This window comes from Gymnogyps californianus, chromosome 5, assembly GCF_018139145.2.
Source record: "Gymnogyps californianus isolate 813 chromosome 5, ASM1813914v2, whole genome shotgun sequence".
Taxonomy (NCBI): domain Eukaryota; kingdom Metazoa; phylum Chordata; class Aves; order Accipitriformes; family Cathartidae; genus Gymnogyps; species Gymnogyps californianus.
This window is the reverse complement of record NC_059475.1, coordinates 57393420-57669395: the sequence shown is the minus strand read 5'-3', so window position 1 is coordinate 57669395 and position 275976 is coordinate 57393420. Positions and strand designations below refer to the sequence as shown.

General features: G+C 43.7%; 4 protein-coding genes across 6 annotated transcripts; 2 read left to right on the top strand and 2 right to left on the bottom strand.

Annotated features, from left to right (window-relative positions):
* Positions 1–9952: 9952 nt before the first annotated feature.
* Positions 9953–31237, bottom strand: HHIPL1 (HHIP like 1). Its single transcript, XM_050897911.1, is given in 10 exon segments — positions 9953–11211; positions 11214–11449; positions 14072–14154; positions 15976–16057; positions 19151–19296; positions 20180–20306; positions 22270–22598; positions 22883–23026; positions 25329–25975; positions 30944–31237. Coding segments are annotated over 10 exon segments (2454 nt in total). The 3' UTR covers positions 9953–10845.
* A 29212-nt stretch (positions 31238–60449) lies between these two features.
* Positions 60450–173728, top strand: CCDC85C (coiled-coil domain containing 85C). Its single transcript, XM_050896932.1, has 6 exons — positions 60450–61322; positions 131224–131300; positions 147412–147516; positions 163812–163907; positions 171812–171910; positions 173537–173728. The coding sequence occupies exons 1-6, from the start codon at positions 60611–60613 to the stop codon at positions 173624–173626; spliced, it is 1179 nt and encodes a 392-aa protein (XP_050752889.1). The 5' UTR covers positions 60450–60610; the 3' UTR covers positions 173627–173728.
* Positions 173729–177404: 3676 nt separating this feature from the next.
* On the bottom strand, positions 177405–196597 carry CCNK (cyclin K). Of its 2 annotated transcripts, none has more exons than XM_050896930.1 (11): positions 196536–196597; positions 194397–194663; positions 193285–193366; positions 192551–192682; positions 191623–191728; positions 191424–191481; positions 188851–189020; positions 186140–186426; positions 182079–182112; positions 180937–181011; positions 177405–178729 (listed from the first exon to the last, which is right to left on the bottom strand). In XM_050896930.1, the coding sequence occupies exons 2-11, from the start codon at positions 194591–194593 to the stop codon at positions 178107–178109; spliced, it is 1764 nt and encodes a 587-aa protein (XP_050752887.1). In that variant the 5' UTR covers positions 194594–194663; positions 196536–196597; the 3' UTR covers positions 177405–178106. The 2 variants fall into 2 exon arrangements, with proteins under 2 accessions (XP_050752887.1, XP_050752886.1); XM_050896929.1 differs by having other exon boundaries at positions 196508–196578.
* A 512-nt stretch (positions 196598–197109) lies between these two features.
* SETD3 (SET domain containing 3, actin histidine methyltransferase) lies at positions 197110–260511 on the top strand. 2 transcript variants are annotated; one of them, XM_050897319.1, is made up of 13 exons: positions 197110–197167; positions 221983–222092; positions 223692–223784; positions 227097–227245; positions 228331–228403; positions 228919–229175; positions 246593–246651; positions 248524–248638; positions 252940–253014; positions 255789–255955; positions 256599–256684; positions 258390–258550; positions 259173–260511. In XM_050897319.1, the coding sequence occupies exons 2-13, from the start codon at positions 221990–221992 to the stop codon at positions 259614–259616; spliced, it is 1782 nt and encodes a 593-aa protein (XP_050753276.1). In that variant the 5' UTR covers positions 197110–197167; positions 221983–221989; the 3' UTR covers positions 259617–260511. The 2 variants fall into 2 exon arrangements, with proteins under 2 accessions (XP_050753276.1, XP_050753275.1); XM_050897318.1 differs by lacking the exon at positions 197110–197167 and adding an exon at positions 204468–204550.
* The last annotated feature ends 15465 nt before the right edge of the window (positions 260512–275976 follow it).

The window sequence follows — 275976 nt, the reverse complement described above, 5'->3', positions numbered from 1 at the left end:
CCACTGTCCCCACGGCTCTGACTGCTGCAAGGGAAGGAGAAGAAGAACACGCTGCTGCCCTTTAAAGAAAGCAGCACACCACCTGCCTGTCAGGCTTTCACAAGACAACTCCATTCACCCGCTTGTTCTCCATACAAGCTTTACTCAACTGGCTAGAGACAGGATACTAAACTACCTGGATTTTTATCATGTCTATTTTGCTGCCTGTGGGTCTCTGACTTGTTTTGCAGCACCGTATGAGGCTGCTGCAGGAGTTTTCATCCCTGCCATTTCCAATGGGGTGCCTTTCCCCTGCTCCCCTCCTATGGAAGCTCCCATATGGCTGTGCCTCTCCACAGCAGGAGAGAGAGGATGTACCTCATGGCACCCCCTGTTTTTGTCCATCTGATGCAGCAATCATCTGCCAGGCATCTCTAAGAGTCAGTCAGCTCACTTCGGTTTCCAAACGGAAGCAATGACTGTGCTAAAAGGCCAAAATCTGCAGGTTTTCCTTGGTTCTCTTGTGTAATTTCTGCTTGCGTTTGAGACTAGCAGATCAGAGAGAGCAGAGAAAGGCTATCAAAGCAACAACAGCACATGCTGGTTGAGATGAGGTGAGAGATTTTTATCTCTATTACATTTTTGTTTCAAACTGTAAATAATTTTGAATGGGCTGTTAATGACAGAGAGGCAGCAGGGAGTTGGGGTGAAGGGGAATTTAAGGGGCACCTGAGGCAACCGTGATTCTGTGTCTTTTTTATGCTGCTTTCCTGTGTGGATGCGTGTCCACATATCCCTCACTAGCAACTTAGTGGCTAACATCTACTGGCCAACTTCAACTAAACTTGCCATGGAAACACAGATCACAAAATGCTCAAAAACCAGGCCTATGAAAGAAGTTGCTCTGGCTTTATAGTGTGAGCTAGGCTAAAGAAAGATTTGCAGATGTTAGAGGATGACAGGGATTTTCTTTTGAAGTCCCTGGGAACCGGCACCTCTCCTGGCAGGCATGGCCAAAGTCTGCCCACGTGTGGGTTTCTCGGCTTGGGCAGGGCAGGAGTTGGGTGCCATCAGCCCAGCGTGTCCCTGGGGAGGCAGAAGGACCAGAGACTTGTCATCAAACTGTGAAAGCTGTGAAAGCCTGTTAGGAGCTCCTGGGCTTTTACTTTTGGGTGGCCACTGTGCTCGGCAGAGGCGAGGAAGGACACCTGATGCGCCCCGTGAGAACAAATACACCTGATCACTTCATGCGTGGACTTCCAGCCTGCGGGTGGGCAGGGCTGCTCTGCTGGGCACGCTTGGTGGCCAGCATCGCTTTTCTGGCTTCACATTGCATAGCACAAGAGTTTGGTGGTAATGCCACATAAACCTCAGAGAAACACTGAGTCTTGATAACGGTCCAATGGTACAAAATGTTGGAAACCATTTGTCAGTATAGAATAGAGCAAAGCTGGTTGTATATTTTAAAATATTGTTTGGATTTCTGTTACATTTAATCTTAACATTGATTTTTCTTGAACCGGTAGTTCCTTCTTTGGTTTGAAATAATTGCAACAACCCTGGGATGATTTTCCCTTCTGTTTTGGGTACACATGCTTTCACACAGATTTTTTTTTTAATCTGGAAATTACGTTGTCATTATATTCTCAAAGACCAACAATATTATCTAACTACTGTTTATATTTATCTTAATTGAAACTAGATTTGTTTTTTGCCTGTTAAGGCTAGGGTTTTATAACCTCTTGTTTTCAGGAAAAAAGCTAACATTCCTTCCCATTTGGTCAGGCAATATATATCATGATCTCATTATACAAATACCCATCACTAGAAAAGATATAGCTAATCACAAGAATAGCATCACCCACAGAAAGTGCTTAAAAACTAAAGCTAGCTAATGAAACGACATCTTTAAAGCCACTCAGTGAACTTCCTGATGAAACACTGATTTTCAGAGCTTCATCAATGTTTTTTTCAGCATACTTCAAGAATAGATCATAACTATCTGCAAGGTGTTTTTCCATTTGAAATCACTCTCAGAATAATTCCTGTGGAAAATTCCTGCTTGTACCTTGTTTGTGAGCAGCTCACAGTGAGGTGATAAAATATTTGGCATTTTATACATTTTGATGGGATAGAGAGGCCATGTGATATAGTTCTGATCCCTGCCTAGAACAGGCAAGCTCTCAGAATAAATCTTCTCAGGCAGATGTAATTATCAGCTGATAACTCCCCTTCCCTAAGTATTCAGCCTGGGTAGACTGCAGAAATTGCCTTATATTTCAGGCTTTAAAGATAAGCTTTAATAAAACTTTTGTTTGTATTCTAACAAGCTTTAATAACAACTTTTGTTTGTATTCTAACGTGTTTCTGTACCCTTGAGTGAAGGGCATGATACCAAGGGACGGCACTGTTTAGGTTTATTATCTGCCTGGGACCACACACTGCACTAAGAAGGAAGGAGTGCAGGCTTGGGCAGCTGAACTTCCCCGTCTGTCACCTTTCTGCTGGGGACTGAACTGCCATCGCGTGGACATTTTGCCAACTTGCACATTCCCATAAACACGAAGAGCAAGAGAGACTTGGGAACGGAACAGAAGAGCAGAGAGCTGGGAACCATTAACTGGTGTGAAGTTACAAGGTGAATTTGAAAAATTTATGGGACATAGGGTTAGTCCAAACTCCTGCTCTCTTTTGCTTGTCTTTTCATAGCTGTTTAGGTTTGAAAACATTTACTGCTCTCTCTCAAGGTCCAGCATCGTATAGGCTGTAAGTGAGGACAGCAAGGAGAAGGCACAGCACAGGCATCCTTTGTGCTGGGAAGTGCCTTCTGCAGCATACAGTTAGCCGGAGGGCTGGGTGTCCTGGGGCAGTCTGAATTTACCAATAAAATACATTTCTAAATAAAGAGCTTTTAATTTTATTGTTAAATGTCTCCATCTGTTGTGTGCTACTGGTTAAGTGCAGATGGTGATTAAATTAGTACCTCTCCTGGAGAATTTACAGCCTAAAACCTCACCCCCTACCTAAAGGTCCATATGGAACTAGTGGGGATCTGGGGCTAGCATGAGCACTGCACTTCATCCATCTCCAGCAGAAATGCAAACTTCAGGACTGGTTTTACTAGCCATCTCCTCCTTTCCTAGGCAGAAGCACTGTCCAGGTGGAATCCAAGGACCGACTGCTGTTTAGGGATTTTGGTCCCTCTGCCTGGGTCTGGCAGCTCTGCCACGCGTGGGCAATCCCACAGGAAGGACTGTGTCCCACACGTTCATTGTGTCTGTATGCAGTGTGCCTTCACCTTCCTCCGGTTGATCATCTCCTGTAGTCGCTATATTGTGGCAAATAATAATTTACTTTTAATAGTGCAAAAGATAAAGTTCTCTGCTCCAAGGATTGGAAAGTTCAGGACAGAAAATGTATATTCTCAAGCTTTCTTGCTGCATGACTGCAGTTCAGCTTACCATTGAATCCACCGTAGCCTGAGAGTTCAGACAAATTCATGTTTTGCATATATTTGAACCCAGGATACAAACGCTGTGATGCCAGCAGACTGTTATCTGGCTCAGAGCAACACCGGCAGAGGAATATAATCAGATTTTAAAATACTCATTGAAGTACACCTCCAAAATCCACCTTGTTCTTCTGACAGCCAGGTAATAATACCCGATCTCCCTGTTTTTTTACTATTATTATGACAGCCAATGTGAAAAGTAGTGAGGCAGATGAACTTATTTAAAGTAAGACCATACAGAATTTTTTACCAAATATAGGAGAGACATTTACCTTAACATCCCTCCCCTTAAACAGTCAGTGATTGCTTCTCTGTTACTAGTCATTTGCAAGGTATGGGGATATATTTGCTGCTGTGTGCTTACGGTTAAATTCATTCATACACCAGCTCAAGGGAAAAAAATAAAATGCATACTTTAATGTAAACATTTGGTTATTTTTCTTTTATAAAACAAATTGCAGTATTATAACTAATACTACAAAATATGGACTTAAATTGTGTTACCAGCACAATTCAATATATGACCCTATTTTAAATCCAGTTATTAATAAAATTAAAAGAAAAATGTTACTTCTGTTCAAAAGTCAGTACATAACTTTCCTCAGCATATGTATACGTATATATATGGATATAAAATGTAAAGCAGTAGGCCAATTCTGCTGTTATTTCTATCAGTGTAAATAATAATTAAATCCAGCCAAGCCAAAGCTAGCGAGGGCAGTTATAATGTTTTTGGAAACAGAAAATGACCCATTATTTTAACCTAATTGTCAAGGAACAGGAAATTGAAAAGTGGCATCAAGTTAATAACAAAAAATGTGACCTTCTGTCTGATGCTGGGAAAATCATCTCCCCCAGCACAGAGTCCCAAGTCACAAAACCTGATGGGGAAGACCAGAGCATCTTCACCGCTGACCCAGCAGCAGCTGCTGGGATGCGAGGGCTGTGGCTGGGCCAGGCTGGAGGACATCTCCAGCCAACAGGACTGTGTGAGATGAGACTGCATGACAGCATGCCGTGTCATGTCACAAGCTATGGTATGCAGGAAGAGGCAGATGAAAAACTGAAGGGAGATCTTTCTTCCGTGATAAAGTTTGAAGGATAATTTCCTTTCCCACTGCTCTTCCAAAACAAAACCTCGGGTGATGCAAGATTGTGTCAACCTGCCTATGCAGAACTGCAGACGCTCTGAAAGACCTTTGCATTTCAGGACTTTCCCCTGTGCATGGCACGAGCCTCTGGGACCACGGCTCCCAAAACAGCCCCTGCTGCTTCCTCCAGAAGCTCCTTTTCTCTCTAAGGTGTCTGTAAGTGTCATACTGGAAAGGTGGGCACAGCACAAATGGTCTAAAATCTTGGTTTAAAGAATTGCTACATGCATAGGAGTGAAATACCTCGCAATCTGCAACTCATCTGGCATCTCCCTAAAACCACGATACAGCATACACGGTAAAAGTAAAGGGGAAAAAAACCCTGAGCAGTCCAAATACTAGTGCTATACTCACTGTGTTCAAAAGCAGGTGCAAAAAAATAAAATAAAGCCATCATTTTGTCTCCTTATACTTTTGATCAGCTCCAAAGACATTTTTGTTTCTATATCATCCAGAAAACAAATCATCAAAAGGCCTACATGGTCTTGCAATGGGAAGTTCCATCCTTTAGAAAAACCAGCCACCTGGGTTTAGATTTCACAAAGGCTTCATCTACACTAGCAAATTAAACAGAGTCATTCCTGGGTTATCAGGCCAACTGATACTGACTGCCAACCTAGCCCAGGGTGATCTGGGAGGGCGTGGGTTAGCCTGGGCCACAGGCGTGCTGAGGGCTTGTCCTGGTTTTGACTGGGACAGAGTTAATTTTCTTCTTAGTAGCTGGTACAGTGCTGTGTTTTGGATTTAGTGTGAGAATAATGTTGATAACACGCTGATGTTTTAGTTGTTGCTAAGTAGCGCTTATCCTAAGCTAAGGACTTTTCAGTTTCCCATGCTCTGCCAGCAAGCAGGTGTGCAAGAAGCTGGGAGGGAGCACAGCCAGGGCAGCTGACCTGAACTAGCCAAAGGGATATTCCATACCATAGAACATCATGCCCAGTATATAAACTGGGGGGAGTTGGCCGGGAGGGGCAGATCGCTGCTCAGGCATCGGTCAGCGGGTGGTGAGCAATTGCATTGTGCATCACTTGTCTTTTCTTGGGTTTTATTTCTCTTTTTTTTTTGTTATATTCCTTTTCATTACAATTATATTATTATTATTAGTTAGTATTATATTTTATTTTACTTTAGTTATTAAACTGTTCTTATCTCAATCCACACGTTTTAAGTTTTTTCCTGATCCTCCTCCCCATCCCACTGGAAGGGGGCAGGGGGGAGCGGCTGCGTGGTGCTTAGTTGCTAGCTGAGGTCAAACCACGACAGGGCTGCTCTGAAGATTTAACAGCACAGCTTATTGCCTCCTGGTGCCAGGAAATGTTTCTGGTGCCCCTTCATTTACCAGGCAAAAAAAATCCTCAATTTGGGGGTACTGACAACCAAATGTGCTCCAACCTTTTCTGGCTTTGGGGCATGACGTTCTGACTTGATCAGGATAAAGGCTTTTCATTCTGCAGGGGCGTGTGGAAATAAGGTCCCTCATGGGCAGCACTGGACCTTGGCACCTTTCAAGGCCATCAGAGCCACCTCGCTCAAGCTTGACATGCACTGCCGTACTGTTGTCTCCTGTCCATGCCTGGCAGATGTGGAAAGGAAACGTCTCAGAAAAAGTAACTGCTCATAATAAATGAGCTGACCTAAAACCAGACCTGTTGCCACAGATTAAACTACACTGGATACAGGAGTCAACCGTACCTTTGCAAAACAAAATCTACAGTGGGCTTAGATGTTACTTACCCAACACTGCCAAATACAGACCTTTGCCGTGATTTTCACCCTGAGTCGGTTGTCATCCAGCTCATATATACTGAGGTCCTGATCCTTCTCAGTCAATAAAATTTTCCAGCATGGAGTGGGCAAGTAATTGGCAAGATGGTTAATAATAATGAAAACAGTCCAAGGGTTTAGTCATGGCCAACAGCCAATGCCCCTGAGGAACAAGCTACTTGATGTCAGTGCTTACAACTGGCTGAACACTAGAGACTTTTTTTTCCTTAAAAATAGCATCCCTGTTTACCACATCATTGTTAAGGAATGATTGCCGTTTCCATCATAGCTGCTTTTCTGACTACATTAAAACATTGCTCAAGGCAGCTCTATAGCTGCACCCATGCCCCAGGGTAAAGTCTAGACATGAAAACCTTGGGAAAGTCACGTACAAGGCAGCAAGGTATGGACACACGTCAAATGGGTTTGAAGTCTTGTTTGTTTACAGAGGAAAAAATATGAATTCTTAAAACTTACATTTGGAATGCAGTTATTAGTTATCAAACAATGCTTACATCTCTTTTTTAATATAGAAAAATGTGTGTTTATGTCTGAAAGTATCTAAGGGGGCCAATGCATCTCACATGCCACGCTGACCTTTTAAAGAGGTTTATTGGCATCTTTCCAAGAGGAAAAGCAGGCTTGGATATTGATATGTTGTGACTGGTTTTCTCCTCTGCACTTTGGAATTTCTGTGTCGATCATAACCAAACAGTGCTGGGCTGAGGTCATGCACAGCAGGACAGATTTGTACTAGGGACTGCCCCCCCCCCAACCATATCGATGCTAACAGGTTAAAGAAGAGGCAGTCTCTGCTCGGTGCATTCCTGGGAGTGTTTTGCTGGGTTTGGGCTGTGGGGCAGTGGTACATGAGCTGCTGTTCTCCCTTGGCCATGCTGAGGCCCAACATGAAGGTACAACTGGTGAGAGGTGGGGGAGAGGCTGGTAGGGGAGATGAAGGCAGGAGAGACACCATGGCAGCACGTGAAGTTGGGTTCCCCGGGCTCATCTTTGCCCACAGTGCCACCACTGAGCTTTCTGAACTTGAGTCATGGCTTCAGTGTTATTTAATTACAGGCCGCTGTGCTTAGTAACGTGATAACATGTGCCTCGTGCTATTCATACCCTGCAACCTGACACAGAGAAGCTGGGCAGCACCCAAGCTCCCCCCACATGGGGGATGTCCTCACGGCATGCTCCGTCCAGGGCTCAGCACCCAGAAGGGTTTTGCCAGCATTTGAGTGAGCATCCCCGCTGCAACACCCTACCTATTTCACTCTCTCTCCATTGCTTTGGCAGTAAGCTCTAAAGTTTTTTCCCAGATGCTTGTGGGAGGATTTGTCTATCGGACACCTTGGAAAGAACATGGTAAGTTCAAATGATTTTGGCCTGAAGATAATGTCTATACCACAGACTGCAACACAGCGTGGTGGTGCTCAGGCTGGCTGCTGGGTACCAGAAGCAATGTAAGTGAAAAAAAACCCTGAGCTCTGCACAGAGCTACTCTGCCTTCGAGGCAGAGGAAAAGAGGTAGCAAGGCTGGGTCTGCACTGTTCCCTTAGAGATATGCTGGGTCCTCCATGTGATGCAGCTGTGCTAACATAAGGAAAGGAAAAACGTGTAAGGAAAAATGCAGATGCTCCAGTCAGTCACAGAGGTGAATCAGGAGAGAAGGCAATAAACCATATTGCTACTAGACAAAAGTCTGGGACTGCCGCATAACACATGCAGAACAGCAGCTGCACTGTGGTAACCAGCATTATTCTGGGCTATTTTATGACCTTTATCCTGAATCAGCATCCAGCCGGTATCCTGACATGTTCAAATGTAGCAGCAGGGCTTATTAGTTTATCTAAAGCTTAATTTGTGTGACATCCTGGTATATAAGTGCATTTTTAAATGAAGAAAAAAGCTATCAATAAGAATCCTATTAAACAGCAGATGATATATCAGGTATTTAAATGCACATGTACTTCTGTGCTTTGAATCGTACAGGCTCATTATTTAAATACCAGGGAAGTAGACTGACAAATACCAGGATTTAGAGTAGATATGTTTTAAGCTTGGAAGGGACCACGATGGTCAGAAATATCTTCCCAGCACCATAGCAGCGTACTGAGCTGGCAGGCAGAGACATGCATACACATCCACGCGTACTGAGCTGGCACGCACCTACTTGAATGCTTTCCCCACTCAGTGTAGGCTGGGAGAAAGGATAAGGGGGGAAAAAACCTTATTTGCAAGTCTTGTCTCTTCCTCTGCCAATAAATATTTCCCCTGTGAAGCTGGCGGCACCCACAAAACACCGTCAGCAAACACCGGGGGTGCACGGCTCTGTGTTTGCCATCAGCCGAGCCACGGCACAGCTCGCTCTTACCGACGGCTGCTCCTTGTGGGCTGGTTTCCATATGCCTTTAGCTGTCAGCAGAGACTGCGTGCCACGCAGTGACTGCCAGCTGGGGGTTGGTGGCAGTCAGCACCAGCAACATGCAAGATGTAGGTGGCCTCTGCTTATGCCCAGGAGGTTCAAATGGGCTAAAGAAGGTGCAGGGTAACTAATAGTTAAATTAGAAAAAGAATACTTAAGTACCTGGAAAATGATGGTGAAATTCCTGTCTACTTGGTCTATGGCAGACATCCATCCTTGAATCACCTCAATTTCTTTAGAGTAACGTCTGTTGTGCAGGTCTTTTTTCTACCCAGAAGTTTTTAAGCATAACTATGACCAAGATTCTCCTTAAAATCTCACAGCTAGTGCTAGCTGAAATTTGGCTAAGGAGCCAAAAGAAGCGGAAACGGAATTTGGAAGAAGGAAGATTATATCTCTGCTTTCAGTTTTCTTCCAGCCCTCTAGTCCCATCAGCTAACAGGTGCCAACTCTTTTAACAGAAGAATTTACAAAGGACTCTCTTGTTCCCTGAACAATTTAATGTGCCTGAAGTGAATTTGTGCACTTTAAACAAATGCGTTTGCACCTTCACTGCAATGGGAAAAGCTTAATGACAGCCTGGTGCCTGACAGCATTTGTAGGTTTTCCAATGAAATGAGAGTAGTATTTTGCAAAAGGCACTTCATGCGTCTGTTCTCCCCTTTATACTTCATAAGAAGTAGCGACACAGTGCTATTTTTCTGATCATATGTTTTTGTATAGTGAAGGTGTTCTTTAATATCAATAAGTAAGTATTTAATGGGTATATCAGAAAGTTCAGCAAAAATCTTTAAAACAAATTCATTTACCATATACATCAATGTTTTAGGCTTAAGAAGACACTGTCAACTTGAAATTGGGGAATTAAATATTCACAGTAAGAGCTTTAGATACAAGGTTTTGCTTGTGAACTTTTCTGGATGCACTAGTCATTTTACATTTGTTTCATTTTGTCTTTCTCATGTTCTTGTGTAAGCAGCAAGATAAAACCTATCCCGATTACATCGGGAAAAAAATAAGCAGGCAAAATGCTATCAAGTGCAGAGAGACCACAAAAGAGGAGAACATGTGTCTCCAATCACCACTCAAGTGAAAAACACATTTCAGACAAAATGAGTTTTGGGGTTTTTTAATATCCTTTAAAAAGGGGTAAATATTACAGGATTATTACCCCAGTACGTTACCTCTTGTCTAGTCATTCACACCTGTGAAAACTGAATGCAAAAACATGTCACTTCATGTTTGGGAAAGTGGAGAAACATGTACAAAGTATCTTCAGGGTTAAACTGGATAACAATCCTGTTCATGTAAAAAAGGCCAAATTTTCTTTTCACTTAGGCTAGTGTAAACTGCAGAAATATTTTCCAGACAGTATGCTATGCCTTTTTCTAATTTATCTTATTTTGCTTAGACACAGTTATCTTTGATAACCAATAGGCTTATACCAATAAAAAGCATTACAGAAGAATAATTTTCCTTTAAACTAGTGCATGGAAAGTTAAAAAAAAAAAATTCTGCTTTTGTATTCTGCAAACTAAGGCACAGATTTATGCATACTTAGAAACCACCACTCAGAGCCGCAGGTGTCAAAGCAAGCCAAACAACGCAAACACTTCCATAAGAGTGAAACACGGTCATTTGGGAATTTATTTTTCGGCAAAACATTATGAAGCACAGCTGGGGAATGCTGTATTTCAAAAGAGGAAAGAGCAACAATATGCGTCTCTTTTCTAATCTATAATGGCTGATGTTTGGGGTTTCTTCTTACAAACCCCCCCGTACAAACGCAGTCCCTGCCCACAACATACGCAAGTCACCGCTTCATTTTACTTTTTCTTTCCCTCCAAGGCAGATGCATGGGGATGAACACAAAGAAAACGGCAAGATTACTTCGAACAGACGCAACATCCTCAAGGCAGAGCACACCCTCCTCAATACTGACGCTGGTTTAGAGGGTCGGGCAAGAAAGGGACGTGCTCCGAGTCCCTCAGCTGCCTTCCCCAGCTCCTCTGTCACCAGTCTGCCACCTCCTCCCGGCTGCACACCGCGCCAGCGTCCTCCTCGTGGGAGCAGTTGTGCGTGCCGACGTCGGCATGGGCGCACTCCAGCAGCGTCTTCTCCTGCCCGGAGCACTGGACGTCGTCCAGGAGAATGCGAAGGGAGGTCCCTTCCCCAAATTCTGCCTTCTTGCTGGCCCGCACCACGTAGGGGAAGCCCAGCTGGCGGCACACCACGGCGGCGGCGGCTGAGCTCCAGCCGTCGTCGCACACCGTGCCCCACTCGCCGTCGATGTAAACTTCCACCCGGCCCCGGCTCCGGCTGCGGCCCCGCTGCTCCATCAGCCGCACGGCGCCGTTCGCAGCGGCGGGGCCGTGCCGGGGGGTTTCTTCTTCCTGCGCTGCCCCCTCCTCTCTCCTCCCTTCCTGGGCTTGGGGGTCCTGCCGCTCGGCGCTGCCGTGGTGGGCGTCCTGCTTCGGTTCCCCGGCGGCGGCGGGGCTTGGCCCACCCAGTCCACAGCCGGCGTGCGGGGGGTTTCGGGGTCTGGCCTGCCGCCCTGGGGGGCATCGGTCACGGCCTTCAGCCGGGGACGCGGCGTTGGTGTTTTCACAATAAGCTCTGTTGGGGGGAAAAAGCCAGGAAACCACGGGTCTGTCACAGTATGGACAATACTTAAAGACAACTATATGAAATCAGCGCTGATTTTTGACTTAACTCGTTTCTTGGAATTTGCTTACTTGATCCTGTTGAGAATCGACAATGCTCCCGGTGAGCCAATATTTCCTCAGCGAAAAATGTCGGCTGCTTTTAGTTAGCAGAGAGGACTGCAGGGCATAGTGCCAACAAGTAAGCCTCTCCCAAGAAGGAAACTCCAAGCAGTTTATTGGCAAAACTTCAGCCTGGCCATTAAAGGGTGGGCGCTGGAGTTTCACGGTCAGAAGAGGAGTTCCCCACCATACCCTTCTCCCCTGCTGAAAGCATTTGAAAGACAGGCACTATTTCTGCTCTTCTCCTCATTACTAATGACTGGATCATTACCAGACCGAGCGCCGGCCTCCCCACTGGGCCAGATGCTTTATTCAGAGGAGCTGAAATCAGGAACATTCAAAATCAATTCTCTCTGGCAACTGGAATGTGCAAAAGGAACGGAGTTGCCAGGACAACACATAAAACAGGATTTGGGGTTGGGTTTTTTCTTCCTTATGAAAAAAAATAAAAGAGCCTTGAACTCCGAAGAGCTGAAAATTCTTTGCTGTCACAGTTTCCAGGCGTTACTGGACTTGCTTATTCACATGCGCTCTATTTTTAGCTTAAAAATAAGTTTTAGCTTGTCAGAAGGAAGCAATTCAGAATTGCTCAGAATAACAATCAGCTGGGACAGAGTCACAGACATTTGCAAAGACATCACAACTTTTGGAATTGTATCCTAGATTTATCCACTCTCATTCATCATTTGCTTTGTAGTACAGAGACGAGGAAAAATATGACTGTCTTATTTGTGCTTAATATCTATTGTCCCCAAAAGACAAACCCTTGCAGTGGTACAGTTTTTCCAAATAACACTCTTTGGAGAGGAATTGTATTTGCGGCATGAAAATATTTCCCTTCTCTGGAAGCTGAGGTTCTAAAGGCAAGAAATAGATATGAAAGCCTTACCTGTGCACACCTCAGTTGCTGGAGCCTATCTGGCAAAGCACTTAAAAATCCTGGAACTCATATAATGATATGTAGGACTGCATGAAAGCTAATGGTCACCTGGGAGTGCTTTTCACCTCACTGAATCAGGTTGTTATTAGATATTACTCTTCATCAAGCTATTTATTAAATACACTTCCAATAAATGCACTCATCCAGCTAATGCAAGCTGCATGCCTTGGTGATTCTGTTACATTCACACTAAACACTAACCAAAACTGCAAAATATTTACAGCTATGTGTCCTTGTTTGCATGCTTCTGAATCAAAATTTTCATGCTTGGTTTTTGCCTAAAGGGGAATTTAGTTCTTGAGACACTTAGCAGAATCTCTCCCACCATTTCTAAGTTTTAATTTATGATGAAAACTACCTTGTAAACAAACCCAAAAGATTTAGCTATATGTATAGTTTAAAAATCTGAACTTTGGACTTGCATAGAGAGTAATGCATAAGCAGAAACAGAGAAAAACTGCTTGAACACAAACCAAGTTACTAATGTTTGGAAACTGTGTGCACAGCTTGCAAAGGAGAATGTTTCTGAAGACGTGTTGAGTGCTCAGGCATGTCAACATTCAATAATCAGCCTTAGATCTTGTTCCACCTTAAAGACTCAATCTTGCAAGGTGCTGAGTGCCTTCATTCCTCCCTGAAGTCAAAGCTGTAGGAACTGTCAATGACTCAATGCAGTGTAACATGATTAATGTAATTAAAAATTAAATAAATGTATTCTGACATTAGAGTTCCTACAGTAAGATTAACTTCATGACAAAGTTGTTAGAGTACTGCCTAGGTACTTACATGTGTAAACAAAATGCACAGGGGAAAAGAAAGGTGATGCTGCCTAATCTAATTTTGAGATCCTAATAGTGTATTTAGGTTTTTGCACTTAACATAGATAGTACTTTGCTCGCTGCAGGTTCAGCTACATCATTGACTACTCCGGCTTTAGCAGTACAATACTTCATTCAGTATGAAGCAATCAAAAAGCCCTGGAGGGTTTGGATAAGCCAAAAGTTCACCTGAATGGCTGATCACGCCGATTCTTTTGGGAGTGTTTCCTCATCTCATATTATCTCACTTATAACTAACAATGACTCAGCCCTCATCTTGCTCAATGAGCTATTTCCCAACCCTTTAGCTATCATATCCTTCAGCTCCTGAAGTGCCCCTCACTACCTGAAGGCACTGCAAAAAATCACTTATCACTGAAAAGCACCATTGAGCACAGGATCTCAGTACAGAAACAGTTACGGGGAAACCAAGTTGGTGGTAATGAAACAGGTACGATGTAGCACGGAAAAGGGAAAATGCACAGGCACAGAAACTACAGAGGAGATTTCACAGGGTCAGGAGAGGGGAAATACCTTATGACTTACTTGAACCAACTCTTCAGATCCAAAACAGCTGGTAAGAATTAATTTTGAGGATAGTCTGAAGAGTGAAGTTCTGGGTGGTCTCCACGCATACAGAGATAGTGCGAGCCTGGAATTTGTATTTACTGCCAGCTAACACGCACCAGTAATAAACAGCAGCCGTGACACTTACTCTCCTTTGGCACAAACTGGATGCGCTTGCTTTTTACTTTCACTGGCGACGGCTCAACTCGGCATTTTCCTGGTGGTGCTCTCCTGCAAAAAAAGGGACACATACAGTGCACAATTAATTCCTTTCCCCTGGCATCGTGAGCCTTTGCTTCCCATTTTTCTATGAATGTAATGCTCATTGGAAAAAAATGTCTGTTTAAATGATCCAAGTAATCTCTTACAGTAGAAAACATAATTAAACAATCACATATCTCCATTGATTAAAGTCCAAATATTCACAAGGCAATGGAGTCCCCTGGCTGTGTTTTCACTTGCCATTGCTGAATCCATTAAGGAAATAAAACATTGGCAGGTTCAAGCATTACAGAAAGAGATTAATCAAACTGAAAATAAAAATTACAAATCTAGACAGTGTATGTTGAACATCTGACATAAAGGTCATGTGTATTCAAGTTTTCAGGCTGTCTTCAGAGAAGCAAAATAACACACTATTATTCATACATAAAGCCCAAACAAAAGACTAACTACTACAAAAATGCATTAGTTTCAAACAAGAGCTCTAAGTGTCTCCTGCAGAGGCTCCCTCTTAGTATGGTGCATTATTTTGACACAAATTTGTTTGCCATGGAGGTATATCTCACTTCGGAGAAGTTACATCCAGTTCATCATCACCTTTTCCTGCAACGGCTGTCTTGTTAATCCACAGACTTCGTCAGAGGTTTTCAAACTGGTTCAAAAATGCATGATGTTTGCATTTGGAGGGTATAACTCCTTTGTAATTAGGATTGTTTGCATTTGCATTTCTGTGGAAGGCAAAGAGCTTCTCTCTCAACTACCGACACAGGCATGTTTTATGAATTTTCCTGTGAGTTTTTCCTATACTCGACACATGAAAGAAATTTCTTTTTAAACTTAAACTTACGACTTGCTTTTGACTTCTGCTTTCTTTATTTTTGCAAAGGTTGCATAATACCAGCCTCTTAATACACAGTTTACAGGAACTCTTCCACTGTGTTAGATAATGGAAAATGCTCCTGACAGAGGAGAGTTGGAGGAAAACACGTGGCAGCTCTGGGGGCTGTTTAACTTTGGGGTCTGGTTCCAACATAAAATCAGACAAGTGGTTTGGTTCAAAATGCTCAGCTAGCTAAACCTGTAAATGTAATCCATTTAAAAAAACATAAAAGCTACAAAAGTCTCACTCTACATGTCTGGCTGAAAGTAGTTTGGTGTTTAGCCAATAATAGTAATGCTTAAAAAACAGGAAGATGGAAAAAACAGCTATAAGTCTTCCTATAAAACACAGCTATTCCCTGCCTTGCCCAGTCTCAGATACAGGCGTGTGGGATCCAGAAGGTGTAACAATGGTCTTATTTCCTTGTCCAAGCCATTTTCCTCGTTGAAACACAAAAAAGAATACACTTTTTGACATTCATTTCTGCTTTGCCCGAGAAAGCACTGCAGGTCATGCTGGGTCAGCTTTGGCTGCAGCTGCCTGGGTACGGGGCTCTTATGGGAGATGCAGCCAGCTACAAGGGATGGAGAGGAACTGAGAATAAACACCTTGAGAAAAACTGCCTCCTTTTGGGCAGGAATCTAGAGAAATTTTGCCTGACAAAGACAAGCCACCCATAAAATACTCCTTTAGCTTTCAAGAACAAATCTCCCAACCCACATAACACCAACAGGCCCCACAACAAGTTGGTGATCACCAGGCAGCGCAGACTCCCATGACTGCAGGAGCAAAGCAGACCCACAACAGGTTGCTCCAGCCATTCCTTGATCAAGCTCCACAGAAGGGCTCAGCATGGGAGAAGAGCTAGTTAGTCAGTCAACATCATTCATCACATCCACACCTGAACACACTGCAATACACTTAGGCTTTGCAACAAGAACATCTCATACCTAGAGGTGTCCACCACTTTGTACACCACTCCATGGGGAGCCGTGGCACTTGGTATGCCGGTAGACATGAAGTAAAGTTCCCCTGGGAAAAAAAACAGACACAGCCATAAAAACTCTCCATTGAGCTTCTGTCCTGTACAGCACAAAGGCATTAACTCTGCATCACAGGTCAGAGAGCATCAGGAAACCCGGGACCAACACAGAGATCTGGTTATGGGAGGAAAAAATGCAGGTTTGTGTTTGGGTTTGTAAGGAGCGTTCATCTGCAGTCCAGTGGCATAAAATACTCTTAGTGAGTGGGAGCTTTTACATATTGTCATGAAATACTATTTTGACAAATTTCCACCGTAGGTTCAGCTGCCCAGACTTTAGCTGTCATCTCAGTCTGATCCGTGTCCTTCAACTTCACTAACACAAAACAGTCAAACCCTGAATTCCCTTTGTCGAAATGAAATGAAAAGAAATTAAGACTGTTCACACCGTCTTCTGCTCTTTTGGATAAAGCACTCCTTTGGGGTGAATTAGAGAACAAGATTTTGCTTTTGCTTTCTCTAGCACACTCACAAAGTGAGATGTGTCTCATGAGAAAGGCATTTGGGTTTGTCACAGCTCTGTCAGGTCACATGGGAAAGGGCTCGACCTTCAGCCAGACCATTTCCCGCACCATGTATTTGACGTATTTTCTCTTAACTGCATTTCCATCCCTCTCCTCCTGTTGTGCAGGGGAGGCTGGGATAAGCAGTCCCTCCAGCACTCTCTCTTTTGCCAGCTCAAGTGCTTGAGTGGTGCAATGAAAGGGCCAGAGAGCTGATCTGGATGAAAAAATATATTTGCAGCATTTCAAAAAAGAAAAAAAAGGAAGAAAAAGAGGCAATGGAGATCTTTTTATTAAGTAAGGTGGATTTCTTTGGGCATCCTATGGGTACCCCAAGGGAAAGAGGGGAAGGAGTGGAGGGGTCAGAGTGGGTAAAGGAAGGTGCGGGCAGCTGGTGGCAGCTGGTGCTGACAGCTGAGCCTCCCTGCTTTCCTGCACTGCCGCAGGCCAAGCTTCTCCAGATGCTCCCAGGGTAAAAACCAGCCGCCTCCGGCCACCCCTGGCTGGTTTCTTCCTTTTTCTGGTGGGCTCCATTAACCAAAGGCCAGAGGCAGCCTTGATCCAAACAGGGATGGGAAACACCTGGCGATGCATCTTGCGGTGCAGTGATGTGCGCTCCACATCTCACCTCTCTTTCCTGGAAATTATCAGGCAGAAATATGGACGCACAGGCCGTGAAGCATGCAGGCTATCACACGTGCACCCCATAGACACAGCACAGTGCCTGGCGTGTCCCTGACACGCTCAGCTGCCAGGGGACGAGGCTGCTGGCTTTATAATGGCTGTGCAATAAGCCAAAAACATAGGTGTCCCCACTGCATAAACACATCCACTGCACCAGCCGGATTAACATTCATCAGAGCAACAACCCCAAAAAACAAACGCTTCCGTGAAGAACAGCTTGTTAAAATAAACTGTGTGATAAACTTGTAAAAAACCAGATTCCCAGCACACCAAAAAGGTGCAAGAGAAGACTGTTCACTGCAGATAAAGGAACCTCACTACACTGTAATCAACAGATTTCTTTCCATTATAATAAAGCAAACACAAGGCAAATAACTACCTCTGAGAACAGACACCAGCCCAAATTTCCACTCAGCTCTATTGTACTTATGCAAAGCACACGTGAAAAGCGCAGGGCAGAAGAAGGGCGGCAGTTTCACCCCCCGGCTTTGCACAGACTCTGCCCACAGGCGCAGGACAAGAGAGACGTCACTCCCCATGTGCATGAGCAAGGGCTGCAATTAACAGCTTGATAATGCACTTGGCAGCCCTCTGAAGTGGCATAAAGCTGATTTAAACTAAGTTATTCTGATTTTAGGGTAAGATATCCTTCTCGCCACAGCACTGCAAAACAGCTCTACCTTCCATGAACATTAACCGTTAAAGAAAATGGTTTTTCACTCCAAAAAAGTTAAAATTCCAAAGTCAAACTTTTGAGCTAATACTTAATTTGGATGATTTGCATCTACATGATAAAATTTCCATTTATATGATATGCAACGGATGTTGCATTTGTGCAACATCCATACCTGACATAATCTGCAGAAAAAACAGACATTTAAAAACCGGGGCATTCTGGAAGCGGGTGCTTGTGACCATGAGCCAGGACCTCCCCGCAATGGGGCAGAAGACAAAGTCTTGCATTGCCGAGTTGCACAGGAGGCTACTTAGCAATGGGGCTAAACATCGTGGGGCTCACCCTCTCCCTGTCCCCAGCCAGGGGCTGCACGCTCTGCCTGCCCCGCTGCAGGGCTGGGCAATTAACCGTACCCTTGTATGAACAAAGGGAGCGACCACCAGCTTTCACCCCAGGACTCTTTATTTCCTCCTTTTCAAATCGCAGCAGCTCCCTTCTAGAAAGCAAAATGTCTCCAGTCTTAAAACACAGCTATGCAAAGCTCCACTGAGACTACATCCTTCAGTCCTATGCAAGGCAAAATCCCAGCTGGCACTAATAAAATATGGACTTAAGCAGCCTTTTGCCGATGCCTTGCTCAAGACATAACATAGGGCTTTCATTACGCTTCAGCTCGAGAGGTACAAATATTCCAGCCCAGGGTGAGCAGGTTCATAATTACTGTTCATCTGCTTCCCTGTATCCATTAATAACGCCAGCTAGCCAAGAGCATAGACTTGCTCTCACTTGGCTATCAGCTTCTCAGCCTCTCAGGGCCTGCATTCCCCACGGCATGGCACCGTGAAGAATGAGGTTTCTTTTCTAAGCTGTGCTTTACTGTATTTGCCCCCTGCTGTTCCCCGTCCCTCCAGAGGGTAGGTGTGCAGGCAGCAGCACACCCAGCACACCCAGACTCAGTCCTGCAGGGAACTGCCTCTCCAGTTCCCCATGAAGGCACTGCGTGGCACACTGGCCTCAAAATTAGGATTGTAACTTTGGTTTGATATTTGGGAGATGCTGGGAATCTCACCCACCGGCATTTTAAGGACTGACAGACTCGTGCTCTACCTCCCCACCACCCGCTGCCTCCCAGGAGCCCCCTCTGACCCCTTCTCTGGTGTTTTACTCTGAAGAGAAACCACAAGCATGCCATTCAGTGTGACATAAAGTTAAAAGATTACCTGCTTCATCTTCAGCAAAGGAGATGATGTATTGGTAATAGTTATTGATAAGCCCAGGGAACATGCACGTTTGTCCTGTCCCCATGCAGATTTCACTGTACTGCCACTCTCCGGTAGCATGATCCTCCTTCAAAGACATCAGGCGTCTGCAAGGCAAAAGAACACTTCCACAACACAACCAAGAAGACGATTTATGAGCATTAATGAGCACACCAGAAAGGATGTTTAATGCTTCCTACCCGCATTAGCTGCAATAGGAACTGCAGCTCCTCTGAAAAACAAAGGATTGTTAATATTAAAACAAATATATTATACGCCCCCGCAACACCTTGTCTTTCAAGGGCAACACAAGCACATGAAAAACCAATAGGGGAGAGTTTAAGGGCTATCAGAGTGCTTGCGGGGGGACCCTGCCAGAGACACAGAGCGCCTGGCTCCACTGCAGCTCTGGGGCCTCTCTCCTGCACCCAGGACCAGTGCGTCAGCCGGGGCAGGCAGTGCGGGGGCTGCGTGCAAGAGGCCTGGGAGATGCAGATACAGCAAAGGCAGAGGAGGTGGGGGGAAAACAAGGCAGTCTCATGCCTGCCTTATCACAGGTTTGCAGCAGACTCACTGCTGGACAATATTTTTTTTTTTCTTTCAATATCTTCAGTGTCTGGAAACATTGCATCAGTGTTGGGTTTTTTTTAGGATGTATTCAAATGATTTTTTACACTACTTCCAGGACTTTCAAAGAACATCATATCATTGCCCCTTTATTTGTACTGGCATGATATGCATCAGCAACGTCGAGGGCTGCTGGAATGCAAAGATCGCATTCCTGCACAGCACCATGGAATAAAGGTTATATAAAACACGCCACGTGAGCCCTCTGTAATGAGCAGTCAGGCTTTGCCCAGTGCTTGCAACCAGCAAGTAGCAGCATGTCCTCAGTTGTCAGACTGCACGAGCACTTGCAGGCAGGTGTAGTATCGCTGGAGGACTTCGGCTAGGGGTACAGCTTAATGAGTATCTGAAGTGTTTACTTACCCACTCATAAAATCACCAAATATGTACAGGCCATTCAAGTTCGGAGACTCGCAACCTCGATAGACATAGCCTCCCGTAACAGATTTCCCCATTTTGTGTGGATACGCGTAAATGGGAAGCACGTCATCTGTAGGGGAGAAAAGACCCGTGACTTGCCTTGTTTTACACATGATGCAGAATAGCTATTTATCTAGACAGTTCTGAGACTAGCATGATACAATCAGGTTCACTTAAGCATCTTCTAATTAAATGAAGTGCCGATGGAGTCATATTTAGTTTGATTTTCACCTTTTCAGAACCACATCTGATAGCCCTGCCTAGCTGGCTGTTCTAACCAAGGACAAGCTAGCTCAGTGAGACCGGTCAGTGTTTCACTTGCGATATAAGCTGGATCCCTGATAAGCCTGAGTGCTCTCTATCACCCAGACACCTCACTGTTCTCCTGAGCCCTTCTCCTCCTGCTACAACCCAGCTCTGTCAGTGCTGCTTCTGGCCCATTTCGACACAGCCTGGCTGGTTTTGCTATGAATTTGCAGGTTACTCTTAGAGTCACTGCACCCATGCAGGAGATGTTTGCCCAGTGCAGCTTTGTTTCAGTGGTGAAAGGGAAAAAAAAGAGATAGGTAACTCCAGACTGCAGGCACTGATGAAAAGATATGTCAGATGTCAGTGCGAATACCTTCTGTTTCTCTGAGGCAGGGGAGCTTAACCTGAGAAGGTCATCAAATATTTATGGTATGGCACAGGCAAGATGTAGTACTGGTATACTCATTCTAAAATGTAAGTTAAAACACAAGACAGAGGCAAAAGAGAGGGAGATGCCCTGATTTTGAGGGTCTCCATTAGATGCTTCCTCCCCTTTCTTTTGAAACTCCTGGGTCACAGGTATCTCCTCGTGGTACCCACCTCTCCTCGTCCTCACAGCCTTTCCCCCTGCCCATGTAGCAGATGCCTCAAGTAGCAAACCTGGCAGCTCTGCCAGTGAGGAACTTGCACCAGGGACTTTTCATCTAAAGCAGGTGTTTTCTACACTTCAGCTGCACTTACCGTTTTAAAGGGGCTGTGACATTTCACTGTTCTAACAAAAGGGTCTCTAAAGGCATCAGAAATTGTTCTGAATCCCTGGAGACCTCATTGAAGTGCCTGCCATGAACGCTCACGCAGGCACTGTCACATAGGAGAGCACTAAACGGGCTCTCTGACAACTGCTTCAGCAAAGGGAATGCAAGAAATCTGCTCCCTGCTCTCGAAATTGTTATAAAAAACACTTAAACACTACCACTGTACTTGTAGCTAAGTTAATAAAAGGAAGGAAGTTAAACTAAGTTAATAAAAGGAAGTTAAACAACATATAACATGTAGAAGAGAAAAAAATCAGAATCTCAGCTAGTGCAAATCAGTGCCAGCCCACTGCCCCCCTGGATCTCTGGGGAGATGCTCCAGCACAACATGTGGTCCACATCAGACCTTGCAACACAATACACTCTGACTTCACACATGCACTGGAATTTAGCCAGGCAGCAAAATACCCTGAATCCACGTTTGAAAAGTTAAAAAAAAAAAAAAAAAAAAAAATTTAAGGTTTTCCTTTTTGGCATAGCTAAAGAAACAAGAATACACTGTACATTCAGTTACCTGCAAAGCAAGCAGTGTGCGTACTGGTTGACCAGCTTACACAATATGTTTCTTTCTTTTTTTTAAATAAGGACACTACTTGTGAGTTATGGAGAAAAATACAATTGCTCTAAATTTTTCTCGCTTCTACAGGAAAGCTTATTTTATGTGGAAAAGATGAAATTGTCCCCCTAAATCACAGAATCACCAAGCAATTTGACTAACAACACAGATTGCCCAGAAAAACAACAGCTAGCATGTTTCATTTTCCTCCCAACTCAAAAATGGTAACATTTGGACTTTCAGTATTTATCCCCAAGTCAGTTCCCTTCTAGACTGAGACAGTATAGATTTACATCTCAGAAACATATGTTTTCCACCAGGCAGCCAGGCTTTGAAGGCAGGAATCATAAAATGACAGTGCAGAAAACTGCACAGTGGGAGACGCAGGTAATTTAGAGAGCACATCTATTTACCCATTGACGAATTGGCGCAAAGTTTTTTATCGTAACAGCTGAACCCTTCCCTTGCCCTCCAGCCATAATTTTTCCCTTTCTCAACGATGTCGATTTCTTCGTATTTATTCTGCCCCACATCTCCACAGAAGAGCCGCCCTTTGCCTTCCTTGGTGTGAGGTTCGCCTCTATCGAAAGAGCAGCGCCACATATTTCTCACTCCGTATGCATAGATTTCAGGGCGAGCCTTAGGGTCATTAAGAAAAGGGTTGTCGGGAGGGATTCGGTACAGAGGCCCACGGTCGTTGTTGTTCACATCGATCCGCAGCACTTTGCCCAGCAAGGTTGATCTGTATTGGGAGAAGAAAGGAAAGGAAGAAAAAAAAAAAAAGAAATAAAACTAGACCTTGGTTAAACATCAGAGATGGGGTTTTTGGAAAGTCTAGGGTTTCATTCTTTCTGTTTTGGAAAAGACAAGTCTTTCAATATCTTTGAAAAAACAACCATTTCAAGATGATTTCATTTGCCTCGGTCCACCAAACAGCCTTCAGGTGGCACTGACTTCCCACGACCCGCTGCCCTGTGGATGCACACTGGTGGCTTGGAGCTGTCGTAGGGATGGGTCCCCTCTTACTTGTTCTGGGCGTTTCCAAAGGTCCCAAAAGGATCCCCAGCCATGCCTCCGTCTCCAGTAAATATATAGAGATACCCATCATCTCCAAAGAGCAGCTCTCCTCCGTTATGGTTGGAAGCAGGTTCTTCTATTTCCAGGATTATCCTAAGCGAAAACAGGGAGGAGGCATTACCTACTGCACAAGCCCTAAGCAAAGGGCAGAGCAACGTCACACCAATGTTGCCCTTGACACATGGAAACGGCGACAGATCAGGTTTGATGCAAATTCTTTCATATCCACTTTACTGAATTTTACTTGGGCATAGCTAATTTTCTAACCTTAAATAATTCCAACGTATTTTCCAGATTACAGAAACACCGAATTGTGTAATAAGGAAAATCTGGGAAACCACATGACAGAATATACTTTTAATTAATTGTACTTTTCCTCTGATTCCTCCTTCCTCCTTGTTAAACTTCCTTTTTTTTCTTTTTATTTTTTTTAAGAAAAGGCATCTCAGCTTAAATCCGATTGTAAGCTGCAAGAGAAAGGACTCCGGTCCATCTGTGCATCTGTACAGCATTTGGCACAATCCTGAGAGGCACTTTCAAGGTGAACCTAAAACTTTTAAAACATTAGGTAATAGTTAAGTTCTCAAAGAGAGAAGAATCCTTAAATGATAATTACATACACAGGACTTTAGGAGCTTAAAGAGTGGTTAAAAGCAGCCCCACCAACAAATTAACATTTTGACAAAGGTTATTCAAAGCAGTACCAACAACCTTTACCTGAATTGTAAAACCTAACTCTCTCTTACTTTTATTTGTTTATTTTACGCACCTGGCATCCCTTTCGTTGTAAGAAAAGGGTGAAATATATAAAAGTATAACTTTATAGAAAGGTAAAGCCACAAATACATGCAGTGGAGGTTCCCAGGTATAATAACTGAAGTTTATTTTACTCCAGCTTCTAAAAAAGTCCAGATTTCATGCTGACAGTGCCTCTTAATAGCTGCAAAAACAAATGACAATAATCACTTATACCACCTCATTTTTAGCGAGTTTTTTTCCCTTCTGAAAGTACTGATAGTTTGTGATCAGATTGTAAATTGTGAGAAGGAACCCAACTATGTAATTATTCTGTCACCTGCTGCTAAACGTCACCACCTCTGAGATAAGGTAACTGTGCACAAGTGCACAGACTCCAGCCAGCATGAGAAGCGAGGGAGTACGGACTCAAAGGTGAATCCTCCTCAGCCTCCCAAAGATGGAAGAAAACAAAACACATTGAGCAAAAATCTGCAGGCAAACAGACCTACGCCTTCCTGCTAAGGCAATGCACACCATGTGTCGGCCGAAGCTGCCTCTTGGGCAGCATCTCAGGATGAAGTCAGTGGGAGCCGTGCCTACACAAGCACAACAGGACCACAATTTTGTTTTCTTAAGCTTTCATTGTACTAACCATCAGCCAAATAAGCACAGAAAATGTTATAAACGTAGACCCTGAGGATTTTTAAACAAGACAGCTCATGGGCCTTGACGTCTGCAGGTTTAAGCTCCTGACTCGCCTTCCTGAGGACCACACTTAAATTCCCCTTACCTGTCACCTACAGTGCTGCTTACACTGAATCGCTGTCATTGCTTTATAAACCAGCATCCCCTTTCTATCATTAGGCTACGTGCATTTTTCAGCTAGAATCATCCACTGCTGAGTATTTGGAAAGCCCTAATATAACCCATGTAACAAAGCAAAAATCTTAAAATTAATAATCTTCAAGGGTTTCTTAAAATAGTGGTTCTATTATGTGGTTCTGCACCAGGTTATAGATCTGTAGACTGTCTCCACAAACAAACCCCTAAGTATCTGTGCATATTAATGTGGATCAACTGCAGGATCAGACTCAAACAAATGAAATTTCCAATCACTCAGTAATAGCACAGTGGTTTGCATTTTATTTAATTTGATATTAAGTTTGTAATATCACCACAGGGTTGAGCTGCCATTCAGATAAAGAAATGTGGGGCCAAATCCATCTTTGGTCTGGTATCACTGAGTTTGTTTATACTGATTTTGGAAACCTTTGGCTTTGGAATGAATTTCACTCATGCTTTGCAGAAGTCTATTTAAAGGGTAATAATTGCATTACCAAAAAAACGCCAACAAAAAACCAAACCCCAAAATACTAACTGTAAATAATGTTTCATCAATGTTCAGTTAAATCTTCTGACATACCAGAACTGAGAAATGTAAATGTTTTATCTCTGACCACTTGCAGTTCATCCATGGAGGACAGGCACGTTCTCTGTCTCAGTATGCTAGACATGGACTGGGACTAACTTGCTACCACACTGGAATGCAAGAACAATATTAAGCTAAGTAAGTCTCATTCATTAATAGCCTTTAAAAATGCACAAGCTGCCCTCTGAGATCTTAAATACATTTGCCAGAGAAATGTGTGTACAATACCTTTCAGAACCATGGTCCAAAGCATTCATGTCAGCAGGAGAAATTCTGAACTCACTGATTCGGATTCTCTCTTCATAACGAACTTCAATTGAATAGTAGACATACACTTTACCATTAAATTTGAACTTAGGATGGAAGACAATACCTAGAAAACCTCTCTCGTCTCCTTCCCAAGGTGAGGTAAGTACGGCTTCGCTGATGTTCAGAAATGGCTTTTCGAGCCTGGATCGATCGGGGAGGTAGGTCCACACCAGGCCAACCTGCTCTGCAATGAAGAACCTGTGGGTGCCATCGTTGGCGTGCACCATCGCAACGGGATTGCGCAGCCCATTGGCGACCTCCACGAGGCAGAGCTGGAGACAGCCCTCCGCGTCGGCGGTCACTAACCCCAGGTTTTGGTTAAGGTTCTGGTTAGCCAGCAGGTGTGGAAAACAGTAGTCTGTGTCCTCCAAGGACAGGTAGTGGCAGAATTTTGCCATGTTGTTCTCCAGTGCAATTAACTCTTGGTCTGCAGAGAGATAGTGAAAAATGGAGCGGCATTTTTGCCACACTTGTAGGCAATAGTCTTGGCAAAGTCCTGGTATCGTCCGCACGGGAGTGGAAGGATCCTCAGCGTCGTACAAGTGAGCTGCATATGGAGAGCATTCCTAGAGGGAGAGAGAAAAAGCCTCAAGCCATTTCTTGGACCAGATTTGAAACAGCTGAGCAGCAATACTAATTGGAAAAATTTTACCTTAATTACAATATCTGTTGTGGTTTATTCTGAAGATATATTAACAGAGGAAAAGATCTCGGAAAGAGAGTTTATCTCAGCATTCACTGAAATGATCTTCAATATTCCTGGTGAAAGCTGGCTTCCTCATGCTGCTATTTATTTATTCCAACCATAGCACTAACTCAAGGAAACCAGCAATGACACATATCTTGCTACATCACCGTAGTAGACTGGTGAAAAAGAGACTTTTCTATCTTGGATGCTCTGACTTTATCTATGAAATAATGAGCAGATTCAGCACAGCACAGAAGCGAAACCAAAGAGTTAGCTGTGAAGATTCAGGTCCTGCATCTCCAGGCTGAGGAGGGAATGGGAAAGGTTGGCAGGGCCAAAGCCTGCAACTTTCATACCTTGTCATCTGATAATCCAGACATGCACCTCGAACACAGATGTGATTTACAGGGTGGAAGGAGCGGGATGAGAAAGTGTAGGAGGAGAGGAGAAGGACACCCATCCTTCGTACCGCACAGTGCACCCAGCCCTGGGATGCTACCACTGCATACACCATCCCTGCTCGGGTCCAGCTGCCTTTGCTGGTGGATCTTTGCCCACAGACAGTTTATATACCTGACTAGAAGTGGTGAAATGTATCATCTCATGATCATGACACTGGTCACCAAGTTCTGCAGGGGATGCACAGGCTACAGGATTTCAGAGAGTGAGCACCAAATGGCCATAATCCAAGCAAGCTCCACTGGGAGTGGCTGCAGCACAACCCTCGTTTAGGCAAGGTGCAGCCTCGGAAATCTACCTAAGGACTGAATCAAATTCACATAGTTCACTGTATTCTCCACTACGAGAACTCTGACAGGCACATTTTCCTTATGTAAAAAGCCACTGCAATCCAGTAAAACTGTCTGTAAATTACAAACTGACCAAAGTGACTCAGTTCTGCTTTGCAAGGCCTTTTCCTTGTAATAAACACAAAATATTTTCCAGTTCTAATGCATCTTCCCGACAAGCATCTCAAAAGTGCTCTCCAAATAACGTAACATGACTCAGTGGAGGCTCAGTTATTTTCACAGGGCAGATAAATAACTGAGGCAAGAAAGGTAGGAAGAGAAACTATGCTTCTTGAATAAATTCTGCATTTTTTAATTCCTAGATGGCATTTCTTCCAAGCAAAACCAGCTTAGTTAAAAAAAAAAAAGAGAGCGCTGTTTCTAAATCTATAGGGAGCTCTTTCTTAATGCAGATTACAGTACTATTCAATAGCTGAAAAGATATAACATCTGAGATACTGAAGTATTTAAATTAGCTGATAAGTACACACAATACTTAATTTTTATTTTATTTTCCATTACATACCATAATAAACTGAGAGGCCATATAACAGATCATTAGTGTACAATAAGCTTTCCTCCTGGAATGTCAAGCCATTCATTGCAAAATGAAGGTTATTATGCCTTCAAATGAGCAGCAATTAATGTGGTAAAAAGGAGATTGCGCGTGACACAAAACACTGAAATTACATGAGCAGACTGGGTAACGGCACTGGGCTCGGTTACACGAGGTGTGCCAGGGACAGAAAGAGCTGGAGCATTTGCCGATGCAGTTGTTATGACTGAAAACTTGGCCTTAGAAAACAAATTGAAATGAGACAGAAAGGGAATTCAAAGGCAGGGCTGGATGGGAGCTCAGTCTGGTGCTGCCTATGGAGGTTTCACATTCAGAGAGAGGAGGCCCACTGCTTGAGTACTGGGGTGTACCTGGTTCTCTGAAAGCCTCTTTCAAAGCAAGCAGTGATCTTATGCATTATAAAGCAATGTCCTGGCTTCAGCATCAGAATTAAAAATAGCACAGAGGTACGGTTTCCCTGTCCCTTTGCCGTTGTGGGCTGTTCACCCCAGCCTCAGGTGTGTTTGAATAGTGGTTGTGGATGACTTCTTCACTCCTTACCACGTTCCTGGTGGCATACAGCTATTTACGTGGCATTACACTGGTGGTGATGTAGAGAGATCTATCACTAGCCAGACAGTACCGAAGCATGTGTGTAGGGTATTTTCCAGACACATATGGAATATTTTGCAACTTTTATTCCACAAGAGATGGAGCCTGATGCCTGATCCTGAATTTCTCTGCTTCTGAATCAAATGTTGTGGTCCTTCACCCTTCACATCGTCCTGTCACATTCACTAACTCAAAACACCACAAAACTCTACGCTTGGTTACAGCCCAGCATCACTAATAGATCTAAATTCTCATTTCCAAATGACATGGTCTGTTCATGCATTTTAAACTATGACGTGGTCCAAAGACCAAGGAAACTAATGGGCAGATGATCAGTAACTTCAGTAGGGCTGGAACAAGCTCACACCATGAAAATAACTCATTAGAAAATAAAACAAATAACGTTAGGACAAGTTAGCCAAATTCATCCTATCTGTTCCAGGAATTCAGAGGCAGCTACTTATCTGAGGAATTGCAACAGTCTGAATCCGGACGAACACCCACATCAAACAATGGCTTATTTACTGCTGCTATCAGCCCAGAGGAAGCAACGGCACTCCTCAGGAAAGCGTCTAACTTTCATGTAATCCCTGACATTCCCTGTCCACCTCCATCTGCAAACTCAAGCCTTTAAGCAAGCTATTCCCCAAGAAGCAGAACGAGGCATCTGCTCTCCCGCAGTTTGGTGTCCTGTATCCCACTGCACAATAATCCACATCCACACACGTCCCCCCTAGACCTGCTGCCCCCATCAAATTACCCCTGGGTGTTGAGGCTGTGGGGCAGGCAGGGAGATGTCCCACTGCAGCCCTCCTCTCCCTCACGGCCAAAGGCATCCTCTCAGGCTGCTTCTGGGTGGGGGGAAACCCTATTTTGGGGCTGGGGGATCATGGGCAGCACTGAGGGGAGGATATTTCTGCTCTTCCACTTGCCCTTCCACAAGGAACAGAAACAGCACCACATAGCAAATCACAATTTAAGAGAAGGTAGGAATCCTCACCACAAGTACAAACTGAGACACTTGTCAAAATAATTTGATCACATTTGAGAGAAATCACAAATTGTGAGTAGAAAGAGACAGAAGTGTGCCGAATAAGTCACAGAAACCTACTTCAGGTCTAGGATATAAGTTGTATATATAACGAATGAAGGGAAGCAGAGTGTTCTGGAGTGTTTGCAATGCCTGAACTTCCATTTCGTGCTTGTACGGTCAGAGGTGGTGGTTTGTAGCCGCATCTGGGCTGGTGATCCACTGAGCTCATCAGAACATTTCAGTGAATCATTTTTCCCACACTGAAATATTTCACTGCTTCTGAACAAATTTTCAACGATCAGGTTTTTGTTGTATGCAGGAGACTTACTTATTGCTTCGAGAGGCAGGAGGAATGCTTAGCAGGCACTGCTAACTGGTTTCCTATCTGCAAATGGACTTTCAGACACCGCTTGTTTCAGGAATGTATTCAAAGGTTTTTTGCTTCCAGTACAATGTGAGACGAAATAAAACTCAAATCTCTAGAAGCTGATGTGGAAAAGGATTTTCTTTCTCTTCACGCTTTCAGGAACACAAGAGGTACCCTGTAAAATGCTAAGAGCAGGATTTCTGAAAAGCCACTTCCATCCCATCTGAGCACAGCAGACGAGACTCCACTGTCTGAACTAATTTAAGATTTACACTTGCACAGCACAGAGCTGCCACTGCTCTGTCTCAGGGGCATTTTCATACATACGAGGCCACCGCTGATGATAGGGCCAGAAGCTTTGCTCTGTGCAGACTGTGATCACCCTGTTATCGTATCTGGCCACAGAACATCAGCCTTGAGTGGAAACTTCCCCTGTGCAGGATGGCCACCACAGAGGTTTCTAGGCCACATCCTCAGGCATTGCTCTGCACCCATCATCAGGACTGTTAGCACCTGGCACACGCTAAAAGCATCTCAGGATGCTGTAACCCAGTACAAAAAAACACCTGATCCCATGAGTTGGGCGTAACAAGGAGCATGTTTTGTGCAGGCAGGTCTCCTCCTGGGTGTCTTCACCAGGTCCAGCGATCTAACCCTGGGAGGGTGAGGGGAGTCTGCCCACACACCCACCTCAGAGCACTGCTGCTCATAAATTAAAGCAGAGCAACATGCCTATTCCTCTTTCAGACACCTGCCGAAGGACAAAAAGTCCACTGGGACACCTAACGATGGACAGTTGCTCCTGACAGTGCCTGGAGCACACGCCTAGGCTGCTGCACTAATCCCTGATGCACCCATATGTGGGCTAATGCACCTGTGCCTGGGCCCAGGCACTAATGCCATGGCTGATGCGTCTCTGGGGTAGTCCATGTAGCCCCGTCTGGGCCTGGGAACCAACGCCACAGCTCACACACCCCTGGGTTGTCCAAAGCCCCTGTGCCTGCGCTGATGCAGTCCTGCACAGGTGGATGCAGTCATTCCTGGGCTGACATGCCCATGTCATGGCTCATGCACCCCTGTGAGGTCCAAAGTACCTTTGCCTGGACCAGTGCACCCCTCCACAGACCAATGCACCCATGCCTGGGCTGCACCATCCATACCTGGGCTTGATGCAGCCCTGCACAGGTGGATGCACCCACACCTGGGCCAAAGCACCGTAACGGGGCTGAAGCACCCATGCCTGGCCCAGAGCACCCTGCGTGGCCAAAGCACTGTGCAGGGGCTGAATCCCCCTGTGCGGCTGACGCCCCTTGCGCAGCGGAACCCCCCGGCGTGGCCGAAGCCCCTGCGCGGCTGTTGCACCCTGCGCGGCTGATGCCTTCTGCGCGGCTGAAGCCCCCTGCGCAGCGGGAGCCCCCCGCGCAGCAGAAGCTCCCGGGAGCCCCGCGCGGCGGGCGGTCGGGCGGTCGCGGCGTGCCGGGACGCCTCACCTGGCAGAGCAGGTCCTGCAGGTGCCCGGCGCAGGCGGCGTAGGTGGGCCCGTCGAGGCGGGCGCTGAGGCGGTAGAAGCGCTGGAGCAGGGCGCGGTCGCGGCGCGGATCGCAGCAGCCGAAGTCGGCGTAGCGGCGGCAGAAGGCGAGGCCCCGCGGCGGCCGGAACGGCGGCTTGAAGTCCAGGCACTGCGGGTGCGGCCGCGCCGGCCCCGGGGCCAGCGCCGCCGCCAGCAGCAGCGCCAGCGCCGCCCGCGCTCCGCCGGCCCCCGCCGCCCCGCGCAGCCCCCGCATGGCCGCCCCGCGGGCGCGGAGGGCGGCGGCACCGCGCAGCGCTGCTCCGCGGGCGAGCCGGAGGCGGCCCGGCCCGGCTGCGCGGAGGCTCGGCCGGCCCCGCCGCCCCGCTCCCCCCGCGGCAGAAGGGGCGCGGAGAGCGGCCGCCCCCGCCCGCCCGGCGGTCTCCCCGCTGCCGCCGCCGCCGAGGATCAGCGCCGGGGACGGGCGGCCTCGGGCTCCGGGCGCCGGCTCGGCAGCGCGGGGCTCGTAGGGACGCGGCTTCCTTCACGACACGCTTACGTTCCGGTGATGGTTTCGGAACCGCGTTTTTAGTTTGATTCCACCCCGCCCGCAACCGGCCAGGTACTTGGCTGTACCGTCAGCACAGGGGGTCATACTGGAGTATGTAACACTGGAACGTATCATACTGGAAACAAGTTCCTTAGACTGACTCCTCCAGTGTTGACTGCTGGGCTCGGTTCTGTCGTTGAATCTTTTGTATGACCAAAACATGAGAGATAATAGCACTCTGAGTTTATACGGCTGATGGACATATTTAAAAACAAGAAAACTTGGCTTCAGTACAACTAATGCTTCTACATCCTTTGGCATCCTTTGAGATTCTGATTAGATTCAACTTTGAGGCTGGAAAGGAGAGTTCTGGTGTAGTCTTTACACCGTGTGGCCCTTGGTAGCCCAGGAGAGATATTCTTTATGAAGATACTCCTCCCATTCAGAATGGTGCTCTCTCCATGCTGTCCAGGTACTCCCTGCCCAAACCAAATAAAATTGCTGATGATACTTTCCTTACCTTAAAGTGCTTCATGGCATACCCCGGGAAAATACTTACTCCAAATGCTGTTTTTCTGCATATCATGTATCATACGCTAGTAAGATCAAGTGCCAAGTAGATGGAATTTTTTTGCAGTTAAATGCAGCTAGCCACAGTGTATTATGTATTTCAATATTAACAGACAGACTGCCCATAAAAGACAAAGAATGTGGAGTTCATGCTGATATGCTATTTTTGACTCCTGCCTTGAGACCAAAGAACTGCTGTACAGTGCATATGGACTGTAAAATCACTGCATGGCTTGGAACATCCTGTCAGGAGACCATATGTGTTACAGCATTTAATATGAGTTTGTTTTTCTCTCCATATGCTTATGTAACTGCTGCTAAGGTCACTAAAAACTTTGCATATGTGCAGGCAACCAGAATACCTGATGATCTCACTTGAGCATTCTCTGCCCTTTTATTTTTGGTCATTTAAAAACAGTTTTTCATGGATGACCTTGGTAAGCGCATTGGAAAGCACATGATCTAGCCCCTGCTCCTGAAAACTTTGCACGCCATGCAAAAAAAGAGTATGCAGTTATGCAATCCTACATTTGTGTAAAAACAACCAATGTAAATGCATCTCCCTCTTCATCCCAGTTAATGTATTATTCCCGTGGTTAACACTGGCTGTTGTCTCAGCATTTGTGATGATTTTTAACCATTGTTAATTAACATTGCAACAATACTTAATACACAAAGAATGGATTGCAGTAACCAAACGTATTCTGTGATAATGGGATTTATCCTATAGCCTCTTGGTTTGCTATTACAGCTCTTGATTAGTTTGGCATCCATGCAACATTTCACAAATGAAAGGAAAATTAAATGCTGTGCATATTTAGCAGTTATTTGTGGAAAAAGAACTATAGATTTGATCTGCTCATTGCTGCAAAACGGCATAAAATACCTTTGGGAAGTCCTCTGTGTGCATTTACAATACATGCCCCCATGCCAGAACTCCCCGTGTTTTGTTCATTCAGGCAGAGCAATTTTTTGGTTACGCCTCAGGCTGGGGACTGCACAGCAATTCATGGGCGAGGCACAGCTGCAGTGGAGGCCATAGCTGCCTCGGCCTCAATAATGAGCTAGTTCTGTCAAGGATGGCTTCTTTTACATCTTGTTTCGAGCTGTATTTTGACGCTGCCCAGGCCACAGGTAGGAGCTCATGGGCCGTGTTTGAGGGATCTGTGCTGTGGTGGATGGGAACACACAGCTCTGGCTTTTCTTTCCAGCCCTGCCTGGAGACTTGCTGCGCGATCATTCCCAAATTCTTACCTTTCTGCCTGGATTCTCCCATTTGTGAAATGAGGATAGTCCATGCTCACCCGCCCCATGGCAATCTTTCAAGGTGTAGTTTATTGATATTTTTAATCACTGTTTTGTTATTCTTGAGTTCTCTGCCAAGCCATCGCTAGAGACTAAGCTCAGGAGGGAAACTGTTGCCCTCGACCTGAAATACTAAATTTAAAGTTGCCATTGTTGCTACCTGAGGGCAATAACATGCATCTGTGGGGCTGTTACAGAATGGGGATGGGGTTTGATGTAAGCAGTATTCACCAAGATCACGTGGTAGTTTGAGAACTTGCCACTCAGGAGGTTTCATATTAAAATAAGTCATTTTTAATTTGGATAATTTGAACACTCATCCTTGTGCTTAATGACCTGAATCAATCAATTGAATATTTTGTGCTGTATATCAGCTATTGAAAACATGTCTTGTTTTGGTTTTGGATTTTTTTGTTAAGACATTGGATTGCTCCTTGTCGTGGTTTAACCCCAGTCAGCAACTAAGCACCACGCAGCCGCTTCCCCCTCCCCCCTCCCAGTGGGGTGAGGAGGAAAGGAAAAAAAGGTAAAACTCGTGGGTTGAGATAAGAACAGTTTAATAACTAAAGTAAAATATAATACTAACAATAGTCATAATGAAATATAATAATAATAATAATAGTAATGAAAAGGAATATAACAAAAAAAGGGGGGGGGGGGAACCAGTGATGCACAATGCAATTGCTCACCACCCGCTGACCGATGCCAGAGCCACGATCCGCCCCTCCTGGCCAACTCCCCCCAGTTTATATACTGGGCATGACGTTCCATGGAATATCCCTTTGGCTAGTTCAGGTCAGCTGCCCTGGCTGTGCTCCCTCCCAGCTTCTTGCACACCTGCTTGCTGGCAGAGCATGGGAAACTGAAAAGTCCTTGGCTTAAGATAAGCACTACTTAGCAACAACTAAAACATCAGTGTGTTATCAACATAATTCTCACACTAAATCCAAAACACAGCACTGTACCAGCTACTAAGAAGAAAATTAACTCTGTCCTAGCTGAAACCAGGACACTCCTATTCCCACCAAAGTCCATAGGAATTTTACCAGTTGACTTCAATTAATTCTCAAAATCAGCATTTGCATTGATGAATGAAATTGAAGAAGCCAGGTGTGAACATGCAGTATTTGCTTGCAAACAACACAACATTAAGGCAGAAAAAGCCTACATTTAAAAAATGTCAATCCATTTGGGGTACCAAACCTGAAATCCTGAAGACAATTAAAGCAACTGATAGTTGTAGATGCTCTGCAGCTCAAGAAGACAGTCTTATATCCCTCAAGCTGAGTTCCTTGAATGTGCAACATCCAGATTTTTTCACTCTTTCTGCATATGTTAGAATTTGTTAGCATTCATGGGACAGAGGGAATGTGGGCACATTGCTTAGAAATGTGATCAGATTGCATTTGATGAAATGACCAACATGTGGCCCAGTATCTGGAACTTCATCCTCCAGTGCAGTTTGGGTCAACAGCGAGGAGTTTAATGCTCTAAGCTTTAATAGCCAAAGGACGTACTGCTCCTACCCAAGCCAACTGTGAACACCATCCCCAAAAACATAACAGTCAGGAATTAAATACAGAGCTATAACTCTTTGTAGAGGAAATTAGGCTTTGCTTTCTCATTACACATCTGATCGCAAAACCCTTCTGTTCCTCATTTGTCTTCTAAGTGTTTTATTTTCCTTACTGGCAGAGATACTGAGAACAGATTATTATTAGGAGAACAAAAGAAAGAAGGTGCATGTGTGCATGTACACAGCATACACACACAAACCCACAGATGCGAGCAAGGTAACGCCTGCCTTTTAGAGAGCAGAATCCACGCTAGGCAGTGTGGAAGTGATCTGCTAGCATGGAGACAGCTTTTAGTATTCTACATGAACAATAGAAAACAATATATTAAGCTTTTGGAAAGATGCAAGAAGAATAGTTTTATAACACAGTCAAAACGAAAGGGGCATCTTCTTATTTCAGGTGATTTGTCAAGGAACACAAGTATGTGCTGAGCAGTAGCTGAAGTCACGCTGGCTGCGATAGGCCTACCGACACATTTTGATATTAAAGAAGCGCTTAATGCAAAAAACCCAAGGAGCCAGCCCAGTGCAGGCGATATCACATGCTACACTGAGAATACTGTCAGAGGATTCGATAAGCGGAAATCCCGCTGCCTCTAGACATGCTGAGGTGACTCAGATGTGTAATGAAACATACTGCTGCAGCACTGAAGCCCTAATTTCTCCTGGTAATGGAACCATGCGAGTCCCTCATATCCTTTAATCCTGTTGTGATGAAGCACCTCCTCCTGCTTCAGCAATACCCTCTGGTGCACATTCCTGGGCTCCGTGTCATATGTCACAGCAAATGTTTGTACAAAACACTGGGGCACCCCCGCAGACAGTGTAAATCAGCAGAGATCAACCGTAGCATACGATATCCAGGATTCCCATATCAGTGACACACTGCTAAATGCTTTTCCTGTCCTGCTTATGCTCATTTTATACACAGGCACGATGTAAACGTCACAGTTGTTTTACAGCCATCAGATAACTCCCTCACTTCTTTTGCTTCATGACTTGCTACCGTAGAAATTCTATCGCAAGGGCCCTAAAGAGACCATATGGGCAGTAAACATTCCTTATGTGTCACACGTACAGAAAGAACATATTTTCTTATCAGCTCACACAACAGCAGATCATGCAGAAATGATTTTTAAAAATTACTACTATTTTCCCTGCTGTAACAGCAATAGAACAATAAGTAACAACCCTTGAATGGGTTCTGTCTATTTTACAGCGCATGGATCTTTTCCCCTTTTTGGTCACAAAAGAAATAATAGAGGCATTAAAATGTACATTTCTTTTCAGAAAGTGTTGTATTGATTTTATGTAACATCTGAATGCTTTGTGTTGTAGATTACATACAACCATATAATTTGTCTGTAACAAGAAATAGACCAAAAGACTTGCTCACTGAATTGTACAAATGAGCCTTTCCTCATCAGTGATTCAAGGCATAATAAAATACCCTGCTTTTTTAGTTCCCTCTGAGAGGTGAAAAAGCTCACTTACAGAAGCAAGTATATTCCATTGAAAGAAAAGGTGATTAATCGTAGACTGAGCCCATACGGAAAAGGAAAAATCCAGTTTGGATCCATGCCTTTGTCCCAGGATAATTCAGTCCCATCTCTAGTTTGGAGAGACTAAGGGTTTTTTTTTATTAACAACCACAAAAATGTCACTTTTATGGAACAAAGCTAGCAGCAGCCAATGCTGCCATTACTCCACCCCTATGGAAGGACAAGGAGCTAATAAACAGGTTGTTCGGATATTTTCTAATAGCTGAAAGTAAAAGTCATAGCCAATAAAAGCAAGCTGTAACTTGAAAAATTCTTCCCCAAAGTAATCAGGTCTTGCAGCAAAAGAGAATAGATGCTGGTCTAGAAACAGAGATTGCAAATTTAGTATGTCTGAAATCTTTCTGACTGAGCGACAAGGTGCATAACATTGGCAGCTCTACCAAGCCCTCAGACCTGTGTTTCATCAAAGACATATCTGGGGACCAAACAATCTTTCAGGAAGGACAAAAGAGGAAGGAAAAAAGCAGAAGTTACACAAGTCCATGTGGACAACCTAGTGGGCTCTCTTCTGGAGGGACAGGGACCATGGAAGTGCAGACTATGCATAGCATAGGACCCCCGGAGATTCCTGACCCAAATTGGCAGCTCTGAGGTAGTTATGTCCCTTGCATGACTGTCCCAGTACTAGCAGGCAGCTGGTAACCACACTGCCACTGGTTTCCAATCAAATTCAGTCTCTTCATGAAATATGCAAGGAGCAACATTTTCTGCTAAGGGAATATGCAAATTTCCTGTTTATTTAGAGGTATGGCATTTAAAGAAGGCCAAGGGGATCACGCTCCTCCATCCACTGATTTGGTGCCTTTTCTTTCACATTATCTGGGCACAGTCGAGAAGAAATGCATGTGGTCATTTGCCTCCCCAAAGCTGAGGAGGGTTTTGGCCCCAGAACTGCTGTCTGCCACCGTGGGGTATCATCAAGTATCTCTCCTGGTAACAGCAAGTGCCACAGTGGTCTGGAGACATTGCAGAGCTGGACTGACTGGCTTCAGAGGGGCTTGTAGCCTCACACAAAACCTGCCCTAGGTGCAATAAACGGCGACTCAGGGAAGTTCTGAACAGGTTCAGATTGCTTCCCTTTCTGTCAGCTGTTCTGCCCTGCAGAAAGGGCTGCAGCAGTACTGTAGACCATTAAATTCTCTCGTAGCCTAACTCTGGTGGAAGTTGATCACTAAAAGCCTCTTCCATTGGTCTCCACACGGGCTCAGTGTCTGATGTGCCTCAGCATCTTTGGCATTCCCACTGTCCATACATGCCTCTAGACCTTTGCAAATCCAGCTCTAAACTCTTATTGACAATATATCTATTGACTGTATCACAGGATTAAATCCTAAGTTTTAAAAAATGGCATTTTCAGACAACTAGAGTTATTTTGCCATAATCAAAAAGTTTCATATTCTGTATATCAGTTATGATTTATGAGTCAACCTGACATAGCTCAAAATGCTAAAACAGATGTGGCACTTACAAAGCAGTGCAGCAACGTAGCAGTGAAAGCTGAAAAGGCACGACTACAACAGTCCAAGGCTCAGGTACAAACTCTAGGTGTTGTACAGAATTTTTATTTTTGCAGAGTTTTCTAAGATCTCTTGGAAATGACTATAAATTAAGAACTGTATTTATTTGATGTTTAATTCATAAGCAATAGTATCTGTTGCTGTAGGAGTACGTATGTTCAAAGTAGTTTCTACCCTTGGCTCTTCCCTGGCCTCCCCCTTGCCTGCAGCATTTTCAGTGGGGGCCTGACGGGTGTCAGGGGTTGGCAGCTTTGGCTGTTGCAGGCAGGAAGGAGCAAAGCTCAGGAGCAAAGGGATTTTCCCCTGCAGCGACCTGCCACAAGCCCTGAACAGGTCATATCTGGGAAGTGATGGTCTGATCACCTCCCACAGCACCAACAGCCAAGCAAGGGCGAGGTCAGGTAAGGAGGTCTTGAACTAACTACAGCTAATATATGTCAAAATTAACAGCCTGAATTACACACAGAGATAACTGGGAGGTCACTGGAGATCACATAGCATTGCTATTTCTGGATGCCCTTGGGGCGTGCTGCAGTAACCCAAGCTAGATTGAGCAGAGCCTGGTTCACTGTACCAACATCTGGGTCAGGAGCAGAAGGAAATCCCCTCTGAGCAAGCATCAGCAGTGAAAAAAGCATCGCTGCTCCTGCTGCTTTGGCTGTTCATCAGCTGCAGAGGATCCAGTGCCATTTCTAAACGCTGACCCTGTTTTATGCAGCCCAGGCAATGCTCCATGAAATAGCCACCATTTAGCTCTTGACTGAGAACAGCTTCTCAGGGGCCCCCAGTTCTTTACTGCTCTTAAATGCTCTTGTTTGAGGAGCAGAGAAGGTGGCCTTGCAGGATCACTCCAAGCTCAAGGCAGACCTTGAGGTGCTCCAGGACGGGTTGTCTCCGGACTCCACTGGAGCAGACGGTTGACCTGTTGGGATAATGCAAATCTTGTAGCCACCCCGAGCTTTCATGCATGAAGCTCCACCAGGGTACAACTACTTCTGTCAGCAGAAACTCTGGCAGGTTGTGGAGATGCCCAACAACGCATAGCCTGCTACCATATGGATATTTTCTGTATCATCTGATGTGGCAGAGCTAAAGGGATGGATCTGGGTCTAGTATTAGTGGGGTTTTTTTCCGTTCTTTATGCAACATATGTACAGTGTTTTGGTCTCTGGTGGATCCAAATCTGGGTTTCACCTCGGAGTCTTTGCCTCAAATCTGGTTCAGTAACACCTAAGAGCTGTTACCACACAAATAGCTGCCATGTGGGCTGTAGCCAATGGTGTCTTTATTAGCCTCTATTCTAGCTTTCTGCAGATGGGAAACTGGCTTGTCCACAGCCCTGTCCTCACAAAAGAGCGCCCATGGTTAGCCTTCTCCCCCTCCATGCCTCTTCATCCAAGTGTGCAGCATTGCCAGCTTTCTTCTCTGGAAGCTCTGAGAGAAGATTTCCTAAATATCTCAACTAAAGATCCCGTCTATGAAGCACAATGTTGTCTGCATCTATACTTCATGTTGCATGACTCCCATCTCCTGGCAACCAGGGGTAAATAAAGCCAGCTGCTATTTGGGAGTCTCAGGATCACTCTTGGGCTTTTCCTGTTACACGGAGTGTGTGTGTCCCCTGGCTGTGCTGGTGACATCCTGGGGATGTAAATGGGAGATCACCACTGGGCTTGGACACCTCCAGTGTGAGACCCTCCCGTGGTCAGGCCAGCCTGACATGGCCAAACCTCTCTCTGTTACAACTGCTATACACAAATTAGGGGTATTTACCCCATACCCCCATGGATCTCACCTTTGATGCTTTAAGGAAGGTTGAGTCTGGTCAATGGCAAAGAGGTGGCCTGGATACTGAAGATTTGGATTCAATTCCCTCGTAATGAGACCACCATGTATTAAAGGTGCTTGTGACATGCAAGGCAGGAGCTTGGAGTACGTAGTCTAATTTCAGCATTTGGTCTCTCCTTGCCCCTGTTTCCATCAGTAAAAAGGGGAGACAGTCCTTCCCTGCTTCACAGCACTGTAATATTGTACCAGTGCAAGCCATAAAAACACCCTAAAGTTCTCTTTTCATCTTCTCAAATAAAGATTTTATTCATTTTGGACAAGAACATCTTATAAGACTTTAAAATACAAGTAATAGAAACAAATATTGATAATCACGAAAACAGAGAAGCTATAGAGAAGTGGTAACTTATGCAGCAGTTCACTACAATGATGTGAAAGGCTCCTAGAAATGGAGAAATTCCTCCTTCACAGTGATGACGCTTGCCCTTTAAAACACAGCCAGATGAGACTCTTTCTACCCACAGGGCTCTCCTGCAGTGACAGCTACATTAACCTTTGCTGACAAGCACTTCTCTTTGCTTGTAAAATCAGCTTAGTGAGTGCAAAATTCTTCCAGACTTTAAAATGGTTACTATCAAATGGAGATACGCTCCATGCAAAACAAAACATCCTTGTGCCTTACAATTACTGTTGTGTTGTTAGCGCTGCTCTGAGATCACTGGGTGGGCTGATACAGGATGATGTCTGGGCATCTGTCTGCTTTGGCTAATACTGCAGAATAGATGTGAATGTAGGAAAAGACACTGGGTTTTTGCTGCATTTCTCTCCCTGGGCATTTTCCCGTGCTTATCACCACATTGTCTGCACAATGAGCAGCACAGCAGAGGAGCAGTAATATATGCTTGGATTATTTGTCTGTTGCTATTAGAGCAATGCTTCAAAATAATTGCAGATAAAGCCAGCACGCTCCCTCCTGTGCGCGGGCACGCATGCACATGAACGCACGCTCCCTTCCTGTCATCCTATTTCCCCCTATTAATTTCACATCCTTCTTGCTTATATGTCTGAGCTGTCTTTTATATGCGAGAAACTCCTCCTGTGCAAAGGGAATTCTTCTGGGCTTGGGCGAAAGGAGGCTCCGCCAGTCTCCTCCCGCCCTGTCGCAGCACCAAGCCTTTGAAACTGGGTCACACGAGCTCTGCCACCTTGGCAGAGTCAAGCTTTTAGATCACCTAGGGCCATTTCACAGACTTCGTAGCCCCACGGATTGAATTTAAACCATGCGGCGGATACAATTTTGATGCAGTCAGTAATTCCATAATATTTCTATGACATTTATATTTGCTGACCAGAAATCTCCAGGACTAGGACCTTGGCATAAAATGCAAGGTAGGCTCCCAATCTGCTCCACCCCTGTCAAAAATCTCTCACATCCAGCAGACTAGATCTCAACAAGGTACAGGAATCCAGTATATCACTGAGAAGATAAAAAATGCTTAGGATAGAATAGAATAGAAAAAAATAAAAAATGCATTCAAATGCTTGAAATTACCTTTTTAAGTAATTGGCTAATTTTGCAGTGTAAATACAATACATTGTTATACGGTCTTTCCTTGAAGGCTCCACTGCCAATCCATGACATTTATTGCAAAACTCCTACTGAGCTCAAAGATGCAAACCGGGCTTTCAGACCTGCCTTTTCACTGTATTTGGTGGGACTGGAATTGCCCTAGTCAAATAAATGACTGTTAAAACATTAAAATAAAATATTAAATTGTGTGTGAGAAAGGAGTAACCTTCTGCTGCAAAAGCAACGGGAAATGATTTAGCTGCAAGCACAGATGCAAATCAACTGAAGTTACTTTTCTAATAGCTTCCAAATTAAAATGTTCTTATTATTTGCATTATTCTAGGATGTTGGACTTGTAGTTGTCTTTGTGGAGATGCAAAGTTAACTGGCAAATCAGGCAAAGAATGCTGAATTTCTAAGTAGCTTATTGTGTGTACTTAGTATTATCAGGTGAAATTTGGAGCTGACCTGGTCTTCTATGTGATAAAATTTAATTGTACAGCACAGTTCATTAGGAAAGAGGTCCACGAACTCTTGCTGAAACTAAACGAAGTGTCTTGTGAAATGTATTTATGAAAATTTGTTTCATGGCGCTTAAAGGGAAAATGATTTTCTGTCTCCTGTATACCCACATGAAGGACTGCCAACATCTTGTTTAACGCAAGTATAATTCCATTATTTTGACACTGAACAAGAAAAGAAATCCAAAATAAATACAGCTGTGAGAATTCAGACCTGTTTTCTGTTGATCACGGAGGCACAATCTTCACCCATGTAAGTCAATGGCAGCACAGCCCTCGACTTCATTTGGGCCAGGATTTCAGCCAGGATATTTTGTCCTCCGAGCTTGCAGGTGAGAAAGTTTAAATAACCCACTAAGAAAGGAAAAGACCATGGATAATGCAGCCAGAGTGCATCACTCAAATGGAGTTTACAGCTGTACACTACAGACAGCTCATAAGCCAAAGCTCCTATCTCTAAAACACAGCACAGTCATTTGGACGGTGAGCTCCTTGGGACTGAAAGCAATTTGTTGGGTGCTTGTTCAGCACCCAGCACAGCTGGCCCCAGTTCCCAGGGATGGATCCCAGGTGCTACTGCAATGCCTCCAAATATTAAACCTAATTGTGGCATATGGGAAGGAGGTTATGAAAGAGAAGATTAAAGAAGGTATAAACTAGGATTTAGGAAAAGTTTTTACAATGTATGTGCGGTGATGAGCAGCATTTAAATGAAATGAATGATAGGGCTGACATACCCCTAGAAAGCATTACAGGAACACTGGCAGTACACACAGGTGGGGGGCACATGGGCTCATTTATTGGGTTTGCATGGCAAGGTTTTGGTAGCAGGGAGGCTACAGGGGTGGCTTGTGTGAGAAGATGCCAGAAGCTTCCCCTATGTCCAATAGAGCCAATGCCAGCTGGCTCCAAGATGGACCCACTGCTGGCCAAGGCCGAGCCCATCAGTGATGGTGGTAGTGCCTCTGGGATAACATCTGTAAGAAGGGGCGAAAAAAACCCTGCCGAACTGCAGCCAGGGAGAGGAGTGAGAATATGTGAGAGGAACAGCTCTGCAGACACCAAGGTCAGTGAAGAAGGAGGGGGAGGAGGTGCTCCAGGCACCAGAGCAGAGATTCCTCTGCAGCCCGTGGGGAAGACCATGGTGAGGCAGGCTGTCCTCCCGCAGCCCATGGAGGTCCATGATGGAGCAGATACCCACCTGCAGCCTGTGGAGGACCCCATGCCGGAGCAGGTGGATGCCTGAAGGAGGCTGTGACCCCATGGGAAGCCTGCGCTGGAGCAGACTCCTGGCAGGACCCATGGACCCGTGGAGAGAGGAGCCCAGGCTGGAGCAGGTTTGCTGGCAGGGCTTGTGACCCCGTGGGGGACCCACGCTGGAGCAGTCTGTTCCTGAAGGACTGCACCCCATGGAAGGGACCCACGCTGGAGCAGTTCATGAAGCACTGCAGCCTGTGGGAAGGACTCAGGCTGGAGAAGTTCGTGGAGGGCTGACCCCCATGGGAGGGACCCCACGCTGGAGCAGGGGAAGAGTGTGAGGAGTCCTCTCCCTGAGGAGGAAGGAGCGGCAGAAAAAACATGTGATGAACCGACAACAACCCCCATTCCCTGTCCCCCTGCGCCACTCAGAGGGGAAGGAGGTAGAGCAAATCGGGAGTAAAGTAAAGCCTGGGAAGAAGGGAGGGGTGGGGGAAGGGGAAGGTGTTTTTAAGATTTGGTTTTATTTCTCATTATCCTACTCTGATTTGATTGGTCATAAATTAAACTAATTTTTCCCCAAGTCCAGTCTGTTTTGCCCGTGACGGTAATTGCTAAGTGATGTCTCCCTGTCCTTATCTTGACCCATGAGCCTTTTGTTATATTTTCTCTCCCCTGTCCAGCTGAGGAGGGGAGTGATAGAGTGGCTTTGGTGGGCACCTGGCATCCAGCCAGGGTTAACCCACCACAGCTCAGGAGAAAATGCTGTAGGTGCTGCAGGCTGGTGGCGCAAGCAAGCCCAGAGCTGCCTTCCCAGCCTGAGTGGCAGCTCCGCTGATTAAACTATCAGAGACGGGATTCAGAAGTAATCTTGCTTGTCCCTGGGTCAGCAGACACTGGGAGGAGTGGGAAATAACCCTTCCCAGAGCATTCAAGGCTGAGTTTGCAGAAGGGAGCACTGAGGAAGATAATGGCTTTTTAAAAGTAATCAGCAGGAACAGATAAAAAAGCATTAATTCAACAAACAGGGTCGAGATGCAGGTCCTGCATGACTGCATGGCACATCACTCCTCAGCTGCCACCGTGAGCGGGTGCTGCCACCATCCCGTGGGTGATGAAGGGGGCAGAGAGGCTCAGCCTGCAGCCCCGGGCTCCTCCATGCACTGGTTCTACCAGCTGGGGTGCAGCTGGCCCCTTGCACTTTGCTGGGACCGTGGTGCTGGAGACTGTGGGTGTCAGTACAAGCCAGCTCAGGTCTGGCTAGATTTGCTAGCTCCAGCTTGCCATTAGCCAGGCCAGAGCCATGCTTGCTCCAACAGAGACTCAGGGCTCTGCGCTGTGCTCGGCAGCACTGCATTACCCATCTTTTTCCCTTTTCCGTGGTATCCCAGCCCCACATGAGCCTGAATGCTGAAGATCTGGCTGCAGAGGACATGGAGCAAAAGCACCGATGGGCTGCTGGTGCCAGCAGACAGCCTGACCTCTCCTTCATGAATTTGCAGGCCAAAGATGCTGGAAGGGGCTGGCACCCAGGGGAAATGTCACTGACAAGATTATAGACCACCGGTTCAGGACACTGAGATGCTTCTTTCATTAACGGACTATTTACGGATGGGAATCCAAATGATTCCAGTTAATGGAGTTAATGAGACCTTAAACTTGTGCAAGTCTTTTTTTTCCTGGTACCCCTGCCCATTTAGCAGCCTAGCATTAACAACATGGCTAGTGGTGATCAGCTACAGGCTCTGAGACTTCTTCCTAAACAGTACATCCCTTTACTAGGAAAAGAGATAATTTAAAAGGCATGTACCACTCATGTGCCTCCTGGATACCTGTCCGCTCCCCTCAACCTTAAGATAAATATCAGCTGTTCTGCTGCCAGACGTTGCCAAGCCTCTTGGCCGCTCTGTGCCCATCTTGCTCCGACTCCAACACCTTCTCGCTGGAGCCTGGTTTTATTTTATACCTTGTCAAATTTTGAGCTGTTTTTTTTTGTTCAGCACCAACAAATAAATCTGATAATTGGCTCAGACAGCAATTACTTTGGGGATGTTTTTTATTTGATTTTGGTTGGTTTGCACCTAAATTGCTATGAATAGGAAAACACGGGTTCAATTTCTCAGCTTTAACAGACGCATCCACCTGCTGCGTTTACTTCACAGTTTCAGCTATGAATAAAACTAATCAAAGCATGTAAAGAAGCCATGGTGTCAGAACAGTTCAGAAAGGGGTCACTAATAATCTAAAATTGTGGTCAGAATGTCTGGATTTTAAAGTCTGGAAGAGCCATGGGAGGGGGAGGCTATTTTGTTTTTCTACACTTAAACCTTTAAATTCACATGTAGAAATGTTCCCAGTTTAATTACTGCAACTCTTGTGACTTAGACTATCCACATTTTCTGGAAACAAACTAACAAAGCCTCAGACGGGTATTTGGGAAGCAGGGTGATTATTATTCCAATCTAATCCAAGATCTAAAAGAATTTCTAATTTATCATATCAAGGTTTTCTGATGAGTAGTCATGAGGGAGATTTCAAAGGTCAGGAGAAATGAAATGCAGATTTAAATTCAAATTAATCAGAGACAGACTCTAGACTGGCTTACACTTACATGGGTAAACATTCACCGTGGGCTATATATCACTCCAAAACATGGAAATCTAATCTAGAACTGAATTTCAGAGCAGTGAACAAAATGTAAACCATAGGAAAAAAGCTGTGATTGATTGAAGGTGAAAACCAGACAGCGGCTACTGGGGAGCAGTGGGGCAGGGAAAACGGGTGGACATGAACTCCGAGTGTACCCGGCCAATCCATATCATACACTGGGGCAATCTGAAAGCTGCTCTAATTGATGCCCTTGTTAACCTCAAGACAGTTTTCCTTGGTCTGACCCCTGACTTGCTCCTTTTCTGGGATTTGCCCCTCTTGCAGGGTGGGGAGGGATCCCTAAGGACCTGTTGCCACAGCTTTAGGGATGGCTGTGCCATGGCACAGAGACCATAATGCTGCCCAGGTCTGAGGCTTAGGGATTTTATATGTGAGCTGTAGAAAGTTTGGAAAGTTTTGGTCAAAAGTTTGTCAGGCATATAGAAGCTCTGGTAGATGTGTTTGCTTTATTTAATCCATATGTTTGCCCATTAAATAATTCAGAAGATGTTATATTAAACAGACTTCAGAGAAAAGTGATGGAAGTGCATTTGCTGAAGCAAGAGCTTGTATAATGAGACATTCCATAAAAGAAGCTGGACTTTTAAAGTCAGAATGGATTAAGGGCAAGAATTCATGTGTCCCATGAGAACTTATTACTTATAAACTCGAAGGACATTCAGAGACCTTCAGAAAGAAGCAGCTCTCACACTTGAGTTTAATTTTAATATCATTGCAGTTGTAAATAAATTGTTTTTATAGTTGTTTTGGTGTAAGAATTTTATCTGATCACCCAATTAGCAGTATGGGGTTTTTGTAAAGAATGAAGAATTTATTAGGGTTTATTTTATACACTACTAAAAACAAAAAAAATTGTAGCTATAAAAATCGTGCCTTTCTTTTAAGATTACAAAAAAGAGAATTTAAATTTTACCAAATAAATCACTTTGAAAAAAGCCAAATATATTTTTCCCTATCTGTGCCATTGTTATAACATAATGAGCTTGGACACTGATAACAACCTCATCAGATTCATGGCTGATTTCACGTTCTCATACAGTAATAATCGTATTATGATCACTCTAACTATGGTGTTGCCAAGGCTGCAGAAAAATGATAATTTGCCTTAAAGTAATACCTTCAGTAGTGAGTAAAAGAAAGAAGCCCAAACTGGAAACTTTCCCATTAGTCCCCAGTTGCAGGTGAGGGTCTTGTTCCCCAAACCTGGCTGCGGGCGCAGCCGGGGCAGTGAGGATGAGGGGGATGGTGATGCAAGGGCCTCGTGCTGCCAGCACTGCATGCTGGCCTGTCCTTTAGGATTTTTTTTTCCAGATCCTGTTTTGCAAAGCGAGCTTCAGTGTACCTCTTCTCCTGATGCCTCGGGTAACACAGACCCTCTCCTCTCATCCTGTTCTATTTCCCTTTTCCATCTCATTTTCACAGAGAATTCAGCTTTCCCTTGGCCGTCCCAGTTATGGGGAAGTCGCCCTCCTTAGCGGTGATTAAGCATAGTCAGCAACTTAAAAACAAGAGTCCTGCTCTTAGCTCCCACTAATGAGAAAAAAAAAAGGGCTGCATAAATGATGTATAAATGGTCACTCTACTTTCACTCCTCTTTGATTTTTCTGTAGCAGAAATAACGTCTCCTCTAGTTTTCTAGAAAAAGTTTATTTTAGAAGTGCTTTTCAGCAGTTCAACATTATTCCTGCATTGGACACGAGCTACCCCTGTTACAGGTGTGTGAAAAATGTGATAGAATAGAATATTTCAGTTGGAAGGGACCTACAACGATCATCTAGTCCATCTAGGCTGCCCCTATATGATGGACTGCTTTTGCCCAGCTCAGAGGCAGCAGGCTTTTAAATATCACCTATCAACCATGCCCGCTGCCAGTGAGACGCTTTCCTGCAATTCTTCAGCAAGGTGTGACCACTCGTATGTGGAAGGTAAAAGACGATGACTGATCTGAGGCCTGGATCTCATTTGATGAATTCTGCTAATGAAGTAACATGTGGACAGGCAACAGCTTTCATTAGTTGTCCAGTTTTTTGCTGCAGTAACTGCTATGTGTTAGGTTCATAGTCAAAGTTATGCAGGATTGTAAGACAGGGTCTGGGAAGGGGAAATATTAAGCTCTCTTAGGCACCAGGTTGCCCTCTCATCATAATTTTAGTATTAAATAATGATGTAATCAGTTAACATAATTTTTTCATTAAAAAGATCTGATCTCATTTATCAACTGCAAACTAATTTCACCTTTTCCCACCTATGAATTTAAGATTCATTTAAGACTGATCATGCTGTGAATGAAACCAAGTCCTATTTTTACTTAGCCAAAGGAATACTTGCAGTGCGCTTAAGCCTAAGTTGCATTTCTTGCTGTATCAAGCCTTTTGCATTTCAGTTGTCAAATGCAAATATATAAAAGTTGCAGCTCTGAGATTTTTAAACCTCTAGTGTGTTTTTTTTTAAATAAAATTATTAGCCTAATATTGAAAGCACTTTAATGATGTGATCAAAAAAAGTCTCCTTACTTTGTGTTCTCTTTGTCTGGCTGCTGTAGATACAGATCTGCCGTCTCTTGCCTTATACGGAAGACTCTTGTGGGCAGGGACAATTTCCCTAAGATTAAAGCAGTAGCCTTTTAGAGTCTTTTAGCACTATCACAGTAAAGAGCAGGAGCAATAAGGAGTGTGTGAAGCTGTTGAAAAGTGTAGGCTTGGTACCTCCAAAGGCTTAACCCTTCTGTTTATCCCAGGGGTAGCGAAGGGAAGGGGCAGTTTAGCATAAAACATTTTTCCTCCATCAGCGCACCCCACTCCTGGCTTGGACCATACTTCCAAGCCCATCTTGGTGACTAAGTAATTAATCTCTCCCCATATCTACCAAATCACTGTCAGGGATGAGGCTGATAATTGGGTTCTTTTTGTGGTGTTGAGATGCAGACACCTGTTAATGAGAAAGTTGACAAAGGGCACCGACCCAATTGACACCAGCTATTTAGCAGCTGTCAGGCGGCAATGACTCCCAGTCACTGCCTAGCTGGCCTGGGTTTGAACCAGTAACCCAGAGACAAAGGACTCGTATCTCATTATTGCCGGTCCCTTGAGCCACCCCATTCCCTCACAGCAGATGTCTATAGCATTAGTGTCAAAAAGAGGTAATCATGTGTCTAAAAACCTGCCCTGGAAGAAGTTTGTAAAGGCACATCTGTCCAGCACCTAAAAGCACCGTCCTGCACCCAAAAAGTGCTGGGGCAGGCTGCTGGGTGACAGGGACGTACCGCAGGCTCTTTTCCCTGCATGGGCTCCTACACTCCTGCATCCCTTTGCATCCCAGTGCCCAGTGTACTTCCAAATGGGAAAGGGGCTTCAAGTCTTTATTATATTCTTATTAAGACCACTATGTGTGGCCTTTTAAAATAGCTGGGGGACAGAGGCAGGGGCACCACATTACAGACAGATATAAAATCCATTCAAGTTAGCCGAGCTGCTCCCACTTATCCCAAGAGAGGATTCAGCTCACCCAATGAAACTAAAATGACTAGGCTTACCTGTCTAACATATCTGATAATTACAAGGACTGCAAAATAATATGCCTCTAAGAAGATACATGAAAATATCAGCAGCCAAACACACTTTGGTTTTGGCTTCAATTTATCAGGAGTCTGATCCAGCTAGTATTCAGCAGCAAACACTAGCCAGGCTGTATTTACAAGCCCCAAAACAGTCTGCTCCTGGGACAGAAACAGCAATAAACAATTACTTGAAGAAATTACATGTAAAAATAGCCCTTGCAGCTTCCTCTCTCCCTTCCCCCAGCTTTCAACCTGTCGATGCTGAGCTCTGCCTATGGAAACAAACAGCTCCTGCCCTGGTAGGGATGCTGCTTCCAGCGGGGCTGGTGCTCGATGATGGGCAGGTACCCTCCCAGGCCCCACAGCCGCTTTTCCAGTCTGTCAGGTCAGGTAAGTGAAGCGAAGAACAAAAGCATGACTGTGTGCAGGAAGGGGAAGGGGCAGCAGCAGTGACCTGTGGCTTCCGCAGCTCACCTTGCCTTTGCCCTGGCCCCCAGCAGTAAGGAGAAACCTTTGCTCAGGGGTTAAAGCTAAGGAAATGCCGCTGATGTCGGTGATGAGGTGTAAGTGAGAAGAGAGTTGGCATATCTCTGAAAGCTTATTATTATTATTACAATTTGTATGACAGTCACTTCTGTGGTCCCCAGTTGCAGACTCCAGCCCATGCAGGGTAACAGCGCTGACTGCAGAAAGGCTTCCTGCCCTGATCAGCAAGTCCCTCAAGGGCACCAGACTTGCGTCTAGGAACTATTTGCTCTTGATTATCTGTGCAAGAGCAGTAACAGCAATCCTTCTGTACAGTAAACTGTGCAAGACGTCGATGTGCTCAGTGATCATGGGGGTAGGAAAGGGATGTGCAGCTCTTGTGCTGTCACAGATATCACACAGATGTGGTTCTGGGAGCGGCTGGCAGCAGACAGGCTTGAGGGGATGAGCAAAACCCAAGTGGCTGAAGGGGCCATCCCATGCACAAGGGGATCAGGAGAGGCTCTGATCACTGCTCTCTGCTCCCCAGGCACTGGGCTGGCTCCTGGGGGATATTTTCCTGGCTCCCTGTGATGGAGTTAGACCTAACCTAGACCCCTGCCCTAAACTGCCTGCTGGGGGAACTTCCCCCTCTTTGTTTTTCATCCCTCTCTTTTCATCACTGACAGAGGGTTTGCACGGAAATGTGCCTCCCAGTTCAGGTAGCATGAAAACTCCCTTTTCCACAGCCTCTCTCCTTCACTGTCCTCTGCAGGTCTCTCAACTGCAAACAAAACAGAAGTACCATGTACAGCAGTAACTACTATTTCTCTTGACACAGAGAAATTCATTGCTTGGGACTGTTTCTGCAATCAAATATCCAAAGTTAGACTTATTAAAATAAGCACTGTTAAGATAAAGCTTTGGAAGCTTTATGGACAGACTGGATCCAATCTTTTGCTGGTGGCAACGCGTGCTACTCCCTTGTTGGCACTACACCATTTGCCACCACGCTGCCATATTTTCTACTCTTGAGCCACCGGTTGAAGGCCAGCCCAGCTCAGTAGCAGACCAGTTACATCAGTCAGCAGAGAGCAGAAGTCCGCCGGGCCCAGCTGGAAGCACCGGCAGGGTTGTTCAAGCCACTGCACACTTTAACGGGCAGGTGACCAGACCAGAGCAACCTCACCCCTAGGGCTGGTCCTCACGGGCGGTGCTGTTGGTGATCCCAGCAATAAGGCCGACCTAAAGGACATGGGGTTAAACTGCAGGGAGCACATGGGCGTAATAAATTTGCTTTGATTCGCTCTGTTCAGCTGGAACTCCGGTTTCTGGAGTTGTCAATTCTGGAAACTTTCCTGAGCGTTACATTCACTTCTAATGAAGGCAAAGCAGGGAGTACGGCAAATAAGCTCAAATGTGCAAGGAGAACTGATCAATTAAGCCTGGTACATCATGCATGCTATCAAAATCAATGTACATCATGGTTTAAAGTAGTATCTGCAGAGCAAAATGCAAGTTGTACCCAAAATGTGAATCCTGAAGTTTGTCTGCTCTGGAAACGAAGGGAAGAGACTAAAAATAAGATCATAAAGATGAGGATCTTTGCTGCTCCGGCTGCTCAGTGCTAGAATGGTTCCTGGGTCTGACAAATTATCTCCGCACCGTTAAAAATGATCAGAGCCCTCAGGCAATTAATTCCTCACTTTCAGAGTTTTACTTCTGCAGCAATGAGGATTGCCACGGACAATAATGCAGGTCGGCGAGAGGGGAGGGTTCGGAGCGGAGGTAAACAACCACCCAGCAGAGAATGAGCAGCGAACACAAAGGCATGGCAACCTGCTTGCTGGAGGGAAAAGCCCAAGCCAGACCAGTGCTGCTGTGACCCACAGAACCAGGGGGGAAGGCAACGCCAAGCGGCATCATGCTGGTGACAGGGGCACAGGAAATTTAACGACAGGCAGTGCCGTGCTGGGGAAGGTGCCAAGCCTCGCCATGGCAATCCGATTACCCCGCCGCCACCTGGGCTTCCCCCTGGCTCTGGCTGGGAGAGTGTGGTGTCCTGCCTCCACTTGGTATTCAGATAGCATCCCCGTTGGTAACGGTGTCCCTGTCCAGCAGCGGCTGCGGACATGGGCAGAATGCAGAGAGTCAGCAGAGTCACCTGCCACCAGGACCTGCTGCAGCCACCCGGGCCAGGGAGGGGATTTTGGGTGAGCCAGTCGGTGTATTGACTGAGAGGAGCACTGGTTAGGAGGTCTAAAATGACACCACCTTCCTGCTTGGTTCAAGTTTGCAGATGCACATCACGCAGTCCCCAGCCCCAAGCCACGCAGCTGGCAAGGTGTCAGCGTTCGCAATGCATCCCTTCCCCAGCACCCAGCCCGAAATATCAGACCCAGCAAGGCTCACCGGTCCAAGCTAAGGGGTGTGAAGTGTAGAGTAGAAAACAGATCTGCAGACTCCAGGGGATTTCTTATTTTCACATGTGCAAGAAGAGATGAGCTGGAAGTGCTACATTTATATCTGAATTGCAAGCGTGATTTCCCGGAGGGCTTTCCCTCATTCAGTTTGGTGTGACGATGAGGGCCGTTTGGAAGAACGTGAGTCTGGCTTCGATCCAAAACATCCTCAGAGTTCAAGGATCTCTGATGCACCAGCACCATAAACAGCTTATCTCCAGCCTTTGCTTTGGACTTTGTTTTGAAAGGCAGTCATTATCAGGAACAGAAAGTGAGCCATAGCCTGAAGACCTGCGACAGCAACCCAGGGTTTTCTGCAACCTCTCTGCGTTAGAATGAGCGTGCGGGAAGGATGCATTGTCCCTTTTTCCAGTCTGGGTCCAATTTCATTTTGTTTCAAATGCCACACAAGGCAAAAGTAAAGGGTAATGTGTCTGATTGCAAGGAAATCCTCGTGTTTGGTGTATCACCCCACATCTTGTAACACTATTGTAGTTCTTCCTTGGAAAGACTGATGATGTTTTTTGCGTAAGAAAGAAATTTGTAGTTTTTATTTTTGCGTAGGAGGTACTAAAACTGGATGTTGTCACTTATGCCACTGTTCCTTTAACTTGTGCTGCTTGACACTATGAATTACTCAGATATGTCTATGATATATAGAAGTGGCGTCAGCATTTTAGGGCATGACTCTCCTTTCTCATCTGCTATAAAATCCCAGTGGCTTCAGTGAGCTATAAAAGGCAAAATTAGGTCCTCAGCAGCACTGTTGTCTTGCAAGCAGAAAATACACTGTACCACTGAGTGAAGGGTACCAACAGGCCTAGCTTATAGTATAAAATCGGGTATTTGTATGTCCCTGGTGCAGCAATACATCTAAGAGGTCATTTATTCATTTGGAAACGAGAAATAAGAGTATAACGAAGACGGTGGATAGTGTAACATCGTCTATTTTCTCTATTGCAGAACTGCTCAGGTTTCATCGACCTCATGCTGCTAATACCAATGGCCTCGTCTGCTTGAATAGCAAGGTGTCTGTTCTGTAGCCACCAGTGCCAAGGCCAAGCACAGAGCTGTGCCAGGGAAAAGGAGGATGCACGTGGAGTGGAGCAGCAGCAGGGGAGCCCAGAAGAGCCTGGGGGGCTGCTGCATCCCCCAGAGCTCGGGCTGCTCGGGGCCAACCTGCCAAGCTTGGAGGCTGATCGGGCTACAACCACTCGCAATGAAAGTGAACGCTCCCTGGGAACAGCGCTGATATTTTTCCATCCTTGTGTTAATTTTTCTTCTGTTTTTAACCAATGATGACAAAGATAATTCAGTTAAAACTGGTCTAAATTTGTTGTCACACATGGAACAGCACTCACTCTGCCTCACCCAAAACATCTGCAAGGGGTTGTCAGAGTCGTAAGGAAAACACAAATAGAGGCAGTGAGAGAAAAAAAACCTCATGTAGTATGAATATATTCTTGGCAAAGCCAGTGTTTAAGTCACCAGTGGCTTAAATGATGCAGGTCTAAATCCCTGGAGCTTCTTGGGCCTTGTGCATCGGGTGGGCGCTGCGCACCCAGGAAAGACGCAACTAAAACCTGGGAGTGTTTTTGTCTTGCAAAACAACCTCCTGCAAGTACCTCCAGGCTGCGGGAACCAAGTTCTGCCCCCAGATACACAGAGCCCCCTCCTGTGAGCTCTGCATGTAACTCAGGGCAAAATTTGCCCTCAACGGGGTACCCCGATGTCAGGGTAACTGAGGGGTGCAGTTTAGTGACACCGAGACAAACATAAAACCTTACCTTCCATTTCTGCCACCTATTTGTTCGATCACCTGTGTTTATAAAGGAGTATTTACAAAAGGCAAAGACTTATCAAGCTATCTCTGGCCTTCTTCCCACGTTAGATAGGACGGTAAATATTTTTGGAAGGGATGTAAACCTTAATGCTTCTGGGAAGAAGCCCAGCAGTACCAGATGGCAGAGAGGAGGAAACTCACCCTATGGGCAGGTTTTTCACAGTATTCTCATAAGCATCTGGTATTTGCCACTGGCAGAGATAATACAGGGGCCAGTGCTCTGGTCCACTCCGCCTGCCTCCCTATTCCTGCTTACTGACTGATTTCTTACCTATTCAGAAGAAGTTTCATCAAATTTTTATTTCTTGACACACACTTGGATTCAAGGTCTCAGTGGCACTCCTCTTTGGGTAGATGATGGTGGAGGAGGTGACTCAGCTCACCAGCACATGGCCTCAGCTCACAGGCACTTGGAGATCCTGGTGATTCAAACGTTGTAAGAGGAGTTTGGGGATTTTTCTTAATACTTGAAAAAAATCGCTCTGATATTGTATGCAGCCTTCTGACTGCACAATGAAGTTGGATCCCCACCACACACTAAACTAGCAGTGAAATTTTTGCTCTAGCTATTATGTATAAGTTTGGGAAGTGTCAATCACCTGCAGCTCCCAGCTAGGAGCAGCATATGCCTATTGCTTCTTAGGATTTAGCTTCCAGTCCTTTACCAACACACAGATTAGGGATGAGGGAAAACAACTCCATTGCGTTGCAAGAAATGGTTAGAAACTTCCATGAAAATGAAGTTTTGGTGAACACTGTGGCTGAGGGGATTTTTATGGGCTTTTTCTACTTGACTCAAACATACTGTGTATGCCTACTCTGTAGCTGCCACTAAAACAAGAGATCTGACTTGGTATTGCTCCGACAGCCCTGTAAGGCTGCCTGCACAGAGCAGATCTGGACCCAACATGTGAATGCGGATCTCTTGGGTGAGTGCAGGACACTTTGAAATGGGACTGGAAAATAGCTATAGTTTAAAGCACACTTTGAGCAGACACACCTCCCATGCCGTCCTTCAAGGACCAGCTCTCCATCTCCCCTGGTCTCCAGTTTGGATGCTGCTCTTTGTAGCAGAGTTTAGAGGCTACTTCTTACGCCTTTTGGAGGACCTGTTTTTCTGGCATGGCAGAGAGTTTGCTGGTCACAACCATAATTCTTCTCTGAATATCCTGAAGGCTTTCAAACAAGTTGGTGCATTTTAGAATTTTACTAGCAGTTTCAGGGCACAAAATAAAAAGGCTTTGGGGACACAAGATGAAACCTTCCACTAAAACATACTACTTTCATAAGGAGAGTGAATGAACTGGATGGCCCAGTTATATTGCCAGAAGGCAGCATTAAGGAGTGCTGCATAATCTTCTAAGAGACTGCTTTTTCCTCATAGCTCAGCCAGATGGGCAAATGGAGGGATGAAGGCTTTTGACAGGAAGGTTCAGCTGATCTGGGAAAAGAAGGAAGAATGACGCATGACAGTTCTTCAGGTAGCTGCTACCTGGAAAAATATTCTGGCTGAAAATACTGCTTAATCAGGCTAGAAGCGAGGTACCCATCTTGATAGCAGAGATTAGGAGGATTGCACATTTTTTGTTATCGCACAGCTTTGTTGCGCAAAACAGAGCTCCCACTGTTGCAATCTAGATGGTGTATTTCAAAACATTAATCAAGGATTAGTCCTTGGCGCTGATTTATGAGAAAATACTAATGCCACAAAGGATTTATAACCCATGTAAATGATTCATGGAGCACATGTTTTACGAGATGGGTCCTCAGCGCATGTAAACTGGAGCATGGCCTTGATGCACATGCAGCGGTGCGTACTTCCTAGGCTGCCTTGGAAAAGCAAGGTCCTGGGAGAGTCTCACTGGGATTCCTCCTGCCCCTCCGCCCACTCCCACACCTGATGAGTGGGCTTTGGGAGAGCCACCTCTCTCGGGGGCAGGGAAGCGGTACCACAGATCTGAGTTGTGGTGGTGTCTTCTGTAATACTAACGTAGCCCTGTAGAGGGAATGCTTTGGTAAGACTTCAATAAGGCTGTGTATCGCTGTGTTCTATCATCAGGGACCAAATTCATTCTTTGTGTCACCTGCTGAGTTTAGGAGTTAACATCAAGAGCAATTTTACCCAGTAGGTTGTTTTTTTTCTAAAATTCTTATCGTGCTATAATTCACTTTAAAATTTCAGTCCTGACTGAAGAGGGTGGAAGTGTCCATTTGATTCAATGCAAGGGATAGACTTTGATGCTGCCTTACATGGACATCAAAAGCTTAAGATGACATGAATATTAAAAGTGCTTTTCACTGGCAGCTTGCAGAATGCCCCATGACCAGATGTAACAAAAGCGAATCCGTAGCGTGTTGTTTACCAGCTTCTCCTACACTTCATCTTAAATCGGCATGAAGAAATAATAACGCTTTCTGAACAACACCAGGGAATGGGGTTTGTTCACTAAAACTAAAATCACAAACCCATCAAAAGTACTCTGATGTGATATATTATTTGTGTTGATTAAAAATCTTATTGCAGCACTGGGTTTGCTATTGATCATAAAATTGTGCACTGACCTAGTCCTTTCCCTCCAAGGTATCAAAGCCCTTAAAACCTACCTCATGCCAGCCCTCAGTTCCACTGTGCTCACAGATGATCTAGGCGACAGACACCTTCTGATACCTCCAAGCTTCGCCCCTCTGCTCTGGCACTGCTGCCTTGCTTTTCCAAGACGAAGGGATTTTCCTCTACTGCAATGCAAGTTCCACCTTGAAGGGAAGATGCATGGTGTCCACTCAATTCAGGTCTCGCTCACTCAAACCCACTGACCCCATCCCGCTCTCTTCGTTGCTAATGGAGGTGTCCTTCACTGGGTACTTGTCAGGACCAGACGCCATCTGGACACCTGGCAGCTTTGATGCCACCTCCAGAGCATACAGGCCTCCGGATGCCCAAGCACAGCAGGTCACCATGCTTCAACGGCCACCTGGGCTCCAGAATGACAGCAAACCCCTTGTGGATCGCGGCAGGGTGGATCTGTGCCATTAACATTTCCGAAAGCACAGACATACCCACCGAGTACTGAAAGCAAGTCTTAATCATCACAGGGACTTCCTCTGTGGATATTAATAATCTCCTCGCTTCCTCTGAGGAGCCCCCCCCGTCTGCTGGGCTCAGTCTCTGCAAAAGCATCAATAAAGCTCAAACTTTGAAAGGTTTCACCTACAAAAAACAGCTTTTCTTGGGAAAATGATGAAGCAAACATCAGGGAGGCCCAGCAATACACTGCCCGGGCCGGGTACCACCACGGCGTAGCTGCACCTGTGTCTGTTGTGCAGCTGCTGGAGGCTTCTCCTCCTCTGTTGACTTTGGCCAGCGATGAACAATTGCTCTGCAGGGTTCCCCTGCTCTGCTCCTCCTTCCCCCAGCCACCGGCCGGGGATCTGCTAGTCAGATCAGCGCTTGGGAGGGTCTGGGAGAAGCACTTTCTGCTTCCTGTGGGGAAGGATGTGATTAAAGCCTTGTAAATAAAAGGCTTGGCTCAGAAAATGCCTGGGTGCCTTCAAGACACGATGCAGCCACGAGCAGTGGCAGCGTGCCCCATTACAGAGGGTCCTACCTTCTGGTGACCTGGCTCAGGGTGGTGAGAAGCAGGAGATGGGGCACAGCCTGATCACACACCATGCTGGCCGTGGCCTGTCTGGGACCTGTCAGAGGGGTCCTAGACCCCAGGAGCAGTGTGACCTGTCGGCACAGACACCTGCTGGTTTCCATATCCTAAGGGCTGACTCTGCTGCTGAGGTGGCAACCTCAGGAGGGGCTGACCGGCCACGGCCAGGACTGCACCTTCTGGAGAGCTGCCACCGAGGTGGGCACCCAGGTCAGAGCATAGCTGGTCCCGGGTGGCCCCTGCTTTACCTACGCGGAGCGATCCCCTCTGAAGGGAGCAAACAGACCTCACTGCTGGCTCACACAACATGATTGCCTCCTCTCTAGGGAACTACCCTGGTGTGGGGATGTGCTAGGGGAGAATTGTCCTCTTCACATCTTCGTGGCTGTGCGGAGTATTACCAGGGATCCATCACCTACAAATCCCACATGAAGTGAACTAGTGTCCGTGCTCTGTCCTAAGCTTCTCTTACCCTTTTGACAATAAAGGGATAAAAGCTATTTTGGGAGAAGAGAAGGGCCAACAGCACCCATGAAGGGGATGAACTCCCCCAGGAGCAGGGAAGTCCTGCTGTTCTGCCTCAGCAGGGAACAGGTAGTTGTCTGTCTTAGTTTGCCGAGGGTGTATCTGGGCTCAGAAACCCAGGAGCACAGACTGGTGCAGAAAAATATCCAGGAAACTGCAGCTTTACTGACTGAGACTTAGGATGATAACACCAAAAGGCAGAAGTTGCAATCCTCCATCCCTCTCTGTTCCGATGTTCCCTCCATGCACAGGCCATCTGCTCTGCATCCCATGCTCTGGCATCGGATTTGATGTTTCTTTATAGCTAGAGGGTGTCTCGACCAGCTTTCCAGTATGGTCAGAGACCTGAGGTTGCACTGGGTTAACCCTGGAGTCAAATAATTTACAGGGGTTCCTCAGGAACACAAAGCTGGCGATTCCCTAGGGCTTTTTAAGGATACTCATGCAGGAAATAGCTGGCAGCACTGCTCTGTCCTGGTGCTTCTTTCATTTTTACAATGCGACACTGGCCAAAAGCAGCCTACAGAGAGACAGCATAGCCCAAGGAAAGTGCATTAGACTAAAAGTCAGGGGATATGATGCAAGGATATAGGAAATCTGCCTACAGGTTGCCTAGGAAATCCACTTATGAACTTTCTGTACCCGTTACTGGGTTCTGTCTGATGTGCGCAGAAGTGATGCTGGCACACCTGCTCCTGACAGTAAGGACCACCAGGACCTGGGCAGATTTTACCGAGGAATAAGCGGATGTGCGTCTTCAGGGCAGTTTCCTCCTGCACCTCTGAGTTCTGAAGGAATATGCCGGCCCCAGGAGCAGAGAGGTGGCAGGGATGCTGGAGCCGGCTCCTTCAACCTGCAGGCTCCGACCGAGGCAGGAGGGACCCGGGGACAAAGGCGGCCGCTTCAGGCGGAGGGCGGACAGCCGGGCAGAGCAGAGCGGGGCCGGGCCCCGGTGACAAAGCCCGTGGAGGGAGGGCGGCAGCAGCGGAGATCCCCCGGGAAATCCCACTCCGCTCCCGGCCCGAGCCGGCCGCCCGCGGCTCCGGGTCCCTCCCCGCGCCTGGCGAGAGCGGGGCCGGGGCCGCTCCGGCGCCGCTTCCCCGGGCCGCCCGGCGGGCGCGTTTTCCTGCCTGTCCAACCCCACCCTTCCCCGGGCTGGTGCTCCCTCCGGCAGTTTTTCTTTAAAAAAAGGAAAAACCAACACAAAAAAAAGGCAACAAGAGGGGTGGAAGACCCCGGGGGGTGGTGGGGGGGCAGCGGTGAGCCGGCCCCGGCTGCGGCGGGCAGGGCAGGGCAGGGCACGGCATGGCATGGCAAAGCGAGCGGGCGGGCGGAGGGAAGGAGGGAGGGAGCGAGCGAGCGGCCCCGTCCCTTTGTACCTGCCGTTTGAAGGCGCCAGGCGGCCCCGCATTGGCTGCGGCGGCCGCGGCTCCGGTAACCCGAGCCGGCGGCGGGGCGCGGCGCACCGGGGCCCGGCCAGCGCCCAGCCCGGCAGCCAACGGGGTGGCGGGGGAGGGCGGCGCTCGGCTCGGCTCCGTTCCGCGCCCCTCCGCTCCGCCGCCAGCAGCCGGCTCTCCTTCGCCGCCGCTCGGCTCGGCTGGGGCAGGGCCGCGCCTCCCTGCCCAGCAGGAGGTGGGACCAGCCCCGGCGCTGCCGCCCGCCTCCTCCCTCCCTCCCTCCCTCCCTCCCTGCCTCTCGAGGGCTGAGCCGTTCCGGGAAGGCGCCGGCTCCCCCACCGCTCCTCGGCAGCGCCGCACCGGCATCGGCCGCCGCCGCGCCGGGCTCGGCCCCACGTCGCCGCGGGGCTGCGGGCGAGCTGCGGCGGAGCGAGGCAGCGGCCGCGGCGGCGGGTGCGCGGTGCCCGGTCTTCCGCGGCGAGGAGCGGCAGGGAGCGGCGAGCGGCGGGGGGGCGGGAGGACAAGTGGACGGAGCGCCCGGGAACGGGGGTGGGGGCCGGCCGTCGCGTAGTTGTTTTGCCCGGGGTAAGTTGGCCGATCCTCTGCGGAGGCTTCGCTTGGAGGGGGGCAGCGCTTAGCTCCCAGCTCCTTGCCGCCCCCAGCCCCCTTGGGGGGGCGCCTTTTTTTCCCTCCCCCCCCCCGTTGGTGTTTTTTTAATTATTATTATGGGGTCTGTGGGGGAGCAGATATTCCAGTCCGGCGTTGCTCTTCTTCCTTGTCCAGCGCCCTGCCGAGAACTATAATATTTCTTCCCCGAGATGCTGCAGTGAATTTTAGTCCCAGAAAATCAGGCGAACAAAATAATCCGAATAACCCGAACCATTTGTTACCGTGTGAGCGCAAACGCTGCCTAGGCACAGATGATGGCAAAAAATTCCCTGGAAGGGTCTAAAGAAGACCTGAGCAAAATTTCGGAAGAGGAGATGCTGAGGTGGAGCAAGGAAGAGCTGGTGAAGAGACTGAGGAAAGTGGAGAATGAAAAGATGAACTTAATGGTGGAACACGGCAACTTAATGAAGGACGTGAACCGGCGGCTGCAGCTCCACCTGCACGAGATCCGCGGGCTGAAGGAGGTGAACCAGAAGTTGCAGGATGACAACCAGGAGCTGAGGGAGCTCTGCTGCTTCTTGGACGACGACCGGCAGAAAGGCAAGAAGCTGTCGAGGGAATGGCAGCGCTTCGGGAGGCACACGGCCAGCGTGATGTGGAAGGAGGTGGGCATGTACCAGCAGAAGCTGAAGGACCTGGAGGCGAGGCAGGAGACCCTCCTGCGGGAGAACGTGGAGCTGAAGGAGATGGTGCTCATGCTGGACGAGGAGCGGAGCGGGGCCGGCTCGCGGAGCTCCATCGACAGCCAGGCCAGCCTGACCAACCTCAACGGCGGCTCGGCCACCCGGGACGTGGGGGACGGGAGCAGCACCTCCAGCACGGGCAGCGCGGGCAGCCCCGACCACCATCACCACCACCTCCACCACCAGAAAGCCGGCGACAGCAAGGCCGGGGCCATGCGGAGGTCTATGGATGACCTGTCCGCGCCCCTTCACCACCGGAGCATCCCCAACGGCCTCAACGGTGAGCCTCTCCCCCCTCCGAGCCCCGCCGGCAGCACGTGCCGCCGGCCCTGCCCTGCGCCACCTCCCCTTGGCAGGTCCGGTCCCCCTTGGCAATGGGGTGAGGGATGCCAGGGGAGGGGAGTCCTCGCCATCCCCACCCCTGCCCATCCTCGGTGACCTCTTTGGAAGAGCAGCCCCGGGGGCCGGGGAGGGGCACCTCTCTGCTGGGGGGTGGTGGTGGTGGTGCTCCTTGACTGGGTTATCGGTGTCTGGGGCTCAGGGTTGGAGCCTTTTTTATCTGGAGGGTTGGTGTTTTGGTTTGTTTGTTTGTTTTGGGGTTTTTTGACAAGAACCAGCCTGAGTTTTCAGGGTTAAATAAACACTGATTTTTCCACCTCTTCCTCCTCTCTCTCTCTCTCTCTCTCCCCCCTTTAAATATTTTGGTTTACGTTTGGCTTGTTTATTTGCTAGTTTGGTAAGATTGATAAAGAGCCTGGATGAGATTTTGGAAGCATCTGATGAAAGTGCAGGTCTGCCCCACAGAGCATCACCTGTTAGCTCCCTGGGCTCTCAGGGCAGGCTGGCTCTGGCATGCTCAGCGGTTTTGGAGAGGTGCAGATCGGCTTCCCCCGGTTCCCCTGCTCCGCTTCAGAAACAGGAGGTTTGTTTGTAGAGAAGAGATTGCTCTCGAAGGGACGCTGTACTCACAATTTTGTTCAGCCTAGTCATTAAAGTTAGAAGCAAGCTCCACTGTGAAATCGTGCCAAGCCTCCTCTGACAGTTTGTATTCAAGCAAAGTTTCTCCTGTTGTCTAATAGTGATCAGGCAGTAAAATAATAATATTGGAGTGTCTTTAAAATGGAGCTTTTTTTCGCTTTTGAAACCAACAAGACCAAATACTTGACTTCTAGAAGAAGTAGTTTGGCCAGGAGGGTTCAATAGGAATCAAACCAGGCACCAATCTGATTAATTGTTTTATATAAGACTCCTTTTAATGTTCTTAATCCTCTTTTCCAACCAGAGAGGACTATTTTCTGGTTGGGGTACCCTTTCCCCTCCTCCAAGCACAGAGATGGGGCTGCAGCCCCAGAGGTTGGCTCCGACTGGTGTCAGCAGTGGATGTGTTTACCAGATAACTGTGCCTTCAGCTCCCAGAGCTTTTGGTGGTCCTGGTGGGACTAGGGAGTGCTGGTCCTTTTTTTGGTGAGTTATGGCAAGTCCTTATGACCCAAGAGATCTGAGGGCAAGCAGCACCATCAGCCCGGTTCTCAAGTTCATGAATTTGCCATGTACAGTCCTGTTGTCACAGCTGTGTGTCTCCACTCACAGCTGGAGATGTTCTGGCCACCTCACCCAGTAGACAGGGATTGCTGGTTTCAAGGGTGATCCAGTCACCAGATGTTGCAGGGTACAGCAAGCATCTTAAATGTTTGTTGTTTTTCTCTCTCTCTCTCTGTCCTAGTGCTGCGTAAATCAGAAGTATGGAGTTTGTAAAGCTGCAGATAGCTTCTGCTCCTGATGTGACTTGACTTTATTTTCATAAAGCATTGATTGCTCTGCACAGAGGCCCGGAGAGCACTTGGCAGATACTGAATATGCCGTTACTGTTTTGGGACAGAAGGGCCTTGCAGTTCTGGTTTGTGAACCTTAGACCACATCCCTTTTAGGTATTGACAGCTGACTAGGACAAAGCCAGTTGAATTCATTCCTGTTAACCCAGGGCTCTTGTGCATATGGGACACCACCATGGCCTCGGAGCTGTCCCTTAAACCTGGTGTGAGGCACCGTGGGATTCTTCGCACGGGATTCAAGTCATCCCTGTCTGCATGAAGAGGAACGTCTCTGCTGGCAGAGCTCAGTCCTCATTGCCATCTTCAAATGCTGTGTGCAGGACGGTGCCCAGCAACATCATTCGGAGGGGACTGAGAGCAGAGTCTCATGCCCTACCCTATGTAGGGTAAGTGTAGGGAGGGGTGGCAGAGCATCTGCACACGTATGCTTCGATGTGTGCCTCTGCACCCTTTCTCCTGCTCCTGTATAGAAAGGAGGAGTATGGGCTCAAGCATCTTGGACGTAACCTTAGGTTTTAGTGACTTCTCCTTTTGGAGTGCCTGTGGAAGATGGTCTCTGTGGGAAGCACTGAAGCTAGCTCTTTGCTGTGAACCTGCCGGCTTCGTTTCTGAGGGTGGGACAGATATGATCAGCACTTTTAAAGCTAATAATCCTTGTAAAGATGCAAACAAGCCTGATCTCTCCACTTAGGTAGTGAAGCTGTAAAATGACTTGAATAGTTGTCATTCTCAGATAGCATCGGTATTCAGCAAGGCCATTTCCCTGAGTGTGCCTTTGGAAATGCCTCTCAATACATATGCAAATGCAAAGCTTATCAGGCCCCTTTTTTGACTGACAGCAAGAAGTCTGGGAGGGGGCTTGCCTGGGACCAAGCGGCAATTCTGTTAAGCCTGTGACAATGTGGAAGAGCAGGGCAGGTGAACGTGAAAAATAAACGCAGGAGTCAAGTGGGTGGTGGAGCTGTCACGCAGCAGCCCTGGCAGCGAGCATCCTTCCATGTCTCCTGGTGCCGTCTCTGCATTCCATGCATGCAGCTTAGATCTCAGCCTTTTTATACTCTTTTTCCTAATGTTTTTTTTTCCCCTGGGATAAAACGTAAGGGAGGAGGAGGAGAAAGTGTGGCCTTTCATTTTTAGGTTGCAAACTTCAGTCTGGTTTGCTGTTGTCTCATGTCTTTAAAACACTGGATAACTAACTGGTGGGTAAAGCAGAAACTGCCCAGCCAGCTCAACTAATATGGCAATGAACAGCTCTCGTATACTTTCTTACAGAGGGCGGAGGGGGATCTCAAATGGATGCAGGGCAGAATTTAGCATCTATAGTAAGAACACAGCAGAAGCCTTGGACAACTGGTGAGGGCAAGGCATGGTGAGCTGCTTGCTAGAGCACTTTTGTATATGGAAAAGCTGGAAAGTCCTGAAATGTGCTGCCCCTGCTAGTGGTATCAGTGGGGCTTCATGTGGTGCTCTGCTTTTCTAGGTATTAAGCAGGACTGCTTCACTTGTTTAGTGCTTTTCTAAAGCAGTCAAGAGTGTGGTGGCTGTTAAGCGCTCCTAGGGAGGTAGCTTTTTAATGAAATCTTAGCGAGCAAAGGTGGATTAAATATTTCTCATTTTCTCTTCAGCAGTCCTTTGGAAGTGAGTTGGTAAACCAGTTGATTTATGGGCCCCAGTGACCCACCCCAATGTGAGGTCATGAACTCTAGTTTTGTAATGTGAATTCAGTATAAATGGTGCAAGTTTAAAAAATAAAAAAACAAACCAACCTGTGATCCACCTTCCCTTCACTTTTCTGAAGTCTGTTTACTTTTATAAACTGGCTTTTTGGAAGCTGTTACCTGGAATGGTATGATTAATTATCCACTTATGGAAGATAAGGTAATAAGTATAACTGATAGTGTGAAAACAGCTAATATTAGGTCACACACGTAATCTTACACAGCTCTGGATGTTCTGCTGAGGAAGTCTGCTCGGGCTGAAAGTAAATGATGTTTCCATTCTCCATGTGTGAGCTGGGACCTGGGCTGCGGGACAGGGGCATCTCCAAGTTACGTGATGGGAACTGGCCAGCTGCATCCGTGTTGAGTGATATGCCACAGTTCCCATAATTTACCCACAGATCCATGACAGAATGGAGGCACAGTCGCTGTGTTGTGCTTGTGAGTGCTTTGGCTTTCCTTTGTATGCACGGTGGGAGTCTCTGTGGGCGTACGTAGTCTTCCTGCCCATCCAGCTTTAGGCAACCCCGTTGGAGCGATGGCCATTGCTACCGCCTGGTTCCTGCCAGAATAAAGTTTCTGAAAAAAACTGAATAAAAAAAAAAGACAGCCAGGTTGGGTGATATTAACATGACCTGGGGGAATGAAAAAACCTTCAGGTACCACTGGATATGTCCCTGGACTGTGAGGTATGTGGGAACATTGGGAGGAGTGACTTGAAGGTCCCTGAGGCCAGGGCAACGGCTTCCACTGGTTTTAGCCTTATCTAGATCTCACTGGGACAACTGTTTATCCATCTGCAAGTGTGGAGGCATACAGACTCGCTAGCTGGTGATGTGCCTGGGACAAAATCCTGTGCATGCAGGCAGAGCTTTCAGGCTTTAATTTTTTTCCCCGCATCGACTGAATATTGTTGTCAGAACTTCTCCTTCACCTTCCACTGAAGCTGTTTGCTCTGACTTCCCAAAATGGGCATTTGCTTTATTCCAGTTGGGTAAAATGTTAATGCATTTCTTTATCAATGTGAACAGTTGTTTTGTTTTGCTTTTTTTTTTTAATTATTAAAAGCATCAACACTTAAAAAATGGTCAGAGAGGCCCAGAAGAAAGCCGGGGATATGGCAGATAGCCTGTAGTAGCAGAGACGTTAATCTATGGCCTCTTGCTGTTGTCTGCTCCAATGGAAGAAGAATGGTCTCTCCGGGTGAGGGAGTGGGAAGATCTCTGCTTCTATTGATTCGCACTTGTAAATGTCCACATATTTACCTAGAGGGTACGATATATTACAGCTAAAATGGTGGCAAAGAGAAATGGCTGTTCCCTGTGGGTTGGTATTGATCGGATGTGCAGCTACCCTGTACTTATTTCTCCTCTTCTTCACACACCCTTTAGGCCAAAGTCCTTTGTTTTTATTAGCGTCTTTATAATCAATATACATATTATTTACTATGACGTATTAATGAGGCCTTTGAGACGAGAAGATGCAGGGCAGAAGCAAAGGGTGAGGTTCATCCCATTTAATTTGAGATATCTCCAATACAGACTTCAACATCTGCATCCCCTTGGGCTTCCTTTATCGGCCATGTGGAGAAAGGCACGTTGGTGTCATGATTTATGTCAACTATGTCTGCTTTAGAGGGAGAAGAGTTGTACGCTAATTGTGCTTTCTCCCTGCTGATGGGAAGGCAGCCTGGATGGCTAGTTCATATGTAACCATCTAAAGTCAGGTGAGATCAGTCCTATTCGAGGTGTTGTGGTGACCATTGTCCGCGCTTCCAGTGCAGCTGTGCTAGCCCTGATGAAAGAGAGGAAATTGCCTTTCTCAGTAGCTGTCAGATGTCACCCCTTGCAGTCCCCACACTGCCTGGGCACAGCAGCCTGGCTCAGAGAAAGCCCTGTTCTCTGTGATGGAGACCTGTCAGAGCTCAGTGGCCCCTGCCATGCTTAAGCAGAGGTTCGGCTACTTGATCAATTAATATCTTTCTTATATCAAGAGCACTTTTCATCCTCTGAACATTGCTTTAACTTTTCTTTTTTTGATACTGCCATATTTAACTTGTCGGTATTTTTGGAGGTGTAGGCTGCTACGTCCAGGTTCCTTGTGATTAAGCCGGGAAACCTGCCCTGGGCTCGTACGCTAGATGTAAGACCCCTGTAGAAACACCTGTTTCCATCTCTTCTGTAAGTTCAATGAGTTCTGCTGATAGGCTTATCAATGCTGAGGTCTCAGGCGCTAAGGGTACAGCTTGAGTTTCTTGTAGCTAGTAGTCGTTGGCCACTCATCCAAGGGGCTTCAGTGGAGTGCTCCACTTGAGGCATCTTTGTCATTGCCTGCTCCTGCCTTCTTACTGGGGCACTGCCTGTGTGCTAGCCCACTAAGCTCCTGAATTTCAGGGTAGCTGGTGTCCCTGAAAACAAGGCTCAAGATGCTTAAACTAGGTACTAAAATTGGGCCATATCTGGAAATATATTCTCCATAGTAGTGTGTTCTAATTTTGTTTTCCTCTTTCAATTTTCTATAGAGAGATCTTGTTCTCAGCTGTCCTGTTGAAGGAAAAAACTTGTATTGATTAAAAGGCAATTTTCTATGGGCCTTTGACGGACTTATCCACTTACACTTGTCAAAAGCAATCAAAATAAGGGGAATAAACTGTGTTGGTTACATGTAAATGATTTGGTCCTCTGGAGGCATTTCATCAAATAAAGCTGAGGATCGAATTAGATGGTGATCTAATTAAGTGGCAGGCATGGGAACCCAAAATGCAGCCTTGGCAGGTGTTACACTCGGTGTGTGTGCGGAGATGAGGGGCATGAACGCTAACACTAACAGAAGCGTTGCATCTGAAAGCTCGAGGGTTAATGCTTTTGTGGGGACAAGGCTGACCACATCCATGCAACCTGGGTCATACTGGAGGCCCACCCTGGGAGGCACTGGGCTTTTTATCTGTCCCAGCATAGCTGTGGCCTTGCTTGCATCTCACATAGACATATCCGTGGCAGGGTCTGCTGATATAGTCCCCTCAGGCTGCCCCTGCGGCATCCTTCTGTACTGGGGCTGCCCTTTGGAGATGCTCTGGGAGAGAAAGGATGGACAATGGCTGATCTCACTGGTAGGCACGATGGAGGTGAGGTGCTTAAACTGCCAAAAATGTCTGGTATACATCAGAAGGTGTGGAGTGAGGCAAATGAAAAAATTTACAAGCCCATTTAAAATACACTTAAAACACTTGACCTCAGGAAGGCTGAAGTTCTTTCCACGCTCACACTCAGGCCTTAATGCATCCCACTGCAAAACACATGACGCTGCTCGTCTGGAACAGGGAAGGTTTGGGGGCTGCACATCCAGTATTCCTGCAAATTAGCAGCGACTGGCTGGGTTTGCTTCTGCATTCTGTATTTTTAACCTGACTTTTTGTCTTGCCAGCCAGAATTCATCCTGCCCTGTCGCCAAATGTCATCATCCCCTTGTGGTTAACTTGCTGCAATTCATGAAACACTTGGCTGCCATAAATAGTTATGTGCAGAGGTTTCTCCGCACACGGAGCGGGCAGAAATTCGCAGGCAGTGCTGCTAGGCACTCGCACTCTAACATGTCCACCAAGAGAAAGTTGACCCACTTCTGCAAATAGATAACTCCTGGCAGAAAAAGTAACACTGTCTCAGAGAATCTATCTTCCCCTTGCCTACTGAATTGTGAAGCAAAAAGCAAGCCAGCTCCGTCTTCTGAATTAACAGTGATGTGAGCACAGTACTCCCCATTGAAACAAGAGTGTGTAAATCAGCCCTTGATCTGAGGAGGGCTTAAAATGGCCACAATTCATTTGTGATTTTTTTTTTTTCAATATAATGAGCGCTTTTGTTAGTGAATGAGGTGCGTGGAGTTCAGGACTCAGCTGCTCTTAGGCATTAGGAAACATTTATCACCATGGCAATTGAAGGCTGCTGTACAGGTTATTTTGAACACTTTTCTAGTGACTCATGTCTCGGCCGAGATGGTTTATGCCAGGTTACTTCGGTCCCCGTGCATACAGGCATATGTGTACTCTTCCTTCTCTTAAATTGTTTCTTGCCTTGGTATTTGCCCCTCTCGGGAAGCTCATTGCTTGTACTGACTTCTTATGTCTCTGAGCAATGGTGGTGCCAAATGTTCATCTTGCTCAGGGACTCTCCTGCAAAGGGTCTTTGTGGAAAGATAGTCCTTGTGAAGTAGATTACAGGTTATTTATAGGTTAGATTGAGACTGGGGCACTCCAGAGCACTGTGCTAAGTGCTGTCAGTATTGCGGCCGTGTCGCCTGGCTTAGCAAGTGACTGTAGACCCTCCACTTCAGGGATCTTGCAGTGAGGTTGAAGCGATCCTAAATCTGATGTGAATTATCTCGTTGTCTGCATGGGCTTCTCCTACAGGCTTGTAGGACAGGACGTCTCCTGTTCGCCTAGGTGGGTGTGGTGGGAGAGGGCCGTGGTGTCTGTAGTGGAGGGAGCACTGGCAGCGAGTGCGGGGCTTATGGCATCAGGGCTTTCGCCAGCTGTAAACTGCAGTTGCAGGAGTGACACGCTAGCTGTCTTGTGTGGTTGTGTCAACCCCAGCTTGCTGGCAGAATTAGTTCAGTCAAAGCTGGAGTGCTCTGAAAAGCCCTTCAGACGTTGCTCCGTCCTCCAGCTCCGTGCAGTGACACTCAGGACTGCATGCTGCTGCCTTTCCCCCATTTTATCTCCAAACTCCTCTGCTGCTGGGGTTTCACTGGCGTGCAGGGGAGTCAGCGGCATTTGAATGTTTGTGCGAGATGGAGAATGTAGTGTGTAAAGCAAATGGATGGAGCAAGGCTCAGGCTGGGACACAAGAGGAGATACTTTGCTGCTGGTTCAAACCATCTCCAGGGCAGTAGGAAGCTCCAGGGCTGCCTATGCCTGGGGGGTTGGCAGCCATCTCTGACCTCCCCCTGCCTTCCCGGGACAACAAAACGAGGCCATGTGGTGCTGGAAGCCCCGCTTCGGTGCGGCGGGGAGAGCTGCAGAGTGGGCGCTGCTCTGTCCTCTTGCTGCAGAAGACCTGTGGAGAGGAAAGGAGCAGGCAAAAGGACCACTCGAAGTAGAGCAGTAAAACCAAACCATTATTTCAGAAATGAAGAAAAAGTAAGCCTTACAGCATTTCCAGTCCCCAAAGCTTAATATTTCTATGGAAACCAATGCAGCAGGAGGCTTGCTGTCAGTCTCTGATCTAGTGGGGTTGACTAGATTTAAAAAATGTTTGTCCTTCCCCACATCTTCCATCCTGGATCATCTGAAGACAGGTTGCTGCGTATCACAAATGCAAGATTAAAACCTGCATTCCGGGTTTCCGACTCTCCATTAAGTGCTAAGCAGTCTCTGGAGGATTAGCATCCATCTTTCATCTGCACTTTTTTACTTGCTAAGGTACATTTCATTCACTCTGTGACACTTATTGATAATGCCTTGTCCTATAAATGCCAATCCTGTGACACTGTGCTCCTTGAAGGATGGCTGTGACTTTGTATCAGGCCATCAGTTCAGTGGTGTGGTACATCTCGGTGCCCAGTGAAGTTACTGTGGGGACACTGTTCGACTTGAATGGAGTTAAGACTTGGACTCTTTACACTTGCTTTAGTCTTTTATTCAAAGGAGATCCATAATGTCTTTAATCTCCAGCAATGGACATAATCTGGCCTATTTAGGTAATAGTCCGCTTGATTTTTGTGTAGTCAGAGGACTACCCCTGATTATATATGTGCAGCTATTTACTATTGTCATGTTGATGTTTTCACTGGTTTCCTCCCATTTTTGTTTTTAGTGGGATCTACTAGAAATGGCTCCAGGACAACCTGCATAAAAGTCCACTGTTTTATGCCAGAGTAGCATCATCAGATGCTAGCAGAGTATCAGTAATAAAAAATAACTCATTTTGGTTGATGCTGAATCTTTTTCGTCTCCTAACAAAGGTGTTAAGAAAATCTTATTTTTATGTACAATCTTAAAGCACTTTTGTGATGTACAGTATTCTTTTGTCCTCCTGGTTTCCTTTTCTTATCTCCCTTACTGAGGTTTGCAGTCTCATATTTATATATTTCCCGGCAGCTGAATATAACTTTGATCTATGCTTTGGATCTGCGGAGCTTTTAATCCCTTTCCACTGAGTTAAAAGCTTGTTGCTGTTGAATGTGATATGTAGTTATAGGTTATATGATCTTCACCAGCAGCTCATGCATCGCACAAAGATGGCATATTGTGAAAAACTCTGATAAAATGTCCCCTTGTTCGTTTTCCTGATTGCAACTCAAACCCAGCATGGGAGTCAGTCAGTTGTTCGCTCCTGTGCAGACTGCTGATACACCTGTCCTTTGCTGTTACGTATACCTATGTACTCGCTTGCTTTATGTCAATTATGCATTCATTTCTTTGTAATGTTTATTTTTGAGGCTACAAACCAGTTGAGTATTTCAGCCAGTGCAGCAGGCTTTCTGTCTTCCAGTTCTGATAACATTTGCAGTGTTTTCTCTTTTCATCTTCTTAACTGCTTGTTACACCTCTTAAAAGATGGGGATCAGTTTTTAAAGCCTGCGCATTTATTCCTCTTTGATGTCTTGAAGCACAATAATGTTCGCCTTGTTTGTGGTGATCTTCTCTTCTGGAGTGGCTGCAGGTTCCACCGCAGGAAAAATAATGATTTCTGCAGCTCTCAGTCCTCCAGGCCGTGTTGATGTAGCTGCACATGTGTGACTGTATTCAACCGTCTTCTGAAAGTTGTTCTTTTTGAGGTTTTGGTGTAGCTATTTGCTTTCTGGATTCTGAGCAGTTTATTTGGAAGTCTCCCAGGCTTGTCTCCTGGCCTCTTGTAAAAATAGGGTCCTCTTTTTACGAGGTCAGTTAAGACTGCATTGTTTTAGGTGTAAGCTTTAAAATAACGAAAGGAGGATGGATGGTTTTGCAACTTAAAGCACTGGATTGGGATGCAGATTTGGTGTGCTTTCTCACTGTGCCATGACTTTCTGATGTAGTCTTAGGTAAATGATGTGATCTGTGGTTCTCCTTTTATACAACTAGGATAATATATTTCCTTTGTCTTCTCCAAGTTTCTTGTGGTTCGTTGGGTCATTTATAACATGCTCGTACAGTGCTCAACAGAATTAGACCCTTACCTCACATGGGGCCTCTAACCATTGCTATGATACCAGTGATAACAAACAACACAGGTTTTGAGTTATAATGAGCTAGCAAGGAAGGAGCAGCCTTTATAGTAACTCCAGACATTTCTAATTCCCAGTTTTGGAGTTGCTTCAAATCCTGTTTCAACTTTACTGGAATAAAAGCACTTTATGTGTTGGGGTGCTTCCTTCTGTATTGTATATACTTCTTGGGACCGCAGGATGATGAAGTATGGACAGTCTCCAGCCAACTGTCAAAAATAGAAATTTGTCAAATAATAATTCTTCTCCCAAATGAGAAGACAAGGAGCAAAATAAGATGAAGAGCAGTGTTTGCCTCTCCACAGCCAGAGACAAGTGCAGAAAGATGTTGCTGCTGTCACAGCAACAGGTTACCTCGATATCTTTCAGAGAATGGGGATAGCATTTTTTGTTATTTCAGCTCATCCCACCTGCATTGCCCAGTTGAGTATCATATTATATATGTGTATTTAAAATGCTGTTTATCTGGCAGCCTACTGCAGTTTTGGCTGAGGTGAAGAACCACGACTGTGAAGTGGACGGGTCCTTGTTGTCACGTTGCTTCCCGTGTCACTGCAAAGCAGCAGTGTCTTTGCCATAATTGCTGAAGACACCTTTCCTCTTTCCAATTAAATTCTTACCTGATCCCTTGATTGCTCTATTTCTGATGCTGATAATTTGGTAACTCCTAACAAGCCCTGACTGAAAAGTCATCAAAGTCACTCTTGGATGTGAACCCAATGTTTTCTAACCACCTTTGGCTTTTATTCCCATTTGTGTAGTGGAATTTGTAGGGAGGATCTATTTGTCAGCATATCACTGAATCATTAGGAGAGTGACAAGACCGCAGTAACTCTTTCTAGGCAATTATGTATGAAACGTTGTCAGTATGAGTAGTATGGGAAGTTAAAAGCCTTAATTTTCATTTGGAATTGAAACCCTAATGACTTTCCACTCCCACAGCTCATAAAAACCTTGTTTCAGCCTCAAGTTGACCAAGAAAAAAAGGGGGGGGGCTCTTTTATTGCAGACTTTTTTGTGCAGGATTTTTATGAAAAAGCAGATTTATGAGTCACTGTTCTTTGTATAAAAGATAATTACTGGAGTACGAACCTCAGAAAAGTGACATTTTATGACTTCGCCGCTAGCCACGCAGTGTGAGCTTTTGCTTTCTCTCTTTTCAGTGAGTTAAGTTAAACAACATCTCCGTTTGAAAGGACTAATTATATTCCTGTTTGTTGTTTGCCTTGTACACTAAATGTTTTCTATATGTAAAGCTAAGCAGTGGGGAGGGGAAGAGAAAGGATTGCCCCAAATGAATGCTATTTAATTATTTAAAATGATGGGTGTAGATCCTGTGGGATTAAGTGGATTGTTGTGTTCAGCCACATCCATCACTCGCATCATAGTAAGGAAGAGAAACTGGATCACGGAAATCCTTTTGTTAACCCTAGGAGCATAATTAAGTTCCTCTGGAAATTTGTTCTTTAAAAACACGTTCCTCTAAACAGCAATGTTGTTTAATCCATGCTTAAATGTAAAGCTATGTGTTTATCCACTTCTGTGTGTTTTGTTGGTTTTTTTTTCTGTAAGTAAAGGCACTTGCCTAATGCAAGTGAGAGCTGAGGGTGGGTGTGTATGTAGAGGTGGCATGTGCAGGTCACAGTCCTGCTTTGGCTCTGCAGCGGCAGGTCAAGAGTTTGCACAACGGCAAGCGATCCGGAGCATCTCTGTTTTTGGGGATCTGCCTGAGATACCTGAAGGGCATCTTCTGTTGAAAGGACAGGTGCTCAGCATTTTCAGAGTATTAAGTATTCTGAATGTGATTCAGACTTTGCTCTTGGAAGTATCTGAGATGACTAGGTAATTGTCTTGGCCATGGGGCTGTGTACTTGAGAAAGCGTCGCTGCAGAGCTGTAAATGCCCTCCATCCGTGACAGCGTAGGTCCAACAAGCTTTCTGATCCCACAGCTGTGGAGACGAGTCTGCTCGGAGCCCTGCAAGATGAGGAACGGATCACGTAAACAGCAGCTGACGCAGTTGTTGGAGAGGCCTCTATTTTTCCTTTCAGCCCATTATAGCATCTTGGCCAGGTTGGACAGGGAAGGTTTCCGATGGAAAAGCTGCTGTCCTGTCCTTTCATTCTGCCTTATTTGGATAAAAATTAGAGGGCTGTCCTTTTTTTATTTGGCAGTTCAAAGTGAAGCAAATGCAATATTTTTGGGAAAGGCTTGGAACTGGCCCTGTAAAAGGGATGTTATCTAAAGGGTAAAACTCCCTGACTGTGTTATGTTTAAGGATGGTGATATTTGAATTTGACCTTTTATTTTTAAATGAGAGATTTCATATCTGGATTTAAACCAAAACGATATCAAACACAAAGGGACAGGGTTATTCTGTCAAAACCAACATCTGTAGAGCTGGAGGGAAGGGCTGGGCAGCATGGAGTGCGTGGCCTGGCATGGGGGGCTGTGGAGATGCCGACCTCCTGGACCTGCTGCAGGAGAGTAGAGAGCAAGAGGGCAGTTAAGGGGAGAACTTCTGTCAAACTCAGGTGAAGCTCTCAAGCAGCCCTTGTGTGGAGCTGGGGGGGAGATGTCCTCACAATGGGTGAGGGGTGGGCAGCAAGAGTTGCCTGCCTAGCTCAGGGTGGTTGGGGTGCAGCAGCAGCCCAAAGGAGGAGATGGAGTAAATGAGTCCAAAGATGTGGTTTGGGAGATAGCTGTTATTTTTAACAGCCGATTTCATTGAACTGGATTGAACTCCCTCCAGCACAGCATTGATGATGGTGCCTGGAGCTATAAAGATTGTATTTTGATCAGCAAGTCAAAAGCAAGTCTACCACTAGTTATGAATACATTTTCAGAATTGCAAGCAAAGGAGATCCCAGAATAATAATGGGCAGAAAAAGTTGCCTGAAGGAACCAGTTTCCTTGATAAACGCTGGAGGAGGTGTAGACCTGAACTTTGCACTCCTTCGCATCTCAGCTTTTTAAAAATGTGCGAACAGATCTAGTACCTGAGTTTTGAACCTGTTGAAATCCTGAGTAGACATAACACAAGATGGCAGGAAAACCAATAATGATGGAGTTTTGAAAATACAGATGGTTCAGTTGTAGATGTGTGGGATAAATGAGGGAAAAAAGTTCATGTGTGTCCTCTGCTGTATATCGTTGACCCAGTTGGTTATTCAATGATGAAGTCTGATCTGTATGTTTCGAATGACAGATCTGGGTTCTGAAGTGCTTATGATTAGATTAAGACAGTGTAGTAAACCTTAATGGTGCGTGAAAAGCTACTGCTGGATTTGCAGTAATAAGTACTTTTCTGCCTTAGAACAGCATGAATAATACTTTATGGTTGTATAACTCCTTGCAGACAAGGAGTCTAGGAGTGCTTTGTAAACGCTAATGAGTTTGGCCTCATAGCATATTTATAAGCCTGAGAAGTAGCATTATTCCCCTTTTTTATGGTTTGGATGTTGACTAGCCTAAGTATGCAAAGAGCAGGCAACAGAGCTTTCATCTTCCGACCCTCAGTCCTGGGCCTTATCTGCAGGACTTGGTAGGCTTTCTAAGTGTGTCTGAGGCACGCTCAGAAATTTACTGCAGATTCAATCCAGCAAAAGGGTTGTTTTTTGCAAACCTCTGGGTATCCTTTGTAAAGTGAAAAGCATTGTAATTATTTGATGGTAATTTCTTGCTCGCCTTTTTGTTCTACAGCAACAGAGATTGAAGCTAATCCTCTACTGGAATGAAATCAGTTTGGGCATTATGAATATCGTTTCCTTGCCCAGAACAAAGAGGCTAAGCTAATGGGAATGAAAACTCCTGTTATCTTTACATGGGAGTTGCAGGTGGGTAAGGAATGTGAGGTCAGTCGGGATTGGGAGCAGATAATTGCCTGTGTCAAAGGGCAGTGAGAGTGATGCCTGTGAAAAATGCCTTGCAAAGTAGGTGGGATCAGGCACTGCGATAGGCACACACAGATTTTTCTCTAGCAGCTTCTTCAGATGTTCATCCCAGAATGTCTTCATTATTTGTACAGATTTATGTAGCGGGGTGTTCTGCAACGTGAGCATCGTGTGGATTGTAGATAAATTTTATAAATATTTTGTGTGTGAATTCAGTGTTTGGTGACAACTGCTAGAAAGACAGTTCTAGAGGGAGAAGTCCCTCTTTAGCTGTAGGATAAGCATATGCAAGCAGACATTTCAGATACTGCTTTCACATTCCTAACCTGAAAAGCTGCTTCCAGATCTCAGTGCTTTTTCATGGACTGGAGACCAGTGAGGATCCCAACAAAGAGTCTGTAAAATTCTAGATGTGGAGGTGGTGATCTTCATGATGTGGCCACGCATCTGCTAGCAGAGTTGGTTATTAGTATGAGCAGCATTTGTGGTCTCAGATCGTAGAATCATAGAATAGTTTGAGTTGGAAGGGACCTTTAAAGGTCATCTAGTCCAACCCCTCCCTGCAAGGACCAGGGACATCTTCAACTAGATCAGGTTGCTCAGAGCCCCGTCCAACCTGACCTTGAATGTTTCCAGGGATGGGGCATCTACTACCTCTCTGGGCAACCTGTTCCAGTGTTTCACCACCCTCATTGTAAAAAATGTCTTCCTTGTATCTAGTCTAAATCTACCCTCTTTTAGTTTAAAACCATTACCCCTTGTCCTGTCGCAACAGGGCCTGCTAAAAAGTCTGTCCCCATCTTTCTTATAAGCCCCCTTTAAGTACTGGAAGGCTGCAATAAGGTCTCCCTGGAGCCTTCTCTTCTCCAGGCTGAACAACCCCAACTGTCTCAGCCTTTCCTCATAGGAGAGGTGTTCCATCCCTCTCATCATTTTTGTAGCCCTCCTCTGGACCCGCTCCAACAGGTCCATGTCTTTCCTGTACTGGGGACCCCAGAGCTGGACGCAGTACTCCAGGTGGGGTCTCACAAGAGTGGAGTAGAGGGGCAGAATCACCTCCCTCGACCTGCTGGCCTTACTTCTTTTGATGCAGCCCTGGATACTGTTGGCTTTCTGGGCTGCGAGTGCACATTGCCAGCTCATGTCCAGCTTTTCATGCACAAATATTCCCTCTTGGCCCAAGGCGGTCAAGCCAGGAGACTAAGGGGCTCCGGAAGCTGTTTTTCAAGCTCCAGGTTGGGTGGGATGGTGACTGTAGCGGAATTTCGATGGTGAGGACTGGAAACAGGAGAACATACCTGTATTTTCTACAGTAGTTCTATTAGAAAAGACTTGGGGAGTTTCCTAGGAAGATTTACATGTGGTTGATTATTATTTTGTTGGCACGATGGAAACTGCAATAATAAGCTAGTTGGCACTTGAAAAAAGATACAGATTTTCTTTTTTTCAGAGGCAACTGCTTTGTTTACTCTCTGTCTTTCCACATGTAGATCAGAATCGTCTCAGATTTTGAGATGTTACCGCACTGAAGAAGGCCATTTTTTGAGGCTTTTTACATCCAGTTGGCTGAGTTATACCAAGGGTGAATTTGGCTCGCGGTCTTCTGCTGTGCGGGTTATGACCATGTGAACATGAAGAGGGTTGTTTGATTTCTAGCAAATTGATGCTAAACATATGAATGGCAGCTGGGGTCATAAGCAGAAGGAAGGAAAGATTTGAAGTGTGTGGTGATGTACATTACCGGAATGATTTCAGCAAGACAATCTCTGGGACATCAGTATTCCCTTCTACTGTGACATCCACAGACCCAGAGGTATGAGAGCTGTACTACACCGTGTGTTCTGGTGCTGAAACTGTGTTCAGTGTATTGCTGCACTTCAGACGTGTGTCTCACTGAATTAAATGGCATTAAAGCAGTTGGCTACTCCATATGACTGGCCCGTGTTTTTAGTCTGCTTCTGGTATATTAAATGCTATATTGGCATGTGACCTTTTTCCTTATCTGGCTACTTCTGGAATGCAACCTAGCCTTAGCTCTTCAGCACAGAACAAAAGCTTTTCTGAAATGCTGTTTGCTCATGGCTACAAATAACAAACTTCAAGTGATTAGCAAGAGGTTTTGGCAAGTCATGCAGATACACAGGGTATTTCAGTATGTGACGTGGCATCCTTGCAGAGCTGGGAGCTGGAGCATCCTGTAGAGAGGCTCTTAGTTGGCTGTGCAGTGCTTAATCTTTCTAATACAGCCCATAATGTGTAGTGAAAGATCTAGATAATGCAAGAAAACAGTTATTTATCTGGGATTAGCCTACATAAAACGTTTACATTGAGCAGAGACTAGGCCAGAATACCATTCTTTTATAAATGGTGATGATGAATTGCGACCTGATCCAAAGTCTTTTGAAGTTAAAAGAGCCTTTGTAGTTCCTTCAGTGAATGGACTTTGGACCCTGGACTTTGGCTTAGTGGACCCTTTGGAACCCTGGACTTTGGCTTAGTACTACAGTCTATGTCTATCAGTGTTCTCGTTGCAAAAAGGAAAATCTTAGTTTAAAAAAGAAAAAAAAAATCAATTTCAGCCCCCCCAAGCATCCAAGCAAGCATACCAAATAAGCCAAGTGCAATTAATATCATATTTGTAACAACCTCTCAGGTTGGCTAGTTATCAATGCCTCCTTATGAAGAATAGCCTGCCTGCTTTTCCGAATCCCAGCTCTGCTAGCGGTGCACAGGGCATTTTCCTGATGATTTATTATGGTAGGAGCTACAGAGTAATCCTTGGTAAATAGATTTATACATGTGACACTACTGAATGGGAGATTTATACTTGGCTATTCCATTGCCACTTATTATCATATGATGTTTCATTGAATGCAATTATATGTCTGCCTCTACTCTTTAAAGTCTAGAAAGGTTTCACAATATTACTATCTTCTTCTGCTCAGCAGAGCCTCACAAAGAGGCACTTTCCAATGTGACGAATGGGGTTTGTCCCTGGTAGGCCTGGTTGTGTGAAGGAAGCTGGGTTTTGGCTGTTCGCAAGACTCGCAGTACTGTTATGCTGAAGGTGTTTTAGAAGTTGAGCTTAACTTTGTCAGCTGCCTGAGCTCTCACAGAGTTTTGCACTGCAGAACTGACCTGGTCTTACAGGCTGTTAGTTGGGAAGATCCTCGTAACTCCTACAGGTCTTGGAGGATGTGTAGGTCTTTCCTCTTGATGAATTTAGTGTAACGTATTCATTATACCAGCTGAAGATCAGAATAGAGTATTTTCTCTGACATTAGGAGAATAATTTAGATTTTTATTAGCTGATATTTTCCACCTAGTTTCTTTGGCACAGATTCTACTATTTACTGCCGCTATCTGCTACATTTTTAATCAGAAAACATTCTCATTAAACTAAAATAATTTCTTTCCCCCTTTGGAAATCAGTATGATGTAAAATCTTTTCAAAACAGTGGCTTAAAGCAATGGGATCTGCTAGGTATTTTACTTAGTATAGATATTTTGGGAGACACCCTGGCTGCACTGAGGTCTGTGGCAAAACTTCCCTTGGCTTTGGAAGGACTAGGATTTCACTTCGTATTTTCCGTTTGCCCGTAACTTTTTGTTCCTGGCTAGTGCATATTACATCTTTAATGATTTCATTTCGACGTGGCTTTTAGAAAGCGTGACCTTTTTTGTCCGCGGTCAAGCCCTGTGTTGCTGCACCCTTGTGCTCTGAGACCTCATTCATAAACATTTCTCCAAACACGGCTCTTTATCCCGTGTCCAGGGATGCGAGAGAATCCCAAACAATAGCGAGGCTGAGACAAAAGCAGCCATTGTGGAGGGGGCGCCGGGGCGGGAGCGTGGAGGGGCCCGGGAGCCTCGGCGGGCTGGGACCATTGTGCCCGTAATTGGATTTCTGCTGGCGGTGGCCAACCGGTGGGAGCGGGACCTGCCGGCGCAGGCCTGCCCGTCGCAATAAACCTCGCAGTGATTGGAGGAGGCAGATGACCTTTAAAGCCCGTGTTGTTGAGCGAGACCTAATACGATACAAATGCACCAGGTTGCAACTTTATTAGTGATTAGACACAGAGATAAGCCTCAGCACATTGCCTAATCTGCAGAGCCTAATTCCAGGCATTGAAGCCAGGCATGCTGATGCAGACCGAGCGCCCATTCAGTCTGAGTGAGCCAGAGCGACTGCCGACAATATGATAGGGAGTTTCTGGATAACCTGAGTCCAGAGCAGATTCTGGTCAGCCTCTGCTGTGGGGGTGCTGGGACAGGGAGGCAGGCTCTGAAAGTGTGGAACTGGGGAGAGAGTCATACAGTTGTTGTCTTCAAACCTAGCTTAACTTCTGTGATGGCTGATCAGAAGGATATTTGCAGTGAGCAAAGATTGGTCCTTCTTCACAAAAGTAAGGTGAAGGCTACAGCCCAAAGCAACTTGTCAAGGAGAGTATATAAGGGGGAAACAAACTCTTCCGTATTTCCATTTTTCCATCTGAGGCTCTTCCTGGGTGCTCTGGAGCTATTCTGAGTTCTTCTCATCTTCTTTTGGACAGGGTTCCCTTTCCTGTGGCCCAGGGTAAAGGCTTAGATGGGTTTGGCCCATGGTGACTGATCCATGCTGGGTGTTTTAGGCTGTGGCTGAATTCTACTAATGTGTCTGCATGAATGGTGGTGGAAAATGTTAGAGGTTGCAAGCAAAGATGAGTCACCGTAGGCCAAGGGTTAAGAGAGCACAGCAAGTATGATGCTGTGGTATGCTCTGTTATTGGATTTCCTCCAAGGATTGCTCTTTGAGGAGCTTTGGCCTCACAGCATGCTGCAGAGACCTGCTGCTTGGTGCCATCCTTTAAACATAATGTGGGAGCCTCAAGTTGGATCGTATACAGATCTTGGTCTGTGTTACAAATATATGCATTGAAATATTTGGCAGATTCACGCTGCAAATCCAGACAAGCCCATGCAACCCTAGCTTTTAAACCTATGGCTTGGAAATCTGCCTTCGAGAGCCACTGCAAACTTCTTATCCTGGGCTCTCTTGGGTGGCATCTGCCTTGTCTTCAGACCCACCTAGACCACCACACAAATATGATCTGAGAAACCAGCTTGCTAATAGACATACTCTCTTAACTTTGTCTATCAGAGGAGCTCTTTTTGACCTTTATTTGGACAAACTGGTATTAAACTAATCCCACCTGATCTCTGTAGTGACAGAGTGACCTATTTTTTTTTTTAATCTTGTAAAATGATGTTGTTAAAATTACTGCATCTCACTGCCTTTGCCCCTTGCCTCCAGGCAAAACCCATTCGGGATTCCTGCTTCTCTAGTTTTCTCTTAGCCCTTCATAACTGTGTTGTGACTTGTATTTTGGAACACCTGGCTCTGTATTTGAGGGTGAAAAGGGGTGAGAAGTTTCATTTGCTGTAGAAGAAGAAGTATCACTGGGATAACATTTACCCCCAAGAGGTGGCAGGCAACAGAAATTTCCTAGGAGAAACCAAACCCTTGTCTTTGTGATGTTAAATTGTCAAGTTTGTTAAGAGGTAATTTGGAGATGTTAAATTCTCTGATGGTCCCTTCAGAAGTGGGGAGTGACCTTGCCAAGGCTGAGCTGTAGGTGAGACCTTGGTAGGTCCCAGGTCAGGGCCCCCGTCCCTGGGAGAGCACCTTGTTGGGCTACTGGATCAACTTCCCTGCAGCTTTGCATTGTTTTCCCTTTTATCACCCAGCCAGGGCTTGTTGTCTGTCTGTCTTTTGCCTCCAGAGTTTTGGAGAGGAGCCACTGACTTCCCTTTCTGTTCAAGGAAGCTGTGCATTAACTAGTCCCCTCCTCTGGCTAAAAAGGTGTGACTCTGAAGAGGAAGTTTCTGTTGCTTTGAGCAAATCTGGGACTGGGCCTGAGTTGTTGAGGTCAAAATCTGTGGACAGCAAACAATGATACAAACTGCACGTCTGGTGCCAGGTAGCATGTCCAAGGCCATTGAGGCATCTTCCCTGCAGGTGTAAAATGAGTATTATTCCACCAACCTTGTGTTTCCTGCATCACCTTCCCTCAGGGTAGGATTAAACTTGGTTCTGCGGGTGCTTGGAGGAGGTGAAGCAGGAGCTGAACTGGGGAGAGCTCACTCTGCCCACACCTCTGTTGCTTGTCTGCGGTGGGTGGTATGTGGGCAGGTTTCATGGACTGACGCAAATTTTGGCTTTGCCCATCTGCTGGTTTCATTTTCTGCTTGCACCTGATGCAGCCAGAGCACGCTTTGCTCCAGAGTCATGTTACTGCTGAAGTAGACACCTCCTATGCCATACACTTCTGGTGGAGCTGATTAGAGTGGGATTGGACCTAAAGCCTTAAGAGAAGCCTAAAGCCTTCTGCAGCAGAAGAGGGGAACTCCTTGTTTGCTCTCTTGTCTTGGAAGGTGGTGGTGTGACTTCTTCCCACCCACTTCCTTGGCGGTAAGGACAGCAGAAGCAATAGGTACTGGAGATAACTTGTATTCGCCTTGTGAGAGAGCGTACGTTGTCTCGGGAGGAGGCTTACTGAGCAGCATGCTCTTCACCGCCTGCCAGCATCTCCTTTCTCCAAGCTGGCAGTGTTGCAGTCCTCTGCTGCACAGCTCCTTACCCGCCCCCGGCGATGGGGGCTCCTGGGGCACACCGTGGGGCCAGGGGAATACTTTGTTCACTAATCTCCAGACAGTGTGGCCTTAGTTAAATAAATCCGTGCCTATAGGCAGCTTTCTGGAGCTCATTATAATACTAATTCAGTTGAATTCCTAATTAGAGACCAGTGGTTTTGTGTGGGTATTGGAAGTCGGTGTAACTTTCTTAGGGTGGAGGAATCATCCACCGAAAGCTGCTTTGGGGACAGAGGCTGAAATGAGATCAGAATCTAAAAAAAGATGTCTGTAAAATAAAACAAGTATTTTAAATGTGTTATAAAGCTGGTGTATTACTTCAGATCAGCCAGGGTGTGGAATTATTCTTTCGGTTGACTTTTTGTGCAACATCAGCAAGAGAACTGTGTAGACACGTCCATAGATGAAGACATATCTCTGCCTTGAAGTACTAGGGAGGACAGTTTTCAAGACCAAGTCCAGTGCTGTTTCTTTGGGTTAGCTGAGAGGGCTGCTTCAGATAAGGACAGCTTTCAAGAGGGACAGAGAATCCAAAGCAAGCCCTCAATATCTGTGAAGAAATCCCAGCAATATCCCTCTTTGACCATTCAGGGTTAGGTATGTCCAGAAGAAGCAGAACTATGATTACAGCCCATGTATTTTAATTTTGCAAATTGGAAGAAGTAATCTGTCCACACTCTGCACCGTGTCCTGGCTTAGGCTGATGATCTCTATTTATATTGCCTCTTCCGTTTGAAAGGGTTATGTTGCAAGGGTTTAGTTCAGGGAGTGTTGTGCATGTGTTTTTGTGTTGGTGTTACACTCTATCATTGCTCTAATGGACCTCTGGAGGAATGTGATACAATAGTTAGTGCCGGCTATGCTGTTAAATAATAGCTCTTTCAGGAAGGAAGTGAGGAATAATTTATGTACAGGAAAACAGAGCAGGTATACAGAGAACAGTAAAAATAGATAAGCTGTGATTTCATTAAAACAGTTGAGCCAGCTCCTGTAGCAAAAAGTTGCTTGGGCTCTGTGATGCCTGCCGGTACCCTCCTGCACACCGCCAGCAGTGACAGCTCCATGAGGATGGATGGCAGGGGCTCCAGGAGCTTGGGCACTCGGGAGGACACGATGGGGAGTGGGCCAAAGCCCAGAAGTTGTTCAGCCAGTGCTGAGCACTGGCAAACACATGCATCCAGCAGCCCAAATGCAATGTCCTTGCAGATGCACTGCAAAAATCCCGCACTTGTCAGGATTTCACGAGGGAGAGGGTGTTACCCCCTAAGTACAGTTTTGGCATGAGGGGCATTGCTGGAGCTTGTTTATACCAGGAATGGATTATGAACTGTGACCTGCCTTTTGATTGTACCAATACACTTGTTCTTGTCTAAATAGATTTGTGCATTAGCATCCTTAATTATCTGCTGGACACTCTCAACTTTTGTTTGGATAGCCTGCCTTTTGTATTTAAATGTAAATAAATACTGATCGAGTAGATCGGGCTCCATCTGGGCTATAGGGCTGAACAGGAGGCTGTGCCATGGCTGTGCTCCTGTGAGCTCCTCAAATAAACAGAGACCTTCTCAAGGGCTACCGGGAGAACTCCCCCACTGCTAATTTTAAAAGTAACCTATAAATCAAAGCCTATCTCTCACTTTCCTCCCTTTGGCATTCCACTTTTAAGGGAGGTTTACTTTTGCAGTGCACAGCTGAAATGTCAGCTTTTGATTACTCCTTGCCTTTAGTTATAGAGATGTATTATTTAAGTGTAAATACATTCGCATGAGAAGTGGTATCCTGTGTCTAAGCTGTTAGGAAGTGATCACTGTTTATCTTGTCAAAGAAACTTCTTACCCCTTCTGCAGGCTTCACCTGAAACCCCCCTGAGCCCCAGCCCCTCTCTTCCTATTTCACATGCGTGATGGGACCCCCCCCAAAGCCTCTTAAGCAGGGAAGACATGAAAGCAAAGAAATCCCAGTCGCATTCTTGTAAAGAAGCAGACCACCTATGTGATGGGGCACCTGGGCACGTAGGTCAGCAGTATATTTTGAGAATGTGGATTACCTGTGACGGGGCCGCAGTTTGCATTCCCGTACGGTGGGGAACCGGGTAATGCTATCTGGTACCTCTGGCTGCGGCACCGCTATCGCTTTTCTACTAAAGTTCAGATGGTAATTTTAAACCGTGGGAAAACATTTTTTCTCTTTGAAGAGCGTTGTTAGTCACTTGAAGTCTCCTCCCTTGTTCCTTCGCTGAGTGCATCAGCCCTCGATCAGATCGAGGGGAGCCCACGATTCCCCAGGTGGCCTGGGAGGGGGTTGCCCACCGCGGGGATGGATGCACAGGGCAGAGGGGGCTGGCATTGTTTTTCTTCTGGGTTTGACTCACGTGGGCGTGCTGGTCTGTGTTTGTGGGGGCAGGAAAGCGACAGACACATTTGAATTATTCTCGGATCAAATTAACCAACATTTTAGAAAAGGATTTTTGCAAATTCACAAATTACAGTTATGTCAAGAAAATACTAATTGCCTGCAATTTTCCCTCTACCCCTTCTCACCTCCCAGCGTATCTGTGTTCCCTCACTGAATAATATTCCACCTCTCTGGAAATGTAGTCAGTGCCTGTATGTATTTCAATGGAAATGTCATCACCGTAAAAATGCTTAGTTTCTTATGTACTGCCAGGTGTTATTGGCGCAGAGGGGAAATCTGCACTTTAACAGATCCTTGGCTTAATAAAGAAGTGAAAATGATGCCTGGTATCTTAGGGTTGTTTGTTTTTTTTTTTAAAAGCAATCCCTGCTCTCCTAGGAACAATGCAAATTCACTCTAAAGTACTTGCATTTCAATAGCACTGTCTTTTTTCTCAATACTGGGATGAGGGAGATCTGATAATGCAGTCCAGGGTGGAAAACCTTGATAACTTGAGCTGTTAATATAAAACAACATACTATGTTGCATTAAAAGATAAGGCTACAAAGGTGTGGTGCTTTTTTTTGTGGGGTTTTCTTTCCTCGAGGCAAGAGCTGTGTTTGGTCACGACAAAGTCAGAGCAGGGCGGGGGGGCCAAATTTGTTGCTGGTGGAATTGCACCTGTGATGAATGCACGCTACCTGGCCACAGATCCTTTTATAGATGTTATATATATAAGGTCTTGCCTAGAAGGTGATGAGTGATGGTAGGAAGCAACTCTTGAGATTAACGTAGTATCTTTTTGAAACTTTCTGCCTTTTTTCTGAGCTCCTGGAAACTGTTTCTACCAAACAGCTCTCCAGTCCCAGGGAGGGTAAGGAAATCCCTGCCAGCAGCCTGGTGCGTGGCAGGCATGCTGCTTGCCCTTACGTTAAAAAGAACCCCGCCAAAGCCCAACAAAACTAGAGCTTGTGCCACTTCAAACAAAAGGCAGGGCTGCAGGGAGGGCTATGCCGAGAATCTGACCCCAGGAGCGCAAAGCCAAAAGGGCAATGGCAGGAGCGGGGGTTATGACTGTCCTGGCACGGCAGGTTCCAAGCTGTTTATTCAGTTGCCGTTTAATTAAAAGCTGGGGCGGTTGCAGGCACATCGTTATTTATTTATTTGTGCTGGTAGAAGCTCTTTTCTTTAGGAAAGTTTATGTTTCTGAAAGGGATGTGGCTTAGAGTGTTGGAGAAGTGTGGTTGCCTTTCTGAAGAATAACTTGTGGCATTGCTTGCTCTCCGAGGGCCTCGGTCCTATCTTCTTTGGTGGGCTCGCTCCAGTAATAATCTCGCAGCTACAAACCAGAAAGTAACGTTGTTAAACTAGAATGAATTATTATAGAATCATAGAATCATAGAACTATTTAGGTTGGAAAAGACCCTTAAGATCATCGAGTCCAACTGTAAACCTAACACTACCAAGTCCACCACTAAACCATGTCCCTAAGCACCACATCTACACGTCTTTTAAATACCTCCAGGGCTGGTGGCTCAACCAGTTCCCTGGGCAGCCTGTTCCAATGCTTGGTTGTCACCTTTTGGTGAAGAAATTTTTCCTAATATCCAATCTAAACCTCTCCTGGCACAACTTGAAGCCATTTCCTCTCATCCTAATTATGAGCATCTCCTTCTAATGGAAGATAGATACAGAGGAAATGCTCTTGCCTGGTGAGGGAATATTGGTTCGTTTAGTTTGCTTTCCCTGGTACAGACCCCAGGTTGAAGCACACCCTCTGCCATTTGTGCCCCAGCCTTATTACTGCTGTTTCTGCTCCAGGCAGGTCAAAGGACCAATCCAGATATCTGTGTGATCCAGTTAGATCTGGGTTTAGATGCACAGGCATTCCTGAAAATGTGATAAGCTGATAGATTTTTTTCAGAGGGGTAGAGCACTGTCAATCCATTGATGCCAGAGGATTTGTAGATATGTTTTGCTTCTGTACACCAAGCCCCACGCTCTTGATGACATCCAGGACGTGATATTTCCATGAGGTTTTCAGCAAGAATATAGAATTAAAATTCAGTGGCATTCTGCTGTCTTTAATGATACCCAGGTGGAAAGTACAGGCAGGTAATTACACATAATTTTCATGTTTTTTTTCTAAGACAGACAACAATCTTCATATATACTAGGATGAATGGCGCAGAACAATCTTGCATCGAGTGTGCCTTAATTAATACAAATGTTAACTACTCTTACAAATAAGTCACATTTAAATGTCAAACACTTGTTATTCATTGCCTGTGAGTAATTTTTCTTGCTTGCATATGTGTGAATTCAGCGTATGTTTTGAAGTCATGAAGTATCCGAGGTCATAACTAAAAATAGTGAGTTTGCCATCAAGAGTTAGAAGAAATTCTTAATCGCAGACAGTTTCTTGCTGTGTGGTGTTCAAAGGAGAGAGAAGTGCTCTGAAGCGTTTGCATGGTGCTACGGGACCTTCCTGAGTGCTGGAGTTTCTAGGTTAGGGCAGATTTTTTACTTTTCATTCTGCATTTCCTTGTTTGTACAGTCTGCAGTGAAACCATCGCTGCATGGGTGTCCTTCCCAGGTGAAGAGCCATGAATCCAGATATGCCACTTTAAAAAGGGTGGGAGACAAAGCAGGGTCCTTCTGTTTGCTTTCCCTTTGTATTCACCGGTGTATTTATCCTATTGCAAAATGATCAGCAAAGAAATGGTTACCAGCCTTTGCATTTACATAGCCCTTATATGGAGATAAGTGGCAGCAGTTTCAACCCTGCCAGGGCTGTGTTGGCTTGAACTTTTGTTTCCTGGTGGTGTGGCTCATTGTAGGCAGCACGAGTGTCACCGCAGCCGGAGGAGCCTGCCCTGCTGCAGGCTGACATGTGCCTTCAGTTGCTGGGTTGTTGGATTTTGCAAAGGGCAGAGCAGGCAGGGCAGGCTACCTGGTGGCCCAAACTGCTCCAGTCCCTCACCGCTGATGAGGACACTTGGAAGAGTCCTCGGTGAGGATGTTTGGAAGAATCTTTGTTGGGGATGCTTGGAAAAGGCCTGGTTGGGGATGCTCGGAAAAGTCCTTGTTGGGGATGCTCAGAAAAGTCCTCAGTGGGATGCTCAGAAAAGTCTTCGGTGAGGATGCTCAGAAAAGTCTTTCCGTAACCAGTCCTTGAAGCTATTTATCTGGAATGGGTGCTGGTTTTTCTTCATTCAGGAATACCTCAGTCACAGCTTTTCCTATTCTAAGAGGTGGAAAATGAGGTTTTCCTGCAGTGAAGGAGGTGGAAAGGGAAGTTTTTCTAGGAAGCCACAAGGCAAGTGCCAAGATGCTGCTTCCCAGTTGTGCTTTAAGGCTTCGTGCAGCTGCTGCTGCTGAGACGACTGGTTCATGAAAATGCTCCTGGAGCTATAATTCTCTCAGAGCAGCCAACTCATAAGCTCGCTCATGGGACTGTGCAAGCACCCGAAGGAAAAGCAAGCTTGCTCTGCTACAGAGCCCATCCAACACAGACAGGTTGATTTGTAGAGCAAGCCAGGGAGTCACATCTGCAGCGACTGGATCTACAAAACCCCTCATTGCTGCAAGCTGAGCTGAGTTGACTCTTGCCTGAGTTGGCTTTCCATGTCCTCCGTGGCCAGGCCGTTGAAGCTGGATGGATGGAGGTGCAGGGACTGAATAAGCACTGTCAGAGTGGAAGCTGGAAATGATGCTCTGCATCCAGGCATGCTCCAGGGAAAAAGTATCCAAATTTTGGCCTCTCCTTCAAAACTTTTCGTATCCATTTACACCTCTTCACCATAGCGGAGCCCCTCCTGATTTTATTCTCTTTGTGGAAGAGACGGGGACGGGGCGAGGGAGAGCAGGTGAGGAACTTTGTGAAGGACTTTGCCTGGGGTTTAAAGTATGCCCGGCTCACGCACCATTCCATGAACAAAGCTGTGACCCTGTTTGTGGCGTTGGAGGAAGGCTGCCAGGAACAAGGGGACTGGGGCCCTTGTTTTAGAGCAGAACTGCTCCCCAAAACAGCCTAGTTTGGGGAGGGACTGCTGCATGGACCTGGCTAGCCTCCTCCCCCCTGCCTGGCCCTCTACCTACTCTGATGCTCGGTGCTGGGACCTGGGAAGAGGCCTCTGATTATTTTATTGCTGGGTTTAGGGCTGCTTCTGGAGCTGTCTTGAGCAATATGGCTTTGGGGAGAGTTAGCCTGTGCTTTGATTAGGCAATTTCTGCTTTAAGCAATAAATAGCCTTAATTCTGCTGCACTGAGGGTCTTGCAAGGCAGACATCAGAGCTGGAAAAACAGATATTTGAGTCAAAGGATCCGTCCTGGGCTGCTCAATTCCTTAGTGCTAGGTAGGAAAGAAGAATTTCAGCCAGTGTTTCTAATCCCTTCCCATAGCATCGCCCTGGGTGACAACAGAAGAAAAAATATTCAAGACTTTTCTCCCCTGTAATGAAAGAAATGAAGGGTGATCCCCCGGACTGTCCGTAACCTCCAAGCTTGTCAGAGATGCTCTGGCAGATTCCCCTGCCAGCTCGAGTTCCTGCTTTGAAACGCCTCTGACTTTTATCTAATCTCTGCTAAAGCATCCTGAGTGATAAGGGATGTTTTTATTTTCTCCGTTCCTCCTCATGCTTTCTGGGAGGCCGTAAGTATTTCATAAAAGCACAAAGCCGCTGTTTTAGGCAGCAATAGGCTTGTTAGCTGCTTGAGTCGGGCGCCCTGTCTTCCTCCAGGTTTCGTGCAGGACTGATCCCACTGGCAGCGATAAATAACAGGGGTTCCCCATTGTGCAGATGGAGGTGTTTAAACGGTCCTTGCTTGGAGGTAGCGAGTCAGCCCTGCGGGTTACCTGCAGTTGGGTTTCCAATGGCTGCATTGAAATCTTTAGCATTTATTTTATTTAGCATTTTGGATATGGTCCTGTTTGCATCATGCGGAGGTTGGTGTATATCAGAGGTGGCCATCATGCTCTGAATTTCCTTCCCATGAGCTAGGATCGTGAGGTGATCACCCCGCAGAGCTGTCAAAATGTGCCAGTGACCTGCTCTGGGATGGATGGATGGGTGGATGGATGGATGGATGGATGGACTTTAGCACCTGCTGGGCTCTGAAGTTGTGCTTGCGGGGCCAAAGTGGAGCTGCTCCCGTGGCCTGAGCCTTCCCCCAGAGCCAAGCGGGCAAAACGGGTTCAAACAGGCTGCTGCTGCTAATCTGCTTAATGTCTCGACATGTTGTAATAGCACATCGTCTGCTGCTGCTGGTGGGAAATGGGGCTGTTATCAGCAGTGGTTTCAAGTGCCTGGTCATGCTGCTGAAACAGATACACTTCAAGTTGCAGAGCTGACCCGGTTCATTAAAAACTGGCTGCATTTATTTAAATTTTTTTTTTTTTAATTAAAAATAAGTCATTATTTCCTCAAAAGGGTTGAACCCAAAAAAGCCCTCAGTCCTCAGCCTTTAGCTGTGCTGCATTTGATGCCTTTGGGTTTCTTCTTGCGGCGTGTCCCTGCAGCTCATTATAAGGGTTCCTCGCTGAAAGGAGAGCCGGGAGTGAGTGCAATGCTGGGAAGGAGGAGGAGCGCGTGGTGCTAGACCTGCTCTGTTCTCACATGCTTGCCAGGGCTGGGAGGTGGAGAAACGGGAGCCTCCCAAGGTGTGTCGCCGCAGCAGTACATACCCAGCTCTGTGGGTTTGGTGCCTGCCTCTTGTGTTTGTTTGCTGTAACCCATGTAGTTACTCCTGGCTTAGGTGTAGCTTTAGCTGCAGGAACATGCCGTGCATCACTGTGGCTTGTTCTTGGTGGGAAGAGTGTGGTGGTGGTGGTGAAAGCACGTGTATGCCGGCGTGACGGCATCGGAGCAAAGAGGGAAGGGGCTGTTTCTTCCTTGGCTGCACCGGCGTTGTTACGGTGATACGACTTAGAATCATAGAATTGTTTAGGTTGGAAAAGACCTTTAAGATCATCAAGTCCAGCCGTTAACCTAGCACTGCCAAGTCCACCACTAAACCGTGTCGCTAAGCACCACATCTACACATCTTTTAAATACCTCCAGGGCTGGTGGCTCAACCAGTTCCCTGGGCAGCCTGTTCCAATGCTTGGTTGTCACCTTTTGGTGAAGAAATTTTTCCTAATATCCAATCTAAACCTCTCCTGGCACAACTTGAAGCCATTTCCTTATGTGTGTTCAGACAAGGCTTTGGGCAGAAAAGTGGCTTTTTTTGGAGCTGGCTGGCCCAGTGGAAGAAGTTGCTGTTCTTGGCAGGGTGGGAGCAGCCCTTGCTGATTAGTGGCTCCACTGATCTGCCAATGGAGCAGGTCCCTAATTAAGCAGAACCAGACGTGCTCACAGATTGCCCGGATGAACTCTTTGCCTAACTTGACCAGAGCCAAGCAATCAAACTGCTGGGGCAAAAGTCTGCATTTTGGTGTAAAGAGAGGAACGGGTATATTGTGATTTTGCTTGTTTAAATACGTATATTTGAAGTGAAAGTAAAGCATAAAACAGCAGCAAAAGAAGGCAGAGAAGCAGCGAGCAATGAAGATGTGGAGGAGGAGGAACATCAGCAAATGAGTCTAGAAGATAGGAAAATGTAGACAGGATCAAAGAAAATAAATGCAAGGCAAAGGCATGGTCAGACATAGCTCCCCTTGAGCACAGGGTGTGCGGACCCTCTCTTGCAGGCGGTTGCAGCAGCCCTGCCTGAGGATGCACTGCGGGATCTGCCTGCCTTGGAGGGAGCGGATAGTCTCCCGGGTCAGGGTCCGGCCTCCTAACTCTACTTGCATCAGCGGGGATTTTGTCTGAGAAAGGACCGCTTGCTGAGTACTAGAAAAGAGAGCAGCAATACAGCTGCCATCTCTTCAGTGAAAGAGTAGAGACTTCAGTGGATTTTTTTTCTTTGGCCTGCATTTGAAAAAGATGGTGATGAGAAGCCTTTTCTGAGGCATCTTGGTCTTTTCAAAGCCTACAGAAGATTTCTTTTTGCACGTTCCACCTATTTGAAAAGATGTGGGAAGGTGGGGAGTGATCCGCAGCACTCATCAATATGTACGTGAGCTCCTTATACAACAGCTAATGAGATTCCTCTCAAAACGTAGTCAGTGATTTATATGAGGGTGGCTGCTAGCATCAGGCTTATTAATTGCTCTGGGATTTGAATAAAGTTTATATTTTTTAGGAAATGGTTCTCCAAGCCTTAATAAACAGTATTTCATTGTTAGAACCAAAGAATGTCCAACTCCCTCATCTGAGGGCAGTGTTTCAGCACATGGCATCCTTATTTGTCTGTGACATTCTGCTTCCGTGCCTCTGTCCTGCCATGGGGCGAGAAGCTCCAGTACGAAAGCCCCAGGGCCTTAAAAAAGAAATCTCTTGTAATAAAACTATATTGCTTTCACACAAATGTAGAACCCAAAGCAAACTCTTCCTTCTTAACAGCCATTTAGAACAAGGTTTAATTTGATCTGGGAATCACTTTTTTCCCTTTTTTCTTTTTTTTTTCCTTTTTTTCCCCCTTTTTTCCCCCTTCTTTTTTCTTTTTTTTTCTTTTTTTTTTTTTTTTAAAAGAAATGATTTTATTTTTGGTTCAGCAGAAACCAACCTTTCTTCTTCAGTTGTGCGGGGTGAGTTGTCAGCTGCTGTGCTCAGGCTGAGTTAAAGATTTGCTGGGGCCACCTGAGGCTTTGGAGACCACCATGGTTAATGTATGCAATCCCACCTGTCTCTGTGGGTGGGAACTGACCTTGGGCTTGCTGTTTTTACCATGCCTGGGGTAATGGGGCTGTAAACCCTTTAGGAGTCTTTAGGCACTTCCACAGGAGAAATAACAATTAGGTGTTACGCACAAATCGAGGAGAACATAGGCAGATCCCTGGTGTGTACGTGGGGAAGGTGGGATGGTTAATCACAGCCTGAGATGAGGATGCTCTACCACGGTGGGTACCAGTGCAGGATCACATGCACTTGGCGCAATTAATCTGTGAGCAGAAACGGGGAGGCAGCCCTTGCAAGGCTCCCACAGTTCCTTGTGTGTCCCTGCTTTAGCTGTGATGTCTTCAGTCACTTGGGGATGAAAAACCTGTCTTTACTTTTGTGTCTGAACAGCAGCTCAGACAAGGCTTGTTGTCTGTGACTAGGCTTATAATGCAAATAACAACTACATAATAATAATAATATTTAAGCAAAAGATTGGTAGCAGGATTAGGATTGCAATCTGGGTTTTTTTTTCACTATTTCCTGGGGTTTTGTTGTTAAGTAAATGCTCATGGGCTCTACCTGACTGCTTGTCACGCAGCATTTACGGAGAGGGATTCTTGTGTGTTAGTAACATCTTTTTATAGAGGTTTGTGAGATGAAACTGTGCAGCTGTTTCACTTCAGCAATGCTCTGTTCAGTACTTCTAGGGGGTTTTGTTTCCCACCATTGTTCTGTCCCTGTAAGACTGGCATTTAATGTGATTTGGAGCTTTAAAACGGGCCAAAAGCTGGCCCTTGCTTATGACCATCCAGGTCATTTCCTACACTTTGGGGTGGAAAGAGGGAGTTTGAACTTTTTAAATTCAACAGATCTATTTATTTATTTTGCTGAAGTCAGACTACCTGCCTCCCTCTAGAAGCAAGGTGCCAGATCTGGAACTGGATTTGGGAAGGAGGCTAGGAAGGAGCCTAAGGACCAGGCGGCATTCCCAGCCCCTGGCCATGTCCCCCAGCCACAGGCAGTGGGTCCCTGTGGGACAAGGCTCTCTTCTCTCATCTGCTTCTTTTGCTGAAGAGGATGGCAAAGGGGAGCTGGTGCTAATGATTTGGTCCAGGCCAGATGGAGGTGGGTATCTCCCGCTCGGGGAGAGGACTGGGGAGGCTGGTGGCTTGTGTTGATGCAGTTTTAGTCCCTTTGAGAAAAGAGAAAAGCAGCAGTTGCCAGATGCTGGTTGTGTCCTTGCTTTAGCTGCAATGGCCCTTTGCCCTGCTGCTTTCTGACGTTTTCTTGCCCCCTTTTATATGAATGTGGAAATAATCTGGTTTTGGGAGAGTAGGTCTGTAACCCAAATTCTCAGTGATGTCTAACTTCCTCATACCCATTGAAGGAAAATTGAGTTGAGTACCTAAATGCTCTTTGAGAATGAGGTCCATTGCTTTGGTGTTTTGGTGAATTATTTGCTATATTAGTCGAGTAATGTCCAGAATCTCAGACATAAAGCAGGGACTGACCATTGTGGCAGCAAAAACATTGTGCCTGCTCCAGAGCATTTCCATTGAGAGATTGGAGACAACTGGCACTTACTGGGACACATTGTCTCTACATGTTGTATCGTCTGGCCCTTACCAGTGTTTCTGTAATACCACTTTGGGGAGTGCAACCAGTAATTCTGCACTTGCATTGTTTTTTTTGTGATCAGTTTTTCCCTAGCAATTCTCTGAAGTAAGGGATGCAGGAAACTGCAGATCTGGCAATCCCAATCTTGGATCCTCTTGACCCTTTCAAAAATGGAACAAACATCATCTGACGCTTTAAAACCTTCCCCCCGCAGGGCACTGTGGATGGGAAGCTGAGCGTGTTTAGTTCTTGCAGAGCTGAGCTCTTAAATTGATAGTGCCTGTAGTTATATGTAGCTTTTGTGAAGGAAAATAAGAGAAACATCTTAAATCTTTAAAGCTCTCGAGGCCATCCTTTCCCTGCCATGCTGTCAGAAGTGTGTAAATCTATAATATCAGAAGAAATCCTACATGAATGTAGCCATGCCAAGATGTGCTTGCAGATAAGAAGCCCTCTCATACTGGCCATGAACCAGTGCCTACCAGGGTCACTCGTGGGGGTCTTTCAAGGCTACTGTGGGCTGTTGTTAATGTACCTGGCTTTTGAAAGCATTGCACGTGTTTCAGAAAGCCACGGAGTGATGCTGTAGTTGCTCCGTTCACACCATTTAGATCTTGAGGATTATTAGTTTCTGTACTGAAATATTTTTTCTAAAATAATAGTGGATGGCATGTGTGTCTCACCAGATCTGCTTTGAGTTCTGGAATGGGTGTGGGTTGTGCTCTCATTTTATTTAGGTTTGGTTTAACTAATGAGAAGCACAAGTAAATGTTGTTTGTTGCCCAGAGGGAGATCTTGAACGTGGATCATTAAGAAATGGTCAGATGAAGTAGAGAAAATATCACTGTCCCCAAACTGGAACTTGCAAACCCATGCACTCTGCAATGCCCCACGGAGCTGGAAATCTTCTGTCAATGCTCATACGATTGTGATGGTCTGCAGTGCTGATAGCAGTGCCTGGCTTCAGGGTCTGTGCTATCCCTACATGTCACAACCACTGTGTTTCAAAGGCTGGATTGCATTTCCTCCTGGAGAGTTTGTCTGATTGCTCACAACACATAACGATTTGAAAACGAGTTTGTTTTTAGTAATAAACCTTTATGGCTCTTGCAAAGTGGGTCTCTCCAGACTGGTTGGGGCAGAGGAACAGCTCCAGCTGACCTCTGGTTTGGGAAGACTGCCAGCCCACATGGAGGTAAGATGAGGTTGTCAGGAAAAGGGGAAATACAAGGCTTTTCTCCCACTTATTCTGAAACCCCACAGCTTGGCAAAATATGTATTTCTCCAAAATTCTGAAAAAAATATTGAATTAATGTAGCTGTAAGTTATGTGAAATGAAATCCAAAGGCATTAATTAGAATTCCGAACCATATGGTCACACGAATCCGGAGACCCACACAACTGCATTTTCATATCTGATGTTGACACATTAAAATTCATCAGTTTGCAGCCAGAGTTGTCTTAGTTAATTTAACTAATACCATAACATTCCTGAGATGCATCATTACACCTCATCATGTAAATATAAACCAGGATGATTAGGGGAGAACCACTCGCTTCAAAGAATTAATATAGCTGAAAAACTGCTTACAATTTAGAAGAATTAAAATAAAGTGCTAAATATGTCTCCTTATGCCCCCTTGTTAAAGCCAGACCTTTATTAGTTTACACAGTACCTGATTTCTGATGGTGTATTTTAGCCAATGGCTTGTTTACAGTTGTTTCTGTGCCATCGTGATGGTGGTGTGTTTGGGGCTGCGATGCAGGTTCTGAATGGGAGCTTTAAGGAGGAGGTTGTTCAGCTTGATGGGCTGAATTGGCACCTTAGCTCCAGAGATGTGTGTTCTCCAATGTGAGCTGGCCATTACAATGCCTTGGAAGGAAGAAATGATGCCCTCGGGGAGAGGGAGCTGGAAGGGATGCCAGTGTTTCAGCTGAAATGCTGAGGGGGGTGGGGGGGGGGTGGGGGGGCGGCTCGCCTGCACTGTGGTGGGAAGTGAAGCCTGGCCCTACTCTGTTGTCTTTGACCGGGAGCCTGGTTGGACCTTCCGTGTTTATGTTTGATCTTTGGCATGGGGAGGTGGAAGAGGCTTGAGCCTCCTCTCATGCGTCAGTTTAACTGGAAACTGTCTGCTCTGAGGTGAATCGAAGGCAGATGCATGTCGCAAGAGAGTTGGGTTCAAAAGGTTGATACGTTCTTGATGTCTGCTTAGACGCTGTTTTTTTTCCCTCTGATGGTTAACTGTCATGTTTTGTGTCTTAGGTATCTGTGCAGTGTATGCATGTACAAGGAGACAGTATACACCCCTTGTGATTACAGCAGTCAGCTTGCAGAGTTAGGTGGCTGGCAACAAAAATGTACATGGAGATTTTCCCTCCATTTGTGTGTACAAGGTCGGGGCTGCATTGGTGACAAGCTGACCAAGGGACCCCAGTTCAGGAGAGCAACGGCCGCACTTTAGAGTTTTGTGTGATTCTCTGCCAGCTCCGCCATCTGGAAATCTTGTCCTTGTGAGCAAGACCAGCTGCTCTGGACCTCCTCCACTACGTGGAAGCCAACGTGCAAAGCAGATACGCTCTTGTGGTCGCCTGTTTTGTTGGTAGGAATTTGGGACCAGCCTTCTGCAGAGCAGTAGTCCTGGGAGGACTGGGCTTAGCATGAAATTGCGGACGTCAAGAACAGGCCTCAAAGCAACCAATTGATTTGAAAATTGTGATATTGACTTGTGAACCACTGTTACTAATTGAGTAAGCAGCAATAGGACATGAAAGAGTCTTCCAGGGGTCATCTAGCCCAGCTCTCTGCCCTAAGGCAAGACCAGCTCATATCTAAATAGATGTTTCTATAGCCTGGTCTTGAAAACCTCCGCAGATGGCAATTCCATAACCTCACCAGGCAATGACTTCCAGTGTGGCAGTCATTCCCAACTGGAAGGCTTTTCCTAACCTCTAACCTAAATCTTCATCATTGCAATTTAGATCTGGTTTTGCCTTGTCCGATCTGCTGTGGGAAAGGAGAACAGGTTATTCTTTCCAGCTACTTGTCATGTGTTTTAGAGATAGTTATCGTGTCTATCCTCGGTCTTCACTAGACTAAACAACCTAGTTCCTTCAGTCATTCTTTGTAGGTCATGTTTTCTAGGCTGCAGAGAAGCCTTGTTCCCCAGTGGACTGTCAAATCAATTTGCTTCCTTTTTTTGAAGCGTTATGCCCCAAACCAGCTGGCTGCGTGAGGGTGATGCTAAGCAGAGAGGGAGGAGTTAGTACAGGTCGTCTGCTGGTCACCAGGAGCTCAGTGTGTCAGTCTCTATAGGCAATAACAAGCTCCTTGAGCAAGGCATCATAACCGGTGCACATGCTTTATGGCCTGGCCTCAGAGAGGGAGAAACTTCCTTGGTGCACGGGCCGGTGCCTCTGAGGTTCCCACGTGTCCGAGCGGGTTGTCGGAGCTGCAGCGGAGTTCGCAGCCTGGGCTGAGTTTGTTGGCAGGGCTACAGAGTCCCTGAAGTATCTATGAGCAGGTCCTTGCTTTCGTAGTCCTGACTTCCATTCTTATTGTTACTATCTTTTCTATCAAGCAGAAATACATGAAAAAGAGGAGGCTAGGGGAAGGGAGCGGAGTACTTAATTTCTCCCCTTGGCTCATGCAGCAAGTTACCTGAGTTTCCAGAGAGCCTCTCAAGCTTCGCCTCTTTAAAAACTTGGCAGGTTGCCATTGCTTTAGGAATTAATTCTTTTTCTTTACTCCTAGTGTTTCAGCTGATTTCATAAGAAACTGTTGGAGTGTGGTGTGGGGGGGAACCTTGTGCAATGAAACCAAACCAAGGGACCATGCTTATTGTCTTAGTGTGACACAGGTTGAGGAACCTCCTCTGCCTCGAAATCACAGTTTATGCTTGGGCTCAAAGTAGACTTCACAGAAAGCGGTTGTATGAGAGGGGCCAGGTACCTAGCATGTTTTCTTCAGCGGCAAAACTGGTTGCTCACCAGCCTCTCCTTCCTCGCCACCAAGCTGCCATAGGTTACCTTGTCCTCCTCTGCAATGGCCAGGAATTCCAGCATCAAAGTCAAGCCAACTCCTACAGTCACACGTACGGTAAAGACACCTCAGCAAAGCAAGCTCCCAAAACGTGGCCAACAGGTAGCTCGCAGCCAAGCCGCTTGCCCAAAGCTGGGCATCAAGCCTGTGTCCCAGCTGGCATTACCTGTGGCAAAGGAATGACTAAAGGAGCCCTCCAGCCTTTTTCCCAGAGCTCAGGATCACACCCCCGTGCATTTTTCTCTTTGCTCGTTGACGGATGCCGCTTCCATGCTTTCCCCTCCCCGAACCAGTTGGCCACATGCCAGCCCTGGGAGTTGTGCAAGTGCTCAGCCTTGCGAGGCTGCCAGGCGTGGGGATGTCGCAAGAGGACACAGGGCTGTTCTTGCAGCGTTTTGAGGCGATAATCCTAATTTCCCATTTCTTCAGTACTGGCAACAGTTTTAAAGGATGGAAGATAATTACCCTGTGAAATAGATTTGATTTCCTACCAGGTCTTTTGTCTCTGCCGGGTAGTCTTAAAACTTCAGGGTTTTGGAGGGAGAATTTCATAACACATGACTGATCATTCAACAGTTCACGTGTGGATTCGACCTTGGAGTGTTTGTACAGACTTGGTGGAGCTGTTGAATACAAATGTTTTTTTTACTTCCTCAGTATTTGCTAAACATTTGGGTCTCGATCATCTGCTGACTTGCCGTTTCGAGCTGCACACGCTGACAAGCAAACTGCCATTTGCACCGCTCGTTTCCCCTGCCACACCGCAGGTTAAACAATAACCAAGTTGGGACATTCATTACTTGGGTGAAGCATCTCTTGGAGCTTGAAACCAAGGCTCTGCTGCAATACACGGCAAGATTTATGGTCTGGTGGATAAATTGGATTTAGCAGAGCTGAAGCTGTAATAAAATGATTGTATCGGATTGCAGTGTGTGGATGTGGGTGTGGGTGGGGGGGTCAGGTGGCGCTCAGATACCTCCTGAAAATATTCACTTTTCTTTTCCATCCTCCCTCTCCTTTAAAACCTTGCTAAAGCAATGAGGAAAAACAAAGCAGATAGGTTTGGAAAGGATCACTTCTGACTGGCTGACTTCAGAAGGATGGGTAATTTTAAAACAACAGCGTTATTTCTTTGAGGTTGAACTGACTCAGAGCATTTCTTCTCCCTTTTCTCCCACCCCAAGGGACAGATTTTATTTTGTTGCAAGTACAGGTCCAGCCTGAGACAAAAAATTGTTTTTCCTTATTAAATGTTTTGGAGGGAATCCTCATGGAGAATTCAGCCTGTGTGTTAAAATCTTTGAGAAATGGACTGTACCTTAGTGTGTGTTTCTTTCTCTGCTCCTTCACTGTTGTACCTTGAAACACCTGGTACCTAAACCAAGGAAAAAGCAGTAAGAAAATGCTGACAGTAGAAGGAAAGGAGGATGGAAGATCAACATGATCTTCCTACTCTATCCAACACCCCACTGGGATTAATGCTTTGGCCTATGATTGTTTGTTTGTTGGTTTTGGACAGAAGACGGGATGTTATTGATGAACTGCTGGATGGAGGCGGACCAAAGCTGTGGAGCAAGCCAGGCCAACAGTGTAGGCACAACTGTTGATGCATCTGGAAAGGACAGGCCTGTACCTGGCTTCAAAACTCGCATTCAGGTTGTTGCTGTCCCATCTGAGTAGGTCTGTCACTGGCTAGGATGGCTTTTGATATGTATTTTGGGTTTAACCACCCATTATTAGTGTGCTCTCCCTGGATGAGAAGGGTAGGCCAGCACCACGTCTGTATGATGCTGGAAAGCTGGTCCCATTTATTCCTGGGACTTCTCAACGCAGAAGAGATGTAGAAAGCTTCTTGGATGTGGTTGTATGCTCCAGAGCTCACTGGGAGGGGATGAGAACCAGCCAGCCACGTGCTGTAACATCCTTGGGATTAAGTGATCTCTTCCTAGAAAAAAAGGAAGGAGGGAGAGGAATGTATCAGGGCATCATGGAGAGGAGAGGTGACTCTTCCCCTCAGGAGCAAAGCAGCTGTCCTTCACCGTGCTTCAGAGCTCCACGTTGCCTCCAGGAACCTCCAGCCATGCAGACTAACATGGATTACATTAATACAGTCAATCCAAAGCTTAATTTTATGAAGGCTACAAAGCAAACTGGATTGGGGAGGCGGGTCAACTTTCTCCCTACAACTAGTTTTCATTAAAATGATTTGGAGGGTGTGCCTGTACCTTGTCATGGAGCGCAACACAGGGACGGACGGATGCCTGTGGGAATGAAGGCTGTAGCGGTGGATCCGGGTGTAACGTAACCTGCTCCGGGGAAAGTTGTGCGTTAGGACTTGTTTGCTTGGCCGCAGCGTTATCCTGCTCTACTCGCTTGAGATCTGCCCGGCATTGCTCTTGGTTCTCCCTGCCACACCTTCTGCAGGGAGCAGATAAGCACTTTTGGGGGATGATGTAAGTTTTTCCATGTTTGAATGCTACAATGCAGATTTTAGGGCAACAAAACAAAATTACATCCTACTTAAAGATAAAGAGTGCTACTTGGATAGATTCGACCACTTATTTTCAGATCTTGTGCAATCTGGAGAAACAGTTGATATTCATGGAAAACAGGCGATCCCAATACAAATGAAATACTGAGTGAGAGTGGTTGTCAGTTACGGTGCACAGCAGATTTATTTACATTATATATATGTATTTACAGAGGTAACAGTAATAGCAAATCAAGTAATAGCAATAGTGGTCGCAGTCTGAGAGAAGCGTGTCTGGACATTTTGTGGACACAGACGTTTTCTGGCATTGAGGACTATAGTCAGTAGAAACCCTGCTCGTTCCATTAAAAGTAATGTTCATAATTGGTTGGTTCAGAATTCACCAGTACAGATCATTGCTTTCCAGAAGCAGCGTTTTATGCTTTTCATTGGACATTGCTTACAGCATCAGTGGACAGTGCAAGGAGAAAATGTGCTCATTAGATATGAACTTAATTGAGAGTGACATGGCTGGGTATTAATATTAGTCTTGCCGTAGGCTTTTCCTTTCCTTTTTTTGTGTTTATAGTCATGCTAGTAGATACTGAGCATGTTATCCGTTTACTGAATTCCACAACAGCGCCTTCAATAAAAGGGATAGATTTCCCAGTTTCTTTCTAAATGGAGATGCAGCATCAGATGTCCTTCTCCTCCAGATGTGGGAGCAGGAGCAGCAAAGCAGGAGGGCAGGGCTCTGCCTGGCTCCGAGCACAGGTCACCCTTGCTACCAATGTGACCTTTTTTTGATGGTATTTCTGTTTGCAGGAATCTGCATTTATGGTGGTTACGGTGGCTTATGGAATTTAACTTGGCATTTGTTTTTCTGGGGAATGGTCTGGTGACAAGAAGCTGACGCAGGTTTCTTTGGGGTCCTGTTGCTGGGCACTCCTACCTCTTTCCCCTCCCCCCTGAATGTGCTTGGGAGAAGTAATAAATTAATTAGATGAAATGGAGGGGTCCATTTTCACTGGCAACAAGAGAAGCACGCTGGGAAACGCGGGTGAGCACGGGGCTCTGATTGGCGCGGAGGGAGGCGGTGGTTTGTATAAATAGCAGGATGCGCTCCTTTGTGCTTGAGAGGTTTCCCATGTAAGGCAGAGCAAAGATGCCGGGTGTGTTGCTGTTGCGACTAATTCAACTCTTTTTGGTATATAAGCTCTTTTTTTTAGGGCACGCTTCTTTTTTTCCCAGCCTTTCCTCGCCCCTGCGCACTCTGTATGTAGACCTGCAAGGCAGGGGAAGGCGCAGATGCCCGTCGCAGGGTGGTTTGCGGCTGCAGGGTCCCTGGCTCCACGCGCTCTCCTGCTGCTCACGGCCAGGACGAACAATTATCAGAGCGGTTTGTCTCACAAGTCAGTGCCATCTGTGCAGGGCGCCTTGTTTGCCGAACAAAAGGATTTGGAGGGGCTGAGGGGCTACGGCTTTAAAAACCCCCAGCTGAATGGAAGAAAGGATGCTGTCACCTGCTTCTGACTGCTCGCGGGAGCATTGTTCCCTCCTGAAACGTTCAGCGTCACTTTTGTTACCTGCAGCCGTGCCAGTGCTCGGCAGCGTGGTGTTTTATTTGGGGACAGGGTAACAGATTCAGTCGTTCCGCCTGCTACTGATACATTTTGTTGATATATATTTTACAGGGTTTGATCTGACAGTTTTGTCTCCTGGGTAATTAAGCTGAATTATTGAAGGCCCTGAAATTAACACAGTCGTTTTTAATAATTAAAATAAAGTAAATCTCAGCCTGTTTCACGAGTTAGGTTATTTCCTCTTCCTGATTTTGAAGGTGCGTGTGAACTTGTTTGGAAGAATGTGAGCACTCAGGTAGCTTGGTTTTAAAATTTTGTTTAACAAAAATATGGGGGAAAACCCTAGGTCTCCTGTAAGGTTTCTCAAAACATCCAAGCCTTAAAAGAAAAGAGATGGGGGGGAAGTCAGTGTATGGTAGGCACTGCTGGTAGGAGTCTTTCCTGCCCACTGCTCTAGGCAAATACTGGAGAATAAGAGTGTGTTGGAGAGTATCCTAGGGTGGGGAAGGAGCTTTACAGATAATTATTTTTATTTTTTTTTTATTTAGGTTGTAACACTGCCCTCAAAATTTTTACTGGCCCAATTATATCATGTGTTTAGATCTTTTAAAAATTTTTCTTCAAAACTTTGAATTTCACTTTTCAAGTCAATACTGGAATTTCCTGTTTGCTGTGGATTTGGGAATACTCCTTGTTTGCTGTTTGGAAATTGTAGGATGGTGGATTTCAAGGAGCCTGATTTGGTTAACTCCAGTGTTCAGATTGAGGTTCTGGCCTTTGTTCCCTATCTCTGGGCCAGTTGCACCCAGCTCCACGTCTATGAATGACTCAGGCTTATTTCTCTTGACAAGGGTTTACAAAATCTGGCTCTTACCTTTCTACACCAGGTTTTATCATTTCTTGCAGAGTCAAGAGCTGTAAGCGTGGGTAGTGACATCCACGTGTGTGTGGAGCTGCAGCGAGGGAAGGGGATGCTCCCCATGGGGGTGGTCAAATGGGGACTGAGATGCTCAAGTCCCACCAGTGCTGCTGCCTGCCAGGGGTGAGCATTTTGTGGCAGTGAAGGAGTAATGGGAGTCAGAGCAATGGCCAGGAACAGTCAGAGGGTAATTCAGGCTGGAAGGGACATCAGGAAATCTTTACTCCAACCTGCTGCTCAAAGCAGGGTTGGCCATGAGATCAGAGGAGGTTCCTCAGAGCGTTGTTCTGTTGGGTCTGGAAAACCTCGAAGGCTGGAGACCACACAACCTCTCTGGGCAGCCTGTTACAATGCTGGACTGAAGGAACAAGGAAGCTCCGCAGGCCAGTAGTCTTTCTGTGTCTCTGCTTGTGTGTGTGGTAATGTCTAAAGCCGCAGAGAAGGTCACAGGTGGGTTAGGAGAGCTGGAGAACAGGAGGAGTGGCTCCAGTCCCAGTGAATTTAACTGGTTTGTCTGTGCACACCCAACACTTTTTATTGATAAACATATTGTATTTCCTTGGTGACTCAGTCTGTTATGGCAACAGCTAGCTCTGAGTTTGCAGCCTGCAGGTAAGGGAGGGGAGGTGATGGAGAGCTCAGCGTTGGCCAGGGCAAGGGCTGGGGCCAAGGGGCTGGTTTTTCTAGGGGGAGGAATATGGGCTGTGAGCTCCAGTCACTGCATGAGACTTCACCGCTGCTCTCAAAGTTGTTGGCTGCTGCGGGGTGCTTGCCAAGGGCGGGCTTGAGGATGTGGCTTTGCCTTGCGAAACGTCAGTAGCTCTTAAGCTTCAGGCCGGTCACCACATGAAAGAGAGGAGCTGGTGTGTGGTTAAGGCACTGGATTGGGCCTTGTGGGACTGGGATTGGCCGCAGACTTCTTGTGTGACCCTAGGCAAGTCACTTAGCTTCTCTGTATCTTGGTTCCCATTGGTGAAATGGGGATAGCAAGGCTTCTTCCATTCGCCGTGTCCAACTGAACCATAAGCTCTTTGAGCAGCGGTGGCTTTCCTGGGCATTGCAAAATGGGGCTTCAGACTCTGCTGTGGGTTGTCTGGGTGCTGGTGTCACACCCAGCTCCAAGGCCAACATGCTCAGGTAGACCACTGCTTTAAAAATAAGGAAGATTGCTGTAGGAGCCAGGAGGACACATTGCCTAAAGCTTGCCACCCACTGGTGAGTTTGAGTGGGCTGAGGTGCCGGATGTCTGGTTCGCTATGCTCGGCATGGTACGGGGGACGTGTCTCCTTCCCTGGTCCTGTGGAAGGAGACCCTGCTCACTTACCTCTCCGCCGCTTTGCTGTTTGAATTTTGAATTTGCAGAGCCTCTTTCTTCCCTGCAGAAGCTTCCCTGCTTATCCCATTTAGAGTCCTGCATGGCAACGAGTGGCTCAGACCTGCCTGGAGGGGGTTTCAGCATCGTGCTGGGAGGACCTCTTTGGGCTGAGTTTGCTGAGCTCAGGGGGAAAAGGGGCTGGTAGGAGGCACTGGAGGTAGCTGCCTCATGGTCCCCATCTCCGAGGGGTTTGCAGGCTTCTGTGTTCTTGCTCTATCTTGCACCTATTCATCGCCGCTGAGCATTTGCAGGAAAACAACAGGCATTCTCAAATAATGCTGTTGTTAACGCACGTATTTTAAAGATTTTTAACTTCGTCTACCCTCTGGCCCACATTCTGTCTCGTTCCTTTGCAGAGGAATGGGCAAAGTGTGAGGGGATCACTCGGGCTGTGTGTGTTCCTGGGGAATATTCACTGGAGCATCTCCCAGATCACTTGCAAAGAAACATTTCAGCATTCAGATGCTGAGCTGGTACTTCAGAAAGGTCCTTCAGATGAAATACTTGGCAAATCCATTTTCACATCTCTGAAACTGTGGGAAGATTTTTTTAATTGGAAAATCTGGTTTGGTCCCTTCCTAATTTTCAGGAAAGACTGATGGAAGGATTATGACCAACCCTAATTTTGCAAATGAGGTAAGGAAGCAAAGCCAGTATAATAAAACCACAGGGTAATGTGTCATCTTGTGCCCTTTCTTCACTCACTAGGTGCATACAGTTTAGTTGTAATGATGTGTGAACTTTTCTCCAAGTAAATCTTCTGGAATATGTTTTGCCAAAGGAAAGAAATCTCAGTAATACCAGATCTCATGATATCTCCCTGCTGTTTGGGGCATGCAAATTATGGGCAAGTTTCTAATATGTTAAGTTCCCACAAGCCTAAATCAAATCCTTAAGGAGAAGCCAGTGGGAAAGACATTTCCCAAGACAGCAGGACTTTTTTTTTTTCTTCTAGCCTTGCAAAGAGTTTTGGGTTTGGTTTTTTTTTTTAACTGAGCATCAATATTAGCTAAGATTCCTCCTCTTAGGAACATGAAGCATGAACTTTCCCATTGCTGCATGGGCACGTTGCCTGAGCAAGGACTGGTGGATTCATCCTGTTGGGGCTTGGCGCTTCCAGCATTTTCATATTGATGTCTTTGAAGTGATTTCTTGATGCCGAGCAGATGAAAGCCTGGGTGACCATGCAGGAGGGTGTGAGGAGCTGCCCTGGGGCGAGTGGAGGGCAGCGGGGCTGGGAGGTGCAGGGCACAGCGCTGATGTGCAAACGGGTGCTGCGAGAGCAGGTTTGGTGTCTCTCAGGGGCTGCGACGGCAGGGGAGAAACCTTGCTGTGGGATCACACCTACCAGCAGTGCAAAAGCCCGACTGGCTCGTCCTGCCGATCTCCCCAGCGCTCATGTCGAATTGGCCTTCTAATGTGCGTAGTCTTCCCAGGTGACTGCTTTTCCAAACCGGTGATCCCCGGATCTGGCTGATACCCGCCACTGTTGTTTTCTTGGTTTCCAAGTGCTGCGTCCCATTACAGTCTGGGAACCAGGCACAAAGCGTTTGCCCAGTATCTTTTTCCCAGGTAAACATTGCTTAGATGCTGCAGCTGGATTATGCAATGGAGATAGGTGGGGACAGTCTTTTTTCTGCCGACGGTAGAAAGGGAAAGTTGTTTTGCTAAGATAAAAGTGCCATTTTCTCCAATAGCTTGGTGCACAATATAACATCCCTTTCTCAACTGTGTTATCCTTGGCAGCTGGGGACGGCTGGAGCTCTGCTCTTGGGGGAAGAGGCAGTGGGTGAATCAGACGAGGTTTTGGGAGTGCATCATTTTTGACCAGGGTTTTGAACAGTTCCCTGTCCTCCAGGGGAAAGGGAGGGGAGGGATGGGCTCTGCATGCACCTGGGGTGGCACGTGGGGATGGCCTGGGTGCTGGCTGTGCTTGCCCCCTCCAGCTGCAAGCCTGCCTGCGCTTCTGGGCCAGCGTTGCTCTTCTCTTGCCATTGCTCTCCATGCGCCCGTCAGCTGAGATGCAGCTCCCGGCTGTGTCCTTATGCCGTTGCCCTCTGTGGATCTCACCAGGGGCTTGCTGTTGCTGTTGTTGGGGCTCTGCCACTGGCTGCCGGCTGCCTGCGTCTGCATGGCAGACGTCTTCCCCAGATGCTAGCGAGGCTGTTAGTGCTAAAGTTAGAGTGGCGGGTTGTGGGTCCCCGAACGCCGATGGCAGCACGTGCATTGCCGTGGGGCTGCCCACTCCCCGCTGCGGCAATGCTGTGGGCAGGGCTGCCTGCAGCCTGGGAGAGCCGCTGTGCAGGCAGAGCGCAGCCAGGCAGCTGCCTCGCCCCGTGCCCCTGGCTCTGCTACCTCGGCGGCACCCGGCACACTGGTAGTCTGAATAACATAAAACAGTTTGTGCTCTTGTGCAACAGACTGACTGGCAATTTGGGGGCCAAGAGGGAAGAGGACAAAGAGTTACATTTTCTGTTTTATATCTGCTTTCTTGCCCTTGATGGTGTCCTTTATGGGCAAAACCACAGACAAGTATAATATGTGTGCGTCATTTTAGTATCGTTAATTATAATTCACAAAAGGTTTCAAAAAGTCAAGGATGACCCAGTAACTGTGGTAAACTCCCTATGATAAACTTTCCAAGGGCTTTGTGTAATGAAGGCCCCATGGCTCTTCTGGTGATTGCAAATCCACTGGGTAAGTGTATAGTACCTTAACAAGCTGCCAGTCGTTACATGGAAACATGAGAATATTTGTAAAATATTTTGTCATGGTGTTTTTTAAGTTATTGTCACTGAACCTGTGGTTCTGGCATCTGAATATTTGAGATCCGCTTAAAAAATGAAGACAATGCCAGTAAATGCAAAAAACCCCAAAGAGTGAATCTTTATCCTTTGTCCACTGTCTAAATTAAAAGTAATTACCAAGAGCAAAAGTATTTGCACTTCATTATATGGGGACTGACTTTTCCAATTGAGGGATCATGAGATTGTGAAGAAAATTCAGTTCAAGGATGAGCCCAACTTGGAGTCTGTTAAGTAGCGTCTGTCATCTTCTCTTCTTCAGTCAAGCTGTATTAATCTGTCTGAAAGCTCACATTCCCAAGGGCCACCCAGCACTTGCTATACTGTGGCAGTGACCTGAAGGAAAGCGTGTTACTTGTGTTATTTTGTAGAAAAGCTGAAACTAAATTTTTTACCTAACCAAAAACATCAATGAAACCAGTAGTTGAAGTGCTAGAGGATCCTAAGCCAAGAGGCACTTTTATCCATTGCCTCCATCCTGGACATGCCCATCTCTGCATGTGATCGTGTTTGTCCAAAAGACCCGTTACCCCTTTGTAGGCGCACAGCTCATCTGGTAGTAATGAGACACGGGTATTCAAGTTGGCCAAATTCATCCCTGAGGTCATTTCAGTGACTTCAGTAGAATTAAACCAGGACTGAATTTGCTCCTGAATCTTTATGTTTGCAAATTAATTTGGGTGGAATCTACTTTTAATTATGCCTTACATAATTATACCAGATTTACTATCACAAAGGAGGAATGCTCTAATATTCAAAACAAACACAGTGAGTATGGCCATCCCCTTGGATTAATGTTACATTGATGCTGTGTGTGACATGGTGATGGGGTGTGTGTGTATATACATGTACATATATGCAAAATGCACCAGTATTAAAGGATGTATGAGATCAGAAGGGACCTTTGGGGTTGGTGAATGCGGTCTTGTGCCATAGTGAGTGCTCCCACTTGACGCTGCCTGCCTTCTGAAATTTTTGCCCCTACTGCTTGTATTGCAAGGCTGTTCCTGAATCTCATACCTCCGTTTCCTAATTTCTAGCCTAAAAGTCTTCAAATCTAGTCTATGTTCATATTTTCATCCCTTTCAGCTGCTGAATGTTTTGCTTTCCCTGCCATCTTGTTGCCCAAGGCAAATGCTGCTGAGTCCTGAAGGAACACAAATCTGTCGGTGTGAATCCTGAGTTCTGGTATCATTATGTTCCTTTCATCCTAATAACAGTATCTAACCTCATGATATATGCTACCGATGTCATAGGCAGCTCTGCAAAATGACTCTTAACCCTTCAGCTCCCACCCAGGAACCTGTGCTAGTGGAGTACACTGGAAGAAGACCTATAGGAGCATAGTCAAGGGCACCTTAAAATTCCCAATTGATTGTTACATTTACAGAGAAACATATTTGGGGCAGTCTTGGCTCACAAAAAGGGTAGTGTAACTGCTCTGGCGTGCACCGTGCTGCTGTGCCTTGCAGCTCTCTGCTCAGCATTTTCACCTGGGGTGCCCTCCCAGGGCTGTTTTGAGTGAAGGTGAATGTCGGTGCTGAGGAGTGCGCAGGGTCTTGCCGGGGACGTGCAGCACTGTGTGTCCTCCAGCTCACCTGTGCTGGTGAGCAGGACATGTCCCTGCCCCGTTGGCTGTGCGAGACATGTGGGCAATGGCGGGGAGAAGACAACCTGCTGCCTGAAGCATGGGGCTTGGGGGTAGGCGAGGAAGACTCTGCTCGTGGCTGTGCTGAAGGCTTGTGACGCACAACTCTGATCCAGCAAAGCATATGGATGTATGACTGACTCTAGGCGCTGGCTTTTTATCATTCCTCAGGTTACTGAGCTGTTCAGCCAGGGTGTAACACTTCCTTACCTCTGCGGAAAGCTTTCCTTAGCTTTATTGATAGGTAGTTTATTCACATTTTTCCTCTCGATGGGGAGACCCAGGGCAGAGCTCGTGGGGGAGGGGAGGGAGGTTTGTACGGCACCACTGGAGCCCGGCAGTGCCAGCCTGGTACGCAGAACTTTATCAAGTTGTGTGGGAAGTGCTGTAAGTACTATGTAGTGTATTGGCAGTACCAGATTTGTTGGCAGTACCAGATTTGTTAATGCTGCAGAGACAACAGGTTTGCTACCCAGAGTGGTTGGGATGCTACCTGGACTGAACTACCGCTGTATAACAACACGTTGCACTTTTAATTCCGCTTAGCCGAATGTCCTGCGCTATGCAGGGGAAAAACCAGTGGGGAGCTATTAGCTCCGGTTTGGAGATGAAGCACTAGGCATGTGGTTTTGTGAGCGGCTTCGACTGACCTCATGTTGGGTGGCTGCCAAGGGCCGGTGCCGGCTCCCCATGCCCAGCTGCACGTCCCCTCCTGCCTCGTGCCGGCCCCAGCCGGGGATGCTGTGTGTCACCGGGTCATCACGGGATGCCATGGGGTAGCATGCAGCTGCCTGCAGGTGGATGGGCACAAAAGCCTAGGTCTTGCCCATCGTTAGTGGCAAGCTTTTAAGTATAGCGTAGACTTTCCAGCTCCCAGGCTTTGGCTCCCTGCCTCCCCCATACTCCAGTCCTTGCCCTCCTGCAATCGCTGATACAGGATTTCCCAGATTCGAGATCCCTAGCCAGCTCTGGTATCTTCTGTGTCCGAAAACAGCACATTTATGCACTGAGGGAATAAGTAGGAACCCTTTTCTTTTTGTGATACCTCTTAATGCATTTTGCTTGAGGAAGCGTTTGTTAAAAGGTTTGAGCAGGGTTAGAGAAGATAAATTTGGGCCTCTGGGTGTGCTGTAGCTTGATGGGCATGAAGCTCTTTCTGTCTCTGCCTCTGTCAGAGACTTGCAGAGCTGTCATATCAAAGGCTGGCACTGGCTACCGCAGCACCATCAGCACTCACTTTTCTCCTCCTTCTGGCAAGAATTTGCTGGGAAACCATTTGTATTATTTAACTAATGATGACTAATAATTGAGAGTGGATATCTGTGCAATGTAGGATTGTGCCTGTCTGAGGTCTCAGCACTTACCCTCTGTTTTCTGTGCCTAAAAACACAGCCTTCCCTAGAAAGATAAAAATGAAAAATATTTTGCAGGAATCCTTTTCATTCCCCCTTTTTGAGAGTGAATCATCCTGAAAATGAGTTCCCTAAAAATGTCCATCTCAGTGTTTGTTGAGGCAAAACTGGGCGATAAGTAGTTTTGGGGGAGAAACAGAGAAGCACTGGAGGCCCTTGTCTCTTCTGGAACATGCACTCTTGTGCGCTTTTGGGGTTTTTTGTCCCAGCGCTGGGGAACAGCCAGACCTCCAGCGTCTTCCTCCTTCACTCTCTTGTGTGTGGAGGTAGGAGGGTTACACAGAGTGTAGGCATGTGTAGACACACGTGTCCCTCTGGCACAGGGACAAGGGACGTGTATTTCCATGATTCTGGGGCTGTCAAAGGCCAGTCTTGGCTCCTGGTAGCAGCCGAGGATGGCTGGAGGATCCCTGGGCTCTGAGGGTGAAGGGCAGCTGGGCTTTTGCAAACGTACCCCCGTGCAGTCCTGTCCCGGTCGCTGCAAGAGGAGCAGCAACCCACAGCCTGGACACCCTGCACTGGGCAAAGTCCGAATAGCTCCTTGGAGGGTCCCAAGCAGCTCAGTATGATGAGGCAGCCTGACAGAGCACCCCAAAATTAATCCACTCTGTGGCATGTGCAGCTGGTTGGGCTGAGTTCACCAGGAATGAAACTTTTGCCTCACGCGTGCCATTTTTGAGCACCACGTTATGACTTGCGTATTTCTGCTTTGGCCTGAGTGTCCTGCTGCTGGGTACTCACGAAGCCTCCAAGGTCTGAGAGGTCTCTGTTTAATTTAATTTTATTTTTTATTTTTTTGGGAAAATGATTTACCCAGTTGCAATCTTACTCTTTTCTCCCCATCGCCTTTCAGGACAGTGCCTGCTTCCTTCCTAAAGAAGCCATTAGCTTGCATGCTCCGAACCAAAATGTTAGCTCAGCTGTAACAGATGGATGGATATGGGTATCATGTGGCAACTTAATGAATAATATCTATCACCTAATTTCGTGAAAGTTGGCATGTAATGAGGCTGGTGCCATGATTATTACCTCTGTAAATCATGACTTTAAGATGATGACAATCCCTCCTGCCCCAAGGATACAGGACAGCCAGACAATGATGTACATTTAATTGCTGTGTGAGAGAGGCAATGTGTTCGGGAGCATGCCATTGCCTCTAAATTATCTTCTGCAGCACAGACGCTAGAGGAGATTAGTGCAGATTGGAGAGGAGGGAGGGCCCTGCCATGCTGCGAGGTGCTGTATATATGTGTGTTTATTCACTTGAGCCAGTCGGTGGTGGTGGTGTGAGCTGGCTGGGGTGGGATGGAGGTATGACTCCCAGGTTTGCCTTCTTGGTCTCTCCCCAGGACTGAAGAAGCAGCGGATGGAGAGGGGATCGCTCACAACTGCGTAGAGATGCTTCCTTTGTTTTTCTGATGAGTGTTTGTGGTGAATACCTCTGTGGACAGAGGACTGTGACCTCCCAAACAGCGACCTTGGCTTGGGGGGTGAAAGCTGCCAAACCTCTGCCCAAACCTCCTCCCACTACAGTAAATCTCTGTCCCTGTTTTCTTCCTACCACAAACAGCGGCTGGCCATAAAGCAGAGCCGATGCCCACATTGTGGGCTCTCAGCTTGCTCACACGGCTGCTTCCTAGCCAAGGGAGGCATGCCTGCTTGCAGGGCCCTCCCAGACCGTCTCGTTCTTCATCAATTGATTGAATAACCACTCCTAGTAAAATTATTACTCTGCTGGGCTTTTAAGGTGTCTTTCGTTAGGTGCTATGCTATGACAGTTGACAGGGATGTGGCTGGATTGTGGATGAATCAGATACTGCAGCTGACCCTTGGAAAGCAGCTACTGCCAGCCTGCCTGTACTGCTGGTTAGTGCTGCTCTTTTTTGCTGTGTTGCTCCCCTTGCTTGAGTACTTTGTGTTTAATTTTTCTTTTCCTTTTAATTTTGCCCCCATCTTCCTGATGCACCGGTCAGCGTGGTTACAAGCTGCCTGGATGCGAGGCAAAGCAGCGGACACGCTGCTGCTCTGGTCCTTTCTTCCACTTCGGTGCTTCTGAGCCATGTGATAAGCAGAGGTGACAATAGCCTTAAAACTGTGACAGCGTCTGCTTTGGGTTGGACCGAAGATCCCCCTGACCTGATATCCTGTCTCCAGCAGTGCCCAGGGGAATTAAAACTAGGGCAATGTGATGATCACATACGATGTTGTGTTTCCCTACAATACTTGCCCAGCCACCAGCGATTTGCAGCTCAAGGACTTCCCAAGCCAGGAGTGTTACCTTCGGGTTTGGTGGCCCCTGTGCAGCCACCATTGGCAGCATCATGGCTGCTTCCAATTCCTACAGCTCAGCCTCCAAACCGAGATGCTCGCCTGGTTTGCAGGGAGATGGCTGTAAAACCAGCAATACTGTGACTGCCTGGATAATGTGAGCAATAGGCCATTTCCAAAGCCACCCACTGCTCTGAACCATGTGGGATGGGACTGCTCAGCCATGTGACGGTGGCCGCATGTTGCAGGGAGCTGCTGAGGTGCTGGAAGAGGAGACCCACGGTGTCGGTGGACCCTCGTGCGTGCAGGGGGGCAGCATGCCTGAATTAGCCTCTTGTCCCTCTCTCATGTTGGCTCCCACAGCAGTGACCAGTGTCACCCCAAATGGGTCAGCTCCCACAGTGGTGACCAGTGTCACCCTCCTCTGGCCCTGGCTTGCAGGGCTCCCAGCTGGAAATGCGGGCAGGTTCTGCAGGAAGAAGGTGAGGGTGCGAGCAGCCTGCACGAGCACAGAGCCAGAGGAGGCACGTGCAAATACCTCAATAAGATCCTTCCGTGGCTCTGCGAGCAGCCACCCTCGGGAACACCGTCGGGTTTGCTGTTCCCTGAGGACGTTTGCAGCCGAAAGGTGGCCTGGAGCATTTCTTGCTTTCCTTCCCCCAAGTAAGCAAACACCATCCTGCCAATGCTTTGCAATGTTAGAAGATGTTCCCATACCTGCTGGAAAGATGCTGTCTGCTAAAGCAATGGTGGCCATGCTGATTGATTTCCCAAAGTAACATCAGTTTCTTCTCTTTAATTCTCCGCGGTGAATTGGCTGCTGTTGGTCTGAGCCTGCCTTGAGCCTTTTTGTCACTAAAGACATTGTAGTGGTTATGGCATTAGCAGTTACATAAGCTGGCTGTCTCTGAGGGGGCTTTGCCCTGGCGTGATGCTCCTTTAGGGTTAGGTAAGGGCCAGCCGCAGAACAGGGGGAAGTGAAAAAAAAATACACATCTGTAGTCAAGAGACTTATTTGAACTTAACACACCCTGCAGGAAGACCCGGATTTCGGAGTTTTCACGTATTCTCTCTGGCTCCACAGATTAGAGGGGGACCGTGGGAAAGCTGCCAGGGCTTGGAGATCAATCCAGCCTTTGTAAATCCTTTCATCTGACTGGCGGCTTCATACAATTGAGTATTACCCAGTTTATTATTGTTGGTTGATTAAATTCCTGTTGGTCAACACAAATAGTGCTGCGCAGGCTGTGTGTTCGTGCGATGGAAATTGGCATTGCAAAGCACTTCCTAGAGAAAGGCAGGGATGACCTGTCATTTAAAACTGCATTCAGGGGACGTTTGGGGGGGGGGAGGGGAAGGACAAATCCCTCCGTGCAAGTGACTTCCCAGGCATTTCTCACGTGCCTGCAGAGGCTGAGCCTCCAGCGAGCGAGCGTGAGGGTCGAGTCCCTGCTTTTCTGGCAGCGAAGGCAAACAGCCTCGGCAGGGATGTGCTCACCAAGCCGCCATATCTGCAGGGTGGGGGAGGCCTGGTGCGGGGTGGGCCCAGCATGGATAACCAGGATTAATGGGATGAAATTAGGCGAAGGAGAAAGTCATCAGGAAATGCTTCCTCAAGGTGAAAGCTGTTAGGCTGCGGCACAATTTCTCAAGGGAAGCGATGGGTGCTTACTTACTCGGGTCATGTTAAAATGAGAACATGAGAAAAACCTGGCTTTGGGGAGGAGATGGGTGATATCAGTGGCTTCAGGGGGCTCCAGGGAGACATGACCCCCCCCCCAGGAAGAGTGCATTTCTGGGAGGCATGAAGTGGGCCGCGAGTGGGACTTTTGCCTCTCTACAGGGCAGAGGCTTCAGCTGAGGTTCGAACTCAGGGGAGCTGGGGGCTGCTGTCTACCAAAGCAAGTCGTGGTCGGTAAGCCGGCAGCAGGGACTTGTCCTGGTGTGAGGCAGGCCTCTGGTAGGCCCTGAAACATCACTCCCTGAATTTGTTGGTCTTTCAGAATACTCTTTCTAAATACTGCCTGGCTTGTAAGAAGGAGGGCATAGGACATATCTCTCAAGAGTGGGATTAGCTGGCAACCAAAATAGTTTGGGAACCTCTGTGCTAGATGACCTGAAACATCTTTATGCTTTTATGAACAGTGTTACCTTGAATGTCCATGTATTTTTCTTCTCCATCCTTGTGCCTGAAACAAAGCAACCCCCTTTATCTTTGAGTGTGATGAGTTGTTTCCCATCTCTATGCAATGATGTGCACCCCTAGAAAATGAGCCCACCTGGTTATTTGGGGAGGAGATGGCAGATATCAGCAGCTTTAGGGGGCCTGTGCTTAGTAGTCTTTTTTTCTTTTATGCGTGTAACGAAGAGCTATCCTGTGGAAATAAGAAGATCATCTTCTCTCTGTCTACTAGTTCTCCGATAGTCCTGAGATGTGGACGCAGAGGAGCCCCAAGTGACCCTCTGCAGTGAGCAGACAGGAGATGCCTGGAGCAGCACGTGGTTGGGAAGGAAGACGTTCATGTCAGGGTACCTTTCCGTATCCCTTCCCTTTCCCCAGCTCTGCCATGATGTGTGTGACCAGAACTGACTCACGAATGTGACACTACGAAGCAAGCAAGGGTCCACGCTGCTGAGAGCCCACTCTTCAAGGCTGAAATGTAGAATATGCATTTGAAGGCCAACGTGCAGAGGTGGATCCTGCAGGTGCCTGCATGCCGCTGGAGTGGCAAGGCCGAGAGCAAGCCATGGAGGCTGCTTTGGAGACCCAGAGAAGCAGATGTTAACCCGCCTTGCAGGGAGCGGTCAGCTGCCGGTCCAAAGGGTTTGAGTGAGAGTTAATAAACCTGTTAATAAATAACAGGGAAAGCTGGCTGCGTTGTGTAGTTTTAATTTCTGAACGTAACCTCAGGGAAACGTGGTAAAGGTTTGCACAGTCCTTTTCCAAAGCCGTAGCGAGCACTCATTCGGCTTGTGGGATCAGAAAGTCTCCTCTGATTGCCTGCTCTCTGAATTACTGTGGGATTGATTTTATTATCCCCGGTGGCCAAATGCCTGGGCTCTCCTTGGCTGCCCCAGGCAAGGTGATGGCGCAGTTCACTGCTTTGCTCTAATCACCAGGGGACTCGTCCTGTGGGATGCTCCCCAGCCACCTTCCCTCGCAGCGGGGGCTGCTCAGCATCCCCTGGAAAGGGTCAGTGCTGGCAAGGACCGGCTTTGTAGAGCGCTTCCTGAAACTCCTGCCTGAGGGTGGTAGCATGGATGAGAGCGAGTCACAGTTATCAGGGAGATTTATCTGAGGATTGACTTGCTATTTCTAAATGATTTCTCCTATTTTTATTGTAGTAGCGTTGCACTATTATTTTAAAACAGGTTTTGTTTCCTGTTGTCTCATTATTTCAGTCCACCCCAGTGGTACATTGTAATCTGCTCCTCCATCTTGTTTCTACTCCCTTTAGACATTGTGCAGTTAGGAAATGCTTAGGTATTGTCTAACCTTTCTTTCCAGGCATCACGTGTCACTCGCTTAGGTATCTGGAGTCCCTGTTCTGCTCAGCTTTGGGTTATAGCATATTTTTGGCTGGCTGACTGCTGTTCCCAGCTGGCCCTGACAAAGCCCGCGCCGGTTTGGCATAGCCAACACGTTACACTCGACAGGCCTTCTCCTGTTTTAATTTCCTTTCGCTAACTCCTGCGGCAGGGCAGCGGGTGCAGGCAGAGGAGGGCTGCAGGTAGGAGGTGGGCCATCGCTGCATTCCAAAATGAGGATTTCCTTCCACCCTCCTGTAAGAACATAGGCTACAGTCTCTGCTCCGTTTGTGTAATTTGATGGCACGAAGGGGCTCCTCTGTGACCCAGGGTTTTTTTTTTGTTGTTGAATTTTATCTCAGGTGAAAGCTGGCAGGGGTTGGATTCATGCCATCTTCCAGCTTGACACTGAAGTACAGTGAATTAACTGTACATACTTTGTCATTTTTATGCGTGGCTGTTTTTCCTGTCTGTACTGAGTCCTTAAAGGTGTTTGGGAAGAAACACACCTTCCTCCCACGGTCACGCTGCCATTGGAATGTGTTTATCAAAAGTGAGTTAAATTACTAGGCAATTGCAGCACGTAATATTTAACTACGGTCTGCAGTAGGAGGGCGCGAGGCTGAGTGGTTTTCTGCTGCTGGGTGGAAAGGAGGAACTGGGCAGGGGAAGAGAGAAGAACCACCTCAGAAAATACCCCAAATCAGAGGGGACGGGGTGGAGGGGAACGGGGTCCCCTCGGTGCTCTGGACTGCAGCAAAGCTTCACTTCTTCCTGAAACACTGGCTCGCTGGGAGAGACCAGCACATTAAACCAGCTAATTGCAAAATACACATAGATCCAAAACTGAACTATGGGTGAACGCTGGGACCTGCGCAGGTGCCCATCCTAGCTGGTAGGAGCCACTGGCTCTACAACTGCAGTTATTTTTGACAAATAGGACTGGGCGCGGGGTTTCTGCCTGCAGTTTATCAAGGCTCCGTATCCTTGGCCATAGAAATTTGTGCGTCTTTGACACAGACACATACAATCCCCAACTCCAGAAGAGCTTAGCGTGCGGGGATTTAGACATTCCCTGGCGATTGCCTTAAGCCATAGGCTTGCAGCTATTTTAGGCTTTCTCCCTTTCTCTGAGAGTCTGACCAGAAATTTCATCCTGAGCTAAAAATTGCATGAAATCAGATGCCTGTGTTAAAAATGCTCTCTTGATAAATCAGCGTTTTCCTATGAAAAACTGCTTTACCTAAAAATTCCCAACCAGCCCTCGCCCCAAGTAGCGTGGCGAGAGTGGGTAACACCATGAAATCATGCATCTTGCTCGTCACTTGGGCAAGAGCCTTCCCCTGCCAGCCCCAGGTGTGGGAATGAGGTTTGTTAACGTCCTGCCTGGTACGTAAATGCCGGCCATAACTGGATAAATGCTTTTCACTGGAAAAACACCAGCAATTTTTAACACCTTTGCTACCTTGCACTTTTTTAGGCTTGGGGGGAGAGATGGGGGCAGCCAGCGCTGCAGCTAAGGATGGGGTGTGGGGCAGCCCGGACCGAGGCAGGGGGGATAATGAATTCCTGGGCACATGGAGGCCGTTCAACGAGCGTTGGGCTCCGGTGGGCCCCTGGGTGGAAGGACTTTGATCTGGCTCCAGCCTTTTCCCACTGAGGCATCGCTTTTGAATGCGTTCCTGTTCTCAGCCTTGCCGTGCGCGGCAGACAAAGGCAAGAGGAGCGGGGAAGAAGGAGGGGGGGGGCTGTTTACCCTCATCAGGAATGGTCGAGTGGCCCGAGTCAATAGAGCCTATTTTTCATTAACCTAATCATTAGTTTTTTCTCGCTGCCAATTAAATTTTTCCTGTCAGTACTCAGAAGGGCATCGTTTGCATCTAAGAGATTTTTTTTTTAATAGGGGGCTTCCTGAACATGGTGGGGGTATTTGAGGAGTGGAAATTAAAGTTTAATTTCTCTCTGGACAGAAGAGGATTTTTGAGTTTTAATTATCACACAGCTTGGATTCCTGATGGTTGAGGACCGCATTGGAAAGGCTGGTTTCCATTGTGTGGAGTGGATAATTATGCAGCCCTCTCCCGGGCTCACTGCATTTATTGTCCAGAAGAATCTTCCCAAGCAAAAGAGGGGAGCAGATTTACAACCCAAAATGCATTTTCAAAGCCTGCAAAAGTTTCAACTTGATGTTTGCAAAGGAAGACTTTTGCAAATATTTAAGATCTTCTTATTTACCCTTTTAACAAAAAAAACCCCATCAATTAATCTGGTAATCTGCCTTTCCCCCCTGCAGGTTGCTTAGGAAGTAGTTTTGTAAACTCAAGAGAGCCCTTCTGCAGCTGGACTCCTTTGTGCTATCAGTTTCTGAGCAGGATTCCTTTGAAGGCAGTGGGAATTTCTGCATAAAACCTACTGACCCATTTGTATGTACAATGTTGAATATAAGATTTATAGCCATCTGAAACTTGGCAGTGCTTCTTACCTAGGAGGTAATGTTAATCTATCCAGGAGAAAATGTTGAAGGTTTCAAACAAACCGAAAATTTCAAAGCAAAATTCACTCACAACTGTTCTGTTTCACAAGGCTTTGGATTAACCTGATGTCTTTCCCACAGGCTTTTGAACCGTTGATGGTTAGAAGTTTGCCATAAAAATGGAAAAACTTCAGCAAAGGTCTTGTCAAATACGGTGAAGCTTTTGCAACTGCAGCAACCCCCCCAAATCTTTCAAGGGTGGGATCAAATATGCATGTGTTTGGGTAGGTTCAGATCTGGGGGCAAATGTCTTGTGCAGCTTTGGTCAGTGTGATGAGTTCAAAGAGGAAAATACCGATTGTGGGTGCTCACTGTTTCTCCTTGCTGAGAGGTGGAGTGACAATAGTGCAAAATGGAAACCGGGGAGCAGGTTCTGGGATACACTTGCACTCATTTCACTGGATTTGCAAGAGGTAACTAACAGGGCAGTTGGCCGTGCAAACGTTTCAGATCAGCCTGTTTTCCAGAGCTTTCTGGCTGTGACAGAGTGACGAAGGGCTCTGAACCCAACTTGACTTTCATTTGCAACTCTTTTTGGTTTCACTAGTGCAAACTCCAGAGTCTTTGGGCTTCTGATAGTTACCTTCCTGTCTTGAAAGACCGTGTGGTTGTTTTGGGGAAGGTAGCAGCTTATTATGGGGGTTTCTGGACTATTAAAATAGCTTAGGACAATCTGGCCTCTGTTCCCCACATACTCAATTTTCAAATTAGCACCTTTGTACTTTCTCTTGTGCTGCCCTAAGACTTGTAGACATGGACATGGCTGTCTCCGTAGCCTTCTCCAGCCCCTTCCTCTGTCACGGTGCCTACGAGCCTTGACCGCAGTTGAACTGTCAGTGCTGCTGAGGCTGTTTGCTAACACACATGGTTTCCTGGCATTCCCCAGCTTGTCTGCATTCACTGAGCTCCTCTTTTTTAAGCTCTTTTGGCTAGAGACCATATGTTGTTACTATAGTCATACCGAGCCTCGTGCATGTTGGCCTTCTGTGATTTAGGACTGTGAATTTCTGTGGAAAAGCTGGAAATGATAACCCTTAAAGATAAGAACTCTCTTTTTTGCAGGGGTACTAACTCTTGAAATCCCTGGCTGTATTTTAAAACAGCCAACTGTTTCCAGTATAACCTTTTTATTGCAAACATCCCACTAGTATTGGAGGGCCTTACCCCAGCACTTGTTCTTCTCCACACACTCTTGCCAGCTCTACTTTTTTCTTTGCCAGCCACCATGCAGTTAGGTGAGACTTTCTGCAGGTGGTGGAAAACCAAAATGCATGGATGGTTTCAGATTACTGAATCTGACATGCCAATCAAAGGCTGTTCAGTGATGTCATTTTTGCCTTCAAGTAATTGTGGTGCTTGCTTTCTGGAACTTAAGTGAAATAGCCACAGATTTTTCTCATGTGATATTTGTACAGGGTAGGCATGGAAAACAGAACTGATGGGCTCTCAGGGTCACCTAACCCATCCCTTTGCCCCAAGGCAAACTCAGCTCTACCTAAACTACTCCTGACAGGTGTTTGTCTAACCTGCTTGTGAAAGCTGTTATCAATGGCAGTTCCACCACCTCCCAAGGCAATTTCTTCTAGCCCTTAAATATCCCTGTTATTAGAGAGCTTGCTCTTCCTGGGTGGACATGGAGAACAATTTATTCACTTCATCTTTTTTTGAAAATCATTTACATATTTGAATCTGCTACTATATCTGTGTTTGGTCTTTTCTTCTCCAGGCTAAACAATCTGGGTTCCTTCAAGCTCTCCTGCTAGATTATGCTTTCCACACTCTGATCCTCCCTATTTCTCTCCTGAATTCCTTCCAACATGAGTGTGATGCCTAAAACTGGACACAGATCCCTATTCAAGATCTTTAATAGCACTGATGAAGGAGGATTGTTTCCCCTGCTTACATACAGGGCTCTTGTTTCTGCACCACGATACGATCCCACATACTGCTTTTGCCCCAGCGTGACACTGATTCGTGCCCAGTTTATGAATTGCAATAGCCCCCAAGATCCTTTTTCACAGAACTGCTGTGTATGGATGCTGCCACAAAAGTTTAGGTTGACCTCGGCAGAGGCTTCGAGCGTAGCGCGCTGGCAATGGGATGGGCGTAGCCTTTGATTGCTGTTGTAGAGACAGGGACAGCGGCTACTGCAGCAGTAGCCAAAGTCAGGTGGGAAGGGTTGGGTTTTGGAGGTGAGAGGGAGGAATTAAGTAACTGGATTGATACAGATGGAAATGAATACAGCCTGTCCCCTTGGTTTCAGGGAATTTCACCTGGGACTGTACCCTCTTGGCGACTTCTAGAGGCCACAGTGTTCGTCGAGGTGCCCTCAAAAGGAGGGCGTGGAGCAAAGCAGGCTACTCTTTTTCTGAAGCATCGACACCATCCCAAATGTTTTGAGTTGTTTGTAGCTGGTGGAAAGCCACTAATCGGCTTCGGGGCTTTTTTTGACTGGGTCACGTGACCGTGCTATCAAGATTAAAGCAGCACGAGGAAGGAAAAGAGGCTTACACAGCTGAGGGTGCCTGGCAGGTCATTTTAACCGTTTCGTAATCATTAAAGCTGCAGAATCCCATTAGCGGTGAGTGACTTGCAGCTCCACTCCCTGAACACACACAACTTGCTGGTGACACAACTTGCTGTTCACCTCCACCTTCCCCCGTGGGAGAGTCCGCCACAACTGGCTGGTAGGGCCTGAACTTCAAGGGGAGGGTCTGGCCATTCCTTCCTGTGCATCAACAAGTCCATTGCACCAACGAGAAGCAATCCATGGGTCTATCAAAAGCAGAGGATTTATCTATCTAAAATTAGACTCGCATGGAAGGTCCTGCTTAGGCCATACTGTGGTAGGTCAGCCCTTGCCCATCTGTGGCAATAGTAGAGAGGTACAGGGTAAGGAAGATTATGATGATCTCCTAATTCACTGCTTTGGCACTGGTCAACGGGCTATGGCTTTACTCTGCTGGGATTGGCGACAGCGGAAGATCCTGTACTGCTGCAGTGCAGCTCTGACATGGGAAGCAAAGCTTTTTGGATAGAGCTACGTTGAGTAAGGCACGAGGCAGTTAAAGAGCCTCCAGTTTGTTGGTGTTACTCATCTTTTCCTCTCTTACAAGTTTTCATGAGCGCAGCATCACATCCAGTAGTCAGTCTGATCTTCCCCTGTCCTTCCTCCAGCTTCTGCATCTTTTGTTGTCTCCCTTCATATCAGCTAGTAAGCACTGATAGAGAAATGCTGGTACCACAGTGTCTGGAAGGGAGGATCACTCTGATCCACCTGCAATTTGAACGTTGTCCTACTTTCTCTAGAATTGTCCTTTCTGCATTCAGGCAGTCCTTCACTGAGTACATCTACGTGGTTGCACAGCAAATGGCTTCCTAAAGAGGCCAAGGAAAACCTGAATTCTGCGTGGTGTCACTGAGCTGTGATGGGTATTGCAGGTATTGCAGCACCTGGAATTGATCCAGAGCGCACCTACTCCCTCGGACAGTAGAGGCTTCCGTGTGCAGGGGGCAAGAGTGCTGCGGCAGATGTAAATCAGCTTTCTTCTGTTATGTGTACACCAGTCAAGACTGGCTGTGTGTGTCTTCAACATTAATGTTTCTATCACTATGTTTGCTTATTGCATCTAATTACAGTCTTTCTACTCTTTCTTGAAAGCTCAGTCTGAGGCTGAACCTCAGAAAACTCACACTGATTGTTCTCGGAGCGATGCCCACAGTTAGGTGTTAAAACACAACTTGTAAAACAAACACAATCTTTCCCTTGGTTATTTACCTTCAAAATCTCCGGGGGATAGAAGGAAAGATTTCCACAGGAAACCTGGACAAACAGCAGTGACTAATAATCAGGGCTGAGCCGGTCTGTCATGCAGGCAGCACGTCATGTGGGGAGTGCGTCTGAGCAGCCTGGTGAAGGTGCCATCCTCTGCAAGCAGGCTCACAAGGAGAGCTGTGGAAAGCCCTGGAGAGCCGCAGCAGCACTGTCTGTCCTTGCCCACTCCCAGCAGCAGAAGAGCAGCTACCAGAGCAGCTACCGGTTGTCCCCCTCGGGAGAGGGGAAGTGTGGTGTCAGACTACAAGATTGGGAGGTGTTTTACCACCTTCCCGTTAAGCAGGTTTTACGGGTTGAGTGGGTTAGACATCTTCAGATGCAAGCGATCTCCAGTGGTTCCTGCTGTGCTATGCTGTGATAGAAGGACAGCCCCTGTGAAGACTGTAATGTAAAGGTCACCCAAGCAAGGAAGGAGAAACCGGTGGCCACTTTCTGATGGGACGAGACAGCTCTCTCCCGGCTGCGCTGCAGTACACGGGCACACACGTGCACACGCTCTTCTTTCCCTATCAGCCGCCTCCTAATGAAATCCCGATAAGATATCAGGAGCTCTTGAGCTCCTGTTGACAGTTGTCGCGGGCAGATGTTTTGCTGTGCGCAGAGATGATGTCATGGCTGGAAGTTGCAGTAGTGAGCTGTAAAAGCCGAAGTCAGGAGAGACCTTATCAGACTGTTACAGACCGACTTGAGGCCGCTAAGCTCCCAGACAGGCCTAATGAACTGGAACTGAGTTGGGAACGTGCGGTCTTGAAAAACTTCAGAGCTCATAGTTACAGGCTTGCTATGAAATGTTAATTAAATAGCTGCAGTGGCATATGTTCCATCCTGCCGGAGCAGCACTTTGCAGCAGCACAGCCGTGTCGCCAGTGCGTAACCACCGGCTTGTGAGAGTTAAAAAAACCCGTGTATTAGTCTGAGACCAGATTTCTGTGTTATTTGTGATTGGACTGACAACACACTTCTCTGTTGTTTTGACTAGTGTTTGAATACCTTTTCTATACCTGAGCTATTACCTGCACCTTGAAAATGAGGCCTGATCCTACCAGTCTTACTCAGACAGATGTTGTCATGGGTGGCTTTGGATGCTACATATGGGCCTTCTATTTATTTAGCGTAGTCTAAGGCAGTGTCTATTCAGTAAAAGTGTGCTGCAGCACCTCAGCTATGGAAATAATCAAGATTTGGCCTTAGTTCTGTTTCTGTAAGTGCCCTCCTGCCACCTCTTTAACGCTGCCTGGCAGAGTGCAGAGGAGACTGCTCCCTACACAACCCACTGTGAATGAGGTGGTGGGACAAGAGGTAGAGCAGGTTGGTATGGTTTGCTTACAGAGTATCTTGCAAAGCTACAAAAGGCTGGGAGCTTCTGTCTGCCATAGACCTTGTCATTTCATATTGTCTTACCACATCCCAAGGGAGACCCCAAATTGTGCCCAAACTCGTGCTGGAGAGGTGTGGGGGTTGGGGTTAGCAGAGTGTGGTATTTTGGACCTGAGAGAAGAGAAGGAGGGTTTAGGTCAGTGAGCTTCTTCACCTCACTGCTGGAATACTTCATTTGGCTTTTAACTGCCTTTTGTCTGCAGCCCTGCCCTCCCATCCACTTGCACGCTTTCACACCTGCGTTTGGTGATATTTTCAGCAGGGACTAGCTGGGTTGGAGCCTGGGTGCCAGGCTGGAGAGCTGCCTTTGTTCAGTGGGGACAAGGGCTAACGTGGGGACTGAGGCCAAGTCCCTCGGACACTGGCAGCATCCTCCACATGCTGGAAGAAGTGGCTTCTCCCTGAGTCAGGGTGAGAGTCACTGCAGAGCTGAACATGCCAAGGCGAATTGAGGAGCATAGCCCGAAAGCCCTGGTGAGGCCATAGCAGAGGGCAGCGCCTGCAAAACTAAAGTAACAACTCAGCAGTGGCTTTTCAGTGTCCTTGCTCACATTTGAGCCATCCGCCAAGTTAAGCCTGACGTGAAAACTTGCCTCGCGCACCGGTCCGAAACAGGACATTGGGAATGGGGTTTGCTGGTAAGAGCAGAAAGATGGGGGCTGCCTAGGAAAAAGTACGGGTGGTGGGTTTGTCCACCTCTCTCAATAATTTCCTTTAATGACAACATATAAAGAGATGTGAGTTTCATCTGCTTCCCAGCTGCTCTGAAAGAGCGCTGTTGCGTTAATAAATCAACTTCTTTACAAGATGTAACTGCTGGCCCATTTTTCAGCCTGCTTGTCTGTGTCAAGAAGCAAAACCAGCAGAGCAATATGAATCTGAAATATGGTGCTGAAGAGTAGAGGTGTGATAACGAAACTGCCGACAAACAGTGAAATGTTTTATTGAGCACAGGTGAAGGCCTTTTTATGAGACAATCTTTGATGGAAGGGGAGGAAGCAAAAATGTCATCATCCCATCATGCGAAGGAGAAGGCGGCAGCTGGCTGCAAGGTGAAAACCCGGCAGAGCATCACTCCTTCCTGCATCTTTCCTCCTTGGGTTTGGATTTGGGAGAATCCCTTTAGGGATGCTGCTTTTTATGAGGAGAGGAAGAGCCTCGTTTGCAGGACATCATTGACAAAATATAGCTGTGCTTTACTGTCTTAAATCATTCTTAGTAAAAGTAGCTCCTGGGGAGAAAATGCAGCGGGAGGCAGCGGCTGTCCAGCCTTGCTGCTGGGGGTGTGGGGCACCACGGTCCTGACCTGCCAGCCAGCACCCCAGCCGGACACTGTGTAACCCCCACTTTGTAGCAGACATCGAAAAGAGAAATCAAACCTCAGTGGGATGCCGTGGAAGAGGACTAAGGCGCCTCTGTTGGCTCAAGTCTGCTCATGCCAGGTTGTTTTGTATTGCCCAGCCTGGGTGTAGGGACTGTCCCGCTGTGAGTGAGTCCCATCGAAGGGCTCTCAACAGCTTCCTTGTCTCATGGACACCTACATTAACCTTTTCTTGCATCTCTGCTGTGAACTGCCCTAAGTAAAGAGATTACATTTTTTTCTTACATTCATTTAAGTGCTAAGGCCTCATTATGAAAAGGTCTTAAATAAAAGTGTCTCAATCCTAACCATGTAGCTACCATGCAAACCTCTGCTCTGCGTGCTCGTGGTTTGGAGAAATAACATACAAGGAAAGAAAAACATGTCTTTTGCTACTGTCAAAATAAATGTATAATTCATCATATTTACCCCTCTGACAGATTCCTCTGAAATCTCAGATGAGAATCGGAAAGGCTCCAGTGTTTCCAAGTGTCTTTTAAAATGGCACTGTTCTGTGCTCTGCAGGCTAAAAGATTGTTTTGATTGTTAAAACAGTTTCTAATTTATGTTTTAAAAAAGCTTCAGGAGCCAGGCGGTTCCTTGCTTTCTCAGAGGCCATTGAGTTAAAACAAGGTAGAGTGATTTGTCTTATCTCAATTTAGCAGTAATGAGTATTAAGTGGTTTATCTATGTGGAGAGAAGTTACTCAGCTAGATTACATCTGAGTTGAATTACACCCCGTTCCAGATGGAGTATATTTTTTAAGACAGTAAATCTTGAGAAGGGTGGATAATAACAGTAGTGCTCCTTCCTGGGCTGGAATGCGACTCTTCTACCTCTCATGGAGATAATGTGTGGAACTATGTCCAATTAGTTTTTCAAAGGCTTTGTAAAGAAACGGGACTTCAGGTTTTACGTCTCTGCGAACAATTTAGCTTGAAGCATTTACATTGTACAAGTGAGCGATGGCTGATGGTGCTTATGGTTTTCATCCATTTTGCTGTTGCGGGTAGCAGCCTGGCAGGGCACAACGCCGGCTCTCTCCCCGACCTCCTCTTCTGCACCAAGTATGATGGCGGCGTGTCGTGGTTTAACCCAGCAACTAAGCACCACGGAGCCGCTCCCTGCTCCCCCCTCCCAGTGGGATGGGGAGGAGGATCGGGAAAAAAAAAGTAAAACTCGTGGGCTGAGATAAGACCAGTTTAATAGCTAAAGTAAAATAAAATATAATACTAACTAATAATAATAAAAAATATAATAATAATAATAATTGTAATGAAAAGGAATATAACAAAAAAAAGAGGAATAAAACCCAAGAAAAGACAAGGGATGCGCAATGCAATTTCTCACCACCCGCTGACCGATGCCAGAGCAGCGATCCGCCCCTCCCGGTCAACTTCCCCCTGTTTATATACTGGGCGTGACATTCTACGGTATGGAATACCCCTTTGGCTAGTTCGGGTCAGCTGCCCCGGCTGTGCTCCCTCCCAGCTTCTTGCACACCTGCTTGCTGGCAGAGCATGGGAAACTGCAAAGTCCTTGGCTTAAGATAAGCGCTACTTAGCAACAACTAAAACATCAGCGTGTTATCAATATTATTCTCACACTAAATCCAAAACACACTGTACCAGCTACTGAGAAGAAAATTAACTCTGTCCCAGCTGAAACCAGGACACTGCGACAGGGGGGTATTGGGTGGGAGGTGAGATGTTGTGATGGGAAATTCCTTCCCTCTGGTCCCATCTGGTCCACTAAGGCACCCATTGCTCGTGCAGCTGGTGCTTGCGGCCCCGAGGAGTAACTGGAGGAGGATGTTGGCCCTGCTGGTATCCCAGGTGGCAGCGAGTGCCAGAGCATCCTCCCAAAAAGCTTATCCTTGACCACGTGTCCTTGACCATGTGTCCTTGACCACCATCCTTGTCTGCTTCCCTGATACTGTACCTCCCCTTCATTGTGCCACACTACTGCAGAGCCAACTGGCATGGTTGTCCGGCCAGGATAGGACAAGGTGTCAGGTCACCAGCAAGGCACCAGCAGGCGTGGGTGGACTCGAAGTTGATGCCACGAGGTGGTGGCTGGGCAGGTGTGCTGGGGGTATGGCCCAGCACCCAGGTCTGGGAGCTGCTCGTGCCACCGAGGAGAGTGCATTTGGGCTGGTGAAGGTGGAGCATTCCTCACAGCTGGCGGCAGGCTTTGACAAGGCAATGAGGACCATTTGTTTAATTTCTAATGAAGGGGATGAGGGAGCTCTGCTGCCTCTCCTGGGTGGGTCAGCAGGGCCATCCTTGCCCCATGGCTCTGGGGGAGGCAGGAGAGGAGGGAAACTAACTGATAAGAGGAAGGTCAGAGGCAGAAGAATGCTGGGAATGTGTTTCTTGATCTAACGTGGGAGAGACCCAGCCCAGGGTTTCACTGCTCAGCCCAGCAGTGTTACTGCCTGCTGTCACGAGAGTTATGGAATTTTTTAAACCTGAGATCAAGATGCAAATGGCTTGTCTGGCACCTACCTCAACACAGGCAGGTCCAGAAGATGGAGGCAATTCATCTCTGAGGGCACAGTGAGGATGGTGATGGCTCTGAGCACTGTTTCTCAGCCTTTGCCTGAGATGGAGCATCTTCTGCTGACAAAACAGCTCATTTGCTTTTTTTCTTTTTTTCTCTCCATATATTTTATGTTGCTGTGGGGTGTTTTCTGGCTGAGGTCAGACATCAGACATGGTTTGGGGTTGAACAGTGGTGTTTAAAGGATTATAGCAAATCTCAGAGCAGGCTTTCAAGACTGGGGGTAGCTGTGGTGTGCATTGGCTCCTGAGGATGCAGGGCTTGCCTTCCCAAGGAGTACTCTTTTTTTTGCAAGGGATATGAAACCAAAGTGAGGAAATAATTCTTTCTCCATTTCCTTTTCTTTGGCAGCCATGCTCTATTCTTTCCATCAACCAACCAGTCAGCCCTTGTAGCATTCAGGGCCTGAACACAGCTTCTGCGTCACCATTCATCTGCTTAACCTTAATTTCCTGTAGCTGTTAGCAGTGCTGGAACCCACCACAAGCACATGTTGAAGAGGTTGCTCGTGAGGTTCAGGTTGCCAGCCTCCACCGTCGGTAACTTCCCACTGTGCTTGAACGCAGAGCTGCTGGAGAGGACCTCCTGCAGTTTCTCTCCCCTCTGTGCACACAGAACTGTAAGAAAGGGCTTGTTTGCATCAGAAATAGTTCCCATATAAGCTTTTTTTTTGGTTGCTGTTCTTTGCACACGATGTGGTGTGGTGGTCCACAATATTAATGCTTAGTAGTGATAAGAGAGTACAAAGGTGAGGGGAGGCACTGCGTATAGCAGGCTCCCTGCTGCTTGGGAAACAGGCTTGAACTGCTAACAGGCAACAGGCTTAGTCAATGCTGTGGTTCTTGTGGAGCCTGTGTCTGTTACTGGCATCACATCGAGATCTTCTTTAGCATTATCTGGCATTTTTACACTTGTTTATGCAAGTGTTGCTGTCTGTGCAATTTATGCACGCAGAGCCTGTGCTTGGTCCAGAGGCGTATCTCTGATTCCCAGGCAGACGTGGATTGAGCCTCTCCTTTGACACCACTTTGAATCCTTCCTTGAAGCTGCTTTGAATGCCCTGATACTTTGAGGTAAAAAGCAGGACCTGCTGTATCAGAATCACTGCATTCATTGTGTAGAGGCACTCAGCTCTGCTGCTGCCCTGGCAGCATGCGGGTACAGGTGAAGCTGGAGGGCAGACGGGGAAGGACACCTTATCTGACCAGATCTGCCAATGGAGGCTGTTGTATCCAGCACATGAGTGGAAATGGTGGAGTGTCTGGTTGTCTTCAGACAGAGATGGAGATTGTTCTGGGAACTGTTTAGCCAAATGGGTATTACTGGATTGAATTTAGGGGTAAGTTAACACGTGTGGTGGCCTGGGGCACAGAGGAGGTCAGACCAAAGGGTCCATGGTCCTCCTGGCTTTGTATTTAAGAATCTCAAACTCCCCTCTCTCCCCACTGGAGGACAAGTTCATTACTAATTCAGCAAGTTGTTCAAGCTGATGCTGAAATCTTGCTGACATAAGCACCGATCTTCTGCAGCATTATACTCGCCACCTTTTGATATGCATGACTAAATTCACGACGCTGTTGGCACAAGGCCTTTGCGGGGAAGGTGCCATGGATTGATCCTATAACTTACTTGGTTTGCCCTCTTCTCCTCTGACCTGGAGACTCCTCCCACATTGGGGTTGTTGTGGGGCAGAGAGAGTTTGTGGTCCCTGCAGCTGAAGGGGATATTGCTGTGAACCTTACCACCACTTAAACTGTTCACTGAACTTACATAGCTTCCTATGGTGTCTTCTTAACCTTTTTCATGAGGGCTCGTTTGGATTTCCTGGGTTTGGACAAAGCGCAATCCAAACAAAAAAGTGAGCATATTTCCTCTGAGAGTGTTTGTGCTTTAGATGGGCACTTGACTCCGATCCGTCCTGCTGTTCCTTTATGTGCAGTTTGGCACTTGTCTATGGCAGCACTTTTTCAAGCATATTCCAGTTTTGCTCTTGAACGGTCAAAGCACTCTCAGTGATTAGCGGTAGCTTGCATGCTAGCTCTTCTGCTAAACTGCCCCCAGAGTGGCCAAGAAACAGCATTCAGGCTTGTGCCGAGTGCGTTTGGCAGCTACTGGCAAAGGCAAAGATAAGCTGTTTAGCTCAGAGCCAGCCTAAGCCTTACACATGTGCATGAGCGTGTTTGTGTGCGCAGAGGTGCAGCCAGTGGTGCCTGCTAACCATGGTGGGGCTGATCCTGAAAGATGCTGGCAGTCAGCAATGTGCACTGGTATTGGCACGGTTGCGTGAACGCCTGGTTCCTCACCGATTCACACTAGGCGAGAAGTCCTGTGGTTCAATAGTGGCTTTTGCAGTAATGCCATAATAAATGAAATGAGGTAAAATATAATTCCATTTTGCAGAGCCCTTTTAACAGTGTCGAAAATGTTTGGGGTTTTTCATATGCTTAAGCTGCAAAACTCTTTTCCTCCTGCTGTAACAACTCACAGCCTCTGCTACCAAAATTACAAGTGGAGGAGAAATTTTGCAAACATCCAGATGGATGGAAGGATCTATTGCAAACTGCTAAGTTAAAATGAAAATGGAGAAGAGGTTTTCCCAGGTTCCTTTATTTTCTTCTATATGAAATTTGCAAATGCGCTGCTTCAAAGCATGTTTCAAAACAAAAACCAGATGTTCTGGAGAGCAGTAAGCCACCCACAGAGCTCTCCAGCAGGTTATCTTCTACGCCAGGTCACCCTATCTGGTGTTGCTGTCTTACTGCAATGGTAAACTGGCCATTACATTCCTTCAGGTTGAATATTACCATTTTATGTGAGGTTATTCTGTATTTTATTGTCCTGGTATTTTTTCTGTTTAGTGTCATGTGCTTCCACTAGAAAAAAACAGATGTCCTGGGTAGGCACTTGTTGTGTACGTCAGGCTGTGTGCATGCTGCAGCTCTGTGGTCTTGCTGTATACACTTCTTCCCCTTTTACAGCACTGGGAGTTGTGGCAGTGACCTCCTTGTAAAGCTGTGCCAGCAGCTTATTTTTGTGAGTTTTTCAGTTGTTTTTGAAAGAAAAAGGCACGTGTGTGGAGGGGTTGTTTATTCAAACCTAAAAGGAAACATCTTTTTCTGCTGTTGAGTATTTTCATGCATTTTAGATGAATGAGAATGGCTTTCAAAGCTAGGAAATTACTTTTATAAAATTATGAAACACAATATTTCAACTTCACTTTCCTTCTGTACCCCCCACCCCTCAGCTGGTGGCACTGATACGGATTCACAGAAGATATTGCTGTTGCTGAATCTCAGCTTTTTGGTGAAAAAAGCGTTTGGCAGAATCCCCTCCTTACCCTATACACTTGGGGTTTTATTCATTAGATATTTCCCAAACTTGCCTTCCACAGAGTGGGAGAACGTTATCACTGTCTGACAGTACTTGCCTGTAACACCAGAAGCTTAAACATATTTTTTCTTTTTTCCTAAAGATTCGTCTTCCAACTATATCAGGCAACTTGAAACAAAAGTGAAACTGCTGGAGGACGACAACAAGCTTCTTTCCCAGGTAGGTTTTTTATTGCCTGATAGATATTAATGTGGCTTGGTTCTCCTGTTTCCGTATAGTTGTGTCTGACTGCCCACTTGAATGCACAAGGGCTTTCGGTGGACATCCTACCAGGGGAAGAGCATAATGGTCTTTTCATATCAACCCCCCACTGATAGAATTTGGTCTCCTTTTGTTAAAAAAAAAAAAGAGAGAAAAAAAAGTAAACCCTCTGTTAGTGTCTGTGTGTGTTTCGGAGATGCATTAATGCCTCCCTGCAGAACACCTTGATCCACCGCTGCTCTCGGGGTTGCTGCGAGGATCCGACGCTGCCTGTGCCCTTGCTGTAGGATTTCGTCTTGCTTACTCATTTACATTGACTTTTATCTTGTTGAAAGAGGAGGCTCTAGTCAAAGGACAGCCTTGGGAATAGTTTTGTGCAGTGCTGGTTCCTAGCTTTTATTTGAGATCTTGCTTAAAACCGAACAGACCTCTCTAAACTGGCACTTTTTGCTTGCATCTGCCCTTCAAAGTCTACTCCACGTGCCACTGGGCTTTTGATCACTCCTGGTGCTTACCTATCTGTACATAGCAATGTCAAGCAGCAGGAAGAAAACAGTCATTCTGTCTGGTATGTCCCCTGGATCCCCTGTAAAACACAGCACTTGGGGTAAACAGGGGCAGCTTTGCTGAATTCGCTGAAACACTGTCTATTTAAACCATCGGAAGAGTTACCCTTTTTCTCTTGTTCTTTACATCCTTTCATTGTTGTATGTTCTACCTCCCTGGCATTTTAAAGGTTTTTTTCTATACTTTGCTTCTTACTTCGAGCACTGAGTTTCACAGTCATTTTGTTCCAGATTCTTTCCAATTATAAGGACTGGAAATAAAAAAACCCTCCTAATTCTTTTTTTTTTTTTTTAAATACCTTTTTGCCAGTTTGTGTTGTGCCGTTCTTTGCATTTCACCAAGTCTGAAAATAGACTGCTCCAGGATCACATGTTTCTAAAACATTCCTGTTTTAAAAAAAAAAAAAAAAAGGCTCTATGCTTGCTGAAATGCCAATAAAATAATTTTGTCAGACCTTATTTTTACTGAAATACGCATTTCAACCTGACTGTGAGCTTTTTTTAAAGATTACCCTAAATTTCCAGTGTACTCATTGGCATTGCTAGCCATGAAACAAAACTCACAGGGTTTACTGTTTAACTGAAGGGTTAAAACCCCAAAAGGGTGCTCAACTGAACAGCTACCGAGTGGTTTCATGTACTAATCAATTGCTAATTTAATTTTAACTCCCTCTGTCTTTCTCCCAGCCCGTGAGTGAGCTGGTGGTGGTCGAAACCCTGAGACTATTTAATTGGAGCTATTGATAAGCAGAGGGGCTGTGCGTGGGCAGTTGGGATGCGCATGGATTCGGGGACAGGCTCGATGTGCCCTTGGCCCAGCTTCGTCCTCCCACAGCCGAGCACATTACTCCATTGGATCTGCCTTATGAGGTCAAAAAAACAGTGGTTGGTAATTAATGGGTGGTAAATTAATAGGGGCTGAATAGCTGCCTGGGCTTATTGCATTGGGAGGATGAAGCCCAGTTAGTCTCAGGGTGTGTGAGCCTGAAGCAGCCCCACACATCAGCCCTTCACCTTTGTGCTGTCCTGGGTGGGAAGGCTGTGCCTTTTCCTCCACGCACACAGCTGTCCTCAGGTGTCCTCACCTTTCAGGCTGTGTCACGACAAATGTTTGAATCCAGGAGGGAGGGAAATGGTCTTAAAATAGCTCTGTGCCTTGGAGAAGGCCAACTGCCTCCCCAGCAGCAGCAGGCACTGAGGCCAGCCTGGCTGTGATGTTCTGTGCAGCCCCTGTGCGATGTCTTAATGGCCCTACAAAAAGACCAGGATCCAACCTATTTTAGATCACGCTCAGGAAATACATCTTTTTATCATAAGCAGGGAGACAGCTCTCCTTAGGGCAACAGGAGAAGTGTTGAAACTACCATGGTCTGGGTGAACTCCCTGGGAATACTGAGCTGCATCACCTCCAAATCTATCATGCTACAAACCTAGATTTGGATTTTTTCTCTTTCAATGAGAAGGATGAGGAAAATCTGTATAGGCACAAACTCACATGCATATGTACAAGTTGCTCCCAGCACTTCCCCGGAAAAGTATAATCAACTTACTGTATTCTTACTTGCTTCATCTGATTGGAAAGTGTTTAGCTGTTACCATGCGGATCTCGGGATGAGACTCTAGTCAAAAAGGATCCTGGCAAACTTTCTCCTGTTTTTAAAGTTGCCAGGTGATCCTGGCTGTTTGAACTCTGCAATGCCAAACTGGCTTGTCAACACCAAAGTCACATTTTAACTCAGCTTGGCTTTCTCCCTGGGAGTATTGACATTGCAATAATATTTGCAGTCTGGTGTCAAGAAGTTCTATCACCAGCGTGCTGAGGAGCGATGAAACCTGACGTCCTAAGTAACAAACAGTGCCTGTGCATTAAGGGATTAACAAATCAGTGTTGGTTATGGAAGTCTTCCTGGCTCCTCTCCAAGTGCTAAACATAGAGCTGAAATAGTGCTTCATCCAGAGAAACTCAAGAAGGCCGGCGCTGCAAATGATATTGCAAGCTTTATGGGAGGATTTATATTACAGTGGCCAGTGACACAATGCCCCTTTGCTAGCTGGTGCATCCTGAGCAAGATTTGTTGCTTTATCTTCTTCGGCATCTGGAGTGTGAAGCTATGCTGAGAGGTGGTGTCTTTGTACCACCTTCAGGCATGGAATTAAGTTGTTGCAGAGGTCCCCAGCCTGCGCTTTTTCTCCTGCTTCCCAACATCTCCTTTCTCCGTAAGCACTTTGGAAGAAGATCTCAGTGGGAGAGGCGAGAGCTCTCCAGCCCATGCCGAGGCAGCCGCTCTGCGCTGTACGTGTTACCTGCAGCGCAGGCGTGCTGGGATTCACACTTCTCTTTTTCTGGTGACTCATTTGAACAGATTAATGGAGAGAGCTTTTCCTCCCCTTGGGAGATCAAGAAGTACCATCTCATGAGCCACACTTTGCAGTGGGAGGCAAGTAAATGGAGAAGTGGATGTTATTTATGATAGCCATATATGGATTTTTTTGGTTTTGACTTCTTTTGCTTTCTAGGGAAGGAGATGTGTCTTTCCAGTTGGCAAATGAGCTTTTTCTGACATTGCTAACCCATCAGTAATCATTGCTGTTCCCATTCTCCCTTCTCGGAGGAGAAACGACTCCAGTTTTATACCTTTCTTTGACTCAGGTTTACACTGTAATGTTTTGCTGGCATGGCCATGTTAACTAGAAAGTCATGCTCTTGGATGGCATCGCTGTGCTGGCAAAATCCCTGGCAGCAATTCTGACAACACACAGCTTTTGTTGCCCTGGTTTATATTGGTTGGGGAGATGCGGTAGCGAATGCCGCTACCAGAAAAGGCCCCTCGATGCCTGCTCACCAGTGCTGGTAGGCGTCTGTGGTGTGACCACAGTGGCAAAGACCCCGCAGAGCAGGTCCGGGGTTGATGGTGTCAGCCTTTCCCACAAGTGTAGCTGGTTTCTGGAAGTTTTAGTCGACGTGTAGAGAAGATGAACGTAAGCTCTGAGGAATGTTGGGTGTTGGCTTTGGAGAGCTTCACAGGCATCACTTTTATAGTCTCAGATTCTCTAGGGAAGAAGTGCACTAAGTTCTGCTGTGAGCATGCAATTAATCTATGCAACATTGTGTGGGAGAAGTCCTGTTTTTCCTCTGTGTCATTGTGGGGAGTGCCCAGGAGAGCTGGTGTTAACCTCTCTTTCGCGGTGCCTGGTTGACTAGATGAGGGTACCTTCCATATTACTAAGATATAACCCCTGAGATGGGAGACCGTATTTGCTTTCCGTTCCTCTGAGCTGAAAGTGTCCAAGCAGAAAACAGACCCTTTAAGTCACCTCACAGTGCCCCTTAAACTAAAAATGAATTTGTAATTACACCCTTTCCCCTCAAGATTAGAGTAACCAGTGTTTGTGAGCTTTGGGAGCTCCAAAGGTCAATTCTGGTTAGTTTTATAACTAATGCATACATTTTAGAGATAATAACAGTGACAAACTTCTGGCCATTCTTTCACATTATTTTGCATTTTCAGCTCATTCTGTACAATGGCATGGATTGGGCACTTTTAACTAAAACTGAAGTTTATAGGCATTGTGGACTCATCACCCTGTTCTCTCTCCTCATAACTAAGTCCTGTGTACCATGGGCTGGCTGTCAGGATTTCTTTTGGTTTATAGTCTCTGCTGAGCTGTGTCTGGCTTTTCCCTTCAGAACAGGAATGCCAGAGGCATTTTCCTACTCAAAGATGCCCAGGGCACATTGCACAACTTTGTTTCAAAAAGCCCAGCTTTGAACAGAGCAGATGTGTTGGGCAGGCAAGACTGAGTAACTGGACGTTTGACAATGAGGTCCTGGTGCATCTTTCAGGGAAAATTTCAGGTCCCCTGGTGCAGAGCAGAAATACAAAAAATTCTTCTCTAGGGAGTGGACAGCCCTTGGGATTTATGAGGAACATCAGAGTATTTAATTAAAATTGCCAAATAGACTTCAGTATTACCAGCACTTCACAGCCTTTCAGTATCTGCCTGCTAGATGATTGGGATTTAGAGTATCCTTGGAAGATCTTTAGAGCATCCGTGGAAGGTCTGGAAAACTGTGCTTAGTCTTATTTTTGAGAAACTGCATGCTTAGCCTGAATTAAAAGAAGGCTGCAGCTGTACAGATAGTAAAATGATAGTAAATAATGCCTGTAAACACTGCTATTAAAACAGAGCTGAGGTTTTTGAGCTAGGAGCTTCCATGGTAAGGGCGTCTACAGGCTGCCTCACTTCTTAGGCAAATGTGAACTTGGCACAAACATGCACTCAGCAGGCAGTTTCTAGCATATTGTTCTGAAAATGAGGGGGAAAAACTGGACCCCAGGATTGAAGAGAGCCTGAGAATCGTTAGTACTGCAAAGAAAAAAGATGTAAACGCTGTTCAGCGGAGAGCTTGATCTCTTCCTGAAGAGCAGAGGACGGAGGAGAAAAAGAAATTGCCCACAATGTGCTGGCTGGCTCCAGGAGAGTCGGAGTGCAATTTCCTCTGTTGTTTTATTATCATTTACTTTTGTGCCAAGTCTGCCATTAACAGTTCCTGCTTGTGGAGTTGCCTCTCGGCTCTCAGAGTTGCTATAGGGTCTTAACGTTTGGGCTTCTCCTTGAGTTGTGGCTCCAGAGTTTTGTTGTGAGGCCATGGCTTGTGCCAGGAGTGTTGCATATGCTCACCATGAGTGGAACAAAATTACAAACCTGTCTTATTTCCCCAAAGTCTACCTACTGTTTGTATGTGAGGAGGATAAGTATAATTGCTTTACTTTAAGGTCTCACAAGGGAAATTGGATTTTTTTTGTAATAGAGAGCAACTCAGACATGAAAGCTTTAGTCTCCATTTACATTCAGAATACTGAAGAGGACATGCCCTAGGTTACTATATTACCGTTTTTATGCACTGTTTAAATGTTTAGCTGCATATTAATTTTAACTAATCAAAAAGGAGATGCGTATTTGGGGCCTCATCCAAATATTCCTGTCAAGTCAATGGTGAGGCTTTCTACAGGACTTCATGCATTTTGGAGTACAGCTCACACAGAAGCAGATTTTTATGAGACCACTCTCCAAACTTTGTTTAGGCCTCCAGTTGCATTGCATTGCTTACATGTGTAAATGCAAAAAATGTTAACAGAATCCCCCAAATGTAGCTTCCTTAGCTGTGGCAGTAGAAGCTTCAAGAAAACATACCATGCAAAACCAATCTATGTCCAAGTGTGTTTCATTTCACCTCCTTCTTTTATGAATTAAAATGACAAGACTGATCTAACCAATTTGCTATCGAATAAGTGGACTTGAGATTTAAGGAAACAATATGTGTTTATTGAATAACATGGGTTTTTTCCCCCCAAATAAGAGATGTACAGTTTTTTAAGAGCAGTTCAAAGATGTCTCAGACTTGCATCGAAAATACTTCCAAGCCCTTTAAGACAATGGAGTTCCATCTGTTGACTTTGGACATCAGGGTCTTGGGCTGCTACCTACCAAAATAAATATTCTCTTGGTATTCATCTCCCATTCATGGGTAGGAGCATGTCTAAAAAGCAGGATCAATGACAGAAATAAGCTTTTACAACTTGTAACGAAAGCTGGGTGGTGTACTCTGTGTTCTGGGGCTTCTCACTTGTGGAATCAAGGGATTTTATGAGAATGTCACCTGGCACATATAAATAGAGTTCCCCAAAAACCTAGGAAATATAATTCAAGAAGTTCTGAATCCAGAAGTCGAATAACAGATAGACAGAAACATACAGTGTTTATTGAGTCTTAGGAATTTGAGACAATCATATAATTTCTTGCAACTTAACTCAAAATTTTCAAAGGACTGGAGCTGAATTTCTGTGTAAGAGTGTGAGTGTGAGAGAGACGCACACACACAAAGCTCTGCCATGCCCCATTTGTTTCTGTTGTGGGTAAGCAAGAACATTGGGTTTAATGAGGCTCAGTTTAACCTCCAGCTGTGAAGTGTGGGATTAGTCATATCCTATGCTTAACCAGCTTTGTAATAATTTCACTAGATTCCACTTTTTTCTGTATATGAGGACAGGGTCAGGGAGAAAGCTCTTAATTGCAGTTAGATCAGGCTATGAAGAAGCAGCATTTTGTGTCTTTGTGACATGTAGAGAGGTTCAAAGTACACAGATTCTCAGTGATCGGTCCTTCTGAGAAGGACTGAAAAATGTTTCGAGGGGAAACTAAGCAGTAGCTGCAGAAGCTTAAAAACAGATTTTTGCAGTAAGTTCAATGCCAAATTCAAGACCAGCTCAAGAAAAATTCAGTGTCTGATATCTGAAAACAACTTGGGGAAGTATGGGAAGGATGTTAATCATTCATTGCTTTTGAAAAAAAAGAGGCTTTACCCAAAACTATAAGTTTGTGACAAAATTTTCAGTTTCGTTTTGCTTTTCATGAAGCCAAAAATGCAAATCTAAATCTTTGTACAAGACTTTTAAAGAATATTCAAACTATCTCATAAAAATTAAGACTGGCTGTAACTGATTCTTCCCGACATCTACTTGCCTGGTGGAACTGGGGCAGCATTCCTTAGCTTCTCCATTGACATCCCTAATGAAGAGACTGATTTTGATTCGTCTGAGACTCCTAAACTCATTGCATACAAACCACAGACAGAGCAGACTTGGGCTACACAGTATGTCAATGGCTACAGCTCCGTTTGGCTGTGTTAACTATTGAGCTGCATTTCTATTTGGGTTATAGGCTGTGATGCTTGAATCTCAGCTGCGCGAGCCCATATTCTCTCTTGAGCAAAGCCTGCCAGTTGTGTGATTATAATTATATACTGCAGTTTGGTTTGAGCTGATTATCTGAGTGTCCCATGAGTTACAGGGTTGGTCTTTCTCTGCTGATCTAAAACAAGAGGAAGAAAATACAGACACTCTTGAACATTAACAGTGTACTAAAGTTCCCTACCTCAGTTGCTACAGAGAATGGAGAGGTTTGAAAGTTGCACTGCTTTTATTACCTGTACCCCACTGAGATACTAATAAAAATATTTTTCCAAGAGTGGTTTTACATGCCAAAATCTGCTAAGCCTCTTACTGACTGTCCTCTGCTATTTATTAAGCCTGTCCTGAAGTGTTAGCTCCCCTGACAATAGAGAATCCAGTTGTCACCATTGCAACCAGATGAAATCTGCTGCTTTGCCCCTCCAGCTTGTATGAATGCAGCTCACGATATGAGGGGAAAGTCAGAGCATAGGCACAAGTGGGGATGCTTGTTCCTGCATTGTGTTTGGAAATGGCTGAGATCCAGCCAGGGCACAACGTCCAAAAGCATCCTTACAGCTCCCTGTGCCGCTGCTGTACAAGGGCTGCGCACCTCATTCTCAGGGTCCTACCATTTCCAATTCCACATGAACAGCTGAAAATGTCTTGCTGATGAAACTGGCTGAGGTTGCGCTTGTGACTTGCTGGCCGAATACTGGAGAGGGAATTGGGAGAGTAGGTGTCTTGGCAGACCATCGTCCTCTAAAGCCTTTGTCACCAGTCTAAGGAATGATCCCTGGATGTGCTGCGTGTACAACAGGGATATGAACCAGTGTAAAGGAATTTAATCTCTCCTGTTACAGAAAGCTCATTTTATTACATGACATGAAAGATGTTAAATAGGTTTAATCTCATCCCTTATTTTTTTTCTTATTTGCAGAGTTCTTTCAAAATCAAATACGTTGATTTTTTATTGCACTCTCATGTGTGTAATTTCCAGCTTGCCTGATAAATGCTGTTGAAGCTAATGGGACTCTTCACGTATACTTAAAGTCAGATATGTGCTTTGCTGAGCTTATTTTTGCTTGAATATGTCTTGTAGCGATAACTGCAATTACTGAACCTTAATTCAATTATTTGCTAGCTCCACACAGGGAAATTGCCCATCCCTCAACCTCATGGTGCATAAGACCCTAAAACACGGATTAATGAGATAAGGAGGAAATCTTTGTGCAAGGTCATGTGGTAGGGGATGTTTGCTGGGGCACAAGGCTGCCTGAAAGGGCCACTCATGTGTGGTGCTGAGGTCACGAGAAACCAGGGCCATTGCCCTGGTGCCCGTGTGAGAGCTGCACAAGGCAGGCGCTTTGCAGCATCTCCTTCGCATTATTTGAGATGTGTTTCTGCTTTGCTTTACCTCGGCAAAATATCGCTGCTCTGCTGGACTTACTAAGGATATCTTGGGCCAGGTAGTTCTTAGAGTGGTGTGTTCTGATAGTGCCATTGAACTCTGTGGGTATGGTAAAATATCTGTAGTTGTGAAGAAGATTAACGTGATCAAACTTCATCAACTGTTTGTAGGGTCACCATGCTCTAAATTGGGATAGTAAAATGTTAATGTTTGTGCAGATAATAATGGGTTCTGCAAAACTTCATTCATTAATATGGGAAAAGGGGTTGAAGTTCAAATAATAATATTAACTTGTCAAGTGCTGCATGTAAGACCAGCTTATTTTGGTCATCCGTGGTAAAGATAGAGTTTTTTCCAAGATGATAAAATAACTTTTTTTCTGTTAAGTTTCCAAATGTATAATGTTCTTCTGTTCCCTTCTAGCTGGCTGACTGCAACAGCTTACCACGAAATTTCAGTAAGGTAGAGAGAGCTAATGCATCCACAAACAGCTTCTTGGATCTGGGGGCTGCCTTTTAATATTGCTGCTGGTTGTTTGGGGCTCTGGTTGCTTGTTCTTTCACATGCTAATGTTGGCGATTTCCATTTTTTAATTGTCTGAATGTATTAAATGTGCCCCTAATTGTTTTCTGTTTCCCTCCTGTACTTGTGCAAAAGACATTGGTTAGTAGTATCCGAGTTTTGACCAACTTCAAATCAAAGCCATTTACCTACCTGAAGAGAAGTCGGTACTTTTAGCTAAATTGCTGCGAGAAATAACAGGAAAAGATTTTGAGCTAAACCTTCCATTTAATTACCCATTTGCAAACAATGGGTTGTTGAGTGTCAAAATTGAGGCAGTTTCAATTACTGGAACAATTATTGTTTAGAAAACTGTTGCTGGTAGGTTTAAGAATTTATGTTACAGTGACAGGCAAGTAATTCAGGTAATGGGCAGTACAAGAGTCCATAAAGACGAAGGCAGCCTGACCCAGTAGACTGAAATAAAACCTTCCTCCTTTTTCTCTTCACAAATGTGTATAATCAAAAGCCAAGGTCTCAGCAGAGTTTTCCATCTAACATCCAAGATTTGTGGGGTAAAACTAGAATATGAAGTAATAATGACATTTCTTCCATAGAGACTTTTTTTCATATAGAGAACTACCCAAGTCATAAGCCCAAATCCTTATGAGCTTACATGGTCAGGATGGGATGCCCTTGCCCTATTGCTAAAGATCAGGTTCACCCTGGTACTTAAATGACAGCTAAAGGAAATCCTGTGCTTTGTAAAAGGGTGGAGTAACCACTAAAAAATGGAAATTGCTTGTCTCTCTGAGGGCTGGGTGATGGTTTGGCGTATTCATTTGTCCAAAGAAAATCTTCTGAACTGGTGTCAGTAAGGGTATCTTCTATTGTCAATATTGAGTTCCTCACAATACTCCTTTCCATCTAGTTGCATTTCATGTTAAGATACATAATTTCTTCTAAAGTTATCTTGAATAGCAGATATAATATTAATACTTTTAAGTGGTGCGGTGTGTAATCTGCTGTCTCTTGAGCTTAGTGCCAGTGGGTCTGCGTTGTAGGAAAATGAAGCTAATTATTATAAAGCCTCCGAAATGACAGTCCTCTGGGAAGTCTGCTGTCGGTGACTCACGTATGCTTGATTCTCCTCTTCATTCTGGACACATTTTTCCATCCCGTTATAAGGGGACTCTCCAGAGGTAAACAAAAAGGGACTTTGTAGGACTCCAGGCCTTCGAACTGGTGCTTGTTTTTTTTTTTTTTTTAAATGGCATGTGGACCAGGAGAGGAAGCTTTCACAATGCAGGAGGTTACAAATGAGTTACAAAGAGGTGAAGAGAGCAGCATCTCAGGTGCTCAGACGTAGTCCTCAGGTGCCACCAGGGCTGTCCCTCCTGGCTCCCGCCACGCAGCAGAAGGATGTGGGTCTCTAGCAGCTCTTCATCACATCTGCCAAGCCTCCGTGGGTGCCTTGGATACGCTCAGGCATGGGATGCCTGTGTGTGGGCACTCGAATTGCTCCAAGGTGACGCTGCAGCCTGTGGGGAGAAGGGAAGCTGCGACCCTTTGTAAAGGCTTTAATATTTCCGCAGGGCACAGGGTCAAACTGATCATTTATGATTAATTTTTTTTTTTAACCTCTGTTCAGCCTTCAGCTGTTACAACTTATGCAAAAGAAGAAAATAGTGTTTTCAATTAAAGGCTACTTATGTAACAACCCTGTTTTGAATGCTAATTCATGAATTACTGGAAGCTGACAGTGTCGCTTTTTGATTTTCCTTGGTCACTTCAGCACATAATTCTAATTGAAATCGTTCTGGTTTTTTTGCTAATCTCTTTCATAAATGCTGAGAAATATCTGTCAAGTAAACTTCTGTCTTTCTGTATTTAATTTCTGTTAAGAATGGTCCATTTGTTACATCAAAGTGTTTCAGAATTAAATCCTTGTCTTCTTTTTTCTCCCTTCCAGCAGAAGTAACACCGAAGGGTAACAGAAAAGATAATTTGTCTAACTTGTCTATAAATTTTCAACACTTTATCTTCACAGTTGGTTCAACATGGCCACAGCACTGATCTGACTTTACTGGACAGAAACGGAAAGGAAAATAAATGTTTCTTCGTAGTACTTTGACCTTAAAATACCGCAAACACCATCCATCTTCTTGTGTTATTTGTGTTATTTTCAAATTGAATCACTCAGCACATCAGGTCAAAAAGTCAGAGGCCACCATTTCTTCTCTCTGCTAGCAGCATAGAAAGCTTTGATAGGAACAAGTGTTTGCTGATTTTTTTAAAAATATAGTTTTAGGCTTTGGTAAGCACCAAGACTTCAATTTCTATGTAAAATGTTTAAAATGATACATTATTTTTTATGGAAAATACTTACCACTTTCCACCCATGTTAATAATCAAATTGCTTCTGTTTTCTAGACAGAGAAAAAGTTGGGTTTGCAGTCCATTTTTACTAAAAATCTGATTTGTTGGTCCTATTCTTTTCTCACTGATACTAGTAGGCGAAACTTCCTTCCCTGCCAGGAGGGGCATGTCTAGGTCCATTGCTTTCATAACATGGCTGACAAAGATCTCAGGCTTTGGTCCAAGAACAGTATCTTCTGAGGTCACTTCAAGTTCTGCCTAGTTGAAAAATTTAGCAATAAATATCATGTCATTGTTTCCAGATAATGAAGAGTTACTGAGTCTGAGGGACCACTGCGGAGCGGTCAGCATTGGTAGTGTGTAGCACAGGTTTGCGCTGAAGGCGAAGGCGTTGGGTCTGCAGGCTTGTCCCCATGCTCATCGGCCGGTAAAGGGAGGCAACACCATGTAGAGTGATGCTGAGTTAGACCTAGGGGAGGTCTTGCACTTTTGTACCACTGTGAAGGTCAGGAGATGCTTTCTTTTTCTCTATTTCCTTTCCTTTTCCTTTTTTTTTTTTTAACATTTGAATGAAACTAGTGTTTGAAAAAAATTCACAGTAAAAGAGCAAGAGCTACTCCAGAGTAGTCGATGGCCAGTTGTTGGCGTTTGCTGGGGACAAGTGTATTTCAGGTTATGCAAGTTGTAAATTTGATCAGGTTAAGTAAAGACTGGCTATGAGTCTCCTCAGCTCTCTCTTGGTCTCCTTTTCTATGTCGCTCCCCCTCTGCTCCTCAGCTTAGAAAACATTCCAAATAAAAGTTCAGTCAAAACAGCACTCTCCCATGGAGTTTTTGTTCAGATGAAAGTGATTTTGCTGATAAATTTCTTGAAACTCCAGAAATGTGAAGTGATTTTTCCTGAAGGGTAATTTATTATAGACATGTTGCCCATTAATTGAGATAATCTCCAGCAATGATGATGAACAGAGATGGTCAGGGGTTGTACTTTTAAAATGCCATTCTGACTAGAAAAGCAATTTGGGATCCACTTACATCTCAGTAATGAAAATTGGGTAAGGTAATAAGAGATTTCATTTTGTGAGTGAATTGACAATGCAAATACCAGGATTTTTAATTTAGGTTTAAGTGGAGTAACGGCTACTCATTCTGATGCATCATTAGTCATATTGCTTTTTAATGAGGGATTCACTTTCTTTTCCTGGTTAGCTCTAACACTGATAGCAAAGCCCAATGAATTCGTAAATGTGTAGGGAGGTCTGATGAATACGCATCACTTCACCATTTTAATTTAAAAAAGGAAGAAAAAGCAGTTTTCCTTCTATGGTGAAGAAATACACATTTGCTTTTAGTGCAAAGAAAATAAATAGTGCAGAACTGTGATCGGTAGGCTGTTGTAAAAAATAATTAGAGTAAGATACTTTTTGAAACAAATTCTAGAAAATTTAGAAGGAAAATCGCATTGAGTGGAGTGCTTGTGAAAGGGACTGGCTTTACGGCTGACAGCGGTAGGAAAAAGTGGTTCTTTGGCCATCTCCAACATGGATGCATTATAAATAATGGCAGATGAAGATTCTTCTTGCCCTACCAAACCCACGCCCCAAGCACCTCATTCCTCTTCTGGATAGATCTCTGTTCAACATTTTTATTTCTTAGAAGTCTTTTCTTTTTCTTTTTCTTTTCTTTTTTTTTCCTTTTTCCTTTCTTTTCTGTAATTAAGAGCTTGTTTTGATGTTCATTGAACTCAGTGGGAATCTTTCCATCAAATTGAATGCATTAGATCAGGTTCATAATCAGCAGTCACTGAAACAACCTAACAATAGTTTTGTCACACACAAGTGCACTGTCTTAAATGGGATTTGCTTAAAAAAAAGCAATAGAACTAATCCATTATAAACACTTGTTAGAGCAGAGTTTTGACTATCTGTATATTTACCAACACAATTTCAACCAATTTAAGCCAAATCGAAATTAATGCAGATTCTTGCTCCAGGCAGGAGCACAGGGCAGTTAAATTAAATCAATTTAAACTAGCGTATTTTTAGCCACTGCAGTATGATATTGTGTGTTGACTAGACTTAGGTCTGGTTGCCTTACTTCCTTTGGTGGGCAAGGCGTTTTGACTTTCTATGAGGACAAGCTGTAGTGTGATGAAACACATGCTACATCTAATGTAGACCAACCCCTTCAGATTTGGGGGCAAGAGAACAAATTTCTGGGGCAAGAGAACGAGTTTCTGGGAGGCAAACAAATGTCCACCAAATCTCTCTTTCTCATGCCTGTTTCTACACTCCTGGTGCCCCATAAGCACGTGGCATCTTGCAAGTCTCAGTGCGGTTTGCAAAAGTCTGAGCAATCCAGAGCCTCTAAACACTGGCGAGGCAGTGCGTGTCCTTCTGGAGCAGAGCCTTCGAGGAGATCTGTGACCTCTGGGGTCTCCAGCACAAAACCACAACCTCACATTTTCGCTCTGCTGTTTTATTCTGCTTTTCCCTTGCCCGTGCAAGTGCACATTCATCACAGATGTCAGGGAAGGGTGCACGAGCTCCTGAGCTGACAAACTAAAGGAGTGGGTAGCAGTGTCGGGACCTCTCCAGGAGATTGCTGTCCCCCCGTGCACATACAATAGTGAAGAAGAGGTTGCACACAGCAGGGCAGTGGAAGCGTAACCAGCCAGGGTAAAATCCTTTCAGGATAACCACCAAGAGACCCCTACACATCACATGCCTGAGACAATGCCAGTAAACTGAGAGTCTTCTCGTCATCTTCCTTTGTGACCTGCTAACCTTCCTTTGAAAGTATATACCTCCCACGCATGGTGGAGGAAACTCAGCAGTCACTTTTTAGCTTCAGAAGGAGTTATCTCCTTCATATCTTTCTGTCTCTGACTCTCTATTGTGAAATGTGAAAGAAATATAGGCCACGATCTCTGATGCCACCTTGTAAATTCAAGGGAATCTCAGACATCCAATATGCTGAAGTCATTCCGTATCACTTGACTCCATGTGAGGCACAACAGTTCCCAGCAGATTGGGTGATACAGGACTAGCATCCATTTCTCATGATGGCTTTCTTGAAAACTGCCCTTCTCTTCACAGCTTGTAAAAGGAAAGTTGATAGGGTGAGTACACCTGAATGGTTGTGAAAGCACTGGGTCACACTAGATGTTTTGACCTAAGAAAACAACATTTTGAAATAAAACCAAAGCTGAACATGTCCTAAAACAGGCCATGTAGCTACAAGAAAATATTTCTGACACTGACAGAAAATGATGTATCCGCTCTGAATGCACCAATTCTTCTCTGCTGAATAGGAGTGAGAAATGGAAATGAACTTTCCATATTTCCAGAGATCTGTGCATGGCCACAGTCCCCAAAGTCTTGGTTATGGTCAGGCCTTTGGGGTTACTGAGGGGTTTTTATATACAGTTGAGTTGATTTATGAGATTTCTTGTTAAATTTTATTGCACCAGTGGCTTTTCTTTGGTTCTTTTGAAGTAGAAAACATCATTTCTGCAGCAAATGCAAGTCAAAAGTCTTAATGGAGCATAAAAATCTAAAAGGTCATGATTTTATAGCTTTGAAATAGAGGACAATGCACTGCTTAATACTCTTAAAAATACGAAAAGTTAATGAGGATGTTTATCAGTAATAAAAAGATATAATCTTCTCCCAGACCTTTGATTTTGGCTACTTGTGTATTGGCTTTTTATGGGTGTACTTTTATAAATGCAAAACTCTTCTTGTTCTAGGACAATCCTGTTTCAGAATCACAGAGAGAGAACTAATAACATGAGGCAGAAACTTTGTCCCAGGGAGATTATTCAGTACTCTCGACACCCAGTGCTGCTTCTCCCTTTGAGCACAGACTATTGATTGCATTTATCTGGTTTCTAGGGTCATATAGACTACCTTTATTTATTAGACTTTGTTTAAGACTTGTGGGCGCATACAAATTTATAACCAAATAAGAAACTGTTCATGTCACACACATTTTACAAGCTTAGGTGAATCACAGTAGCATTGTTTACAAACTCTCATTGCTTTCCACATGCAGGTGATTGGAATAGCCTATGCTGTTTTAAAAAGAAACATCTAGAAAATGTCTCCTGGTGGATTTCTTTTGCTGATTTTGATGTAATCCAAAGTCTTAAAATATTTTTTCATTTGCATCTTAACAAATGTTTTTAACGAATATGTAGGAACTTAGGTAAAATAAAAATGCCTTCTTGCTGTATCACTTAATGGAGCAGACCTTGAATGGTTCACCTCCAGCTGCTTGCAAATGTTTTCTCCAGGTGCGGGCATGGAAGAAGCATTTTATTACAATGATGTTCACTGTCACTGCTGTTGCAGGGAGAGGTAATGGGAACAGGTCACGGGACAGAAGCAGTCATGGGAAAAGCCAATACAACAGGAGGGGCACAGCGTTCCTTCTTCTTGTTAATATGGACTGTCCTGTTTTCTGTCGTTGTCTTTGCAGCAGTCCAGCACGGGGGACCTGAGGACTCTGAGGAAAGGGTTCTCCCCGTACCACTCTGAGTCACAGCTCTCGTCACTGCCGCAGTATCAAGATACCCTGCAAAATGTAAGAGACATTTCCTTACCTATACAGACAGAACCGTGGGTTTCCCTGAAAGTGGGCATGGCTGGAGGGGGGCATGTGAAGATTACAGGGTTGCTCTCCCAGCTGAGAATTCACCCTGAAACCGATGGTGCAAACATGCAGCTGAAACCTGCAGCTGTTGGGAGGATGGGTAGCCCCTGGCAACATTGATCTTTACCTGAGTTTGGATCATTAACTTCCCAGCATAGGTTTTTCGGTTAACTGATGGTCACTGTTGTGCATCTTTTAAAGCAAGGGTGAGTCTTGTTATACCTGCAGCTCCTTCTTTGTAAATACCCTGTATGTCTGCTGTCAAAAAGCTGGTCACGGATGAGGCAAAAGATGGTTTGCCCAGTGTCTGGCAGTGCATGGCTGGAGTTGCTTTAGCAAGTAAGTTCTTAGGACTTTCATTGTAGGTTTTTCTGTATCATGAATGAGGTTTGTTTCCTAAGTTTTTCCTGTGTTGCTTCTTCTCAAACAACAGAATAATCTTGATTAAAGCCTCTTGTGAAAGATGGATATTGTGCTGCTGTGCCAGGGCTCCTCCTGCACTGGTGTGCCAGGCATGGCTGAGGAGGCCGAGCCCTGCCAGATGATTGTCTTCCAGATGTTTGCCTGACTGCCTGAGACACTACATTTGCTTGGTGACGTCATTTTCCAGATTGCAGGAAAAGCGTAGGTGCCATCAGGGAGTCCTGCTGTGAGTAGGCTGCGAGTGTCATGAATGTGAGCAAAAGCCTGATGGCAGCACAGCTGGGGGATCCCCCTGCCACCCCATGTCTTCTGCTCCATGTCCAGGGCACTGGTCGGCAGAGCTGCAGGTACTGTAGGATCAGTTGTACGTTAGCTGCCAGCTTGGGTGTCATCGTTTAACCCCAGCCGGCAACTGAGCACCACACAGCCGCTCACTCACTCCCCCCCGGTGGGATGGGGGAGAGAATTGGAAGGGTAAAAGTGAGAAAACTCATGGGTTGAGATAAAGACAGTTTAATTGGTAAAGCAAAAGCTGCGCACGCAAGCAAAGCAAAACAAGGAATTCATTCACCACTTCCCATCGGCAGGCAGGTGCTCAGCCATCTCCAGGAAAGCAGGGCTCCATCACTCCTAACGGTTACTTGGGAAGACAAACGCCATCACTCCAAACATTCCCCCCTTCCTTCTTCTTCCCCCAGCTTTATATGCTGAGCATGACGTCATATGGTATGGAATAGCCCTCTGATCAGTTGGGGTCAGCTGTTCTGGCTGTGTCCCCTCCTAACTTCTTGTGCACCCCCAGCCTACTCGCTGGTGGAGTGGTGTGAGAAGCAGAAAAGGCCTTGACTCTGTGTAAGCACAGCTCAGCAATAACAAAAACATCTCTGTATTATCAACATTGTTTTGAGCACAAATCCAAAATGTAGCCCCATACTAGCTACTATGAAGAAAATTAGCTCTATCCCAGGCAAAATCAGCACATTGGGTCAAAGTCATTCTGTAGATTTAGTGCGCCTCTTAGAGCTGTAAAAAAGGGGGTAATAATAATTTAAGAAAGTTTGCATAAATAAAACTCCAGTGTGAAAGCAGAGCCCTTTTCTATCCCTGCTGAACTGCAGGATGGATGGAGACCCTCCAGCCAAAAAAAAAAGGACAAAACCATGCAAATGAAATGGAAGACTGTGGCTGAATATCCGCTTTTCTAACTTTGTGCCCCATATATAAAGTCAGGAGACTTTGTAAGGAGGGCAGAGAGATATGAGCCTGGAGATGTTTGTCTGGCTGTGGTGGTGCCTTACAGTTTTGGGGATTTTGCTTTGCTTCGCTTTGCTTGTGCTCAGGCTTTTGATCCCCAGCTTGGTTCCAGGTGGGGGATGCTCAGTCGACCTGTGCTGGTTGCCCCGAGGAGTGCCACTACACACAATTTTACATTTATCTTGTGGGTCAGGCTGGGATGTGGCTGGCAGCTTTCTGCAGAGGAGCTGTGCCTGGGCTGGGAGCTGGCAGGAGACTTCTCTGCTTGAGCATCGGCCCCCGCAGCTCGCTGGGGCTGCGTGAGGGCTGGCAGCTGCCTGCTGGAGCCCTTCCCAGCCACTTGTCCCTGCTTTCCCTCCTTCCTCAAGGAAGAGGTGGCACCTGGGGTTTATCGAGAGGCCTGGGTGCTGCATGACACTCGCCTTCATCTGTCACCCTGGCTGTGTTCTGTCTTCTTTGCGGGCAGATGATAGAGAAAAACCAAAACCATCTCTGGATCCAAATCCACATCGTCTGGGATACTAACGTAGCCATTTATTTACTTATTCCTACCAAAATCCCTTTGCTTTGTGGCTTGACGTGATATATTTTTTTTGTGACGAAGGATAACAATCACAAGTTCATGCAGATGTCTTTGAATGTCTCAGGCGCCTCCCAGAAAGTGGGCAGTTAGATGTACCTGACTTTCTCTGCAGCCTTTTTTTTTGACAGCCGGCGTGAGTTTGTGAGAAATCGTTCCTCTTTGTGCCTATAGAGGCTTCGCGCGGGTGAGTGATGGACAATTGGTGTCGGCTTGAAAGCTGTCACATCTGTTCAGGGTTGCATCATCATTACTGCCTGTGCCACCCTTTGGGGATGTTCCTCAGCACATCCCTCACTGTCACACAGTTTGCACGTAGGCACCACTCCAGCTCTCCACGGCCCTGACGTACCTCAGTTAATGAAATAGTTTGGTGTTGCTAATGGATCCTGGATCATGGACACTGGTGCACACTCAAGACACAGAATTGAAAGACACTCATAAGTGCAATCTGTGCACTGTTTAGTCAGTGGTGCATCATGCAGATGGTGAATTACAGATTTGCTCTGTGGTCTGCAGCGGTTACCAAATGTCCAGGAAAAGCAGTCCCAGGGGGTTAGTTCTGACCTACAAACCCCTGGCCATTGCAAGGGAAGGTGTGACATGTATGTTAGCTTGAACTGATAGCAGGCTGGTCAAACTCCCCAGCCCTGGGAACTGCAAACCAGAGTCATCTCATGGTGTACCAGGGGCTCCCCATGTCCTTTCGGAGGTGAGGGCGATTCCCTTGGGCTCGGACTCTGAGTGAGGCATGAGAGGAGGTGGCAACAAGCAGCTCCCTCTGGGACCTGCCATTCCCCTGGGATGAGAGGGACAGGCTCCAGGGCAAGCTGGTTGGGCTGGCTCGATCTTTTCCATCGCCAACAGCCTCCAGCCCTGCTCAGCCCTGAGTCAGATGATGTCCCAGGCATGGGAGCTGACTTTGAGGTTCCTGTAAGCAGTGCACTGCTGAGGACCCCGTGGCCAGCCTGGTGTCTGGGTGTCAGTGATGGAAGTGATCCCAAAGCATCCTTGGAGGGCTTGTGCTTCCATTTCCTAGCCCGGGCTGTTGCTGTCTTCAGTACTTTGGTTCTCCGTGGTAGCTAGAACAGATTTTTTCACCCATGTTGCATTCATGTTTTACCTGCACTGCATGTGTTCCCTTCATGGCTCCTCCATGAGGATGTGGCATCCTCCATGAGGATGAGTTATTGCACTCAGATTAGCAGCCCTCTGATTTACTGCAAGAAGCTGTTGGAGGAGTAATGTTGGGAAGTCTCAGATGTGTGGCTGGAGTGCACAGAGAAGGTGATGCTCAGTCTGTCCTGGAAACTCCTCCAGCTCAGAGCTTTTCTGGAGTTTAACAGTAGCAGGTGGGAGTTACCGACTTTCAATTTTGTTTGTTGGCATTGTCCAAGGAGTCTGGATTGCCCAGTCATATGGTCTCACCTCTGGTTAGTGAGGTGGAAATTACGTTTCAGTAACACTGAGAGTTTTAGGAGAATAATGGCGGGTTTGGGCAATTGCTGTTGCAGGGGGAGGAGGAGCCCTGTCGGCACAGTGCTGTGCACGAGGACTGGGAGCCGTGCCTGTCACCGTGGAGGGACTCTTCTCTCACAAGCATATGTACCTTCTTTTCACCTCTCCATGCCTCAGTATTTCCCTTGAAGGAACTGTGTGGGAAATCACCCATTCCATAGCATGGTTTTCAGGCAGTTCTTTATCACTAAGCTAAATAGCACTAAGTGCTCCAGGATCCTCCAGGGGTGGACACTAAAAGGCAGTGTTTAATTTTTGGAACAGTATAGCGTTGACGGAGAGTTCCCTTGTTTCTCTCATGCGCTTTCTCCAGCATTAATTGAATGATGAATGAAGACTGGGAGGTGGAGTTGTCCACACTCGGTGTCAGCCCTCAGGTCTTTCGCTCTCCATAAAGCCACCCTACACAGTGCTTCACCTTTGGTCACATCTAATGATTGCTGAGTTATGTTTCTGACATGGGGAAAATGTATGGTGGAAAAGGAAATTCCCCATCCACAGCGATAAGGCTCTTATTTTGTAACTAATATTCATGTTTCAGCAATTCATTTCTAAGAGGTGGAGTCTCAGCTGCTAACTTCTGGAGCATTCGAGGCCCCTGTAGCACAGCTGAGGATGAATGTGGTGGCTGAGGCATGGCCCAGAGCTTGCATCTCTGTCTCTTCTCTGCTCGCTTTGGCCTCTTCTTGGGTGCTCTGGCTGCCCACGTGGACACATGGTCCCTGCAGACCTTCACATTCCTGCCCACTGCCCTGCGGCTGTGCCTCAGGCCCGTCTCAGCACCTGAGCCTGACAGCTGCTCATTTTTCTATGGTTGGAGGTACCTTCACCTTGAGAAGCTCATAAGCCAGCTGCCTGGAGGAGCCATTTATCCACATTGGCATAAAACACCGTTAAATGTGAACCAGCCTGTTACTAGCAGTCGGAGCTAGCCTGGCTGGCTTAGACTTAAAATTTACTAGCAACAACTAGCATTTTACAAGCAAAATTTACTAGTTCATGTGAATTTATAATAGGAATCCTGCCTTTGGTGGAAGTAACTATAGAGGTTTGCCATGGAAATATTAAGGTTAGTGTGGATGGAGTGTGAATGAAAAAGCGTGTGTGAAAACACCAGCAGGAACGCTAAAGCAAGGGGTGCAGGGGTGGCCTGTGGTGATGACCAAAGACACAAGCGACAGCAAACAAATGGGTAAACACTGCGGGATGTGTGGTTTGCGTCAGGACCAGGAGGTCTGTGCTGTGATAAGGCTGCAGCACAGATGGCTCATCACTAGAAGACCTGTTCCCTGATAACGGGAGCAGTTATACTGTGATGCACCATTGCCTTTCCTGTGGTTCCAACTGGAAGGCTTAGATAAGGTGCCCAAAATGAGGGAAAGGAGACAACAGGCAGCAGCTTTCCTAGGGTTTATGGGGGGTGAGTAAGCAAGATGCTGAGATAAAGATCAGCCTGTAATAACCATTGACTCCTAAAGCATGTGAAAAATGTGTCCAAAACCCAGTTCTTTGCTGGCAATGAGGAAGGATGCCAGAGCTGTCATTAGGACTTGCTAGTGCGTGTCTCTTGTCCTCTGTGTCACACACAGTGACCCTCACCACGCCACATGGACATCTACCTTTTGGTGAATGCGTAAGTGCGAGTTTGTAGGTGTGCGGGTGTGAGTGACATGTTAGAGAAATCAGGTTTAGATTAAAATAAGTATCACCTTCCCCTTCGTTAAGTTTTTGTACTGTTTGTACTGCAGTAGTTTTCTGTGTGGCCTCTTGCTGAGGAGCAGGAGCTCCCAGCAGTGCCCCAGCCGGGTGTGGGAGGACGTGTCTGCGGGTGCTGTAGGTGGTGGCTGGAGGAAGGGACCTGCGCTCATCCAGGGTCCGGAGCGGGGAGTCCTGGGGAAAGCACCTGCAGATATGATCTGCGATGGCTGAGCAAAGCTCTGTCTTTTGAGAAGACAGTGATGACAGTGCCATTGCCCAGCCTTTATATATGTCCCTAGGGACTACAATAAGTACCTCTGGAAAAAAGTGAGATTTCCATTAGGGTATTCAAAGCTGCATCTCTCAGGAGTCTGGTTTGGACTACAGGCCAGGCTGGGAAGAGACAATTCCATTTTCCGCCCTAGATCTACTGCAAAACCAGCAAGGTCCATAGGAAAACGCGAAGAAGCAGGACAAGTGTGGTTATATAGCGGAGAGCACTCAACTGAGAGGACCGCCAAGTCCGTGGCTTCCCAGCACTGCCTCTCGTTGCATTTTTCTACAGTGCCTGTTTTATGCAGGATGCAAAGCCTGGGAGATGGTTCTGGCTGCCCGGCTGCAACACAGGCTTCTTCAGCGCCTTCCCTTGATTCCCACCACACTGTCACAGCCAGCTGCGTTTCCTAGCTCTGCCTTGTAGAGATACTTGCGAAAAGCGTATTTCGTTTTGCCAGATGGCACACATGCTATTATAAAAACAAACCCAAATGTTTGTGGTCTGTAGGTGTGCAGAGAAGCTGTTAGATGGGGTGGGAAGGGATGATAAGAGAGTCCTTGGCTGACGTGCTGACTGTCTCCTGGGCTGGTGGCGAGGGGAGGTGATAAGAGGGCATGTAGTAGCTAAACCCCAGCCCCAGTGACAGTCCTGTCTCTCCCTTCTGGCTGGAAAGACGGTGGTCTCCATCCTCTTCAATACAAAGGCTAAGGCAGAAGAAAAGTGAGAAGGTGACTCGGTATCTCTCCCTCAGCTCCCTGCAGAGGAAGGACCAAGCTGACCCCTTCGCCAGCCTCGCATAGGCAGGGAGATGTGGCTGTGGCCCAGACCTGGTCTCGAGTCTCACTGAGGGACCCAGAGCAAGTCTGCTAGTCCCTTCCTCAGCCTGCGTGGGAGTAAATCTGTTCCTCTCAGGGAGGAGAACTGTGTCGGCTTCTTAAAGCCAACTTGACTTTTAAAATCAAGTTTGAATTGGCCAAGGACCACTGTTCCCATCGTGGTGCCCAAGAGATGCACCCAGAAGAGCTAGGGAAGCCCTCTGGGCACTGATGCCCCTGCAGAGTCACCCGAAGCATCGGGGACCTTAGCATGGTCCCAAGGTGTCCCTGCACAGCACAGCGACCCTGCCACCGCCAGCACGGAGCCCCCAGCCCCTCGCTGTGCTGCACGAAGCCCCTGGGCCCAGGGATCACTGGGCTGCCCAGTGCCTCTGGCATCCCCAGGACTGCTCTTTGCAGCTTCAGCATCATGCCGCGGCCTCTGAAAATGCCTTAAGCCCCTTCTGTCGCTCCACCAAGCCCATCCTGTGCAGCACCCTGATGGTCCCCTGCCTTCTCCCATCCATGTACCCCATCCCTGTGGCTGTCAGTTGAGCTGAGCGCTGGCATGTGTCTGTCGAAGGACGACCCCGGGCCTGTTTCTTGCCTTTCCCTGGCAGCAGTGATGGCCATGGTCCCTTTTTAGGCAGTGAGAAACAAGGATCAAGGAGCGTGGCAGAAGGCAGCTCCTTCCTGCCGGCAGCACAGATACCACTAGGATACTATGGAGCAGACAAAGAGAGAAATTCAAGGCAGCCGTTTTGCTGCTGCGGCAATACTGGCTGCGGAAGGAAAAGTAAAATGAAAGGTTTGTCGGGATTTGTGGCCTGGGGAGCACTATTGTGAAGCTTCAGAGTGTATTACCAGCAGCTGAGAACAAGCCGATGCAGTTTTGAAGGCAGCTGCCCTTCATCAGCAGTTATTGCAGCGGCTCTGAGCGGCAGGTGGCTTTTTCCCCCACTGCAGCCAACCGGCACAAAGTTTGGCAATGACAAAGTTTGGGGGTTTGATGAGCAAAAGAGGCACTGACAGTCTGTATCTATAATCCACCCTTACAGGTAACCGCAGGAGGCGAGAAAAATTCATCTGCTTTGAGGATCTGCTGTAGCTTCTCATGCTCACTTGTTGTGTGCGGTTGTGTGGGGCTGGCAATGGGTCAGGGGAGAGATAGGGGCATGGCAGAGCCTCGCTCTGCCTCCAGGCCTGCGAGGAGGCTGCTTTACCAGCGACAGGCCAGGGTGGCCAGGCTGAAATGGAGACCTGGAGGGGCAATACAGATGTGCGCAGGTATCCTCCCGTGTCTGTGTGCATCCTCCACCCACTCAGAGGCTCTTACCTGGGCCATCCCCAAATCAGATTTGCTTCAAAATCAGGAAAGTCCTAAAAATACCCACTGTTTCCTTCTGAAATCAAATGTGCGTGACATTCCTTTATTAAAAGAACTAGCATCTCTCAAAATACTTACGCTGATAGTGCCCCTGTGAGTCAGTCGGAGTTAGTGCACTTTGTCCACTGGTATAGCATGGGCTCGCTCTGTCCGTAGCAGTCAGACTTCTTGTTTGCTTGTATCAGGTATTTATGGGCTGAAACTGCTCTGAATATGTCGTGTTGGTAATAATTTCACAGTCCAAGGGGGCAGCTAAAGCTGTCAGTGGAGCTTTTTAACAGTGTGCCCCCGTTCCAGCTCCACAGTGCTGTTACCAACCCCAACAGTGACCGCTGTCCTCTCCCCTTCCGCTGCCGGAGGAAGCTGGCTCACTGGCTTTGCATGCACCGAGGAGTTTCCCAGGGCTGGAGCTGTGATCCGCTGTTAGCTCGGTGCTGAGAAAAGACACTCTTCCTGTTTGTAGATGAGATCCAGTGGCAAACAATGTCCTGACTTCTTTGTTTATTCTGTCTGGGGCAGTCCCTGAAATCGTCCCTTTCCTTTGGTGTCCCAGCACAGCCCATACAGCCAGCACTGTGTCATGCCTGCTGGGGAGAAGAGCTATTCTTTTGTTGGGTGTCCTTGATGTTTATGCTCAGAAAGCAATGAAACAGTTAAATTGTTTCTTTATTAATCAAAAGGGCCGTGTAATCTCTTTTTGTTACTTAAGTAGGTATCTGTGAACACAGTGGAGGCCGTGAAGATGCAGGAGGTGGTGGCTGAGCCGTACAGACAGGCTCTGCCTGGCTCCTGTGTGGACCCAGCGGTTAATTCATGGATTTGAATGTTTACATGACCAGCTGCTCTCTATGATTAAAGGCAGCAAATTAAGTAATGCCGAAGGAGATTAGCATCTACAATAAAGTCCCTTGATTTGATAAGGAAGATGCTAATACAGAGTACTGATGGCTCCTGCACCCACTCCTGCCAGTGGCCGGGACCCATGTTGTGCTGGGGAGCCAGTGTCTGTTTGCGGGCTCTCCCACATGTTCCTTCTCGTGTGCCTGGTGGCAGGGTGTCAAGCACTTGCAGCTGCAAGGCAGCCCGCTGTGACTTTGGGAACGTAGGGCCGTGCAGCCATTTAAGTGCACAAGGAGGGAGCGGGTGGTTTGTTTTGAGCTGGATGCTGGCAAGCTTTCTGCACAGTAGGCACGGAATAACAATAACCAAGTGTCATCATCGCTTTGGATCATCTGCCAGGCAGACTGGACACATAAGGGACCTGGGTGCTCCCTGGCTCTGGCGAGGGTGTCCCGTGCTCAGGCACAAGAGGTCTGGCATTGCCTGCAGCAGGGTGGCAAAAAGGCTGCATTTTGCATAGTGTGGTTTGCAGAGGAGCCGGCGCCAGTCGCTTCTTTGTGCCTCCAGGAAATCTCCTCTTGCAGCCAGCGAGGAGCCCTGGGGCTGCTGCCAGGGTGCCTTCAGGTAGCCTTGTCCCTGCGGGGCTGTGAGAGGAGCTGGACCCCTTCAGGACCACCACGCATGGTGGCAATGGCAGAGCTGCCACGGGCATGAGAAGATGCAGCAGGGAGGGAAGAGGCTTCAAAGGAAGGGAGGGCGAAATGTCAGCCCGGAGTCATGTCACGCTTCAGCGCCGCACGGCACCATCGCTTTGTTTCAGCCATTAACCCCCCTGCAGCTGCAAGGCAGCAGAGGATGGGAAACGTGGCCCGGGCTGCAAAACGATGAGGGGTCTGATCTGCCTTTGTGGGGCCCAGGGAATTTCTCAGGCTGGTGGTAATGGGAGATTTTTTTTTTTGTGTGATCTCCTGGGGATGCCGCTCATCTCTGTGTGCAGGGAGATTTCTCTTTCTGAATGGAGTGACTGTCTGTGTGAGCCCAGTGCTTGCCCTCGGTGCTGCCTATGCTACATTTCTGATGGGGACACTGTGCTTCAGAGTTTCGGTGTGTTCCCTGCAAGGGTCCGGGGATGCTTCTCCCATGCCAAAGTGGCCCCATGCTCTCGGTCCTTGGTTTTGCCGCTGGTTTTCCCCATCTGCCCCCCAGCACTGTCTCTGGCTGGAGCTGCTCCAGGCACTTTCTAAACTTTGTAGCCACAAGCACCATTCACAAAACCAAAATATGCTGGGCCCCCTGTTCTGCCAGCATGCTGGGGCTGGGGTTTGCAGTCAGACACGGCACCTTTCCATGTTGCTGCCCAGCTCTGCCACCCACTTTCCATGTGGCTGTGGGCATCTTACTGCCTCCTGCTTGTCCCTTAACAGTTCCTAATTTACAGAGCAGTGTCAGCACCTTTATTTATGTAAAATACCTGGATGGTGATGGGTGCTAAGGAAGGGCCCAAGTATAATTCAAACCTGGGTAAGCAGGCTGCAAACAAAACCACTGCGAGATAAATAGACGTGCCTGGGAATTTTATTGTGAGTTGTCTGGCAGTGCCTGCCTGTAATGTAATTTTCCTTGTTCTGTCTCGGCAATAAAAACTTCACAGTGTCTGATATGACTCCATTTAGCTTTAATGTTGTCTGAGGTATGCCATTAGAAAAGTGTGGTTTATTTAATTGGATTTGAATCCTAAATGTCTGCTTGTTTTTTGAAATGGTAGACAAAAATTAATAGAAGGCAAGGAGAAGATGTGAGGTTCAGAAGCATTAACGCTTGCTCGCACGCTCCACGTTGGTCTGAAGCATCCTCAGTGCCTGGGCTGTGACTGTTAGGTGAAGTAAAATCAGCATGACGTTCTCCTCTGGGTTTTGGAACTTAGTCTTTTGCAGTCTTTCTGCAGATCAGGAATAGCTCTCTCAGAGCTGAGGTAGGAAAGGATGTCATTAAAAGGCAGAATATAATTGAGCAGAAAGAGATTGAAAACTGATGGCAGGACCAAGGCCTCATGTCTTTTCAGATCCCTGGAGGAATCAAGGAGAAATTGTTTATCGCAATTTCTTTGTTCCTTTTTCAGATTTCCAACCCAAAACTTCTAAAAGAGCAGACACCTGTCGTCCCCAGTTAGGCTCTTTTCTTCTTGGGTTCCAAAGCATTCCCACTGTTATTAAGAAATGTTCGTATTTTAAGCCTTACTTTGCCTCTGTGGAGGTGTGTCATTATCAGGAGTTCCCAGTGTGGCCTATTACAGAGAGTCCTATTAATTTTGTTCCTCCAAACACATAGGAATGGAGTATTGATGGCGGTGCTTGCCAGCATCTGTGCTGGACCACATCCCATGCAACCAGATAGAGCCAGCAAGGACTCATTAGGCAATTTGGTCTTAGACACTGGCAGTGCCATCGTGGCTTGATACAGAGCAGCAGATGTTCTCCAGCAGCTGCAAGTTGAGGCCTCTGCTCTTCATTTTTTTGGTGTCAGATTAAAAAGGATCATTGTGAGTATTTGTGGTCTTCAGGTTTTCTTTCTCCCATCAGTGCTGTTGCTTTGCTGATTGTCTTTGGGTTCTGGGCCGGGGCAGTGAATGGGGCTAGTTGGATTTGATTTGTTTTCTGCTTTGAATTTGAGGCTGTCACTGAGTCAAGTGTCATTCTTAGCAATAGAGAACTGGGGGATTTATCCCCTGTGCGTAGCATATTGCTTCAGGGATGCTCTGGCATGAGAGACTGCTGAGTTCCTCTCTCTTTTCTTAGTCTATTAGTGATACAGCTGGACTGTGAATCTCCTTACAGACTTAGAGACTGAACCACAAGCCCTGCAGGCTCCAGTGAGAGGTTTCTGAGAGGGTCTTGAACAGAATTGGGCTTCTCTGGTGGTTTTGTGGTTGGGCATGCACAATGTGGGGCTGGCAGGATGGGGAGGGGGCTGATGGGAACAATAAACTCTCAGAAGTACATTGGTCCCATCACAGACATCAGCAAATATCTAGTGCTGATCTGCTTGAAATGGAGGAGCAGGCGAGGGCTGAAAGGGAAGTGTGTTCAGTGGTGCTTCAGTACTGCTGTCTGCAGAGAGGCGGCAGAGGAATAGCTCTCGTCATGGTTTCCCCACTGGGAGAGGGCCTGGGTACGTGGGTACTTGGCACTTGCCTCCCATGAGGGATGCAGAAGAGCCTCACCAGGAGCCTCTCGGGACACTGCAGTCCCAGAGCCATCCTGGCAGCAGGGATAGGGCTGTCCTTTCCAGGGCTGAACTCATCGGAGATCCACGCTACAGCATCTCGAATGCTCTGAACTGCCACGGTGGTTTGCAGAGCAGCAAAAGCACCAATTTACCTAGGAAGCACCGGATGGGTCACACACGGCTCCACAGCCTTTGGTTCCCTGGGACTTTTGTTTCTTAAAGTCGTATCTTGGAGAACTATCTCTGGGTCTCAGAGGTGCTGTGGTCAAGAAGGCCTGTGCATAGGGAAGATAAGGTGCTTCCTCCGAGCACTCAGGAACTCCGAGGCATCAGGTAGGTAACTTAGAGCCCCCCACTCTTAATTAGGCTGGTAATCTCACCTCTGGGCAGCTCTTTCTTTTGGCAGTGTAACTGTGGCTGTGGATGAAACAGAAAAAGTGGTGTGCGATGTAATTCTACCCAGGTGACCATTTGACACCACAACTTAGATGTACAGTTGTTTTCTTTTTGAATTACAAATTCCTTGTATAAGTGATGAGTTAAACAAGCTAACTTCCAGTCTTGTCTCTGCTGCTGTAAACCTGGAGCAACTAAAGCTAGTTGGGGCCAAAGCGAATAAGAAACTTTGCATTTTGAAATGACTCGGCTTCTCATTCTGCTGAGGTTCAGCCTCAGCAGAAGTAAACTAGAAAAACGACCAAGATGGTATTTCTCAACAGCTTTATTATAAATATAATGGCATCCTTTTTGGTGACTTCTGAGCTGTCTTTTAGCACCATTCATTTATATAATTATGTGACACCTCAGCCCCATGTCTGAGGATGAAGAGTGAACCATCTCTCTGCTACCGAATGCTATGAAAACCTAGCAAGTGGAAGAGCCAGATGTCCATCTAATACAGAGAGCACATGTTTGACAAAACCAGACAGGGAGAGGAAATTGAGAGTGATGCATGCCCCAAAACACACCGTATTGCTTTTTGGCTATATGGACAATTTCTGCTTCGTAGGATGTAACCAGATTAACCTTACTGTTATTGTCCATCAGGGTGCTGAGTCAGTTGTGTTCCCATGGCTGTGTAAATGTCAGTTATAGGGAACGGGAAGAGCGTGGGTTCCTGCATTGATGGAGGTCCTCAGCGTAGCTGAGTTAGAGTGCTGGGGTGCCGCTGTAGTAATTCTTACCCACAGTTTCCAAATGCTTTGATTTTAGGCATGAGGAATCTCCTTCATCTGTATGATTTCAGCTACTACCTTAACGCTGACTTCCTGAAATTTCCCCCTCCCTCCTGCCCTTCTTCCGATCTCCTATCTCCTATCTCTGGTTCCCCCTCCCCTGCATTTCATCTCAACTGGTTTCCTGCTGGGTAAAATGCATATCCTGCTCTTTCTTCCCATTCCCTCCCTTCTCTCCCACTGTTGGCAGTTTTCCAGTCCAGCAACCTTGACCTTATCTCCAATTCCTTCCATTTCCTCCCCTTCAGCTAACACTATCGGTGAACTCTGCCCATTTTCCTCTCCTCCATCCTCCAAAGGCTGGCCATGCATCCTGCTGGATATGTTGCCGTTTCTTTCCGTGCTGACTACAGTCCCCTCTTTTCTGGCCTCCTTTATGTATGCCTCCGTGCAGGAAGCTGATAGGAGTTTGGCTGAAGCTTTTTTTTTGTGAACCACACTGAAATCAGTGGGAATGAAGCACCTACCCCCCTTTATAAAACTCTGACTCTTTGTGTGTCTGGAAAGAGCCTTTTCTAAGGGTGCAACTGCACAAAAAGCACTAAGTGTAATAATAAATATTAAGCCACCCTTAGCAGTGTGGATGTTTTTACTTGTTGCAGCCTACAGTTGCAAAGAGCGGGGATGTTGGTGAGATCCTTGCTTGCTCCCCCACTTTCTTCATGTGCCTATTTGGCCTTTTGTAGTAACAGTCTTGCATGGTGGGGAGGTCTCTGTGGCTTGGGGCATAGCGGGCCTGCGGTGTGGTCGTTTGGTGCGCTTGCCATTGCTGAAGATTGCACTCAGCAATTTGGACATTTGTTTCTGTTGGCTGGGGGTTTTGGCTTCCAAGCTAAGGATGAAGGATCATGCCTATTTTAGGAATAAAGTCATCTGTTACTGAGACTCCAACAGCAAGTTTTGGGTCTACCTCCTTTGCTGCATCCCTCATTCTTTAACATTATTTTTCTCTTCTTCAGTCAAATTATCTACCTGTGTTCAGGTAGAGCTCAGTTGATTGCCCTTGCCAAATTTCAGCCACTCGTCTGAGAAGGAAGGTGACCCTTTGAATGGTTTTTGTGTGATACAATATATCCAGTGCATCACCGTGCTTGCAAGATTACTTTCATCTTGTCAGTATGGTGATAGGTTAAGTATGATCAAGCTCTTTAGAAAACATTTCTCTCTAATCATTCTGGTTTCATTTGTATTCTGTAATAATTTTGAGAGTGATTACGATCATAGAAATGCTTTGTAGCTCATTAGTGACTTCAGTTCTGTGAGGAGAAGCTACTGCTGCCTGTCATACAGGAGACCTTGTGATCTACCCTAGTTTGGTCAGAAAACTGTATTTAAAATGTTGTCAGCAGCAGGATCCAGCAAAATTCCTTTTACTTTGTCAGATTACTCTCAACTCAGAAGAAGTATTGGATGCTAGACCTTTGCTTGGTATTTCCTGTGTTACTTCTAAAGAGGGACATGGGGGAAGATCCATATCAAGTATGATTCATGGCCACAAACTCCTGAATATTCTACTTTCACTTGTCATGATCTTGGTCATTTATGGAAAGAAGGCATCTTTCATGCTGAAACCAGGGGAATTATGCATTTATTGGTGTCTTTGACCTCTATGGGAAGCTGATTCTGGAAGGACTCTTGCATTTACCAGCCCCGTGAGAAATTTGTAACCCATTTTGCAGTTCTAAGTCGCAGCTGTAGACTGGCTGGACCCAGTCCCTGGTGCTCCCTCCCCAGCCTCTGCCTTTTCTGTGTGACGTTATGGACGGGATGGCTGACGACATCCATGCCTTGAAAGGCTCCATGCCTTTCATGCTATTTTTGTCTGTAGCCTAAGGGATTGGCCCATCTTTTTCTTTAATGTATGCAGATTAACACTTTTATTAGTAAAAAGACCCCCACAACTTAAAACATTTGGAAGAATGAGAGGTGGCGAAGTGCCTTTCCGTTGGTCCTCCTTTCTGGCACGACTAGCTTGCTGGCCTTGGCTTAGAAGGCAAAGCGATGAGACGAAGCATAAAACATGCTGTGTTTTTAAACGTGGAAAAGATGAGAGTGGAGTGCCTCGTGTGTTGTATGTGAAAGCATTCCTGTGATGGTGCTACATGCCGCTCTGCCATCCTAATTTGCTTTCAGAGGCTCCCAGTATAATCATTCTTTGTGTTTCCTAAAGGATGTGAAGACTAAATACGAGTTTGGTCAATGGTTTCATTGTTGATTTCTCCCACTGCTACAAAGCAATGCAAAAATATTAGGGACAGGCAGGGTGCATCTCACTGAATAAAGATATTGTATCTCTCATAATCCAAGTCGGATGCCTTTAAAAAAGGAAAGCCCTATGAAAAGTGCTTACAAGGCTGTTTGGACAGTAAAAATCTTTTGTAAAATGTAATTTCGGCATCTTTCCCAATGGGATCCTTCATGCAGGAGGACTGGCCAGCATTTTGGAAACAAACCCAGCCAACATTAGGTTTGGACATCTGCTTGTTTTAAGGTTGCTTTCACAATTTGCTCTGTAGCTGAAGATTGGTACTTGATGTCTATGTGAAAATGTTGCCAGAAAAGCAATGAAGTTATGCCAACCGTTTCTTTCATGAATGCAGCTTCTTAGAAATGACCGCTTTATGCTGGAAAATCATCTTGTTTGCATTGCTCCCTTGGCTAGAAAGATGAGAACTGTTTGATCTTGTCCTTTTACAAAGTTATCCTAAGTGAGCAAAAAATGTTTCTTGAATCAGTTTGGCTTTAAACCGGGGTGATCTCCTGCCTGAGTACATCTAGACTGAGTGATGGTAGGCTTAAATGGGATTAAATCAACTGACTTGTGAGGAAGGGGTAGTGGTGTCTTTTGTCTTTGCAGGTGGCTGAAGGGGATTGGATTTGAGAGAAGCTAGTGCTCCAATTTTCTGGATATTTTCTTCCTTCTTGCTTAAATCACCCAATGGGAATTAAAGCATATCTTCTCTTATTTCAACAGGGACCAGCTCGCATGACATCTGATCTTGCATCTTCTCCTGCAGCAGGATACGTCCCTGTTGGGCAGAAACCAGAGGCTGTTGTGCATGCTATGAAGGTAAGGGCACCACAGATCCCCACACGGCCGTGCAGCACGGTGCAGTACAGTGCGGTGTGGTGCAGCAAACAGCACAGTGGCAGAACTGGACGTTTGCTCTTCTTGTGGAAACACAACAACTAGAAATAGAAAGTTAGTACTCAGGCAGATTATCGGAAACCAGCACCTGTATCATGATGAAAAATCATTGCTTCAAATAGTTGCGGAGTTAAGCAAGATCATGCATGACTATTTTTTTGGATGGGAAACCTCCAACAAAAGCTGCTGATGCTGAAGGTATTGGTTACCCTTTCTGTTCATCAGTCCTGCGTAAACTGGGTCTCTGGGGTGACAGCAGTGACTAAAATGCTGTTTTTAAAAGGGACACAAAAACTGCAGTTCCTACATATGTTTTGTTATTGAAAATCCTGCAGCAGTCTTCAAAGGAGAAAGACTTTATTTTATGTAAATACCCAGCAAACCATGGCATCATAGCCATATAGATATGTGCATCATCAGTGGGGATTAAAGTCAGGACTGTTGGCAATAAAAACCATGGGACACTGCTAGCTGAGTTAAAGGAGAAAACTTGCACCGTGATTTCACAGCAGTTCTCAAGTCCTAGTGACCATCCATTAACAGGAAAAATGTAATACCCTGGTGTTACATGTTTAACTAGTTGAAAAAGTTACTTCTGAGTATCTAAGGGACACAGAAGTACAAATCCTTTCCAAGGTGCCATAGGGATGGCTTGAAAGTCTCTAACTAAATTAGGCTCTGGTTGGAATATAATGATTTATAGATTTGGATTTGTTGAAGCTGAAAAATTTTGTACAGGGTTAAAAAGATTTCATCAAATCAAAGGAGGATTCCTGGATGGCTACTCTGGAGTTCAGATCCCTGTGGTCATCGCTGGAAAAAAGGTCCAGCAGTGGCATCAGCATTAGCTTACATTGTCCTAGACCTGGAGAGTGGTGCTTACAAAGCTCTTTGCTTTGTACCTTTCCACATCTGACAGCTTGTAGCTGTCGAGCAACAGATGTTGCTTGTAGCTTTGATCTACAAGTTCCCTAAATTCTCTAGTTTTTAGTGTTTTCAGCTTACTTTTTTGTGCCTGTCCAGGGTCTCTTGGCTCCAGGACAGCTGTGGCAGGTGGTGGTGGTAAAACCAACAAGTGTCAGGAGAAGCAGTAGTGCCGCTGGCAAGGATGTTCGTTCCACTGGGCAGTTGCAAGATCCCGGGAGGATATTGAGTGTCACTATTTCTCAAGTAGTTCATCTTCTATGCATTTATGGCGTGTGAGGAATTATAGAAGGAAAGACAAGTTTGGTTTGATTTGGATCAATTTTGAATTTAAATTATAAAAGATCCTTCAAGCTGAAAATATTGATTTTTCAGCTTACTTGAGGCTTTATACACCCAGATTGTGTAACTCTCATTGGATCTTAAGAGAAGGGTGTCCAGCACCATCAAGGATTAAAAAATACCTTTAGTACAGTTTTTACTAGTTCCCAAAGGAGCCCTGACCACATAAGTGGCAGTTCACTTGCCTACATGTATTTGTCCTCTGTTTTCCAGACAAGTTTCTTCTTTGCTGCTTGTGAATGGTTCTGTGCTATCAGCAAGTTGTTGTGCTCCATCCTGTACTATGCTGCATTGCTCTTGTGGGTGACATTTCTCCTGTGTATATATGCATATGGATCTGCTAAACTGATACCTTGCAGAACGTTGCAGACTCATATGATACGTTTGGTTTTCTGACGCTTTGTACTAATCCAGTTTCACTTGCATTTAATCATCCAAGCCCTCATGCAGTCCAGAATATTGCTGGTGGCTTTTTCTTCCCAAACTGTGGAGTTCGTACCTTTCTGCTCCTGCTCTTCATTGCATTTGGTGAGGTGGTGGTGAGGGACAATATTAAGTAGAGTTGATAATGTTTTTAAGTTACAAGATCAAATAGTTATAAATTGATTATGAACATATTCTGGGGGGAAATTAGGTTGCTATTTGCTTTAGGGGTTACGGGACTGAATTTCTTATTAAGGGCAAGAAACATAAATGGTTTTAAGATATGGTTTGATAAGCTTATGGAAAGGATTGGAAAATTAATGAGGAAGATTCTTGGAAACTGGAAATTAAGTTTGGGAGGTCTGGCACAATGATGCATGTAAAGGAGTTGAAAGGAAGTTGGATGACTGCTTGTTTGCACATATTATTATTATTAATCCTCTACTTCAGAGCTTTGTTGATCACTAGGAAAGGCTGGAAGAAATTCTTCTCTGCAATTTCATAATTTAGCCAGTGGGGTACATTTGTCTGTCTTCAAAACCCTAGAAAGTGCCATGGTTGGAGTCAGGAAGCAGGTGGCATAGCAGTCACATCTCATGCGGCATAAATGATCTCACGTGATGTGTCCAGCTCACACACTTAGAGTTAAAAATATTCTCACATTTGAAGCAAGGGGGAAATTCTCCTGTAGGTCAGTGTGGCAGGGAGGGATGAGAAGGTGTTTATTGTTCCATCATGTGGCTCATTTCCAAGTATCAGCTGGAAATTGAAAAGACTGAGGAAACTGGTCATGGTCTCGATCTCTCCTCCTCCCTTCTTGTGGCACAGTGAAATTGTGGCTGTTGGTCTCCAGCCGCGGATCTTAAACTGGGTAGAAGATAATGTTTTTTGGCCACAGCATGCTGTAGCATATGGAGTAGGTCTTATTTGCACCCTGCAGAACTGGCCAGCTTTTCCAGTGCCAGCCCCTGCATGTGGGAAACTGGATGCAGCTACCAGCTTAGACTCTCACTGCCTGTGATACAGCTCATGACCTTCCCTTGAGGAGGAGAAGAGAGTAGCCTACAAACGAGACTTTGCGCTTTGGCTATACCACATCAGGTATTAGAAAAAACCCTTCTTGGTTGTGTAAAGAAGTCGTTATGGTTGTAGCAGGCTAGGTCCTTACCACAAAGAAAGGCAAGGAGAGATGGAAGTTGGCTTCGCTTGTCTTGCAGGATGCTTGCATGCAAGTCTGTCCAGAAGTGGTGTGGCTGCAAGGATGGGCTCTGTGCCCAAGCAAAGGTCACTGAGGGGCTGTGCACTCTGCACGGATCTGCAGGGCTTCTGGATTGCCTCTGTCTGCACCCATCTATGTAATGTCCCCTAGGCTTTTTCCTTGGCTTTTTCTGGCAGCTGAACGCTAGCTATGTGGCTGAAGCATTGCCTGCCATTTAGCGTAAGTTCTTCCTTGAGCACGTTTAGGGATTTTCTTTGGTTTTGCTTCTGAAATAGCTTTTGTTTTTTTGCACCTACTAAATAAGGAGGAAGATGACAGGTTGGCACTCCTAACAGCTGTTTTTGCTACCGAGAATAAAAGGTACATATGCTACAGCTCAGTATCTCGCTGAACATCAAAGCACTTTTCTTAGGAATTGAGCAAACCTGCTAAATACGTGGGGAGGTGAGGAGGAGACAAATGTGCGAGAACAACTTTTAGCCTATAACCCAACTCCTCCTGCAGCAGCAGCCTGGACCTCTCCCATGTGCGCAGAGCTATCGAGCAGGTGATCAGTCACTCCCACTGATGCTGGGTAAGGCAGGATTTGGCCCTGCCACAACTGGGGAGAAGTCCTAGCAGGGCATATAGACTGTTCCCTTGCCAAAGCAGGATACCGTGTTCCCCAGTGCTTTGTCCAGTTGTCGTCTTATAAATCAATAAAATCAGTGAGGCTTGCACCCTTCAGAAAGCATCCCTCAATCTCAGAGTGCTTCCTGGTACAGAAACGCTTCCCTCAACTTTCAACTCCCCTTCCAAAGCTTTACTACAGTCATCTTGACTCTTTGGTGGGGTTTTTTTGTTTGTTTTTTCAATATGCATTGCATGGTCATGCGGGGCCAGTACAGCAAGTCAGCAGGGAGGTGGATGTGATGGGCCAGGTGACTTTGAGGTGACACTGCCTTGGTCACAGATGTCAGTGCAGTCACGAAGGAGAACTAAATATACCCAAGGTGTTCCTCACAGTTTATGTATCGGCAGGGAGAAAGCCAGACAAGCCAGCGTGCTCATCGAGAGCGAGGTGCAGGTTGTCTTCAGGAGGTGGCATCACCAGGCAGAAGAGCAGCGTTACTCCGTCCAGCCCCATTCCCCTGCATGGGGAATTGCCCCGTGCCCGAGTGGAGCAGGCTGCCCTCACCGGCTGGTGTTTTACCCAGGGAGATCACATCATAGTGCTGGTGCATTTGCAAAGGGCCAAGTGCTGTCAGTGCAGCTTGGTGAAGAGCAAAAAGGAGGGGACGGTGTGAGCCGCTTCGAGCCTGGGGTACACTTTTCTGTTTTCTGTAGGCTCCTGGGTTGGGATGTGGCAGAAATCACGGGAGGATATACCCCAGTTTCTTAGATCCACACTGAACCCACAGTCCTTGAACTTCGGCTGAGCCATAGACAATTTATGTGAAGGCACGTCCATAGTCCCCAGCGGTGTAACCGGAGGAACATTAACCTGGTCCTTCTAAACAGCTGAGGCAGCGCCTGGCAGCATCTGAGAATGGCAGGGGCTGGGTCAGCACTAAGAAGCCTTCCTGTCTTTCTTCAGGAGGTGATTTCACTCTTCAGAGTGTATTTTTTTCCAGCATGCCTTTCCAGGATAAGCTGTTGAGTTTTATCCTCCCGAATCCCTTTTTCCCATACCCAAGATGCTAACACATCTTTACAAAGTGCTTACCCAGACATGGGGTGGGCCTGGGGAGCAGGATGGTTTCCAGGGTAAATGAGTCCCAAGTCATTCAGAAATGAAATACAACCATAACTTCCATCTGATCAGCTTTCAGCTCCGGCTCTGACTGGTTTACACCATTAAAAGACATTTCCACTGAAAGAAATGGGCTGCGCCACCCTTCCACACCTCCTGGACTCAGGAATGCGGTTTAAGCGCAGGTCGTAGAAAAACAGTTTATTTTTGTCTGCTGAGACTCTTGTGCCTGCAAGATTGATGGCTGGTGGAAGCAGAGGCTGGAGGTGATGTGATCTTTAACTAATTTAAACCATGGTTGTCCTTGACACTTGCCCTGTGGACACAGCCGGTGCTTAGCTGCCAGCCAGGCAGCCCTGGCGCTCCACATGGGGATGTGATCCTGCAGGCTGCTGCCTTTGCAGCCGAGCGTCGGAGGCACGCTGACTCCAGACGAGCGAGTTCGATGTGCGAGTCCAGCTGGATCAATAATTAATTCCCTCCTCTTTAGCAAAAAATAGATGCTCTCTTTGTCAGCATGTGCATGCTTTTTGCATCCCTCTTGCCCTTCCTGTCCTCTCAGAAAGGATGTGGATAATTCTTATTTGTGCAAAGATTGGTCCCAGCTATGTCGGTTAAACTAGCTAGTGCATTTTAGAAGTAGGTTAAGGGCCCTAGGAGAATGACCTATTTTTGTTGGTAACGCAGTTCGAGTACAGCAGGATTTCTGTGCTGAGGCAGACCGGGGGATAATCTACCCTGGTATCCCATTTCGTGGAGCAGCCGGTGCTGTATACCTCAGCAAAGGGTGAAACCCATCCTTGCACTGCATCTAGCTCTGTACTTCCCTAGGAGGTGTAGGAATATTTACGTGCACAAGTACGCCGTACAGCTTTATATGCATGTGGATGTATCGTGGTGAATAAGACCACGCGCTATTTGATGGTGTTGGGTGATTCCAGGAGCTTTGACCCTGCGCACCGAGCTGACCACCTTGCTCATCAGTGGCAAAGCCCTGTGTGAGGTATGTAGGTCAGCACAGATGCAGCACTAAAATCTCAAGGCAGTCCTGCGCTGTGATGTGCCCGACTTGTGCAACATGCCCGTTCCGAGGAGCTATCTGAATGCATGCAAATGCATTGGAGGGGGTATTCTGTGGGTCAGCGTGTTTCCAGTGGGAAGCGCTGGATCTCTGTGATCGAGGGACCACCTGGCCGCAGCCGGGCACTGCCTCCCTGGAGGTGCTGTGCGGGGGTGGCCGGGACGGTGCGTGCCCAGGCGGGATGTGGAGGGCCGGGGCTGGCTCCCAGCCATGGAGGTGCGGGGTGTGGGCAGCACGTGGGGGCACACAGCAACCACATAGATGTGCTGCGTCTTACTGGCCATGCGTGGCCTGGGGATCAGCGCTTGGGGAACATGTCTCCAAGCATCATTTAAAAGAAAGAGGTTAAAAATCAGGTTTTTTTCCATTTCCAAACATTGTCAACCTGAAATCTAAGAAGATAAGTCACAGGCAGGATGTTTCCACTGTTTTTTGCAGTGTCCCAAGCTGCTTTCACAGTGCATTTACTTGTCTTCTCAAGACAAATCTGCAGGTGTGGCCTAGCCACCAGGCTAAGTGGCATCCAGGAGGCTCGTGAACATGAGCACTGGATGTGTCAGCTCTGGGGTGTCAGTGCTGGAGCTATAACCTCTCTGTCTCTGCAAGGAAACCTAGTTCTTCCCAGATTGGGAGCGCCTGCTGGAGATGCTCTCTGAGCCGCAGAGCAGAGCCTCAAATGCTTCCCCCTACTCCTTTCAGGCTGTTCCTATGTCTTTGCATCCACGTCTCCTGTTTTGCAGGCTTTCCTCCCGTTAATATAATGGGAAAAGCCCCGTATTCATGAGCAGGAGGGAAAGGAAAGGTGATGCCTCACTCTTCCAGAAGCTCCTGTGGGCACGGTGCTGCAGGCATGTACCTGGTCCCACTGCCTGTAGCCAGGCATGAGAGGAAAGACAGCAAAACGGAGCTGCTTGTGGAGGACCAGACAGGCCTGGTGCCAGCACTTTGTGGGTATGGCCTGTATTCATCAGCGTTTGTACCAGCTGAACTCACTGGACAGCCGGTAAATGTCACTCTGCAGCCGTGGCCGCAATCCTGGGTGCAGGTGTGTGTGCGGGGGATGCGCATGTGTGCCAGCCCTGGCCGAGGGCCACCTATTCCCTTACCTTTATGGGGCATGCACTGTGGGTGGAAACAGTGCTGACGGAGATTAAAGTAAAGCTCGGGGAGTCGAGGTGATTATCTCCATCTTCAGAGGGTGTCTGTGGCACAAGGAGAGGGTGACCCAGATTCACCATGGCACTCAGCAGCTGCTGGGGACGGTGCCTTCGGAGGACTGCAGTCCGCATGCAGGGTCCTGGGAGGCAATACTGTTTTTTTCCCCATCCCATTCCCATCCCCTTCACAGCCTGGCTGCATCCAGCTGTGAAGAACCGGGAATCAAATCGGGATCTCTGAGTCCTAGGGCTCTGTGCTAACAGCTCGTCTCTTGCTCACTGTCATCGTGGGCCTCCGAGGGGTCCCCTTGAGAAACTAAAAGGGTTAAAAACAATTTTCAGCCAAAAGGTGAGTGAAATTGGCCGTGTCTGTTTAAGATTTGAAAGTTCATGGCTCATTGGAGACCACACACTTAAGCTGCGCAGTGGGTAATACTCTGCTTTTTAGTGGTACAAACCTGTGTTTGCCTCTTTCCCTGATGGCTAAAACCCTGTTAGACCTAAAAGCTGCTGGCCCGGGCTGACCACAGTTGCCCCATGACTCGGATTAGTAGAAGGGAGTGGAGAAGATCCACTCCTGCGAAAGACGGGAATGGAGGGAGCAGGAGTTGCTGGGGGATTGCCTTGGGGGAGCTGCCCGGCAGGTGGGGCCACCAGGAGCCTTCCTGGAAGAGATGTGTTTGTGGGCACAGGCAACTCGCTGCCAGTTATCACATGGTCCCCCAGGACTGTCGTGGCAGCCACACCATGCAGGTGGTGGGACAGAGGCATGCCATCACCAGGGAAGGGAGAGGATGGAGGTGCCCGACTTGGTGTCATGCTGTCTTTGCAGGGCTCTGGCTCTCAAGGCTTTGTGAATCCTGCCAATTTAAATAGTGGTTAATGAGGTTGTTAGGGACACTTAATGATTTGAGGAGCATAATGCTTTTGTAATATTGTTTTTTGTAGGTCCTTGAGGTCCATGAAAATTTGGACAGGCAAATGCAAGACAACTATGAAGAAGACCTGAGTGAAAAGGAGAAGGCAATTGTTCGTGAAATGTGCAATGTAATAACTCCTCTCAGCAACTCTAGGGGTTTCTTTCGTCGCCTTTTGTTAGAAGTACAGAGGAGCAGGGGTCTGCTGTGTACAAGCCCTGTTTGATGCGAGATCTACAGGCACAAGGGAAGAGTGGAGGCTCTGCTGACCACTGGTTTGGGTATCAGTAACCTGAGCGCCTTGTTCACTGCACAGAGCAGCCTTTGCTCAGCAGATGCTTCCCACTCTGCTGCCTTCAAGGGTGCAGAGTAGCTAGTCTAGCTGACCGAGAGCTGTGCAAAGGGCTCTTCCTGGCTTGGAGAGTCCTGTTAGCAGTTGACTTCAACTGTGTCCTTAGGGACTTGGTTTGGGCTGAGCAGCAACTGGTTGCTATCTTTAAAGCTGTGCAGCTTGAATGGGTTTGAGCCTAAACCATAAGAGAACATCAGAGGGAGAATATTCATGTCTGAAGCCGTTGAACAGCATCATGGTGTGTGGGGTGCTTTTAGCACTGCCAGCATGTTGGGCAACCACACTGTTAACCGAGCTTGCCACGTCCTGTACGGTGAGTGTTCGTACCAAACATCTGCTCTGCGGTGTCTGCTGCTGTGGCACTGCCTCCAGCTTCAAAGCATCTTGGCCACGCTTTGGCTTTGAACAAGGAGTTTGGGATTTCTACTAGAACATGGCTCAAGCTGCATGTCGCCTGCAGTCGGGGATGTGCTGTTTGACAGTACCAGCAGTGCCCACAGCAGGGAGGAGGATGCTTATGGAGCCTTCTCTTTTAGAAGTCCGCATTGGAGGTCAGCCCAAGTGGCATTGTTTAGTGCCTCACAGCAGCAGAGAGGAGCCTAACCCTCCGTTTAAATTCTGAAAACCACCTCAACCCTAAAAAGAGGGTGTAAAGAACACAAGTGCATCTTGCAGAGCTAAATCACTGCAAGCACCCTTGGCAAGGGCTGAGGCACTTCGCTTTGGTTGCTGGATCCTATAAGCAAAGCCAAGACCTGCTTTTTAGGATATTTTGTCTGCTTAATGCCACATTCCCTTGTAGCCATGCAGGCGGAAAGGTAAAACGCCATAACTTCATCCTCCCAAATGGACTCATTTCTGTTTGTGTATCATCAGCTGTTTTTTCTTTAAATATTCATTTTATGTAGACTCAAGGCAGCTATGAAGTGCTTTGCAGTTTCTTATTTTTTGAAAAATAGCCTCCCTTACCCCAGTGGCCCTAGGGTGATAAAATGTATGTTTTTAGAAAGTCATATATATATATATAAAAAAAATTTTAATCATTATCTTTTTCATTATCTTTTCTGTTCATGGTAACATCATTTCTGTAAGCGTGGCACGGTTGACCTACCATTGAACTTAACTTCTGAACCTAGTGTATTTGTTTTATACTATTACCTCAGGCAAAAATGGTTCTAATTTCAAGAGAGACTAATTAGAAAAATGCATCAATGGTTTTTTCCTTGGAAACTGGTGCACAGATGCCATCCAGTGGCTCTGCTGAGAATTACAGCCCAGCTCTAGGAAAGGGCTTTTTTTTTTTACTTTAAAACAGCAATTATGAAAATACTGCAACTCATCAGAGGCTTTGGGTTTTTTTAATTCCTGTCTTTCTCCCCCCTACCGCTTTATTTTTTCTTACAGGTTGTCTGGCGAAAGCTGGGTGATGCTGCGAGCTCCAAACCCTCCATCAGGCAACATCTTTCGGGAAACCAGTTCAAGGGTCCCTTGTAGGAACACCGTCCCGGAGGCTGGAAGTGATTGATTCTGTGAAGACTAAAGATGCTGAGCTCAGCGTTTCTGGCTGCCTGTTCTTTGGGAGTTGGGGTTGAGTTTTTTTCAGGGTTTCCTTTTTTCTTTTCTTTTTTTTTTTTTTGGCTTTTTTTGTAACAATAGTGTAAATATGGCAGCTAAAGGCCTGATTTCCAGGCTGTGGTGCTCTGGAACTACTGTTCAATGGGTAACCATCCAATAATGCCAGACTTGCATCATTTGTATTGTAGTTCAAACCTGCTTTGTTGTAATGGTCTGTTTGTAGAATTAACTAACTCAAGAGAATTTCTAAGAGGAACAAGAAAGAACCCTTAACCTGCAGAGAAGTCACAGTTTGTATCGCTCCGGTCCACCTGCTTGTCAATGATTCATAGCTGGATTAGTGGCTCCAGGCAGCACTTTCCAAGGAAAGAGCAATTTGAATTTGTTGGCTTACTGCCTGCCAAGCTCCTGAGCTGCTAACACTTTTTTTGGAGGTCCTTATTTTGAAGAATGACATGCAACTGTTTTCACAAGGCGCTGTGTACAATATTGAGTGGCGAGCTAAAAACACTGGTACCACTCTGTACGTTGTACAGTGGTACTCATCACACAAGCGTACAGAAAGGCTTGAGACTCCGTATCAGCTGTTAATGAACTATTTTTCATGAACAAATGACACAAGATTTCTGCAGTCGTAATGTGAATGAACTGAAGTCACTTAGCCACACACCAGTATTCCCTACAAATATGGCAACACTTTTCCTGTAAAGCTTTTACTACAAAGTAATTCAGCAGAAACTGCCATCCTAACAGTGCTTATGGCTTTCACAGGATCTTCGAGAGCAGCTCATCTTTCACGTAAGGAAGATTTGGGTATTTTTTTTTAATGTTCTTGCTGGATCCCTCACCTGTGCTGGTTCCTGTGTAAGGTAACCAAACAACAACCTTGCAGAGCTGAATAAAAACTCCATAAACACGGGCTGTTGGGTGAGACTACTTCCTGCCATTCAAGCTTTATTTTTGTTAATGAACCAAAACAAGTGGGTTTTTCCTTCTTCTAATGGTTGTATATAAAACAATGGGACTTATAAATTTTGCTATTGTGGAGTAGCTGCTTGTATAGTTGTAAGAATTTGACCCCCTTTTCCAAGTTGTCACAGCAGCTGTCCCTGTATTTTATTAGATGTTCTTTCCCAATAGTCCAAGGAAGTGGGGCTTGGTTATTAAAATAATTGGTGTAAAATAATTTTAAAGACGGGCATGTGAAAAGATCAAAGCCTCCTCTTCAAAAGTTGCATCAATTTTAGTGATTAGTTCGAAGATTTAATGACCTCAAACAAACGCCATCACTTTCTTTTTATTCTCCATAAGAATCAGTCACAGCTACAGACAGCTGAATTAGCTGGACAGGTTCTTCCTCTTAAATTAATCTGTTCTACCAGTTGAGTTCTTGACTTGTGGTATTGTATTAACATGGAGCACTGATACAATACAAAAGAGCCCGTGCTGCAAGTTATGAAAGGTAATTGGTCCCATGGTATACAATCATCTAGCTGCCTGGGTAAAGAATTTGGAGTGTCAGGGTTGAGATCTGTAACCAGTAAAAACACAGAGACAGAATACAACCAAACTACATAGTAACCGGTAAGAGTAAGCACCGCTTCATTATTCATTGCAGAAATAAAAATGTAACAGTCAAGATGAGTAGGTTATTTGAAAAAAAAACCAAACCAAGAACCACCCCCAAAACACACACGCATACTCTCACTCACACACTCTCACTCACACACTCACCAGTAGTTGAGCTAGCTAACTCTAAGCCTAATAATATTTACTTCCAGTGTGTCTGGAAAAATCCATTCTAGAGTCTGACCGTCTCCTTTAAAATATGGCATCTTTAGAGGAATCTGGATTTCCTCCTCTTTGCTTTTTCTTTTGACCTCTGGTTTCTAGTCACCATTGATTACTTGTCTTCCTCCTGTTACAATTTATACCTTGAGATTTTTGTTCCAGAAAAGGTGATGTAAAGCAGAGGCATCATCCTTCCTTAACATCTAATGTCGAACAGAGGGTTACTTTAATCTATCTGCTTGAAAGCCCATTTTAATTTTGGTGGCGTCTAATCGCTGGATTAAGCAGAGAATTTAAGCTTATTGGGAACAAGGTTAATTTACGTCAGTGAATTTTAAGTAAAGCAATGCAAATGTTGCCAGTGCTTGTAGAGTTAATTGTGTTGATGACATGCTTGCTATTTTGGGAGTATATTAGACTAGCAGGTCCTCTCAACAAGACAAGAGCTACGCTAATCAGATGACTAGTCTCACCAGCTATGTAATTCTCATTCAAATATTCCCTGCTATTAAATCTCTCTCAAAATCTATTCAATGACTTCAAGCAAAGCTTGTTTTGTTCCACCTGCACATCTCACCTACAAGGGAAATAGTGGTGCGATTGAGGTCCATTAGCACTGCAAATCCTAAAGAGCCAGTTTACAGGGTAGCCAGTAGTTCATCTGAACAATCTTTATGCTCTTAGGGTATATCCCATTTTTTTTAAGATTCCATTTGGCAGCATAAATCTTCAATGCAAGATGTGCATCATTGATGTTGCAGAATAATACAACAGTGCTGTACGTTGGGGTGTTATTGTTTGGGGGTTTTTAGGCTTGCTACTCTTCATACTTGGCTCCATTTGAGCTATAAAGTGTCTTCCTGGGGTAAAATGACGCTCAATGACTTTACAGGATGACTTGGGTGCTGAATTTGCAGTTGTCTAAAAAGATGTTTTATATGCATATTTAAATTCACTTACCTATGCGCTAAGTCTTCAGTGAAAACTACCTGAGGAGCTTTGTACATTAAGTTGGAGGGGAGCATCCCTTGAAATAGCGGCCATTGAGTTGATGTATCTGGGGCGATAGTCCAAGTTAATTTCCTCAAGATTGAAGCCCTGGGTTCTGCAATCTTCTGGCAAAGGAAGCATCCACTGTTTACAAATGGACTTTGCTTGCTTAAGGAGAGTAAAATCACATCCTTGACTTTTGTTGGAGTGACTGAAATAAGCAGCATTTCCGTAACAGTTTCTGAAATGCTGTGGTGTAACCAGCTTCAGTTGGCTCGCTGCACCTTGATAAGACTGCTGAGCACAACCTTGTTTGAGAATGGCACATTTTTATCCAAATATTAGATATTAAAAGAAATCAGTGTTAAAGTGACCTTTTATCTTTTTAGAAACCGTGGGGGAAGAGTACTACTGATCTTTTTCAAAGTGCATGACTGTAAAGTGATAAAATTGTATATTTTTCATAATGTGGGGAAAGTCTATTTGTGCTGCTTTAGAAATCAGTTTAAAGTTTGATTTCTGTTAAACCTGTGATCTTACAGCCCTGCTATATTTTCTGTATATGATTTACAAAGAACTGGAAAAGTTAGCACCTGCTGTTGTGTATATAGCAAAATTCTTTAGACCTTAGCACGCGTTTTTACCTATTATTGAACCACTCTGGCTTTTTTGGGGAGGGAAAGTAATAGTACAGATTTTTTTGATAATGTGTGTAAAACATTCATTTGAAATATTTTAGTAAAAATGAAGTAAGAGATTGATTGTGATAGTGTATACTTCTAGTTGAATAAAATAAAATACTTTCTTTTTAAATAAACTGATGAATAAGATTTGGGAGACCACTGCTGAAATATCTTGCAGTAAGTACCATAGTTACGAATTTTGAACTAATATGAAAAACCTGGAAATCCACTAATTCAGAACCAATTTTATTTGGGTAGATGTGAATGAAGTAGTCCCATTTATAACCAGGATGTACATCACAGTAGGTTGTTACATTCAGACTTCCACACTTAGAAAATATATATATTATGTACAGGAATTTGCAAATAGGTGTAAACATACAATACTTTAAGATATCAGTACATTCCAAAACAAAAATATCAGCAAGGCAAACACCTCAAAATGATTCCAGTCAGCTAGCATTCAGAATCTCTCTTAAATAAAGTAGCTTTTATGCTTGACATCGTGTTGTTTTAATTATTACTAAAAATGAAGTTTCTTATTATAGATCAAATTTCATGGTATCTGGCTATTTCGATACTCAAAAATAGGCACTGATTTCTAGAAGGAAATTTTCTTCTTACTGATACAATTGAGCCAATATGGCTGGTTTTGCTAGTACAAAGTAAACCAGTGCTGGCATAACTCAAGACAATTTGAACTTAAGTCAAATGTATAAAGTTAGAATAGATACTGCAAAGCTGATTAAAATCTAGAAGCCTATATAACTCACCATAAACAATACTGCAAACAGATCAGCTAAATTTTCATTTCACCTCCTCATTTCTTCATCTAAATTATACAAATTACCCTCCTCTTCATCTTTACAAAGTAGGTTCTGGCTAGCTACTCCTGCCTAGTCAACATAAAGGGATATCGTGCAAATTACCTCATGCTATCTCATCCATGTAGCACGTCCAAGTCCTGCTACAGGTGGCATACCAGGTGGTGGAATTGGAGGTGGTACAGGCGGCTGTCCACCTGGGGGAACAGTAGGCGGGGGGTAACTAGCTGGTGGCATTCCCAGCCCTGGAGGTGGATGAGGTGGTACTGCATGAGTTGGAGGCAGTCTTGGAGGTGGGAAATTAGGGTTGTATGTAGGTGGAGGAGGATATCCAGGAGTAGGAGGTGGAATATTGGGCGGGGGGAATGAAGTAGGGGGTGGAGGTGGAACTGGTGGCGGAGGGTTGGGAGGATAGACATGAGGATGATATGGTAGATGAGTTGGTGGTCCATAGGCCGGTGGTAAAGCTCCGTAAGTTGGTCCTTCTGTTTTCATCATTGACTGAAGACTTTGATAACCCTCCCCTGACATGTAAGAATTTGTAGTAGACATCCCTGTAATGTAACTGGTGGGGGGTGGGGGCGGGGGACGATGCGGCAGAGGTGGAGGTTGGTGTACTGGGGCAGGATGAGCAGGGGGAGGAATCTGGACCTTTGGCATGTCTACTGAGTCCACAGTAGTAGATTGCTCTGCTTCTCCCATTGAAACTGCAGTTGTCAAAGGAGGCTTGCGCTCTGGAAAAGAAAATGTCATTTATTTTTTTGAAGGACAGTGGCAATAACAGCTTCTGAATACTTTATATTTTTCTTCCAGTTAACATATCAAAAGAGGACTCAATTCTCTAAGTTTCTGAATGCCATATGGTATCCAGTCAGACCTTCTTATGTCACTAGAAAATAACTAAGCTGCCTAACAAAGCTCCAAGGTCAGCTTTTCCCATTCTAAAAGTTAAATACATCTTCCCTTCTTACTACTATTTTCTTATAATTTAATTATTGTTCTACAATCAGCAGAAATTAGCAGACTGGATGGACAGAATCACAACTAGCAGATTTAAAAAGTCATGGGACCCAAGATACCAAAAATCTTTTGATCAGTGCTTCAATCTTCTTTAGTCCAGGCCTCCTTTCTACCTCTTTTATACTCCAGGATTACCCTCTGCACTTCACTTGCCTCCCATGTTGGGAAATATTATTTGAGAATACAGGCCAAAGTCTTAAGTCTTTAACACTCAGTTCTAAACCTGTTTACCAAAAGAAAGAAAAAAGAAAACTGGAGGGTAAGTAAGAAAGTGCAATAGATTGCTTGGGACATAAAATCTGATCATCTTTGTTCCACTGATTAGTTTCAAGGAACTCAGTACCTGACAGTCTGGGGAAGTTCATAAAAAGGTCAGAATTTTACAGAACTATACTTGGCCATTTCTGGGAAGAACATGCTTTAAGCTGTCTTCTCTTTAAATAAGAATCTTAAATATATATTTTTCCTCTTAATGCAGACATTATAAAGTAAGGAATACCACAATAAGAAGACTGACCTAATGGCAACATCTCTGTACGGTCATACAGTCAGTATTAAAATGCCCAACAAAAAAGAGTTTGGGTCATCTTGACATCCATCTTGCTTGCATATATAAGCATCTAAAACATTGTTCAGTAAGAAAAGTTATTTAGAAGCAGATATAGAGCAGTCATTTCCAGTGACATGCAACAACTAAACTGACAATGCTAAACGGAATGTGAGATAAATCCACGTTCTAGTACTTCTATTCATTTGGTCAATAAACATTCTTAGTTTTCACCTGATTTTTCCTCAGAGCCCCAAAAGATAAGAGTTGGCCTCTAAAGACTGTTCTCAAGATGTTTCAGTGCTTATACAATGATTTGCTTGTATAAACAAATTCTAAGAGGAAAATTTTAGATAACAAGGGAAACAAATTCATTACCTGCCTAAATAGGATTTACCTTATCTAAACAGTCATAATTTTAACAGCAGAATTGTCCCCTGGGACAGCTACATAATTAGATCATGCAAGGTGGGTATGCTGGCTGTGGTACCTATCATTTCAATGACGTCTAGCTCCTAAATTATAGCAGGCAATAATTTCCCCATTTGCTCATTTTCAGAATCATTCTGGATGCAAGATGTGCATTCAAGATTTAACAACTGAAGGAATAATGAACATGATATTTAGAAGAACCCCTTCACTCTTAATTAGATTTTAACAAATGGGAAAAATGGTCCTACCATATTTCAGAGCACTGTTTTTCTCTCTTGTAGTTCCCTGTTAGAAGCTGTCATCTTACAGTTACATTATGGACCATGCTCTATAAAATATTTATGTCATATTTAAGGGTCACTGGAAGGACAGCTAACGCATCAAGGTGCTGGAGGCATATTTTTATGAGAGTACAGTTTATTTTGCAAACATAAGGCATGTGTGCAGTGTTAAAGTTCTCCAGCAGATGAAAGTCCTCTTTTGGGACACAGCAAAGAAAGTATTCCCCTTCTTGTTTAGAAGTTACACACCTGCAGAATTTCTATACTAAAGATGTAATGTGGAGGACTTCTATAGGAGAGTTGGAAGCTACTCTAGTAATATAGTAATATAATATGGCATCTGCCGTCCTTTTGAGAACGTAAGTCCCTTTTTGCCTGCTAGTGACAATTAGTTTTAGTCTTCTAGGCCTTTAACAGTCGCACCTTTGTTTTGCTTTTGTCCACCTAGTATAGTCTTGTTTCCATCATAACTTTTTTGCTTCTGTCTGGAAAAGCCTGTGCTACTAAGATGAAATTCCCTCTAGAGCTTATCTACCTCATGCTTTTACTTGCCGAGCTGATTAATCAAGGCAACAACCCCTGCCCCCACACTGTTACCACCATCTGAATGAAAAGGCAATTAATGGCAAGAGTAAAGGTGTTCAAGAAAATAAAAGCTTACCTGGAGGTGGATGTGCAGGAGGTATTGGTGGATGTGAAGTTTCAATTTTAGGAATCTTAGATGGTGGTGGTGGTTCTAAAAAACATTTGGAAGTTCCTAATTGGCTATTGCTCTGCAATATTTTCCAAATTCCAACTCTGGTCTCATGCTAATGATTATCATATCATATTACACTATGCAAAAGTACAGTGGAAATCCTACATACTAGGTATGTTTAATAAAGAAAACTAAAATCAAGACCTTTATATAAATAAAGTGGCATCAAGTATCACATACAAGTCTTCCAAAAGAACACATGCCTAGAAGTTCAAGCTATGTATTTTATAACTAGAGACAAATTGTCCCAATGACAGTATGCAAGTGAAGATGAGCACGTGTACATTTTCTAGCACAAAAGCGTAACTTGTAAATAGTTAAAACAAATCTCAGAAGAAGTTGAACTATGCTCTGCTAGGGGAACGTGTGTCTAGAAATCAAACAAAATGGCAATTGCACAGGAGAGAGAAGGGAGAAGAATCTATGGAATCTATCTGCAGAGCCAGAGAGGGAGAAGTGCCAGACTTACTTAGGAAAGGTTACAGAATCACATCCTAGCTATCCTGAAATACATTGTTCCAAAACAGCAAAATGAAGAAAAAAACCCAAACAAACAAAAAGAACTAGATGTGATCACTGCAGTGAAGCATTTAAGCTAGACTATATATTGATACAAAATGCCTTTTACTGGCAGCCATGCCAACAACTGATTACAAATGTCACTGATTACCAACAGACATATTACTAGTGCAGCTACTTAATGACATGGTACCTTCAGTCACTTCAAGCTCCCACAGCTCGCTGAAGAACTACTCCAAATGATGCGTGGAGTTATAAATTGAGAGTTGAGTAGTTTAGCAAGACTTCTACTCAACAGACTGTATTAAGGGACTCTTGGGGCACAGTTATACTCCATTTTTTCAAGTTTTGCAGTTAGGAACATTTTAAAAATAGTTACAGTATATATTTGAAGACTCATTATTAGGATCAAAATAGTTTAGAACTGCCAAGCCTGTAAGCAAACAAACTAAGTGCATGTCAGCAAATTACTTATTCTGGTTAAAACAGTAAAATGAAAGCAATATGCATAGAATATTAACATTTACCTGATGTCTTTGTTTCTTCTTTTGGAGATACAGCCTGTTAAAAAAAAAAAAAAGGAAATAAGACCATTGCAAAATACAACACATTTTAAAATGGTAACAAGCAAGCAAAATAGGAAACAACTTACAGCCTGCTGAAGAGCTTTTGTACAGATCTGACTAAACCAGAACCAGCTTCCAACTGAGAACCAGTTTCCTCCTCCCTCCCCTAAAAAGAGGCAGGACAAACCCTTTATTTGTGCCTATATTTTTATTAGGAGGCTAATAATGTCCAATCTCTTTAGCCAGATGCAACACAAACACTGAACAAAGTCAAATCACATTGGGAAAGCCCAGCTTAACTGGCAGAATGAAAAGACTGAAAAAATAGCAGCTATTTTAGGTACAGCATTTCCTGCTGTGTTCGCTGTTGAGTATTACATCTCGTTTAATTTATTTATCATCCACTGCACATATGTCACGGTCCGGTACACTGCTCACTGAGCTGAAAGCAAGAGACTTGGCCTCTGTTCCCAATTCTGCTTTGACCTGTCATTCAACCTTTGCCAAAATCACTTCAGGCCTTTATGCTTTATTTACCAGGACAGGAGGGCAGTGAAAGTGTTGCTCAGTGTAAAACATTTCAGAAGCCTTCAGATGGAAAGCATTGTATAAAAGCCAAATGTTATGCCAGAAAAAAAAAATTTACGCACACTGAGCAAAACCCACAAAACACCTCACATCATCCTTCCAATCACAAGTTTTTGGCTGGGTTTTTTTGTTGTTGTTTTGTTGTGGTTTTTTTTAAAGAATCACAGACAAGGCAGTAAGAAAAATCTTTCCAGCTTACTTAGTCCAACTGAGATGGCTAGTTGATGGTCTTTGAGAAAAGCAGAAAACCTAACTGAAATTTTAAGTACAATAAGCTTAGTTACAAATGTATTTAAAATCAATGATAAAAGTCAGAGGGGTGTGGCACATAGCTTCTCTGTCTTTTGAATGAAAAGTTTTTTCAAGGGACTATTTACCTCTAGTAGCTTTACCTTCACGAACTGTTGCTCAGTTCCCATCACTTTACTTTCCACAGCAAGAATGGACATACATTTCACTCCAACTTGAACAATGAATTTTCCTTAATTCTGATGGGTATTCTCAAGATTTTGCTGTCCAATAAAAAGGTACCTAAGGCCTGCTTGAGGCTACCTCATTCTTATATTCCTTTGACAGTCATTTCAATTCATCTCCAGCCATCTTCCAGCTACTTTCCTGCTTTTTAAGGACAATCTTTATCTTCCCATTCCAAACATACATACTTTTCTTGGTGACTCTCACAGACTCATCTGCTGCCTTCATTTTACTTGGGTGGTCTTCTCTCGATTTTCTAAGCACTAAATTCCTTGCCTGTAAAACTGCATGCAAACATCAGATCTCCCCACACTTTCAAATAGAAGCAAGTCTCCACTACTTATTGCAACATTTCCAAAAATCACTCATTCTGTGAAGTCAGTTGATCAATTCAAGCGGCAAGCAATTCAATTGTTGTGCATTTGTTAAAATGGAGCAATGTTCAGAAAATAATGTCATTAGGTACACCATTAGAATGGAACAAGCAACTGGAGCCAAATAGCTCGTGTGACAGAAAAACAAACATGAGTTTAAACTTTATGCTAAAGGAAGGAAAAAAAAAAAAAAGGAATCAAGAAGCAACAAAACCAAAGCCTACAAAAATTTAAATCACTTCTCTAATAATGGCAGCTGCTAAAATAGAGATGAGGTTTTTTTTGGTCCTTCTACTGCACTGTAGTTTGTATTGCTCCAGCCATGACATCGCAGGGTCAACATTATTTATTAGCATGCTGACTGTTATTTAATACTTTCATAATAAGCTCAATCCATACCACAATGGAACTGTTCTTTTAGTGCTGTTTCTATGTGCATTAAAATTGTTCCCATTAACAATTTCTAGTGTAATCAAACTAAATATACTATTTACATCTAATGATTCACCAGTATATTTTTAGTGAAGTCAACTGAACATTCAAGTGCTCTTCATCACTAGAGATGTAGAGGATGTGCAGATGCTTTAGACATCTGGTATGGGTCTGTAAGGCATGGGCCAATGCCTCAGCTGCTTGAAAGTATGTTGGCTCAGTAGAAGGTAATGGAGTTATAAGAGTTCATGTAAATGGAAAATCTGGCCTCCAGGAACAAAGTGTATTTATGTTCTGTACAAACCAAAGAAGTCATGCAAAGCCCTACTTATAGAAGGAGGCAAAAAATTTTAAGTAAGGTTTATGGTACATCGAACTGAAGAACATTTTAGAAGCACCAAGTAAATCTTTCAAACACTACACATCTTGTTCTCCTAGACTGCTTTCTGGAGAAAGAATGATTTCAGATCATCACATTTGCTTTTCTCAAATTTGTGCTGTTTGTGCTGTTCTCCTACAAAAGTCCTACTGAGTCACCCTTTGCTTTATATTTGTTCTGGATGCCTACAGTGTACCAGGACTTACCTTTTTATCTGTACTATTCACTTCCTTAATTATTAGGTGATGGACTTCAAACTTAATTTCAAGAATAGGTAAGTTGCTCTGAGGGCTTGACCAGAGGCGATTGTTAAACAACAACAGATACTATTCATGCAAAAGGCATCACTTTTTTCCATGAGGTAGTTCATTAACACATGGGATGGGCTGAAATCAGTAGTACGGTAAAGGTAGAGCCTTTACATGAATGAACGAGCATCCATAACAACTTACAATCAGATGGACACACATAGAAAAATCCAAATGGTTATTTACAGTTTCTGATGTGCCAAACTGTCCCAGGCATTTTTGTTGAAGAAAAATAAGGAAAGAGTTCCCTGCCCTGCAGATCTGACAACCCAAGCAGAATTTGTGCTGATGGTAGAAAAAATGTGAAAAGAAATACATACTACCTATAAAGAGCTCTCCCAATTTTCAAACTAATTAACACATTTTATCAGCTTTCTATCCTAACAACTCTAAAGTTCAGTGCAAGAACTATATATTTCAGCGCAGATTTTTTCCTCTAGTAGTAGGCTATATCTTGCAATTACAAGACCAAGGTTTTACAGAGTTACATTTTTCTCTTTTTTGGGAGGCTGCTATCATGAAGATGCTGCACTCTTCCAATTCCATTTCATTCTATCATTTGTTGCTTCTTCCTGGGTTTTTGGTTTCGTTTTTTTTTTTTCCCCTTGATGTCTGTTCTCTAGTTTGGGCATGCAGTAATTACAAGTTAGAGCAAAAGCTGTAAAAGCTGTACAAAATTTACTTCCTAAATGGACTTGTTCCAAAGATTTTACTTCTGAAAACACTCTTCTTACTAAGTACATGCGAGAAGATTTGGGTAACACTTTAACACTTTTTTTTGATAACTTACAAGTGAAAAAAAACAACCTCACAGAAAGTGTAGATTAAAGACTGAAAGCTTCATTTGAACTTGATGACTGTGGAAAAGCACTCAGAGTACTTGTGATATTATCCAACTGCCAATGTACCTTCTTATTTTCAATGATGACGTGATAATACAGACAAAGTGAGACTTTAATGCATGATGCATTTATAGGCTTCTACTGTTACTAGATTGTTTTGAAAGACTTCTAAGAATTTTGACATACTTTTAGAAGTCACCATTCTCTTACATTTGTAACCAAAGACCAGAGAGTCGAATAATGTCTTCATCAGCATTGTGCACATCTCTGCATTCAGGTATGGCACGAGACCTTCCCTAAATCAAGCCTGCTTAATAGCAAAAACAATGAAATTTGATAGCACAGAACCACAAACAGTGAGAACCTTAATAGCTCATGCTGACTCAAAAGTCTCTCCACTGGTTTTGCCTCAAGTGGAATAAGAAGGTAGTATGCCAAAACTGTAAAGGCTGTTCTACACTAACATACTTGCCATATAACCAACGGAAGTCTGCCACACAAAATTAATTACCAGGCTCATTCTTTAAGCAAACACAAGTCTGCTGCACACTGCAGCCTTTAAATCAAATGGACGTCAGATCAGCTTGAAAATAAAACGCAAGTTAAAGTTCAAAGTTAAACTTACTGCTGGTCTTTTAATCTGTCTAGGAGGACTTGACTGGGGAGAGGGCTTTTTAGATTGCTGTGCTTGTGTTTGCTGCTGCTGCTGCTGTTGTTGTTGTGCTGACTGCTGTGACTCTTTTTGCTGCTGAGTCTGTGATTGCTCTGAACTCTGGGATTGCTGTGATTGCTGTACCGTAGGTGCCTGGGGTGTAGATTGAAGAGATGGTGGCTGCTGCAACTGGTGAGGAGTATGATGAGGCATTTGCTGTTTTCCCTGTGAGTACAGATCCAGGATCTGATGACAGATGTCTTAAAAAAAAAAAAAATCCAAAAGATTATACCCTCATAATGTACAAGTGTACCTTTAATACACAATTATCAACTAAGCTTTTTACTGGACATCAACTTCAGCAAAATTCACTGTAAATATTACTCACTGTTACAACGACCACAGATTTGACTTTTTTTAAAAGACTATTTTTCAATTTATACTTGCATTTCTGAGTTTCTTCTGCCTATGCTGAACAATATGTACATGTATAGGGATCTGGACGGGCTGGATCGATGGGCCGAGGCCAATTGTATGAGGTTCAACAAGGCAAAGTGTCAGGTCCTGCACTTGGGTCACAACAACCCCATGCAACGCTACAGGCCTGGGGAAGAGCGGCTGGAAAGCTGCCTGGTGGAAAAGGACCTGGGGGTGTTGGTCGATAGCTGGCTGAATATAAGCTGGCAGTGTGCCCAGGTGGTCAAGGCCAACAGCACCCTGGCTTGTATCAGAAATGGTGTGGCCAGCAGGACTAGGGAAGCGATCACCCCCCTGTACTTGGCACTGGTGAGGCCGCACCTCGAGTACTGTGTTCAGTTTTGGGCCCCTCACTACAAGAAAGACATTGAGGTGCTGGAGCATGTCCAAAGAAGGGCAACGAAGCTGGTGAAGGTCTAGAGCACAAGTCTTATGAGGAGCAGCTGAGGGAACTGGGGTTGTTTAGCCTGGAGAAAAGGAGGCCCAGGGGAGATTGAAGGAGGTTGTAGCAAGGTGGGTGTAGGTACTCTTCTCCCAAGTAACAAGCAATGGGATAGGAGGAAATGGCCGCAAGTTGCACCAGGGGAGGTTTAGATTGGATATTAGGAAAAACTTCTTCACTGCAAAGGTTGTCAAGCATTGGAACAGGCTGCCCAGGGAAGTGGTTGAGTCACCATTCCTGGAGGTATTTAAAAGATGTATAGATGTGGTGCTTAGGGACATGGTTTAGTGGTGGACTTGGCAGTGCTAGGTTAACGGTTGCACTCGATGACCTTAAAGGTCTTTTCCAACCTAAACAATTCTGTGATTCTATATGCACACCTTCCAGAAGGAGAACAAAGTGTCTTGGTATTAATATACCATGTGTCATTATTGTGTGCTTGGAGAGCCAGGTAACCACGTAACAACAGGATAGTAATACAGTAAGAGAGTGAAAGAAGATTATATGTTAAAACATACATGTCTAGTTAGGCCAGTCAAAAAAGTGTCAGGAAACTAAGTAAAGGACTAGTACTAAATTCTTCTTCCAACATGTTAGGAGCTAAAGGTCTGTAAGAAAACATGTAGGACCAACTGATAACCAGGTGCAAGAGCAGCACTCAAGGAAAAGAAAACCTTTCTAGAAAAGCTAAATGAGTTCTTTCCATGAGCATTCACTGATGCAGTGGCAGAAACTGGAGAGATTCCCATTCTACAACCCTCTTTGACAAGGATTCAGCAGAGGATCTATCTGAAACTGAAGGAACTCTGAAAAAAGCTATAATACAAACAGAGCAAGCAACCGTGTAAGAAATCATCAGAACTAGTATGGTATTCACCTAAAAGTTCTAAGAGCAACAAAGGCTAAACCACCTGAACAACAACACATACTGTTTCACTTAAAAATGCCTTAGAACCCAATGCCAGATTGTGACAAGCATCAATTTTTAAAGGTTTCTAAAGCAATTTATGGAACTAGAAATATGCTTAGCCTGACATTTGTACCGGCTAAGTCAGTAAAAACTTTAATGAAGACAAATTAGTGGCCACATAACCACAATTTACTTAACAAGAGTCAAGAAAGTTCCTGCTTTATTTTATGAACTTCCTGGGGTTCTCTCCCTCAAGAGGACAAGCAGCAGGTAAATATGAGCAATATATACACACAAAGGGAATAGTATTAAGATATCTGTATTGATGAAAAAACCCATAATTCATCCCCTATCAGAATTCACACATACACCAGAATTCATCCCCCATAATCTGTTCCTCAGCCATGGTACACCATTAAAAAAAAAAAAACCCTAGCATAATTTGTTTAAAGAGGTCAATCATCAATGAGAAAACCACTGGAAACCAGGCTCCATTAGTTCCAGTGTTCATAAAGCTGCTTATTTAAAATGGGGAGAAGGGAATCATTAAAAAGTAATAAAACACACCCCACGACAATTTAGCAGCTAATTAGCTATGTTATAAATGAAACAAGTCGTAAAGCAAATATTGACCAGAAGACTAATCATGATAACTAAATATGCTTCCAGACTAAGCCAGTCTAATAAGTTTAATTTAAAACCTGGTTATGGCATAGCACATATGACTTGAGTTACATACTCTACACATGATTATTTTGACTGAAACCTAGACAGAAAGCAATTTGCATTTACTTATGACCTAGGTCACACAGTTAAAGGAAACACTCCTCTGTTTGTGGCAAATGTTTTTCATACCTTCCAGAACATCAACAGGAACATCTTGGACAAATTGCTCCCACCATCGCCTGTACATTGGTTTTGATGTCCATTCCTGTATTTCAAACTTACACAAACGGCCTGCTAAGTACATAACTGCAACAGCTATGATCTCAGGTTCCCACTGCAGTGACAGTGTAGTGCAGAGACTGGAATATAAAAAAACCAAACCAAAACACAACCCTGAAGACAATTCTGATTGTCAAAGTACAACACTTCAATGTAGGACAGCTATAATTAACAGGGTATAAAATCCCACCACACTTTAACATCTCAGACAATTTTAATTAAGAGCCTTGTTAAACAAAAGAGTTTACAAAACAGTTTACTAAACTGTTTCTGCACTACCGCTATGATGGAACAAGGTAATTTTACACAGATAATACAGAGGGCATATGCCTACAGAAGCAATACACCGCATGGGAACATCAATTTTTGAGTTTAAAAACAGAAAACCTAACACTGTATGGGTGTGGAAGAAGAGGGAAAAGACAGCATTATATTCCAAGTATGGGCAGCTACATTCCACTGTAGTCTCACCTATAGTGTTAACTAAATATAGCGTTCATGTTCGTTGCTACACAAGTGTGCTGTCACTGCATTACACTGGTTAGGGAACGACGCACTCATTTGGATTTTAGAGTTTCCAAATGTTTTTCAATAAAATGTAAACAAGTACTAAAAAAACCCCCCACAGAACAGCCAACATGAACTTGTAAAGCAACTTGTCGAGTATGATGCAAGTTTTAGATCAAGCTGTAAAAACTGTAAAAGGTTATCTCTTGAATAGCCTTTGTCAAAGCTAATGCTAAAATAACTGATATTATTGGCATTATTGATATTAACTGAATAAGTTCCTGTCATAATCAACGTTACTGTTTCCTGATATTAATTTTAAATTACAAAATTTGTTTTTCTCTTTTTTCTTTTCCCTTTTTTCTTTCTTTTTCCTCCATAGATTCTGTAACATAGGATCTGCTTAAAGAATTTTAGATCCAGCTAGCCAGCTAAGTTTCTGCAAATTCACTGATGAATTCATTATTACGTCCTTAAATGCATCAAAATAGTAGTCTAGACAGTGGTTTAAATCCGTTTTCTCTCCAATGGGCTACATGTAACTGAAGGCCAGTGGGATACTTAAACACTGGTAGAATCAGGTCAGCAGTAAACAGTAAAAAAGACACAAGAACTAACTCTTAAAACACTGATTTCTTATTACTACTTTTATGACATTTACTTGGGGGGTGTACTGCAGCTGCATAAGAACAGAACCCCCTATTCTAAAGGCCTGTAGTGCAAAGTACAGAATTATTTTCGCAGGATCCTAGAAAACAAGTACACTTCTAATATGGTGCCTATTAAGTAAGCACAAGACAGCCTCTCAAGAACAGAGATAAGTATCATTTGAAACAATCACTCCAAATACATACTAATGTTTTCCTGAAGTGCATTTTCTTTAATTATTAAATTTCTTGAATTATTAAACACCATCTAATTCCAAGTACAGTAGTGTCCAAAGTTTGATGGATACATAACGGAAGTTTTCCCTGGCAAACTTAACAGTGAGTCAAGCTGTATTTTTGTTCCACCTGTAAGTTCATCACCTGCAAGACTGACAGCAGCTGAAGTAAACATCTCTTGACATCCAAATATGCTAAGCAACCTTATGCTCAAATTACATTTGGAGAGTTTAGACGGTATCTACAGAATTTGGAGCCACACTGGGCTACTTCAAATTATGCATATGAATAACAATGCACCTCTTTTTTAATGGTGTTCTACTGCTGGTATGACTGAAAGCAATGTATTTAGCATTTCTGAATAGTCAGGCCACTTACACATTTTCTTAAGGGTTTGCTATGGAAATTAAAAATTACATTTAACCGTCCTTGGTGAATTAACTTGCCCAACTCTGTAGAATCCTCCTTAACAAGACTAAAGCGTATCGAGTTGTTTTGTTTTTCTTTTTCCAATACCACACTACACATGAAAAGTGCTTCTACACACACACCTGTTAATCGATGTGATCCTTGTATTGCAAATCCATTATTCAAGAAATTGTAAATCTAGCGCTAAAAACAGTACTCCTCGCTGAATTTAATGGCTAGTTTACTATTACCAGAATACCGCTTGGGGAAAAAAAAAAAAAATTTACCAACATGATGGAACTGGGAAGTGACTTCCTTTCTGAGAATGTGCCACATATCTCAGATTGGGCAAGAAGACAGCTTCTATCCTGGAGATCTATAATGTGGTTTGGCCCTTTCAAACAGTAACTTTTTTTTAATGCAGCACTAAATCATTACCACAAAATCGCAAAGGTCTTAACGGTCTACTTCTATACTCATCCTAGATTGTGTGATTTGGTAATGATGGAAAGAAATAGCACTATCATGGTAATGATGGAAAGAAAAACTGATAAACACGATCAAGAAAACATATAACAAGCAGAAAACATATAACAGACATTTGTCAAAGAAATATCTAATCCCAGAATAAAGTAAGCAACAGTAACTATTTCACTTTCAAAAGGTTTCCTAGAAGTATCTTACCTGTCATTGACAAATGTCCATGCCATTTGAACCAGTTTTTGAATTTTATTTTTGTCTCCTGAAAAACAATCAGAAAAGGTGTAAGAAATAAAATTAGGAAGGACAAACAGTTTGGAATAGAATATTCTTGCACTGTTAATGTAAATTAAGTTCTGAAAATTAATAACAGGCATTACTTGCTCACCCTGTAATGTTTTACCTTTGAGTTGTTTGGCATACTTGAGAAGAAATTGGTATGGATGTTCCACTTGCAAATCAAACTTTATTGTTTGTAGTAAGATTCTTTCAAGGACCATCACTTCTTCCTAGAGAATGTTACAAAGTAACCACAATATTATTCCTTCTTTTACTCACAAATATTTTATGCTGGTATAAAGCATGACTACATAGCATCTCCAGGCAAACAGTTTGTCTGCTTTTGCTTGATTAGGGTTTGTCTCCAAGGAGAACAGAAATCTCTCCAACTTAAAACATTACTTTAAACTCAGATACTTTTTCTTCACATTTATTTGAGTCAGGAGAGGGGATGTGGTGTTTAAAATTCCTTTTCATCCATGGAGGAAAGAACTGAACCAGACACAGCATGAAAGTGCCAAATATACAAAATCACAACAAAAAGGTAAACTCTCACCACATTTCTCTCCCGGGTTTCTGCTATTTATAATATGCAAATTTTGAGAGAAGCATAGTTCTGCTAAGTCAAATACTCTAAACAGGAAACTTCTCAATACTTTTGAGATGTAGTTCTCTTACTTCACTTAAGATTTGCTATTAATTGCTTCCTAAAATGACATTAAGCCTGTCAAATATGATTTATGTCTTCCCGCCATTTCTCGCTCTGATCAGAATTACTCAAATTTACTTTAATTTGCAAAATAACATCAGAATTTACATGAAATCAAATGTAAACTTTTTATACAATTATCCCAGTAGGCTCCCAAAGCTACCTGTATTAGCAAGAATTATTTTCGTAGTTACCTATCACATTACCCAAAAGAGCCATAAAATGCATGCTGAACATATAATTTAATTTAGAACAACTGAAAATCAGCCGGTGCTCTAATGAATGTATGTCACTTTGCTGGAGTACAACAGGATGAAATCAATTTCAACATGAGTATTTTTACCTTTGGGTCATCTCCAAACTGTCCAAACTGTACATCATTTAGCAAGCTACGAGCTGTTTTAATTATATCTTTACATTTCTTAGGTGTTTCTTCAACTTTTCCTGCCAGGAAGAGACAGCAGGCTCCTGTCACCTAAAAAAGAAAGTGCTTTCAAAAAGTTGTCTGTATGTAGATATGCAATACAGTATAGCATTGTAAAAACACTGTCAGTTTCCATTAACAGTTCTGTAGAAGCTTCCCAGGAAAGACTTAATGAGCATATTAATTTCTAATTTTATTATCATGTTAATTTAAACTTTTACTTTCTCAAAGGAAAAATACAGAATTTGGAGGACTGCCTGTTTTATACAACTTTACTTCAAGGTCAGAAACCCAAAGCAGAATTTGTCCTGGTTCAGCACTGTCTGTCAAGCAGCTTTAAGAAGGTATTACACTTCTTTTTTTCTTTTAGCCAATACAGGAGTGCCAGAACTATAGCTGTTACTCTTTCTAAAGAACAGTATCAGCAAGACATAACTGCAATGTCAATATAAATACGTTTCTAAGCAGAAATAGAAATGTGTAAACAAGCAAGAACAGTGTATTTTAAGCTGTAATGATTAAAAGATAAAACGCTTATTTTTTATCATTCAGAATGGTGGCCAGCAGTAGTACCCAAGTGACTTATCACCATTTCAAATAGTCCATGCCTACTGCAATCACTGTCTTAAGTCATCAATATTGTAAATACTTACATATCTTGGGAATTGTTTGAAGGAATGAAACATATAAAACCGATGGAAATAAATTATTCCGGTTGCTAGAGTATCATAATGTCTGTGGTGCAGAGTAAGGACTTTCAAACAGGGCATAAAACAAATTCAAAACCAAACATGCACAAAGGAAAAGATACATTCTGCTGTATCAAGTACCTCAAGTAATTGTCCATTCAGTGACCAGTTAGAAAACACTGCAAGTAAAGCAGGAGCTTTAGAAAAAAAAAGCCACAAAACCTCTTAAGGCTGTGTAAATACTATGATTCAGCCCAGATGCAGTTGATACCTGAAGCAATTATTGGAAGCGTGCAAAGTCCTGATCATGTTTATAGGAGGATCCACGCAAGTTCATCCTCGTGTTAAACCACACGTGCTTCAGACAAGGTCAAAACCAGCGGCAGGTACATGAAGGAACAGAGTAATTATCACTTCACATTAAAGTGTTGGTGTGGAGGAAAGTTACTAACTATTCACACCTACAAATGCAAATAAAATCTGAACATGCTCCCTACTCTTCTCTTTAAGGAGAAGAGTAAAATTTCATCTTCACCAGGTTTTATTAAACAAAGAACTGAGGAAATTAAAAGAAGCATAGGAATATAGGAAGCAAAAAGTTTAAGTGGCAGTCTGTGAGAGAGTGGGACAGTGGGGAGAACTTACTAATATATACAAAGTTGTAAATCCCAACCGAAACAAAAAAACCCCCCAGGAGTGGGGAGGCAGAGCTTAGAAGCCTCAGAGTCAAAATATGTAGAAAAATGAATGCAGAATTCAAAATCTGAGAAGTTACATAGATTCATGTAGTAAGAGACCGAGTTTCATAACTGCCAAAAGTTATCCTTAATTGGCAAGTCTGTATCACCTTACTTCTCTATTGCCAAAATGGTTCAGTTGAAACCTTGTTTATCCAATGAATGGATAAAAATTGTGGAACACATTATGTCAAAAGGCAAGTAAACTCAAAAAGATTTTTGATTAATGATTAAGAAACATTTGGACCTCTAACTAAGCACGTGACATTTCTCATACATTTTATTCTGAAATTCCCCATTCATAAAGACATTTCATAACAACATGAGTTTAAAGGATACAGCCCTAAACGTGTTCCCACATCGAATATGAATCTGGCCCCCTCCCTGCGGTATCGTGCCTCAGTAGCTGGATCAAGCCCTTCTAGCTGTGAGGGTGTATGTGCCAAATCTTTCTTATCCCAGTACCAACATGGCTTTGTATGGTCCAGGTTTGCCAAGTTTACAGAAGGGCTGGAATTTTCTTTATTCTCCTTCATTTATCAAAACAGAATCGTTCTTGCTTTTTAAGTTTTCAGAAAAGAAGTCTTCAGATAGTCGCTTCAGAACCTTTAAGAAAACACAAAAAGATTTCTTTAAAAATGGAGGGGACTTCCCCCTCCCCGCTCAAAGATGAGTAAAGAGGAATAATGTTTAACCTTGCCCGTTGGAAGGGACTTTTTCTATGCTCAAAGACACGTAATATTTAACCTTGCCCTTATCCTCCCCATATACTGCAAATTCAATTCAAAGAAACAGACATGTTATCTTTGCTATTACTTGTTTAATAAAGAAACTGCAAGAACGCGTTATCAACAATATCTGCTACTTCTTAGTAGAAGAACTTTCACTTACTCTGTCCACAAAATAAGGAAAAACAATTCAATGATGGTAGCAGCAAGATTTGAAAAGTTGGGGGGGATCAACTCACTATTCATAGCTAGGAAACACATTCATTAAGTCAGTCCGAATGGCAATTTAAATACCCACTTGGTCTCCCAAATATCCCTGGGTGGTAAGACAGCAGCAACCACTTGGCAAAAAGCTTCGGAAAGTGGTCTGTACTTGTGTTACTTGAAGGAAAAAAAGGTAAGAAAAGTAGTGTTCTTTCACATACCAAGATCAAGACAACTGATGTGAGTCTGTAGGGTAAGGTGGCATCTAAAATCGTCCCCAAAACAAGGCAGCTGATTACACTCAAAGAGTGTGCTACTTTCCTCTGTTTACCAGCACTGTGGGTATGTATATTTACATCACAAAGCTCTGCAGGCAACTTTCTGGTCTTTGAGTTATGACTGATGTTCAGCCACGTCTCAATTTAAAGACAGAATGAAGACTGTCTTGTTGCCTTTATTTCTTTCAGGCACAAAACTACTCTTACTGTAGTTTAATCAGCTACAGATACTATGCACAAATTACTACAGTCACCTGCAAAGGTTCGCATAACAAATAGTGATTAAACATATGACGCAATTATTTGCTCTAAGCAAAACAGTCAGAGGAAGACCTGAACTTAAAACTCTTAAAATTAAGCTGTTAATTTTCCAGATGTTTCCCTTCTGAAAACAGAAGAAAGATCACATGAACTGCCAGAAAAACAATGCCCACAATCAGCATCTTGCTCAACTTCAAAGAGTTTCACTTCTTCAGAATAAAAGAAACCGTCTTTGCTCCATGTTGTTTTTGGAAGAACCTTCAGAACTAATGGTACCAGTCACAGACCAATCCAAACTCTGTCACAAATAAGTGAATGGCTACTTAAAACTATTTCCATAACCAACAAAAGAGCGCCGTGCCACGACCACACATTCTCATCATATTTACCAAGAAAGCGTTATTTTTTACAACTGTTACAGTTCTTTTTCAGGTTATTTTGCTTCCTAACGCTCTGAACAGTTTAAAACCCCAGGAACACTAAAATCGCCCGAAGCGACGAGACCTGCTTCTATAAGCAACGACAGCATTTCTGAATACAAAATCAGGAATAAAAATCATCCATCCGAAAACATCCTAAACGAACCACCTCAAGCATCCCAATCCAAACCGTAACGACCGAAAAAAATAATGAATTTTTTTCTTCCGCCTTTTTACGCACCCCATTAATACAGAGATTTCAGGAGCTCGATCCCGGCTTTTTTACATCCTACCTTAGACGAACCAGCCGACCGAGAGCCCAGCTCCGTCCCCTACAGCCCCCAAACCGGCGGCGGGTGTTCAGTTCCTCCCAGATCCGCCCGGCCCGCCCGCCGCAGACGAGGCTGCCGGTGCCCGGGGAGGCGCTCGTTCCCCGTCCCGGCCTCCCCGCTCCCTTCCCCTCTTCCCCAGGCCCCGGCGCTCGCCAGCGGGCAGCCCGAGAGGGCTGGCGGCCCCGGCCGCCGGCGCCCCGCGGCCTCACGCAGCCGCGGCGCACTCACAGGCCACGCGCGGGAGAGGAAACCCCACCGGAGCGCGGAGCCTCTAACGACAGCGCAGCCTCGGCACCCTGCGCGCCGCCATCTTGGGAAGCAGGCCAGGCCGCTCGCTGCGTCATCACGTCGGCGTCACATGGGCATAGCGCGCGAGGACGGAGCCCCCGCTGCCTAACAGCCAATGAGAAGCGGCAACCCCCACCCCCCGGCCAATCCCTTCTCCTTCAGCCGCTGCTAGCGCGAGAAGCAGGCGGGCGACGTGCTCCCGTAGTCTGGGAGCAGGCCAGTCAGAAAGCCGGAGGGAGAAGATTGCAAGCCGTGGAAGCCAATAGAAATCTGAAGGCATGGGTTAAATCCCAGCCAATGGGGGAGCTACCATGCCCTTTTTTAAGACCGGTAGCGAAGGCGAAGGGGCGGTCACTGGGGATTGGCTACCGTGGGTCTCCGAGGGGGTGGGGCCTTCCGGCTGGACGCGGCTAGGCCAATGGCGGCGGCGGGGCGAGGGAGGGGGCGGGGCCACGCGGCAGGCGGGGCCGGGCCGGGAGTGCGGGGCTGGGGCGAGCTCGGCCGCCGCCTCCCCACCCGCGGGCAGCGGCGTCCGGTGTGAGGGGCTCGGGCTCCGCGCCGCTCCCAGCAGGCGAGGCAGGAGCTGCCGCCGCGCGGGAGGTAAGGCGGGGCCTTGCCCGAGGCCCCCTCCCCTGGCTGAGCCCGTCGCCCCTCGTACAGGCCCCTCCCGCCCCCTCGTCCCGGCGGGGCCTGGGCCAGGGCCCTTCCCCTCAGCCTTCCCGGGGGCCTAGCCCCGCCGCGGCCCGCTCCGCCGCCTCCCTTCCCGCGGGAGGCGCCATTCTTTCCGGACACCCCCTCCTCCACCGCCCCGGGGCGCGCTCCGCGGGCCCAGGCCTCGCCGCCCCCTCCTTCCTCCTGCGGCGCCGGCCTCGGCTTCCTCCCCCGCCTGGCGGCCGCGGCGGGCCGGGCGGCCGTTACCCCACGCGCGGGGCGCCCACGCGCCACGCCCCTCCGCGTGCGGGGCTGCGCCCGCCCCGCGCCGCCCCCCTGTGTCTTCCCCCCAGGGAGCTGCAGCCTCCGTCCCGCTGGCGGGGGGGAGCAGGGGGCCGGCGCTCCGGCTCCCGGTCGCCGTGGCGTTTCTCTCTCCCGCTGACTCGCCGGAGGCGGTTGGCGTGCGCTCCGCGGCCCACCGCCGGCTCGCTCTCCTGCTCCCCCGTGGGTGGGTCGGTCTCGTTTCAACCCGGTGTGCGCGGGTTTAAAGCGAGTGAGGCGGTGAAATTCGCGTCTGCACGCTCGTTTCCCTTGTCCCATCCCCCCCCGAGAGGCTGATCAGAAACCAGAGTAAAACAAGTGGCTTAAAACTGCTTCCTCCGTGATGTAATTCCTTTTTTTATGTGTGACACATTCTGAATACTCCCTACTCCTTCAGCTTTCCAGAGAGCCTCCCGTACCTCCGGCTCTCGGGGTCTGGCTCGGGAGCGTTTCTGCTGGTATGTGGCTGCTCAGAGTCCTCCTCTGGCAGGGAAAGAGTGCTCTGGTTTCTTTCCTTTTCTCACCCGTCTGCAACCTGCTTTAGTAAAGGGATTAAACCTATTTACAGGAAAAAAGGTGGGTTTTAAAATTAGAATAAATCTTTGGCTCTTAAGCCAAGTGTCATTTAAACCGTTTGCATATGAGGATGTTACTCCTGAAACAGCCTAGGTGTTTCAGCCTCCCCCTGTTACTACAGCAGCTGCTGAGACGGAACTTCTCATGAGGCCTTCCTCATTGGCCTTCTTACCCAGCAACACTTGCTTAGAGTTGCTTAAGCTGAGGTGGTGCTTTGCATTTGCCTTTAATTCTTAGCAACTTCCTAAATTTTAAATTTAAGTGGCCTTTGGGTTTTTACCCAAAGGCAATATTTAGCTGTCAGGACAAGCTCAGTTCTTCCTTTTGGAAGTTGTCCCTCACAGCTTAGTTCAAGGCTGCTCTTCTCCCAAGCTTGGTATCTGCTCTTTTGGATGGACTTGTCTGTGGAACCTAAGCTTGCTCATGAGATAAAGTTGAAAGCAAATTGCCTTTGTCCCTTCTAAGAGCATGTAAGGTAAGCACCTGTCTCTTAAGGTGACAGCTTCATTCTGTGGAAATTGCTACTGATGTTAGCTTAATGTCTCTCAAGTGTTTTCTGCATTCAGTTGTTGTAAGCTTGTAACTATAAAGTGAAACATAGTATTTTGTAGGTGAGTAAACAGCTATAGCATTCTGCATGTCTGGTATCTGGTTCCTGGTATAAAATAGTAAGCCAGTGTACAAGTTGTTGGAGGGAATGGTGTGACGGGCACAAGGCGGGGGTGTTTCCCGATATTTTTGCTCAGTTAAGTAATTTAATATGGTAGAGATTCAAGCATGCCAGCTTGTGCTTTAATAGAGCTTTCAGTTATGTTTAGCAAGCTGGATTGAAGTACATGTTGAAGTACAGTTGAAAATACATCCTTGGTATGGTGTGCCTAGAAAATAGATTTAGGGTTTTGGGGGAAGAAATGCTGCAGACCCTGAAATCAATTGTAATCTGTATGTTACTGTTCCCAGTTAGAGATGGCCTGATCTGTAGCTGAAGTCAGATCTGAGTCTTGAGATAGACTTCTAATTTCAATATTGTACATAATTTGAAAATAAGCCATACACTGCCTCTGCATGGAAAAGTGTACATCTTGATGATATTTTTATTGTAATAAATATAATTAACTTAAACATGTCTACTGTATCTAAAGTATTACATACTTTATCATAGTGGTGCTGATTATACAGTTAAACTGATGTATTGGGTAGTTGTCAGCAAATGAGTGTTCTAGTGGTTGCTCTTTGAAAGAAAGAGGCAGTTTAAGGGTATTGGAGATCTCGGGGGATCTGTATCTTTACTACCAGAATGTCATAGTGTTCAATGCTTGTTAGAGGACACGTTGTGATGCCCGTGGCTTAAGCATTGAGTGTTCTGTTAGGTCTGTGCATGCTGATGACTGAAGTCAGAGTGACTTGCTTCATTCTCAGTTAGGAGTTATATTTTATAAAGTGAGGTTAATGTTTTCTAAATGAAGAACATATTTAGAAACATGCAAATAAAACCAGTACATTAGGTTTTTTAATTCTGCTCAAAAGGAATTCGGAACAAAAAGTCTGTGGGAGTCTTCAGTAGGAGCTAAACTCAAGCAAAGAAATGAAATGACAAAAGTAGGTTGGCAAAGTGGTAGAGTTTAACAGTCCATTTCTTGCTTTTCTGCAAAGAGTAAATATTTTTTCTTTTCTGGTCAAGTAGTTGTCTGAAGAGCTGGTTCAGGAGAGAGGCAAGGGAGTTATTAATCATTAAGAAAGAGCTTGAGTTGTTTCCTGTGGGGCAGTTATTAAGTTATCTTCCCTAGAAGATCAGTGAGGTGTTTATAGTAAGAAACACTCCTTCTGCCTAAGAAAGCTTTACTGGAGGGTGGGGGGACATAGGGACAATCCTATAGTTATTAATATAATAGTTCAGAATTAGCAAGCTGATAAAAGTGATAGTAATTATGAAATACATACTTTTCTTTGGCACGTTGTCTTGGATGTAGCCATTTTTCTTTGCCCTTTAGCATTTTTTTCTTACCTTCAAATTAATAATTTCTTACCAGAAGTTTTTATTTAATTTGAGGCAGTCTTGTATTTAGTATCTAACTAGGTTCAACTGTGGGGCCAGGGGGGGAGAATAATGTCAAACTGACAGCACTTTTTTTTTTAGTAGATTAGGAGTATCTTGAGCATCCCAGGTCAGAATATTGTCAAGATGTGTTCTCTTTGATTCTAATTATAAGACTAAAAGTCTTTTGGAACTTACTTCCCAACAATTGGCCAAATTTGTTGGAGGTGGTGTTTTTTGTAAGTGCATCAAATAAACATTTAGCTGATTTTAGTAACTTCTTTTGATATTATTCTGCAGAGTGGCTTCTTCCCAGTGTCACAGTAACATTTATATACTGTCATTCTTTCCTTGACCTGAAACCAAAGCGGGATTAATAAAGTTTGTTCTTTGCAAGGTAGATGCATGCAGTGTATACAGCAGTGGTTCAATCTTCCCTCTTTTCCAGATGCTTTAGACTTGTGCTAATGTTGGCAAACCTGTGATGGTACAGCTTTTTGTAGCAAACGGGATTGTTAATTTAATTCTGGTCATCCTTTGCCAACTAACTTATTAGAGACACTTCAGCTTCCTAGGCCTGGCTTTAGATGTTTAATAATGTTTTAACCAAGACTAGTAAGTGTAAAATGTGAGAAAGGACCTCTCAAATCTAAATAAACTACACTAGGAGTTCTTCATCGTGCCATAAAAATGCCCCATTAGTGTTGTCTGGCTTTAGTCTTGTTTATTTGGAGCTAGACTTTGAAGAGCCTTTTGTTTGTAGTAATTAAAAGGCAAGTTCAGTGCTCAAGAGTGTTTTAACATTGCTTTGCATTCTTGCTCTTGTCCTTCCTCTGCTGTAACCTTCTTTGCTCCCTTTTTCTGTTTTTAGCTACTCTGCCCTACATTGGCTCTTGCCTGCATCTCTTCCACCAAATGACTATTCCAGTTGCTCCGTCTATCTCTGTCCTTTACCACTTCCCATACTGTTCAGCAAGTCTGCTAATGCTTTCTCTTTCTTTGAGGTAAGGAAAACTTAGCACCGAAGTCTTGCATTTCAATTCTGGGATCTGTTACCAGGCTAGAGCAGCAGACCTGTCAGCTGCAGGGAGGATTCCACCTGTCTTTCTAGCCTGGGCTGAAGCATGCAGAGATGTGAATGACTGTGCTTGAGATCAGTTTTATCTCCAGTGAGTACATGTGAACAGGTGTTTACATGATCTGAAGCTGGCCACATCTAGGTAATACATAAGGCAGACGTAAAGCAAAAGGCATGTTTCTGAGACTGTAGCTGCTAATATCCTATTAAGAATCAAAATAGAATATAACTTCTAATTTGAGAAATTTCTTTTACTTTTCAGAAGGATTTTTTGAGCCCAAAGTTAAAGGCTGTTATGTTATATATCAGGGGATGACAGGTTAGTATCTACTTCCTGTTTTTTTTATTCTTGGATGTCTTCCCAATATCTCTGAAGGAATTGGCTGACCTGTCCTGGAAGTGCCTGAACAGCAGTGCTTGAACCACTGTGGTTTTCAGCCAGGGTGTTAATGTAGGCCAAAATTGTGTTTGTAGCTGAAGATGAACTGTAAACTGTATCAGTTCTAATAAGTTGCTTTTCAGTTGTTTCTGTTAAGAATGTGATCAACCTGCACTGAAAGGAGGGGAGTCCACCTCTGGGGCTCTTGTGTTAGCAGTCTGATTCTAGCCTTTTGCATGTGGATCAATTTTTAGGTTTTGCTTTTTATATATATTTGTATATATTTTAGGATATGATATACAGCGATGGAATTATGCAACTCACAATACAACTAAGTCTCTTACATTGCAAATGCTGCCTGTATTTCTTAGCAAGTAGTTAATAGAAATAGCAGAATCTTCCTTTGTCTTTAACGCTTTATAGCACTAGCACCCAAAGTTTTAATGCAGTATTGTTTTAGTGGAGTGGGAAGAGGATGTAATGTTTGGGTCTCCAATTCTGTAGAACCTGCGTTGATGGTCCAGTACCTCCCATATGCTGGGTCTTGCTCAGTGTGCCCATACTGATGATAATTTAAGGGAATATGAGTTACTTTGCAGGGAGGGGATGGTGGCAGCCAAGCACGAGGTGCAGGCTGTTTCCTGCCCCTGCCAGGCCTTCTGGGGGGTTGGATTAATTGTCTTTGTGGCCACTCTTGGAGCCATTTGGTTATCTTTACTTGATGACAAAGTTTATAGATGTAGCCACATAATAACTTCAGGTACTGAGAGAAGGAGCTTTTGGGTTTAAGAACTCTTGTATTGAAATATTTCTGACAAGGACTTCTGGAAGATCTAGTTTTGCAGATTTGCTTCTAGGTATTTCAAGTGAACAGTGTCTTAGTGTCTGCAATTATATAATTTGTGAATCTGTATGTATACTCTGTCCCATTGTCCAAGTCATCAGTGAAGATAGTAAACAGTTTTGGTCCCAGTATTAATCCCTGGGGTACACCACTGTGACTGGCTTCCAGCTGGACTTCATGCCATTCATCACAACCTCTTGAACCCAGCAGTGCAGCCCGTTTTCAGTTCACCTCACTGTCCGCTTATTTAGTTGGTACTTCATCAGCTTGTCTATGAAGATGTGATGGTAGACAGTGTCAGAAGCCTTACTAAAGTAGAGATGAACAGCATCCACTGCTCTCCCATCAAGGTTACAAGGTTGGTCAGGCATGACTTCCCCTTCATAAATCCGTGCTGACTATTCCCAGTCACATTGCCCTTCATATGTTTGGGAATGGCTTCCAAGTTTACTTGCTTCAACAGCTTCCCTCCACTCGGCACTGGTGAGGCCACACCTGGAGTACTGTGTCCAGTCTGGGGTCCCTAGTACAAGAGAGATGGAGCTACTGGAGAGAGTCCAGTGGAGGTCCACTAAGATGATTAAGGGACTTTCTTCATATGAAGAAAGGCTGAGAGAGCTGGGACTGTTCAGCCTAGAGAAAAGAAGGCTCAGCAGGATCTCCTCAGTGGGTATAAATACCTGAAGGGAGGGTGCAAAGAAGGCAGAGCCAGGTTCTTCTCAGTGGTGCCCAGTGACAGGACAAGAAGCAACAGGCACTAACTGAAACAGAGAAGGTTCCCTCTGAACATCAGGAAGCACTTTTTTACTGTGAAGGTGACTGAGCACTGGCTGGTGACTGAGTCTCCATGCTTTGAGATATTCAAAAGCCATCTGGACATGGTCCTGGGCAACTGACTCTAGGTGGCCCTGCTTGAGCAGGGGGCTTGGACAAGTCAACCTCCAGCAGTCCCTTCCAATGTGAGATTCTGTGAGATTTTTTTAAAAGTTTGTTTAAATGTTTCTTTTCCTGATCCTCTTTCACTGATGATAAGTCTTCCTTACACCAGGTCTCAGGGCGTGGGATTCCTGAAGGCAGGTCTTACCGGTGAAGAAGGCATAGAGTAGTACCAAAGTCTTTTTTTATGTGTCCTTTGTCACCAGGTCCCCTACCCCATTCAGCAGCAGGCTCACACCTTGCCTAGTCTTACCTTCCTTTAGCTCCTGAAGCACCTGTAGAAGCCATTCTTGCTGTCTGTCTTGTACTTCATGTCCCTTGCCAGATTCAACTCCAAGTGGGCTTTGGCTTTCCTAATCCCATCCCTGCATGCTCAGACAGTGTCTTGCTTCATCCTGGGTCACCTGGCCCTGCTTCCACCTCTTCTGTTTCTTTGTTTGAGTTTTGTCAGGAGCATCTTGTTCATTCATGCAGGCCTACTGCCACCTTTGCTTAACATCCTGCACATAGGGATGGACCATTCCTGAGGTTGCAGGAAGTGATCATTGCAAGTATCACCTCTTTACAGTTCTTAAAAATGATGGAGTAGTAGCAGAATAGCTTTCTGTCCATCCTTCAGTTTTCAATTGCATGCTCTTAGAAGAGGTGAAAGTAGTAGGCCACTAGAGCATATTTTGTGAAACCAAGAACAGATGCCCAAGTTAGCAAATACTGAGTTATCCTCTTGTATCAAATCTCTGATTCTGGGAAGCTATATAGGATTTGTTGGAGCATTTGATGCTACTTTTTTTTATAAATACAACAGACTATGATTTATCATTTTGAAAACTTTTGTCTAAAGGTAAAAGTGTTCTGTTTAGGCATGTAGATGATTTTTTTTTTACATTTTTAATACCTGTATAGGCAGCATTTCAGCATTTGTCAAAATGGTTCTGTTTTACTGCTTTGATAGACACTACACCTTATTCTGTTTTTAAATTGTTTTTCCAGACTTTCACTGGGATGTAAGGAGTTGTCACCAATATGCTCTTCCATTGACTATTGATGGAATGGAAAAGAGGTTGATATCAATGTTCACAAAGTTGGGCTTCTTAATTCTTCAAAACCAGTGACAAAATGTTCAGATCTTCCAGTCTTTGCTGATGCCCTGCACCTATTTACAGGTTAATTTATTAAGTTAATTTATAAATTTATTAAGTTCCTTGATACAAAAGCATTTCTTTAATGCATCTGCATAGGTTTTTTGTTGAACATGTTACTAGGAAATAGCTACTGGTGTGTATCTAAGAGCCTGTGACTCATTTCTCCAGTTTTTAGGGGTTTTTTTACATAAACAAAACTGACTTTTCAAAATAGGCTCACAACCTTCTGAGTCAATGCTCCATTGCCTTGTACAGATGTGGCATCTGGGTGGTCTGTGAGCTTCCAGGTGGCATGACTAGAGAGTTGCTAGGATTCAGGAACCTGATGAGACTAATACATTTCAACAGTCTTTTTGTGATACTCCATCACTAACCTCTCTAAGCTAGCAGCACTTCTGTAACTACTAGTGCTCATTGTGGAGGGTAATACTGCCTGGGTTTGGATATTCCTGGTATGTCTTAATGTTTGGAGGCTGTTATATATGTATCTATGATCTCACAACTGGATAATCTTTTCTTTGGAAGCTGCCTTCTCCAAATAAAGTGGGTCTCAGCAGGAAGCTGAGCTGTGTATGGATGAATTTCTTTCCTCGAGGAACTTTGCTTGCTGGAATAGTATTTTTAGACTTGCAGAAAGTAGCAAGGGTTGGCTGGTGAAGAAGGAAAAATGGCTGTCTACTTTGGATGACCAGCAACAACATGTAATCTTCCACTTTGCTAAGCAGAGTTGCATTGATAGGATATTAATATATTAACTCTCCTTAAAATAGAGAAGCATCCATTCCCTCTGGAGTATGCTGCACCTGATTCTGTCAGTCAGGAGCAAGTAAAATGGATATTGTCAGACCAATTTGAGAGGCTTTGTGTGCTGATACAGTGAAGAAGCTGATATAACTGTAAAGCTTAGAGTTGCAGAAAATGACTGTTGGGTTTTCATGTGGTTGTCAGATTCAGATTGGTATCTGTTCTCTGCCCCTTTTTCTAAAAGTCAGCATTCAAGCAGTTATTTCTCACTTTGTTCCCAGCTGAGGCTTGGGAATAATAGTGATCTCTATAAGGGTTCATGAAATTACAATTTTTGTGTTTCTCAATGGTCTATTAAAAAATAGAATTCATGCTTTCAAGACAATGACAGATAATGTTGTGATTTTCTTCTGTCACTATAGGATGCCTCGCTTGTACAGCCTGTTTCTCTGGCTTATTAAATCTTTGAATCAATGCCTGAATGTAAAAAAACCTGTCCCATTGCACTTTGACTTGTTTCATTTTAGTCTTCTAAATGCCCCAATAGCCTAATGTGATAACTGCTCACTTTATTTTGTGGTGTCTTGTAGCTGGTCTCTGCAAGTGGTTTGGAGGTATAGTGCAGAGTTTCATATAATGATATGAACAGCCAAAAACTTGCAAACTCTGGTAAACAAAGGTCATAGTCTTAAAGGTACAGTGTATGCCTACTTTGAAGGTGGGAAGTTAGTGTAGTGATGCAGTTTTAATTTGTTTTATCAGGGTTTTACTGTTGTACTTGAAGAAGGCAAAATTCTGTGCAACTTGGAGGAACATTTTACCTTCTGTAAAGATACAATTTTATCTTTTCCAGAAAACTCTCAGAAATGCCAGATCAGGTTAATAGCAAAAAGCTGGTTTGAGCACATTTCTGCAGACTTCTTCCCTGACAGTATGTGACACATTGGCCTAAGGCATAGGACATGAGCAGTCTAGTTTTGGAAAGTACTGCTGTTCCCAGAATGCATTTTTCTCTGGTGGATAGAGATTTACCAGTATCACCTGCAGCAAGATGTCAGGAGTGGCTTCTCTGTGATAATAGTCACGGTGTTTGTATTCAGTTCTGTCCTTTGTGTTCCGTAAGGAAGAATTGATCAGAGTGGAAGTCCTCTCTATCTAGAAATTTGCCAGACTAGTAGATAATGGTTCTATTTGTGGAAGCAGGAAACTTGGCTACAAGAACTGGGAAGCAGACAAGAGTACTAGCCACTCTTGCCAGGAGTCATTCTGCTGCTTTTTCTCTTGTTCTTGAGATTATATTAGGTAGGAACAAATTTTCATTCTGGGCTGATGGATATAAATTTAATCTCAAGAGTTTCAGATGTGGCTTGCTTGTTAATGCAATGTCCAGTTCATGGTCCTTTACTGGAGGAGAAGAAGAGCCAGCAGTGTTCCTGGTGAAGGAGACAGGGCTCTAGCTGTGGCAGCAGGCCTTCAAGCTGCTTCTTGAGCTGTGACTCCTTGCTGTGGCACAGGAAGCCATGCAAGTCTAAGATGAGATTGAAAGGTGCTGGACCTCCGGAGGTCTGGGACTGTTGAAAGTCCAAACTGTTGGAATCTGAGGCAAGTGGGTTATCTATGCTGGCTGTGCAGGAATGAGATAGCCCCAGGAAAATAGGAATACGGGTAGTTAGAAATAAGAATGTTGGAGTCTCAGTTTGGAGGGGTCAGAGGCAAGAGATACCCAGGCTTCCTAGGGTTTCGTAGGGGAACTACAGAAATGGTTGCAGCTCCTTATCTGAACACTTTGGAACATCACTTGTAGGGTCTGGTCAGCCCTGCTCTGGGTTTTGGTGCATGGCCTGCCTGGGAGTCAGAGGGATAGGTTGGTAACATGGCTAGTGGTTTGCATCAAAATAAGGCAGGGTAGGAAAACTGATTTTGAGCAGCCGTGTTAACAGCGCATTAGTATACTCGAGGCAGTTATCTTGTGAAAAGATGCTGTTCAATCGTTCTCCTTTAATACAAAGAAGAGGGCTTTGTTCAGAAAGTGGTGTGGCCTTCCTGGATGTGTTCTGGGACTGGAGGGAGCAATGCATTTACTCTAATGTGTGTGCTAAAATAAATGTTCAAAATATTTCTGCTTTGGTCTGTTTTGTCACCTGCAAATGTACAAAAAAAAAAGTGCTACCAAGCAGTTCTACCATAGTTCTTCTGAATTGCGAGGATTAAAATTCTGAGCAGCTGATGGCAGTTTACAGTGCCTTGTGGTCTGTATACATTTTGGTTATTACTTTATCAAACATCTGAAAGCTCAGGGGTGAAGCCAAGTAATACTTAATATTGCTGCATCTTTCTTGTTCCTGACAGCCCAGTAAATGCCTATGTTAAAAGCTTTCTTATTTCAAACCACTGCAGTGTTACTAGTTTGAGTAAACACGGAGGAGACTCTTAAGGGCTCAAGTTGCCAACTATGAATGCCAGAAAATAAAAACGGGGTTGAAGGAACCTGCTCCTTCATTTTCAAGGTCTAGAATAAAAAGATCACAAAACTGCCAGTATTTTGCCTGAAACTTCTAGTCACACTTTCTAGAATAGTCACCATTTTAACCACTAGATAGGGAGTGGGCTTAAGGCAAGTGGGTTTGGACGGCTTTCCAACTGTATTAAGCAATTACATCACTTATCAGGCATTCATAGCAGAAGCTTCTTAAATTCTTTTTTTTACAATGTGCATAGCACTTAAATGTTGTCAGAAGTTCCTCTCCAAACTGTCAAAATGGTATTCCTTTGGGATTCAGAAATGCTGAGTGCTTGGTCTGCTATGGGTGTTTTCCAGGGACACTAAAATTACGGTATCTTGAAGTGTAATTGTAACTGGGCTTGAGGGCTGTAATCTCTTCAGTGAGGGTTCCCCAGCAAAAAAAGCCTACTACAGGGCAGGTCTGTAATAATTTATTGGGAAAATTTTTCCTTTGAGCTATTAAGAAATACTCTGGAGGTGCTCTTTTTATCACTTGCATAGTAGTAAATCTGTACACTGCTACAATTTATACATTGGCAACCATTGCACAACCTTACCATACAATGGAGAGCTCAATTTTCCTCAAACTTCACATGGGTACATATGGAATGAATGATAGTAATGCTGATTCATTATTTCCAAGAATGACCAGTGATTTTTTTTTTTAATATATACAACTGACTAGCTGATGTCACTCTGCACCCACAGCAGGAACACAGGCAGGTGTACTATCTGGGTGTGAAAAAGTGCAGCACACTCTCATGGAGGTGGAGTGCCACTCCAAACTTCTTTTTTCCTCCCTACTACCGTGAACTCAATCCTCTTTCAACATGAGCTGTCTAGTGTCTTTCAGAATTGTACAAGGCACACAACGTCATTTAACAGCAAGCACATTAACTGGTGTAGATATTCCCACATGTCCTAGAAAGGTTAGGAAAAGGCACACACATACCCACTGGAATTCTCCGTACTGCTATCTTTTCCTTGTTCACACTAGTTCGTACTGTGGTTCCTGGCTGCAGCCTGGAAGTCCTTGGCATTGATTATGCATTGAATAGACACTTCTGTACTGTTTGGGGGTGTTTTGTTCTTTGTTGTCTGATAGTGATCCTAAGCACTGCTGGTCAGGGTGAAGTGCCAGCAGTACCATCTCTGAGTACACCTTTGGGGAGTTAATATGCTGTGGGCAGAAGCTTGATGGAACAGCTGTGCTTCACTCTTAGCTAGAGAAAAATACAGCCGTTATTTTAAAACTGCTTAGATCCTCTTCTGTAAGGACAGGGTATTCCAGGAAACAACACAAAACTGTAGCTGAATTCAGATATTTATAACTTCAAGCACAATTTAATTGTGCTCACTGGGTAGCGTCAATTCAGTGTCTAAATATAGGTCCTTAAGCTTTTTTTTGGTTCCAGCAGTGGTATCAAAATATTCAGCCAATTTAAGTTGTTACAAGACATGAATGTATAATGAAACTCATTTTGAGGGCAAGAATCCCATATGCTGCCACATAGCACAAAACAGGTCTTAAAGCTTGTAGAAACTTGTTTTCTGCTGAGGATATTGTCTTTCCTTCCTCCTTTTTGTTAGAGAGATTTGCAAGATGGTTTTTGCCACTTCATGTAAGTATTGCAAGGACTGTGTGGGTAGGAAGTCCTTTTGAATGAAAGGGACATGGTGTAACTGATGTACGGTTACATCTGTATCATCTAGCTGCTTGGAGAAGAAACTTCAACATGCGGATCAGCTACATTAGAAGGGCCCAGGCACCATGGCGATCACTTCTATAGGATCTGCTGCCTATGTGGTGATTGGAGATGTGGGTTGTCAGTATGATGGCCCTACATGATTATCTGATTGGAAAGGAGCAGCCTAGCAGGCAATAGTAAATCATATTGGAGTTGCAATATGTGTAGAAAGCAGAGGGTAGGCAAAGGTGTTAAGATAAAAAATAAACAGAACTGATAGGAGAATTTTTCTGTGCATAGAAATAATTGTGGGCCCAATTGCTACTAGGTTGCTTGAGGGCATTCCACTTAGGTGGATTTATTGTTGCAATTAAACAGTAGTCCTTGGCATTAAGCATCTTCAGCTTTAAATCTCTTCCTTGGAGACAGTCCAGTTAATTGGAATATATGTTATTGCCTAGTTTTGTATTATTTATGCCATTGACTATAATGCAATTAAAAACACTTAAAATCTATGCAATGATACCCAAGAAATTATTTTTGCTGTTCAGCCAGGCTCAGTTTCTTCTGCTCTAGCTGTTACATGAAGCAGGTGCAGTAATATAGTGATAGATATCCAATATGCATCCAGTATTTTCTGTACATCCTAGAGAATTTACATACAAAATATGTATCTGATGCTATATGCACGCACACACTTTTTTTTTGGTGACACATGGAGGAATGGGTTAACTTCTTGTTAGAATAAGTTATTCCACCCCTTCAAAGAGGTGCTGCCTCTTTTTTGGTGGTTAAAATTATTATGATTCTTAGTGACCAAAAGCAGTTCCAGTGAGGGCTGACCCATGTGAAATGTACACTTTGGGTTAAAAAAACAATTCCCATTGAAATGATGTGTGGTTAGATACCATCATCCTAAAGTTTTTAATTGCATACAAGGCTTTGTCAAAATTTCAAAGCACATCAGGTGTCTTGAATGGGGACTGAAGTTCTGTGCTTCATTGTTCACTTTGTGGCAATGTAATGAGTGCTATACTGTTTTGTTGCACCTCTATTAACATAGTATTGCTGAATTTTAACTCTTACTCATGCCTTCATAGTCATCAGCACCAACTGATTTTCTTACTGTTGTCACTTAGTCTGTCTCTAAGCAAAATACAGGAAACGGTGATAAAAGGTCCTAGTTCTTGATCGCATAAGTCATCGTTGATATTAAGGTTTACATAAAGTAGTTTTAGTGACTATCCTGTATTTACACTGTGAAGTTAAGTATACTGTGAGGATGCTAGCGTAGTTCAAGAAGTCACTGAAAAAATGCACTAAAGTGATTTTGAGCATTGTTGGCACATTGCAATGGGAAGTAGAACAGGTTGTGTTAAGCCATCACAGGAGTTATTTTGGAAATTTATAGAATTTTTGGATCTTTACAAATCAGTTTAAGTACAGGCAAAGGTAGCACGTACTTACTAGTTCATGTCTTAGCATATGAACATTTGAAATTAAACATTGTATAGTGTGTTATTTCCTGATGTGTGTGTACAGGATAATAGGTATAACCAAAGTAACTTTCTAACTATAAGTCTTGCATAGCTATGACATACTAGCTGATAAAGATTTGGGGCAGTATTAACATTTCTGTATTTATGGCTTTACCGTTTGGGGAAATTTTCTTATGTGAGCATTGGGAGGGTAGCTCTTGACAACAACTAATCTCATTCCTTTTGTGGGCCAAACCGTTTTAAAGTTTCTTGTATATGTTGAGGGGGTTGCTCTTGGAATTACACAGTCAGCAAACGGCTCTTCCAGCATAAAACATGTAAGCAGTGTTCTCACAATCAAAATGTATTTTACATCTGGGTTTATTGAAACAAGTCATTAGTGAAAACTTGAGACATATATTCAATATCCGTCTTTTTTTTTTCCCTTTGGTTGTTTTTACTTGTTCAGTGTTTAAGAATTTATTCTTAATCAGTTAATTTTAGATTATTGTACTTTTGTTATGATACTGTGCCCACTTTAAGGAACAGTGAAGCTTACAACCACTGGCTTGGTAGATTTCTTGAAGAAAATAGATGTTTGGAAGAAGCAAGTAGCCCAGAGAGTAGAGGCAGAGGTAAAAGGTACCTACCTCCTGAAGGGGATAAAAATCCATCTGCTAACTGATTGTGAAAGAAGAGGAAAGGTGTGGGGAGGAAATACCTGAATCAAAAAACATGAGGCTTGCAGAGAGCTTATCTCAGGAAGACTGTTCTTGTTAAGAGGTGATGGGGACAACCTATTTCATTTGCTCTGCCTGAGAGAGGAAATGTGCAGAGTCCCATTACAAATGGGTCATGTGGCTAAATCAGGTCTTTGAAAGGAAAATAAAACTGAAATTCTGTATGAAGTAGGAGAAGCTGACCTGGGTAATTTCGCACCCTCATGAAGAAGGGCAGCTTGCTACATTGCAGCTTGGGCCGCAAGAAGCTGGGTGAACACACTGGAGAAAAATCCCTCTGTCGTGCTTTTCCTGTAGCTCTCTAAGTACCTGCTCTTGGTTGCTGTCACTGTTACTTTTCCTCTGGTAAAAGACAGGATGGGGGGAGAAGAGAAATAAAGAAGACTAAGATGAGGATGAAAACTGTAGACTTTAAAAAGAAACAGGGCAGAGCAACTTCTGTTCTCACTATTCCTCCAGGAGATGGTGGATGCTGCTCAGTGCTGTTGTTTAGAAATGGAAAGATACTAGGTAAGTGGTTTTTTGATCAAGAAGACTGAGGAAGAAGCTCTGTGACTTTATGGGGTCTTGAATCTGGGGAGCAGACACTAGAAAAGGAGGGAGGAATGGTAAGCAGTAATTCATAAGATGGTACTGCAAGAAAACTGCAGTGTGTAACCAATATACGTGTGTGCCAGGATCTCCATTTTCCTGCAGAACATGCATAACTGGAGCTGTGGGCTGCTGCTGGAGATGGCATTCTTGACTTGATGATCAGATAAAAAATCTAAGCATGGCAGTCCTTATTTTATATAGGAGAGAATTTATAGTTTCTTAACTAGCAAGAAGGAACTGCATTTGAGGGGTGCAAGTTGTTTTGGGAGAGCAGAAGAACCTAGGGCACTCTGTATTAGTTGGGCTGTGCATTGGACTGATTCAAAGTACAGCATCTTGCCACAAGGAGCAAGTGTATCAAAGCTAGCTCTTAAAGAAGGAAATAGTGTGGCTTATGGCTAAGGCAGTTCTTGGGAAACATAAATTTAGATTGTATTTTAAGTGGAATGCAATCCTAAGTGGAAACAGTATGGGCTTTTCTATCATTAGTCTTATTAATGTTTTCTGTAAGTTATTTTTGTCAGCATTGTCATCAGTGTTATGGCAATACTTCAGATCCTGTTTAAAAAAAAGGCTGCCTTATTATCAGCCCTCTATAATCATAGGAGAGCCCACTTCCAAAAGAGCTTACAACTTAAATAGAAGAACAGAAACATGATGGAGAAATAAAGTACACAAACACAGTGAACTGCAATGACATTGTATTTAGGAGAGGTTTTAGGGCAAGTTTGTAGAGGAAATGAAGAAATGGAAGAAAAAGGAAAGGGCAGTGGTGGGAGAGGAGAATGAATAGCAAGAAGAGAAGGGGTGGAGTACAGCAAAGGTGAGAGATTGATTGCTGGGGGAAAGGGATTGAATCAGTAACTAATTAGTCATTTATTTAGTGGGAACATCTAGATTAATACCTTAGGAGTGATGAGAGTGTTAATGTGGTTTCCAAGTGACATTATGTAGGTGGTTTTCACAAGCAAACATAGTGTTCATTGTAAATGTATAAGCTGAATTTTTCTTAAAGATCACAGATCTCTTCCTCCACCCACACTGTTCTTACACTTCTTGATTTCATGCTCTCTATTTGCTATAAAATGTATTTATCTTTTTACCCACAGTCATAAGATTCAAGTTTAAGAGAAAAAAAAACTTGATCAGTGGAAGCAAAAGATCACATTCCATGTAAACCTGGTCATATCAAGTGTCAAATTGTGTTCTCCTACATACAGATTGGAGAACTCCTGTCAATTGCCTATAAGCATTAAGCTTGTCCCTTAAGACCCTGGCTGCTCAACATATGTTGGTACAAGAGATGATACACTTCCCTCTCTGAAGTAGTGGGGAAAATGACTTAGTCTAGGAAATCAAACTAGAAAAAAAAATTGCAAGCCTGGTTTGTGTGCATCCTACTCATCTGTCCTCCCTCTCGATGCAGCCAAGGAACATATCCCACAACCACCTACTATACTCACCTCTCCGTGCTCTTTGCGTGGCTTGAGAATTCCCTCGTCTTCTCCTTGTCTGCCCTTGTCGACCCGTATCTGTCCTTCTAATACTGATTCTAGATCTGCACCCCTCACCTTCTGTGCTAGTATATGCCAAGAAGATGCGTGGGGTGGGAACTATTATGTAATGAGAACATAATGTAATTAGCATCTACAAGGATCTGAATCGAAGATACAATGTTAAGATACTGCAATACTGAGTCCTTGAAGCAAAGTTAAACTTGAACGCATAACTCTTGTTGTGGGAATTCCTAACTTGGCTGTTATTGTAAAAGCTCAGCAAATTTTTGGGTAGCTGGTTTACTACTCTGTAAAGTAAAAAGTAATAGCTGAAGCAAATAAGGCTTATAAGAGCATGTCAGTTCTGTCTGCTGGTCGGTTCTTCCCCCTTCACCCGTCAACTTGTTGGATGTTTTTAATCAATTTTGACAGAGTGGGAGAACTCAAACATAAGTTGGTCCGCTTCCTAGAGGAAAAGCTGTGTTGAGAATAGTTTATCTGCTTGGCCCGTTTGTTAGTCAACATGTGTGCTGATGTTTTTGCCCAACATACGCAGTTATATCGAAACCTGCAAAAGAAGATGCTGCCTGGCTAGTAAGGTCATGTGAGGAGGGAACTGAAAGCAATGTGGAGTCCCAGAAGAGATGAGGAGGGTAACTGAGCACTGCAGGGATTCTGGGACCATTGGAAAAGGCGTGTATAAGAAAGGGAGATGCGCGTCCAGAAGAAATCAGACTTCATATATTCTGCATCATGTAGGATAAATTCTTTAACACAGTTAAATACTTAAAAATTAATATGATGTTTGCTTAGCACAATGATTATATTCAGAGTTTTGTAACAAAGGTTGCAAGCTTGTATTTTTACCCAATGAGTGAGAGGCAAGTATCTTTATAGGGCCTTATAATAGATTTTTTTTTTCTATCAAACTTAACTGTAGCTCTACATAGTGCTGCAATGAACTTCTTGATGGTCATGTGAATGTGAAAAGCTGGGGGGGTTTGTTAATGATTAAATGGATTATATTTTCCTGAACAATTGTTTGGGAAGATCCATATTTTATCATCCAAGCTTGGCATTGCTTCCATAAGGAAATGCGGTCCTGTGATGTGGTCAAGTTCTCTAATATCATAAGTATTAGCTTTCTTAAATAAAACGTTTAAGCAGTCATGTTGGGGGTTTTTTGTTTTTGTTTTGTTTTTTTCAAAAACAAAAAACCCCAAACACATGCACTTGGTGGCAATTCTTTAGTACTTTTGGGATTTTTGTACAGACTTCTCATGGTTACATTCTAAAGCTGTTAGGTGAATATGCTTACTTTTTAAAGCTGTAAGTCAAGGGGGGGAATATTTTACAGCTCATTAAAATATTATTTGTGTGTGATGTGGAAACAGGTTCAAAGTCTGACACAACACAACTGCTCTTTGATAGCAGTATTAGAGGGGGGGAGATGGATCATTTACACCCCTCACTGCCAGTTCTGGCATGATTCTTTTTGCCAAGCCAGCTGATACACTATATTTGGAAATGTGGCTGTGTTGTGTGTTACCAAGCTTATTCATCATTCCCGTCAGCATACTCTCTTTGCAGAATGCTTTCAGGAATTTTCAACACATTCACTTGAAAGGAAACACGGTATAGTACTTAAAAAATATTCACCAGGAGACAACCAGAAAAACAAACTTGCAAAAAAAAAAAAGCCCAAACCACTTTTCTGCTGAAATGTGTATTGCTGCTTCTTCAGATATTTATGAAGTCTGCAGTTCATCTCAATCCTGAAGGATTTTTTGTTTTGTTTTTCTCCGTGTGTCATGCAGCTATATTTTATTTTATATTGCTTCTTCTGTTGTCATGCATGTACTGGCAAACAGCCTGTCCTTTCATTGCTATGTTGAGAAGCAGGCTCATACTTTATTTCTTTCTAAACAATAGTTTTAGTCACTTGCAAAAAAAGATGCTTCATATCTGAAATTTTATTTCAAATTAAAAAATACTGTTTTTTCTGAAGTTACAAATCTTTTGGGAATTTCAGGGATTTCAGTAGAATTGAAATCTAGCTCTAAAATGTTTCATGAACTATAATTTTATTAATGTAATTTTAATTACAAAGAGTAGTTTGACAAAGGAACCACACTTTCTCCATATTGGGTCTCATGTTATCAGTATAACTCATCATTTGCTGGTTAAATATGGCAGAGACCATTAACTAAACTGGTTTTTGCCAAGTGTGAAATCAGATATTATGTTATGTGTTAGTTTTCAGAAATTTTGAAAAAAGTTTCATCATTATTTTTATATTATATATATTATACAAAATACAATATGTGAATTTTTTTATGCTACACAGCTCTGCTGGGTTGGTATTTGGAATACGTTTTCTAGACAGCTATGTATAGTAGCAATTCCTTTCAAATTATGGCTTTTACTAAACAATACAGCTGTCAGATGCATTAGTTTTTAAATAGTTATATCTGTTTCATGTAACTGAGCAGTGAATGGAGATAAGTAATGTAGGAAGTAGAAACCTATTTTTCTGATTGGGAATTGGACAAAAAAGTACAGTTTTGATCAAGATAGATGATTCCTTAAAAGGAAATACTTCCATAACAAGATATCTCATGATATCAGTCTGCTGGTTTTGCTTTTTTGTGTGAGAGACTTGCTGATTTAATCATGCATGCAGCATATTTTCTCTATAGAAATTCTGATGACTAAGAAGCAATAGTTTAGACAAGATACATGCATTGAAGGAGAGAGCGAAGATACTTACAGAGCTTATTTCAGGATCATATACTGGTAGTATCTTACTGAAAAAATGCATTTCTGATTACAGTGCCATCAATCTAATGAATTGTGTTCACTGAACTTGTTTTTTCCTATGGTATGTTTGCTGCATGTTATCTGAGCAGTAGGAGCTGAGACAGATCTTGTATTAGCCTTGAACTTCTTACTTGCGTATAGCAGATTTCAGCTAGAGATTTTTTTTGGCCTCTAAAGCAATATTCACCTATGATAGTAATGCAAATACTAAGCTTTGTTCAAATTTTTCTTTCTCATATTTGGGAAGCTGAAGTTCACATACTCTAAAATCAGCTTTATCTTTAGACATAACTCTTGGCAATGCTTTCACTGCAAAATAGGTTCTCACTACTAACATGTTTCATACAGGGAAAAATTCAAATTATAGTGCTGACCGTGTACTGTATTCATAGAGCTTCATGTATTGGTGTGTCATTGTTCTGATTGCATGGTGACACTTTTCATGTCTCCATGTATAATATGTGCACAGTTGTCTTTGGGTTTTTCTTCTCATAAAATCTACCGATGGATGTTTATATTCCAAGCAGATCCTTCCTCTCAATACAACTTAAAAAAAAGAAAGAAAGAAAAAAAGCCTGCAGTATTTTGGTAGTTGTGTATACAGAACACTTACTTAGACTGCTTTTCCTCAATTTATTGGTTGATAAACATACTTTGTTAGAAATGAGAAACCAAAATCCTTCAAAATAAGTTGAACAACTGAAATTATTTATCTTAATATTTATGAGCATCTTGATTGATCTAAACTATGTCATCATAATTTATAACTTTTAACGTGGAATACACTGAGTGCTTTGATTTTCTGATGATTCTAAAGATGCAGGGGATTGTGCTTAGAGGGAATGTAGAAAACCATTTGTATAAATCAACACAGAACTGCGTTGTTCTTGCCCTGAAGACTTTGGATTCTGTCCCCAAACCTGCTGTTGGATCCATTACAGACCCATCTGACTTGATTTCTCTTAAGAGCAGAAGGGTCTAAAATAAATGTAACAGGATGGCATATGGGAGAGGGGAACACTCAAGTGATAGGTGATGTGCAGATAAAGTCTTTGTGAAGGTGGCCTCCTGAACCAAGAGCTCTGTTTATCTTTTTATAGGTATGAGAAAATTATTAGAAAGAAAAAAAGAAGGAAAAAGTGTATAATGGGAAGACCATGAAAATAAACTTTTCTAAGTTATTTTTTTGCTGGTAATGTTCTTCTATGTCTTACACTGTATTATGGCAGGTTGGCCATTTATATTGGTCCTATTTCTAATTTGTACTATTGTAAATTCAACATGGATCTCCATTATGAGCATTACTCCCTGCTTCATATGAGCTGAAAAATGTTATAAAAATCTCGTATCAAATGTAATTGCTTGTGGTAGAGCAATGTCTTTCAAGAGGATGTCCAGTGTTAATTTGCAAACTTCAAGGGATGTGACCAGCCAGTGTGATTCCCACATTGAATCTGAGGGATCTCTCCTTACCAGCCTGCACATGAGGGCTTTTCATGGTAGAAACTGTATTGGGAAAGTAAGTTATGCAACTCAAGGGGGACTGATAAAATTAAGCAGTGCAGATGGGTTGTTTGAGCCTCTGATATCTGCTAGAGAGCTGAAATTGGGGGGAGGGGTTGGGGGTGTATGCCCCAGGACTTTACAGTCTCCATGTACTCAGGGATAGTCTTGTTCCTTGCACTGTTTAGTGTCAGAAGAAGAAAGAATTTGGTTGGTTTGCCTTTCTTTTTGAAAACACCTTATAGTTTTGCCTTGGATTTTTTTTTCCTTTTGTTATGAGGTGTTGTCTTTTCAGTGAGTTTTGAGCTCCTTTAATTTTGAGTTAATAAGTTAACAATGTTAACCTTAACTTGCTTCCTGATCATTCAAAGTTACTATTTAAAATAAGCCTTGGGCTTGGCAGTTTCTTGTTCACTCTAATCTTAATGGAAAATGAAAGCAGCCAGATTATGTACCTTTCCCACTAGCATTTTTTTAATGTATAGCATTTGTATTTGAATGGTCTGCCGTATACAGTTACTTAACATATGGATTGCAATTGTTTCAGCCTTGGTCAGTGTGGAGAAGCAGCTTTTCACCTGCTGGTTGATACATTCCACTATTAATGCCAGCTGCCAAAGAACAAAACTTTTTGATAGAGTATGAGAGGAGACATTTCATTTTGGGTAAGCTAGGTACACTGACCAAGGATAAAAGGATCCCTTTTATATATATAGAGTGCTCAGAACATCTGGAATCTGAAGTACTACTTCTGTACAGTGATTTTTAGCATTTTTATAGATTTTATTGTGGAGTGTGTGATAACTTAAAGCTGCTCTGGCTGAGGTGATCTTGATGATTCAGGCAGTTGAAGTCTTTCATATGTCCAAAGTTACCTGAATGTGTCTGACTCCCCTCTCACTGCGAAGTAACTGGACATAGAATCTTCTATACTGTACGGGAAGATATTATATACCATATAGACTACATAGGCTGCCCATATAGAGGTGAAAACATCAGTTGCAGTAACATGTAGAATCATAGAAAAATGTAGATGGGAAGGGACCTCTGGAGACTGAGAGGCTCAATTTTCTGCTTTAACTTCAAAGTTAAATCAGGTTGCTTAAGGCCTTGCCGAGTCAAATTTTTAAATTCTCCAAGGTTGCTTGGAGATGCTGTTAAATCTCCATCTTGTTCCAGTGCTCAACTACCCTCATGGTGAGGAGTTTCCTTATATCTATTTGGAATTTCCCTTGCAGCATCATGTGACTGCCTGTCAACCTTTTGCTGTGCTTGCCTGAGAAGAATCTGCATCCACCCTTTGTATAACTCCCTGTTACATAGGTGAAGGCAGTAGTGGGCTCCTTTTCTTCTCCAGACTGAACAAACCCAACTCCCTCATCATGTCTTTCATCTCATGTGTCAGCCATTTCGCTATTTTAATGGCCTTCCTCTGGACGTGCTCCCGTTTGCCATTACCTCCTGTGCTGCATGGTCCAGAACTGTATAGTACTCTAAATGTGGCCTCACCAGTGCCAAGCAGAAGGGAATAATTACTTCCCTTGACCTGCTGTTTATGCTCGTGCTTAGTTTTCATCACTTTAAGGGTACACTGCTGGCTTATGTTCAACTTGCTGTCTGGTCTACTAGAGTCTCCAAGTCCTTTTCTGTAATGCTGTATAGGGTTTTTTCCTTCCCAAATGCAGGACACTTTACACTTGTCTTTGTTTAACTTCATAAAGTTCCTGTTGGCCACTTCCTCCAGTTTGTTGAGGTCACTCTGAATGGTGGCCCTGCCCTCCAACATGTTGACTGCTTTCCCCATTTTATATCATCTGTAAATTTGCTGAGGATGCTTTCTGTCCTAGTATTCAAATCTGATGAAGATGTTGACTGGTTACCAGCTGGCAGTTAGACTTAGAATTATTGACCACAACTCTTTGAACCTCATGGCCCAGGGAGTTGTTTTGTCTACCTTGTTGTCCACCCATTCAGTCTATGTCTCCTCACTTTGACAACCAGGATGCTGTGGAAGACAGTGTTAAAAGCCTTGCTTAAGTCAAAGCAGCTGGCAACCACTGATTCTCCCTGGTCCAGAGAGTCACTTATTTCTTCAGAAGGCAGTCAGGTTGGTTGTACGCGGTTTGCCTTTAGGAGTCTCTGTTGTCTGAACCCAGTCACATTCATGTCCATCGTGCCTGGAAATAGCTTCTCTTTAGGACTTGCTCTACGTTTTGTATAGCGAATGAGGTGAGATGGACCTTTATCTAGTTCCCTGGATCCTTTATCCCCTCCTTCCCCCACCTTCCTTTTCTGTTGGGGTTTGTTTGTAAGTTACCAGTTTTCTGTCATAGGCAATCACCATGACTTTTCAAAGATGATAGCCAGCAGCCTTCCAGTGACATCAGCTAGCTTTCTCAGTACCTTGTATGCTTCACATCTGGTCCTACGTACTTGTATGGGTCCAGCTTACCTAAATAGTCCTTAACTTGATCCTCCCCTCCCTCAAGCTTTGCTACTAGATGCAGAAACCTGGGAAGCCTGATAGCACACCTTGCTGGTAAAGACCATGGCCAAGGTGTTGGGTACCTCCACTTTTTCTGTACATTTCATCACTAGGTTGCTTCCAATTTCGCAGCTGAATTACACTTTCCTCAATCTGTCTTTTGCTGATGGTGTACCTGTAGAAGTGTTTCTTCTTGCCTTTCACATCTGTCTTCAATTTCAACTCCAGACGAGCTTTGGCCTCCCTAGTTCAGTCTCTGCTTGCCCAGACAGTGCATCTATATTCTCTTCTGGTTGCCTGTCCCCACTTCCACTTTACATGTTTCTGTTTTGTTTGTGCTCAGTCAGTGAGGAGTCTCATGTACAGTCAGCTGGCCTCCTGCTGTGCCTGCTGATTTTCTTGCATGTTGGGAAGGCTTGTTTTTGTGCTGAGAAGAGAGTTCAGGAAGATGACTGGCTGTCGTGGGCTCCTCTGCAGCTTCCCAGGGCATTCTGCTTATCATTCCCTGAGCAAGCCCCAACTCTACTGTCCTGAGTCCAGGGTCTTTAGTCTGCTTCTTTCCTTCCTTTCTTGCCTCAAGATCTTACACTACCATTTCATGATTACCACATCCAAGGCTGCTATTGGCTGTCATATACATGAGCAGTTCGGCCTTATTCATGAGTACCAAATCCTGCACAACCCCTCCCCTAGAAGTCTGTTCAGCGCCAGCATCAAAATTTGCTCCCAGTGCATGCTAGAAACTCCCTGGCTATTTCACACCCTGCTATGCTGCCCTTCCAGTAGATGTTGTGTGATTTAAGTCCTCCATGAGAACAAGGGGCTCTGAATATTGGAAAGCCGGCCTAGGATGATGTTCTGTTTTTTGTGGTAACTGAAAATAAGTTTTCCTTAAATGGTTGTCTTGAACCACAAGAAGCTGCTGCAAAGATATACATATGATATTTTGATTTTTATTTTGAAATGGAATACTTAATTTTCTATTCATTTTGAATTACTATTTTAGTGCAGTCACGAATACTAATTCAGCTGATGTCCACAGTGCAGCTGATGAGGTAAAATAACCTGGTTTTGTATAGCATGGGTACCTTGGTGTCCATAATATTTGTTCACAAATAATGAATTTGCAAGTGATCTAAATTATTTTTTTCTCTATATAATTTCTAGTTTCTAATTACCCTGAGGTAATTAATGTGCAATTACATGAAATATTGCTTCAGATTGCACTGTATGGTTGTCTTGCATTCAGGCCATGCAAATAATACTTGCACATATATATGCCAGAAACAACTCCTCATCCTCTTTTTTTAAAGTGACTAATAAGAGAAGATCTTGTCCATTTATCATTGTTGTATTTTGTTTCTTAGTAATTGGTGACAATTTGCTTCTTAATCTGTTTCAGTTGGAAGATGGGGAAGAAGAGCCGAGTAAAAACTCAGAAGTCAGGTACAGGAGCCACAGCAACAGTATCTCCAAAGGAAATGTTGAATCTAATTAGCGAGTTATTGCAAAGTAAGTTTCAGTTTTATGCCTCTCTGGGAAAAGGGATAGTGTGGAGACCACTCACAAACATTCTCTTGTTCAAGCCAGTGAATTCTATTAATTTCCTGTAAGTGGCCAAGCTTGCTTTTTCAGCTTGCTTAAGATAGTATAGTATGTATCTCAGAGTATATATCTCTGTTAGTATATACCATTACTGGCTTATTTATATGTTTATGTATTGGAAATACCATATTCCTGGCAGCTTTTGGCTTTACATCTCAACACAAGCATAAATACTGGTCTACTCTAGGTCATGTGACATTGCAGCTTTGTCAAAAATGTTTTTCCTGTAAACCTCAAGAATTACACTGTTTCTGTTTAACATTTGAATAGTACTTTGAACTGATATCAGAGTAGAGAAATTAACTGTGGAAAGCAGCAATACAACTCACTTCAACTGCACTGATATTTTTGTCTCCCCAATAAAAATGGGGGGTTTTGTTGTTGTTTGGAAACTTTTTTGTAGTGCTTAGTCCTTGTTTAAAGACCAGAAGCTGTTTCACTTGTTGAGGAACTTTGAACTCATCCATTATTTCTAGTAAATATGAAAAGCAGAGCATAATTTCATATGATAGTGCTAAAATACTGTTCACTCTTGCTACTGTCATTAGTAACTGTGCTGAGCTACACTTCTTGAAACACAAGTCCAAATTTTCATATCCTGGACACATCTAAATATTGCCTTAGAAAAATCAGAATTTTTCTTTAGCATTGCTTGCAAATGCTTGCTTGCAAAGAGGAGACAAGGAGTTGGCAGAGCAGTTTGATGCTTATGCTACAATTGGCCTCTGCTTTGCTACCAAAAATAAAATGTAGATCTAATTTTCTAAGCAAAGACAAGTATCAGCTGTTCTTTTTGTCAAGCTTCCATATTTTATTCAACACAAAGATTTTTCAAATCAGTTGAGCAAAGTAATCTTCAGCTGTCCACTTGGATTTATGCGGCTTAGATCAAGAAATCCACACGCTGGCATTTAGAATATTGTCAGAGACACTGTGGATATAATCTAGAGCTAGAGCTTGGCTAAGTGTTCCTTTGCTTGTCCTTCCAGTATGCATGCATCTATGAAAACACTATTGACTAGGCAGGTCAAATGTATGTACCAGCAAATTTCTCAATTACTTAAGGTAAGCTCTGTGCTATTATCTGCTTTCATTACAGCAAGAATGATGGCAAGCAGGCTAATGTAAACAGAGTGCTTTGCTTGGATTATTGAAAACAGACTTTTTTTTTGTCTGAGAGACTATCTACTTAATGGTTGTTTACCTTTTTTCTTCCTAGCTTTTTAAACATTTGATATTTCTTATATCTGAAAGAATATAAAAAAATAAAATAACTTGAGGTAAGTTCTACTGTAAAAATTTCAAAAGCCTCTATTAATTACATGTCAAAGAATGTGATGTTTATAACAATAGAGTGTTTATCATGTAAACATGTTTGAAGGACAAGTAGTGCTAAGGTTCAGTTAAAGTTACTGTTAAACCATGACCTTTTCTCTGATGTTAAAAAAAAAAAAAAAAAATATAGTTTATTGAAAAAAACATTGTCATTTGGCATTTTTATTTCAGAATGCAGCAGTCCTACCCCAGGTCCCGGTAAGGAATGGGAAGAATATGTACAGATTCGTTCACTTGTTGAGAAAATTCGCAAAAAGCAAAAAGGTAAATGCAAAAGACTGTAAGATAAGGGTGGCTAAGACTATTGATTTGCCTAAAGAATTGTCTGTTGATAGCTAAAAGGAATATTTTTGTTGTTGTTATTGTATAAATACTATGCAATCCTATTATTTTGGGACAAAAATCTTAATTCTCTGACATGCTGTTGCTTTTTACACTTGCAAGTGTTTCTGAAATGTTCAAGTGGTCATAACCACTGGCATTAGCCATTTTAATACTTATAATTCTGAGTGAATATCACAGACAGGTGATCCTGTGATAATTCTGTCTGATAAGTAGAAAAAAGAGCTTGAGATTGTGATGACAATCTGAAGGGCTAGAAGTAAAAATCCTTTGAGAATAATAGGTCTTTTTGATTCCTGATTGCATAGTCTGCCCCTCTGCCTCTATAAATCTGAACATTTCAAATTTAATTTTGTAACTATTTTATTTTACCCCGAACACTTTACTGAACATGGAAACAGTTTCAGCAATTCAACATCATGTTATTAAATTATGACAAAAATATATAAAAGCACAAAACAAATACATCAGCTAATAAATCTATCTGCTGTAAATCAAGCATATAATTAAATAAATGCTTATGGTACCACAGTTAATATGGAGTTTTATTGCCAATTTTCCTAGGTTTAAGGTATGCTTATTTTTCAGATTAGAACAGTTTTCTTCCAGTATATTCTGCAACAACTCACCATTGTTGATACTTTATTTTCATATTAGTTTTGTTTTTATTTGGAGGTATGTTCTAAAAAAATACTTTTCATGTAATTTTAGTAAAATTAACCTCTTTTATGACTGTTGTATTTTAATGGCAGAGAAATAACTTTAACATTGGAATGAATAGATTTGGGCTGGACATACCTGAACAAATCCTGAAACAATTCTTTCTTCTCTGATATTTATATGGTGATGGCAAAAAAGCCAGACTGCATTTAAAATGGAGCTTGTTTGGTTCATGTACTTGCTTGAAAAAGCAGAATAGTGTACTTGGAGGCTTGAAATGTCCTTTTCACACCTGTTTTTAATAATTTTGACTAACACATAAGAATCTTACTTCATGAAAGGACTTTTAAACCTCTAAAGATCAGTTACTGGCAGAGGGCCTATAGAAGAATAAATTATACTGTTTGAGTGACTGCATCCTCTAGCTCTATAGAGGTGAACTTGATTCATTGTTTTGCTGTCCCGTGACTTCTGTAAACATATGGTACATGTCCTGGTTTTTATGATGTAATACATGTGTTATGGTAAAATGTAATTCAGGTTAACAAGAACAGAGTTAGTGTTGGGGTTGGGCTGTTCACTATATCTTTCTTCTGCGCCAGCAAGATCAAAACATTCATGGAGGAAATGGCTGCTGTGGTAGAATTAGTATAACAGTATTATGTTAATAGGACTTTTTTCTTTTTCCTTGAAAGATGCAAAACCTACTAACCACAGCACTGTTGACATACAAATGGCTTTTAATGTAACATTTTTACGTACATAGTGAGTATGAAGTGTGGTGTCTTTCAAAACTATTTTTTAACGGAACATAGTAATTTATACTACACAGTTTTCCACCTTAATAAAGGCTTTAAACAATTAGCAAAGGAATTATAAATTGCTGTTGGGAACTCTAAGATGTACAAATGAATATGTATTGCCTAAAGTGTCATACTTTGTGCTTTTCTTGAATAGAACACTGAGTTGCAGAACATGAACTAAAATAATCTTGATTGTAGAAAACTCTTAATTTGAAAACTGAGTATTTTTACTTACTGAAATTTTTCCTTGTTTGACTCATTAGCAAAATTTTAAATAAAGCTAATTTTTCAATATAGATTTTCATCAGTACAGCTATATTTTTTTCAGTATAGAAATAAATTGTTCCCCAATAGTGCTTGTAATTTAAAGGAGCTGCTCTTCTCTTTAATTTGGAAAAACGTGGGAAGTATTGGACCACATCATATATGAGGAACAGAGGTAGAATTTCAGAGATGCTTACAGACTGGTTCCAAATGCAAGCTGGATGTTAAAAGCTTCCAGCAGCCTTATACAGTAGTCAATGTTGGAAATCAAGAGCAAAGTCCTGGACAGTATAAACACCTATCAAGTTCTATAGAAGCTATGCAACTAGTCTTGTTAGATTTGTGAGACCTTAGCTCTGAATATATTTCACAGAAAACAGCATACTGAAGGGAGTATGAAATAAAGGAGAAATGCCAGCTTTACAAAAAAAAAGCCAAAACACTGTACACCATGTTCTCATTACCTAAAAAAAATACTTTATCAAGTTTTTATACTGCATCATCAAAGACTATAGCTGTAGACGATACTTGTACTTTTGTGTTAACTGCAGATTTGATTGGTTCTGGGCTTGAAATGCATGATTTGGAGTGGGAGGGAATATTTCAAATATGCTAATGCTATGTTCCTAAAATCCCTTTAATCTAAAGATGTATTTATCACCTGTGCTTAACCAAAATATCTTTGGATGTAAGCAACTTGCTGATGACATGTTGTCACTCATAAAACGGCCTGAGCGTTTCAGGGGGTTTTGGACACTTTTAACATGATCTAACACTGGAGTTTGGGTTGAAGAGAACACAGAGACAAAGACGTACAAAAGGAGCTGGCTGAGTATGGCCAGGAACTATAATGCATAGGTTCAAATCAGGTGACAGTAAAGGGGGAAGCTGAGGAAATGAATGAGGCTTGTGATTTCACTGGAGGACCACATGCCTGTTGGAGAAGCAAAGTGTAAACATTTGGACGAGATCTGTGATGTCAGGAGGATGATCAGTCCTTAATTATTTTAGTAGATCCTGTATGCTACAGGAAAAAGCTAACTGCCTTGTATGTAAGGGAAGAAGCTTGAGATCTGCTTATCATCATTTCCAGTGCTGAATTAATGAAACTGCAGATTGCCTCTCAAATTCCTCCTTGTGCTGTATTAACATGTTGTGGTGATTGCATTTATCATCAATATTAAGCTGGGAAATATTTTCGCTCAGCTTATTTAAAAGGGAAAGAGGAGGGGAGCTTCATATTTCATCACACCTCAGTTTAGGTGGTTGTGTTTTTAAGATGACTAGTAAGCCAATTCGGCAGAACATTTAAGTTGATGAAAATTGAGTATGACATTTGTATACTATTGAGTAACACTTAACAAAGACCAGTTCTGACTCAGCTACTTCAAAGTAGAACTGCTGTGGGATAGCAGATAGCTTTTTACATGTGCTTTTATATTGAACTTCTTTATCTTTCTAGATCCTCTTATTTCTGCATTTGTTTTTTAATAAATTGTGCATATAGGTTTGTCTGTTGTCTTTGATGGAAAAAGAGATGACTATTTCCCTGAATTGATAAAGTGGGCAACTGAAAATGGAGCATCCACAGAGGGTTTTGAAATAGCTAACTTTGAAGAGGAGGGGTTTGGTTTGAAAGCAACAAGAGAGATAAAGGTGAGTATGTGAACATTTGACTTAGATTAGAAAATAGTGTTTGGCATGTAGCTGCAGAGCTGTGAAACACTCACCACCTTCCCTTCCCCCTTTTGACTGCTTATGAAACTGCTCTTCTGAAATGCTCTCAACTCTGTGTACTTGAGAAATAAAATTATTGATAAAATTGAGTATTTTTTATGACTCTTGGATAGTACTGTGAATTTTTAATCAGTCTTTATTTTTCTCTGTTGCCTATACTGTTCACCTAATCACCAGAGTACTCTATCCCATTGACATATGCCTCTCTTCCATGTTTTCTAACTACTTAGTCTCTTCTCCTCTTCTTTCGTGTCCCTTCTTTTAAAGCACTGGTCTTTTTGCCTCAGAAAGAGGTACTTGCAATACTTATTTTCCAGTGAAACCGAAAAAACCAAAATTACCTGATAATTGTAAAGAGTATCTTTTGATCATCAGGTAAGGATTATAGACACGTACAGTTAGCTAACTGTTAAAAGGTAAGCATTTAAGATTGCCTCTTTCCATTCCCATTTTACAGATGGGAAACAGCTTTGAAGAACAATCAGCTGTTGTAGAAAGAATATTAGAAAATAAGCATATTATATTCATTTTAGGGCTTTAGTAGCACATAGTTAATAAGGCTAGCACTACTGGTTGATAAAAATCCTGAACAGTTCTTCTAAAATAAGAATGAGCAATGTGGAAAAAACCTCTACTGGGAGAAAATATTTGATCATGTAATTAATAGCAATATAATGTATCTGATAACTCTGAGGTTTTGTGGGCAATCTACATGTTAGCAGTTCCAAACTGAAGCACTTAATTTTGTAACATAAGTGTCTTTGTTTTAAGCTTTGTGTAATGCAGATTGGAACATTTGGTTACCACAATATGAAACATAGCATGTTTGTTTAATTTGCAGTGGAAGAGAAGGAAGAATTTTGATTCGGAAGAATTTTGATTCAGAATAATTTTGATTAAAAAAAAAAAAGAAAACATGTAATTTAAAGACGATGTATATTTGAGACACTTGGCATATCGCATAAATGCTAACTGACCCTCTATGCATTTTTTCCTTTCTGTAGGCTGAAGAGTTGTTTCTCTGGGTTCCTAGAAAACTGTTGATGACAGTTGAGTCAGCTAAAAATTCAGTATTAGGTAAGAGCTTAAGGAAGTTCTTAAGCAAGAAGTTGATATGTATGGGATCATTCAATAGGAGACTTTCTTTTTTTAGCTGATCTCCTTTATTACAGGGCTTGCTTGTCATGCCGACCCTCAGGTTTGGAATACCTAGAAGCTTGAAGTGTCAGTGGAAAGAATTTAATTTTCCTCTTTGTTTCTGGCTGAGTGTGCTAGATATCTTCCAGAAGCGCGTGTGTTATTTTGAACACATATCATGTAGCTTTTATAACACTTGGAGATGAAATGTTCTGAGGTACTGAGAGTATTGTTCTAGTTTCTTCATGTCTTCTGTCATGCAATTGTACATGAGGCGTTTGTGTCAAATAACTTGCAGCATAAGACAATGTGGGCAGCTAAAGATTTTAGAAACCTGAAAAGCTTTTTTTTGAAAATTCATACATGTTATCTCATCATGTTCATTTAAAGTAAATCTAGGATGATATTTTCCATGGACAATTAATTTAGTGCCTCACCTTTCTGGGTTAATTCAGGATCCCTGTATTCTCAAGATCGAATTCTTCAAGCCATGGGCAATATAACATTGGCATTCCATCTTCTTTGTGAGCGAGCCAACCCCAACTCTTTTTGGCTGCCCTACATCCAGACACTCCCCAGTGAATATGACACTCCTCTCTATTTTGAAGAAGATGAAGTGCAGTATCTTCAGTCAACTCAGGCCATACACGATGTTTTTAGCCAATATAAAAATACAGCTCGACAGTATGCCTATTTCTACAAAGTTATTCAGGTAAGCATCTTAAATGTAGTATATAGTATATGTTGTTCTCATGATGATTATTGAGAAAGATGTGAAAACAATGATGCTAAATAATAGAGCAAGTGTATTGCTCTTAAAGGTTTGAATCATGAAAGCAATTTTCTGCTGTTTTTTGAACTGCTCTTAAAATTTCGCAGTTCAGTAGGCTTATGAATATATAAGAATGTGTTTAGTTGGTTGAGAGGAGTGATTACTGCCCTTTGTTTGGCATTGGGTCAGGCTTCATCTGGAATACTGTACAATTTTGGCCCCACCAGTACAGGAGACATGTTGGCAAACTGGAATGAGATCAGAGGAGGGCTATTAAGATGTCATTTGCTTCAGCCCTTTCTCCATACAAGGAGAGACTGAGGGAGCTGGATTTGTTTATTCTGGGGAAAAGGAGATAAGGGATGATCCAATTATTGCTTTCAACTTGCTACTGGTAGCCAGACTCCAGAATTTTGCCTGTGGGAAGTTGGGCTAGGTGACCTGCAGAGATCTACAACCTATGCATCTATGACTCTTTGAAAAATGTATAGTTTGCAGTAAACAAAGTAAAATTATAGTTGTTAATTGACATAAAATAAAACGATTGCATATGTTGTATTTCCAAAGACTGTAGATTAACTGTTGTTTTCTATTCTATTTAACATAATTTTTTTTATTGCTTTCAAATACAAAGATAAACCCATCTGGTAACAATCTGAGTATGGGGATGCTTGAGATGGGTGGACTTTTCATCATGTTCTGAAGTAATGATTTAAATTTAGTTTCTAAGATAGAACTGTTACTCTGACTGATGTCTAGACATAATTGATGTTGTAAGTTGAATGGTGATGTATCATCGTCAAGTTAGTGCTCAATGTCCAAACATCCAAAGCTTTTCGTGGCACAATCTGTGTAAAAAGCATATAACTCTGTACTGAATTTCCACAATTGTGTGATCTAGAGACTTTTTTTTTGGCGATAGGAGAGGTCAGAAGACATAAAGCAATTCTATTCTCCTTTAACGTTATCAGAGTTCCAAAGCTTTGCTATTAACCGTTTTAAGTCAACAAAAGTTAAATTATTTTGCGTAGCTGTTTGGTGTTTGAAGAACTTCATGTTTCAAACACAGTGTCAATTTACCAAGTATAAGGAGCAGAGGGATACATTTTGAAAACCAAAGTCATTGAAATAGTGGGTGAAAACCAAATAAGATGCACTTCATTTTGAGACAAGGTAGGAACAATGGCTTTAATATCAGGAAGGAACAAAATTCTTCCTTCCAGGTGCCACAAATCAGGAAATGATAGTTTAGCCAACTTTCTTTTTTTGCCCTCTGCTATTCTAGGCTGCCAATCCACACTTGACCTTCCAGCTTTTCACTTTGTTTCTCAAGTACACTGCCTGAGCAAACAGAGCTCCTAAATTTTATTTCTTTAGAATATCTTTTTACCGTTAAATAGTTCTACTGTTTTTAAAGAGTTATTAGCGGAATATTGTGTAACATTATCCAGTTCTTCTAATGGCTATTCATGCTCTTGTGGTACTTAATCAGATAGCTAAACTATCACTATGACTAGTTCCATCATTTTCATTGACTAATCACGCACTAGCAGTACTATGTGAGAGGTTATGTGGTCACAACATTAAGTAAAAAAAAAAAAAAACCCAAAACCCCAAAAAACCCCCCAAAAACCCAAATACAATTTTACAGAGAAATGAAATCTGGAGTGAAAGCCTAGATTTTGACTGCCATGTCTAGTATTTCAGAACTGCTTCTCAGTGATCGATGAATACATGTAGACTGATATCAAAGTGATGCAAGCACAACTGAAGAATGTATATAAAATGCAGTGGTGTAACACCAGTTGAAGCATGAGATCTATTATGTGAAAAGCAGCTTAAATGTTTGACAAAACATTTTTTGTTTATGGAAGTTTCATGTGGCACATAATCTGCTTAAGGATTGCAAATACACGCTGTTTCTCTTATTGTCTCTTACAGCTGCTCAAAGATCATTTGTATAGCATTTAAGCTAATGTGGTCAAAGTAATGTCTCACTAAAAAATAATTTATATTCTGCATCAAAGTCCATGCTGTTGACTCTCTTAAGAGTAAGAAAAGCTACAGTTTGAGCAAAGAAAATAATGTACATGAGATGACTTTAAGGGCAGACTGTCTTTAGAACCCCAGTGATGGCGATGTGCTGTACACGGTAACAAGCCTTTAATACTCTGCACTGTTGTATTTTCTGTTTTACATTTGCAATTCTATGGAAGCTGATATGGCAGCTCATGGAGGAAGACTTCTCAGTCTGATATTTTTGAGACTGATTCAGTTTGATTTGATCTGCAGCCATGGGAAACTTCTGTGGAAATAGTGTTTAAATAAATGGCTATCTTCTCTTTGAGCTTTATATTAGTATACCCAAGAAAGTGTTTAGTACTGTACTGTTGCCTTTTGTATGAACTGTTAAAATTTAGGTTCTGGTCACTTGTGGTCAGAAATCTAGACCAGATGTTGGTTTTTTTATTCTACTGACAAACGCTTTTATTGCTTGTTTTATGTTCTTGTATAATATAGCTGTTGTTTCATGTTGAACGTGAGCATGAAGGTAGAACAGGTAGGAATCATTTGCTTTATTTACTTGTTCTTTGGAGGATGAGTGGTAATAAATATTAGGTAAATTTTAGGTGTATTCTGGTTGTTTGATAGCATGCTTCAGCACTGCCATGTAACCACAATTTCAGCTGAATGTTTCTTTACTAGTATTCTGTAAATGTCACATTAGGAAGATATATAATTTCAGCTGGCTCCAGGAGTGCCAAGTGAATGTACTGGATACCTATTATTAATGTTTTTGATGAAAACTCATGGAAAAGTTTTAAAACTCCTTGATTTCTGTTTCTGCTCTCAAAAATAAGAGCTTGTAATTTATGAAATGAAGGGAAAAACGTTCATAGAAAAAAAAACCCAAACCGTCTTTTTTCCTTAAAACAAAGTACCATTTTTCATTATTCAGAAAAGCTGAAATGAATTTTAGTATCATCTTGCATGCACTCATATCACTTTATGAACAAAGTTGACCCACAAAATACTAGTGCTAAGGGTAATTCATGAGCATATGGAAAAGGGAAGAAGAGGTGGGGAGAGAAAAATTCATCATATAAATGAAAAAAAGCAAAGCAAAACCACTTTCCTATTAAAGGCAGTGTATTCTGCAAGCTTTATGAAAGTGAGTATTAGATTTTTGTACACCGTCATTTCATTCAGTACTACTACTGCTTTAGCATAAGCATTTTAATGAAAGGTGTCCTGTGCGACCAGGATTTTGATATTGCTTCAGGTTTGCAGACTAATATTTTTTAAAATTTAGAAATACACTTTTTGTAATACAAAAACCTTATAACTATATTTACTTTCTTGATAGCTGTTCTACTGCAGAAAGTAAAACTAGTAGTATCTTGAAATAAAAGGTGTCTTTTTGATATTTGAAGACACTGAAAAAGGGAATATTTTGTGCAGGCAAAATATTTTCATTCCTTTGCAACATTTCTAGTCTGCAAAATATTTCTAATGGCCAGGGGAATAAAAGGGTTAACAAATCATTTCTTCAAATGCTTCATTTTCTTTCCAAATAGGATTGCTAGACTGTTATTAAAATAGTTCGGCTTTTGATAGGTGTGCAGTTTTAAACATTGTTTGACAAGTGCTGGTCTGTTTTATTTCCCTAGCTTCTCTGTAAGGGTGCAGTTCTAACTCTTCAAGTGCTTAGTTTGGATACACATGAAGAATGGGCAGATTTATGAATTTCACAGCTGTTGCAAGCTAAACTGTAGTCTGGTTTGATAAGCAGAAACAGGTGGGATGTTGAGTAGACAAAAATAAACCCTTGAGCATGTTAACCAGGCTCTATAAACCTCACCGACACCTTTCTAAACATATGTAATTTGATAACTAAAAAATAGTTAAAAGTTCTTACAGATGTACTTTAAAGGCGTATTTGGCCTCTGCATTGCTATCAAAATACAGCGAATGGTCAAAAGAGTACTTTCATTGCAGCAGACTTGTAGTTTGCAAGATGCTTTTCTTGCAAGACGTTTTGTAGTTTGTTCCAAAGAAATTTTGTAAACTGCAAACTTGCCCTGGAAGGTATGCGTGTGACTTCCATTAACATTTATGGGCATGGCATGCCTACTGAAGGGTGAACAGACCCCAAATATTTATGGCTTAATGTTAAAATTTTTTTACACTGAAATGTGGTATAATAGGCACAAGAGGGAGCCATATAGTTTACAGACATTCATTCACAGTGAGATTATATTCCTAAAGAAAATGCAACCAAGTTTGAACCTTTTTTAAAAGAATATGCAGTGGTCTTTGTTTGACTTTCAGTTGCATCTGTGTGCATGTTTGTAGTCTGCTACAGAGAAGTTTTTGTAAATCAAAATAAGACATCAAGACAAGGAGTGCTCTTAGAGAAGGTGGAAGTGCCCGAACTCATTTACATTTTGGACACTATGGGTCTGAAGCAGTGTTGTATCTTTTCCACAGGTGTAGTAAAGACTGTTATTACCTGCCTTACTAAAAGACAATTTTATGATAATTTTAGTTAACTTTTAAAATCTTTGAAGTGGTAAGTCTGAAACTAGCAGAGCCCATCAGCTAGCCATAGCTTTTGCCATGGTAGCCAGCTGTATGCATTCAGTGGCACTCTTTGTGTAACTAGTATCTGTATGTAGATCTGATGTTATCTCGTGCACTGGAAAAAGGATCAGTTTTGCAGAACTGTCCAGGATGGCAGTTTGGCATTGATTTAGACAGTGTTTTCAGCCTGTAGTCTGTGGACCACTGGGGGACTGCAGATTTTTCTGAAGGGCACCAGCAAGCTAGCTGTCTGTTTTAAAAAAAAAAACAAACAAACAAAAAAAACCCAAAACACCCCAAAAAACCAAACCCAAAAAAACCCCCCAGTATGGGTGACATTGTAATGGGTGTCTGCTATAGGCTGCCTGATCAGGAGGAAGGAAGGAGTGGATGAGGCCTTCTACAGACAGCTAGAAAGAGCCTCACGTTTGCAGGCCCTGGTCCTCGTGGGGGACTTCAACCACCCCAATATCTGTTAAAGGGACTACACAGCAGGGTATAAGAAATCCAGGGGGTTTGTGGAGAGCATCGATGACAACTTCCTGACCCAAGCAGTAGAGGAGCCAATGAGGAGAGGTGCTACTCGCATTCATGGACCTCATACTTACAAATAAGGAAGGGTTTGTTGGGGATGTGAACGTCGAAGACAGCCTTGGCTGCAGTTACCATGAGATGGTAGAGTTCAGGATCCTGAGAGGAGGGAGCAGAGCAAAAAGCAAGGTCACAATGCTGGACTTCAGGAGAGCAGTATTGACCCTTTCACAGACCTGCTTGGAAGAGTGGACCTCTTCTGGAGGGAAGAGGGACCCAAGAAAGAAAACATGGTTAATATTGAAGGATCACCTCCTCCAAGTTCAAGAGCAGTCCATCCCAATGAGCAGGAAGTCAGGCAAAAATACCAGGAGGCCTGCATGGGTGAACAAGGAGCTCCTGGCAAAACTCAAACACAAAAAGGAAGCATACAGAGGGTAGAAGCAGGGACAGGTAACCTGGGAATAATACAGAGACATTGCCCAATCATCCAGGGATGAGGTTAGGAAAGCTAAAGCCCAGCAGGAATTGAACCTGGCAAGGAATGTCAAAGGCAACCAAAAGGGCTTCTATAAGTACATAGGTGACAAAAGGAAGACTAGGGAAAATGTGGGCCTGCTACTGAACAGGGCAGGGGACCTAGTGACACAGAACATGGAAAAAGCTGAGGTACTGAGTGCCTTCTTTGCCTCAGTCTTTACTAGCAAGGCTGGCCTTCAGGAATCCTAGGTCCCAGAAACCAGGAGGAAAGGCTAGAGCAAAGAGGATGTAGCCTTGGTGGAAGAGGATCAGGTCAGGGAATACTTAAGCAAACCGGACATATGCAAGTCCATGGGCCCTGGTGGGATGCACCCACAAGTGCTGAGGGGACCTGGCTGATGTTATTGTGAGGTGACTCACATGCCTGAGGGACGGGGTGCCATCCAGAGGGACCTGGACAAGCTCAAGAAGTGGGCCCATGTGAACCTCGTGAGGTTCAACAAGGCCAAGTGCAAGGTCCTGCACCTGGGTCGGGGCAACCCCTGGTGTCAATACAGGCTGAGGGATGAAGGGATTGAGAGCAGCCTTGTGGAGAAGGACTTGGGGGTACTGGTGGATGAAAAGCTGGACATGAGCCGGTAATGTGTGCTCGCAGCCCAGAAGGCCAACCATATCCTGGGCTGCATCAAAAGAAGCATGGCCAGCAGGTCGAGGGAGGTGATTCTGCCCCTCTACTCCGTTCTCATACCTGGAGTACTGCGTCCAGCTCTGGAGTCCTCAGTACAGGAAAGACATGGACCTGTTGGAGTGGGTCCAGAGGAGGGCTACAAAAATGATCAGAGGGATGGAACACCTCTCTGATGAGGAAAGGCTGAAAGAGTTGGGGTTGTTCAGCCTGGAGAAGAGAAGGCTCCAGGGAGACCTTATAGCAGCCTTCCAGTACTTAAAGGGGGCTTGTAAGAAAGATGGGGACAAACTTTTTAGCAGGGCCTGTTGCAACAGGACAAGGGGTAATGGTTTTAAACTAAAAGAGGGTAGATTTAGACTAGATACAAGGAAGACTTTTTTTTACAATGAGGGTGGTGAAACACTGGAACAGGTTGCTCAGAGAAGAGGTAGTAGATGCCCCATCCCTGGCAACATTTAAGGTCAGGTTGGACGGGGCTCTGAGCAGCCTGATCTAGTTGAAGATGTCCCTACTTATTGTAGGGGGGTTGGACTAGATGATCTTTAAGGTCCCTTCCAACCCAAACTAGTCTATGATTCTATGAGCCTCAGTGATCTTTGAGTGATGACGACTGGGAGAGGTGCCTGAGGACTGGAGGAAAGCAAATGCCACTCCTATCCTCAGGAAGGGCAGGAAGCAGGACCCAGGGAACTACAAGCCTGTCAGCCTCACTTTGATCCCTGGGAAGGTGCCATCCAGTGGGACCTTGACAGGCTGGAGAAATGGGCTGACAGTTTATGCAGTGCAACAAGCAGTGCAAAGTCCTGCATCTGGGGTGGAACAGTCTCATGAATACGTTGGGGGCAAAGCTGAACATGAGCCAGCAATGTGCCCTTGCAGCAAAAAGGGCTAATGGCATCCTGGGCTGCATTAGGAGTGCTGCCAGCAGGTCGAGGGAGGTGATACTTCCCCTCTACTCAGCACTGGTGAGGCCACACCCAGAGTACTGCGTCCAGTGCTGGGCTCCCCAGTACAAGAGAGATTGGTAAGTAAGAATTTTAGAATTAAACTGAATGGAGAAAGCAAAGTCACCTGTTTAACATTTTAGCAAGTAAATTTAGTTTTCTTTGACTCAGTTTTATGTTTCTTGGCTAAGTTAATGAGCAAATACTTGCAAATGCTTTCTTTGCCTTCTGTCAAGCTACTGTTACTCAAGAAGGCAGAAGCTGCTGCATGAATCACACTTTTTTTTTAATAGAATCTATTTGGTAGAAATCATTAATACTTTTAGATAGTATCTGTAGTCTGGTTTCTGTCCAGTGTTCCACAGGAACACTCTCATACCAGTTTTCTGACTAGTGTGTATTGACATCTGGACAGTGCTTGTGAAAGCGTTATTGTAGTCCCATTGTGAATACAATCCTTGCAGTAATCTATCCAAAGATGTTTTGATCTGTTTGTGTGTCCTGTTGGACAGAGAACTTAATTTCCTGGAGGCTGTAATCCCTTTTGATCAGATACTAAACTTGATTTATTATTCATATAAAATTTGACTAATTGATTTAGTGTGAATGAAATTCTAAAATCCAGTTATTAGCTGTTGGGCACTGGAATATCATTTTAGTTAGGAGGTTTTAACACATTAAGTTCTAGATCTCAAAATAATATTATAGCATCTTTAAAATCTGGTATCACATTTGACTCCTCAATATTGGGTATGTTAGGTGAGATTTCACATCTCTAGCTTAATTTTGACACCAATTTTTGAAGTTGTGATGATACTTTCAATATGACTTATGCCGCTTTTACGTTATTTTTCTGTACTGTTTCTAATCTATCCTATTCCAATAAGCATATGATTTTCCAGGTCAGCATGAAGTAGAACGTCTGGTGTCTCTCTGTACTTGGCTTTAAGATACCACCATTTAACTTTCATGTGCTAAATAATGTTTGAGTGGAATGCAGACAAGTGTACTGCCTTTTAAAACACTCTAAACTATTCAAATGTTTGGAAGTTGTTTATTATTTCTAAGTTGATGTAATAGAGAATATTTTAATGCTTCTAAAGAGCTCAACCAATATGCAGTCAAAAGCAAACGTATTTGGAAGCAGAATACAGTTTTGATCGTGTACCAGGTAGGTCCTTAGGGTTCTCTGTTTTCCCCCCTACTTGATTTATACTCATTGGCATGTCAATCAAATAGCTTTTTTCAGAAGTGATGTCAGTGACACTGTAAAAAATGGGTGGAAGAAAGACGGCACAGTTGTAAACCCTGTAAAATCTTTCCCTTTTGTTTACTTGTCTACTATACATGTCACCTTAAGGAGAGATTTAAAATTCCATTGAGTGGGCAGTTACAAAGGTAAAATAGTGTTGCTATTTAATTTGCTTTGTCTGGATTTCAATGCCTGAGTAGTTCTGCTTGATCAATAATAAATCAATAGGCAGTTAATAATGGAATATATCTATGCCTTTCTGTGTTTTTCCTCTCTGAAGGCCAAAATATTGTATTAATCTGTTTTGCTGGCAGCAAACTGAAGATTGACTGTATGCTTGTACTGTACCACTTAGTGTATCTACTGTAAGGTGGTTTAGACTGTGCAAACATGTGCCAAATTCCTGATTTTTGTGTCACTTCTGGTATATCCCACCCCCAGTTATGATGACAGTAACAGCAGATCCTGGAGCTTCGTTGGGCCATTCCTGTGGCTGCCCCTCTCTATCGCAGAAGCAGCTACAGGCTTCACTGGGTTATGTCTGTCCGTCTCGGACAAATGAAGAGCTCAAGTTCTTGCATGGGTAGGAGGTCTGCTACCGCCTTCCCCCGTTCCTTCCTTGCCTTCCACAGGAACATGGTGACAGCTCTGGGCTTTGAGCCAGCCGGACACAGGAGGAGGTGTTTGGCTGTTCGGGCAGCGTTTGCTCCTCAAACAGCTGTTCCCTATCTCCTCCAAGGAAAAGGTGGCAGGCCATATGGAGGCATCCTGTGGTCCAGATTCAGCCGATGGGCGCCAGTTGGACCGTGCTGGCCTAGATTGAAATACAGGCACGTCCTACTTGGTGCCTGCTATTTCTTACAGTCAAAATGTTTTAAAGTTGGAGGACAGACAGGATAAAACATGTCTTTCATTTTGGATATAGATGTTGTCTTTCTTTGGACATTCATTGTTAAGATCTCCTAATCAGTAGGTTTTAATTTATTTTATGTTCTGAATGGTTTGGATTCTGTTATACTAGCCTAAACGCCCTCTTTCCTCTAGAGAAGCAGAGATGTACTTCAAAGCGTATATGCCAGTGCTAAACGAAATTTGTTTCTGCACAGTTTAAACCACATTTGGGAGGAATAATACGTTCTCTTGTTAGTATTATGAGCTTTTAAGGCATTTTTTTGGAAGATGGGGTTCTCAACCACTCTCCTGGTTGAGAATGCAGATAAGCATCTGTTTTTACAGCCAATAGAGTGGAGAGGGTTTTCTGTTTGCTTTTCTGTTAGTTGCTTTTATTTTTATTTTTTAACTGAGTTGTACTTTCTGGGGCAGTTGAGTTTATCCCCAGAGATGTTGTCTGTGTCTTTTGTGGAAGTGAGTGCCTCAGCAGACATCAGGAGATCATGATGCACTTACAAGTATACTTTCTCATATAAAGTTTGTACTTACTGTGCAGATTTAATATTTTTCCTGATATAACAGCAGTTACAAATGTTCCATAAATTTAAAATATGATAACAAGCTGATGTTTCTTAGAATGGAATACTCAAAGGATGTATTCTTTAAGCACTGCAAAATTATACGGGGGACTTATCTTTGTTAAAATTAGTAATTTAACTAAATTACAAAGTGGATTATCCTCTTCAGTCAGACCCAATGCTAATACTCCACACAGTAGGAGATTGATATGTTGCTAAGTAAACCAAAGTTTATTTTCTGTACTATGGTTTGAATGTGAGTTGAAGAGGAAGTGAGAAGTTTTTAGTTTTGGATATGTGCACTATAGTCCCAGTACATCTTGTTCCAGGACTTACCATGCCCTGCGTGCCATGCCGGTTGTGCAGCGCGGTACCTTGGTTATAAGATGATTGTGATCCAAGCTTCCACCTAAGTGGCTCCTGCTATGATTTATCTGTAAACTTGAGTAGTTGATTCATGGGTAACAAAACTTTGGCCATACTGCATAATATTAATGCTTGTTAGGAAACTCTTTGGATGTGGAGTGGTTGTGAATAGGAAATTTTGTCCCTGTCCTTTTAAAGCAGTTCACTTCAGGCTTTCCTTCACAGCATTTTATTTGTGGCTTGTGATTCACTGAATTAATAGTAGAGTTGTGTGATGAGTTTGTACATGAACATAGTGCATATGTGTTGCACTAAACAAAATGAACAAGGTAAACCTTGTACCTCAGGAGGAGCCTAAAGAGTAAATGATATGTCATGGTATGCAGGCATAGACCTTTGCGAGGAAACTATTTACTGTACCTATCTTACTGTACCTGTGTGAATGAAGTACAGCAGACTGAACCTATCAATCTAAGGCTCAACATGAACCCTAAACTCATATTTTGTGAGGAGATTTACCACAGGAGATAATGGACCTAGTGTGTCTTTCTGTTACATGAACGGGGCTGAGAGGGACTGGGGAGGCTGTCTCACTGCAAAACATGTCCAGTCTCAGGCCAGCTTGCTCTCGCACTTCATCCTTTCAGCCCTTAGTGGGGCTGCATTCAGCTCTAAGTGATTTTGTGAAAGGACACGAAAAGGTATAGAAAACTTGGTCACTAATTTAAGTGTCATATCTGAGTGCCGCCTTTTCTGGGAAAGATTAGTATTTTAGAGTTCTGTATGTTAAGAAGTATTCTGTAAATGGAGTGATCAAGAAGTGGATGTTAAAAAGTCCATTACTGTCTTGCCTCTATTTAATAAAGGAGATGCCACAGGATTGTAGGGAGGGTACTCATTTGCAGTCAGTTCAAAATTATTTCTTTGTACTCCATCAGCCAAATGGTAATGTCCACTTTGCATGTGAAGTGGGTTGTCAGTCCTTTAGACCCTAGAGTTAGTAGCTGATGTCATGGTTTGAGTTGTCTGTTATGCCACTGCTGTCTCATTAACTAAGAACAATTTTTGCAGGTAGAAGGTACAGAAAAAGGGACTGTGCAGTTAAATTCCATTGCACCAGAAGGAGTCATTCCATTCTGCTTCCGCTGCATGAATCCCCTAATAGTCTGGAACAGTGCTTTCTTGTGTATATTGGCAGAAAGTAAATAAAAAATGCTGACATAAAGAATAAGCAAGAATGTTATTTAGATTTAATAAGTTTCAATCCTGTGTTACCTTTTTAATTTTAAGATTCGTTCTATTAGGTTTTGCAAAGTAGGATGATCTTTCTTGCATTAGAAGTCATATAACAGCACAGATTTGTGGATGTAATTCCTAGTGCTTCATGAATTGGGCTGTTTGAGAATTCCAGAGCATGCCTCTGTAGTTATAAACTGCTATTACAAAGTAAAATAATCTTTGGCTTTTCCGCCTGTCCTGTACAGTGAACTGGCTTTCCCTCATTAGGTTAGGCAGCATATGTCCAATGAAAAAAGCGAATTCTTGTTTCCCTGTAGATCGCTAGGATCCTCCATTCTGAATTCTTTATTTTACTTAGCTTTAGGGCAGTTAAAGCCTCAGCAGCTCCACAGAGAGCAGTTTCTCTTCCAGGCTGCTGCTTCAAAGGATTTCCAGAGGTGGGAAAGGGACAGTAACCAGCAAATGCTGACAGATCTTCCAGCTTCTGGCCCTGAAAGTGTGTGTGTGGCGTGTGTTTGTGTTTTTGTACACCTACACATTGGCCTGAAACCATCAAGTAGCATCCAACAAGGCTCGTAACAAAATCTCCCCGTGTTAATGAGTACATTGGAAAGAGGGGAGAATCTGCAAAGAAGAGGAGGGAGAAATTTTTTGGTCAAAAGGAATGAACCCTTGGGCTTTATGTTCAAAGGAATGAGAGTTAACAAGGTGGAAGCTTCAACTGGTTTTGGCTTTAACTGTTTCAAGCACCCTTAGTGTTTTGGGGGCTGGGAGGGGGGTGAAGTGATGGCCTCAGTATAATCTCAACACTTGGTATGATGCTTTCCTGAGATAGAAATTGAGCTGTCTCTACTTCAATGGTACACAAGAGGTTTTTTGAGAATATTGAAATCTGATTTAGTAATATTGATGCAGTGATTGCCCACAACTTTGCCTTGGACTTGTGAGTACTTGAAATATTCTTCACAGAAATCCAGCCATCTCTGTCTACAAACTCAGGAAACCAACAAAAACAAGGATTTTGGTTTTTTTAGTTATTTATTACAGTGGAGTAGTAGATGACTCCGATGGTCAGCTTATCTCAGCTGAGAGGTGGTGTCTTTTCAAAAAAACCCACTAACTTTGATCACATCCTGTGATTCAGTTAATTTTTTCTTATTCAGAGTATACAAGGGCTAATGGTACAAAGGAATATACTGGCCAATATGACTTCACACCAAAATACATCAATTCTTTTCAAGACATCTAGTAGCATAGATGTGAACACAAATTTAACACTGTGTAAACTTGTACTCTAACTTTTACTCAGACATTTTATTGCATGTTACAGTAATAGGACTTGTACTTTGCATCACTTGGTAAAAAAAGCAAATATTAAGCTAATTTTAATGGAAATTCCTTGTCAAGATTAGGAGCTCTGATAAATGAGCTTTGGCATTTTGTGATTGAATGGGGTAAGGGGTTACTGCCTCTATAGTCTGGCCACTCTTTTACAGGAGGTTAATGCCCTTGTACGCTGGATAGCAGAAGTGAAGGTTATGATGGCTTCTCAGCTGGAAAGGCACCCACCCTTTCTCCGTTGAAGCCTTTATGCTGTCCAAATAAAAACAAGCCTTCTCAAAAGTGGAGGAGTCCTCTAGCACCTAGTTTGAGACCTGAGAATCACTATCTTGTGATATCCATCCAAAAATATGATGGGAGAAATTATTAGTGTAAAGGGCCCCTGTGGGGCATCAGGATTTGTGCTTTCTTGTGAGACATTAAACGTGAGACATGAACCTCTGGATATTACTGCTTCCCAGAAAGAGTAAAATGTCTGAAAGTGTCTTTTTCTTTTTTTTTTTTTTTCCCTTCCCCCCCCCGCTCTTTTCTCTGGTTGCCATACTGAGTAACTGGCTTCTAGTCTGATAGTGTTTTAGGTGACTAGAATAACAGTCTGTCTCTTTCCACAGTGGCTGCAGACAATCTGGCAGCAATCACTGTTACTTTTTAATATTTCTGGTTATTTTGAGATATCCTCCAAATGTCTCAAAGAAGGCTTGGAACACTGAAGGGGAAGAAGCATTTTTTTTTTTAGGAATAGCAGCATCAGGAGGAAAATGAAATTCAGCATGCCACTATTTGTTTTTGCAGTGGTCATCACCCTGATTGCCAGTTCTGACAATATTTTCACAGAAAGGGTAACGAAATAGATGGTATTTGTTCTTTATAATAACTCTTTCAGTAGAATGTCAGGACCTGCATCTAAATGAATATATTCACATTTTCATGTTCCCATTTTTTATTTAAAGCTTCCCCTCTCAACTTTCTGAAACTACTTCATACAGACTTGGTAAGTTAAAATTAGGGTTCACGTAGTGGATAATGTCACATTTCAGAGCTAATCTGTAGACCTAGCTGCGTGAACCTATAAAAGCTAGATCTGATTTTTTTACGTATTAAGTGTTTGTTTAGTTTAAATATGTCTGTATCTTTTTTGATCGGTCTGAGCAATTTGCATGCTATGCAGCAGTCATCTTCTATACTTTATTAAATATCTGTCAATTATAAATATCAAGGTTTTACATTAATGTCAAGATAGTACATCAAAAATTCATGGAATATGTGACTTTTTTCAAGGGTATTTAATACTTAATGCATTTGTGTCATTTTTCTTTCTAGATATATTGACAGGTTTTATTAAGTGTTTGTTAGGGAGATTTCATTTTTACCAAGGGACTATAAAGAGAAGCTGCATACTAAATCATTTTTTTTAATCAGAATATTGTTCTTTTTGTGTGTCTTCAGATTCTTGTAATCTATAGGGTTTTTAAGTTACGTAGTAAAATAGTCCAAGTCAGAAATCTAACATGATCAAATATGCTGACGCATCTTAACTTTAAAATAGCTACTAGAATATTGTACCATGGAATGTTATAAATATGGTAATTATGTACACTGGGATTTTATTCTGCCGTGTGTCTTTTAAGACCGTATATTTCGTCCTTTATTGTAACTTACTAGTGGTTTTGTGTGAATTATGTCTGGATGGCCTCCATATAGGGGCAGTCCCTATGTTTCACCGATTTACAAATGGGGAGGGTTACAGAGCGTTTGGTGGCATCCAGAATCTTTGCCCATGGGTTGCGTGTTCAAGTTGACTCGTTACAGAGGGACCACTTATGACAAATGAACAATTAACCTCACTGCAACCTGCTGATTTAATACAGATTTTCGTCATGGAGAGGACAATGGCAATATGTATATATCTTGCTTCCTATAAGTATTTGCTCCAGGTTAGGGTTGAGCCATGTTCCTGGCACTCCCTGTATAAAGTGTGAGTAGAAACTGTGCACAGGTAATGTGTTCAGTCTGTAAAAATCACTTTTACACTGTTAAGCCCTTTGTAGTCTCTGTAATTTACTTCTAGTGCATTATGACCATAGTAATTATTGCCGTTTGAAAAATAATTTGTTCCGTTGAAAGCTGCTGTTTGGGAAGAGGGAGGAGGGCAGAAAAGGGCAGAGAGGAAGGACGGGGGTTATCTGTTTGCATACCTGGGGTCTTTCTCCTTCGACAAACTTGTCAGACCCTCAGTTTGAACTGAGGCCGCCTTCATTTACAGTGAAGGTCAGTTATCCGAAACTAGGGTTTCAGAACGTGGGAATAATATCGAAGGGCCGCTACGGAGGAGTTTCATTGTAGCTTTGGGCTTCTTGCCCCTCCAAGCCGGGGGCAGAAGGGCAGAGCGGCTCGAGGAGGTGTCGGTGGCTGGGACCGCCCCGCCGGTGCCGGGGTTGGGCGGCGGCGGCAGGCGGCGGCGGCGGCACCGGCAGGTGGCAGTGCCGGCCCGCGCGGGCTGCGCGGGGCCGCGGCGCCGGCACCGGGTCTTCGCACAGGGGCGGTGCTGGGAGTGCAGTGGGAGACGCGGTTTTGGAAGCGGTGAGGCTAAGCAAGCCTTGTTTTCACGCAGGTTAAGCGCGTGGTCTGCAAAGAAGTGGAACGGTGAAGATACGGATTTTTAAGGGATCCGAACTTCTCTGTTCATGTAAAATACCGCCTTTAAAACTTCAGGTGCAGAATGAGATTCCGACTTTTCGCAACCAATTGTAGTGTAACATGAAAATGTTATAATATTTTTAAAGTGAAACTGATAGGCTTATATGTCTCACTGTTGGTGTTGACTTTCCTTGCTTAGTTTATCAAGCTACTGTAAAAGAGATTAATAATACTAGCAATAAAAGCTGAAATTAAATTTTCATAAAGGAATAATATAGGGTGGTGTTTGTTTTTAAGAATTGTTATTTCCAGTTGAAGGCTAAGTTTCTACGTTCATTTCTGGAATCGAGTCTGGACTGTTCTACTGCAGCAAAGATGCCTCCTGAAATTTATTGGTTTGGGTTTCAGTTCTAGTTTTGTACTGCATGTTTTTGTGAGAAGAAACAACTCTGTAAAACGTGTTGCTACAATTAAACTTGAGGGAGTTTGTTATGCAATGACCATATCATCGATGTGAAAGAAAATCATATGGAAATGTAGAGTGCTTTAAAAAGAAAAAAGTGAGGAAAGGGGCAGGAGTCGCTGGAATTGTTAACTTCCATCATCTTTCAGAGAAAGCCCATCCAAAGGGTTAACTGGAGGGTGCGAGGGAGAACAGACACCTGGGACCTAACACCCAATTGGCAGTCTTTTGTAATATATAATTTGCCTAAAATTGCGCACTGAGCACAAGCTTTTGTTTTCTAATTGATTTACGGTTTGAGCCACTTTTACCTCATCCCCTACTGTCCTGCACACAGTGCCAGCAAGTACATTACAGTGAGAAATGATAAATTACCATGCACTTGTGATGCTAATGCATCAAGAGTAAAAAACTGCATACTACACGCAGCTTCATGCATTAAGAGTGTCGCAAAGATAGAGCTATGCAAAAAATCATTTGTATCTTCTGAAATAACCGTTTGATCATTTACTTCAATTCGTCTCTGAAACCTAATTGAACCTGAAGATTAAAATTCATGCTATTATGGCTTTCCGTTTGTGAATTGGAACAAAATTTTAAAGAAAGTGTGTGAGCGTAGGCTTAAAGCTACCTGTATTTTTGAAACTTTTAATAAGTTAATTGATCAGAAAAGTAATAGGTATTACAGCTTCTTAAAGCCTTTTTAAAATCTAAATATTTTGCTTGTTAATGACAACTACAGTATGCATTCTCAAATGGCACTGCTCCACTTCTAGATAGGAGCATGTGTAGATAGATTAATGTAGATACTGCCTAATCAGTGTTTGTCACCAAAACGAAATATTTTAATCTGTTTTGTTTCAGAGGTGTAATGCAACTTCTACTGAATAGCACCTTTACAGGTATCAAGGAAGAACTGAAAATCTTGTATAGTTTTTCTTGCATTTGTGAAATACCTTACTGACATCCCAGAGAAGAGGAAAATGTGAAAGCTGGTGAAACCTAATGTATGCTTATTGTCTGATTTCTTTCCTCCACCCTGCATCAAGGGCTAGATTTTGTTCTACCTTCACATACTCAGTCCACCTTAAATTTTTTATTTTTGTACGATGTCTGTGGGTTCCAGTCTTGAAATATGAAGAAACAGATTTATGGCGGCTGCTGGGCACAACAAATTAAGTTGACAGTGATGTATGAGAGCATAATAGCATGATGATCCCTCTGTAGCGCGGCTGGACGCCTCCTGCTTCATTTGGCTCTTGTTAGGATCTGTTAGGCAGCTAAATAATGAAATTCTGCTGACTGATTTCTGATTTCTCTTTTCTTTCTCTTTTCACCTTTTTCTGAAACTTGCATTTCCCAGACCCATCCTAATGCCAGCAAACTGCCCTTAAAGGATTCTTTCACTTATGACGACTACAGGTTGGTCTGTCTTTTTTAATTCTTTCTTTTTTTTTTTTTTTTAATATAGTGAACTGTGGGGCCCTGGAAATGCTTCATTGGTGGGAAAGCCCTATTGTTACGGAAATGTTAAATGTAGGATTTGCTACTAATACACTTTCTTAATGAAGAAGAAAGTAAAATAAATATGCAAATTTTAATTGTTACAAAGGAATGAGCAGTTAATTTAGCCAACTGGCACACATAGTCTGAGATTAGTAAGGTAATTCGTTGTTTCATAAGAAAATAATTCAGTTGATGTTGCAGGAGGTTTGGGTTTTGGGATTTTTTTTAAATTTCTTTTTTTATAAAAGGCTTTACCAGCACATAGTAATAAAAACTAATATTTACAGTAGCTGTTGAACAGGAGAGCTGGAGAACTTAAGTAGTACGCATGAAGCATGAGTGTCACTTGAAGGTGCTATGGGGGTGACAAAATTAAGATTAAAAAATAAGAATAATTAAGATAACGAGAGCTTTAATTCTGTTAAGTGATTAAAGTAGCATGAATAAAAGGCATTCATGAGGTCATACAGGGATTTTTTTTTTTAGCCTAGTTGTACTTCTGGGTAAGTCTACGAAAGTGGCATTTCCAAAGCATGCCTCCTTCACTTATAGGGTCACTGAGGAACACGCCAACTTACATGTGAAGTGGTCTAAAATTTTGCAGATAAATTACAACAATTAAAAGGAAACATATTGCTATTATGTTTCAAACAGTGTTTGTCTATCAAAATTATCCACAATTTTAACTTGCTTTTTAGAAATTAAGTAGATTTCAATTTGACGGTATCTTTCTAAGCAATCTGTAGTCCTTCTGAAAAAATTCTTCTGAAAGTCTAATTCTGTATATTAATTACTTCTTAGTAGTGGGGTCTGTGGGAGTTAAAATTATTTTGACCTTGTCCTGGTGGTATTCCTTCTTCCCCCCCCCAAAAAAAAAACCCACAACAAATACATGTATTAAGGCCAGAACATAATGAAACTAAGATTATTTTTTTTTTCCTCTGGCATTTAATATTCATTTTTGTCTGAAATAAAATAAAAATGAAGTTTTAGAAAATACTGACATGTTAAGCTTTTCTGAAGATTCTTATTTTTTAATAGGTAGCTGGTATTTCATTTGCTTAACCTGACTTAGAAGGGTTTTCAATGATGTCTGTGTGCTAAACTATGTTATACTTTCTTCATCCTTTTTACCTGGATATCTGTTTGGAGTATTGGGGCTTTTATTCCTCTTTATTCTGTTAAGCAGAAAATTTAGTGATACTGATCTAAGCCAAAAGTTTGCAAATTGAAGAGAAGCGCTTAACAACATATCATGCATGCGTCAGGTGATGACACTGGTTTCCAGTTCATGCAGTACATAAGCTTTTTTGGGAGCGAGGGGAAGAATAAATCCTGACTCTTACAAGAGTCTGCACATAGATGAGAGCTGCTGCCGCCAAGCAGTAGCTGTGAACTACTCTGAAGCCTGCAGAAATAGCTGACACCAGGTTTGGGATGTGTGGTGAGAGGTATGTGTGTAGTGAAGGGTTGGGGAAGCAGAAGGTGACATGGGAGTGGGTCCTGGTTGAGGTAATGGAAGGTATGAAGGTTCTGTTGCAAAGAGTGCAGAAGAGGGTTGGGACTGCAATCCTGATTTGGGAATTGGTCTGTGTGTGTCTTGGAAACTTAGGAGCTGCTGCTTCTCCTGCAAGTGGTATTGCCTTCTACTGTTACTATAGTCAGTGTGATCTTTAAGAAAACTAAGTTTGGAAACCCCCAGCCTAAATGATTGCTTCAGGTTGGACTACAGCCAATCATATATTGATATTGTGAACATTGACCATCTAATGTTTTTAATTTTTGTAGATGGGCAGTTTCCTCTGTTATGACACGGCAGAATCAGATTCCAACAGAAGATGGTTCCAGAGTTACATTGGCTCTAATACCTTTATGGGACATGTGTAATCATACTAATGGACTGGTAAGGATTTCTTCAGTGTTGCTGAAAGGCTTTAGGGCTTAAGTATTAAGCCTTTCAACTGCCGTAGAACAGTTTAATAACACGCTTCATTATGCTTCTTAACACAGGTATTTTATCCTCCCAAGTGACCCTAAAAAACTAACATCTGAAAGAAAGATTTGTCAATTGCTTAAATGTCTTAAGATAGCTTTTCAGGGAGAACTTTCTTCATCTAGAGAAAACTTTAGAAGTGATTGGATACTTGCATACAGTTATGTCTCATATACATATAATGTACCTTTAAAAGTTTTCAGTTACATGATACCTTTTTTCCAGCCACGTTTGAATATTCTTCTGACATGGAGTTTTGTTTCTGATGGGCTAAAAAAGATTCACAATACTGGACAGATTTGTTCCGAGAGTAGGAAAGCAGACAATGATGGAGGTTGCCTCTTGTAGCTACCACTAGGGAAAGTGGTTAGAAATTTGCAACCAAGAAATACTGCCTGCTCTCCTAACCATGCCCGAAGAGCCTTATTATGGAGACAGCAACAACAAGAACAAAGCTTAGTTCAACAAAAACAGTACATCTGTTACTACATCAAAGAAACAAAATGCAAAAATACTACTTTAGGGCATATTAAACATTTAAAAGGTGACATATGTATATAGAAAGTCAGACCTGTTGACATTTTGGCTTACATGAGCTAGTTCAGAAGATGAGGTCTTGATTTCATTAACAGGCTAGTTAATGTTGAAGTGAGGAAATGGAAACCCGAAGAGGATAGTTTATCAATGTTATTTAGCCAGTCTCATGTACGTTTCAAAACTCATACCCTCTAATGGTGTTGCCAGTAGACAGTATTATTTATTGTAAGCAGTGAATATGACCATACTATTAAAGTAATCTGGCTCTTTTGTGGGAGAGTTGACCTGAGTGTTAGGACAGCAGCATGTGTTAGTATTGTTGGTATAAGAAAAGCCTGGTTTAGATGAACAAATTGTAAAGCAAGTTGTTTTTCACTTGACATTTAGCTAATTTATTGTTACTATGACTGTACCAAATACAGCATGGTAGGCTAGGCTACAAAGTTGCAAGTGTTTGAGGGTTTTTATTTATTTTTCCTTATTAAAAGGTGATTGTGGTGTTCTTTAACAGTGATTCTTGCCTTTCACTATTTGTTATGCAATCTCATACCTTTGATTTAGCAATAAAGCTTGTACGAGAGCCTGCAGTATAAAGAAAATTGCTTAAAATTTAGAAATGTGTATTTTTGTAATGTAAGTCTTAGCTGCAAGCATCAGTACTTCCTGTACTCTTTTCCTGCTGGGCATCTCTTTCAGATGCTTTTGCAGAGACTTGTCTGTATTCATTAGACAACTCTTAATGAATGCCTTCAAAGTTGGGATTAGAGGAAAGAGGAAGAGAATTAAGGTTCTGGGAGGGGAAAAAATTAAGTAGCCTATATTAAAAGAGCAGCTAGTTACGTTTGTTTTAATCATTCAAAGTTCTATTTAAATTGATAAAGTAATTTTTATTTTTATTATGCTCTTTAACAATGGGTTTGATATGGAGCCAGCCTCTGGAGCCAAACCTGCTAATGCAGTAGTATATCAGGGTTGGAAACATTTTTTTTTTTTTATGCTGAAGTGTGTCCTAAAGGGCGGGAGGGGTGGGGGCAGTGCTGAAGTTAAATATTTTGTATGTATATACAGACTTCACTCATTTGTTTCATATTTCTACAGAAAATAGTTTAGGTGGTTATAGATTTAGGAAGGATACACAACTGTAATATTGATAATGGGCTAAGAAAAGCTACTAAACCTATTTTTGTTGTGTGTTAGTTTCCTTGTACTGTTAGAGGAAAAAAAACTGCTAACTGTAAGCTGTCTGTATTGTAGTTTATATTGTAGGGTGAGATGAGGGTGGGTTCCGCTCTAATCATAGTGCATCCCTTTAAAATACATGAAGAGAATTGTTCTTCGTTGCAGGAAAGTAAGAAACAAAAGATGGCATTGTATGTGCCCCTGTCTAGTGTATTCCAAACATAGTGCCGAAATACTTCTTGAGTCAGTCAGCTGCTATATATCCCTGTTCTTGCTTTATTCAACAGGGCCCCTTTCCATGAGCTAGATAATAAAATGCTCTTTGGGTTTTAACTGGAGCTAGGTCAATCCAGCTTTTTCTTGCTTCTGACACTATTAATTAGATCAACCTGCTGCTAAGAACTATATCAAAATGGTTGTCTTCATGCATTTCTCATTCTTATTCTTTAGTGGGATTGTATTTTGACAGTCAGAGGTTGATTACCAGTTCTGACAGAGCTTTGAATAAGCTACATTCTGCCTGTTGGGCTGGGTCCATCCTTAATCACTGACCAAGCAGACTAGTGCATGCTTTATACGCAACTTGAAATTCATGTATCAGTCTGCTTCAGAAATAAAACTGAAGGGATGCAATTTGTCAGCTATCATGTGGGAAGAGAAGTAAACACCCTGTTAATTCTCTTACATGACTGCTATTAAAAGAAAGAGGAAATAAGAGTCTAGCACTCCATTATGCTTTATAGAAAAGCCTTTCAGAAGCGCTGCTGGTTTGTTTTTTTTTTTTAAAAAGGCAAAAATAAAAAACAATCCAAAAAATGAGCAGTACTCTAGTGAAGCATGCTTAAACTGACAGAATCCTTGTCTTAACATACTGTAATTTCCCCAGTCCTTGAAAGCCTCCTGTTCTGCAGGCATTTCAAGAGACTGGAATGGACTTTTCACGTTCAGAAGTATTTCATTCAGTTTACACACTAAGAAAATTTCAGGACAGGTCAAGTGCTGTCAAGAGCTCCCTTTTTTGAATGGAAGTTACAATTTTTCAGAACATGACTGTATTTGAACTTGGAAGGTACATTTGTCATAGCGAAGGTAAATCCTCTAGCACTTGTAATCTGCAATTCAGGGTTAGATAACCTTCTAAACGAGAGGTCTTAACTAAAAGTTGTTCATTTCAGCATAGTGAGTGTACAGGAATTTCTGTGTTCAAGTACTACAGCCTGTGTTTTTCAATAGGCCATATTGCATGACTCTCGTGTTCTCTTCTGATCTCAACATACCACAAACCCATTGATAGACCTGAAATGGTGGCATCCGCATGCAGAGCAGTTCTGCAAGCCTCTGCAGGGCCAGGCTGCCCGTACTTGGGGCTGCCATTTTGGATTTGCTGCATTGGAGAAAAGTTCCCCGTGCTCACTTCGTAAGCATTGTTTTGGCTGACAAATGCATGCTTGATGATGCAAGCAGCGTAAAACTATTAACATGTAAACCATCAACCAAGCTTTCAAAATAACCCATGGAGTTCTGTCTCTGGACAAACTGCATCAGAGATGGGAATCGGGGTATACTGCAACTCACATGTCAGTCAGCTTACAAAAAAGTATGTTTTCATTTACAAAGCCTGAGAGAGAATCTTTGGCTGCTTCTAGGTTTTTCCCCAGGCCCAGAGCATGTTCTTCCATAAGTTAGCTCTGTCAGTACTGAATTCAGAATACCTACCATAAAAGTTGTTTCCTGATTATTCAGCAGCTTATGTTCCATCCTGTGGCTGCATCTGTGCAGGCGTCTTTGGTAATGCTATTCAAGAACATGCTATTTGTCACTTTAAAAAAGTATTACACTTCTAGGATAGCTTTACTTGTTAGTGTGACCCCTTTACAGTTTTGTAATTTTTTTTTTTGGAGAAGTACAGGTTTGTTAAGAGAGTTTATCCTCTTCCATTGACTGCTACCATCAAAAAAATCCTTTTAGCATTTTAAGAGTATTACTTAACTTTTAGATAAAGGGATTATTTGCAAGTAAATTGTAATTCTCTGAAGATTGTATCCCCTAAAGATCCACCGTTATCTAATCCTTTTTCATTGAGAGATCAAAAATGTGCTGGCAGTTGAAGGATAAAGCACAGCATATAGAGCTGACAGTGCCTTGCTTCCTTGGGCCTCATGGGAGTGACTGAAAGCTCCAGAACTTTATAACAAGCTGATGGCTTTAGCACGGGACTGTCTGTGGTCTATGGGAGGGTACTTTCCTCAGAGCCTTCTGTTCACTTCAGGTAAGTTATTTCCTCCGTTAGATTTCTTTAATGCAGAGATTTTTGAAAAAGAGATTGCTCGGGAATTGTGAAACAATCCCTACCAGCTATATTGTATTGTGCAGAGAAAGAAATGTATGCAACTGCTATTGTTAATATCTATTTCCAACAGGACAACGTTTTGTCAATGGTAGGAGAGAGAAATATAAAATGCTAAAGGTGCTTTTGTTACTCTTTCCTTGGATAGATCACTACAGGCTATAATTTAGAAGATGACCGGTGTGAATGTGTAGCACTTCAAGATTTCAAGACTGGAGAACAGGTAGTGTGAACAGTTACCTATGTAATTGTTCTTTAATTAAGTTTTGTGGACACTTGGTAACTCCCTACAAAATTTTAATAGCAGAATGGTGTGGATTAAGCCCTGCTACATTTGAATTTTATTATGCTGAGATAATTTTGTGTGAAAATACTACCAAACCAAATAAGTGCACATTTTTCAGAATAAAATATTTTCTATCACTTGGTAGACTCCAACTTTAGGAGAGTTTTGATTCCTCATATTTTAGAGAACTAGTTGAAATATTTAATCACTGGTAAATGCACATACACAGACACTGAGTTTGGTATTCTGGATGAGATTAATAAAAGGCTATATCCGAAGGACCAAAGATAAATATATTTTAGATTTGGGGCGTCACTTTGTCTGCAACAGCAGATTGTAGAGTCTTTCTTAACAATGTTGTTGGTTTATGTTTCTTGTTAGTCTTCATTTAACAAGAGGCTGAATGCAGTATAGTTGCCAGTCATTTTACCCGTGTTGTCATTCCTATGCTTAATGAAAATGAAAGGACCTAAAAATGTACTCCCTCCCTTTCACACAGGCATGCATGCATGTACACACCCCTTTTCATCCTGAAACAGAAAGTACGAAGGGAGAGTCTTGCTAAGATGCATGGAACAGTTCAGAATCCAGTATTTTGTTCAGAATCCAGTATTTTGTTCAGAATCCAGTATTTTGTTCAGAACTGCTGAGAGACAAAAAAGAGTGTTAAAAATAGTGATGCATTGAAGACAGTGGTTCCAGGAGTGTAGGACATCTCTGGTAGGAGGGTTCCTGTGCTGTGTCAGCAGCCAGCCTAAGCCCTCAAGTGTAGTAGCACTCCATTTTTCCTACTGCTTGTGCAACTGCAGTCAGCATGGCCAGAAAAAGAATTTGTCTATGAAACATCCTGAAGTGTTTTGTAACTCAGTCTCTGAGTTATTACCTTTAGTGTGTTATTTTGCCAGTCTTACACTTTATAATATTTTTATTTTTCTTATGTATTGTTACTTCTTTTTTAACAAAGATGTGTCTGAAAAATTTTAAGTATGTCTTTCCAGAGGTATATTTATCCTCATTGCTATGCTGGGGTTTACAGTGAATGTATATTTTTTGTGTTGCTCTTAGAATTTGTTATGGTAGTCAAGTATTTGCTGTTTTTTTCCAAGACCGGTATGATGAGTTAAGAGGTCCACAGTTTTTCCAGAAGTGATCCAATTTATAATTTTCCACAGCTGGCAATGGATGTGTCATATAGCTGTTCTGGCTGCTTTCTCCATTTCAATTATAGAGGCTTCCTTTATTTCGATTTTATTTTAGTAGTTTCACTTTGTCTGCTATTTATCAGATTTTTTTAAATTTCTGTGCAAACTTGAACTGTTATCGACATCATTAAAGCACTTTAATTATATAATGCTTCAGTCTTTTAATATACTGTGCAGATGTTATTTCTTACAGTTTCAGCAGGAAGAGTGTATGATCCCTGCTTTTACTACTAAAAATGTGAGGCAGCAGAAGTCCACAGAATCTATCAAACACTGGCCTTGAATAAAGCAACTTTCTCATTCTGTTTAATTGGCTTTTTTGTAAAACAGTCTTAGAGTGTAAAAGCATACTGTGTAAGAGCATACTGTATAATCTATACATGATATGTGACTTTTAGTTTAATATGAGATGTATCACAGTAGTTTTAAAACTGAGAGGGTTAGCCACTCTCTCCTTAACCACTGCCTTAACATACCTAGGTGGGTCACTTGTTCATTATACGAGTGTGTTACAGTATAATGTTTACTATAATTTAATATCACACTTAAGCATTTAGTGCTTAGGATAAATAGTTCTAATCTAAAATTGAAAACAAAGAAAGTAAATGGCATCGTTACTATTGCTGAGCCCTTAAGAGAACACTGTGTCTTTCTCTGTCAGCTAGACAGTAGTGGAAACCTACAGGTATCCAGAGCATTACTGTACCCTAAGGTTAAGAAGGGAGTTCTGTTACTGTTGAAACTTTTTTTTCTGATTGACAATTCCGTTATCAAACAGAAGGGGAAAAATCCTCTTGGTGCAGGAGAAGACAATTGCTACTCTGACCTCGTCCCGCGTACTTTATACAGCCTAGCCCTGTATTAAACACTTTTTGCAGGTTATATTTAGGAACTTCTTTTTTAATATGAATTAAAGTAACCTATATGCTTTAGATAAAGATTTCAGAGTATAACACAAAAATAAATACTGGCTGAACACAGATCAGATATCTCTGTACGATATACTTTGGAATATCCATGCCTTAAGGTAACATTAAAACAAAAGCAAACTTGATCCATCAGCAGCGTAGGTTACTCTTTTGGGTGGACATATGGGGAGGAAAATGACCCCAGAAACACCATTTCTTTTAATGGGCCCTCCTTGTCTCAGATTTTTTAGCCTTTAAAAGGCATAGGATCTTTGAAAGCTTATTTCCATATACTGATATTTTATGGCAGTGTGAGAAAACAAAGCATTTTTATTTTAAAGTATAGAATAAGAACCTCTTCTCTCCTTTCAAAGTCTCTCAGTTACATGGATATGTTTACATCTACCTCTAAAGTATAGTGCCACACTATATACAGCATTTGAATTGATACCAGAAAACAAAGCGTATTTCTTTATATAACCAAATATACCTTGTACTCAAATAGTAACTCTTTCAGGAAATAACTTTCAAATTATGTCAGTTTTGTGAGCTGATCTTAAGCTTTTTTCCTGTCCCTTCACTTCTCTTTTCATCCTTCTAGATTTACATTTTTTATGGCACTCGGTCAAACGCTGAATTTGTGATCCACAGTGGTTTTTTCTTTGATAATAATTCACATGACAGAGTGAAAATAAAGCTTGGCGTGAGTAAAAGTGACAGGCTGTATGCTATGAAGGCAGAGGTCTTAGCTCGTGCTGGTATCCCAACGTAAGTAAAACACAATGCCGTGGGTTTTTTAACATTTCCAAAGTATTTAGTGTCCAGTAGGGTATGTATAAAGCTGTTCTATCGTAGTTTTCTTAGGTGTAATATTTCTCCTGTTTGTATAGCAAATTAAAGTTATTGTAATAATATTTACAGAAGTTCTCTGAGCTATATTATCATTTAATTTGGACCATTTATAAGAAAAAAAGCCTTTGCTTTAATAACCATTTGAACAAAAACAGAGCAAGGATTAATTTGAAGCAATCTGTGGTTTTTCTTTCTTTCCTATCCCTTGCAGACATACTACAATGCTCAGTATGTGAACCACAGCATTTTCCTTTAGTATTTTCAGTCCAGAGGGTACTGTTAGGAGCAGCAGACGTGAAACATTGCATTTTCATGAATTTATTATGAAAGCTGTATAAAAATAATTGTAAGTGTAAAATTGTAGAGATAATTGTTCTTTTCAGATACAGGTTAGGGAAACTTTTCTTCAGTTTGAACTAGTATTACCTGATTTTTTAAAAGTTACTTTTGTAACAGTGCATTTGTTGTATACTTTAAGGTCTTTTATGTTGAAATAAGTTCAAAGGTATGACAACAGAACTTGCATTTACTGTTGTTGTTTGATTGTTTCTTTTATTAGTTCTAGTGTTTTTGCCTTGCACTCCACTGAGCCTCCAATCTCTGCCCAGCTTTTGGCTTTCCTTCGAGTGTTTTGTATGAGTGAAGGTAAGATGTTTTATAAAGATAACCTAATTTATGTTTGTTTTGGGTTTATTGTTTGGTTTTTGTTTTTTTTAAATGCAGGAACGTGATAGACATTTATATAAAACATTAAGCTAGAAGATTGGAAAAGTTGAGGTTAAAAAGGGATTTATAAGCTAGTGAGAAACCCAATCTTTGGCCATGTTTTCTGAGGGAATATTTCAGTATCATAGGCCTTTCTGGAACTCCTAAAGCATGAGGTGATGCAATTTTTTATTTTATCTCCCAGACTATTGTGAATGAGTGAGCTTTGGAGCTTGATCTTTAGTTCTTAGGTTTAAAAATGGTTCAAAGAACAAGATCATGTGAGACCTAGGGGCTTACATGCTTAAAATCACAGCATATTAGCCATCACTGCTAGATCATTTAGGTATGGAATTGGAATATTCTGTACTGTAGGAGAAATATGGAAGAGACATTTCAAAGTTGAGTATTTTCAATATTTTGGTAATTCATAATCTAAAACAAATTTATGTATTTGCAAACTGTCTTTGTAGTGTTTCTCTTATGTTAGGAGTTTTTTTGGGGAAAATATGCGTACAATTAATAAATATTCACCTAGTTGTGCATGTGAAACTTCTGATTAAATGTTTGTAATAACTGCTTGCTGGTTAGATGCAGTTTTGGAAGTTATAGATGTGACAGTTTTTCATGACAGTGAGAGAATTCCCTTGCAGTTAAGGATGCTGTGCAGATGATGTGGATTTTGATACGAGTAGCAATACTGAAGTTAAGTTTTTGCATGGGCTCTATTTGCTTTCTTTAATGAAAACAACCTACCTTATTTAGTGTCATGCCTTCACTGCATCCTGTCATCCATCTTTTAGAACTTATTAAGAAATTAGAATAGAATACTTCAGTTGGAAGGGACCTACAACAATTATCTAGTCCAACTGCCTGACCACTTCAGGGAAGTCAATTCAAGTAAAGAAAATTTTAGGATGCTGATGAGGGGGTGAATTTTGGCTTGGAGAAGAAAATATAGCTAGTGGACATTTTAATTGCATTTCTCTGATATATGGTTGTGCTCAGATTATTCTTGGGTCTTAAATAGTGTGTAAGAAAACTATTTATTGAGAAACTATATGCAAGTGGTTTGTGAAGTTTGTGATAGCTGCTTTGCAAGCGTGAAATTTGGTAATTAAAAGATTAATGGAATCTGCGTAATGTCAAGGAGCTGATTAAACATTTTCTGCTCTGTGTGAGGTTTGTTTGATGGATGTCTTTTCTGACCAACTGTAGGGAGTTTCTGCTACTGAAGAAGATTACCAAAACAAATAGGAAAAATAATTCCATTGCTGTTTGCACACTTTCTGGCTTGTTGCCTTTATTATGAAAAAGGTCGCTGAACTCTTTAAAGAATTACTCCCTTTTGTTTATCAAGTCTCACTGTCAGAGTTACGCTGTGTATGAGAGGCTGTGATATATAAAGTATCTTTATTTCCGAGTGGAGCAGAAGGTCCATTTTCTGCTAACCTCAAGACTTCCAGTTGCCTCTTTGAGGAGAATCCTAGAAATAACCAGCATATCTGATAATTCTTATTTGAGGAGAGTTTTTTTTTAGCTGCTCAAAGCTATAGTATTGAAAATAAATCTTTCTGCAATTTGTCAACTGACAAAGTGAATGATGAGATTGTTTTTTAACAGATTGGTTTTATACTTATTGCAGAAGAGCTGAAGGAACACTTGATAGGCGAGCATGCCATTGACAAAATCTTCACTCTGGGGAACTCTGAGTTTCCCATTAGCTGGGACAATGAAGTTAAACTTTGGACATTCCTAGAAGCCAGAGCATCCCTACTTTTGAAAACCTATAAAACAACTGTGGAGGTAAAATTATCATTATATGTAATTTAAGTGTCTGAAATGTTCTGTGTTACGATTGTAGGAAAAGATATTTTGTCCCCCATCTTGTCTTTACAAACTTTAATCTGAATGTTAGTACATAATTCATTCTGTACTTTTTAAAGTGTAGAAACAGATTTGCATTATCTACAGAAAATCAAATAAGATTGCAAAAAAGAAAATTTTGTTAATGTAATTTTGTTAATGTATTTTTTCTTTGATTCTCCAAATAGAGGCTACTTGCTTTTTCTCTGCAAGTAAAATGGGGAATCAGTTTCAACTTGTTGTCTATTAGTTGCATTCTCCAGACTGCAAAGAAATGTGCTACTATTGCAAGTGTATAAGTGAACCTACATGTTTCATACGTTTGTGAAATCTCCTGACTTCGCTTGTTATGCAGGCTGATCTATGTGGAGAAATTTTTGGCTTCTTTATGAATTCTTGACAAATTTCACTGGGACTCCATGCAGACCCTCTCATTCATATATGTCCATTTGGCTCAGCCTGAAGAACCTAGTGACACTTATTGTTAATGTGTAGAGAGAAAAGTTGAGGGATTTTTTTGTGTTGGTTGTTGCTAACAAACTTGCTTTTTCTTTTCTAACAGGATGATAAGTCCTTCCTGGAGACCCATGACCTTACTTCACATGCGATAATGGCTATCAAATTGCGCTTAGGTGAAAAAGAGATCTTGGAGAAAGCAGTAAAGAGTGCAGCTGCTAGCCGAGAGTATTATACCAAACAAATGGCAGATGGAGCTCCGCTTCCTAAGTATGAAGAAAGCAATATTGCCTTGTTGGAGAACACTGTGGCAGACTCTAGACTCCCTATTGTCTTGAGAAACCTAGAAGATGTGGAAGAGCAAGGGGACTTAAAGATTGATGAAGCTATTGATGCTGAAGTCACAGAGAATGGGTTTGTAAATGGTGAAAACTCTCTATTTAATGGGACCAAATCAGAAAGTGAAAATCTAAATAAAGAGAAAAACAACAGAGAGACTGAAGATGCCAAAGAATCTTCTTCAGAAAGTACTGATGAGGTTAAAGAATAGTCCTAAAATTTTACTTTCTTGTGAAATTAAATTAGCTGAAGTTTATGAACAGTGCATTTATGTTGGTGTGTTTCTTTGTTAACGTTTCTCTTTCTGCAGAGAAAAATGTTTTTGCTGCTTTATATAAAAATGAATTTTTAAGTTATTTAAAAGATTTAGCATCCCTTTTCAATTAAGATTGCCATCTTGCTTTCAGGCAAAAACTGGGGAAAGAGGTGCCTTTGGAAGATTTTGCAGCCCTTTGTTGAACCAAATGTATTTTCTTCCTGGGGAAGAATTAAGCTCTTCTATCTGCTGTGCTTTTGTTGTTCTGTCACTCTGACTACCGAAATTAAAAGCTTGCTCTGCCTCCTGCCAAGAAAAGCAGAAGGCAGGACTGACTCGGTATTCAGCATGAAGGTGGGAGAGCAGTACAGCAGAAAACTGGATAAGAGGATCAGAAACTTGGGAGACTGGAGGAAAACCTGTTTAAAATCAGGTATGCTAGTCCAGAAAAAGGTAAGGTGGCAACCTTATGATTGGTAGTTTTAAATGTTGATGAGAATCCAAATTGTATACACTTAAAGTGATCTCTGAAGATTTCGGTTTACTTTGTCTTTTGTTTACTGTATAAAAGTATCTCATCTTTCTTCTTCAGTCAGAGTTAGGCTGCTACAATACAACATTCACCAACTTTTAAAGGCTGACTTCTTTTTATTTCCAGGCGATATCTTTTATTTACAAGGTTGGCAGTGCTACTGGAGAGTTTGAAAGCAGACAGGCCAAGCCACAGCTTTAAACTGTACTGTTCAAAGTGAGGTCGCTTCCCAGCTTCTTCAGGTTTTCACAACTAGCTAGAGATTTTCAAAGCTACACTTTTGACTAAACCATTATTAAAAGGAAAATATGATTAATATTCCTGTCTGCTACTCCTTCATTTCCGTGTTGTTGGATGTAACATTGAATGTGACATGGTTACCTGATCTTACTCAACTTAGTCTTTTGGTTAAGATATTAATTGATGCTGTTTTCTTGAAGGAAATGGCAGGCAGGCTAATGTATTTTTGGCCCAAGTCCAGACCACAGCCAAGTCTGCAGTATGCTTTGCCATTTAGATTGTGTCTCCATCTGATGCACATTTCTTGGGATACCTCCACAAGTTAATCAGGTCTACTGTCTCCAGCAGTTTTGGTCACCCTCATACTATATGTTTTTAACTGCTGGGTGGAAACAATACAATCCTAGCACAGTGCAATATCAGAATAAGGGTAATTCCAAGGCTTGACTTTGAAATTACCTGGGTATTGGGAGGAGAGGAGGGCGGAATATTTTTATTTTGTGGGTGAATGAAGAGGAGTATAAAGTGATTTAATTCTGCTCTCAGTATCAAGGACTTTGTCTTTTACCTTTGTATCCTTAAGTTCAAGATAATGGATAGAATGGACAAGCTTGGACAATTGTTTAAAGCTCAATAGATGTTGCAACCTGCTGGTCCAAGATCAGTTGCAGTAAAATATCTTTTGGCATATTCATAGTTTTATTAGATTTTGCTTCTTGTATACTGCAGCTTGGAAAATGTGTTTTTGCATAAATCTTTGGTGCAATACACATGATAAGTAGTGACTTTCTTTCAGGTTGTCATAGCAGTTTTGGTGTTCAGCTAGTATCAGTGAGGGGAAAATAGAAAAAATAGGTTTTTTAAAAATATTTCACTAAGAATGGCACGTTGCCATTGCACCTTGGATATTGCTTCACCACTTACAAGATGCTGGACCAGTATTTTTGTTACTATATGCTGCCTTTGCTAGAATGAATTGTTGTCTTGACAGTTTAAATGTCATACAAAAGTCATTACATTTCAGTTTTTATTAGGACCAATATTCCATTTCTGTTTCTGCCACTTACCTTGCACAACATTGTACTAGATACTATGATGCAATTCTGAAACTAGCCTTCCCTGAAAATTATAACTAATTCAGAATTTAAATGCTTTGATTCAATCTGATACACTGTATTTTGTTCCAGTATTTGCTGATACCTATGGCTTAGCAAAGCCTGTGGTCACCACAGAACAGAATGTGTGGGTTTTCTTGAATAAAATATAGTTCTACCATGTCTTCCCTAGTGAGTATATTATACAAACAAAACCTCTGCCTGCTACTGACTGCTGTATCTTTTGGGGTCTGTGGGGAGAGGAATAACTGTCCAGGTGTACAGATAAAGATTAAAGGAGAAATAGCTGGCACAAAAAAAAGAGGGATTCTAGTAACTAGAAAGGGAAAGGGGTCTATTAAGCACATGGTCAAATTCTTACTCTTCATCTGTTAGTGTTATTTAGAAAAATATGTTGCACACAATAAAAATAGTGAGTAATCTAATTTTGTAATTTGCATTTTTCCTCCATGCATGTAATGGTTTCTCAGAAACACTAACCTAAAACTTAAGCTTTTGAAAACTGAGGTGGAGACAAAAAAATTGGCACTGATGAGCCCTTATTACCATCTGTCATGAAAACAGACCTTTCAAAGCATTTTAAAGTTAACTTTCTTCATAATGTTTGGTTAAGAGGCTGTTCGCACTAATCCCAGGCTAAATGCCAAATCTTGCTTCTGTTTAGCTAGCTATCTGAAGTATTCCTGTAAGAAAGACATCACTTGGATTTCTCGGACTGTTCTCCAGCAACAAAACAGGGGAAGAAAAACCCTTTTGAATTTTACATGAACCTACCTACTGATGAATCGTTTCCCTAATAACCTGTAACTACTTTGGCTATATACTATATAGGGCAAGACGATGTCCATATAGCCCTGTTGATAAAGTCGAATATACAAAATTGAGCAACAACCTCCACTCTGAAAAAATGCTTGTGAAGTATATAAATGCAACCTTAGCTTAAGTGCTGTCATGAGTAAACGAGAACTGAGAGCCTTCTGGCTGTGGAGATAAGATGGTTTAAGAACTTGGCTAAAATAAGTTGTGTTTTAGCGTCTTGGCTAAAATAGTATTCCTTCCTTTGGACATTGTTAAAAGGTGGTATGTACAGAAAATCTATGCTGCGTTCTTGAGGCTAATTTGCCTTTAGAGAGGAATGATCATCATGAAGTCATGAAACTTGCATGTTTCAAAGGTACACTGGAAGACTTAGGTTACACAAATTGTTCTTCTCTAGTTCACATGTTTAGAAACAGTATTTAATATCTGCTGCTGCCCCTTCTGTCACCCTTTTTTTTTTTAATAAAGGCATGTGAAGTAATAATGAAACGTAATTGAAGAGTTTCAGTCTGACACACCAAAGATGCTCCCCAAATCCACCGCTCTTTTCTGATTTTATGGACTGAAAGTTGGTCCTTGCTATTTCTTGTACTCTGTGCCAAACAGGAGTGTTTAGACAAAACATTGCTGTACCAAATATATCTGATGAAGCGTCCTTTTTCTCTAGAAGATTTTTCACTGATCCTTGTTGAAGTCAGATATGATCACACAATTTCCACATAATTACCATCTATATTTAATAGTTTCTAACACGCTTCCTTCAAGTGCATTGCTTGCTGTACAAAGTACAGCATGTAAATTGGTGACTCACAGTTAGAAGAGCTTCCTTAGCATTTCTTGGTTTCTACATCTATTTCCTAATGAATGCCACAAGTTTGGAAATCATGTGGGGGATTTTTCAGTTAAAATAAATAAATCTCAATCCATACTTGAAAAAGCCACAAATGATCCTAGATTCTTTTGGGTTTTGTGTCTCCTTAGGTTCACTGGTGTATTCAACCTATTTCAAAACTGAATGAATGACTGCTATAAATTAGTGTAAATGACATAAACTTGAGCTTTATTAATACAAATTAAATCTATGATAAGTTGTTCAGTGAAAAACACAAATTGAAATTTTGTCAAATGCCAAAACCCCTATCCTATGGTACCAAGCAGAAACCAGAACACCCACTTTTTTCTTTTTTTTTTTTTTTTTTTTTTTTTTGCCTTTTGCTGAATATGGAGTGCTCTAGTACTTATTCTACCAGATTATCAGTAATAGGCTTTGGAATCATAGAATCATAGAATGTTTTGGGTTGGAAGAGACCTTAAAGATCATCTAGTTCTAATCCCCCTGCCATGGGCACGGACACCTTCCACTAGACCAGGTTGCTCAAAGCCCCATCCAACCTGGCCTTGAACACTTCTAGGGAGGGGGCATCCACAGCTTCTCTGGGCAACCTGCTCCAGTGCCTCACCACCCTCACAGTAAAGAATTTCTTCCTTACATCTAATCTAAATCTACCCTCTTTCAGTTTAAAACTGTTACCCTCATCCTATCACTACACTCCCTGATAAAGAGTCCCTTCCCATCTTTCCTGTAGGCCCCCTGTAAGTACTGGAAGGCTGCTATAAGGTCTCCCTGGAGCCTTCTCTTCTCCAAGCTAAACAGCCTGAGCTCTCTCAGCCTGTCTTCATAGGGGAGGTGCTCCAGCCCTCTGATCATCTTTGTGGCCCTCTTCTGGACTTGTTCCAACAGGTCCATGTCCTTATGTTAGGGGCCCCAGAGCTGAACGCAGTACTCCAGGTGGACTCTCACGAGAGCAGAGTAGAGGGGAAGAATCACCTCCCTTGACCTGCTGGTCATGCTTCTTTTGATGCAGCCCAGGATGCGATCAGCTTTCTGGGCTGCGAGCACACGTTGCTGGCTCATATTCAGTTTTTCATCCACTAATACCCCTAAGTCCTTTTCCGCAGGGCTGCTCTCAATCCGCTCATTGCCCAGCCTGTATTTGTGCTTGGGCTTGCCCCGACCTATGTGCAGGACCTTGCCCTTGGCCTTGTTGAACTTCATGAGGTTCACATGGGCCCACCTCTCAAGCCTGTCAACGTCCCTCTGGATGGCATCCCTTCCCTCCAGTGTGTCAACCGCGCCACACAGCTTGGCGTTGTCGGCAAACTTGCTGAGGGTGCACTCAATCCCCCTGTCCGTGTCGCCGACAAAGATATTAAACAGTGCTGGTCCCAATACCAACCCCTGAGGAATGCCACTTGTCACTGGGCTACACTTGGGTATCAAGCTGTTGACCTCAACTCTTTGAGTGCAACCATCCAGCCTACTCCTTATCCACTGAATGGTCCATCCATCAAATCCATGTCTCTCCAATTTAGAAACAAGGATATTGTGCGGGACAGTGTCAAATGCTTTGCACAAGTCCAGGTAGATGATATCCATTGCTCTTCTCTTATCCACCAATGCTGTAACCCCGTTGTAGAAGGCCACCAAATTTCTCAGGCACGATTTGCCCTTAGTGAAGCCATGTTGGCTGTCACCAATCACCTCCTTATTTAACATGTGCCTTAGCATAGTTTCCAGGAGGGTCTGCTCCATGATCTTGCTGGGTACAGAGGTGAGACTGGCTGGCGTGTAGTTCCCTGGGTCTTCCTTTTTTCCCTTTTTAAAAATGGGGGTTACGTTTCCCCTTTTCCAGTCAGTGGGAACTCCACCGGACTGCCACAACTTCTCAAATATGGTGGATAGTGGCTTAGCCACTTCATCTGCCAGTTCCCTCAGGACCCACGGATGCATATTATCAGGTCCCATGGACTCGTGCACCTTCAGGTTCCTTCGATGGTCTCGAACCTGATCTTCTCCTAAGGTGGGTGGTTCTGTCATTATCCCAGTCCCTGCCTTTGTCTTCTGCAACTTGGACGGTGTGGCTGGAGCACTTGCCGGTGAAGACTGAGGCAAAAAAGTTATTGAGTACCTCAGACTTCTCCATATCCTGGGTAACCAGGTCTCCCGTTTCCTTCCGGAGAGGGCCCATATTTTCCCTAGTCTTCCTTTTGTCACCGACATACCTACAGAAGCTTTTCTTGTTGCCCTTGATGTCTTTGGCCAGATTTAATTCTATCAGGGCTTTAGCTTTCTTAACCTGATCCCTGACTGCTCGGACAATTTCTCTGTATTCCTCCCAAGCTACCTGTCCTTGCTTCCACTCTTTGTAGGCTTCCTTTTTGTGCTTGAGTTTGTCCAGGAGCTCCTTGTTCATCCATGCAGGCCTCCTGGCGTTTTTGCTTGACTTCCTCTTTGTTGGGATGCATCGCTCCTGAGCTTGGAGGCGGTGATCCTTGAATGTTAACCAGCTTTCTTGGGCCCCTCTTCCCTCCAGGGCTGTATCCCATGTTACTCTACCAAGCAGATCCCTGAAGAGGCCAAAGTCTGCTCTCCTGAAGTCCAGGGTAGTGAGCTTGCTGTGTGCCCTTGTTGTGGTTTAACCGCAGTCAGCAGCCAAGCACCACACAGTCGCTCCCTCACTTCCCCCCCGCCCCCACTCCCAGTGGGATGGGGAGGAGAATCAGGAAAGAAGGTAGAACTCGTGGGTTGAGATAAGAGCAGTTTAATAACTAAAGTAAAATATAATACTAACAATAATAACAATGAAAAATAATAGTAATGAAAAGGAATATAACAAAAAAAAAAAGAAGAGGAACAAAAAGGGAAAAAAAAACCCGAACAGTGATGCACAATGCAATTGCTCACCACCCACTGACCAATGCCCGAGCAGCGATCCGCCCCTCCCAGCCAACTCCCCCCCATTTATATACTGGGCATGACGTTCCATGGTATGGAATACCCCTTTGGCTAGTTCAGGTCAGCTGCCCTGGCTGTGCTCCCTCCCAGCTTCTTGCACACCTGCTTGCTGGCAGAGCATGGGAAACTGAAAAATCCTTGGCTTAAGATAAGCGCTACTTAGCAACAACTAAAACATCAGCGTGTTATCAACATCATTCTCACACTAAATCCAAAACACAGCACTGTACCAGCTACTAAGAAGAGAGTTAACTCTGTCCCAGCCAAAACCAGGACAGCCCTCCTCGCTGCCCTAAGGACCTTGAACTCCACCATTTCATGGTCACTGCAGCCAAGGCTGCCCTTGAGCTTCACATTCCCCAACAGCCCCTCCTTGTTGGTGAGAACAAGGTCCAGCATAGCACCTCTCCTCGTTGGCTCCTCTATCACTTGGAGAAGGAATTTGTCATCAAGGCATTCCAGGAGCCTCCTGCATTGCTTATGCCCTGCTGTGTTGTCCCTCCAACAGATATCAAGGTGGTTGAAGTCCCCCATGAGGACCAGGGCTTGTGAATGTGAGGCTGCTCCTATCTGTCTACAGAGGGCCTCATCCGCTCGGTCTTCCTGGCTGAGTGGCCTGTAGCAGACCCCCACTGTAATGTCACCTGTCCCTGTCCTCCCTTTAATCCTGACCCATAAGCTCTTGGTTGGCTCCTCATCCATCCCCAGGCGGAACTCCATGCACTCCAGCTGGCCATTGACGTAGAGGGCCACATCCCCTCCTCGTGTCCCCTGCCTGTCCTTCCTAAAGAGCCTGTATCCTTCCATTCCAACACCCCAGTCATAGCAGCCATCCCACCACGTCTCCGTGATGCCAATAAGATCATAGCCCTGCGGGTGTGTGCACGTCTCTAACTCCTCTTGTTTATTCCCCATGCTACGTGCGTTTGCACAGAGGCATGCAGAGGCTGTCCTCCTGGCCAATTCATTCGTGTTTGACACGGTGGTGTGGAAGTCAGTAGGTTTTGCGTTGTGCTGCTGACTTGGATCCATGCAAATGGAGTATTCTTTCTTCTTTATCTTTCTTTTTGTGAATGCTGCTTGATTTAAATATTCTGCAGTTTGTTGTCATATTTACAAAAGTTGTCTGTTTCTCCTCTGTAAGGCTGAAATTTGGGAACTATGTAGGTGTCCTGCATCCAGCAATTGCTTTATGGTATGGGTTAAGGCAAATTCATTTCCCTTTGCTTTATTCCACGCTGGTTCACCACTTTCAGTGCTGTTAGTAACTCAGCCAAGGCTCCTGATTTCAGCACTAATAAGTGGGGTTGTGTACAGATTTGTGGTCCAAAGGTATGAATAATGTGCCTTAAAACTGAATCTCCGTACTGAAACAGGCATGCACTAACAGTCTCCTATGAACTGCAAAGGAATTTTTAGATTAACTTGAATATGTGTAAGAAAGCCCCACTGCCTTGCAGCAATTAATTCAAGTGATTGGATGCTAGGAATAGTTTATTATAATTGCACACAGGTAGTAATTTATTAGGATGGCTGTTTCTTTTGGCATATGTCAAGAAGGTCAGAGTTTAGACTTTTTTGGACATTAACCTAGTCTTCTGAAACTCTGAAGTTCCACTTTTTGGTCATTAATTTCATACATGCTGAGATTGTGACAATTAACCCACTTAATAAAGGTCAAGTTTCAATTTTTTCCAATTTCTGGAACACTTAACTTTATTCCTTCTTGAAAATGGGCAGATACAGAATGATAAATAGTTATTAAATGAGAATGAAGGTGTAGTTCTGCTGTCAAGATACTATTGAACGGTTAGTAACAAAAGGACCAGAACTGCTATGGATTTGAAGTAAAAGGAATAGCGTAAAATAGACTACAGGAAAATGAAATAGAAAAGTATAGATCACAGTAACCTGTTTAAAATAATTTCCACTAACATCCTTGTTAACTTACTCTACCTTAGCTTCTAATTATGCAAATCCATAATTTCTCCCTTTAATTTTTTTTCATGTATACCTGTGATTTCTTCCCACAGGTCTAAAGCAGCATCTAACCACCGCTGAAAGGCATAAACAAGCAAAGTGAATAAGGAAATGGTGGTGATGTTTTCAGATGGCCAAAGCCTAGTTATACTGCATTTTAATAATACCTGGATTTCAATGAGCCACAAGATTAGATAAAAACAAACCCTTGGTTCTGTGTAGTGGCATCAATTCCTAAAGGATACGTTGGTATGTTGGGTCTCTGAAGCTATAACTTAAAAATTAGAACTGAAGTATGTTGTCATTTTGAAACCTCTGAAAAGTATCCATCAAAAAGCATTTTTATTATTTTTAAGTTGCATCATCCATTGAAGAAGTGTTTGCAGATGAATCAGAAGTAGTCATTTTCTATGTTAATAAAATCATTGCACCTTTAGTATTATGGCAGTGCTGAGTGATTTTTGGAGACCTATTTTTCACATACATTTTTGCATAGTTTTTAGGTATCAACTAAGATTGTGAGTCCTTCTGGAATATTACTGCAGCAGTTTTATAGGTTGCTGCTGAACACTTCAATGCAGGAATGACACACAAATCTTCCAAATAATAAGCAGCTGTGGATTGAAAATAATAGTGTTTCCTGTATAATTTTTTCATGAAGTAGTACAAGTACTATTACCCAAACCTTAGGAATGGAGATATCATTGTCACAAGTTCTCAGTCCTGTTTTGTGGAAGCCGCAGCTCTGGGCTTCTGAACAGGCTCACTTCAACTACAGGGGTACAAAGTATCCGGCACTATTAACGTGTACACCAATGTAATCGCACGACTTTCATATTCTAATATCATCACTCAAGATTAGATTAAATTATTTCGCCCCTGGAAAAAAAGTGTGGCTTTTGAGTTTAAAATACTGCAATACAGTTTGGCACTGATGTGGCTTATTTTTCATGGGAGAGGTCTAGCTGTTGCTTTAACAACTCTTGCATTGTCCCCAGAGGTTTTTACACACACACACGCGCACACACGCACTTGAGGTACTCCCTGCCCCTTCTCCCTTTGAGAGGAGTTATTAGCTTGTGCTAATGCTGTCTAAATGCTCACTGGTTAGTAGCAATACTTGTGGGACAGATGATTTATAGCCACTTGATTCAAAAGATTTTCAGCTAAAGCTAAGTAATCATTTCAAATGATCAAATATCATCTGCCACGAGAAGCAAATACACAGCACAGTGATAGTTATCAAGCTTACTCTCAGCAAAGTATATTAATCTTTTCTTCAGATTTTACTTTTGGGAGTAGTAATATTCTCTGACAGAACAGTTCAGTCCTCTTAAGCTGAGTTTCAAGAAGCAGCAGCATTTTTCCTCAGTGAAATGAGGTTCAACAGGTAGAACTTCAGCCTAAAAATGATGTGCAGTCTTGAGGCGGACCTCATGATTTTGCATCACAAGAAATTAGCTAGCCTTTTCCTCTTCTTTCTCTAATAAGAAAGCTATTTTTGTTGTCCATATTGGGCAACTGTATAAAAATAGGCAAGTTTTATATCTTGGCAGGATTAAATGAGAAGTATGTATGTCTTTTTTCATATCCTTGAATATCAAAACAAGACAAGCCTATTTAGGAACTAGAATTTTATTGCTTAACATATATTTGCATCACGCAGTGAAGACATTCACTTTCATGGCACGTTTTCTCCCAATGGTTTCCAAATGCCTCGCAGCTCTCACAAAGCTGAATTTTTGCAGTACTTTTCTGAGATGAAGAAGCATTATTGTTTTCCGACATGAAGAAGGAGCTACAATAGGGTGGCAGAGCCTGAATCTGTGGTTCTGGTCACGAGAGATGGTTTTGTTAAATGTTTTCAGGATCATGTGAAATAGTTTTGTGAACAAACTGCAAGATTGTTTCTAGAAAGAGAAAAAAAGATGTGCCTGCTGCTTGTTTAGAACAAATGTTTACTAAAATAAGCAGTTCATCTTTAGGAATAGAAGATCATTAAGCGTTGGGGTTTTTTTCTCCCTAGCCATGGAATGGGGGAAGAAAGTAATGCTGTAAAAGCAGTGCCAAGCTTCCCCCAAGGACAGGCTGGCATTCACAGGTGTAATTGTACCTGTTCTGATCTGACTTCTTCTCTGGGTTTGGTGGTGGCAAATGCAAATAAAGTGTTAGTTTGGAAAACACGGAAGAACACATAATGATACGGTCTGGTCATTCCATTTCCAAGAAGATATAAAGGGTCAAATACAGACAACAAAGTGAAGGTGGAGCTTCTATATGAGAGAGCCTCTGAAGACTCTTTAAAGTAAAGAGTAGCTGTAATACAGATACATGAAGTAACAAAAGATGCTGTAGGAAAAGGCATCGCTGGTTGATGTAGTGACAAAAATGTTCTGTCAGGAATGTGTTGGTCTAAACTGCACAAATCTGCAGGAAAGGGTGAAATTTAGCATGTCTTCCTCATGTAGAGAACTTCTGAAAACGTTGGATCTGTCAAAGCATCTTATTTTGAAGTTTCAAGGTTGATTTGTTAAAGAAACAAAACCTGGGCAGTGACATGATCTCTTTGCATTTCCCTACATGTTACTTAAGTGTTTCTTAAGTTACTTAAGTCTCAAGTGTTAAGAATTTGTTGGTCATCTTCAAATTTGACAAAATTATGGAAGGCTCAGAGATTGCTGAGTCCCATGAAAATCACCAGCCAGGTAGGGCCCTGTTTTAGGGACAGACCTGCTTCATAAGCTCACATGTTGTTAGCCTGCAGAAAATCCATGTGGAGACAGCCCTAATCACAGTTCATGGTCAACCATGAGAGCCAGAAGAAAACCATGCCTCGTTGTTCACAAAAGCAACTTAAATTTAAAACCTCTGATTTGGGTTTGAAATAACCTTTTATTTAAGAGTGTAAGCTAGTATGATTTAAAGACTTCAACCCATTTCTTTGCAATGTTGAAGTAAAAGATTCAAAGTGATCAATATCTTAATAGCTTTTTGTCCTCTGGTGCAAATGGTCAAGAATGAATTTTGCTGCAAATTGAAGAACAAACTTGGAACTGAATTGGAAAGTTGCTTTTTGGTCCAGCCCCAGTTCTATTCATCCTTCTCTACGTAGGAGGACCAGGGGCAGTCTGAAAGGCAGAGAACTTCAAACTGACCCAATAAAACCTAGTTGACTGCTGACACTTCATGCTATAGCAAACAAAACAAGAAACCCACCACTGAGGAGGGGTCTGAAAAGGCAAAGCATTGGTCTTAATGCTTCAGATTTCTGTTAAAGGAAATAGGCAAAATTAAGAAGATAATTAGCCCTCAGCCCTAAGATTACAAGCAGATTCAGATTGAGGGGGGAAGGCAGAAACTTATCCCATGGGCAGGTAATTACGCAGTTGTCTAAGAAGCAAGGTTTTTGCATTGCTTTTGATGCTTTTTCTATGCATGACAGAATGGAAGTTCAGTCGTCTGAGCTGGATTTCCTACACTCCTCGAAAGACCAGTCAGACCAAGTCTTTGATAACAGACTCATCAGTTTGGCAATATGGAGCTTGAGGAAGTGTGCATAAGTTTCCCTCCTATTTTATTTTATTTGACAGCCTTTTTTTGAAGATCAGAGCATACTTACAATTTTTATATAACTCCTAAATCATTAAACTTACCACATATGCTTATAAATGGCTTTTGTAGTCTGCTTCAGTTTTTTCATATGCTGGGCTTATATCAGGTAAACTGGAATAAGTGCAGGCTCCTGACTCCCACCTGATTCTCGATATCCCCATGAACACTTGCTGGCAAATTGAGTTAACTCTCTACCACTTGAAATAGCCACTAAATAAGGCCCGCATACTTTTCAGCTTTCTGACCTTTTTGGTCTAGTTTCAAGTCAAATGGAGCATGCAAGTGGTATACCAACCTCAGTAGAGGTTGATACAGCTGTCCATCATCTTCAGCCTTCACAGGCTCCTGGAGAGTACAGCTGCTTTGGTTAGCTGGCATTTGGCTATTGGACCTCACCAGTTACTAACATGAAGGAGGAGAACACGCATAGAGCAGGTGCCACTGAGGTGGTTGAAAAAGCTGGGATGAAATAATACAGATAGAGCAATAGTAATGAGTCAGTTGAAAACATAACCTCAAACACAGAAATGTTAAACCTAATAAGCCTAAAAAGCTGAAGTGTGTCAATTTTCCTGTTTGTTTAGGTTTGCTGGGTTTTTTTTAACATCTTTCGTATTTGCAAGATCTCTGAAGACACCCGTGCCCTCTCTGGTAAAGGGATAAATACGGTACTTACTGGAATGAGATCTCATTTTGTTCCGTTTCAAACCAAATAAGTGTGCTTTAGAGATCATGGGAAGTCTGTAAAGGGATTTACCTCCAAAACTAACAAACCAGCCATGGAACAAAGGGAGAATAGCCCTTGTTTGAAGTCAGTGGTTACCAAAATGGGGTATGCTGGCACTCCGAGTGCCAGTTTTTTCCTTTGTAAAGCATGCTGCAGTATTCTGGAGCGAGTGCCTCATGCTGGGGTGCAGGATCTCCACCTTTGCTGTCCCTCTTTCTCCTTTCTTAGACTTGCAGAGAAAACTGCAGCATGGACAGTCTTCGTTGCATCATTCTCCGTACCTGTAAGCAGAGTTTCAGATGTTGTACTACTTCTGTCTGGTTCAGATGGGTCATAGGAGAAGATTATTTCATTAGTAAATGTAAGGACTGCAGAAGGACTCGGTGTTAGCTGAATCTCATGCCAGAACCTTAGACATGGGCTCCAGATTATCCACTCAGCCCACAGCAGGGAACAGCTGACTCTAAATGTGCATCCAGAAGTGCCTAACTTCAGACATGACTGAGTCAAGCTGACAGGGTAGGTGCATCCCTGATTTCAGCACAAGTAGCGTCACTCTTTTCTAAAAAAAGGACCTGACCATTTCCTATGCCCTCTGAGGGGTCTGGAAAAAACCCTAATTCACAAGCTGTTCTGTTGTGGTTTTGGCTGAATCTCATCAGGCAGTGGCTGATGCCACGTTCAGAGCACTATTTCTCAATTCTCTCTCCTTCACTTCATACTTATCTCACTTTAGAGAGTGTGAAATTTTTCAGTTCATTATGTTCTGAACTGTTATTTAATTGAAGCCCCTAATGTTCAGTCAGTACACACTGCACACAGTCATTTAAAATATTCCAGCAGTGCATATTTTTTATAAGTGGTTCAATTGGAGATGATCAAGGCTTGAGACTTCCAGCCTATAAAGGCTTCTGCTGTGGAAATGTGAAGTGCTGCTCTCAATAATTTCAAACTGCTTCCTAAGCAGGCCCTCTGTTCTGACTGTCTTAAACTGCAGCATAATTTCTCAGCACGGTGTATGCCCAGAACCTCCATTTAAAGTCTTGCACAGAAAGGAGCAAGTTGCAGGATTTGACGGAGCCCACTAGCTGTGGAGTGTGGTGGGAAGCCCTCCTCTCTAAACAAAGAAGTTGGGTGGGAGATTTTTGTTTCCCTCACCCCATTTTGTCCAGAAGTACTGGAACAGAGTGAATGCCCTTTCTTCTGCATGGTGTGTGTCATGCTTGGAGCTTTGTCCTCAGTTCCATGAGATCTTGTGTGCAACTGAGATACGAGCACAGAGTCTCTCTAAATGGATTTCTTCCAGCAGTGCACTCTGAAACTCCAGTGTTGTAAGGAGGACAGCACCCTAGAAGAAACTAGGAAGAACCATGGCATCAAGAACTTAGATCACAACCAACTGCAGTTTCACTGCCCCAGAGTGAAGCCATGGTGAAGAGAAGGTACTACCCAGGGATTAGGCGCAGCAGTGCAGCTATTGAAAGTTTACTCTGCCTGTATTGTGGACATGGCTGCAACCTGTGACAACACAGATTGCAACCTTACTTTTCTTCCATTTTCCATAACCTGTGCATTGATGATAAAAGGAACTGTGTCAGGGGATGGCTGTCTTCAATTTTCCCAAGCCAGATTCTGTGCAGCAAAGGAAAGGCTCTACTAGTGAGGGAGAAAGTTAAGCTCACCACCTCCCTTCTCCTGCTGCTCAGAGCAAAATGATACTCGGGGATTACTAGTGGTCTGTTGTGGTGGGGCAGGCTAGTGACAATGGTAGACAACACTGTGTACCACACAGAGGAGAGCCTCCATTACTTTTCAGCGTTCAAATTTAAAGCCGAAGATGAGTCAGAGATTCCAGTTTTACTGAAAATGCTCGGTAATCTCTAGTAATGACATAGTCTAACTAGAGAACAAGCACTCGTTAAAGGTCATTTATCTGAGCGGAGAAAAGTGTTCATTTTCCAAGTGCTGTCATCTTCTACTTTAATTAATATCAGCCGTGTATGCTGTTGGCAGTGGCTTCAAATATTGTAGCATGGGAAGACTGGACTTCCAGTGACATTTTTAATGAAAAAATGTAAATCATCTCTCATGAATGCTGTAATCGAGGTGTTCATTAGCTAACCCTGGACTGCAGAGGAACACCTATAGAAACAAGCTGAACTCTGTGAATCTTGGATAATTCTGTAGGAATGAGAAGTCTTGCAGACATAACCCAGTAAGTTGCTATCAGCTAGGGACATGTCTGAAGAGGCATGGTCCAGGTAGCCAAAAAGACCATGAAAAAGACAGATGAAGCACAAGGAGGCAGGATCTACACTACTGATGCTTAATGGAAATGTAGAACAAGTAGCTCAGGAACCTGCAGATTTGGGAAACCACTTCTGTGAAGATCCTTATTGTGATCCTTTAAAGAGACTGATGAAAGCCCTGAAGCACAAGCAGAAGCTATTATATCCTTTCCAGAATGCACTAGGAGTTACCACTCCAACTCTAGATTTGTACCTTGAGGCTGGAAGAGTCCACTAGATCACTGACCCTGACCTCCTCAGTTGCATCCAATTACCTGGTACATGTCCATAATGTGCATTTGGCTAAGACAAAGGCATCCAATGTTGACACAAAGATAGGAAAAGATAGTGATTCCATTGCTATTCTTGGCAGCTTGTTTCAACGTTTGATCACTGTCACTTAAAAAAAAAAAAATTTCCTATTGCTTCAGGTCCTAATGGTAGATTTTGTATTGCTTTGTTTTGCTGGATGCAAAAGCTCTCTCTCTAGTCCCTGGAAATTTCCCTCTGTGAATATACTTGTATGGAATAATCAAGTTTACCTCCCAGGCTTCTTCTTTTGATGAGATAGGCACAGAAAGCCTCCCATTGTAAGCTGTTTCCTCCAGCCTTAGAGTAATTTTGGGGTGTCCCTTCTGTGTTCCTCTAATTTTTCAGCACTCTTCAAAGATTCCTCCACTGGAATTTATGTTGGTACTTGTAACACCAAGGCTGTTTAAGGTGGTATTTATGTTTTTAATTGCCATTTTGCCTGGTCAAATATCAAAGTGTTTCAGTAGTCCTCTTTGTCTTAGTGCTTCTTTGAAGCTCTCATGGAGTTCTGTGCTCATCGTTTGAATCACTACTACCAATGATACAGTTTCCACAGTTCACAGATGGAGCTTGTATTATGATTTCTAGACATCTGGCTTTGAATTCAGGTGCTTAAAAAGTTCTCAGGTTTCATGATCCCATTTTAGCAAGAATGTTGGACCAGAACGTAAGAGCTCCATGATTATCTTCACTTATCAAGCCTGAAATTGTTATGTCTTCTTCAATTCTTTTTTCAGATAAATCTTCTTATTTCTGTAAGTCCAGTGCTGGGGTTTTTTTAGTCTTCCTAAGTTTGTGTGCTGCATGCCATGTTCTGACAAGAAGCTCTATAGTCAAGTTTAATGTCTTCTGGAATATTTTTACTTACGTAGATAAAAATAGGGACATGTTCTC

Excerpts from the sequence above, each read along its gene's own strand:
- CCDC85C (XM_050896932.1), top strand. The coding sequence starts at position 60,611 with ATGATGGCAAAAAATTCCCTGGAAGGGTCTAAAGAAGACCTGAGCAAA. Across the intron at positions 163,908-171,811 it reads CTGTTGTGCATGCTATGAAG|GTCCTTGAGGTCCATGAAAA; the intron begins GTAAGGGCACCA and ends TGTTTTTTGTAG. Across the intron at positions 171,911-173,536 it reads TTGTTCGTGAAATGTGCAAT|GTTGTCTGGCGAAAGCTGGG; the intron begins GTAATAACTCCT and ends TTTTTCTTACAG.
- CCNK (XM_050896930.1), bottom strand. The coding sequence starts at position 194,593 with ATGAAGGAGAATAAAGAAAATTCCAGCCCTTCTGTAAACTTGGCAAAC. Across the intron at positions 191,729-192,550 it reads AGTTTGGAGATGACCCAAAG|GAAGAAGTGATGGTCCTTGA; the intron begins GTAAAAATACTC and ends AACATTCTCTAG. Across the intron at positions 191,482-191,622 it reads GTATGCCAAACAACTCAAAG|GAGACAAAAATAAAATTCAA; the intron begins GTAAAACATTAC and ends ATTGTTTTTCAG.
- SETD3 (XM_050897319.1), top strand. The coding sequence starts at position 221,990 with ATGGGGAAGAAGAGCCGAGTAAAAACTCAGAAGTCAGGTACAGGAGCC. Across the intron at positions 246,652-248,523 it reads TTCACTTATGACGACTACAG|ATGGGCAGTTTCCTCTGTTA; the intron begins GTTGGTCTGTCT and ends TAATTTTTGTAG. Across the intron at positions 248,639-252,939 it reads GTAATCATACTAATGGACTG|ATCACTACAGGCTATAATTT; the intron begins GTAAGGATTTCT and ends TTCCTTGGATAG.